This window comes from Heteronotia binoei, chromosome 2, assembly GCF_032191835.1.
Source record: "Heteronotia binoei isolate CCM8104 ecotype False Entrance Well chromosome 2, APGP_CSIRO_Hbin_v1, whole genome shotgun sequence".
Taxonomy (NCBI): domain Eukaryota; kingdom Metazoa; phylum Chordata; class Lepidosauria; order Squamata; family Gekkonidae; genus Heteronotia; species Heteronotia binoei.
In genome coordinates this window covers 89,892,533-90,134,569 of record NC_083224.1, presented here as the reverse complement: position 1 = coordinate 90,134,569, position 242,037 = coordinate 89,892,533, and the positions used below count along the sequence as shown (strand labels likewise).

Below are 242,037 nucleotides of genomic sequence, written 5' to 3'. Positions count from 1 at the left end.
GCCCCTCTTGCCCCATCTACCCCCCTCTCATCACCATATCGACTCCATCTCCATTTTCCTGCTCTCCCCTGGCTGTCCCCTTTCTCCCACTGGCTCCCCCTCCATCAGTTCCTACAGGTTGTTTTGGACTGTCTAAGCAAGCCAAAATGGCATGTGAGACCTTATAAACTGTCATGCAAAAAACCCCTCTGTTCCTTGTTGTGATGCATGCGCAGACATCTCTTCTGTTTGGGAAGGCTTCACTCACTAATTTTTAAATTCCTTCAAAATGGTGGGAAGTAAGCCATGGAGTCACACAAGGATCATATTGGGGCCAATACAATTTATTCATAAATTATCTGAAACTTAGGGAAACTAGTGTAATAACCAAATTTGCAGATGACACAAAATTATTCAGGATGGTGAAAACCCAAGCTAACTGTGAAGACCTCTACAAACTGGGTGAGCTGGCAGCAATGTGGCAAATGAAGTTCAGTGTTGGTAAATGCAAGGTGATGAACATTGGGACAAAAAAATCGCAACTTCAAGTATAGGCTAAAGGGGTCTGAACTTGCTGAGGCTGATAGGGAAAAAGATCTTGAAGTTGTACAGAATAATTCAAGAAAAATGTCAACCTAGAGATCTGCAGCAGTGAAAAAGGCCAACTGTGTCAGAGAATATTAGGAAAGGGATTGAAAATAAAATGGCCGATATTATAACGTTTATTTATAGATCTATGGTGTGGCCTTGTTTGGAACACTGTGTACAGTTCTGGTCACTGTATTGCAAAAATACACTGCAGACCTGGAAAAAGTACAGAGGAAGGTGACCAAGATTATGAGGGGGTGGCAGCACCTTCCCTTTGAGAAAAGGCTGCAGAGTCTGGGACTGTTCAGTTTAGAAAAGAGACAACTAAGAGGGGGGACATGATACAGGTTTATAAGATTATACATGGGGCAGAGAGAGTTGACAAAGAGAAAATTGTAGATGACTGAGGAAGGCAATGGCAAACCGCCCCATAAAAAGTCTGCCGTGAAAACGTTGGGAAAGCAACGCCACCCCAGAGTCAGAAATGACTGGTGTGTGCACAGGGGACTACCTTTACCTCTTAAGATGGAGGATTGATCTATCAGTGGCTACAAGCCATGTGACTGAGGGGAACCTCCACATTCAGAGGGACTAAACCTCTGAATCCAAGAGCCAGGAGGTAACATCAAGGGAACATCTCAGCCTCTATGCCCTGTTACTGGCCTTCCAGAGGAACTGGTTGGCCATTGTGTGAGACAGGATGCTGGACTAGATGGACCATTAGTCTGATTCAGAAGGGCTCTTCATGTTCTTACCTTAAACCTTTTCAAATCTACCCCACTGCAAATCCACACCCAGGCACAAACCTGGGCAGAAATATGTTAATAAATTAAGACTATTTAAAAATTAAACCACATCAACCTCTTCTCTTGTATAAAACCCATGGTTGCTCAATTAAATCCACAAATACAAATAGTATTCCTAAACTAAAACATCAAAGAAATACAGCATGAATTCAAAATACAACTAAGAAAAATACTCTTTTCTCAACTGTTTGCTTTATTCATTGAGTCCCATCAAATCAGATAAACTCCTATGACAACATGAATAGACCGTCTTGATAGTAAAATTACATAAATGCCTGAACCTACTTTCCCTTTTAATGTCTGCCCTAACCCCGTTGCTATTCCAGCTATGCAGAGACTGTCAACAAGTGAATGTGATATAACACTTTGGCTCTCTGTGCTTGGATTTGTAGCTAAGAGTTTGGACAGGAACTGTTTCCACAGATAATTAACATAATTTAAAACATACAACTGCTGGGGAAATAGTCAGCTTCTGCAGTACTTTCCACAATAGAAGTGCAGGGTAAATGTCAATGGATCCTCAAAGCCACCATGGGAAGTACCTTCCTTTGCTATAGAGGGGGGAAGCTGAGATGGAAAAGGTGACTTGCCCATTGCCATAGAGCGGATGAGACAAAGCAGCAATTCATATCCAGGTGCCCCTCAGTTCCACCCATTAAATGACACAGCCTCAGTAAACGGACACATGAAACTAAGAACTGTTCACATTCATGTTCTGCATCTTCCCTTCCAAGGCACAGTCCCCTCCAGTTGATTTCTTTTTGCCTCCTTCGTGCTGTTTCTTCTGCTTCTTGGAAAGTTCCTGATCAATAGGAGCAGGTCTCACAAATTTTATCATTTCTTTCAGACCTAAAAGTAGAATGAAGATGATATTAAATACAACCACACACCTGGGCATAACACCTAAACAGTGAATATTCACCAGGACCCCTTTTCAGACCAAAGTCCTATTATTTCCATTCAGACAAGCTACACAAACCTTATATAAAAAGTTTAGATGCTTGCTCTATGTCCTTGGATTTCATATTCAGTAAGGCAGGGAGAGGGACAGTATCAAAGCTTAGCTTCTCCCACCAAGCAAAGGAAAGGCCAAAGCTATTAACGGACCAACCTTTCACATATTATGCCTAATTTTCTGCTGATGAGAACAGCATTCAAAAGAGCATGGCAGAATCTGGAACATTATGGTTCTGTCTGTGTGCTAACCAGTAGTTGCATAAAGTTGCAGTTAAAGGACAGTCTTGGTTTAGTACAGTAGTTAACGAAGTTACATTTAAATGATAGTTTTGTACAAAGAGGAAATGTAGTGCAAATCAACTCTATGGTCCCTTGTCCTAAGGGGAAAAAATTACAGCTATGGTAAAGTTTGAAAAGGGGAACCACAACCCTAGATGATAACAGATTCAGACAGCAGCAGAGGTGGATTGAGGGAAGAAAAAGAAGAATTATGGCCTGCTATATACAGAGGATCTTTCTCTACCTGGTGGCATAAAGCTCCTTAGTCTCTCAGGTACAACAATTCCCTCTTCGTTCTGATAATTTTCCAAGATGGCACAGATAGTACGTGTTGTAGCACACATTGTGGCATTGAGCATATGTACAAATTCCACCTACAAAGGGAAAACCCATTACATTCTGAGTGTTTAGCAACAAAAGGCAGCTTCAAGCAAATGCCTCCTTTTTAGTAAGCTTAGCAACACTCCAAAATAACCTCATAATCTTGCGCACTGCACATTATATATACTTGTAAATAAATGTCAAAGCTGGAAACGTTGGTATTGCTTCGCTTGTTTTTTCTTTGTGTAAGTCATGCTGCCTACTTAAGTTTCTAATGTGTAAACATATGTTACTTCACAGTAAGGGAGAAATGAAAATATAAGTAAACTTATATTTTAGTTTCTTTCTTGCTGTGAAGCAACATATGTTTATACGCTAGACATCCAAGGATGTGACTGTCAAGGCCCAATGGAATATAGAAAGAGGTCTGAAGTGTGAGACACACAGAATGATGCTGTTGGGTCAAACCAATTTCCATCAAGCTCACCACTCTGCCTTCTTTCAGTAACCAAACTGATGCCACAGGAAGGTTCACAAGCAGAACACAGTAATGGCCATCTCATTACTCCAGAAATACATCAGTCAGGATTACATGTAGCATTCCAGATGTGGGAAAGCCCTCAATATATGTAATGGATTGCATTAGTTGCTAACACAAATAAAATAATTTCCTGTTCTCTGTACTTGTTTTCTTTACTGCCAGAGCATATCAAAACATTTTCAGTGAGCTTTCAAAATATAACTTCCATAGAAAATTAGCAGCCAATTCAGAATCCACTCATACATTGTTAGGTATTTTACACCTTATCTATATTAAAAAGGTAAAGGTAGTCCCCTGTGCAAGCACCAGTCATTTTTTCGACTCTGGTGTGATGTTGCTTTCACAACGTTTTCACGGCAGACTTTTTTACAGGGTGGTTTGCCATTGCCTTCCCCAGTCATCTACACTTTCCCCCAGCAAGCTGGTACTCATTTTACCTACCTCGGAAGGATGGAAGGCTGAGTCAACCTGGAGCCAGCTACCTGAACCAGCTTTTGCTGGGATCGAACTCAGGTCATGAGCAGAGGGTTCCGACTGCAGTACTGCAGCTTTACCACTCTACACCACGGTGCTCTTCTTATCTATATTAATGTGCTTTTATTAAGACTTTTTTTTTGTCATGGTTTTCCAGTCAACAGGATGTAAGTACCATATTTTTTGCACCATAAGGCGCTCCGGACCATAGGACGCACTTCCCTCCTGGGGGGCGATCCGCTGCCTCCGCCTCCGATCCCGGCACTTCCCCCGTGCCTGCCTGCCTGGCTCCAACTTCTTCCAGCAAGCGCTGGGATCGCTCCACGCTGCCCCCACCGCAAATCCAGCGCTTTGCGAGCGCCAGCTGTGGAGAGGGCGGCGTGCTTCCTCCGTGCCTGTCTGCCTGGCTCCAGCTCTGACGCTTACAGCAAGTGCCAGGATCGCTCCCTCTGCCCTCCGATCCCAGTGCTTGCTGTAAGCATCAGAGCTGAAGCCAGGCAGACAGGCACGGAAGCACCCGCCCCCTCCGCAAACCCAGCGCTTTGCAAGCGCCGGCTGTGGAGAGGGCAGCGTGCTTCCTCCATGCCTGTCTGCCTGGCTTCAGCTCTGAGGCTTACAGCAAGCGCCGGGATCGGAGGGCAGAGGGAGTGATCCTGGCGCTTGCTGTAAGCGTCAGAGCTGCAGCCAGGCGGGGGAAGCACCGGGATCAGAGGCGGAGGCAGCGGATCCCCCCCCCCCCCCCAGGAAGGTACGGTAGGTACCTTCGCTCCCTAAGACGCACACACTTCCCCCCCAGTTTTTTTTGGGGGGGGGGGGGAGTGCGTCTTATGGTGCGAAAAATACGTTACTTCTTCCGAAGATTTTCAGTTTAACATCAACATGCTCTAATTTAGAATAGTACAATTTTGACATTCTCCGGCTAATCTACTAATAGGCAGTAGTCCAGCAAACATTTTTTTAAGTGCTTGTATCCACAGAAACAATAGTTTTGCTTTAAAAGTGAACTTTCTGGACCCTGAAGCTGTGTCTAAAACCTTAAAAAGAAAGCAACAATTATCTGAAGGCACAGGAATACAGACACAGATGAGAGCAATTCAATCATCACTGACGTCTTAGGGCTTAGTTGGTATGATTTAGTATACCAACTAAGATGATATTGGATTTATACCCCGCCCTATACTCTGAATATCAGAGAATCTTACAAACTCCTTTACCTCCCCCCCCACAAAAAAAGACACCCTGTGAGGTAGGTGGGGCTGAGAGAGCTCTCCCAGAAGCTGCCCTTTCAAGGACAACTTCCATGAGAGCTATGGCTGAACCAAGGCCATTCCAGCAGCTGCAAGTGGAGGAGTGGGGAATCACACCTAGTTCTCCCAGATAAGAGTCCACACACTTAACCTCTACATCATACTAGCTCTCTTATATGGCTCTCTCTAAGCCCTATATCAGTGTGCGAAGATATGTCACCATAACTTTAAGATACATCAGTAGTAAGGTACACGAGTGCCACACTGGTATTGCTTTGACCTTTGTTTCCCTGGCACCAGCACAGAATTGGACAATACCATGGGAATGTCAAAGAGCATAGCTTAAACAGCATCATAAACCTCTCCAGGGGCTCACCCTGGATGCCAGCCTTGACACACCAGTAATAACCTTGGCATAAGTGGACAGGTTCTCATAGAATCCATGACAATACTGAAAATACAACCACTCCCTCCCAGTCTCCTATCATGCTTCAAAGCATAACTAACCAAGTCTGCAGCCAATCAGAGTTCTCTTAAGCACTATAAACAAGTATAAAGATTGGAACCACCTACTTTGTCCATCATCTTCTTGGTTTGTCCATAACGAATGCGCAGTCGACGTGCCTGGTAGTCTGTGCAATTTGAGCAGGAAACAAGTTCTCGGAAAGCTCCTGAACCTGGGAACCATGCTTCCAGATCCAGCTTCTTACTGGCAGCATGATTCAAGGAACCTACAGTATCAGGAAGTAGAATTTAGGCACTGCTTTGGTACAGTGATAAAGAGAACTGACAGGAGTATCCTTCCCATCTTATTAGTTTCCTTCCCCATCCTATTAGTTTCAGAGATACAGAATAAAAGAAAAGAGACACATGGGCTACATTCAGAAGTTAACCCAAAACTGTGATTAATTCAGTTTCTTTGCAGGGCTTGCATGCTTCTCTCTTCTGCTTTTTATAGAACTCTCTGATTTGATGACGATACACTGCAGGTACTTCAGCAAATTGGTTTTAGCTTTCCTACGCAAATTGAGATTTATTTTATTAACATATTTATATGCCTTCCTCCTCCCCATATCAATTCAAGGTGCCTTACCAAAAACCCGACCTGAAAGTACCAAACAGGCCAGTATTAATGGACAGAACTGCAAGCCTTTACTTCAAACACAGTCCTAGTCATCAATTTACTACAAAAAGTTCACCTAAAAGCAAAACCTCACTTTTTAAAAAAAATATAAACCTGCTAGTGTGGGAAACATTTCTCATCTCATCAAGGTGTGCATTCCAGAATGCTGGAGTCACCACCAAGAAAGAAAAGGCCTGCACTATGGCTAATCAGATTACTTGGAAAGATAGTTCCAATAGGAAAAGGCCTTATGAGGATTTGAGGCATGGAATAGACTCATTCCATGAGAGACAGTCCTTCAAGTAAAGCAATCCTTCAAGTAAAGTGGTACTAGAGTCCCCAGGACTTTAAAAGTCATGATCAAAACACTGAAATGGACACAGAAACGTACTGATAATCATGTAACTACTTTAAGATGGAACAATATGCTCCCATCTGCATATTCTACCCAGTAGCCTAGCTGCTCTTTTTTGTGACAACTGGAGCTTCCAGAAGTATTCAAGGGCAGCCCCACAAACAGCACACTGAAATAGCTGAGGTTTGAAAGTACAGCAGTTTGGACTTGCATAGCCAGATCTGCCAAGTTCAGGATGGGAGACAGCTTTCACACTAAACTCAAGTGGTAAAAAATATTTAAACTTCTGTTTAATCCCAGTTTAGAATCCTTGTTTGTGGGGAGCAAACAAATTCTAATTTGCCCAGGTGCCTGCATTTGGACATCATGTCAAACTGGTGCATAATCAAATCAGAAAGTTTTGAGTTGGAGTCTGCATGCAATGGAAAGAAAAAGAATGAAGGCACAAGGAAGCATTCAAGCATGGGAAACAACTGCGTTCATTTCCATCTCAGAAAAAAATTTGTTCTTACATCTGGATGTGGCCAACCAGATCATATTCACCTTGCTAACCTGAACTGAAACACCAAAAACGAAACATGGGAATATATCTGCAAGCTTGGATACTGGAGCTATGCAAATTAAGTTATAAAATACTAGAGATTGTGGCAATTTCTTAGATCAATGAAGGTTGCTGTCTAGTTTTTTCAGGACTGTATCATTATATGCAGTGAGATGTTTCTCAGCAAATATACGGAGGATTTGACCTTCAATTATTTGAGGAAATACCTGAGACAATATTCACAATGTGGTATGGGATGCCCAAAGACTGATAGAACTCTTCAGCAACTGCAATCATCTCATCAAACATCTCCCAAGATTTATCATCATGTGGTGATGCATAGACAAACTGTTCTATCTAAAAAACACCAAGAAAAGTGGGGACAAGCTTACAAGGGCAGGCAACTCAAAGAGAAACACAATATTTTACTTCATTAATTCCAAATATAACAAACATACAAAATACTGAAATGCTCGATTTAACAAGTCACTTTACTTCATCTGTTCAAACATACAGAATACTGAAATGACAAGCTCAATTTAACAAGTCATTTTACTTCATCAGCAACAATGAGCAACAATCTTTCAGAGATCTCAGACTACACCAACTATGCTGTTCCGCATCTTGAGAAAATGTGATCCAAAATAAAAGCCCTTGGAGACAAGGATTTTCTGCTTCAGGCACTCCCCCGCCCTGAAGACAAAGCAGGGAGGGAAAGTGATGCAGCCTGTTTTCTTATTTTTTGTACCATACCCAGCAAAGTTGTTTAACAGATTTTGCATTAGATTACCTTTTCAAATTGGTGTACCCGGAAGATACCTCTAGTATCACGGCCATGTGAGCCAACTTCCTGGCGGAAGCAGGTAGATAATCCAGCGTATTTGATAGGCAGATCCTCTGGTTTCAGCCATTCATCCCTGTGCAATGCAGCAATTGGTTGCTCAGAAGTAGCAATCAGGTATTTCTCATCAATGGTGTTATCGTCACTCTTCTCACTGCCTTTTCCAATTACCTTGAGAAACAGAAGTAGCGAGAGCATCACGCTAGAAGAGCCATACATGATTATTTATATCAACTTATTGACCCATTTCAAATAACAGTTGCTATTATGAAACAGAAAAAAAGCTCAAGGCTCACACTAAAACCCATTAGCTCTGCTCGCAGAAAGGCTATTTCCCAACTTCTTTGATGAAAACACAGGATACAGTGCAGAGGCCTTCACAGGGCTTTTTTTCGTAGCAGGAACTCATTTGCATATTACAGCCTCTTGCTGGTGGAACCAGCTACCAGAAGAGGTGAGGGCCCTGCGGGACCTTGGGCAGTTCCACAGGGCCTGTAAGGCAGTCCTCTTCTGGTTGGCATATAACTGACCGGTACCTGAAAAAACCCAAAGGAAGGTTGTAGGATAGCACATTGATAGATTGTTTTCTTGTTTTAACTGCTGTAAACTATTTAATGTATTTTAATATTCATTAATCTTATTGTTAGAATTTTATGTTGTGAGCCGCCTCGGTGGGGAGGGCGGGATATAAATCGAATAAAATGAAATGAATGAAATTAGGCCACACCCCCTGATGTAGCCAGTCCTCCTGGAGCTTACAGTAGGCCCTGTAAACTCTTGGAAGACTGGTTACATCATGGAGGTGTGGCCTAATATGCAAAGAAGTTCCTGCTACAAAAAACCCCTGGCCCTACAGCTCAAGAAGAAAGTACGAACTGTCAACAAATGCTAATACATTCCATGTGGAATGGCCTTCTGTTTGCACAAGGTTACCTTAGAATCCAATTCATATACTAGTTTATTTAAAATAACTAGGCAGCTTGATATCCCTATTAACATTCTTGGGAGATTTCGTCAAGGCCCACAATAAGTAATGAGAAAAGAAAGGGTCTACAGCAGGGGGTCCCAACCTTTTTGAGCCTGCAAGAACATCTGGAATTTTGACACAGCATGGTGGGTGCAACAACAAAATGGCTGCCACAGGAGGTGGAACCAGCCATAAAATGATTACCATGGTTTATCTTCAGTAACAGTGCAGATCCTTACACAGCGGTGGCAGCTATTGCCAAAGGAACATTTTTTTAAAAAACTGAACATACAATCAATTCTCCATTAGTCAATCAGAAACCTTGTTGGGCAAAAGGCTCACCTAGCCCTGCGCACTTTCTAGAAGAACACTTGGCAGGCACCAGAAAAGGTGTCAGTGGGTGCTATGGCACCCAAGCATCACACTGTGAACCTTGGCTTAAAGAAACACACCCATTCAGCCCAAGCCAGATTATTCTTAATATCTGGGGACTTATTTGGTGGAAAGATGGCTTTTAATGTTTTAAACAAATACTTGTAAAGACTGCATCCCTTCTGACATAACTGCTACCTCCAGTCCCTCAGAATGACGACACTTAACTTCCACAGCATCAGCCCATTCAGTCCCCTGTTCAAAGACATATTCAACTCAGGCCTCTGACAACACAGAAAGTATCAACAATACCAGAAGTTAAGCCTCTCAAGATTCCATGCAACTCCATTAAGAATCTTATTGCACATTACGATATGAAAAAACATTCCTGGAAGCTTCTTTGATGCACTACTGAAAACGTCATCTTTTCCTTGCACCTTACCTTGTAAAGCTCTTCATCAAACTGACTTAGCTGAGCTACTTCCTGCATCACTTCTTTTCTCATGAAGAAGGGGGTATAAACAGGGGTGTATCCTTTACTAAGCAATGTCTGCAGGGCATACTGAATGAGAGCCTGCTCTAGAAAAACGAGGGGACCCTAAAGAACAAAGAGAAGAGATCAGTTAGCATTCTATTTCACAAAGGTCCTAGGGATTACCTGAGAACGCATATCTCAAATTGGCAGGCACAGATATAACATGCTACAATTCTAGTCCTCGATTTCACATACGTTTATTTTATTATGTCTTTAATATATTATATATTAAGGCATTACGTTCTTACCTTAAGAAAGTATCCTCTGCTACCAGCTACAATGGCTCCCTTTTCTCCCTCATAGCCATCCACCATGACAACCAGGTCCACATGGGAGTACTTCTTCCTCACTGTACAGTCTCCCCATATCCTCTCCACTTTGTTATCTGCATCCTATCAATATTATGGGAAAAAAGAGATTTTTCTGAACAATAAATCACTTCAGTTCTGTATCTCCTCAAAGTTTTTATTTACATACACAAATCTAATTGAGCATACACATCTGAATGCACAGAGCTTAATTAAACTGACTGAATCTTAATGCACAGCACATGTTCTCTACCTATAAAACACCTGAATCCTAGGAACTGATCTGCAAGAGGCTGAAAAGGAGCTAGAGTTGTACTTTCTATGAAGAACTAGTATTTTCCTTACAGAAGCACCCAACAGCTCCCAAGTGGTTCTCAAAATTGCTCTTGCCACCTAGACAGACCACATTAACTCCATAGTAACACTTGCAGACAAGGACTGTGTTAAAGATTTCAGAGTAAATTTAGCCAATTAGGCTTCCCCAGAATGATGAATTAAAATATGTCTTGTTGGATAAATGAAATTGATGACAAGTAGGGGTATAAAAATGGGATTTTTTTCTAATTTGGGTCTACTGAACCCAGAAAAATCAGAATTCCTGAATATTCCTTAAATGCCTTCTGAGTTCACTCGCTGAGTTGCGCTGTTACATGAGTGAATTCAGAAGGCATTTAAAGAGACTGCAATCACTTTAAATGCTTTCTAGCTGCACCTGAATAAAAGTCGAATAAGATCACCTTTTATTTGGCTGTGGCTATTTCAGTAGCCAAACCAGATTCTTTCATTTGATTTGCCTAAATAAATACCTGAAAAATACCAATAAGGTATTTTTCAAGTATGTATTTGGCTCACCCTAATTACAAGTACCGTATCTATATTCCATGTATATTCAAAACAGAATTTTGCATTTCTTTAGGGGCACTTACATTTGTACCTCTCTCCTTTCTGGGGAATGTTTTATAATGCAAATGGCATTAACATCACAGACCCCTTCACCAGAGAGCCAAACTACACATTATGATTTTTACAAAGTTGGGTCCTACTTTCCCAGATCCACATTCCCTGCAGCCACAAGGAATAGCATAATGATTTAAGGTTTTAAGTGGGTGTTTTTTTAAATGTTTGCTAAGTTGCAGAAGAACAAGGTGGGATGAAACAGGAGGATGAGTGAGTGAGGTGACTGAAAATATATGAAAGAAGCTAACAAGTGTGTGTGTAGACAGAAGCCAATCAGCCAGCAGTTAACAGTTCGTTGTGGTCAGTCAGCAGTCTACAGAGTCTGAGAAGCAGTCTTCTGATTAGAATTCCATATAGGGCTATGAAAAACATTAAGATTCTATAGAACAAAAATAGAAACACTTAAGCAGACATATTAGTAGAGAGTCAAAACCTAATATTGTCAAAGTATTATAAGAGTGTGAGAGATAGAAGCTGACAGAATCCTGAGTTAAGGAGAGAAAGATTAAGCTGAGCAAAATAAGATAAAGACTGGTCAAAGTACATTCTGAAGAGAAAGGAGAATCTGAGAGTGAGAAGTGTTTCTGAAATGAAAGTTAACAACATACATTGTTTCATTCACCTAAGAGTTAAGCTACAAAACATTTTGAAACCAATATGCTTCTTGCACAACTAGTTTTATTTTGTTTATTGTTAACCCAGAGTCCTATGAACATAAGAGAAGCCATGTTAGATCAGGCCAATGGCCCATCCAGTCCAACACTCTGTGTCACACAGTGGCAAAATTTTTATATATATATATATACATACACACACACACTGTGGCTAATAGCCACTGATGGACCTCTGCTCCATATTTTTATCTAAACCCCTCTTGAAGGTGGCTATGGTTGTGGCCGCCACCACCTCCTGTGGCAGTGAATTCCACACGTTTATCACCCTTTGGGTGAAGAAGTACTTCCTTTTCCATTTTAACCTGTCTGCTCAGCAATTTCATCAAATGCCCACGAGTTCTTGTATTGTGAGAAAGGGAGAAAAGTACTTCTTTCTCTACTTTCTCCATCCCATGCATTATCTTGTAAACCTCTATCATGTCACCCCTCAGTCGACGTTTCTCCAAGCTAAAGAGTCCCAAGCGTTTCAACCTTTCTTCATAGGGAAAGTGTTCCAGCCCTTTAATCATTCTAGTTGCCCTTTTCTGGACTTTCTCCAATGCTATAATATCCTTTTTGAGGTGCGGCGACCAGAACTGCACACAGTACTCCAAATGAGACCACACCATCGATTTATACAGGGGCATTATGATACTGGCTGATTTGTTTTCAGTTCCCTTCCTAATAATTCCCAGCATGGCGTTGGCCTTTTTTATTGCAAACGCACACTGCCTTGACATTTTCAGTGAGTTATCTACCACAACCCCAAGATCTCTCTCTTGGTCAGTCTCTGCCAGTTCAAACCCCATCAACTTGTATTTGTAGCTGGGATTCTTGGCCCCAATGTGCATTACTTTGCACTTGGCCACACTGAACCGCATCTGCCACGTTGACGCCCACTCACCCAGCCTCAACAGATCCCTTTGGAGTTCCTCACAATCCTCTCTGGTTCTCACCACCCTGAACAATTTAGGGTCATCTGCAAACTTGGCCACTTCACTGCTCACTCCCAACTCTAAATCATTTATGAACAAGTTAAAGAGCATGGGACCCAGTACCGAGCCCTGCGGCACCCCACTGCTTACCGTCCTCCACTGCGAAGACTACCCATTTATACTCACTCTCTGCTTCCTATTACTCAGCCAGTTTTTGATCCACAAGAGGACCTGTCCTTTTACTCCATGACTCTCAAGCTTTCCAAGGAGCCTTTGATGAGGAACTTTATCAAAAGCTTTCTGGAAATCAAGGTAAACAACATCTATCGGGTCTCCTTTGTCCACATGTTTGTTCACCCCCTCAAAGAAATGTAACAGGTTAGTGAGGCAAGATCTTCCCTTGCAGAACCCATGTTGAGTCAGAACCCTTACAGAACCCATGCTATTTAAATACTAGAGTTTCATCCTCAGGACCACACAGTCCAATGAAGGAGCCTTACAGCTTGGGCACAATACCATGGGAAAGGTTAATTAACAGGATTGGAATTAAATTCTTGGCAGCAGCATTACATACCTTGAGTGACAGAAAGAAATAATAAAAAAATAAAGACACCTCATATCTAACCTCACAAACTGAAAAAGTCATGACAAATGGCTTCTTAAAAAAGAAACAGAGAGAGATCAAACAGGCTCGAACAGGACCATAATGGATGAAAGACTCCTGCCTCCACCCCCACAGCCATTTTCCTATGCAAAAACCTCACCGGGGGGGGGGGGGGGATTATTTTACCAATTTTTCTGTTCCATATGCACAAATACTCCATGTGGAGCAGCAAAACTGGGGAAATAACTGCCCCACCCCAGTATGATTTTCATGTGGAAAAACAGCTGGAGAGGAGGCAGGAGCCCTTCCTCCCCCCGTGGCACCATTCAGAGGCTGTTTGGCCTCTCTCTCCTTTTTAAAGAAACCATTCTCCACAGCCACTGTATGGCTGCAGAGAACATGAGTTGGATCTGGGGAATCTGGACCTAACTCTTTCAAAATCATACCAAGTAATATGGTTCAGAGACTTAAGTTTCAACCCACAGCCCTGCCAGCATAATATATCAACGTAAGTACACAAGAATGTTGCAAAAACATATACCGCTGCCATTTTGTATTTACCAAAAGTCTATGGAATTTGCTCCTACCTCATCATTGCTGATTGGCACGGAGGGATGAAGGAGATTTCCAATTTCTCTGAGGTTCTCAAATCGTTCTGCTTCTAGCTTTAAGCGTTCTTCATCACACTCCAGTATTGCTTCATCAATAAGAAGACGGATTTTCTTTATTTGGTTTACTTGAAGACCCTAAAACACGAAAGAACTACTGGCATATCACAACACATATGGAAGGTAAAGAGAAAAAATAACCACCTGCAAAAAGAGAAACATCCTTTAACAACATACTGTTACTACTGACTTTAGCTTCATCTGAAGGTTTATCATCAGTGTTAAATCATTCTATGTTCAGAAGAATAAAAAAAGGCAGGAGCTTACCTGTCAGCAACACAACTTCATGCAAAATCTCTGGTTTAGAGCACCTCAAAGACCCTATCATTAACTACGAATCACATTAAATGGCTAAATGACCCCTAAAAAGGGGACCAAGTGTAGGTAAACAAAAAAATACTGAAAACAGAATAGCATTTGCAAGACTTCCTATGCTATTCCCCAATTCTATTGCTCTAAACAGAAGAAACCTCATCAAGCAATTCAGATCTTTGCCTTCAAAGTGTGCCTGCTAAAAAGTATGAATAGACATTTGAAGACTTGTAGCAGTCTTTTAAAACAGAAAATTTAACCACATGGCACATATGACATATAACAGATCTGAAAATACAGCACACCTCAAATTAGCTAGGATTTACCACAAAATAGCATTCATGCTTGGAGCTTTTAGAGTGGCTAAAACAGCAGCCACAAGGCAGTAGTGTAAGGTAGGAATTCTGAGACTTCTGCAATTGCTAGGATAGCATGTACCAAATTCCAACCAACTATCCAGCAACAGCTTTTGCACTCACTGGTATAACAGCTAGTCCCTGGGAAGAAGCTTATTCAGGTCAGGAGGCATAACTTCTGCATTTAACTGTAGACAATACAAACTGCAAAAGACTGGAGGTAATTTGTTTTTACTCCCAGAGTAGTAGCTGCTGCTGGGGCAAGAGCAAGTCAGATGGGGCTACAACAGCACACATGCCTTATTACATAATTGATTAAATGGTACACCTCTCCTTTCCAAACCCTGCAACAAGAAAACCTGAAGTTTTATAATGTCGGTACTAGTTTACAATTGTTTTGCATTATTTTAAGAGATGTAGCTAAAGAAAACATAACTTAAGTCTAGCTTCTAGTTTATTAAGCTCCTTAATTTGACCCTTAAAGCTACCTGACTCCAACAACACATGGTTTTGTTCATGGTGAAAACAAGACTTATGCCCTTAGCTTACACTTTCTTTTGTCTTTCCCTTGTACAAAGCTCAGATAGTAAATGTTTCAGAATTCCAGAGAAACCATCCAAATTGAACAAAACAGAAAACAAAGTTCATTCTAAAATGAAGAGCCACAGAAACAGCAAATGAAACCATATTCACAATCATGGGAGTGAGTATACCTGCTATGACCACTACAAACAGGGTCAAGGCAAATGAACCACCAATTTGCCCAAATGCAAAAGTCACAGGCAGACATAGCTTAGCTACCCCTACAGACCTATACATATGCCAGTTCTCTCTGACCTTGTTTAATGAGAAAAATATACAAATTATATAATTCTGAAACAAGGGAACCCACATACCACCAAAGCCTGCAAAATTCAAGATTCTCTAGTAGTGCTACAGCCCACCAGGTATTTGATAAACCCCAAGCATGAAACACTGGCTAGCAGCTTGATACATGTCTGCTTGGCTATGGAAAAATAATCTAAACACAGAATACTTGTCTCACCTTTTCTGCAGCCACTTCCAATGAATGAAGCCCTCAGACTATTGACAGTAGTCTCTCTATCATGATACTTAGAGTGATATTCCTAGAAAACCAAAATTCACAAAGCCTAAGCAAAATCAGTCTGCTTTCTGACGAGCTGACAACCCACAGTATAAAACACAAACCGCCTAGAAGCACCTCGATCCCTAAACAAGCATCATGAATGCACTTTCCTCAAGAGTTCAGTGAAATCATGTACTTCAGTGTACGGCAGAAGGAAGGTGAGCACACACCTTGAAACAATTAAATTACCCTACAAAGAAAACAATAAGTTGGATCAGATGCTGCAAGCACTTCTGGCTCATACACCAATTCCACTGATTCTGCCCCAGCAGACTCCCAGCCCCACTGCACTCTCCCTGAGGGTCCAATTACCCCAGAAGCAAGGTTTCAGGGAGCACAGGAACCTGCCGTGGGAAGGGGATATTAAGAAGTTCTGTCCTGTGAGTGTACAAGACTCAAATGAATGATGAGAAGCTCAAATGAAGCTGATCCAAGTGACCAAAAGACAGAGAAGGAAGACAATGCTATTATTATCTTTTCCAGTCCACCCCACAAACATAAGTGAAATGAGCAAGAAAAAAATAAACGTGAGACTGTGTGTTTGAGTGAATAATCCAAGCAAGAAGCTTGTGGAACAACACTTACTGTTAAAATGTCTGCTGTGAGCTCATCAAGATTTTGTGCATTTTCTGGTACGTGTTCATCTTTTCCTACTGGTTCTTTTTTCTGTGAATGAGCAAATGCAAAAACAAACATTAGAACTTGCAGGACTCATTTATTTATTGCACTTATATCTCGCTCTATCCCATGGTGGGCTCAGGAAAGCTCACACGAATAAAATACAATGAGTTAAAAACCAGTTAAAGAAAACAGGATGGCAGCTAAGAAACATACATTACTCCAGAGTAGTCCAATACATCTCCTGTTAGATGTTAGCAGAATAGTAGGCTTATGTTGGCGTACTATGGGCAGCAGAGGCTGAGATGGTGGAGACATCCACCACCTCAACCAAAGGCCTGGCTGAACAGCTCCATTTTGAAGGCCACGTGGAACTGTAATAAATCCCACAGGGCCTTGATCTCAATTGGGAGCACAGTCCATCAGGCTGGGTTCTAGAAAGTTATGAATCAAACCAGTTCATTTTGCCCCTAAATGTTTGTGATGGTTTATGAACTCGGCTATAACTGCATTTTCCTGGTTTGTGCCAATCTCTACTTGTATCCTCTCCATGTTTTTCAATCTGGGAGGAATGAAAATATTGGTTGGAAAGTGGTGTGCCAAATAGTGAAGCTAGCAACATGAAGATGCTTCAGTTCCTACTTTCTCTTATTATGGAAGAAGTGCCACTCATCAAATTGCAAATAGATATTTAAACACAGCATGATGAGCTGGATAAAAGTGGAATTATGTTTTTATCTCCACAAGGGGGGGCGGGGGATATCATTGCCAGCCCTAAGATGACAGTGGGCTCAATTCCACTTGACAACTTCTATATTTTTTTTAAGTGTACTCCGATGTTAAAATGAGTGGTTTGGCTAGTTCATTCTCATTATCCCTTTCTCCCCATCCTTAAGAACAAAAAAGAAGCCATGTTGGATCAGGTCAATGGCCCATCCAGTCCAACACTCTGTTGTCACAGTGGCCAAAATATTTATATATATATACACACTGTGGCTAATAGCCACTGATGGACCTCTGCTCCGTATTTTTATCTAACCCCCTCTTGAAGCTGGCTATGCTTGTAGCCGCCACCACCTCCTGTGGCAGTGAATTCCACATGTTTATCACCCTTTGGGTGAAGAAGTGCCTCCTTTTATCTGTTCTAACCCGACTGCTCAGCAATTTCATTGAATGCCCACGAGTTCTTGTATTGTGAGAAAGGGAGAAAAGTACTTCTTTCTCTACCTTCTCCATCCCATGCATAATCTTGTAAACCTCCTATCATGTCACCCCGCAGTCAACGTTTCTCCAAGCTAAAGAGTCCCAAGCGTTTCAACCTTTCTTCATAGGGAAAGTGTTCCAGCCCTTTAATCATTCTAGTTGCCCTTTTCTGGACTTTCTCCAATGCTATAATATCCTTTTTGAGGTGCAGTGACCAGAATGGCACACAGTATTCCAATGAGACCTCACCATCGATTTATACAGGGGCATTATGATACTGGCTGATTTGTTTTCAATTCCCTTCCTAATAATTCCCAGCATGGCGTTGGCCTTTTTTATTGCAAACGCACACTGCCTTGACATTTTCAGTGAGTTATCTACCACGACCCCAAGATCTCTCTCTTGGTCAGTCTCTGCCAGTTCACACCCTATCAACTTGTATTTGTAGCTGGGATTCTTGACCCCAATGTGCATTACTTTGCACTTGGCCACACTGAACCTCATCTGCCACGTTGACGCCCACTCACCCAGCCTCAACAGATCCCTTTGGAGTTCCTCACAATCCTCTCTGGTTCTCACCACCCTGAACAATTTAGGGTCATCTGCAAACTTGGCCACTTCACTGCTTACTCTCAACTCCAAATCATTAATGAACAAGTTAAAGAGCATGGGACCCAGTACCGAGCCCTGCGGCACTCCACTGCTTTACTGTCCTCCACTGCGAAGACTGCCCATTTATACTCATTCTATGCTTCCTATTAATTAGCCAGTTTTTGATCCACAAGAGGACCTGTCCTTTTACTCCATGACTCTCAAGCTTACTAAGGAGCCTTTGATGAGGAACTTTATCAAAAGCTTTCTGGAAGTCAAGGTAAACAATATCTATCAGGTCTCCTTTGTCCACATGTTTGTTTACCCCCTCAAAGAAATGTAACAGGTTAGTGAGGCAAGATCTTCCCTTACAGAACCCATGCTGAGTCTTCCTCAATAACTCATGTTCATCAATGTGCCTACTCATTCTGTCCCTGATAATGGTTTCTACCAACTTTCCCGGTATTGAAGTCAGATTGACTGGCCTGTAGTTTCCCAGATCTCCTCTGGAACCCTTTTTAGAGATGGGGGTGACATTTGCTACCTTCCTGTCCTCAGGAACAGAGGCAGATTTCAATGAAAGATTACATATTTTTGTCAGAAGATCCACAAGTTCAACTTTGAGTTCTTTCAGAACTCTTGGATGTATGCCATCTGGACCTGGTGACTTATTAGTTTTTAATTCGTCTATCAGTTGTAGGACCTTCTCTCTTGTCATCTCAATCTGACTCAGGTCTTTCAACACCCCTTCCAATATAAGTGGTTCTGGAGCAGGCAAACACTTCTCATCTTCCACAGTGAAAATGGAGGCAAAAAATACATTCAGCTTCTCAGCCATTTCCCTATCCTCCTTCAGTAATCCTTTTACCCCTTGGTCATCCAAGGGCCCCACTGCCTCCCTGGCTGGTTTCCTGCTTCTAATATATTTGAAGAAATTTTTATTGTTGGTCTTTGTTTTTTGCAATATGCTCCTCATAGTCCCTTTTTGCCTGCCTGATCACAGTCTTGCATTTGATTTGCCACAGCCTGTGTTCCCTTTTATTAATCTCACTTGGACTAGCTTTCCACCGCTTAAAGGGGTCCTTCTTACCTTTTACAGCTTCCATTACTTTGTTAACCATGCAGGCCTTCTTTTATACCTGTTTGTACCTTTCCTAACTTGTGGTATATATTTTATCTGAGCTTCTAGGATTGTAGTTTTAAATAGCCTCCAAGCTTCCCCAAGGGTTTTAACTGTATTTTCCTTTCCTTTCAGTTTCCTCTTCACATGCCTCCTCATCTCAGAGAATTTCACCCTTTTAAACCTAAACGTGATTGTGCTGGTCTTTTGGAACAACTCTCTATTTATACAAATGGTGAAATCAATAATGTTATGGTCACTGCTCCCAAGCGGTGCGATCACTTTTACATCTCTCACCAAGTCTTGGGCATTATTTAGGACCAAATCCAGGATCGTCCCACCCCTAGTAGGTTCTGAGACCTTCTGCTCCGTAGCACAGTCATTGAGAGCATCTAGAAACTCAATCTCTTTCTCTCGACCAGAACACATATTGACCCAAACCATATTGATCCTTACCATGCATTAATGCATCTCCAGTTCTGCACAGCCAATGATTTTTCATAACATGATTCAAACTGTGTATCTTTCCCACAAAGTTAATTACAAAAGAAAATGGCATCCTTGAAACTGTTGTGATAAGCTGACAATCAGAATCTATAATATCAATGTCAAACCTTCATTTTCTCTCCTATAGTTTTGCTGCACAGGTTCTTCAGTTTGTTCAGATTGTCTGCATGGAATCTGCCTAGAAAGTTTAGAAAGGATAAGATTTTTAACACCATCACAGATCACTGAAGTATTTGGTTACCTCTGTTGGAGGTATAAAATAAGTTAAAATAATCTGTGTTCTTTAAAACAGCTGTTTTAAAATAGAAAACCGGACTGCATTCAATAACAACACCTCAAAAGGAAAAGGTGAATCTCCTTTAAAATCACTTTGATCAGAGCTACAACTGCAATTTTTTTGACATTTTTCTTTACATAACCCTGGGCATATTCCTTCTCCGCAACGTTTTTCCACCAAAACTGAGTATTATATACTTATACTACTTATTTAAATAGCAACATGCCCAAAACCAGCACAACATATTTTCACATAAGTCTGGGATGTTAGTTTAGCACCCCCTAAAATTAAAGAGGTCAGCAGATATATCGATAGTTGTTATACATGTGCACTGAGTCACCAGTACAGAAAAACTGAGAGCAACATATACTTTGGCAAGGATTGACTATGATCACACAGATGAAGTTCTTTATTTGTTCCATGAGTGGATTTAGAATCTAATTACAAAACAGAGACTAAGATGGCCTCACAGTCAGGGCAAGAACAAAGTAGGGGACTACCAACTGAACTTCCCTATAAAGAATATAATTGAGGAGTCCCATCTTTTTTCTCATGCCCGTCTTTTATCATTTGGGTATACTTCCAAATATTCCCCACTTGACTTCCAAGACTTCACTGGAAAGAAGGTCTCAGTCAAAGAAAATGCCCTTGTTTTCTCTAGTTATGATAGCAGCACTTTAAAGAGCCGAGCACTCTTGAATATTGACATTTAAACATATGACCCCAATATAAAAGAATAATCTACATTTTTAATTTTGAATATAACATTAGAATGCAGATTAAAAAGCCTCAAAATGGACTGCAGAAAATATAAAATACATAAAATACAACTCCCTCTCCAAATCATATATGGGTCTATTTCTTAAGAAAATAATATGACATCTTAGCAGCTATTTCCACCATACCCAACCAATTTGGCAACTTTAGGTCAGCAGGGGTGGGGGAACAAGATACACAATCTAAAAAAGGTACAAAAAGAAGAAAGGGAGACAAACTTTGAGAGGAGAGTAACCAAACATGGAAAACAGAAAAGCTAAAAATATAGAATGGGAATAAAAACAGGGTGGAAAGGAGAGACTGATTCTGCCAGGGGAAGAAAGACAGAAAGGTAGGTGGATGGATGGATGGATGGATGGATGGATGGATGGATGGATGGGAGGGAAAGAGATGGGCTGCCAAGGGAAGGGATAGCAAAAAGTGTAGGTTGGTGGGAGAAAAGCTGCAGGCACTGCTGGGGAAGGGAAAGAGGAAAAGAAAAAGGGAGAAAGTGAGTGGGGAAATGAGATCCCTTCCCACAATTCCCTCATTTGTGTAAATCTAATTTACAACAAATGCATTGGTTTTACTTTACACATTACTCCTTTTTTTCACCTCATTCTGGTAGATTCAAAATGCTTTTCCCCATCCCAATCCTGAAAAACCTTGACTTTTAGGCTCCAATATTTTTTTTTCATTGCCTGATGAAATCAACTGGGTAAGTCAGTTATAACTAACATCAGTATCCACTAATATCAAAGGTCCTGTGAACAACTAACCTACTATATAGAGACAGATTAAGATGGGTAGCCATGTTAGTCTGTCTGAAGGGGTAGAAAAGAGTCCAGTAGCACCTTAAAGACTAACAAAATTTGTAGCCCATCAGGGAAGGGCAGGATATAAATATAATAAAATAAATAGTAGGGTATAAGTTTTTGAGAGTCACTTCTTCAGCTCATACTTTACCACAAATTTTGTTAATCTTTAAGGTGCTACTGGACTTTTACTGTTTTCTAACCTACTCTAGATCATTATTTTGGAATGCTGCTTCTCAACAGACCCCCATTTTTGGCAATACCACTATCTATCATCTATCCCCTAGCTAGGAATGGAATGAGTCAGGAAAGGGTGGAGCCTTTAGGTGCAGAATGTGTGAAAAGTAGAAAAGAGAAATAAGACTGCCTTGCTGGGCAGCCTGAACCTTAATCATAGGCTCTTAGCACCTTGTTTAAGGTAACTATGATTTGTGTATAGAAACTGTTAAGGGAGGGAGACTTTTGTTCTAAATTGTAAATTTTAGAATTATTGCTTCAGGGCTGTGTTATCAATGGAAAGTTCATTTGGGACCCTCATCTTCAAATCTGGTACACTGAATGTTCAGCTGGAGACTTCCTGGGTCACCAACAAGAGGAAAAAGTTGGACTCTGGGGGTGGTAAGCTGTGAAGGAGGGAAAAGTTAATTGTTTGGACTTTAAAAGATCATTGTTCTGTCAAGTTACTAAGTTCTTTGTTATCGTTACATGATGTGATGTTAAGTGAAAAGTAAAATTTTTTTAATTCTTTGAATTAATGCAAGATTCATTCCAAGTTCTGCCCCACAGACTGATGTTACACAAGCACTCTTACAAAGAATAGCATGGCCACCTCAGGTACCTACATCAACAGACCCCTTCCATATGTTCTTTTTCAGACTGATTAGTATCAAGCACATTTCTCATATTTTGTAATTAACTAACAACTGCTTCCTCAAGTTGAACAGTTTATGATCCCAAAATTTCATTTCCTAGAACTACATTTTTTTTAATTACTTGCTTAAAACTAACTGTGACATAACTGTTCACAGATTAAACGCACCAAAACAAAACGGAAAAAACAAGAACTCTAACTTTCCTAAGGCAGCACAGCCAAGCAGAAAGCTAATCTCTGCTGCTTTGTAGGCAGATCCAATCGGGCAGCCATGTTGGTCTGAAGCAGTTGAACAAAGTAGGAGTTAAGTTGCACCTTTAAAACCAACCAATTTTTATTTAGAACGTAAGCTTTCGTGTGCTCTTAAGCACACTTCATCAGACGAGGAATCCAGCACAGTGAGCAAAGCCATACATAGCTGAGCAGAGCCATACATAGCTGGCCCAGAATGCAATATGGTACAGATTCAAGAACCAATGACAGTGAAGTAAAATTATCTGGTAGGCAGCGGTTTAGAATGTAAAATGGTACAATGGCAGAATAGTAAAATTAACAAATTGAGCACACCTTTGATCTGAGTAGCATGAGCTGCTTTGGATCTGCAGCATCCATGATCATTACAGCAGGATTGCATCAGACAAGGCAGCGCCAATGGCTGAACAGCGACCTGCCAAATAGTGATCCAACAAGCTCTGAAGGGCAATGAGGCTCTGAAACTCGGGGAAGGTCTCTTTAAGACCTTTAACACGTGTTCCCCTATAACAGAAACTCTACACACGTTCGTGGAATGCGTAGTTCTTCGCACTATATAGAGAAAAGCAAACGCCGGAGGCCGCTGCCTCGAGGTACGGCTGCTCTGTTGCAAGGTGCCCTCCTCAACCGCCTTCCCCGCCCTCCGCTGCCGCAGGAGCCCAGCATACCCAATGGGCAAGGTAGAGGTGGGCGAGGAGGGCGGCTCCAGGGGCCGAGGAAGGTGGCTTTTGTAGGGAAAAGGCTGCTGCTAGAGTCTCGTGACCGGGAGTGGGGCACACGGACCGACCCCCTCAGGCACTGCCTGCCCCCTCCTCTTCCCCCACCGCCGCCCATGCCCTGTGAGTCCTCACTCAGCCCCACACATACATCTTCGCCAGGCCCCGTCGGCGGCCACCAGCGCGTCCACGAGGGCCGGGTCCTTGAAGCGCTTGAGCTGTGTCTCGCGAACGAGGGCCGGGTCGCCGCCCTTGTCGGCGCGGAAAAGGTCTAAGTCAAGCACCATGGTCGCCGCTGACTGACTAGCCCAGACGCAAACGGCCTGACTGCTGTCGTTGAGAGGCACACCCTTGTCTGCGCCAAGCAACGCAGCCGGCAGGATGTACGCACGCGCAGTGCAGACTCGGCGGAGAAGAGGCACTACGCGTGCGCTTGGGAAGGCCCGCTGATCAAAGGTTAGCTGCTAATGGTAGCCACTACAAGTTAATAGTGCCTCCTCATGGTGATCTGCATGATCGTTCCTGGCACTCGCTCAGCTCGCTTCCGCGAGTACTTTCTGGAGACCGCAGCGCGGAAATCCGGGTATTGGAGAGCCCTTTGGAATTTGCTCCGTAAACACCAAGGGCAAGGCTAAGCAACGTTTGGGGGCCTTTCCAGCAAAGAACATCGTTCATTTGATTTATAAACCATCGAGTTGAGAAATCCCTTTAAATGTGTTTAATTTGGCTGGCTGGCTGGCTGCGAGCAACATGTCTACTGGGGCCTGAGAATGGCTAGGGCTTTGGCAACAGAATGTTAATGTTTGATGACGGAATGGCTCTCTCGGTGGATAATTCGATTGCAGTAGCAGGGTAAGAGGCAGGACTCAAGTTTTGCAAATAAGTGTGAAAAATCGCCCCTTTCAATTTGTGTTAAGAGATGAGAGTTTCTAGTTGCAGTTGTGTATGTGGAGCAGTGGAGAGAAGCTGATCTGGAGCAATCTGCTACCTCCTGACGGACTGACTGCTCTGCTTGCATACTTTAAATAAAGAAAATATTGTCCATAAATTTCCAGAGTTCTCCCATCCAGGAAAAATCAGGGTTAGCGGTACTGCTCTTGTAAGTGGGAAGTACATTACCTGTTTTAAAACTGTTGTGCCATTCAGTGCTTTGTTAGAAGTACTGGACTGGAAAGTATCATGCTGTTATCACCCCATTCACAAAATGGCTCTAAATGCTAAGAATTTTAACAGAATTGCCACCTTTATGACATAACTCATTGATCCTGTTGTCTGAACACCAGGTCTTGTGTTAAATAGGAGATTCTGGTTCTCATACTGTAATTAGAGAACAACAGTTAAGTTTATAAAAGCCTAATAATTTTACTAGCAGCACTAAGATTTTTTTTTAAGTTTATTTTTAGGTCAATTAATCTTTCTCAGTCTTTTTGTTCTTAGAAGATCTATTGGATAGAAGTGAGTTGCTTTCCCATTGCTGAAATCACTGACTATATAAAAGTGTGTGTTAAAACAGCAGAACTTCTGGCCTAAATGATGTTACCCAGGATGTCTGCATAATAAACCTGTGAGCTGTGTCCTGGTTACTTATTTACAAATTCCACCAGTAATAAATGCACTACAAAAACCAGACCATCAGGCAGGAGCAAGCATCAATGGGAACAGGTCTGGAGGGTGTTTCTCAGTGTTCTCTGAACACCCAGATTGCCTCCTGTGATTAGGTTTAAAAAAGAGTGCAATTGTAACAGGCTGGGGCCCTTGAGTGCTAATATTGGACCCCCAACACATCACAAATGTAAAATCTCTATCGCAATTTTTACTTCTATGTTCCATTGAAATGTTTAGAAATGCAGACCTCTGCACATTTCCTGGGGTATATTTTGAAAGCAGAATAGCACCTTTTTGAAATTTAGTAGGCAGAGTTCTGGTTAGAGCCAGGATGAGAGATCCTCTGGGATTAAGGATGCTTCCTTGAATTTCCATGATGGAAGGAAGGCAGGAAAAAAATGAAATAAATATGCAGTGGGTGACACTTCATAATTGGTTTGTCTTTAACGTTCCTCTGGTAGCAGCATGAGAGAGAGGGCACAAGCAGCACTTTTAAAACAAAGTTTAGAATTGCAAGACAGTTATTTTAGGCCATAGATAGACCTTTTCCAGAATGGCAGCAGTTTTATTTTATTTGTGGCTTTTATTTAATCTGGCTTGGATGTTGATTTAGATAGGATATTATAAAAGATGAGGTGCAGTAATTGGTGGTCCAGAGATATGCATCTAACTTTATCCCCCCTTTCAGTAAAGAGATCATCCATCACAAAACAGTCAAAAGTACACATTGTTTAACTTCTTAAACAAAAACGTACATGCAGCTCTTGCCCAAAAGCTGCTATAAAATTATATTAAAATCATAAATGAAGGAAACCCATTCCATTTTGCTTAAGTAAATGGTTAAGTAAATGGTTGCTTGTCATCACAATGCTGAAATATAGTCAGTTTTATAAATATAATCCAGTCAATTCTGTAACATACAGAGTTGCACAAATTCATTTTCATCTGAATAAGAAAGTATTGAATCCCTGATTAGCATTTTATGACCCTGCCTAAAAAAGTTCTCAAAGATTTCTCCTCAGACACTAAAATATCTTGTATGTCAATCATATATTACAGTTGCATCCAAAACTGTTTTAACCATGTACAAAATATTTGCAAAGCAAACAGCCAGAATAATAAATCACAACTTAATACAAAAACAGAATTATTGATGCTATTATAGGCAAAGGTATGCTTCTGACCTCAGTCATAACTCTGAATAGAACTTAGTATCAAGTCCAGTGAATTACAAAAGGGCCAAAACCACAAACTACCATCCGTGGTATACACCAGTTAAGTCTAGAAACCTAGGGAGCAATCTTAAGTAGGTTTTCTTAAAAGTAAGTCCCATGTTATTTAATGGGCCTTACTCTCAAGAAAATGTCTTGAAGGTTGCAGCCTTACATTAAAATGGATATTTATATATACACACTACTCTCCTTCCCATAGCCTGATTGTTCTGGAGTAGTTCATGCTAGCAGTCTTTTCCCAACCTAGTCCTGAGATTTCCAATACAAGATGTCTTAGCCACTGTTGTTCCTATTCAGCAGTAATAATCAGGCTCTGCAACCAGAATGTACTCCTGGTTATAAATAGTTATCATAATGAATGGTATAATCCAGAAGCTTCCAGATGCAATAAACTGAAAAAGGTCATTTTCTTTCTTTTGATGCCCCTTAAAGTCTGATTTCTTATCCTTCATATTAATTAATACTTCAGAGGGTACCTCAGCTTTCTTATACCACAGCTGTGCTGAGTTGGTCCAGTAAACCAACTCCTTTTCTTCTGGCTGGAAACAAGCAAGATGATCATCTGACCCTTGAATTGCTTGGAGCACCAATAAACCTCCACTGCCATCCTCCCAAGAAAAAGTCTGAAATTATTTTGTAGAAAGGTTATATTGTAGAAAGAAATGGATATGACAGAGTTTGGGCTTTATTATTACTACAACAATTCTCCATTTGAATTGTTCTTTCCCTATACAACATTACAATGAACACTGTACAACTTCTGACTCACTAAGTCACCCACACATGGCCCACCAGCAATTTGTGGCAGTTTACCAGGTAGGGAAATCCCTCCCCACCTCTCTTTCTGCTGCCTCTTCAGTTTCCTAGCACTTCTGAGCTATTACCTCAGTTCTTTCCAAACACAGCATAATGGAGATACTTGGGCCACTCTGACTTTCAAGTGTTGTCCTTAGTCTGCTTGAATGTTGCTTTAAATAATCACTAGACTGTGTGTCTTGTAACAACAACCAAAAGAGATTTACAAATCCTGATTTCTTTTAAATTGCTCTAGCAAAGCCTTTGTACTATGTTACTCTTTGTGTATGTGTGTGTGTGAATAAACACTATTGTCCTCACAGGCGAGAGTGACTTTGCCTTTTTCAATGCATGCTTATGAACGGAGTATGGATTCTGATCTGTACTAGTGGTTGTGAGCCCAGATCTGAAAGGGTGCTATTTATTTCAGTTTAATCTGTAAGAAAAACTATGCTTCTGCAAATGTGACACTAAAGACACCACAGCATACTTTCAGTCTGGTCGTTTTCGCACTAGCGTTTACTCCGGCGTAGCACCCCATTTACCTCCGGATCTTTTCCTGGTTTTCACACCTGTTGCTCCGGCGCTGCGGTTTGCTCCAGCGCTTCAGGGGTTTCACGCCGGAGTATGTTTTTCAACATGCTTCCGGAGTTTTTGAAAACCTCCGGATCCACACCGTATCCACTCCGCAGAGTTTGCTGTGGGAAATCCATCCACGCCAGATCGACTGCTTTGTGGGCGTCACCCTCTCCCTTTCCGTCCTCCCACCCCATCCACCCCCCTGGCCAATCATCAGCCGTTCGCGGTGCTTCCCAAAAGTGCCCGCACGGCCATTTTTTTTTTAAACTTCATATTTTTTGCGTAATAGCGATATTATTGCTTTTCCGCTGTTGCGTTATTTCGTTAGTTCGTTAGGTCCCCGTTGCAGCTGCAAGCGCCAGCCGGGGAGGGGGAAGAGCGCGGAGGAAATCCCAGCTTCGCCACCCGGGAGGGAGCGAGGCTGGGAAGGGAAGAACCTGCCAAACACACACACACTAGTGCTGGGAGGCTTAAATGTAAAAGCTTTCTCCAGTTTGAACAACGTGTAGTGTGTCGCCATAACCATTTCGTTATAACGCAACCATTTCATTATGGCGCAACCATTTCGTTAGTTCGTTAGGTCGCCGTTGCAGCTGCAAGCGCCAGCCGGGGAAAGGGCAGAGCGCGGAGGAAATCCCAGCTTCGCCACCCGGGAGGGAGCGAGGCTGGGAAGGGAAGAACCTGCCAAACACACACACACTAGTGCTGGGAGGCTTAAATGTAAAAGCTTTCTCCAGTTTGAACAACGTGTAGTGTGTCGCCATAACCATTTCAATCTTCTTCGTGGTCTCTGTGCCTCACACTCATGGGATAGTGCGCCTGCGCCGATCCCCGAATCGGTATCTGAAAAAGCCCGGGATTTTTCCGCGCTCGGCGCCAATGAGCATGCGCAAGCGACCCACTGCGCATGCCCACCAGCGCCCGCGCGGCAATCCCGCCAGTTCCTTTCTGACCGCTGCGCTGAGAGGTTTACCTTTCCGTTTCCCCGGTCGGTGAGAAGTTTTTTGGCTTCGCCTTTTCTTCTCGTTCTAGCCCGTTTACCGTTGTTGTTTAGTAGTTAGTTGTAGTTCATAGTTGTTAGTTAGTTAGTTAGAAAAAAAAAAAAAGCATTTTGTGTTCGCCCGCCTGACGGCCCTTCGGGGCGCTTCGCCCGCGCTTTTCCCCCACTCCTCTTTTTCTCTCTCAGATTGTTCTGGGGAGTTTTTTTGCGGCTACTTTCTATGGAAAGTCGCTGGGGGTTTTTCAAACGCTGTCGTGCGTGTGGGAAGAGGATTGCCCCTCCAGACGGTCATTCCCTGTGTCTACTGTGCCTGGGAGAGGCCCACCAAGTAGACTCGTGTCCGCATTGTCTCCGCTTTTCGAAGCAGACGAGGAAGAACCGGGCGGCTCGATTATCTGCGGCACTGATCGAATCGGCGCTTACACCCCATCGACCGATGGAGGTATCGGCACCGAAGTCGTCCGAAACCCCGGCCCTGGAGCTCGCATCGGCCGATGCGGCTCCGATACGGACTTTGGACTCGCCGGAAGAGCGTGGCTCCACGAAACGTCCCCTTGAGGGCGCGGTGGATACGCCCGCTAAAAAGCGCCAGGAGGACTCGGGGACCCGACCTCCGAAAAAGGCGAAATCGAAGGAGAAGCGAAAGCGACCCCGCACTCCTTCCCCATCGGGCGGTGCGTCGACATCGACGTCGACAAAACCTCCGAAAAAACCTCGGACGCCTCCGCGCCGTAGTCCAGCTGACCAGCAGCGCCTGTCGGCGTCGGAACAAGAGCCGGAAATCGACTTAACCCAACGGTCTTCATCTTCGGGCTCCCGTCGTCGCTCCGAAAGCGAATCGACCTCGGAGGTTGATGCGTCGGCACCGGTGATCGACCCACCATTCAAGCCCCGAGTCAGGCGAGACACATTCTATCCTCCTCAACGCTTCCCAATACCACCGTGGGAGCAACGCAGGTGGCAGCCTCCCTACTCCCGGTACGAGACCTGTCGTTGGTACCCGGACGACTACCACGATTGGGAGCAAGCATCCCAATTTTCATCGGTGTCGAGGGTATCCCATCGGTCTCGGAAGGCCTCTGCGTCGGCGTCGGTTCCCCCGGATCGACAGTTGGTTCCGGTAGATGTGGATCGAAGACCACCGATCCTTCCACCGCGAGAATCGACCCCGATGCTCTCGGAGCACTCCACACACAAGGACTCCTCGTCGTCGGAATCGGAGAGTGAAGTCCAGGGATTGGAGCCTTCACCGGGTTCCCAGACGGCCGAGGATCTCCCGATCTCGCCGTCGGAGGATCTGAAGTCCTATGGGGACCTTGTGAAGCGGATTGCCGCCACCCTCAAGCTGCCTGTGACGCAACCGGAGCCAGTAGTGGACGACAATGTGTTCGATATAATGCAAAGGAACACATCCACTGCGGTTGCCCTGCCAGTGACCAAGGTGATCCTCCAGGTGGTCAAAGAGCCTTGGGCGCGACCCTCCTCGACGCCAGTCTCATCGAAACGACTGGACCATATGTATAGGGTCCAAGAGACTGGGGCTGAGTTCTTGTTCACCCATCCGCGCCCGAACTCGGTGGTCGTCTCCTCCTCTTCGAAGGCAAGGAAGGTCCACTCCTCCCCACCGGACAAAGAAGGGAGGAAGATTGATGGAATGGGCCGCAAGGTCTACTCCGCGGGGGCACTCGGCATAAAGGTGTCTAACTATGCCGCCTGCATGGCTAGATATCAGTATGCCGTGTGGGAACAACTTTCCCCCTTCCTTTCCTCGTTAACTGAGGAAAAGAGGGCTGCTGCAACCAGGCTACAAAAGGAAGGTCTCGCTGTGGCCAGACAACAACTGGCCGCAGCAAAACATATGGTTGAAGCCTCGGCCAAACAGATTACGTCTGCAGTCTGTATCCGACGGCACTCCTGGCTCAGGTCTACCACGCTCCACCAGGACACTAAGACCTTCATCGAAGATCTGCCGTTTGAGGGTGACGGGCTCTTCAGCACCACAACTGACTCGGCGCTGCAAGAGTTCGACAAGAGTGTCAAAACCTCTAAGAACTTGGGTGTCCAATCTGCTCCTAAGGCTTCCAAATCCAAGCAATGGTCCAAACCCTGGACCAAGAAGCCTTATCAGAAGTTCTCTCCTGAGCAATGGCGTCCTCGCTCTGCCCAGTCCGAGCGATCACCCTACTCGGGTAACGGCAGGAACCGTTATGGATCACAACCGCCCAGCAAGTCGAAGGGGGTTCGCTCCCAGAAGCAGGGGGTTTGACTTCTTCCAAGCACGCGTCGTCGTCCCCGTTGGGAATTCATCCATCCGCCTACGCCCTTTCCTGCCTGCCTGGGAGTTGATCTCCACAGACAGGTGGGCTCTGTCCATCATAGAAGAGGGCTACAAAATAGAGTTTGTTCAGACCCCAAACCAGTCCGTGGTAGTCACCACTCCCCCTTCCCCACCTCTGCTGGCGGAGGTGAACAACCTCCTACAGAAACAAGCCATAGAGGTAGTTCCACCGGAGGCCAGGATGGGAGGCTTCTACTCCCGGTACTTTCTGGTCCCCAAAAGGGACGGGGGCCTAAGGCCTTTCATGGACCTTCGGAGTCTGAACAAATTTATTCTGTACCAGAAGTTCAGAATGGCTACGCTGCAAACAATCCTGCCCCTCATCAATCAGGGAGACTGGATGGCGACCCTGGACCTCAAGGATGCTTATTTTCATGTCAGCATCCATCCCGCGTTCAGGCGTTTCCTACGGTTTGCAGTGGGTGCTCGTCACTTCCAATTCAGGGCCCTGCCGTTTGGACTGTCTACTGCTCCTCGGGTGTTCACGAAGCTGATGAGTGTGGTGGCTGCCCATCTTCGTCTGCAGGGAGTCGTTGTCTTCCCATACATCGACGACTGGCTTCTTGTGGCGAAGTCGAGGGAGAGTCTAACAACCCACATCGCTACCACTCTGCGTCTTCTTGGCACCCTGGGGCTGCAAGTCAACCTGGAGAAATCCCATCTCACTCCCTCAAAGACAGTTCAATTCATAGGGGCTCTGTTGGACACTCAACAACACCGAGCATTCCTCCCTTCGCAGAGAGCGAAGGACATCATCAATCTGGTGCAGCTACTTCAAAGGCGGCGGTGGGGCACGGCTCAGCAGCTCCAGCGGATGCTGGGGTTGATGGCCGCGACGACAAGCGTGCTACGTTTCGCAAGACTGCACATGAGAGGCCTACAGATTTGGTTCTTGCGCCACTTTCGGCCTCTCAGAGACTCACCTCGAAAGAGGTTCACCATTCCACCCGGGACTCTCCGCTCCCTGCAATGGTGGGGAACAGAGAGCAACATCCGTCAAGGGGCCCCTTTTCATCTGCCGACCCCTACAGTAACCATCGCTACCGATGCCTCCATGTGGGGGTGGGGAGCCCACCTGGAGGAGCTGTGTGTGGGAGGCAAGTGGCCACCGAAACTGAGCCGGTGCCATATAAACTACCTAGAACTGCTAGCAGTTCACTTTGCCCTTCGATCGTTCCGTCCACTGCTGGTGGGACAGACTGTGGCATTGCTTACGGACAATACCACTGCCCTGTGCTATATAAACAGACAGGGGGGGACAGTGTCTCGCAGGCTATGCTCGCTGGCGATGGATCTCTGGGAGGAGTGTCTCCAGTGGGACATTTTTGTAAAAGCTACACATCTGCCGGGGGTCCTCAACATACAGGCGGACTCTCTCAGCAGGGGTGGAGCCTCCCCACACGAATGGGAACTGCAATGGAGGTTCCTAGAGCCGGTGTTCCAACTCTGGGGCTACCCACAGCTGGATGCTTTCGCCACAGCGCAGAACAAGAAGTGCCCATTGTTCTGTGCCAGGGGAGGTGCGGATCCGGCTTCCTTGGGAGACGGACTTCTACTTCGGTGGGAGGGCTGGTTCCTGTACATGTTCCCGCCCTTACCTTTGCTAACGAGGGTGGTCCACAAGTTAGTGCAGGAGAAGCCACGTTGCATTCTGGTGACCCCGTGGTGGCCCCGTCAGGGCTGGTTCTCGATTCTGCTCCAGCAGTCGAGGGGGACCTTTTACCAGTTCCCGGCAGAACCGGACCTGTTGTCGGCCCAGGGAGGGCACGTGCTCCATCACAACGTGCCGCACCTGAAGCTGACAGCGTGGCTCATCGACCACTAGACTTCTCCACCAGGGTTCAGCAAGTGCTCCAGAGTAGCAGGAAACCTTCCACCCGTGCCTCTTACGAGAGGAAGTGGAAAAGGTTCAGTGACTTTGTGGTTGACTCTCCAATGTCACCTGACACTGTTGGGCTGCCCACAGTTTTTGAGTTTCTTTTGTCCTTGGTGGATGAGGGGCTGGTATTCTCATCCATTAAGGTCTATTTAGCAGCTATTTCTGCTTTTCATGATTCAGTTGAGGGTTACTCTGTCTTTGCTCACCCGCAGTCCAAGAGATTTATGAAGGGATTGTTCCGCCTTCATCCCCCGTCTAGATCCCCTCCACAGCTGTGGGACTTGACTTTGGTCCTGGGCAAGTTGACTCGTCGCCCCTTTGAGCCTATGGCGACATGTTCCCTGCAACTTTTGTCTTGGAAGACTGCATTTTTAGTTGCCATCACTTCGGCACGTCGTGCAGGGGAGCTCACAGCGATGCGGTGTGACTACCCATACCTTGCCTTTAGAGAGGCTGGGGTCTCTCTGGCCCCAGACATTACTTTTCTCCCGAAAGTGGTTTCCCAGTTTCACCTTAACTTAGAGGTTTGGTTGCCCACCTTTTACCCTAGCCCTTCCTCGGATGAGGAACGCAGACTGCACGCGTTAGATGTTAAGCGTGCCCTCCTGTTTTATCTAAACCGTTCACGGGGTTTTCGTAAGGACAATCAACTCTTTGTTTCCTACTCTGCCCCAAAGTTAGGGTCCAAAATTTCTTCTCAGAGACTGTCCAAATGGCTCACTGAGACGATCAGACTTTGTTACTTGTTGGCTAAGAAGCCTCTACCTGGACCTGTTCGTGGACACTCCACAAGGGCGATGGCCACGTCGGTGGCATTCCTGAAGGGTGTGTCCCTTTCCGATGTCTGCAAGGCAGCTACCTGGTCTTCTCCGCATGCCTTCATGAAGCACTACGCGCTGGACGTGCATGCTCAGCAGAGGACTCGGTTGGGAGCTGCGGTGTTGCAAGCTGTTTCTTCAGGCTGACCGTCTTCCCGCCTCCAGGTATGCTTTGCTTGCTAATCTCCCATGAGTGTGAGGCACAGAGACCACGAAGAAGATAGACAGGTTGCTTACCTGTAACTGTAGATCTTCGAGTGGTCATCTGTGCATTCACACTACCCGCCCTCCTTCCCCGCTGCTGACGGTCTCTCTTCAGTAAGGGGCTTTCAGCGGTCAGGGAGGAACTGGCGGGATTGCCGCGCGGGCGCTGGTGGGCATGCGCAGTGGGTCGCTTGCGCATGCTCATTGGCGCCGAGCGCGGAAAAATCCCGGGCTTTTTCAGATACCGATTCGGGGATCGGCGCAGGCGCACTATCCCATGAGTGTGAATGCACAGATGACCACTCGAAGATCTACAGTTACAGGTAAGCAACCTGTCTTTATAACGCAACCATTTCATTATGGCGCAACCATTTCATTAGTTCGTTAGGTCGCCGTTGCAGCTGCAAGCGCCAGCCGGGGAGGGGGAAGAGCGCGGAGGAAATCCCAGCTTCGCCACCCGGGAGGGAGCGAGGCTGGGAAGGGAAGAACCTGCCACACACACACACACTAGTGCTGGGAGGCTTAAATGTAAAAGCTTTCTCCAGTTTGAACAACGTATAGTGTGTCGCCATAACCATTTCGTTATAACGCAACCATTTCATTATGGCGCAACCATTTAATTAGTTCGTTAGGTCGCCGTTGCAGCTGCAAGCGCCAGCCGGGGAGGGGGAAGAGCACGGAGGAAATCCCAGCTTCGCCACCCGGGAGGGAGCGAGGCTGGGAAGGGAAGAACCTGCCACACACACACACACTAGTGCTGGGAGGCTTAAATGTAAAAGCTTTCTCCAGTTTGAACAACGTGTAGTGTGTCGCCATAACCATTTCATTATGGCGCAACAATTTCGTTATAACGAAATAGCGTTAGTCCACGCAGCCAGCGGAGGCGACTGGGGACACCCAGACAACTCCGCGGAGCGCGCTGAGCACCCGCCAATCACCATCAGTGGCGGGAAGTTGACATCCAGATTCTCCACTGTGAATGCTTCTGTTAACACATAAAGGGCTGTGGAGGATGCTACAGCTGCAGCCAATCCATAAGCAGAAGCGGCACACGTGACGCTCTTGTTACGTTACGTAGTTACGCAACCAGACTTGCGCTTAAAAAAAAAAATGATTGACAGGGCATCGAACTCAAGTCGATGCTAGTGCGAAAACGATTTGAGCCGGGGCTTCATGGAAAGCGACTCCACTAAAGAGGCAATGTGCGAAAACGAGAAAAATGATCCGGACATAATTGCGCCGCGGAATAAGGGGAGCAAACGCTAAGTGCGAAAACGACCTCTGTTTATTTTCTCTGAAGGGGGAGATTTAAATGCTGTGACTGAGAACCTGCTACACGTAGAGTTGACAAGCCCTCGGCATTCTGAATTCCGAGATTCAAAGAGCTGGACAGATTATATAGTACTGGAGCTGGAAATGTCGCATTCAGTAGATGTACTAATGGCAATACTTCTGTACACCACTAGGAATTGTACTGCATATTTATCTGTAAATATGTTATAGGCCTTGAATCAGGGGGGCTCTTAGCTAATATGCCACATAGGCAGCTGCCCCAAGCCCCATGCTGGGGATGCCCCGAACATCCACAGGCCTGCCTGCCTCCTAATGGGGGCGGGGGGGGGGGAGAAAAAAGAGCAAGCTTCCACCTATGCCACTCCCAACTGTCCTCTCAGGGGCTTGATCCACTTACTCAGTGGCTGATAACAGATGGGCAGTTTGGGTTGGCCAACTCAGAGATGCCCCAGAAACTGACATGAAAAGTCCTTCCAAACACTAACAGCTGCTGCCTGCCCCCATCCTGTGCTCACCCTGTCCTCTGGTATCCTCAGAGTGGCTCAAATTTTTGCCTCTTTGGCATCTGGACGCAGAAGCGCACAAGTGAGGTGCCTTGGTGGTGTGAATCCACCAAGCTGCCCCAAGCCGCTTCCAGCCTTTTAAAAAAACAAACTGCCCAGAGTGCATGTGCACATCAATGCGCATATACACATGACCACTAAAATGTAGGTGGGGGGAAACCAAATCGCGCCAAGGGAATGGTGCGCTACAGCCATCTGACTGTGCTAAGGCACCCAGCGGTCGGGATAAGGACACCTTGTGCTGGAGTGTGTGGACGGTTTGGAATGGTTCTTTCTGAGCCGGCCTGATTTGGTTCCAGGCCTGTAGCTACGGGGGGGGGGGGGGGGCAGGCAGCTCTATTTAACCCCACCACCCTCTGTAGGGCCCCTCCATTGGGCTGGAGGAAAAGGGAGAGAGAGAGAGCACACAAAAGAGAGCAACAAAAGCAAGAGAGAGAGGGGGAGAGCAACAGCAAGCAAGAGAGAAACAGCGAGAGAGCAGCAGCGAGAGAGAGTGCGTAATAGCAAGGGGGGAGAGCAAGAGAGTGGCACAGAGGGAGAAATAGCAAGATAGTGGCAGTGAGAGCGACAGTGAGAGAGAGACTGTGCGATAGCAAGGGGGAGAGAGAGTGGCAGAGAGAGAAACAGTGGCAGCGAGAAAGAGCGACAGAGTACAAGCGACAGCAAGGGGGAGAGCGAGAGAATGGCAGAGAGAGAGAGAGGGTGTGGGACAGCGAGGGGGCGGGGGGAGAGAGAGAGTGCAACTGCGAGAGAGGAACAGCAAGAGAATGAGAGAGCGAGCCTGGGACTGGATCGGAAATGCACAGTCCACAGGAGAGAAGATACACTGTAAAATAACTTCCCCCACCCCACCCCCCACCCCATTTTTTATTTATTAAGGTGTCAAGCATATTTTTACCTCTCCTTCCTAGTGCCAGTACCTCTGATCATCTCCTTCCTTGTACATTTGCAGAAACCTTGGTCTGAATTGAACCCACTTAAAAAAAAAATCAATCAACCAAAGTGTTTTACTACCAGCAAGAGAGAGCTGGGGCTGGGAGGGCTGGCCGCTGGAGGGAAGAAGCAACCAAGCTCCGCGCCCCCCCCCCCCCCATTTTTAAAAAAATCTCCCGGGGCCCTCCACCCACAATTTTCTGGGTACTGGGTTGTTTGGGACGCCTCCCTATCCTCCCCAAACTGCCTGTCTGTTATCAGCCACAGTGACAACCACTTGTAGCCACCTCATCCAGGGCTCAGGCAGCCAGCTCAGCTCTGGCTGCTTGTGCTTGCTCCATCAGAGGCTCAGGCCACCAGTGCTCAGGTTGTGGGAGTGGCTGTCACCTCACATGGGGCAAGGGCCCCCTCTTGCTTTCCAGCAGGAGTCATGATGGGGAGGTGGCAGTGATTCTGGGACTTTTGGGCAGTGATCATGGACTTTTGCCCAGGGCCCACTTTGAAGAGATTGACTTTTTCCTCACAAAAAATAACATGGAAATTAACTATGTGTTAAGCATAAAATGTAGTTAGTTACTGCCAGATTGGGTCTCAAGTCCTCTTTACATCTGCAGTAACGTGCAAGAATGCGTAAAAGAAGCCATCATGTGTGATAGAGGACAGGCCCTGAAATTCAATGCTGCTCTGAAAATGAGCCCCCAAACCTGATTCTCTGAACTCAAACCTGACAGCCCATACCACCTCTGTCAAGCATTCTTCCCAGAGAAGGCCAACACACATTTCTTGGCATGTTTAAATCTATCCAGTAGGTTTTCCAAGCCCCAACAGCTTACCTGTCTCCTCAACCTCTTAAGAAGATAGAAAGTGAGAATTGTGGGCTTTTCACTAAAACAGGGTAACTGGCAGTTTCTTCAGCTGTGGAAGAGGTTTCCTTGAATAGTTATTTATGGCCTTCCCACTTCAGTGCTGATTTAGTCTGCACTGCCAAGGAAGTCTGCAACCAAAGAACTGACTGTGTAGTTCAGGTCAGTATATGAAATTGCTTCAGCTACCTACCTCCTATACACTTCCTTATGCCTTCTTTAGCTACCTTATATCTGAGTTCCTATTTCATAGCAGTATTTTCAACTACTGGGAGGAAAAAAAAGTGTCCAGTCCCTTTAGCAGAGGATTAATAGAATATTACCAGTTACCAGGTGGTGTTACTGACTTCCATGCCATGACAATCTCATGTCCACACATTAAAGGTACAGAACATTTTTCTCCAGGCCTGCTGGTGCCTGTTTCACAGTCTTTGTTCTGTTCTCTTCCTTCAAGTTTCGTTTCTGTTCCTTGACAAATAACTTGCTTGCCTCCTGATTGCTTCCCAATCATAAGCCTGTCCATGCAGCCTCTCTTCTCCACATGGCTTGTGGAAGGTTTTAATTAAAATGTCTCTCAGTGATGCTGGACTGGAAATAATATCACAGTTTGTACCCTAAGCAGCTGGACTGTTCAAGGGCATTCCATGGCCATTGCTTCAGCTCAGCCACTCAATTTCAGAAGATTCACCACCATGGTGAGCCATGTCCACACATTAAAAGTACTGAACATTTTTCTCCAGGCCTGCATATGCACTGCAGTTGTACTATGAGGCAAAATTTTGTGTCGGGGGGAGAGACGGGAAACTGATGGTAGAGAACCCTTTAGTAAGTATGAAAATATTAGGTGGGGAGTCAAAACAACACTGTCTCCTTCTGAACCTCTGAAAATGACAGGAACCAAGGTCAATGCTGCCCTCATAAAAGTTTACAGCAGAGCAGTGTGCAAGCATGAGCTATCATACAGCTTACTTCTCTTCAACCTGAAACCAGCATGGGGAGGTAACAGGCCATGAAGGATATGTGCCCTCCAGTCAAAATCGTTTTTAAAGGGACTTTTCCCTTTTCAGCATGAAGAATTGCTGGGGAACTGAGCTACTGCTGTGCATGTTGCATACTATCAATGATTTCTTTTTCTCCTCAGTAAGATGTAACACAGTGAATGTATTTCATAGGTCTCCAGTTATACAGTACAGGCAACAAATCAAAGTACGTTGATGGAAATCCAAGATAGCTGGATTATCAGGACAAAATAGTGGCATTAAACGTGCATGAAGGGGGGACAAATTGCAGGGTTACTGTACGTTTTTCTAATTAATTGTTTTATAATAAGGTTACTCTAACTTGCCAAAAAAAGAAAGAAGTGAAATTTCAGCACTGACTGACTGAATCCAGAATCACAATTTGTGACTAACCTGATGTACACAGGGCACTAGGTCTGGCTAGTAACTTGCTTATTTACAGTGAGAGAGAATGGAATGTCCTAAACCAGCATCTCAATGGAAGGGCTGAACTCACAACATAAAATGGCATTGTGCTGCATTCACCCCCGTGGCAGCTCATTGGATTCCAATGGTTTCATGCAGCATGTAGTAGGGCCACAATTTACCATATGCATAGAGTTCTGGAATAGATGTCCTGTGTCTGTGCTGGCCAAACTGTCTTTAGATCTTTCACATTTGACTCTGTGGCCTTTAATTTAGTATGAATTAAAATCCATTCATTCATTATTAACTTGAATGTGTTTTGGGGAAAGTCCCAAAACATTTTACTTACTGTTTGCCCCTTAATGAGTCAGGGTACTCATCAACCTACATAAAATTACATAGGGGAAAATTTGGGAAAAGAAGAAAGTTATCAGGATTTGGAAATTAAAACCCACAATCAAAAAATGGAAATGTGTTTCTTGATCCAAATCAGGCTGGGAAAATTGAATAAATGTTCAACATATGATACATTTGACCAATGAAAGTAAGATTTATTCAGTGTATATTGTTTTTTGTTTGTTCAATACAGATTCCCCTCCCCCCCTTGCTTCTTTTTTTTGGTGTTATCAAAATAGTATTTTGGATTCATCTTTGGAATGATTTTTTTAAATGTTTAAAAGTGTATCATTTATGTGCCATTTGTTTAAGATAGTATTAACCCACTTGTACTTATCTATTTACTAACAGATGCCTTATTTACTAGTAAGGTATTCTATTTTCCCCAATGCATTTTTTAAAAAACAAATTAAGAGTCTTTTACTAAGAGCTGTGGCATATATCTTGGAACTGATGCAGAGGGGTTTATTCTCTGCTTCTGTTTGCTGTTCAGGAGGTCAGATCTGATATCACATTCATTAAGTGCCCCTAGTACTTATAAGTGGCTTAAAGGAAGTAGGCTTTCATTCTTCTTGAAAGGGGTTGAGTGTCATACAGAACAGTTATGATAGAAGTTCTTCCTGATACATTTCCCTTATTTCAAAGGAAAGCTTTCCAGTAAGGCAGATAAAATATTATCAAGGATGGCACAAATTTTGCAGGATGACAGTTAGAAAGGATGACAATTGTGAATGGCAGTAACATTTTTAACCATTCTCCTAAGATCATAGTTTTCAGATGTTGAAGAAAGCTAGCTTATGAGTAAGTTATTTCATTGCAAAAAAGTTCTGAAGGGCCAAGAATGAACCACAAGAGCCACTACACAGAAAGTTGTGGAAGGTGTGACTGCTCTGTCTGGGATGCATAATTTTGCAATGTTTAAAGCAATTCCATCACTGTCTCCAAAACTGATGAGTTAAGTGACAGGATACAAGGAACCTCAAGGAGACCCAGGAAAGGGCTTTCAGCTTTAAAGGAAAAGCCTTTCCACAGCCCCTGTAATCTGCCTTTTTCTCTGCTCATTATCCACCTACAGGTGGGTAAAGTGTAGGATCAGATGAATCGTGCAATTTGCACTCCACTGTCTTGCATCCCGGCTGAAGAGTCATTCGCAGGCAGACAGGCCTTAAGAGTGAGACCCTTTAACAGAAGGGGAAGGGCTTCTGAAAGTCAGGCCTCTGTACCAAGAAGCAGAGGGGGGAGGGATTTAGGAGCCTTCCCTGAGGGCTGATTTCATGGCAGTAATATCCTATGGAGCATTGGTCACTTGATGGGGGAGAGTAAAGAAAATGCAAATATTACCACTGGCTTTACTTTGGATTAGATAACTGTTGTGGAAGGCTGTAGAAATTAAGATCTTGAGCTCTTCTCAGGCCATTGTGCCAGAAGAGGAGGATGCAAGAGAAATACAAATATGTATCTACATATAATTTTTAAAAGCAAACTTGTATTTGGCATGGTTCTTTTTTTTGGACGGAATGTTAAAATTCTAGGCTTAAAAAAGTACAATAAGAAGTTGAAGTTAAAAGTGTATCCAGTAAGGCCACATGGCAAGTTCATCAAAGTGCAGGTCTTAACCAAGGAGAACACCCAAAGCATCCTGCGGGAAAGGCGTTGGAATGGGCAATCCACTCTGCTCCTAGAGGTCTATGTCTGTGGTGCCAGATGAGGTCTTCAGCGGAACAGAGTCAAAACCATCAGATGTTCTCTGAAAGGAACATAAAGAGCAGTGTGAATGGAAGAAGAATTCAGGGTTTTCTCTCTGAGTTTAGGTCTGATTTACACATAGGGCTGGCAAGGCACTGTGTGACTTTGCAATGGCTCAGAGTCTAATTTATACTGAGCTGCAGCAACCTATGCAAAGTTGCTATGCCTGCTTAGTTAGCAGGCCAGCACAATGGCCACAGGGAGTATAGATGGTTGGTGTTCAAGGTAGGTACACGTAACTGCTTTGAACAGCTTGCAGCTCAGCTTCTGAAGCGCCTGGAAAGTCAGCAGGGAAGCACTTTACCTCACCAATGTCATACTTAAAATGAACCACAATTGGAATCTAACCAGATTATGCTGAATCCATCTATTTAATAACAAGGCAGAAGCTTGGATCCTATACCTTTGCTTTGCACAAGGGAGCTGTGGAGGCTGTGAAACTTGCTTCTTGTGCTATGCATTTCCATTTGCACAATTCCAATGTTTTTCAATGAACTCAAAGTTCCAAAGAGGAAGTGAGCTCCACAGTGGTGAACTGCCCCTGCAGCGCCCAGAGCAAAGGTATAGAATGCAAGCCACTGTGCAGAGTAACTCTCAGATAGCTGTACAAAAACCACCAGCTGCCTCCAGCCCACTCTACTGAGCTTGCTGCAATCTAGTGAGGCCATTCAACAGCAGCCAACCATATGCTGCCTCAGATCATACCGACAGAGCATTTTTGTCAGTTATTTGCAGTGGGAGGAGCAGAAGGTAACAGCTGAGAAACAGCTAGCAAAAGGGTAAGATGCTGATAAAGTGCAGGGCCTACAGCTACTTTTGAATGTCCTTGCTGGATCTCAGTGCATTCAAAAGAGGCCACTGATTGTCATGAAGTCTTTTGGAAGCCATTTTTCACTCTGTGCTCCATGAGGATTGTATCTGAAGTTAAGATAAGATATTGGACCCATCTCACTGGTGGCACTGAGCAGCTGATTCTCTCAGTTTCAGGTCCTCATCTGCAAAATGGGGATTACAGTGACATGCCCTTCAGAGTGATTGTGAGCAGGGCTTTTTTATTAGCAGGAACGCAGTTCTTGTTGCCTTGGTGTCAGGGGTGTGGCCTAATATGCAAACGAGTTCCTGTTAGGCTTTTTGTGTGAAACAATGGTGGCATCAGGGGTATGGCCTAATATGCAAATGAGATCCTGCTGGGCTTTTTCTACAACAAAAGACCTGATCATGAGGATGAATGAGATGAGGAACTATCAGTATTTGTTTGGAAACTCAGGGAAAGGATAGCCTGAAAAATCACATAACTAAAGTAGTATATTTATAACCTCTAGATCAGGGGTGTCAAACTCATTTGTTATGAGGAGCAGATCTGCCATAAATGAGACCTTGTTGGGCCAGGTCAGGTTATGTTGGGCTGGGCCATGTGTGTACCTATTTAAGATTAGGTAACGGAGATATAAACTTTTTAAAGGACACAGACAAACACGACTATTTTTTTTTTTAAACCTTAAAACATTAGCACTTGTTGGTCTTAAAGGTGCTTTCTTTGTATTTCTCCCATGGGATCCAGGGAACTGGGCAAAGGATGCTCTGGCTCTTTCCCTACCTCCCCTGGGGTACCAGGAGGGGGAAGAGCCTCAGCCAATGGAGAAAATAGAGGTTTTGCTCTGTAGCTCCTGTGTGATTGAGCAAGCCTTGCAAAGCAAGCTGAGATTCAGAAGGAAGCAAGAGAGAGGAGAAGGAAGCAGACAAGAGCCAGTTGTTCGGGGGCCTGATAGGAGCCCTCCGGGGGCCTGATTTGGCCCCTGGGCTGCATGTTTGACACCCCTGCTCTAGAGTAAGGGCCCAGAGTTGGGCTGCTTCCACAAGGAGGTTTTTTCTCTGGTTTTGTGTTGAAATTGGAACAAGTTCATCTGGAACACTGACACAATGTGGTCCCTGATAACCCACTGTCCATTTTTTCTTCCCTCTTTCCTGTGTTCATTCCAAAACCCTTTTTGGCATAATATTTTAGGAAAGGTCAGAGTCAAAGCATATCTGCATTCTGTGTGGATGGGGTGATGCATATCTTTTAAAGTCCTACCCATATCAATGGCATTTTCCTTGCCTCAGCCCCCTGCAGCCACTATTTGCCCCCCAGCATGACACTGGAAGGTTCTGAGTTTATTTTTTAAATGGCAGTTGACATATTGCTGGAGTTTAATGATATGGTGGTATGAAAAGAGCCCCCAAACTCTCCAGTAGTTTATGGGGAGGGGGGTGAATGGTGGCTGGGGAGGGAGTGGGAAAAGGGAAGTTCAGGAAAACTATGAGTGGGCCTCTGTTACTAATGTAACACCATTGTATTTGTGGTGGCAACAGAAGAAACACAGAAAATCATCACCCTGTGGAAACAGCCCTGATTCAAACAAAGCAAGTATGTACACATCAACATTCATGGATAAGTTTACAGAATATTTTCAGTGAGAATATGACATTTGGATCAACAATGGGAGCACCAAGTTTATCTCTGATGGCAAGGAAGCTCACCCACACAAAGCAAGTTCTTATAATTTGTTCTGTGCCTGAAATTTGAATCCATACATTCAGATTTCCATGGCTTTGCCTTGGTTCTCCTCAGATAGACCCTTTCAGAGAACCAGAGGGTTCTTATTTTTGGTAATGAAAGTGACCACACGGCAAGCAGGTGATACCTTATTCTAAATTGCACAATAAAATAGCCACTTGTTCTAGAGACGAGGCAAGCTCAAGGAATTTTCTGTCAGATTATGACCCTGAACTTGCAGTTGTCATTAATATTCATTAGCATGTCTCCAGCACTCATCCAGTTTCTTTGCTTTCTTCCTCTCACTTTAGGGCAATGGTGCAGGTAGGAAGTTTAAGCCCCTCTCCCTGCATGCCATGGTCCTAATCTAAATTCTCTTACCACATGTCTGCCCTGTGGTTATTTTAACATGTGATTCAGTTCTGTCACTCGACTGGTTTGTTTTCAGACACAGGGACAAAAGACAATGTCATCTACAGTTAATTTCTATCTACCTGGAAGACTCCTCCTTTTAGTTTATTGAGGACATCCCTACACACAGATTCCTGCCAAGCCTGACTGTAGCTAAGAGAAGCCTACAGGAAGACAAATAGCCACATTAGAAAAGAAGAGGGGGAAAACAAGCAGTGTACTATTAACTAGAACAACAGTTAGAGCAACTAGAAATACAATAGCACATGCAAGTGAACACTGAGAATGGAGAACACTGACAGGTGTAGCCCAGGGTAAGGATGTCACAGAAGGAATGCATGTAGAATTCAAGACCAGCCTGCAGTGACTGTCCTTCTGGATGCTTTTCTACACCAGCGACAGTGTAGAAGTATTTGATGTATTTCTTGAGGGTGTGTGTGTGTCCTATTCATTTTGGCTACTCAGTCTGTCAAGACATTGGTGGGTGTGCGGGGGCTGAGTAAAGAATGAGGCTCCTATTCACTTTCTCCCTTAGCTATAATATTGAGACTCACACACAGCACAGCATGTGTTAGATGAGATCATGATTTTGATTACTATTGAAAGACATGTTAGCCTTGGAGGTAAGTTGCCTGTTAAGTGGTTTAAGAATGTGTCTACTCCAGATACTGCTTTGAGAATGAAGCAATATATCTTAGACATCTGTCAAGTTAGATCACTGTTGGGGCCAAACCAACAAATTCCTAATCACTTCCTACTGACACTTATAAAAGGTGGCTCTCACATGCAGCTTACCTTAGTCGTGAAAGCCTTTATTTTGCCAAAGAGAGAATTCTTGCTTGTGAATATCAAGTCATCTTCCACATCTTCTCCCTCCATAATGGCACAACTGTCAGCAGCAGGCAGCTCACTGTCCTTGGCACTGGAATTCATCACCAGCTTGGAATATTTATACTCTAGCCTTTGAAGACAACAAAGAGATATCTAGAAAGATGAACAGAGGCTGGATCCATCAGATGGATAGTGCCCCCCCTCCAATAATTGGAAAATTTAGAAATGTGAAGTTCTTGAGGAATCAGTGGTTATTTTCAATCCATAGTAAGTGCTATTTTATCCTTAATAAGTGCTATTTATTCACATTTTGACAAGCTTATGTTCACAACAGGAAGTGGGAGAGAAACATTTTATCTCAGAGGCTTCTCAGCCAACATTATCTGGTCCCTGCTTTCCTAGAACCTCTCCCTCCTCTCTCCTATTCCTGCTTCTGAGACAGAAATAGTTGGAATACATGGTAGCACTATCACTACTCTTCTTCCATTGATAGGCAGAGAGTGGACAGAGACACTCTTAGGAGTGTAAGTAGTACTATAGAGCTTACAATAAATGGAGAGGTATTTTTCAGACAGATGTTACTGGGTCAATTCTGATTCCATACTGCTTCAGAATATCCTGTCTTCCTCATGTTCTCCTGAGCCATTAGTTGTTGCCTCACATTTTTCTGGTTTTTCCCCCACCTGGTTCTTTTGGGACCATTCTTATGTGATCTTTTTCTAGCAACTGAATTTCAGTCATGTTCATTCACATGTGTAACATTTCTTGTGCTTTTGTTGGTTCCTTCCACTTCCCAGCTACTTTCCGCTGACTAGACCATGACTGTGGGACAACCCATCCCTGTGTTCTCTTTCCCCTGCCCTGGTAATAAGGAATTTTTATCTCTCATGCATGTTGGCAAATTTTTAGGGTTTTGTTTTTTTTTAGAAAGTGCTTGCCGAATAGAGATATAGATCTGTATCACTATAAGAAGGCACAGGAGCTATTAATGCTCTTTCCATATGGTTGCAGCAATTGGCACTTTTTTCTTTCTCTGCCCTGAAAAACAATTTTGTTTGCTATAACCATTTGCTTTCTTGTACTTTCCGAAGGCACAGGAGGGCTCACTCTTCTTTCTTGTCACTCACTCTTTGCCTTCATTCTTGGCTCACTTGATACACCCTGAACCCACCCCTCCCCCTCCACAGAACGAAAGATACTTTTCCCTGTGAGTCTGTGGGCAACTCTGATTTTTTTTAAAAAAGCTCCTGATAGCAATATACCTTTACAAGATGTGCCTGTGTCTTGATATCCAGTGACTCTTCCCCTTTTTGTATTTATTTTTCATGGAAATTTGATTTTTTATTAGTTTGAGGGTGTTTGTTTTTAATTCTGATGGAGACTATCACAGATATTTATATGACTAAACATTAAGTACTGGCTGCTTGAAAACAATTGACTAGAAGGTTGAGCAACTCCTCTCCATTTACTTGCCATTTATTTATAGGGAAAACTAAAACTAGTTTGTAGCCCTAAACACCCAACTATTGGGGTAAATCTCTGAGTGAAGGGCATTTTCTCAGAGGGACAACATGGTGATTCTGTGCAAGCCCCTCTTCTAGCAGTATATCAATTCAGTACATGTGCAACCAACAGAAAAAAGGGGGGGGGGTGGCACTGTGATGCAACACCATTGCACAAAAATTCTGTTGTATTAATGCATGTTTGTAACAAAATAGATTGAGATGGCAACTGGAAAAATGCTGATGGAGTGGAATCCCCACGCTCAGTATGACTCTGTTGCTAGCATATCAACTGGTAAGAAAAGCAGGAATAAGTCATACATGCAGAAAACCTCTGAGATACTCATTGGTTTTGACACTAAAATGAAGCTGTCATGGGCTGTAATACTCAAGGTAATCACTCAGTTTAGAAAGGGAAATATGATATATCCCATTCCTTGGTTAAGATAGGGATGTGATACAGCTATGAATAAGAACAAGTCATATGCAGGAGGAGGAAGAATTGCTACTCACTTCTGGTTTTTCTTCCAGAAATAGCAAGTCAGGACAGTCAGAAGTATAGCAGCACAGGTCCCAGCTGAGATGCCCACTTTGAGCCAGAAGTCCATGGTCTCGCAGATGCTGACTTTTTGCTCTGGGAGGGGAATGCCACCTGCACACAGCTTTGGTTCCCACCACACATACGTGGTTCTCTGTAGGAGAAAAGTAGAGGGGTCCTCCTTCTAAGACATCAGCATAGTTTAGAAGTAGGATCAGTATTATTTGTAGACAAGAAGTAGGATTAGTACTATTTGTAGACCAGTTGTAGACCAGGAAAGCAGGGCAAACTGGAGGAATGCAATTTTTCATAACAGTAAAACCAAATTGACAGTGCATTGTTGCTGTGACAGCATTAAAGTATAGCAGTACTTAAGCAATTGAGAATTTTAATGCTCAACATACATATCTGGATGAAAATCACACTTTAAAAAGTGCAACTTCATGCAGAGTAAACATGCTTAGGGTCAGGCCCTAAGACTACCTTGTGGTGATAAGTCTCATAGAAATAATTGTTGCTTCCAGTTTGGTCTCTCTCTTTCTAGATGCACATTCGTGCATTGACAACAGGACTGAAGGAGCAATCAGTGGCTCATTTTAACAGTAATTTAATTGTACATTAGAATGTATAGCTCATAGGTCTTGGAGAGAAAAAAGAAATTAACAAAAAATGGCTTTGAGTCCCTACCTGAATTCCTCCAACACAGGCACTGGTGATGGCATGGTAGTCATCTGTAGAACAGAGAGGACAGCCTTCAACTGTCTCCCATAAGAAGTGGAAAGTGCACCCATCACAGGTTCCTTCAGGACACTTGCTGTAAGGAAATTATAAGGAGTTATCTTAAATGAACTGAGACCAATGGGCCTATTATCTTGTCACAAAACCTAGCTACTGATGATGTTGGGTATAGGCTCTTATTCAGGCTGAATTCCAGGGACTAACACCTCATACAGTTCCTGAAATATGCTATTGACACATAAGCCCTAAAGAAGAAACTTGAAAACCAAAGGTTCTAAGAGGCTCCATCTTCAAAGCATTTCTCTGCTTTTCTTCCTGTACATCTTTATCTTTTAAAGCGGTAATGAAGCTGTGAAAGAATGATGTTCAGAATGTGAAGAAACTGCTATGCTATTGTTAGTCTCAGAAATATTGATAGATATGCTATGTTTTTAATTCTAACAGATGTAGCTGTGACTCTTAATAGGAGAAAGGATAGTATTGATTATGTAGTATGAATGAAATTCCAAAACAAGAGCATATGCTTTTACAGGTGAACAGAGAATCTCTGAACAAAATCACAAACACTAACAAAGTATGCATACAGATATACTAAAACCTAGTACTTTTAAATTCTAATTAACACTATTTTTATGCTATTGCACATGACATACTTTATGTAATCAAAGGAGCAGATTTAGATTTGATAGGAAAGTAAGTGTTGCATATATTTCCATTTCCATCCAAATTTTGTTTCCTTTTGGGGAAAGGTTTTTTTTAAAAAACTATGGCTTCATCAACATTTTTGGAAATTTTACATCTCTAGACAGGAGTAATACAAGACAAGATTACACTGGAAATGTACAAGCAATGCTTTAAACAATAAAAAAAGGCTGACACCCTCTCTGAGGAATGGCAGAAGAACCAAACTGTAATCAGTAATGGAATTTGAAGCAAGAACATTTGTCATTTGTAATAACTGGAGAGGAAGACAGACAGACTCAACTCAGAGATTGTTGGGAATAGTTAACTCCTTTTTGAACTGGATTGTCAACAGGCCTGAAGAAAAACTTTCTGTCTCTTTAACAGAGCCTTAATGTGTGGAAACAGGCAGCTGAAGCTTTTCAGGGCAACCAGGTAAATCATATAACCTGGTAAAGAACATCTCACATGAATACACATGAAGCTGGCTTGGCCCATCAAAGTCAGTATTATCTACTCGGGCAGAAGATCTCCAGGGTCTCAGGCAGAGGTCTTTTGCATCACCTACACTGACCCTTTTAACTGGCTATCTAGGGATTGAAATTGGGAACTTTTGCATGCCAGGCAGATGCTCTACTACTGAGCTGCTGCCCCCTCCCCATCTCATAAGTTTGGTGTAGTGGTTAAGTGTGCAGAGAACACCCTGGGAGAACAGGGTTTGATTCCCCACTCCTCCACATACACCTGCTGACGTGACCTTGGGTCAGCCACAAGTTCTCTCAAGGCTATTCTGCTCAAGAGCAGTTCTGGAAGAGCTCTCTCAGCCTCACCTACCTCACAGGGTGTCTGTTGTGGGAAGGGGAAGGAGATTTGTAAGCCACTCTGAGGCTCCTTTGGCCAGCAAAGGGCAAGGTATAAATCCAATCTCTTTTTCATTAAACCTTTTAAAGGGACAGGTTTTTCCTTTGGGCAGTTGGCAACCCTAAATTTTGAGGTACATCAGTATGCATCTATATTAGATAGTAATACACTATAAATCCTGTGACCTGTAGATTAGACCTCAGATTTTAGTGATAATGAGTCTCAGCAGGCCTCATCTTCTGTCATTCAGTTGCTTCTCTCTAAGGTTTGTCTTTGTTTCAACTTCTAGATTGCTCCCGTTTGGGGCAGATTGCAATTTTTAAAGGGCACAGGTTATATTGAGCCAAACCTCTGGCAAGCTCTTTAACTCACATTGGCACAGACAGGCTTCCAGGAGACTTTAGGGGATCACATCTTACTCTGATGGCAGTGGCTCTCCCATTATTACAAGTCTGGGTCACATCATTGGATCTGCAGGTTAAGCAAAACACGTTATGACAAAATCTCTGCTACAGTTTGACAAGGCATAATTGCTTGCACTGCTTTGTGTCCTACAGAGGTGCAATTGCAGAGTTTGTCCTATAAGTAGGCAGAACATCACTTGTGATCTAACCAGTCAATCTTGTTTTCTGACTTTCTTCCTCAAGTGATTCTACAAAATTGATCTGTTGGCTGGGGGGTGGGGGATGCGTGGCAGGGCCATTTGCACTCTCTCTGTTGGCAAATGATGTCCTGTTTCTCTTTCCTATGCATGTACAAAGTTAATTTGGCCCTTAACCAGTCCTGTTCCTCAGCTTGCTTCTATCCCTGGGCTTTTCCGCATTTTGTTAGTTCTGGTTCAATACTGCTTTGATTTATTCTCTGATTTTGGCACACATTTTTGTGCCTTTATTTTTCACTTTTTTGTCTCCCCCCCCCCGGGTTTTTTTTTGGGGGGGGGCTCTTTTAGACCATTTTTAACTCAATGTTTTTCAGGAAGCCAATTATGAGTCAGCTTTTTCCAAGTGAGTAATGTTTCTATTAGTTTTCTTTGACCTGTCCACTCCCATCCACCTCCAGCCTGCTTTACTGGATCATCATCATTGTTAAACAACTCCCTTCTCCCCACAAGACAGTGACTGTATTCCTTCAAAAAAGACCCTAAAATATTGATATAATACTGTAGTGTTGTAATGATTAGTTTAAGCAGGTTCTCTGAATTCCCAACTTCCATTATAAAAAAGTATCTCTTTCCCTCACAGAGATATGCTTTTTCCTTATATCTCCATAATGGGAGTAGCAAGAGACTTTTTTTTTAATGAAAGGTGGGAATTCATTACAACACTACAGCACTATATCAATAGTTATGTTAGGACTATTTTTTAAAAAAAATAATAATAAGGGGGGTGCTGTGATGACTCTGACAACACCTTTTCCTTGAAAATCTTCATTATTTAAGTCACATGTAGAAGAAAATAAACTCACTCCACAACAGTGAAAATGTACCAGGAAGGCAGACTTGTGGAAGAACCATGCCCAAACCAATTCCAACATCAGTGGACTGACTCCCAAGAAAATCACAAGTAAATTCAGTTTGTGGGAAAGGTCCCTGAGCTGAGCCACTGCAATCCACATCATGTTGCACTTGCTACCTCCTTCAAAGCTGGTCTAAGCAGCAACAACAAAAAGACTCTCCTTTGTAAATGAAACTGGAGAAACATTATCAAGAAGAAAACCAGAAATGGGTTTCTAGTCCAAATTCTTGGGCTGAAACCAAATTCTTGTGCTGAACATGTACATGCTCCAAAACACTCTATACTTTAATTCTAAGTGTGTACATCACATGTAAATGTTTGTGTATAGGGAGGCAAACTGTGAAAAAGAATATAAATATCAACTCGAGGAATTGGATGGGGGAGAAGCTGCTATCCTCTGCACATTTATGTGCTTTATTCTTGGGGCAATTGTGTGTGGTAATGGTAGCCAACTCTTTAAATTGGTTTCTCTAGCTGTTCTTTTAGCATCAGTTTGACCTGCATATAACTATCAGGTGATGTTATTTAATTTCATGCTATAATAAGCATCAGCATCCCATTTCCACTTATTAAAGGAGCAGGACATTTTTCCTGCCCTGTTGGCTGCTTTTGGTGGGAGAGGTAGGCTTGTCAACCTCCAAGCTAGGTCTGGAAATCTCACAGAATTACTACTAATCTCCACACTACAGAGATCAGTTTTCCTGGAGAAAATGTTAGCTTTGCAGGTTAGAGTCTTTGGAATTATAACCTGGTGAAGTCCCTCTCCTCACCAAAGTCACCCTCCTCAGGCTCCACCTTCAAATCTCCAGGAATTTCCTAACCAGAATTGGCAATCCTAGGGGAAGGAAAGTTGTATGTGCATGAGTGGGGGAGAATAAGTGTGTGTGATGATCTCCTAGAAGAACAAGGAAGAAAATAAGGAATGGTCCCCTTTCGATATCATCCTGTGTTTGGCTTCACCTAATGAACCACCATTTTGTGTCTGTTTTTGATTGGTGGATCTTAGTTTTGCAAGTCTGCCCTACCTCTTCTTTATAGGAAGCTGAGAAGTTTCATTTCCCAGGCTACAAAGCAACTGACGTTCCTACCTTGCTCCCTAGTGACCGCAATGGCCTAGCTTGCACATGAACAGGCTCTAGAAAGCAAGGACTCAAAATTTCACATTGCTGATGACCGTTGACAGACCAGTAAAATGGGTAATGCCTGCCTTTAGCAACCTTACAGCCTACCTAAAAAAGAATATCACATCTAGTAAGTCCACATTCTTCAGAGGGAAATAGTCAACAGGAGAAGTTATATTGTCCAGGGTAGACTCTGTTGTTACTCCTGAAAGTTAGAAAAGATAGTGAGGAGGAGCAGCACAAAGATATATTATGGCCTGTTCCCCAGCCCACACATAAACAAAACATAAAAACACATCATAAAAACAGCATAAAATTCATTGACTTCCTTACAAATTCAAACCAGAATCAGAGCAGCAGGTAAGATTTAACACCAGTGTGGTAACAGGCTGTGTGATAATGCATGATCTGCCTTTGGCTTTAGAGTTACAAACTCCTGACATTTTTTAAAAAAATCCCAAGGCCTGAGGTTAGGGCTGCCAAATTCCTGGAAAAAAAAGTCCCATCTCCTCAATAGAGCTTTAACAGGATGTTATTTACCTTCATGTCGTGAATAGTTTTAGCTGCCCATTTCACATATTAAGCCTCTATTAAAGGAACAAGCCATTTTTCTCCAGACCTTTGACAACCCTGCATGAAGCTAGTGAGTGAAAGCCAGAAGTTTTAAGCACATCCAGGAACAGAGCTGAGAACAACAGCTGTTTGTTTAGTCTTCTTGGTGTACTGCTAAATAAATAACAGTTGAAAGAAGAAAAAGCCAACATCATCCTTGCTTTTCCAAACCAGAAAAATCCAACTGGATAAGGGAAGGAGGGTACCAGTGAGAAGAGATACCAATTAGTGTGTATATGTGTTGTTCAAGTGATCATGCTTTTGGACAAAGTACACATAGGCACTGTTAAGATGCACAGTATAATCAGATGTCACTGCTGTTTCCTTCCGGATTTAAAATGGCTGATCAGACAGCAACATCTGCCTCCTGATATTAACTCGTGGTAGCCCCCCCCCCCCCCAATCCTTCTCAAAACCGGATTATTTTGTTACCTGCTCCCTTGCGGTGTTTTTTGAGTTCTCTGGTTTCACCTCTCAGTTTTCTCCATCTGGATAGTTCTGCTGCGATATTAACCAACTTCCGGATGTCTGAAGGCTGTCCCAGAGCAAAAGGAGCCTCAGACATCTGGTTTACTACTTAGCAATATGTGCATAACTGCATAACCACATAATGTTTTAGCCTGTGTGCATAATGCGCGCATGCGCATAATAGTGGATGAAAAAAGAGAACTGCATGGTGCCATTGTGTGGACGGCAGAAGATGGTTTCACCACGGATTGCAATATTTGAATTGCAATATGGCAGTCTGATCGATAATATCCAGAACAAAGATATTTGGAACAGAACCAGGTCAGTTTAACATGGACTCAACATGCTGCGTGAACAGGGCCATGTAGTTCTTGCAATTTATGTTTAGATGGCTTGCTGGACTGAAGGCTGGAGTGGCCCAGTTACTTGAATCTGTACACCCAGCAACTCCTTCCCCTCTTTAAGAAGGAGCTTCAGGAAGTCCTCTTTTCAAACTACACGAACAGTCCCTGCTTCTCTCACCTACTAAGCGGTCTGCAAGACTCACAGGCTGTGAAGACACTACTGTCTTGTAACCCATCATGTCAGAGGGGACAATGACAGATTGGCATACATAGGAGGTAGCTGATCTGGAAGACTCTGCCTCCTTGCCCAGGATCCGGATATCTGTGACGTTGTCTGTGCAGGTAGCCATCTTTCTTCCCTTCAGATGAAGAACAAGGAAGGGGGGGGGGAGATTTGTTAGAAGCCTTTCTTTTCACTTCACTATTTTTTTCAAAAGAATTACAGCATCAGCTTCAATCTCCTAAAAACTTAGACAGAGGCAATTGCATCCCAACTGCTGTAAGGGTTGCCAACTCCAAGTTGGGAAATTCTTTGCCATGTGAGGGTGTAGCCTGAGGAGAGGGTTTGGGGATGGGAGGGACCTCTGCAGGATATAATGCCATGGAATCCAGCTTCCAAATCAGCCATTTTCTCCCAGAAATAGTTTGTGGTTCCATGAGATCTCCAGGCCCCATCTAAAGGTTGGGGGCTTTAGGTATGAACCTTTCTAAGATGCTGACAATTTCAACAGAAGTTTCAAGAAACCACTTCACATGTTACAGTTTATGATTCACACATGCAGATATTTCAATAGATGTCATATAATTGCAGTTGGACACACACAAAAAATGTTTCAGCAGCCAGAAGTGGAAGGGAAATTCTCAGCAGCTGTGGGACAGCACTGAACTGTTCTCCAGCAACAGAAATAATCCATCTGATGATCTGTGCAAACATTTTGTGGCCCTGTGTGGGGCTGCTTCCATTAGGAGACATTTCTTTGATGTCTCAAGGTTTTGTCAGGACATACAAGAGAGGCCTTCACCTCATACGCCACACATACTTACATGATTGCCACAGAGGCTGATGTTGAAGTGATGGAAATACTTCAGCCCTTTTGAGGTAAAACTTGGGTCCCCTGAAAAGGATGTAGTATTGGCCAAGGCTGAGAAGTCAAATTCCAGAGTCCTGTCTATCCTACTGACTGAGAAGTGACAGTCGTTGTAACAGAGAGAATGGATCTGGGAAGAGGAATATTACAAAGTTTTGCTTCTTTTCCAAGGAGCTGAGAAGTTGCCAATTTTTCCAACAGTTTTTGAAATTCTATTTACTTTGAGAGTTAGGGACCCCAAACTGGCAGGTGATTCTAATGACAGCCAGGATCAGAACCATACTGCTGTGGAGTTGTGCTTGCCAATTGCACAGTGCAGCCATGGAACCATGTGGATAATTGCACCAAACAGACTGTGTGGAGAGGAACATCCTGGGCCAATTCCATTTTGGCAGCAAGTAATTTTTTTCATATTTTTGAAGAAATATAAATTTTTAACAACTCTCTGGGTTGTTTTAATAAGGGAAGAACCCCTTTTGATGTATACTTTCCAGGTTTTCAGTCTGGGAAATATGAAATTATTAAACCAAAATTAATGCACTATAATTAATTTTTCAATTAAATCTGATTTTAGGAATACAAAATTCGTATTAAGTAGCTATCATGGATAACTGCTATGTACCCTTTTCTCCAATATCTCCTAGAATAGGAATGGCTTACTTACTTTGAAAGTACAACTAATAAAGAGGAAAAGGAAAACTGTAGTATGGCTAGCCTATCTACTGCATACTTTGTATGGCTATTGGCAGAGACCGCCATTGACCAGAGCCCATGAAACAGCACATGTGAAAAATATCTGGCTTTAGAATGTATGCAAAGGTCTTTAAAAACGTTACCAGTATTTCAGAGCTCAATAGTATCAGAATTTTGGAAAACAATTCTTTCTCCTTGGAGCAGATTGGGTTTTGGAATAGTTTATCATCAAGATTAAGACTGTTCTTGCACCAGCATGACTTTTCTTGGTGGGCACTTGACAGCAGCCCATATTCTTCCAGGGTGTTCTTTGCTTCTCTTCATAGCTGTGCAGTTTGCACCCACAAAGAGAAGCAGAAGAAGCACTCATGAGGAAGCAGTTTCATCTGCCATATGAAGCAATGAGCTAAGCTTCTTACTCATAAGTAGACCTGCCAGCTAAGAAGTCTCCTATGTGTCATTTTAGATGGAGCCTTGTCCAGCCAATAGATCTTCTGCAGCTCTTCATGAGTAGACAGTTTTATGTGCTTAGCTCATTAGTACACAGCTTTGGACAATAGGACTTGCATGTATTCTAATGTATAGCACTCACTTATTTACAGATTTCTGCCAGCAAACTCTGGTTTAAATCACAACAATCAGCTGTTACAACTGAAGAATAATCAACTATAAGGAGGACAACAGCACCTTGTTGTTTTTTGTACCAGGGCCACAAGGGATGCAGGCCTGACTGCCATAGGGCTGGTGAGCTTTCAGGTAAGTATTTGGTAGGCATGAATAGCAGCCTCCAGAGTCTCTGTCAATGTAGTGCCCAGCTGGGCAGGAGGTACAGGATGAGCCTGAAGATTCCAAAGCACACTGCCGGCAGTAAGAAGCGACACCATCTATGACATTGGTCACGTTGACAGAGTACAGCCTGGCAACATTGTTTGTGTATTTTCTACCCTGAAAGGAAATGAAAATTAATATTGTAAGTGTCTTGAAGAGGCAGAAGTGCTTCATAGGGGGGGGATGAATGGTGCCGGGTGAGGAAAGTGTTGCAAGGAATACATTTTTCACTGTGACCTTCCCCATTTGTAAGACACAGAAACAGCCATTCTTGATGTGGAATCCCTCCATACCAATGATAACAAAAGAATAGGCTGTGGACAGAAGATTTCCTAGGAAGTAAGAGTCTCTTACTGCTTCATGGTATGCTGTTCTTTGGAAGGCCCATGTGAAGCTCATTGTGGCATTTTTCTCAATGATGTATGTGTAGGACTGCTTTCCCTTAGGGCCAGCCCAGGTCTCCACAGGTGTATCAGTTCTGGAATTCATACCCTGTCAGACAAAGTGGGTAAAGTTTCTGCTTAAAGAAGTCTTCATTGCAGATGCACAATTATGATACTTTCATAACTTGAGGATGAACAGAACATCTTAACATCTGTAAGTCTAAAAAAAAACAGCTGAAAATCAGGGGAGGTAAGATACGAATTGGTGAGGAAGCACATAGCCAGAGGAATTTGGGGGAAGGGCAGCAATATCTCGGAGAGAGTTCCAAGTATATCCACTGCAGCTCAAGTGATAATGATGTGGGTTATGGCACAGAAAGCACAGGAAAGAGTTTTCACATGCATGCTACCTGATTCTGTGTCACTTCTCATGTTTTATAAGACTAGTTGGCATACCATGTGTATACCTGTAGTGTACTTCAGAGGATGTGAGAGGCAATTTTTTTTCCAGTTGCATGTAAATAATTTATTTATTTATTTATTTATTACATTTGATTTATATCCGCCCTCTTCGCAAGCGGACTCAGGGTGGCTGCATAAATAAGATGACTGCATATGGCCACCACATAGAATAGTGGAAGCTACAACAGACAAAATTCAAAATGGCATTTGTCAAGGAAAGAAGTGATAGCTTTTGAGTGGAGGGTTCCAAAGGCAAAAACCAGCTAAGAAACATGCCTTTAAAACAAACAACATAGCCTGAAGAGGAGGAATGACTGTATTCCTTTGACAGTCTGTTTTGTCCCATGGGTGGAAACAGAGAATACCAAGGCAAACAAAATGGAGGTGGGGTGGTGGTGGGGAATTTGCTTTGGAAAGAGGAAGAAGTAGCTGGACAAACTTACCACCATGAAATAAAGCTTACAATTCACACTGCAGATAGTTTCAAAGACAAATGTGATTCTTGCTATCTCTTTGTTTTCTGAGTCCTTTGTCACTGATTGTGGGGGGCTACAAGAGAATAAGCCAAACTCATGTTGTATTTATTGCTCAAGACACTAGTGAAAATTTAGTAGAGGACAGTACAGGAGAACAGGAATCAATCAGTATGCTCTACATCAATTAGCAAGCTTAATAAGATTAGCATCATAATCAGAAAACCCCATAAAGTTCTCAGAAAATCTTCCCAACTGCAGTGCATTCTAAGAGGCCAGGGGTTGTAGCACTAGAGATGCTTGAAAATCAGACAGTTTGGCTTCTGGTCTATTTACTAGCTGTAAACGGAAAGAAATTTTTGGTTGACCACTTCCACTGTTTGTGAACAGTTCAAATGTGTTTGTTGGGTTACTTTTCACGCATTCAAACAATACAATACAACATACTGCAATCAGTAGTGCTTCATATGTGCACATTCTCCTACAGCCCAATGGAAGTCTTACTTCTCCCTCCTCTATAGACTTCTTGTTGCCGCATACAACTCAGCAGCCAATTGTATAAATACATAGGGAGCAAATCAGTCAAATAAACATTATACTTTTCAAGAAGTCTTATCTTTTGGTACTTAAGTTGGTGTTATCAACATTATTTCACAGAAGCACATTTCTGTGTAGCCTTATGGGAGGTGTAGTTCCCACCTCACATCATTTCATTACCTGACTCTACCATTCGTTCAGATGCAACAACAACAAAAATCAATGCAAGGAAGTGAAACTCCACCACCACAAGGAAATGAAACTCTACCAGCACTGCTCTTCCAGCATCTGTGCAAACAGCAGTGAGGATGGAATAACAAAGTGAGTTGGAACGCTTTGGATGGGGGGAGGGTCAGTCTCTTTCCTAGACTTTGAGCATAGTTCACATAGTTCACAAATTCAATGTATCAGGGCAAAATATGAGTTCAAATAATTCATGTTGACCTTCAGTGTGAACCTTTAGAATGGAAAGGAAAAAATCAACAAGCGTGACCTGGACTGATTTGCCTATCAAAATTTTGGTTTTGTTTTAATTCAAATTGATTACCATCACCCATACAGAACTTGAAAACAGTGAAGCCTTCAAGTACATTTTGAAGTACATTTGACAGCATCAACTCAGGAACTCACCTAAATCCAGGAACTACCAAGGTTAAAATCATGAAGTCATCATCAGAGGCGCCTGCTGCTGTGTAAATGTAGTCGCCAGCCACTTCCCACCCTGAAAGAGCAGGCAAAAGTTAATACAATACAGTCTCTATGGAAAACAAACCTCTCTTTGGTGTAAGATTTCATCACTTTAAGTATGTAGCTCCATGAACTTGCATAGTAGGGTTGCCAACAACCTGGAAAAAAATATTTAACAGAAGCTTAAATGTGTGTATGTGTGGAGGCTTTTCATGGCACAGAGATAAATATCATCCCATTAAGCCATGTTAACGGAGAAGAATATTTCGTAGCAACCCTACTGCATACACTTCCAAGAGATGTTGGGATTGGGAAGCCCAAAGGTCTGAGGCCAGACCTAGCTTATAGGAGATGTGTGGCTGCCCTGGAAACTGCAGCCCAAACATCCCTCTCTTTCCCTGGATAAAAACAAAACATATGCCAGGAGATAACTATACAGAGGTTTTTCATACCCTTCATGTGCTTCATTGGCTATTGCTTGTACAGGTAGGGAAATTCACAATATCATGATATCAAGTCACATGATTTGTAGCATTAGAAGTTATTGGTAGAAGAAATTAAAGGGGGAACTGGGGACTGCTGGGTTCAAGGGTTGTCACATTGTTCATCCAGTTCTAGCCCATGCTCAGTTGCATCCTATATCAACATCTATATAAAGTGACTTGTAAGAAGGCCAGCAGGAAATGGGGAATTCTGAGTAGTTATAAATACTTCTTCCAGCGCTGTAACAATGGCAAACCAAATTAGATACTTGCCCCAGGTGCACAAAGCTGAAAGGCACAGAAAAAAATTATACCATAACAATATTTTAGTCATAATTACTCTTAGTTATTTGTCTGTTTACTTTCCCCCTAAATAATTATTATGGAAGTATAGGGGGTGCAATTTTATATTCTTGCCTCAATCTCAAAATTAATTACTTATGGTTCTGACTCCTTCTCACCTACCATTCTTCAACCACGGATTTAAAGTTCTCTGCTTTCCCAGAGGTGCAGAATCTGATGAGCTTCATGGCTGGTAGACATTTGAATCTCAATCTCCCTAGCACTAATCCAGCATTCTACTAACTGTGCTAGCTGTAAACTCTTTTTCCTAATTAAAGATAAAAATGAGTCTCCCAGGCTAATTGTGCACAGTGTGTATGACTAGGATGGCCATGAAGATTAGGCAGAACTGAATAAACAGCATACTAAACACAGAATGTAGCTGGAACAGTTAAAACCAACCAAATGCCTTGAAAAGAAATATGCTCATGATGATACCTGCCATTCCTTTATATTCAAAACTGATTCCACTGAGGACTGTTGTCTCCATGTTAGCTGGCAACATGTTCCACCACTTGTATTCAAAGCCTAGCACCGGCTCAGTCCCAACAGGGCAGTTGATGCAGCCTGGAATGGAGTGCAAAAATGCTGTTTCAGGGCCAAGCTACACATATGATTGAAAAGCTGTAACTGATTGCTTGACTTTTCCAAATCTTAAAAAAAAAATGGATGGGGGTACATGCATGATTTCATAAGGAAAATGAAGGAAAAGTGTTTACCCCCAGACCCTGCACTAATTTCTAAATCAGTTTAGCAATGCTCTCCCGTTCTGGTTCCTCACTACTTTATTTTATTTTAAATTCCAGAGTTTGATCACGAATCTCCTGGGAAATGGTAAAGTGCAGTTTGATCCTGAGTAACATATATGCTTAGCAGCAGGTGGCATTCCTTGCAAGTTTGCTAGCTACACCTTCTGAAATGAGAGCACTCCAAGCAGGCCCTGCTTCAATGGTAGTATGTTTCCAAAGTAGCACTCATGCCCACCTTCCTTGGTGCCTTGTTGGGTGAAAACCATCCTTGTGTGGAGTCCCACATAATACTTCTGTGGTAATCAGTGCAATCCTAAAAACACTTTCTTGGGAGTAAGCCCCATTGAACAGACTTGAGTTAGATTCTGCATAGATGTGCTTAAGATTGTTCTGAAAATGTGGTAAAAAGCTCTAATTGGCCGTGTCTTGAAATATGCTGGAAAACATGTATCTTTAAGGACATGATGGAAGGTATGACAGGGAAAAGCATCACACAATAAGTCTTCCAATATAGCCAAGTAAGTCATCCACAAGAACAAGCAGGGAATCCTTCTAGAGATGTGAAAGCCCAGAGGGAAAAACAGAAAATTCATGGGAAAACCGGTTTGTTTCCATTTTTTCCCCCTGAGGCCTTTCCCCTCCACCCAGTTTTCCTGGTTTAAACTTTTTATTGATTTTTCAAAGAAGAAAAGGGGAAAGGGAAGTTGGAAATAGAAAGCTGAAATTACAGTTAGCAATATGATTGTAATCCAGTCTGCATGACAATAAATCTTTTAAATAAAATATCATTGAGATATTATTGTTTATTTTACACCATATCTTCATAATCTATGTAAAATATTATACAGATTGTAAGTAATCATTTAAACTATCTGTCTATCTATATTGGATAACCTTTCTACATTTTAGTATACATCTTAAGAGATAAGAATAAAAGTTCACACCAGTATGTCTTAAGTGTCTAACCACACATATAGCTTCTCCCAATGTTTCCACGCTTCTTCCTTAGATTCCCAGCCATCAACTGGGATAAATAGTATGTTTCTGCTGTTTCCAAAATTTTCCCCATCAAGTTCAATCTCGTAGGGATTTCCTGGAGTTTCCATTTCTGTGCCAGAAAAATTCTAGCTGCTGTATTAATATGAGCTATTAAATGTCTCATCTCTTTTGTATAGTTACTAGGATATACAGTATATAAAGTAAAAATAGTTCAGGTTTAAATTGAATCTGTGTCTTCAGAATTTTCTGTAGAAGTTGATGCACCATCTTCCAATAGTCTTTCACCACCTCGCAGGTCCACCACATATGGTAAAACGACCCCACGTGTTTTTTTACATTTCCAACACTTATTAGACATATTAGAATATATTTTAGAAAGTTTTGGAGGAGTTACATACCACCTATAAGACATCTTATACAAATTTTCTTTAAAGGCTACTGACTTGCTTAGTTTGATATTAGATTTCCATAACATCTCCCATTCATCTAACATGATATTACGGCCCACATTCTTAGCCCACTGGACCATACAGTCTTTTACGATTTCATCTTGCATTTTCATCTGTAATAGATATGAATACAGTTCCGAAATCAGTTTCTCTTGAGGGCCAAAGAAAATTTTGTCAAATGGGTATTGTTCCATATTAAAGCCTATTGTCTTGTCTTTGGCATATCTAGATTCTATTTGTGTTCTCATCCACCAACTCATTCTAATGTCAATATCCTCTAATTCTTCCTTTGTTTTCAGATGGTTATCTTTTTTCAGCAGTTCTTCATATTTATAGATCTGGTTTGATTTTAAAAGATTTGGTGGTGTAAATGCTTCCACTGGGGACACCCATCTTGGAATTTTCCGATAAATTCTGGGTTTTATCGTCCAAGTGTGGTACAAAGATTTCTGGAACCAGTGGTTTTTAAAGTAAGAGTGTCCTTCTAGTCTTTGGTACCACAGGTACATGTGCCAGCCCAGGGTGAGTTCATGTCCCTCTAGCAGTAACTATCTCCTATCATTCAATAACACCCAGTCTCTCACCCAAGACAGCACTGAGGCTCTATAGTACAGTTGCCAATCTGGAAGACCCAGACCTGCTCTTAATTTAGAGTCTTGTAATGTTTTAAATTTAATTCTTGTTTTTTTCTTTCACCAGATAAACTCAGAAATCAATTTATTCAATTCTTGGAAAAAACACATTAGTTAAAAGCACCGGTATAGTTTGGAATAAAAATAACAATCTTGGTAAAATGTTCATTTTTATCGAAGCTATTCTTCCCATTAATGATATGTTCAAGTCTTGCCATTTTTCCAGGTCTTTTTAAATCTCTTTTAAGAAGTTTGTCATAATTGTCCATCTTTAAATTACTGCATTTATTTGAAATATATATGCCCAAATATTTCACTTTTTTCTCATTAAAAAATCCTGATTTTTGTTGGAAAAGATGAATTAATTCTGTTGTCATATTTTTAGCCAGAAATTTCATTTTAGCATAAGTTATCTTAAAGCAGGTAGAAGGACAAAGCTCGCTTCACATCCAACTTGTGGAGAAGTCACTCTTACCTCAAGGACCAATCTGGATAAAAGGTAGGTAATATGATGTCAGCAGATAGGTGGAACTCAGAGATGTCCTTAGGTAAAAAGTTCAGGCCTGGGGCCAGCGACACACCTGTGTCTGAAAAGGAGATGTATGGAAAATCGCACCCTATGGGAGGAAGTAATCGCCACCAAGAAGCCGTTTTCCAGGCTAAGAGGTGTGGAGAACACATCGCCATGGGCTCGAACGGGTACATTGTCAGGTGATTCAACACCAGCAGGAGGTCCCAGGGTGGGGCCGGGTGTCAAGTAGATGGGAATAAGGCCTCTCAGAAAAAGCTTGATGGGCAGATGCTAAAGATTGACAACCCATCCACCGGAGAATGTGAAGTGGACAAGGCGGCAAGGTACACTCTGACGGATGTGTAACTAAGCCCTTTGTCTATCAGGGACAACAAGAAACCAAAAATGGTCACTAGCAGTGAGTCAGTGGGGAAACTATGTACCAAATTCGCATGGTTCAGAAAAGCCCTCCATTTGCAGGAGTACAACCTTCTCATGCATGGCTTTCTGCTGTTGAGTAGTATGTGATCGATCTGACTTCTGATGGATGCTAGTGTAGTTTCCAAGCAGTCAGCTTCAGGTGAGGGACATTGTGGTGAAGAAGCTGGCCCCCATGGCCTAAGAGAAGATCCGGTTCTGGGGGGAACTAGTGAAAGGTTTCCACCGACAGGTGTAGTAGAGAGGGGAATCAGTGTTGTCTTGGCCACCAAGGGGTGACCAAGATTCCCTTGGGTCTCTGCACAGCAATTCTGTGTATTACTCTGGTGATAAGGGGCAGAGAGGGAAACAGGAAAAGGTGCTTCCCCCCCCTCCCCCATGGCAGTAGAAGCCCATCCCCCAAGGACTGAGGATTGATCCCTGCTCTGATACAGAATGCTTGACACTTCCTGTTGTGTCTGGTGGCAAATACGGCTATATCGGGGCATCCCCATTTCTGGAACAGGGGTTGAAGGTATTTCCATTTGAGTTCCCACTCGTGGAACGATGCCCCCCTCCCCCCCCCCCCCGCTCAGGGTATCTGCTGTGACGTTTTGGATGCCCAGTAAGTGTGTGGCTATTGGGTGTATCCCCCAATGAAGGCAACTTTCCCATAGGTCCATAGCCAAATAACACAGTCTGTGAGACACTGTCCCACCTTGCTTGTTTATATAGTAGAGCACTGTGGTGTTGTCCATGAGGATTGAGACTACACAGCCCTTCAGGAGGTATTGGAAGGCGTGTAGGGCATACTTGATTGCCAAGAGTTCCAGTAAATTTATGTGGCTGATTTGGAGGTGAGGTTCCCAAGGTGCTTTCCCCCCCTCCCCCATGGCAGTAGAAGCCCATCCCCCAAGGACTGAGGATTGATCCCTGCTCTGATACAGAATGCTTGACACTTCCTGTTGTGTCTGGTGGCAAATACGGAGATGCCATGGAGATGCGCTTCCCATCCCCAAAGGGCGGCGTCTGCTGTCACAATTCAAGATGGAGAGGGAATCTGAAAATGCCCCTTTTGTGAGATTCTCGATTACCTCCCACCATGACAGGAAGGCCAATACATCCAGTGGAAGTGTGAGTCTCTGGCTCTGATCATGTAAGGCAGGTTTGAACACTATGATAAACTACAGTTGTAATGGACGCATGCGTAGTCATGCATGCAGGATAATTACTGTGGTTGCTGCCATCATCCCCAATAACCATTGGATTTGGTGGGCCGATGCATCCCCTTGATGACGAATCATCCCAATAAGAGACACAATGGCTCATGCTCTGTCCATGGGGAGGAAGGCTCTGCACTTTGTGGAGTCTAAGATTGCCCCTATGAACTGTACCCTCGTGGAGGGAGATAAGCAGGACTTCTTGGTGTTGATCTGCAGACGTAGGTCTTGCAGGAGGGTCATCGTTACAGCCAGATGATGGTGTAGAGAGGTAGGGGAGTCTGCCACCACCAGCCAGCCATCTATGTAGGGGAACAGGAGGATGCCTTTGAGACGAAGGTGGGCCACAACCACCAACATAGTTTTTGTGAATACCCATGGGGTTGTAGAGATGCCAAAGGGGATTGCCTTGTACTGGAATTGTTGGTTTTCAATGGCAAACAGGAGGTAGGGCCAGAATAGTGGATTGATAGTCAGGTGGAAATAGGCATCTTTCAGATCCAGTGTTGCCATCCAGGCTCCCTCCCAGAGGAGGGGGAGAATGTGCTGTAGAGAGACCATACGGAATTTCTTGTAGGTTATAAATTTGTTGAGTTCTCTGAGATCGATGATGGGGCAAAGGCCACCATCTTTCTTGGGAACAGTAAAATATCGGGAATAGAACCCAGGTTGGTGGGTATCCTGAGGGGAGGTTCTATGGCTCGTTTTGACAGCAGATTCTCAACCACTTATAGGAGGACATCTGATGGAAGAGTGACGACAAGCCTGGATGGAGGTGGAGGTTGGAAGAATTTGATTCTGTAGCCCTCTGAAATGATGGACAGTACCCAGCTGTCTCAGGTGATTGTCTCCCAGGAAGGTAAGTAGGGGTGGAGGCGGGTGGGAGAGTTGTTGGCTGTAGGTGAAAGGGGAAGACAAAGGCCCTGTTTGGGCATCTTGCTCCCTTTTTGTCTTTGTTGTTGCTGGGGAGAAAACTTATATTTAGAGCCACAGGAGGGTTTGGAGTGACTCTGTTGAGGTCTGGAGGACCAGGACTGCTCTGGTGATGATTTAGTGTAAGACTTTCGAGCCTAGGATTTATTCCAAGTTTTGGTTTTGGACCAGGATGAAGAGGAAGCCCCCAAGTTTTTGAAGGTTTTGATGCTCTTGTCTATCTCTTGGAGCACCGTGTCCATTGTGAAGTTGAAGAGACCTTCACCCTAGAAAGGCAGATCTTCCACCCTGGCTCTAGTGTCTTGAGGTAAGGCTGTGATGCAGGGTGATGCCTTTAGTGAGTGTCTTCGCAAAGACATCCAGCGAGTGTTTGCCGGCATTAACTTGCTGTTTGGCTACTAGCATGCCTTCCTTTTGGAGGCGTTTGAGTTCTTGTCTTTTGTCATCTGGTAATGAAGGCAGGATGTCAGACATTTTCTCCCATAAAGCATACTGCTATCGTGCAATACAGGCCTTGTAATTGGTTGTTTTGATGTCAAGGGCTGCTGCCAAGTATATTTTCTGGCCAATGGAGTCAAGCTTCTTCCCTTCCTTGTCCGAGGGAGAAGAGTGTGTATATTACTTTTAGAAGAAGAGGACACCACTACCAAGTTGGGTTTGGGGTGGCTGAATAGGAAGGTTGCATCCGATTCCTGTATCTTGCACATGTGATCTGTTCGTCTGGATGAGATCGGTGTGGAGCTTTGGCTGCTTGAAGGAGTACAGAAGTCATTGGCAAGGCCACCGGGGTCAATGAAACTGTTGTGCTATGTTGAAGACCATGTTGGTAATGACAGATTGAGGTTGTGTACCCGGCAGGGAGAGTGTTTGGGCCATGTGCTAGATGAAATCCCCGTAGGCCCGGAGATCTTCCGACGGAGAAACAGGAACCTCCTCAGAAGCATGTTGTGGAGGAGAGGGTATCGGAGTCTGGAGCCTCCCACTGGTTGTCATCAGAGTCGGCGTCCAAGTGGGTTGAGGAGGTCTCCCCCTCAGAAGGTTCTGTTGGTTGTCGGGGTGGGGTTTTCCACTTCGGCGGTTGAGGCAAAGCCTTCTTCAGTATTGGAGGTGTTTGATCCACGATAAGAGTTTTTGGTGCCAGAACCTCCGGGGTTCGATGAGTGTCCTGGTGGCAGAAGTGGCAGGAGGCTATGGATTGAATGTCCCAGTCCGGCAGTGGGCGCCGAAGCTATGGGAATGTGGATGGCATTGAGTAGGTCCCATAAAGTTATTGCCACTGTCTTTGGTCCGAACTGGGGAGTGGAGGTGGTGGAGGAGGCGGTGGAGGAGGACGCTCCTCTGCAGCTTTCAGTGTTGAGGGCTCCCATGGCTTCTCAGGCTGTCGAGGTGGAGTCTCTTTAGGAGTATCTTGAGGTGGAGTCTTCGGTTTGATCTGTTGACTACTCTCTGCTCTGGATGAGATGGAGTTAGAGGTCTCCTGAATGAAGTCAGTCTTGAAGTCAGAGATGCTGGTGCCTTGAGTTTGGAGCTCTGATTGTGTTAACTGCCAGATTGGTGAGTCTAGGAGCCTGAGGGGTGGAAGGTGCCCAGTGTTACCACTCGGAATGAGGTGGACTGTTCGTTTGACTGGCCATGAGGGTTCTTAGTGGAGTCCTTTTTGTGGCTCTTGTCCTTGTGCTGCTTATGCTCCTTAGCCTCCCTGCATTTTTTTGAGGTGCCCGAATCAGTGGAGGTACCCGAATCAGTGGCCGGGATCCGGCATTTCGGCACCGATCGGTCAGTGTCAGATTGAGCTGGCACCATGGCTGTCGATGTGGAGGGGGTCAACGTGGAGGCAAGCCCTGAGTTCAACTAGGACACCATGGTCGGGGTGGTAAGTGTGGCTTCTAACAAGGCAGTGAGAAGTCTCACTGTCTGTTTTTTTTGGGTCTGTTGAGAGAACTTTGCGCAAGTCTCTGGTTTATGAGCTTCCCCAAGGCAGACTAGACAGAGGTCATGGCTGTTGGGTGGCGGGCGCTTGCTACCACACTTCTTGCAGCGTTTGAAACACCCCCAGAGTTTTCCCATGCAATGATGCAAAGGTCGGGTATAGGTGGGAAGTTCCCTCCTCAAGAGGGGCGGGGGAATAGTTACCAGCAAGTATAACTCACCGAGTCTATTTTCTTTCCCAAAAGAATGAAGAAGTAAAGCAGTGAGAAGAATAGGCGATCAAGTACCAACAAGAGGAGAAGAGCTAAGCTCCTATCTGCGCAGTGGTCAGAAAGGAACTGGCGGGATCCTCACACCCGTCCCAGTGGTCAAGTGTGGTGAAGGCGCCATGCATGCCTATTGGGAATGGCACAAAAATCCTTTTTTCTAGGCTTTAGAAGTACTGATCAGCGGAGGCACACTATATCCCATCAGTGTGAAGCACAGAGACCACGAAGAAGATCTGAAAGTTTCATTCCAAACTGAACTCTCTCTAACCAGTAGCCACTGGTTAGAGAGCTGGACTATATCTAGCTGATATTATTACTGACATTTTGTATCACCCTAAATAATATATTTAATGTTATTTGACACAAAGCTTGTGTTTTAACTCCTATTTCTTCTACTCTTCAGTTAGCAAAACGTAAGGTATGGGCTAAGGTAACATTGTGGTTTTCTCTTAAGTATCGGGTATACTTCCAATTTTGATTGTAGAAAATGAAGGCATTTTTAACTTTTAAATTGCATAAATATTTCAATAATTGCAGTCTTATATGCTAAGTATCAACATTTTATGTTGATAAAGCAGTAAAATTAGTTTAGGTTTGATAGGATAGCAAGCATTGCATGTATTTCAATTTTCTCCCAAATTACTATTTTTTCCCCAGAATTAAAAATTTCTGAAAATTTTACATCTCTAAGCCCCCTGCAGTAAGTTCTCATAGGAGGAGAGCACCATCCATCATACATGTTTGGTAAAAAGGGAAGCAGGAAGGACTGAAGAGATCATGCTACCACCTCACTGGTACCAACTGTAATCCCGTTCCACTGGCTGCCACTGATAGTATGGAATCATCCCATATGGGATGATGAGAGTGATGAGATTTCTGTTTATACTTTCTCAGAATTCAGGAAGCATAATAAGCATGGAGGTGTCAAGCCCTAATCAGTGGTTCCCTAGACAGCTAAGAGAAAGTCCTGTGCATCTCTGGCATTCATCACACAACAGCTTGCCAAATTTTAACATTTTAAAGAACATCACCCATGTGATGGCTTCATTTAATCCAAAAGGAAAGAATGGGATTTACCAGACCCATTCGAGTATGATCCATATGTGCAGGGCTCACAGGAGCTGGCATTTGTCTTGAAAAACCCGGGGTTGCACGGTGGGCACATCATTTTCACACCTGAAGGGGGCAATGACACAGCGCTGGAGAGATCCTCTCTGCAGATCTTTGGCTCGGCCCATTTATACATTAGCTGGGTCTGGGAAGATGTGAATTATTGTTATTAACACCAAACACTTCTGTCATACTGTTAACATGCAAAAAGCTTTGTTGACTCATAACACATTCCTCCATGAATGTACCCAAGTGAGTCACCAATCGTATGTACAGACACACATGCATAAAACTGCAGCTGTTGGACTCAGGAGGCATACTCACTATTGTGTTGAAAGGCTGAGGATACAAGTCAAAGAAAATCAGTTCTATGGGTTTTGCAAGCAAAGTAGCATTGCAGAGTGAGGGTTGCCTAGTGGCTGTGAAACCATAGTCCCTCCTCCTTCCCTCTCCCCAGAACAAGTTTGCAGTGCTTTAAAGCTGATTGAATCAAAATAAATCAAACACAAATTCATAGTAAATCAAATACAAGTTCATGTAACATTTCAATTTTTAAAAGGTTGACTGCTCATCTGAAGTTTGGAAGGAGAGCCAAAACAGAGTGGCCTACCCTTGATATTAGCCTACCCTTGAAACAAAATCAGAAGCTCCAACTGGTCCAGAATGTGGAGGTGTGAGTCCTAATGGGAATGCCACAGACAACACACATACAACCTGTGCTGTGCCAGCTGCACTGGCTTCTGAATGGGCACCAAGTCAGGTTCAAGATTTTAGTATTGACCAGCTTCTGGGATTGGGACATGGAGGATTGAGCTGCTTCTCAGGAGAGGAGCGGACCAGAGCCTCTGTTCTGGGCAGAGAAGGTGATCCTAACACCTGCCGCCTACTTCTCCCAGTTAGGGAGAAGGCCAAGACATGCATATTAAATTCTGAGGGGATTTACTTTGGCTGACAAGGAATTCCAGTGGGGTTCTTTTTTTGGCTTTGAAGAGTCCCCAGAGAAGGATTGCATTCCAACATCTACAGAGGACTTCTGGGGTCATTAAATTGACTTAAATTCACCAGGATTCAAAGCTTCTTTGGAACTATTCAACATCTATCTTTGAAGAGAATGGTGTTCAAAGGATAGCGACTTTAAAGGTAAAAGATCTTTATCTATCACTCCGGGACTAAGATAAGACTTATTTGAAATAAAGACAAAGGTCTGAATCCAACTACGTTATTTTAAAGTAAAGAAGATAAAGGAGGGGGTAAATTTGGGACTAATGGAATTTAAGAAACAAGGTTAAAAGACAAAAAACAACTTCTGTTTTGAATACCTGTGGTCGGGCCAGACAACCCCCTCTGAAACAGAACTGCTGACTTTATGGACGTCACAGGAAATGGCGTCACAGAAAGATCATGAGCCTTCTCAACCATCGAAAACGAAACTTCGTGGCAAGAAAGGAAGGAAGTAGCCATTAGGAGAAGGGAAAACTGCAAGCCTCCTAGCCCTCTCTAGGACCATAAATCAAAGAGAAGTACTGGCAGCCATTAAGGGAAAGTCAAAAGTTTAAACATTTAAAAAGAAAACGGGACTTTAAAAAATAGTGGAGCCGGCAGATATCATCATTAAAAGGTGAAATCTATTGGACTATATGCTTGGAACTAATTTTGGAGCACTCCAGGAGAAAAAAAGATTTTTTAAAAAAAGGACAGAAAAGCTGCGGATGCCATTTTGAAGAAAATAAAACTTTAAAAAATTAATATCTTGATTTAGGAGCCTCTGGGAACAGCGATTTTGGGCTCATCTAAAAGGGCATGCTTTAATCTATAAGACTGTGTAATTGAAATTTGATTTGGTGAGGTCAACTTTAGAGCCTATTTTAGCAATGGGCAGGCAGTGATGTCTGTGCATAAATCAGGAGCAAAGCAGATTCGTATGAGGGCTAGGTCACTTGAAGAAGCAAAAATGTCTAAATGGCAGGAGGCAATAGAAGCCATGGAGGCAAGACTGGCAAAAGTAATAAAAGATTCAATAACAGAGAGTAAGAAGGAATTAAAAAAAGATATTGACTCCAGTGCAGAGGCGGTTAAGAAAGGAATTAAAAAAGAAATTGAGGATCTCAGGAAAGTCTCCCAAGCAGCATTAAAGAAAGTGCAGGAGGTAGAAGAAAAGGTGAAAGACCAAGACTCAAGAATTGACACAGTGGATTCCACTATAAAAAAAATGCAGGAGAAAGCAGTACTACAAGATTGTAAACTAATGGAAAATCAGATACGTTTGAGAGGGGTGCCTGAATCTGATGAGACTGATTTAAGGACATATATAATAAGAATCATTGCTGAGTTTTGGGGGGATGATCCTGATGAAACCAGTTACTTCTATGACTATATTTACAGAGTCAACTCAGTCTATGCCAGGAAAAAAAAAACTACCAAGAGATGTGGTAGTAAGATTTGTGACAAGAGATATGGTGGGAAAGATTTTAATCAAACAATTTGAAAACACACTGGAGGTAGATGGCAGTAGTGTAAGAATTATGAAAGAATTGCCAAGAAAAGTTATAAACGACAGGAGACTGTATAAAAAATTGACTGACAAGCTGAGAGAAAATGAAATGAGATATAGATGGATACTTCCAGAGGGCTTATGCTTTGAATACAAAGGAGACTTACAATTACAAGCACTCAAGAAATGATGAAGTTTTTAGATGAACATAAGGAATTTGGGGATACAGAATAAAATAAAAAATCATGATGGATTACAAATTAATATCTTGGAATGTAAATGGACTAAATTCACCATAAAAAAGAAGGGCAACTTTTCATTGGCTTAGGGAACAAAAATGTAATATAATTTGCCTACAAGAAGTACACATCAAACAAATGGATTACAAATTTTTATGGAACAAATAACTGGGTGTGGAGTTTTATTCATTGGCTAAGGAGAAAAAAAGGGGTGTCGTCTTTTATGTTAAACAAGAATTAGACTCAAAATTGATTTTTAAAGACGATGATGGTAGATATATTGCGGTGGAAGTGATGTTGAACTACAAAAAAACTTTGTTATTGGGATTGTATGCCCCAAATGGAGCAAAATACTTTTTTTAAAAAAGACATTATGCAACAATGGGATCAAGTGATGCATGAGCAAATCATGATAATGGGAGATTTTAATGGAACAGTTAAAATATTTTGGATAGATCTGGGAAAAAAAATAATGAAGGAAAATTATCAAAGTCATTTTTTGATTTAGTGAAACAAGAAAGTCTGGAAGATATATGGAGGGAATTTAACCCTAAAGAACGTGACTATACTTTCTTTTCAGCAAGGCATAATTCTTTCTCAAGAATTGCTATGTTATGGATTACAAAAGATCTTGCACTTATAATGAAAAAAATAGAGATTCTTCCTAAAATAGGGGCAGATCACAATCCAATAATGTGGTCTGCAAAACCTGTGAAAAAGACCCTAAGATGGCGGATAAATGAAGATTTGCTACAGAAAAAGGACGTAGTGGTGTCTCTCGAAAAGGAGACTAAAGTTTTCTTTCAAATAAATGAAAAAGAGGACATTCACTTTCAAACTGTGTGGGATGCCTACAAAGTGGTAATGAGGGGCATCCTTATTACACTGAACAATAAAGATAAAAGAGCCAAAGACAAACAAATGCTGGACATTAAGAAAGAGACTGGAAAAAGAAGAAGGAGTTTAAAAAGAGACCTGGAAAAAAGAAAATTATAAGGGAGATTACAATATTACAAAGTCAATTGACATATTTGTTAAACAAAGAAGTGGAATGGAATTTAAAAAGACTTCAACAGAAATCTTTTGAAGGAGCAAATAAGCCTGGAAAATACTTGGCCTGGCAAATGAAGAAAAAAAAGGAGAATAAAGTCATTAACAAAATTGCATCGGGAGGTAAGGATATTGTTGACCAGGAAGGAATTAAAAGAGAATTTTATAAATATTATGCCACGTTGTTTAAATGCCAAAAGGTGGATAAGGGAAAAATTAACGCATATTTACAGAAAATCAAAGTAAATCCCTTAACAGGAAATACGGAGAAGGTTTTAAATGTACCAATTGAAAAAGAAGAAATAGAAGCGGCAGTCAATTCAATGAAATTGGGGAAGGCACCTGGTCCAGATGGTTTTACAGCAAAATTTTATAAAGTCCTCCCGGAGGTGCTATTACCAAAACTTCAGAAATTGATGAATATTATGATAGATGGGGAAATACCTAATACATGAAAGAAAGCAGTAATTTCGTTGATACCGAAAGAAAACAGAGATGCCACGAATGTAAAAAACTATAGACCAATTTCATTACTTAACAATTACTATAAAATATATGCTAGAATTCTAGCAGAACATCTTAAACAGCATTTGAACAATTTTATTAAAGAAGAGCAAGCAGGATTTCTTCCCAGGAGGCAAATTAGAGATAATATCAGAACAGTTATAGACATTATTGAATATTATGAGAAACATCCTGAAAAAGAAGTAGCATTATTCTTTGCAGACGCAGAGAAAGCTTTTGATAATGTGCATTGGGATTTTATGTTTGCAGTGATGGAGAAAATGAAATTGGGAGAAAATTTTATAAGAATGGTGAAGGCGATATATACTGAAAAACAAGCAAGACTCTGTATAAATGCAGATTTGACGGAAAAAATGATAATTAGTAAAAGAACAAGACATGGTTGCCCTTTAGCTCCACTGATATTTATAATGACTTTAGAGGTTTTGCTTATGCAAATTCAAGAAGATAGAGTTTGAGGGACTGAAATTGAAAGGTTTTTCTTATAAATACAGAGCGTTTGCAGATGATGTAATGTTTATAAATGAAAATCCCACTCGTGTAACACCATTGTTGCTTCATACGATTCAAGAATATGGAGAACTGGCAGGTTTTTATATAGACAAAGAAAAATCGAAAATCTTGTGTAAAAATATGTCAAAGAGTAAACAGAAAGAACTACAAAGCTTAACAGAGTGTGAAGTTACCTCCAAAGTAAAATATTTAAGTGTGGAAATCACAATGAAAAATATCGACTTGTACAAAAATAACTACGAGAAGCTTTGGCATAAGATTGATGGAGATCTGACAAAATAGAATAAATTGAACTTGTCTATACTGGACAGAATTTCCGCAATTAAATTAATGTTTTACCAAAAATTATGTTCCTGTTCCTAAAACTTCCAATAGTGAAGGATAATAAACAATTTAATAAATGGCAAAGGAAAATTTCAGAATTTGTATGGGTCGGGAAAAAACCAAGAATTAAAATGAAAATTTTGACTGATGCAAAAGAAAGGGGAGGTTTTCAACTGCCTGATTTAAAGTTGTACCATGATGCAGTATGTTTGGTGTAGATCAAGGAATGGATGATGTTACTAAACAGAAAACTACTAGTATTAGAAGGTCATGGAAATGTTTTCGGTTGGCATGCTTATTTGTGTTATGGGAAAAGTAAGATGGATGGTTTTTTCTTACATCACATATAAGAAGCAATTTGTTAAATACCTGGTCAAAATATAAAAGATATGGGGATGAGAGGAAACCGCTTTGGATTGTGCCAACGGAAGTAATAAAGTTATATTCAGATACTAATGAAGAGAAGTGGTTTTCATATAAATAATTGTTAGAAATACATGGAGGAAAGGTGGAATTAAAATCGGCTGAAGAATTACAATATAAATACAACTGGTTTCAATTGCAACAAATTAAGAGTTTACTTGAACAGGACATTAAAAATGATGGAATAAGACAAGAACAAACAGAGCTGTAGAGAATGCTGTTTGGTGATAACGAAAAATTAATTTCAAGAATTTATAAATTATTATTGAAATGGTCTACGGAAGATGAAGTAGTCAAATCCCAAATGATAAAATGGGCAATAAATATAAATAAAGAAATACAGATGGAGTCATGGGTGTACTTATGGAAGAACTCTATGAAGATATCGACATGTTATAACATTAAAGAAAACTGTTTCAAAATGTTATATAGGTGGTATATGACACCTAAGAAAATGAACAATCAGGTGTCGGACAGATGTTGTAAATGTAAAAAAGATGAAGGATCTTTCTACCATATGTGGTGAACTTGTGAAAAGGCAAAAGAATTTTGGCAAATGATTCAGCAAGAGATTTCAAAAATTTTGGGTTATGACATTAAGAAGGCACCAGACATCTTTTTGTTGGGATTACAAATGGAAAGTTTTCTGAAACAAGATAGAACGATAATTTGGTACATGCTTTCAGCTGCATGGACATTATATGCGCAGATGTGGAAGCAAGATAAAATACCAGAAAAGTGGGACTGGACTCTAAAAGTTATGCATTGGAGTGAAATGGACAAGCTTACACGAATCTTAAAAGAACATGATTTAGAGAAGTTCAAAATTGAGTGGGAAAAATTTCAAAAATATGTTGAAAAGCAATGGAAGGTAAAAGGGCACTTGGTGATTTTTGACAACAGTTGAATTTTTGAGGAATAAAAAACGAACTAAAGTCAAAAAATGAGATTATGTGAACATATTTTTTTCAACTTATTCTTTTGATAAGGATTAAAAGATAATAACGAAGATGGATTATAACTATAATATATGTTTTTTCTTTTCTTTTTTTCTTCTTGTTTTAAGATTTTTCTTATGAAGATTCTTTAATTGATAAAATTACCTTTTATTTTTAGCAATCTAATTAAAATACACTGCCGGGGGTCATGAAAAGGGGGGGGAGGGAGGAGAAAAATGTAATGTATTTGTACTAACTTTTTAATAATAGCTTATGAGTATTATTATAATATATTACAGAATAATAAAATTGGTTTTTTAAAAAAAGATTTTAGTATTGACCTACAAGGTCTTGAGTGGTCAGGGTCCAATGTACCTATGGGACTGTCTCCTTTGTTATGTCCCTGGAAGAATGTTACAATCCTTAGACAGCAATCTGCTGGTGGTCCCCAGCCCTAAAGACATTTGGCTGTCCTCGATCAAGACCAGAGCCTTCTCAGTTCTGGCCCCAAACTGGTAGAACTCTCTGCCAAACTGCATCAAGGCTCTGTAGGACCTTATGGAATTCCACAGGGCCTGCAAGGCAGAGATGTTCCATCAGACTTTTGGTTGAAGACAAGTGATGATGATTACCATTTTAGCTGGCACCCTTCTCCACTCTCTATATGTGTTTTGCCTCCTCCCCCGCCTGCAAAGTAGCTGGCAGTCTGAACTGGGATTAACTAATTATCACAATCTGATTTTTAAAATGTTTTAAAGTCACTTTTATTTCTGTAAGATTTTTTATTGATTCTGTACATCACCCAGAACCCCACAGTAGTGAGGATTGGACTAAATAAATAAGTAATATCAGCATTCCAATCCCAATCACTGGCTGACACCAGTCTTTAACCAAGGACAAATGGGGGAATTCATGCTCACCCTACCAGGTGAGGGCCGGGGATCACCAGCAGATTGCTGTCTAAGGAGCATAATGCTCTCTCAGGTTCATCACAAATTCTGGCCAGTTTGTGGACTGTGAACTGAAGTTCATGAACTGAAGAACCACGACAGGCCCCCACTTTGTGGATTGGCCTTCCAGAAAACTCCTTTATGCATCTTTTACAGAGCATGCAAAACTCTGGTTTTGCGCTGGTTTTAGTGATGGATTACTAATGTATTTTCCCCCTTTGTTTGATATTTTAACTATTGTAGATGGTTTTAGTATCTTTCTGTAAACCAGTCAGAACAGGGTAAAATTTTTAAATACATAAATGTTAGTAATTCATGGATGGTTCCCTGACAAAGTTCCCTCTAAGCTGTGCTAGGGGACACTAGCACACAAAATTTTATCTGGCAGCACAGGGAGTTTTTAGCTCAGTCCATTAGAAGGTATTTCCCCCTCCATTGGAAAGAATGGAGGATAGAGCCACCGCTTTCTAGGGCCCATAGAATTGGACTTCTTGGTCCAGTCTTTTTGAAACGTGTGTGTGTGTGTGTGTTGAGGAGAAGCATCAGCAGCTATGTTGCAAATTTGGTGCCTCTACCTCAAAAAAACTGGATAGCCCAGGCAAGCCTGACCTCATCACATCTTGGAAGCTAAGCAGGGTGGACTCTGGCAAATATTGGATGGGAGACTTCCTTGAAATAGTCAGGACAGAGCAGGCTTTATTCTGCCACCTCTCTGAATATCCTCCAGGCCCCCAGTAGGGGTCAGTTGCCAGAGGTTCAACATGACTTACAGGTGCACACATACACATACACCTAAAAATATATCAAAAAATACAACCCTCCCCCTCAAGCCCAGAATACCCCTAGATCAATTCTCCATTATAACCTATGGGGCCCTGACTATAACGATCCCATAGACTATAATGGAGCCAGAAAAAAAATAATTTTTTGCACACCATTATTATGCCTTTCAGTATGATTTGTAAGCTGCATTGAGTCACAGGAAAATATACAAATATTTGAATAAATGAGTATTTTGGGCAGGTTGATAACATTTAAGTATCCTCTTGTCAGGTTAGGGGTTCTGACAGTGATTGTTCCAGCTTTGTTATACTTGAACTGTAATGCTGGTTGTCATATTTCACACACACACACACAAAAACCAAGTAGACTGCAAGAGTACCCCCCCCCCCAAAAAAAAATGCTGGTATGTTTTCTAAGGCTCAGTGTTGGGGTACAGTCTGAGGCCAGGCCAGGCCTACCTGTTCTCTAGAGACCTGGTCTATCCCCATAGAGAACATTTCTTGTAATGAAATTTGATTTGATTTTGTTTTCTCTTATAATGTTTAAATTATTCTTAAAATAAACTATAAATATAGTCTAAAAGAATTCATTCTGAGATTTTTTTTACAAGGTTATGGAAATAATCTTCTAACAAACTAATTTGCATGATAGTCGAATGTAGACTTGCTCACAACTTTAATGCTACTAGCTTTTATCGCTCACAAGGTAGAATTTTGCTCATGATGCTGTGGAGCCTGCAGAGAACATTGTAATCTCTGTATATGTGCAAAAAGCATCATACAAATATTCCATAAGAAGGAAAAACAGAACAACTGCCCCCTTCTGGAAGGAAAACAGGGAACAGGATAAGGGTTCTCTCTCCTAATTTACAAAGTACTTTCATTCAGAAATCTTTTACGTCCACTTGGGGGTGCTCTTCACATACATAAACCATTCATTCACTTTTGAAGGTGTTCAGGAAAAAATGGTAAATAAATAAAAGGTTTAACAAAATACCCATGATTCACATGCCACTACTATAAGGAATCTCAGAAGCTACATACCTCTCCGTTTGTATCACAAGCTGAGTGAGTATAGAAATAATCCTTATCCGTGCAGGCTGGGCGAGGTTTGCATGTTGCAGAACCTGGTTCTTGATTGCAAAAGGAGAAAATCTGTGGTTAAAACTATATGAATACAAAACATCCATGTCAGAAAAGCTGAGGACCAACCTCAAAAAGATGACAATGCCCCTGTCCACACTCTACCTCAGTACATCAAGCATCAATCAGATCTACCAATGTGGAGGGGACATAATCTGTTTCGAAAGTTTTCAGACATATAACATAGATCCCTGTGGGGTTACCTGAATACATAGTGGGCTCACACTGGTGGCAGAATGTCGCTCCCTTGCTAGAGTAAGAATTTGCTAGGCACTGTTGGCAGAAGGAAGAGCCTGACTTGGCAGTATAGGTGCCTGCCTTGCAAGGAAAGCATTCCGAAGTATAGGCCACTCCTAGGGGACAAAAGAAAGGGAGAGGCTGGACTGCACTGAACAAGCAAGTCATCTGGCTACCACCTGCACAAGAGCAGCTGGTACTCTTTATGGTACTAGACCCAAAACAAACACCAGTCAAACACAAACCTGTAATCCCAATGTTCCTCACCAACACAGGCTTGGGAGCTTTGGACCACACAGAGAAAGCTGTTGTTCTCCAGTAGAGGACGTTATTGCCACGACCCAGCTCCACCTACAAATATTAAGCATAGTATATAGTAAGCTGCTTAGGAGTTTAATGCTGGATCCTACAATGACAGACAGCTTTGCTTCTCCAAGCCACCGTTGACTAAAGCTACAAGCTCTGCAACCACTGAATGAACTCCTACACTTACAGTGTGTATCTCCCACCCTTTTTCTGTGGTCTTCATCCATCGTGACTCCTCCACTGTTGGTTGGCACTGGTCATTCTGAACCTGAACAAATAAGAAGTAAGAATGCAGGCTGAGAGTACAGTCTCTGTGTATGAGGATGAGTTGACTGAATTCTCTGGTATAAGATCAACCATTAAAACCAAGTGTTTTGGTACATTCTACTTTTGCAGTTGAAGGAACATACAAAGCTCTTAGTAGTGAGGTTTAATACTGTAGAGAGAATTTCTGACCAGAAATGGTTTAGCCAGAAATTTATTTATGGCCTTTTATTTTTTATTTAAGGCATTCTTAACCTGCCTTCAAATGACTCAATTGTGATAAACTAAAACTTATTCTAAACTCCTAGACATACTGAAGAAAGTGCTTTAATCAGTTTCCCAACAGTATGGGGTATCCAGCTAAGCTAGAATACATTAATAACATGTTGAATTATTTGGCATTCCTTGTAATGCTGCAGGGCTCCCATTTGTGGAACTGTGATGGAAAGAAATAGAGGACAGATTTGCTAACAAAGCATGATATCAACTTCAATCTCTTTCCTTAGTTTCTGGTTTAAATACTAACTGCCTTTTCCTTGGCTCTGAAAAGACAGTGCACCCCCTGACATTTAGCCCCCAGATGAATGCAGGGTTGGCCAATTTTTAAAGGCAGTGCATAAGGGAACCCTCCCTGGCATAATATACAAAAACAAAGATATGGGCAGATTCTTGGGAAACGTACGAAAAACTCGAAGACAATGCTGCTGTCTGGATAGATGTACTCAAAGGAGACAGAGCCAGATTGTTTGAGATTAACAGCATACATGAGAGTAGCTGTGCACTCATCTGTGTTGGAGGCAATGAAATCTCCCATCGGAACCCACTTTGACCTGGAACAGAATGGAGAGAGAGAAAGAGAGAAGCCCAGCAGTTATCAGAGTGCTCTAGCACTAGATATCAGACACTCCCAAAATTGTACAGGGGAGTTAAAGTAATTGATGAGTCAAGAAAGCGAAAAGCACAGGCCCAAGATGTTATATGTCTTGACTGAAAAATGGGGAGCTGTAGGCAGGTATTCAAAAGGCAGAATGCTGTCCAGGATCATCCATGCCAGGCTGGATTTAGCTGGTCTAGGCTGGCAATTTGAACAGTCACATTCAAGTACTTTCTGCAATGCTCAGCATATCCTCTGCAGCCCATTTATTTCCATCATCTGCTGAAATACAGTAAGGGGCTGCAGCATGCAAAATGTTACTTCAGGGGACAAGGCCTATTCTGCACCACAGGTTCTGCTCTGGTGCATGGGGTGTGTGTTTGTGGAGGGGGAAAGGGAAAGACAAACTCTACCTTTCTGAACAAGCTTTTTTCATAATGAATGTAATTATTATTGACATGGCAGAGGCACTAAGAATAAATGTAAGGTATGTCAAGCATTCTTCCTGTTTTAATTTTAATTAGGAAACGGCCTGCGCTCAGACAGAAGCAACCTTTCACAGGGTTAATGTGAGTCCATTGCAATGGACTAGCTTAGCATGACACATTGCTGAGAAGGTTCAAGAGTAGGGCTGCCAAGCCCCTGGGCCACCCAGGGGTTCCCCCACCCTGGAGGTTCCCAACTCGCCGGTCCACATTGGGCTGGCGGGGGGAACCTCCCCCGATATCACCAGCATAATGATGTCACCAGGAAGTGATGTCATCACACCAGCGACACTGCATGCTGGCCGCTCTAGGCATTTATGGGGAAACGCTATGGTTTTCCCAGATGCTCTAGCAATTTGGGAGAGAAAACTCTATGGTACAATAGGCGCTGGAGGTCATGGGGGACTTGGCAACCGTATTCAAGAGGCACATGGCCGCAGGTGGGCCTTGCATTCAAGCTTTTACATAATTATATATTTTGAACACTTTTACTTGTACAATTTTCAATCAAGGTTCAGAGCACGAGTCCAGTAGACCAACTAACTTCAAGAGTAACAAAATCTGTGGCAAAGTATGAGCTTCTGCGCGTCACAGCTCACTTCTTCAGATACAGCTGACTCATGAAAGCTCATTCCCTGCCACAAATTTTGTTAGTCTTTAAGGTGCTACTGACTCTTGTTCTTTTTTACTCCTACAGACAGACTAACATGGCTACTCATCGTAATGGTTCTCTATTACAACCACTACCCCTATTTCTAAAGTTTTTGGTTATATAAAGTACTTTTACAATGTTTATTACATTTTTTCAGAAAACAAATACCCCAGTTTTCACTTGGAGAGGCTGGCATGCAATAAGCAAGGACTGGCCTAAAATCTGTGGCAAAAAAACTCTAATACAACCCAAGTCTCCTGGTTTCCAGTTCAGCTCTCTAATCACTGGGTCATACTCTGTGACACCTAAACACAAGTAGGGTCTGTATCTACAGGTGAACTAACATTGCAAAACTGTAATCCAGTGTTCCCACCAACATTTTTAATAATTCCAAAGCAGAGGGAGAAAATGTAGCTCTTGTCCCTCCTGAGCCATTCCTCCATCAGTCCCCTTGATCAGGCAGTTCCCCTGCCTTTGTCCTCCAGGAGAGTGTAACCAGAATCCCTCCTGCTTCAGGGTGGGGAGAAGAAAGGCACAGGAACCAATGGAAACTCAGGCAGCAGATGCATCTTCTCCTGCAACCTCAAAAATCAAGAAGGCAGACCATCTCTGGAGTGCAATGAAGAAACCTTAAAGGGAATTGGCCTCATATGGCACACAATCCATTCTCTCAGTGAACAAGAGAAAGAAAAGAAAAATAAGGAAGGAAAAGAGTATTGTGTTCATAATTACCCCACTTGCTTCCAATGACAAACAGGACTACCAGGAACCAAAATGGAAGATATGGAATTATGATCAAGAATCTTCACCCAAGTACAGTTTTACAGTACACTGTAGCATGGTACAGTGTAGTGACAATCTCTGTGGGCTAATGTCCAAGCAATTCTGGGAATTCCTTTGCCACAGATTTTAGGCCAGTCTTTGCTTGCTGCATGCATGCCAGCCTCCTCAAGTGAAAGTACTATATGCAACTTCCAGCTTCTCCAGCAAAGAACAAGTAAGAGCAATAAGAAGGGGAAAAATGGAGGTAGACACAAGCCCAGTTGTGTAAGGCCTCAGCCCAATTCACTTCTGTCTCCCTCTCCCTCCTTCTGCTTCTTGAATCTCTTTCCTCCCTCCTAATATACTTGCCTGTTTTCTCCCAGGCTACTCACCTCTCACCAAATATCACACCATTCTATTCTATTCTGTTTCTGGTCTTGAAACTATTTCTTTTCTCTGCCACTCATTATTTTCAGGCTCAAAATTCCACCTGTGTTGATTTCTCTTTGCTTTATTCCATAGGAAGCACAGATAAAAGCCAGAATACATGCCACCAACCATATACTTTGGGATTTAATGTACAGTTATGGAAACAATGAGCCATTTGCTCCTAAGTACAGATTATTTCCTTTAATGGCAAGAGTGACACTGAACCTTCACCTGCACCTCCCCCCTCTACATAATGAAAGGTACTTCTGATCTAATAGGAGCTGGTGGGTTCAGACAACCATAATGAGGTAAAACTTTGGCAACAATAATCTGCTCTTCCACTTCTATGAATATGTTTAGAGGTTTCATGAATAATTGAAGCAATATAAAAAAGTAGGTTAAATTTGCACATTGCACAAAAACACTGCAGCACTAGGTTTTTGCTTTATTTTTAAATATATTTAAAGGGTATCTTTCAGCTGATAAGACCTCCCCCACACCCTCCTTCAGCATCAAAATGTTCAAAGCGTCAGGAAAGAAAACAAGTTGGCACTCCAGTATGTGAGCATCAGAGACTAGCAAACTGGATGAAGCCTGTGACTAAAGCTGACTTCCCTCCCAAATACAGTTAAACCCCCCAATTTACATACATCAAGTTTTCTTATACATAGTATACTTTAATTAGCTTTCTAGGCAGAGTAAGAACTACTGACCCAGATGGAAATTTTACAATTGACTCTGAGATCTCCTGCACACCAAGCGCTGTCACAGAGTTGCCAATTCCCAGTTGGGGGCAGGAAAGCCCCCGGTTTGGAAGCCCTCCCCTGCTTCAGGGCTATCAGAAAGTGGGAGGAGGAGGGAAATGTCTGCTCCATTTTGCCCTATGGAGACTGATTCCCATAGGGTATAATTGAGAATTGATCTGTAGGTATCTGGTGCTCAGGGGCGGGGGGGCTGCTTTCTTCAGATAGAGGCACTAAATTTTCAGCATAGTATCTGGTGGCCTCTCCTCAAAACATTCCTCAAGTTTCAAAAAGATTGGACCAAAAGGTCCAATTCTATGAGCCCCCCCAAAAAGTGCCCCTATCCATTATTTCCAAATGGAGGGAAAACATGCAGTCCATTTAAATGTGATTGCCAGAATTCACTTCAAAGTTCAGTCATTCATAGAATCATATAGTTGAAAGGAACCTCTAGGGTCATCTAGTCCAATCCCCTGCACAATGCAGGAAACTCACAAATACCACTCCCAAAATTCACAGGATCTTCATTGTTGTCAGATGGCCATCTAGCCTCTGTTTAAAAACCTCCAAGGAAGGAGAGCCCACCACCTCCCGAGGAAGCCTGTTCCACTGAGGAACCACTCTAACCTTGTTCCTGGGTCCACCCCCAAAGTATCCCGGCTCCAAATTCCCATATATTTCTTGAGTCAAACCTGGCAACCTTATATAATATCATTGAGCCATAGTCCCACCTCTTTTTAAAAAAAATCAAAGTATAGAGTCAAAATGTTATGTTTAACATCCTTTTTGGATCAGGATTACAAGTGCAGGATAGTAGAAACACAGTAAGGGCGACTGAAATCCACATGGTGTCTGAGCTTAGAATAAGGGGCTCATACATCACCCACTACTACTAGTAGTCAAAGCACAGGTGGGGAAGGTCCTGAGTTGCAGTTTGTCTTTCCCAATTTCAGCCCACTTTGGAGAAGCAATGGCAGAAACCTCTTCATGCTGCTTGGACTGCAAGGAGAGCTGATAGGGTTAGGCTGAAGGCAGTGCATAGGTCCTGGGGCTGTTAATAATGGAGCCATCACAGAGGCTTCTTGTTGGGTGTAGCAGGAAGCTCCAGTGCAGGCATAAGGTCAGGAAGGCTGACCTTTCTGCAGAATGTGTAAAATGAGATTGTTCAGGAAGAAATTTTTATAAAGGAAATAGTTAATACTTGTGAAATTTTAGGCAGCTTTCATTACATCGTTCTTTGTATTTTTATTTATTATATTGTTTGTTATATTGCTCTCTAACTTTGTAATCCAGGTTTATGGCATATTTGTTGTAAACATTTTCCTGTTTTACTGCATTGTTCTCCAGTTTTGCAATCCTTTTCGTGTGTGTACTGTATTGCTCTTATGCATTGTTTTAAATTTTGTAATCCATCCTGATGCTCTGCAAGATAAATGGACTACAAATGAAGGAAGTACCTAAATAAATGTCTTTGGCTTTGGAATGCCCTTTCTGTGGCTGGCAAGGGGTGAGAGATTACAGGGGCAGGGGCTTAACCTTGCTAGTGTTATGCCAATACTACAATGCCACTTCCAGAACAACTAAAAAGTAATGCTATGTGGGGGCTTTGTCCAAAACACTATGGTGGGGAAAGGGACTGAAAGGAAGTAGGTCTCCCTGCCTGGTACCTACCACACAGGTTTTTAGGTGCCAAGCCAAAGCATTTCTTTCTACCCAGCTTTTAAGCTGTTAAAAATATATATTTTTAGCTGTTCTATGGTCTGCTTCTGATCCAAGGTCTGTTTTATGGATATTTGTTGGTGTGCACAATGGTTATTTTATGATGCTTCATGCCCCTGATGTGTTTTGTTTTTATATTTATAATTTAGGCTATTTTTAAGTACATATATATTGTATTTTTTTCCTATGAGGAAAGGTTTAGGAACTGAGTATGTTCAGCCTGGAAAGGAGATGACTGAGAGGTGATATGGTCACCATCTTCAAGTACTTGAAGGGCTGTCGTATAGAGGATGGTGCAGAATTCTGTTGCCCCAGAAGGTCGGACCAGAACCAACAGGTTGAAGTTAAATCAAAAGAATTTCCAGCTAAACATTAGGAAGAACCTCGTGATAGAGCAGTTCCTTAGTGGAACAGGCTTCCTCAAGAGGTGGTGGGCTCTCCTTCTTTGGAGGTTTCTAAATAGAGGCTAGATGGCCATTTGACAGCAATGCTGATTCTGTGAATTCAGCAAAGCAAGAATGAACAACTGTGTATGCAAATAATAAAAAATTGAAAAATCTATTTGTCCTTTTTCAGTTTATACCATTATCAAAGATACCACATTGCACAGTAAGAAAATATTTCTTTCAAAAAGGGGAAAGGACTTCCACTACAAAAATACATGCAATCCAAATTCATATGAGAGGTACAGTCCATGTAAGAAATAATTCATATAAAACATACAGAATTTGGCTCCAAAGGCTAAAGTTCTTCCTTATGTGTCAGTCGACTAAGGATGACGTTTTGCATTAAAATGCTTTTTCTAGAGCCAATCTGTTCTGTAATATCATAAATTGATGTCAAGCAAGAAATCTCAGTGCATTTTCTGTTAGGCACAAGCTCAGTCTAAATAAATATATATATTATTTACATACACAGTTGCTTGTGCTTTTTTATTATTTGCAAACACAGTTGCTTGTGCTTGCTTTGCTCTGTTCTATACTGTGTTGCTACTTGTTTGTTGCAATTCTCTGAATTCAGCAAATCATGAGAAGGAGGGCAGGTGGGGTTCCATTAGTACTTAGTTCTTATGGCCCTTTCTTACACAACCAGGGAAATGCAGATTGCCACTTTGGGGTCAGTTGGCAGTTTTTCTCCAGGACAGTTTGGCAAGTGATCCTGGAGGTTTTTGCCATTTTCTGGGCATGGAGCAAGCGTCACTGGGGATGTATGTGTGTGTGTGTGGGGGGGGAGGTACCGTATTTGTGAAATTCCTGCACTGTGCAGGGGGTGGACTAGATGACCCTGGAGGTACCTTCCAAACTCTGTAATTCTATGCAATGCAAATATATGCAACATTGAAAGTGCTAAATAAATACTAAGTATGGAAGGTGGCTAATAAGCTGCTCTATGAATTTTGTTGACCATCTTAATAATAGTAAAAACTTTGCAGCATTTGCTTTTAAAGCAAAATTTTAGCCACTGCAATAGCAGAAAGATTTTATAAGCTGGGCACATCACTGGAGGTGTGTGGAATTAGAAACATAAATCTTGAGCAGAGATCTGAGGAACATGATGCAAAAAGGCACGCTGGATGAAATTAAAATAAATGACAAAAAGCACTCTTCTGTTGTGTGTTATTTCAATAGGTCTATTTCCCTATAATTAATGGTACAAATATGAAATAATAGACTGAATAGATTAAAAAATAGTGCTCTGGTAATGAAAATTGGATGGAAACTTATATGAAAAACCTGCACTAGAAATGATCTTTCCACACTCTTTTTCTGAAACTGGAAGGTGGGTATTTGCATGACTACAAACCAAAGGTTGGTTTTTGTCTCTGCATATATTTACATTAATAAGTCTAATATTAAAAGCATTTCTTTTCATTTAATGCTTGATAGCTGTTCTGCAAAATATCAATTTTTTGGGCAAGATTTGGAATTTGCAAGGGAAAAAATAATTTCAGTTAGCAAAGGGTGCCATAAAATACTGGCTTTAAAAAAGGAAAATACACATTACAATGTCATGTAGGAAACTCCTGAAAAAATATTTAGCACCCTGGTACATCTTCACAGTATTATATAGTCTGTTTAGTTTTTACTTTTAAAACACCGTAATATTGTGTACTTTCCCCCATAATTATTTCGAACAGAAGATATCTGAATCTGGATGCTTCTCTACTTTGGTTAAAAATGAAATTGATCGCTCTCTTTTGCAAACAAACAGAAAAATCTATACAGAAAATAAGATAAATTACCACAAAGCTTTTTTTAACCCGGTCCCTGCTGGAGCCCACAGGAGTGGAGCTCCACTTGAGCTGGCCAGGACTCTGGCTGGCCCATCTTGCTTTGCGGCAGCCATGTGCTCCCAGGCTGGGTGCTATGCCCTAATATACAAATGAGCCCCTGCTGTGCTTTTTCTGCAAAAAAAAAAAGCACTGATAATATCTGTCTGTCTGCTGTGAATGATCAGATCACAAAGTAGGGTGAGCAACAGTAATAAAAAACTTTTTAATTAAAATTAAGTGTAGAGTAGAAAGTTATGTGTATGTGTTATGTGCTGACAAGTTACTTTTGACTTATGGCAACTTGATGAATGAATGGCCTTCCAAAACATCCTATCATTCTTACTCAGGTCTTGCAAACTGAAGGCCATGGCTTCTTTGATTGAGTCAATCCATCTCATGTTAAGTTTTTCTCTTTTTCAACTGTCTTCAACTCTTCCTGTCTTTATTGTCTTTTCCAGTTAGTCTTGTCTTCTCATGATGTGACCAAAGTACAATAACCAGGGCTTTTTTTGAGCAGGAACACACAGGAACACAGTTCTGGCTTTCTTGGCATCAGAAGGTGTGGCCTAATATGCAAATGAGTTCCTGCCGGGCTTTTTCTACAAAAAGCCCTGTGTGAAACAATGGTGATGTCAGGGGTGTGGTATAATATGCAAATCAGTTCCTGCTGGGGTTATTCTACAAAAAAAGCCCTGACAATAACCCCAGTTTAATCACCTTCAATTTACTCATTTTAGCTTCCAGGGAGTATTCAGACTTTTATTTGATTTAGAACTCAGTTCTTTATCTTTTTTAGTGCTCCATGGTATCTGCAAAACTCTCTTCCAACAACACATTTCATATCAATTTTCTTCCTGTCAGCCATCTTCATTGTTCAATTTTAGCATTCATAAATAGCAATGGGAAATACCATTTTATGAATTATCTTGATCTTGGTCCTCAGAGACACTTTCCTATACTTAAGGGTTTTTTCCAGTTCCTTCATGGCTGTCCCTCTATATCTCAATCTCCTGATCTCTTGGTTGTAGCCTCCCTTTGATGATTGAGCCAAGGAATAGAAAATCTTTAAAAATTTCTGTTTCTTCAATGTCAGTGTGACAGACTTAAGAACTTAGCCGGAAAACTGGGAACAGCCTTACAGCGATTGGCTGGGATGCAGCCATGGTAACTGAAATGTAGCGAAATGAAGAGGCTTTCAGGAGGGAACGCATCAGGGTTTTCAGTTCAGTTTTAGTTTTTGAGTCTTCAGTGAGAGTCCGGAGTGCGAAGATTGGGGCTTAGGCTGTGAAGCAACTCGACAATGAGCTGAGAACAGCCAGTGGGGCTGAGTTCCTTGTGGAGACAGAGCTGGCCTGAACTTCTGTCTGAGAGTTTGAAGTCAGAAGGGGGCAAAACCAGGCACCTTCTATGAGAAGAAACTCTCTGTGTGAGTTCTGCCAGCACATCAAGGCAGACTCCTTGTACAAACTGAGATCACACAAACACTCAGAAGGGAGGACTGGATTCTGGTGGTCAGTAGGGTTTCCCAAGATTCAGACCAGAAACCTAGCTGGGGCTGAGACACACCAGAGTGAGGGGCTGGTATCAGCTCTCAGTGGTGTGAGTCCTGGATGATAGTGTGGAATGTCTGTGAGGGAGAATTAATCTGGCACCAGTCAGGAGTTCTCTCTCTGTGTGGAAAAGAGTGACTGACAGTTTGCTGTTTTTATGGTTTGAGTGGCCAGAGCATAGGGCTATATCATCTGAACTGCAAAGCATTCCTAGTGCCCAGTAGGCACTGCCTGCCTGTCATAGAATTCTGCAGAATTCTAAAGCCTGCCTGTTTGGTAGTTTAAAAAATCTTCTGCCAGGGTTATATATTTGGTTTTACCTCAGCTTGACAAATCTCTGTGTTAAGTAATTGATTATTTTGGCCAACCACCTGCCTGCCAACTGATTCATTGTTATTGATCAGATCTAATATTATTTTATCCCTCTTCCTTGCCTTTTGTTATCCAATAAATATTTCTTTGGGTTTTTTTAATTTAAAACCATCTGGTGCCTATTTTTCTTAGAGGTCTGACAGAATTTCTGTATGTGTGCCTGAGGGAAAGTGACTGGGGAAAATTTAGAGTGGTCACCCTCTCAAGCTGACCCTGACTGGTTCCTCACAGTCAGCTTTAAAGTTGTGTAATTCCTCAGTAGTCATTATTTTTTGGCATCTCTCATTCTATGTATAGTAAGTCTTTGGTGTAAAATTTTGAACATCATTTCACTTGCATGAGAAATTAATGCAATGGTCTGACAGCTGAAGTAATCTTTGATGTCACCTTTTAAGCCCCACCCCCATTTTTTACTTTTAGGACCACTCCCCGCCCCCGAAGATTTGTAGAAATATCTTTTGTGTGTGTGTGTCTACATGATGCCCATACAGACGGGGCCATGTTGACTCTTAGATATATAGGCAACAGGAAGTTTCTTTAACAGAGATTTTTCCTGGTAAAAATCCTCCCAAGTAGCTTCCAATAAATCCTTCATTTGTCACTGTTACCACATGCCCAGAACTGGGCACTTTAGAGATGAATACACTTATTAGTCTTTCTTCTGCTGTTGGTGTGTATGAGAAAAACAGAAATAAAATTTTCAATGAGCTTGGGCTGTTATGGCCATGCAGCAAAATTGCTTTCAGTGTGCTTTACAATGCACATGAGACTTTGGATTTTGTTAAACAGATGTTTAATAATGTATGGCATACTGTATGTTTATAATGTAAATTTATAATGTATGTTTATAATGTAATGATGTATGGCATACTGTATGTACACAGATGTTTAATAATGTATGGCATATGGGATCCTGAGCTACAAATTAGAACATACAAAGGACATCCATAAAAATGTAATTTCAACTCAGCTCACTGTAATTAGCACCAAGTGTTTCTTAGGACTCACCTGCATTAGAAACTTAAATCAGTTTAGCTGTAATGGATTCATCTCAAAGAACACAGAATCTGAAATAATACATAAAAGCTAAGAACCTTTAGGTCTACAGCCTAATCTTCCTACAGTTGCTAACCAGAAGTTGCAAGCAGCGCTCAATAACACAGCAGACCTCAATACCATGCAAAACAAAGGTATACTGAAGCACAGAGGAGCCTGTTCACATGCCATTTTAGGTACCAATCCAACTTCCCAAGCATAATGGCATTAGAAATTATATTGGTCTGCAGTGCACATGCTCTGGTTTAAGTTACATCAGCTCACAGCAAAATGTAAAGTTGCTCTCTTTGTGGTTTGGACCCCACAGAAAGGTAGTATACATCAGCTTAGATTCTACCTAAAATTTCCAAGGCGGGAGGGAAGGACTTCTGTCTATGGAAGCACAATCTCTCTGCCTTCCATCAACCATAATTACTTTCATTCTGACTAGTTGCTGCATACTCTCATCATTTTTGCCAGGAATCCTCCATGTACCATCTGCACGCTGCACTCAACAGCTCATTACTGTCACTTTTCCCATTCACCCCAGCAATCTTGGTGCTGTCTGTTCATGCACATACACACAGAGACACAAATCTTGCTGGCTACATGTTTTATAAAGTGCCAGAGTGCTCTGGGAAAGTGTCCAGCCTGGTGACTGTTCCCCTTCTCCTTGCAAAAGCGTACCAGTGCAAACACTGGGCCACCTTCTCAGATCCCTCCTAGTGTGAGCTGCATGCTGAAGACAGCTGAGGTCAGCAATAAGCAGGTGGGCTTGGAACCAATCCCTATAAAACACCAATCACAAAGAAACAGACCTGTACAGCAGTATATATGTTTATTGAACCATCAAGAACACTGAAATCAAGTCACATGAATGGGGTTACCAAGTCCAGGGAAGTTCTTGCACCTATGCAGATATTGAGAGACCACAGGAAGAGCTGGCCCTAGTACTGCATGCTCATGAGAGCGGCGATTATAGCAGTGTACAACTGCCCCATGGCGCAGAGTGGTAAAGCTGCAGTACTGCAGTCCTAAGCTTTGCTCACGATCTGAGTTCGATCCTGGTGGAAGATGGGTTCAGGTAGCCAGCTCGAGGTTGACTCAGCCTTCCATCCTTCCGAGGTCAGTAAAAAGAGTACCCAGCATGCTGGGGGGAAAGTGTAGATGACTGGGGAAGGCAATGGCAAACCACCCCGTAAAAAGTCTGCCAGGAAAAGGTTGTGAAAGCAACGTCACCCCAGAGTCAGAAACGACTGGTGCTTGCACAGGACTACCTTTACCTTTTTACAACTGTAATAAATATTGCAATGGAGTGCAGGAGCTAGAACAAGAGAGTTGGCAAATCCCCAGCAGGGGAGCTGGAAGCAGCAGTCACTGCAGCCATTGGTCTTGTCACAGACTTGGCACATTGTTAGCCATGTACTGTGAATGGCATCTATCCTGGTTTCTCACCCTGGAGCCCCCAAAAAACACAAGGATAGCAATGAGTAATGTTCTGCAGTAGCAGCAAGGAGCAAGAGGGCTACAAAGGTGCTTTTACAGACTTCACAGCACCTCCCTCTATCTTGGAGATTCCCACATGGTGGGCTGCACCTGCTCTAAGACACAGTGTAACTATGGGGCCAATACTTACAACGGCAACATCAGTGTCTCCTTGGGTTCTGATCCTGCAAAACAATAGGCATCAAGGCTGCTTGACCAACAGTAGCACAGTTCAGAGCTGGCAGTCACCATGGATTGCAGTTGTGTCCTGTGTGCCCCACTGACAGGGGAGCGGATTATACCAGTAGATCGTCATATTGACAGGGTATCATTCTCAGCATAACTGCAGACCCTTTACCCTAGATGATACTGTTATGCATTTATTGCCAGCACCAGTTGAGAAGGGAGGGTGGGCTGATGGGGCGATGCACAGACTAGGTATGGGGGGAGGGATAAACTATTGTAGCTGTTGCTGCTTGGGACAGGGCCTCCTTCAGGCCTGTAGCCACAGGGGGGCCTGTGGGGGCACTGCCCCCTGACTCCTGGGGGGGGGGGGTTTTCTTCCGGGGCACGGTCTCCTTTTTTTCTTTTTGCCAAGGCTGGCAAAGTATCATCAGTGGCAGGTGGAGCCAGGAGAGCTGAGCAGGGCACAGTGCCCCGCAGCAGCAAAAGCAGCAGGCAGAGAGGAGGGAGGTGGAGGAGCTGGAAGTGGAGGAAGCCATGTGGAATGGAGCTGCTGATGTAAAGTGAGGGAGAGGAAGGTGGAAGGAAATCCGCCTGTTTGCACACGAGATGCAGCCCCTTCTTGACTCCAAAGTTTTAGAGTTGGCTGCCTCGACTTGGCCATTTTTAGAGCCTCCAGCTTTTGCCCCTATCCCAGAAAGCTTCTGAGAAGCAGCAAACCCCACAGTGGATGGGAAAGGGTGCCCCCTGACTTTTTAAAAAGCCCCCCGACTTTTAAAATCCTGGCTACGGGCCAGGCCTCCTTTCTTGTTTACCTGCATGGAGTATATTGTCCTTGCTTCCCTATTTAAAGGAGTAGAGCCTCCCATTGGGTGGTTGTGTCCTGAGATAGGGTACTTGTAAGGGTTCTCAGGAGAGCAATGTTATAAATATGCTACAACAATATTTGTTTTCTTCCTTGGCTGTTTGCACTTAGTGCTCCCTTATTGTGCAAAGGGATTTGTTGTCAAAGTTTCCATTTCCAAAGTCATGTTTTCCATGTGTTGCCATAAAGAGGTTCCATGCTGCTGTCCCACCATATGAACACAGGGTGTCTTGACTGGGCTTTATATATCACTTAGGAAGGCTGGAAATGGCTATATATCTGATTGTTGCCCTAAGTTGCTTGGGGATGTACTGAGAAGCCGGCAGGTGACTTCATTTTCACTTTCCATGTGTTCTATGGGAATTTTTAAAGTTATATAAAGACTAGGAATAAAGCCCATTGTTAGAATAAATACAACGGGCTCTAGAAAGAAGCTCTAGGCACGCGCCCCAGCCTTGGGCACTAAGGGTCAAATTGCTGTGGAGTCATAGCATGATGACAATCACAGATGCTGAAACTTAGAATTCCTTTCATCTGCAGTGTGTCGCTGCTGCCTTTTTCTGTCATATTCGGCCTTGTGGCATTTAGCATCAGCATGCATTTGTGGCATATGTCTTTTTTGGCCTGGCCTCATTGCGTTATGGTATACCATAGAGTATACATTATACCTCAAGGTGGCCGTTTTCTGTAGGGGAAGTAATCTGACTTCAGCCATCCATCTCCTCCCCCCTCCCTGCAGCCTCTACCTAGTACAGTAAAGTTTTTCTCCACAGGGGGACCAAAACAACTTGCACCATTCTCTCCCCCTTCTAATTTGCATAACAACCCTGGGAGGTAGGTTAGGATGAAAGTCTGTGACTAGTTTGAAATAATTCAGTCAGCCTCCACAGCAAGAGGTTGGGTCTGACAGACCCTGCTCTGAAGCCCTAACTGCTATGTCACACTGGCTGTCATATGGGGACTGCTGCTGAACAGTAGCAAGCAGCCAAGCCTAGTTGTCATACCAGTCAGGTGGCATCAAGTCACCCAGTGGTGCTGCCAGGCCTAGGGCAGCCATCTTCCAGGTGGAGCCTGAAGATCTCTTGGTATTGTAACTGAACTCCAAACAACAGATCTCTCTCCTGGAGAAAATAACTGCTTTGGAGGGTACCCTCTTTGGCATTACATTCAGCTGAGGCCTCTCCCCTCCTTAAACTCTGGTTTCCTTAGATTTCACCACAAAACCTCCTGGAATTTCCAGACTTGGAGCTGGCAACTCTAGTCAGGATTGGCCTTAATAATAATAATAATAATAATAATAATAATTTTTATTTGTATCCCGCCCTCCCCGCAAGGGCAGGCTCAGGGCGGCTCACAACATATGAATACTATACAATACAATAAAATTATAAAAATTATAAAATTATACATAGTACTTACATTTATAGTTATAAAATCGACATAAATCCATTTACAAATTGTATTAAAATTAATTAATTGTGGTGCTATAACTTAGATCTTTAATGAGTTTGGTGGAAGATGGGTTCAGGTAGCCAGCTCGAGGTTGACTCAGCCTTCCATCCTTCTGAGGTCAGTAAAAAGAGTACCCAGCATGCTGGGGGGAAAGTGTAGATGACTGGGGAAGGCAATGAGTTTGGTGTAGTGGTTAAGTGTGCGAACTCTTATCTGGGAGAACCGAGTTTGATTCCCCACTCCTCCACTTGCAGCTGCTGAAATGGCCTTGGGTTGGTTAGCCATAGCTCTCACAAGAGTTGTCCTTGAAAGGGCAGCTTCTGTGAGAGCTCTCTCAGCCCCACTTACCTCACAGGTGTCTGTTGTGGGGGAAGAAGATAAAGGAGATTGTAAACTGCTCTGAGACTCAGATTCAGAGAGAAGGGCGGGGTATAAATCCGCAGTCTTCTTCTTCTTCTCCCTCAAAGGCCAAAATAGGCCTGGAAAGGGCCTCCCCCTCCCACATTTTACTGACAGAACCATGATCAGAATACTATGGTTGCCTAGCAACAGTAACTGAGGGAAAAGCAAGTCGTTGGCAAAGGCAGCTTCCCCAGTCGGTTGTCAGCAACATGACTTCCTTTTATATAGAGAGAGATTCTTGCTAGTCTTACATTATGTAGTCCTTGGGGGCATAACTGGGGCTGGAGAGGTTTAGGATGTCCACTAAGCCTTGCTTCTCACTTGATACTGTCCAATTCTGTACCACTGCTGGAGTTACAGTGGCATGACACTGACACAGTTTGGGGCTTGCATATGCAACAGTCTTCAGTTTGTTTCTTTTGGTCACAGATGTGTATGAGAGGATCATGTACACTGGTTAAATCATTACATAAAAAGGAATCCTGATGTGGTTGTGTGATTGCAAGAAAATTCCTGCTTGCTCTGTGATTTGATGCACATCAGTAACTTGCAAGGGGAAAAAAGATGAAAACTGAAATCTGCAACAAACTGTATATGCCAAGTAGTCTGCACAAACTGCTTTGGAGGGTGGACTCTATGGCATTAAATAAAAAAATGGATGAGTTGCTGATAGCTAATTTACCAGTGCCTGCATGGAAATAAAGACTGGGTAATTCCAAACTCCAGATTCAAGGTGAGAAGTTCATATGGAATGAATTTCATAAACAGCCATGATAAAGGGTCTAGCTTTTAGAATCTCCAGTCTTAAGGGCAGTGATTCAAGTCATGAAGAATGGCTTTTAAGGCAGATGTATTTCAGCATAAAATGATAACAAGTTCACTCACATGGTGCAGTTTTCCAAGGACTCTGTGAAGCTGTAATCAATTTCAAGGTTGGTTGCTATGTTGGCAAAGCCATGGGGCAGCGTATCCCATTCATCGAACCTGATGCCAGTGCCCAGAGAATATGTGCCCTCTAAACATGGTTTGCATGACTGATCTTTCATGTCCAGGAACTCGCCTGCTTTGCAGGAAAATGCTGAAATGCACAAGAGCAGCAAAAGAGAGATCAGAGGAAAAGATTTTCTATAAAGAATGCCAGTGTTTTGCAACATATTATTAAAACACAACCATTCTCATTAGACCATGCAGTCAGAAAGGTGCCTTCTGACAACACTATTTAGCAAAGAATGAATATAACGTAAGGTTGCTTTTCCTCTTTCCTAATGTGTTTTATCCCAAACTCAAAAAAGCTTAAATATTAGAAGCAAAGTTAAAACATATGTTTATGTATTTTAAAATATGTATTTACAATATTTTTAAGCCCATCTTTCCCCCAACATTTGAGTCCTTCTTTATCCTTCTTCTCTTACTGGCCTTCAACTGACATTTAATGTTAATTTCTCTGTAGTCGTTCAAATACAGCTATTACTCAGAGATGTAACAAAGGTGCTTGTAAGGGCAAAATGAAAAAAAACTTTAAAAAAGAAAAGAAAAAAAGAGCAGCCCTGCTGGATCAGATTAGAGGGGTCCATCAACATCCCATGTCACACAGCAGCCAAACAGTTGCCCGGAAGAATGAACAAACAGGACATAAAAGCCGAGGCCTCCCGCTGCAGGTCCTCATAGGTTTACTGCTATTGAATAGGGAGGTTCCTTTGAGTCACCAAGGCTAATACCCATTGATGGACCTATCCTCCATGAGTCTGTCTAAGAATGGGAAATTACAAACTAAGTAGCTGAGTCCTGGTCATTTCATTACATCTATTAATTCATCTATTAATTCATACCTGTTTTAATCAATCCAGCCAGTTTTATGCCTGTGAATTTTCACTATAATTTAAAGGGCCTTCAACAGTTGTGAACCTGCCTATTTGTGCCTATCCTGTAAATATTCTCAAACGCAACACAGATTTGGAATTGCTCCTTTCTGCCTGCTGTTTCAGCTGTAACACTCCATTGATCCAAATTGATTTCTTGCTTATATGAGATGCTGATTTCAACACTATTTCTCTGCAATGGAGTTGTTTTTGGTATTTCTTCAGGAAAAAAAAGTGAGAGAGGAATCAAAGCCAACAGAGCTGTCGGCAAGGAAGGAATTGCAGTCAAAGTCATTCCAGATTTATATCACGTGAGTGGGAAAAGCCAAGATCAAAATGTATTAATTGTTCTAAGTCCTTGGACTGTAACACTTTCCAGCTACCTCTTGTCTCATGGCTCTATGATGATGTTTCAACCTCATCACTATAATGACAAGGTCTTTAATACTTCTTGCTTTTTAATAGTATGTCTTTAAGGTCTCATGAAGTTGCAGGGAGATAAGGGGGGAAATCTAAATAAGAACAGCAGAAATTTATTACTGCTTCTTCCTGAATCTTTACATGTAAAATAAGCTTTGCAAGAGTGGAGAAGCTAAATTTAAGCAATGCTTTTTGACACAGTTAAGTTCCATTACAGGTAGGGTTATCAAGCACTGAATGTTTCTTTTGAGAAGGCAATTTCTCAATTGCAATCACGAGAAAGCAATGTTTTCTCACAACAGTACATTTGGAAGGTTAAAAGTATCCTTTGCTGCCCTGTATGCCAGTGCAGGGGCCTCTGATTAGACAAACCTGCCGGCATCCCTTCTTCCTGTTGTGGGTTTCACTGATTTGGCAGGAGAGTCTGAGAATATTTCCCTATAAACCATTATCCCTGCCTGTACATAGCGCTTGATCCTGTGTACCAAAGGGTGCCGGTGGCAACAGATTTTGTCCTCCTTCCGTGGCACTCAGCAAACACTGAAAAGGAGGCTGAGGGACCGATGTGGATAAAAAGCCATACTACACCAGGTGGGGGGCTGAGGTGAGAAGGGGGAATTTGTATAAGTGAAAACATCCCACTCATGCCAGCAAAGCCTCTTGCAGCAGCATAAGAAGCAGGAGAAGTGATTCTACTTGCTTCTCTCTCCCCACTGCAGCTATCTGTATTGTAGGTCTTTGTGTCAATGTTGATCTCACAATGCCCAGCATTGCCTTTCTTGGTCCTATCAGAAGATTAGTTGGGAAGCTGAAGGAAGGGAAAATCTGCTTCTGCCACCCTAGCAATTCACAGAATCCAACTTACTGTTATTGAAATGGAAGTATCGTCTAGCAGAACATGATAAAGTTAGGATTGCCAATCTGCAGATGGAGGCAGGGGATCCCCTGGTTTGGAGGCCTTCCCCCACTTCAGGGTTATTAGAAAGTGTGTGGTGGGGGGAGGGGAATTGTCTGCTGAGCACTCCATTATACCCTGTGGAGATTGGTTCCCATAGGGTATAATGGAGAATCAATCTGTGGGTACTGGGGGCTCTGGGGGGCTGTTTTTGAGGTAGAGGCCCCAGATGTTCAGCATATCATCTGGTGCCTCTCCTAAAAAACAACCCAAGTTTCAAAATGATTGGAATAGGGGGTCCAGTTCTGTGAGCCCCAAAATAAGGTGCCCCCATCATCCATTATTTTCAATGGAAGGAGGGCATTTAAAAGGAACACAGTCCCTTTAAATGTGATAGTCAGAGCTCCCTTTGGAGTTCAATTGTGTTTGTCACAACCTTGCTCCCAGCTCCACCCCCAAAATCTCCAGATATTTCCTGAGTTGGACATGGAAACTCTAGATAAAATCTAACTGTTGAGGCTAAGCCAGCCTGACCCAGATCAACACCTGAGAGTAGAAGATCTCTTGGAAAGTATGCAGAAGTTGTTCCAAGTTCCTTGGAAACAGGATCTAGTAGATATTTATCACATATATGTCTTGCCTTTAATCCATCATGGAAACCAAGATGGTACATATGGGGTTCCTAAGAGGCCTCCCATTCAACTCCTGACCAGATAAAGACCTGCTTAGTCTCATGTGCCTTCAGGCCATGATCTTTGAATTAAGTCATTATCATTGTGAACATAAGTGCACATGTTGTTTTTTTACTGGTTCAAGAAATAATTTCTGCTGATTAATCAAATAAAGTTGTATTATAAGCAATAGTTCCAAAGCCAAAGCATACTTACTTAATTTTAGATCATGCATATGTACAGGGCTTTTTTGTAGAAAAAGCCCAGCAGGAACTAATTTGCATATTAGGCCACCCCCCCTGACATCACCATTCTTCCACGCAGGGCTTTTTTTTGTAGAAAAAGCCCAGCAGGAACTAATTTGCTTATTAAGCCACATCCACTGACACCAAACCAGCCAGAACTGCATTCCTGTGCATTCCTGCTTTAAAAAGGAAAAAAAAAGCCCTTCACATGTATATTGTAGCTACCATCATCTGAAAATAGGTATTTGCTCCTGTGCAAAAGAATGGGAAATGCCTCCATTAAGATGGCACTTTCTATATGGAGAGCCAGTTTGGTGTAGTGGTTAAGTGTGCAGACTCTTATCTGGGAGAACCGGGTTTGATTCCCCACTCCTCCACTTGTACCTGCTGGAATGGCCTTGGGTCAGCCATAGCTCTGGTAGAGGTTGTCCTTGAAAGGGCAGCTACTGTGAGAGCCCTCTCCAGCCCCACCCACCTCACAGGGTGTCTGTTGTGGGGGAGGAAGGTAAAGGAGATTGTGAGCCGCTCTGAGACTCTTCGGAGTGGAGGGCGGGATATAAATCCAATATCTTCTTCTTCTTTGCAATTCTAAAAAGAATATCTGTTATCCAATTAATAGAGGCAACTTTTTAGGCTTTTTTGCATTAAATAGGCTTAAGTAAAATTATAATTTGCCAATCAATTAAGATTAGACCATACAAACAGCAAAGAATAAAAAGTCATTTAAAATCTACCATTCCACCTTAAAATAGGGCAATATTAAATGTGTTTATAGTTTTATTTTCAACACAGGTACCAATATACTTTGATCATGGGTTACAAAAGAAGCGATGTGACAGAAAGGTATTCTATTGCAAGAAGAGGAGCTTAACGCTCTCTTCTGCATTTTCAATTATTAGTAGGGGGTTATTTTCACTGGAAATACCAAATGTCACATTTCAGTAAAATAATGTCAGTGCTGTTCTACCCATGCACCCCACCAATAGGGATCCTGTGCCCTGTAGTTCAGCTTAGCTCTGGATTCTCTGAAGTGATGACATCAGCTGCAGATGGGGAAAGATGTAGTGGCAGCAATGATAACTTACAGCATTCTGTGCCTCTGATGGGATCTGGCAGTCCTGTGCAGAGTCCTGGGTTGTGTGGCACAGCTACTCTCCATCTGGAGCCTAGGCTGTCGCAGGCTGTGTATTCATAATGGTATTCAGACTGGAAGAGAAAATATATGGAAAAAATACTATGATGTGCATTCCAGCACAGTTGACAGACGCTTTCCCCTCTTGCTGCAGAATATTTTATCTCCATAGGACAGAATAGAAATGTATTATTTTCAGACCTGTAGAATTTTGTACAATACATAGTCCCGTAGATTTAAAATGGGATATTGCAGCCGAAGCATGAAGGCAGCGCACTAACCATGTGACAAGCTGACCTCCATCTAGATAGAGATGGAGATATGCATACAAAAGTTTCCACTCTCTTCAACAGCTAGTCTAAGGAGAGGGGAACTGAGCTCCACATATGCCAAAGATTTCAGATAGCAGTTATTCTTCTTTCTATAGAGAACAGGCCAAAATCCACATCATATGTACGGTATTTGTATTAAACCTAACTGGAATTCCCAAATGAAAGATCTCTCCCATGATGGTAACAGTCTTTTTGAAGAATATTCTCTCCAAGTAGGGATGCCAGCCTCCAGATGGGACCTGGGGAGCCTCTGGAATTACACCTCATCTTCAGACTACAGAAATCAGTTCCCCCGTAGAAAATGGATGTTTTGGAGGGTGGGCTCTATGGTTCCTGCCCTCCTCAGGCTCCATCCCCAAATCTCCAGGAGTTTCTCAACCTGGATCTGGCAATCCTACCCTACCCTCCATCCCCCACCAGTGGCCAGGGGGATCTGGCAACCCTAGCTCCAAGGCTGCTTTCACACCAAGAATGCCCCATGTTTCACTAACATGTGGCTTTGAACAGATGAGCTATTTACATTTATAAAATGAAGGTGAGCTTTTAATATCAATTATTGACTTCCTTCTCCAATTTACATGTACAGAAGTTATCACATGCGAGCATTCATAGAATTCTTAGAACATGCCAAATATCTTACATGACACATCAACAGCAATCCAGGGGAAAGTGATTTTGCTTATGATCATACTATGACTCCTTTGCTGACTTAATTAATGTACCTATGCTCTCCTTTCAAGAGATGTTGCAGGCCGTAAGATTCAAAACTGTTCTGGGAAAGCTGGAGGTGGGTGGGGGAGCTAGCAGATAATCAATGCCTTAATTATTAAAATAGCAGCTTCTTCAGAAACACCTGCCTGCGAATCACTTCATTCATTCTAGAAATTATGCCCCAATACCAGATAGATAGATGCAGCGGCGTCACTAGGACGGTGCCAAGGGGGCCATCGGCCCTCCCCCAGAGCATTCTCATTGGCCCCAGGCACTGACCCATGCCCCCCCCCAACAGGAAGGGGCTGGCCCTGGGACTAGAACGCTGCTGCTGTGTGGGCTGGCTGGGATTCTGAAACCGGGGCCGCGCTGCCGCCTCTACCACAAGGGGATCAGCATTCTGTTCAGCGGGGGTGAGTGGGCGGGCTGGCTGAGCTTCCCAGCTCACGCTGCCGCCGAGTTGCTTGCTTTCTGTGCATGGGGGGGGGGGCTGGGCTTCCAAAACTCCAACGGTGCCTCTGCTGAGTGAGTCCTGCCTGTTGTCATGGCTGGGGCTGGGTCAGGCAAAGTCCAAGGGCAGGCCGAGGTCTGTAGCCGGTAGGCAAGAGGGTCCAAGGCGCCAAATCCGAATCACCGTCCAGGTAACGCAGGTCAGAGGTTCAGAAGCCGAAGTCAGGGAGTCCAGAAGTCAAGAGCCGAAGTCAGGGAGTGCAAAAGCCAAAGTCGGAGTGGATGCTAGAACATCAGGTAGATGACTAGTTGCTTCCACAAAGCCTCCTCCCAAAGCCCACAGCTATATAGCCCTCTGCTGGCTGTTGCCCATTTGGGCTAATTGCTGGCTCAGAGAGGCAGCCAGGATCCTGCTACAACTCAAGCATCCTTGCCCTTAGAAGGGCCAGAATCCTTTCAAAACTCAGGGCTCAGGGAGCGTCTTGCTTGTGAGCGTGCCGCCCTCCTCCGATCCCTGAGGTCCTGACAAAGGCGGTCATGCACACGAGCCACCCGAGAGGGTGAGGCAGGGGGGCTGGGATCTTCTCCAGCAGGAGGCAGGGGCGCTGGTGCAGGTGGCAGGGGCACAGTTTCCTCTGCAGGCTCCGCTCCTTCTGCAGAGTCCCCAGCACCCATGACACCTGTTTTCTGTGTGCCTGGGGGGTGGGGGGGGGGCGGAGGGGCTTCCCAAACCGGTGCCGTGTTGCTGAGTTGCTTGCTTTCTGTGCATGGGGGGTGTGGGCTTCCAAAACTCCAACGGGGTTGGATTACGAGGGCTGGTCACGTGACCAGAGGGGGCTGGTCATGTGACCAGAGGGTGGATGAGGGAGGGGCCATGTGAAGTGGGCAGGGTTGTGTGCGGAGGGGGTGACGCAGCCCCCCAAAAGGGGTGATGCCCAATGGGGGGGGGTGACTTGAATCAGTTACACCCCAGGGTGCAACCCACCCTAGTGACGCCTCTGGATAGATGTGAACAATTACTGCGTAATGATGAGGAGAGTGCTGTGCACATGTGTAGAGTGTTTGCTGTTTCAGTATTCAGAGAACTGATTATTCTTGGCACAGATTTATTCAGATCCTCCCAAAGGCTTGATTTTTTTATTTTTTTGTCATGAGAGGTAAAGAGGTAAAACTGCTTTGATATTATGGCACCACAGCCTTTTGACCTTCTGTAGTAAAGTACTTCTTTTTCTACTATGAAATGTTCTTGAGTTTAACTCTGGCTGAGTACCGTATTATGTCTCTTATCTGTTTATTTAGACTTAGAGGATCCCTGTGGCGCAGAAGGAGACCCATGACACAGAGTAGCAAGCTGCAGTATTGCAGTCCAAGCTCTGCTCACAACCTGAGTTTGATCCCGGTGGAAGCTGGGTTCAGGTAGCCGGCTCAAGGTTAACTCAGCCTTCCATCCTTCCATGGTGGGTAAAATGAGTACCCAGCTTGCTGGGGGAAAGTGTAGATGACTGGGGAAGGCAATGACAAACAACCCCGTAAAAAGTCTGCCATGATAACATCGTGCTGCGATGTCACCCCAAAGTTGAAAACTATTAGTGCTTGCAAAGGGGACTACCTTTACCTTTTACAGTGCCCAGACCTTCTCAAGGCTGCTTACAAAGTAAAATACTATGTCACTACTGGCTTCACTGGCCGCCAATTAGTTTTCATGTCCAATCTGAAATGGTGCCCAGTGTTCACTTTTAAAGCTATTCATGACCAGGGGCCTGCTGCTGCATGTTTGAAGGACTCCCTCTCCCTGAATGTTCCCATGCAGCAGCTTCATTCTTCCCAGCAGGGTTTACTGTCAGTACCCTCCTCATCCAATATATTCAGGCTCAAGCCTTTTCAGTCGCTGTCTTTTGTCTCTGGAATAGCCTCTTGGTCCTGGAAGAGGTCAAGGAGGCTCCAATCCTTCTGGCAAGACTTCAGAACAGAGCTGTTTTGTAGCGGAAAAATACCCTTCCAGTGGAGGGAAGAATATTCCGTTTTCAAATTGGTTGTTAATGTTTATAAATCTGTTGCTTTTATGGTTTGTGTGGAGAAATGCCTTGCCTCCTGGAGAAGCGGCAAGCCAGCTTTAAAAGGTTCTGTCTCTGAGTGCAGAGACAAGCAGGAAGGGAGGAGGAATGTAACCTTTGGCATTTCAGCAGCATCTGGGCTACTTCTTAAGACCTGTTAATGGAGCTACTTGAAGAGACAATGGGCACTCTTCTCCTCCAGGCAGGAAACAGAGTGGGGAGGGCACTGGGCTAGACCAGCCCCAGAGACTATCTCCAGGAATGAGCTGGAGATTTCCCAGAACAAATGGGGGTTTCCCAGAATGCCTCCCAGAAAAGAGACTTCCTGGAGACAACAGGAAAAGAAGCCTAAATCTTGGCGGGCCAGGTAACAAGGGGTAGAGAGTGATGTAAAGTGGGTGGCGTCAGAGGATTAACAAAAGTTCTTGCTCTGAAGAGCAGTGGGAGGCGGCTCTTGTCTCTTGGAATTGGGACTGGAAGATAACAGACTGCTACTCTCCACCCAATGGCCAGCAGCCATATTTGACCATGTGGCTGGGCCTGGCTGAATGCAGGAAGCCTGAAGCAATGAGGTATCATTAGAAGATTTTGTAACTTACTAAGTGTTATGTATTGGCATATGTTTTTGTAACTAAGCTTGCTTCTGCTCTCCAGGATCCTAAAGCCTAAGCCACAATTGGCCTTTCACATTGAACCGGCCAACTGAGGCCCTGAGGATGTAACTACTTTATGCAAAACACAGGATCCTGGAGATACCACTAAGATTATTTCCCGCTGACTACATGGACATGTTGTGGGTGTGTTTATGTGTGTTCCCACTATATATATTCCTTGCCTGTTTGCATGTTTCCCCCAGTCCCGGTTCGAAATAAAATAGAGTTGCATCTACCCACGGCTGAACTCACAATTCTTCACTACACAACACTGGTGATGAGGATGGGTATGCAACCCCGGGGAACCGAGCTGAACTCTACGCTGGTTGCAAGGACCGCAGTAGCTGAATCACTGCAGGGATCACAGTGCTGAAATGCTGCCGCAACCCATGCCCTGGAGTGAGACGCAGCAGGGCCACCAAGGGCCATTTCAATCCATTCACAACCCGAAGACCACACTAGCTGAACCGCTGTTGGAATGACACTGCTAAAACGCTGCTGGTGAGAAACTGTCGCCTCAGTTGACCAGCACAACCACAGCTACCGGTGTTCCAAAGCAAGACACAGCATGGCCGCCAAGGGCCAGTTCGATCTGTTCGACGCGTCCAGTGACAACTGGGACTCATGCATCACATGGTTCCAATTTTACATAACCATCAATGATATCACCGAGGAAGTCAAGATCCTAAGTATGTGTGGGCACTCCATGTTCAACATTGCAAGGGCCCTCATCACACCAGCCAACCTTGATACTGTCTTGTTCCAGACAATCAAGGCCCAGCTTCAAGACCACTTCACTCCGCGCCCATCACAAATTGCATGCTGCCACACCTTCTAGAAACGTGACTAGGTGCCTTCTGAAATGATTGCAGACTACATCACCGCTCTATGGAAGGCCTTTGCAAATTCACTGACATCGAGGAAGCCCTTTGCGACAGGCTTGTCTGTGGCCTGAAAGATGGGAAGCTTCAAGGCCGGCTGTTTGTAAAAAGGGACTTGAACTTTAAAACAGCCTATGAGGTAGCTGTTGCTGCAGAAACACCAGTCCAAGTAACATGTGAGATTCGGGAGGCACGGAATCCAGCTCCAGCACCCCCTGTGGTGCCCGACTTGACAAGGAATGAGCCTCCAGCATTTTCAATGGCGCCCGACTCGACAAGGAACGAGCCTCCAGTGGTTTCGATGGTGCCCAACTCAACAAAGGGCAAGCCTCCAGTGGCTCCATTTTCTCCAGCCTCTACCCCTGTGGAGCTGGCACCTTCCACCCCTTACGTGGGCCCAGCGAAACAAGGCCAGCCAAAAGACTATGGGACTGTATCAACCCCAGTTTGCAGCAGAGGGCCAACAACTGCAACTGGGCCAGCGGCCACTCAGACCCTGAGAGGCTCGCAAAGGAGCCGAGGACCTGCAGGGTACCTAAGAGACTATGTGATTTGAATGCTTAAAGCTCAAATGTGGGGAGTCCATGGTTGTTCTTACTAAGGGGGGAGGGGTGTTATGTATTGGCATATATTTTTGTAACTAAGCTTGCTTCTGCCCTTCAGGATTCTAAAGCCTAAGCCACAATTGGCCTTTCACGTTGAACTGGCCAATCGGAGCCCTGGGCATGTAACTATACAAAACATAGGATCCTGGAGAGACCAATAAGGTTATTTCCCACCGACTACATGGGTGTTGTGGGTGTGTTTATGTGTGTTCCCACTGTATATATTTCTTGCCTGTCTGCATGTTTCCCCCAGTCCTGATTCAAAATAAAATAGAGTTGCATCTACCCATGGCTGAATTCACAATTCTTCACTACACAACACTAAGCTTCAATGTGCCTGCTCTACTTGAATATCTGGTAGGGCAAGTTTTTAAACCAGGGACAGAAGGATGCATTTATTTGATCTTCTGGTTGCTGATCAGGTGCTGTGCTAAGATTATGCTTGTAACTTTTCATTTTTTTTTAAATAAACCTTTTACTATTTTGAAGGCTGGCAGTAAAGCTCTGTACCACATAGTTCCCCAACCGCCTTAGACCATGCTACTGTAAGAGGGGAGTCCTGGGAAGGGGGAAGGCATGCAGTTGGCAAGGGTGCCAATCCTCCAGGGGTCTCCCAGGGAAGGACTTTGGTCTCTGTGGCATCCAGGTGCTGGGTAACAGAGGACCTTCAGGCCAGGCCTCAGAACTAGAAAGGGGGATTGGGAGTCCTGTTCCTCTCAGTCAGGAACCCCTAAATTGAGCAGGTGGTGGCAGCACACCCTAGTGGCAGGAGAAAGAATAGCTCCCTCCAGGAGCTGGCAACCCAAGAGGGAGTTGACGGGACTGGGTCAGAAGGTCGAATCGGGCCGGTTCTGTCACTTTTAGTTTTATCCAATTGTTTCTTTATTGTTACCTGCCTTCGGCCCCAAGATGCCAGGAGAAAAAAGAAAATATACAGCTTGACCCTGCTGGTCATGTGGATCTGGTCATGTGGATCCAGGCTGAACTGCTGTAATAAGTATGAAGACAGCATGGAAACTCTGGTTGCTACAGAATGCCAGAGCTCCTGAAGCTAGGTAGAATATGCACACTACTACACTTATCCTGTAGTCACTTTATTGGTTACTGATAAGTTCTAATATCATTTCAAAGTGCTGGTTATCATCTTGAAGGTTCTACATGGTCTACAACCCACACATCTGGAGATACACAGTTGCCAACAGACCTGAAGGGAAAAGTTTCTCATCCCTTTGACTGACTTAATTGGATGTTACATGCCAAGTGATCTTATTTACCTTCATGCCAATAAAAGCTTCAAGTGTTCATTTCCACACGTTAAAAAGACTAGACATTTTTCTCCAGGCCTGACGGCAACCCTGTTCCCTATGTACTTCCACATGCTCAAAAGCATTGCTATGTATTTTTGTCAGGGGAAAGCCTAGGATTTCCTAGATCCAAATAATTCGCTAAACTGCCATTCAAATGCATAGATTATTTTCTTTGTTTGCCACATTTATAGGATGCCCCCTACTGATTCCTATTCGGCACATAAAAGTACTTGCAATCATAGTCAGTGATAACATGGTTTCACATGGGAATAATTCCAGAGGAAAAACTGCATTTAGCTTGTAGCTAAAATAAACAGAAGTCATATGACCCCGCCAAAAATGGGCAAGAGTTTGGACTCTAGAAGACCGCAAGAGTTTATGCCAGAATAAAACAGTGTTAGTCTTTAAGGAGCCACAAGACTGCTATTTATGGTTTCATGTGTGATCCTCTGTTCAGTCTTTTGCTCCTGCTCACATCACACAGTATTTAAAGAAAGTCATTTTTATTACTGAAATGGGATTGTGCATGAACTTTTCCTACAGATCAATGGTACAGCCATGGGCACCTGCATGGCCCCACAATATGCTAACATCTTTATGGCTGACTTGGAGCAATGCTTCCTAGACTCCCACGCACTCATACCTACCTTATACCTGCATTATATTGATGACATCTTTATGGTCTGGACACATGGTAAAGAAGCCCTGGATGCATTCCACCAAGCATTCAATTACTTTCATCCTACCATCAAACTGACAATGAACCAGTCTATGCAAGAAATACATTTTCTGGACACCACTGTAAAAATACATGATGGACGCATAGACATTACTTTATACAGGAAACCTACTGACCGACAAACATACCTGCATGCCTCCAGTTACCATCCCAAACAGACCAAACAATCCATTGTATACAGCCAGGCTCTACACTACAGCCACATTTGCTCCAATCCTACTGACAGAGATTTTCACCTGAGGGATCTACAAAAAAACATTTTGGAACTAAAGTATCCACCTGATGACTTCAAGAAACAGATTAACAAAGCCAGAATGATACCCAGAGAAAACCTGTTACAAGACAAACCCAAAAGAGACAATAACAAAACACCACTAGTGGTCACACACAACTCTCAACTTAAAACAGTTCAACATATCATCAACAGCTTACAACCTCTATTGGACAGTGACAGCTCTCTTTCAAAAGTACTGGGGGGTAAACCTTTCCTTGCACACGGACAGCCCCCCAATCTCAAACAACTCACCCACAACAATACAACATCGCATCTGAGCAGGAACACTGGGACCAGAGCTTTCAATAAACCCAAGTGCTAACTTTGCTGCCACATACACCCAGACAACACAGTCACTGGGCCTAACAGCATTAACATTACCATCTCAGGCTCATTCACTTGTTCATCTTCCAATATTATATATGCCATTAAATGCCAACAATGCCCCTCAGTTCTCTACATAGGGCAAACAGGACAAACCCTATGCTAAAGGATAAATTGACATAAATCTGACATAAGTAACCTGTTGGAGAACTGAGAAACTGTTGGAGAACACTTTAACCTTCCTGAGCATTCAATGGGTGACCTCAAGGTAGCTGTTTTACTGCAAAGGAACTTCAAGAACAGAATGGAGAGAGAAATTGCTGAATTACAAATTATCATGAAACTTGGAACAAACACCTCCCCAGGACTGAACAGGGATATTGGTTTTTTTTTTATCTCATTACATATGCTAAACCAACTCTCACTGAGTATAGCTGTGCATCCACAGTGTTCCAATGTATTTTTCTTTTAGAACAGTGTGTCAGAATAATGGTTTTTTTGTGTTGACATGCTCAAATGAGGGATGTGGGTAGGGGTGTGCATTCGGTTCAGCCGAATTGAAGAAACCTCCAAATCACCCCTGATTTGGAAGTATACGGCACCATATACGTGTGAATCCATTTTGAAGTCATTATACGGGAGCCGTATACGGTTCCCTGTATACTTCCGAATCGATATTCGGAAGTATACGGAACTCCATGGAAAAGTTGGGAAAGGAGCTTCTGCAGCCTCAGGGGAGCTGCTTGCCTCCTTTCCCGCCTCTGGAAGCCTTTTCCTGCCTCTCCCATAGCCTCCCTGGGATCAGGGAGGGAGGGGGAGGGGAAGAGGAGCCCCAGCAGCCAATCCAAAGCATGCATTTGCAAAATGCATTGCAAATGCATGCTTTGCAGGGCTGTTGTGTTGCTGATGGCTGGGCTAATCCCCCAGCCATCAGCAACATTGTTGTTCTTTTGTTTACTTGGGTATCCAAGTAAACAGTGTTCTCTGGCCAATCACAGAGCAGTGGTATTTTTTGAAACTGCTCTGTGTAGGGCCAGAGAACCTTTTTAAGGAGTCTGCCTGGCTGAACTCCATTGCATTGCTGCTGTGCTGGTGTGTGAGCGAGATTGTGCTGTGCTGGCCCTTGGCCTCAGCTGCTGCTGGTCTCTCTCAGCCTTGCCTGACCTGCCTGGAGAAGAGAAGACATCTAAAGAAAGACAGTCTTGGGGTTCTTGTTTTTATTTTAGTTAGTAAAAGGACTTTTTAGGACTCAGAGTCCCTTTACTTACCCAGATTTGGGTGGGTGAGTACTGAGTAACTTATTTGGGGTTAGGATTAGGGGGTTCTGCTGGGGGTAGGGGCCTGGGTTGGGGGGATTGCCAATTTGCCCATATCTTACTTTAGTGATAGGACTTTTAAAAGTGCTGTGTCCTTTTACTTTTCCTGATTTGGGTGGCTTGGATTTCTTGGGGTTAGGGTGAAGGGTTGATAAAGTCCCTGTATTGTTAAAAGTCAAGGTTTTTACTGTTTTAAAAGGATTCTGTGTTTGATTTGTTGCTGCTGTGTTGTGCTGCTGCTGTTCCTTTTCTCTTCTGGTTCTGGTTCCTGGGGGGGGGGGTGCTGTTTGGCCTAATTTTCATTGTAAAAAGGTCACATTTTTAACAGTTGAGTTTGTTGGCCTTTTCTCAGTGATCTGTTTGGATCTGTTGCTGTTGGTTTTGTATTGTGTCCTGTTGTCCCTTTTCCTTCTTCTGGTTTTTGGGGGAGGGGGTGTTGTTGACTGATTTGGCCTGAAGTTTTTTATTGTTGAAAAGGTCACTTTTTAACAGTTGATTTTCTTGGCCTTTTCTCAGTGATCTGTTTGGATATGTTGTTGTTGTTTGGATCTGTCCACCACTTCTCTTGTTTGAGAGTTGTGTTGGGGCAGGGCTGGAGAGCTGGCATCTGTAGATTATGTGTTCTGTTGCAGGGAAGCTGGCATCTGGGTGAGAGACCCAGAACCAGCATGCTTGTTGTGCTTGGCCAGCTCTCACTGTGTTGTTTGGGGCAGGGCTAGAGAGCTGGCATCTGTAGATTAGTGTTCTGTGGCAGGGAAGCTGACACCTGGGTGAGAGACCCAGAACCAGCATGCTTGTTGTGCCTGGCCAGCTCTCCCCATGTTGTTTGGGGCAGGGCTGGAGAGCTGGCATTTGTAGATTGCACATTCTGTGGCAGGGAAGATGGTACCTGGGTGAGAGACCCAGAACCAGCATGCTTGTTGTGCTTGGCCAGCTCTCACTGTGTTGTTTGGGGCAGGGCTGGAGAGCTGGCATCTCGGCTTGCTGCAGCCAGGTCTGCAGAGCAGACCTTGAGCAGATTGTGTTTTATGTGGCAGTGATGTTGGCAACTGGGTTTATATTGGTTCCAGGCCAGCAGGGTTCATAGAGTAGATAGATAGATGTAGTGCATTTGGGTCCAATAGAGATTCTCTGGTGTGAAGTTAGGTTTGGCTTTGGGTGCCCCAGGAATTGGACCCCCTGACCCAATCTTTTTGGGACTTGAGGGTTTTGTAGGGGAGAGTCCCCTGCGGGTTCCCTGCAGTTTTGGGGGCTCTCCCTCAAACCCCCTGCCCGCCAGTAGCCTCTAAGAGGGGATTGGATAAAAATATGGAGCAGAGGTCCATCAGTGGCTATTAGCCACGATATATATATGTGTGTGTGTGTGTATGTTTGTATATGTATGTATGTATATGTGTGTTTGTACACACACACACACATATTGGCCACAGTGCTGGACTGGATGGGTGTTGGACTGGATGGGCCATTGGCCTGATCCAACATGGCTTCTCTTATGTTCTTAATTATGCCCTATGTTGCCATTGATTTCAACGGCCCATAGGGTATAATGGTGGGATAGGGGTACCCTCTTTGGGTGCCCCTGGAATGGGATCCCCTGGCCCAATCTTTTTGGGACTTGGGGGGTTTGTAGGGGATAGTCCCCTGCAGGTCCCCTGCAAATTTGGGGGCTCTCCCCCAAACCCACTCCCCTCCAGGCGGCTTCCAATATACCCTATTTTGCCATTGATTTCAATGGCCATAGGGTATAATGGGGCCGTATATTTGGAAATAGTCGCACTTCTACCGTATATAGGGCTATTCCAAGTACCGGTATTCGGAAATATACGGTATTTTGAATTTTTTGGCCCCGTATATTTCCAAATCCGATTTTTTCCGATTTTTTTTTTTTTGGGGCACACCCCTAGATGTGGGCTGTTTATCTCATTACATATACAAACCCACCTTCCACTATACTTTAATGCACCCTGTTTTTCTAAGGGCTAACTTATATTATTTCTCTTTTAGGACAGTGTATCAGAATATTTTTTGGGGGGGGTTGTATTGACATACTCAAATGGGGGATATTGGCTGTTTGTCTTATTGCATATATCCTCTGGCATATATCCTATGGCAAACTATATGGATGTTATAATCTCTTGAGAAACCATGCCCTCTAGTTAAACTAATAAAGCCAGAATGTTACCTAGATTTATGGCACCTGCTCCTATGACAGCAGTCTGCTTTTTATCACCCTCCAGTGTTTTTTCAACCCTGTTTTGTCCTACACTAACAAACACAGATCCCTATTTGTGATTCTTTTAATCTGCTAAAAATATTACCATGATTCCACACTGCCCACTTATATTAAGAATTGCTGCTTGCCATTCCCATTTTGTCTGACGAAGTCTGCTTAAGAGCATACGAAAGCTTACATTCCAAATAAAACTTAGTTGGTCTTAAAGGTGCACTTGTCTATTGCTTTGTTTATATCATCAATATTTATGCAGAAAATTCTGTGTAACAGTGCATTATTACTAAACACGCAAAATATATGCACCAGTAAACTGAACAGTGTACTCTACCCCTTGTCCTATTATATAGACACCTTTTGATGACAGCCAGTAGGTACCACCCTGTGAGACGTCCCCCTGAATATGTGGACAAATAACAGGCCTATAGCTAAAATGTGCCTCAACAAAATACAAGATGTGCCTGAAGGTTCTATTAAGCATCTTTCTTTACTCCTGCTCTAATATGATAGGGTCACTTTAATTTGCATTTATTCTAGCACTGCAGTCATTAGTATGATAGTGCCAGTTGTTCATTAACCAGGATCTTGGGAAAAGCTGGATACAGAGGTTTGCCTAAGGAGATAAAACAACAATATTTCTTCAGTGCTCTCAATAGATGTAGATACAGAGTGTTTGCTTAATAAAACAGGAGTCAAGTGGCACCTTAAAGTCTAACAATATTTACTCCAGCAGAAGCTTTCCTGAGTCAGAACTCACTTTGTCACCGTTTGATTTTCTTTGTTTAACGAAAGCACATCAAGCCCAAGTACCAAGAAGGGGCACATACACGGAAGACTGCAATCTCCAGAACAGCAAGTTCCAATGGTTATCTGGGGCTGAAGAGGAAGGCCTTTGAAATGAACTCAATCCTTCAGTGCACAAGCTTTTGAGTTTGTTACAATGAATGTTTAAGACAAAAACAGGAGGCATCAGTGACTGATTTTCATGTTTTTAGTTGGAAACTTCCATTTTCCCTTCTCTTCAGAAGGCTGAAGGCACAGTCCGATATTAGTTCCACCTAACATTACTCAATTCATTCAAGATTGCTCACATGCCATACAGGAAGCAGATATGAGGCCCTAGTACCACGGCCTGAAGCATCTTATTTTTCTCTCCCCTCCTCCCCTTCCTTTTTAAAAACACCCTGCCTGATGAAGACATATACAGAACTTTTTGTTTTTGTTCTGGTTCTTAAAAAAGGCATGCCGTGGCCTACATAGCCCAGGATACCACAGTCTTGTCAGATCTGGAAAGCTGAGGGGTCATGCTTGGTTAGTATTGGGACAGGAGACCACCAAGGAATACCAGGGCTGCTGTGCAGAGGCAGGCACTGGCAAAGCCACCTCTGAACATCTCTTGCCTTGAAAACCCTAGAAGGTCACCACAAATCAACTGTGACTTGATGGCAAAATAAATAAATAAAAGATATCATATTTGTTTTAAGTTGCCATACACTCTCTCACTCTCTCTCATAAGCCCTAATGAATAAAATGGGACTTACTTCTGAACAGATCTGTTTACGATCGCCTTTTTTAGTACATTTGTCTCCTACACCTCCTTCAAGGTGCTCAGGGCAGCATACATGATTCTCCCCATTTTGTCCTCACAACATCCCTGTGGTTATATGCCTTATATTTTATTTCCCCCGCATTTATTGTTTGCTCATTCAGGCCCAGCTTTATTCTAAAAGTTCTTGCTAGCCAGCTAGTCTTATTACAACATGGTATTACATTACATGGTTTAAGAAAAATAGATGGTGAGAATGGAAAGGTCCAATGCTAATAGAAAGGATTCCCTGGGTCATCTGCCTCTGGTATGTATACCAAAAAGCTACTTGGTGCATCAGTAGCTTCTAGGTACATTTATCTGTGGTAAAAACCAAGAAACGCTACCATTTCCACACTTGGGGATAACATAGTTTGCTGACATGGAGTTTAATCTATATTCCGAAAGTTAATAACTTATAAAACACAACAGGAACACAAAGATCAAACAAAGGAAAATAATTAAAATTGAGGTCAAAGGTCTAGCTTAAACTCTAATATCACTTGTGGGAATCCTGCCCTGAGAAACTACTTGGTTCTCAGGTCTCACAAAGACCACAAACAGGAACTGGGTGCGACCATGTGCCTGGCATACCAGCCTGGAGCTCCCATATTCCGCATTGTGTCTGAAGAGTCAAAAGGGCACAGGAATCTCACATCCTGTTCACTCACATTCTCACTCTTTATGCTGACCCTTGCAATATTGACAAATTGATGACTGTATTGAATCTTGTAAACAGTATAGAAATGGTCTGCTTCCAGCGAACAGATGCATCCTGTTGTTTAGACACTATGTACTAAGCAAATATGTAGCTTCAAGTCAGAATGTATAAATAAAGTAAGGTTGGCTGAGGAAGTCAGACCTCTCTTCTTCCTGAACCTACATGTGTCGACTGATGATTCCTTCAAGTGGTGCCCGAACAGGGACATTCAGCTCCCGAAGCAGAGACAGCTCACCAAAGCAGGCACAGCTCAGCTCCCGGGACAAGGGAGAGCTCCTGCTTTCAGGTATCGCCTGGCACAGCCCAGCAGCTCAGCTCCTACTTATCAAACAACTGGATTATGGCCCCAAAGTGCACACTCCATCGTTCTAAACGACCTCTTTCATTTGGTAAGTATGGGTGGACGGTTCACACAAGCTGAGCAGAAACATTTAGGTGAGTTAAAGTTTTTGATCCAAAAGTCTGGTGGGTCCATGACTTCTGGCCAACTTAAGACTCTGTTACAAGAGATCAGTAAGCAATGCCCCTGGTACCCAAAGGGAGGTTCTCTTAAACTTTGGGACTGGGAGAAGATAGGGAAGACCTTTCACACAGAGCCCCGAGCTTCTATTAAACTGCTGCAAGGCTGGCATAAATGCAGGTATGCAGTAGAGAAATGTATGCCCGTTTCTAACCCAAGCCAGCTCTCCAAATTTTGTCCCCTAAAAGGCACTGGTGTCCAACTTGTGCCCCTCCTCTTCTTCCTCCTCCTTCTCCCCCTCCTCCACCAACAGCTCCACCTGTGGACCCACCATCTAATGCCCCGGGACGCATGGTCTGTGAAGTTTTGGGGAAGGAACTTGATCAGGCAAAATTGGAAGATGTCCCAGAATTGGCAGAAATGTTGTCTATTTGCCCTGTACATTTGACAGGTGAAGAGTTGCCTGACCTTTTATCAGTATGCCCAGTAGCCTATGCACAAAATGAGAATAGGCAGCAGGCTGTTAACTATACTATGTTGCCCCACTCTGTCTTGAGTAAAACTCAAAAGGCTATCAGAGATATGGACATAGGGAGAACCAATGTGCAAAGTCTTTTAGAAGGAATCTCTAATGGATACACTGTGATTCCTCAAGATTGGAAAAATATGCTAAGGATAATGTTAACTCCTGAACAGTATGTGGTATGGGACAGTGAATATTGTAATTTGACTGATGCTCAAGGGTGTGGCTCCACTGGGTCTTATGCTGCTGAACAACTATATGGATCTGGACAGTTCAGCACTATTGAAACTCAATCTGTGCTCACTATTGCAACCCTTGCTGTTGTGTCTAAATGTGCTTTACAGGCCTTTGTCAAGGTACCTACGGAAGGGAAACCAGCCCATAGTTTTGCAACTGTCTGTCAAAAGTCACAAGAGCCCTACCTAGACCTTATCGATTGTCTTCAGGCAGCAATCAGAAGACAGTTTGATGATCCTGATGCAGCAGGAAAATTGATGATTAAATTGGTCAAGGGAAATGCTAATCTGGATTCAAAAAGAGTCCCATGGTGCAGAGTGTTGAAGCTGCAGTGCTGCAGTCTTGAGCTCTGCTTACGGCTTGAGTTTGATCCTGGCGGAAGCTGGATTCAAGTAGCTGCCTCAAGGTTACTTAGCCCTCCACTCTTCTGAGATTGGTCAAATGAGTACTCAATTTGCTGGGGGGGAAAGTGTAAAAGACACATTTTTACTTTGCAACATTGCTCAGTGCAGCAGGCTGAAATTGTTACTATTCACATAGGCTTTCAACTTAATAAGACACCTTATATGCATTTAATTTGATTCATCAACTTCCTGGTTCATGTTATCTCTCCAAATTGATCTTAATTTGATTGACTATATTTTTAATCTTGCCGTTTTTAATTTTTTGTTGTGAGTTACCTCTTTTCTGTTACTCATAGTTAAAGTGATTTTAATCTTCCTGGTGTGATTGCTCAGAGCAATGCATTTGCTGATAAGATTTTGAAAGATGTTATTTCTCTATTTATGCTGTTAACCTGTGTAGTTTGCAAACTAACATAAGAACATAAGAAAAGCTGTGTAGGAACAGGCCAACAGCCCATCCAGTCCAGCACTCTGTGTCATCCAGTGACCAATATATGTGTCAGTTTGGTGCAGTGATTAAGTGTGCAGACTCTTATCTGAAAGAGCCAGGTTTGATTCCCCACTCCTCCACTTACAACTGCTGGAGTGACCTTGGGCGATCATAGCCCTCTCAGAGGTTGTTCTGGTTAAGAGCAGTTTCTGTCAGTGCTCTCTCAGCCCCACCCACCTCACAGGGTGTCTGTTGTGAGGGAGGGAGATAAAGGAGATTGTGAACTGCTCTGAGACTCTTGAGTGGAGGACAGAATATAGATCCAATGTCTTCTTCTATGCACACACATGCACATATATAGGTTTATATATACTGTGGCTAATAGCAACTAATGGACCTCTGCTCTATATTTTTTATCTAGTCCCCTCTTGGGACTGGCTATGCATGTAGCTGCCACCACCTCCTGTAGCAGTGAATTCCACATGGTAATCACCCTTCGGGTGAAGATGTATTTCCTTTTATCTATTTTAGCCTGACTGCTCAGCAATTTCATTGAATGCTTAGTAGGAACCAAAAGCAATTGGCACACTTACCCATTTTCTTTCCTCATCACTAACAACTCTGCTCTGAACTTGCACGCCAGCCCTGCAAGGCGGGCCAAGTACAAACAACAGGCTTGTGCAATAAAGACAGAAACACAGCCCTGCAAGCCACCTTTTTGTGTGGGGCAAGACTGACTCACTTTGGGGGGGGGGGACACACAAAAACAACACATTCTTGATCAGCCATGTGATATAGAATTTTGTTTTTCTCTTGATTTAATCTCATGTGTGTTCTAATATTTTCCAGAATTAAGATACGGTCTCACATGCACACACGTCAGCAGTAAAAATGGCCCTGGTGACTTCAAATTGTGCCTAAAAGCGTGCATCTGGAAACCTGTCCTCTCTGGAAAGAGCAGCAACAAATGATGGTTCCAGACATACATCCTCCCAGCTGCAAGAACACAAGGGGGGGGGGGGTGATAACAGATTTTACTATTTGCCTGTTAGTTTTGTACATGCTAGGCAAGGTCTGTCTATATTTCTGTATTTCTTTTGCTGAATCCCATTTTACTTTACCTGTTTTTTTTAATTTGTTGATTTTTGTACACAATGGAACATTTAATTCCAGCATGGCATTTCATGTAATTCCACAGGTCTAGCTATTGTGGAACATGCTAATCAGACATTAAAAACCACTCTTCTAAAACAATGAAAAGGAATGAAAATGGAGGTGCCTACCCAAATGCAGGTTCAGGAACAATTGAATTTCTTTGGGCTTATTAACTTGGCATGGTCCAGCTCCCCTTACAGGGGTGCAGGCATGCTGCTGTGTTTTCTCTTGCAGGTCTTTTGTGGGTTCTGGCACGTTGTATTCGCCCAGCTAAAGATGGCATGGCATCAGGGTCTCCCAAATCTGGTTCCCAATTTCAATCTCAGCCTCAAACGAGAGATTGTGCGACGCCCAAACACCCATACAGCTCATGATATCACATGGGGTGATGTGAAGCGTCTAACTAATCCAGCTCAACAAACGCTGGAAGAGGCTGGGCAAGAGCCATCTCCAGAGCATTTGGTGGCTGCTGGTTTTTGCAGCTCTCAATGATTTTTTGGTTGTTTATATTTATGTATCTTGTCTCCTGTCAAGGCCATTAGTTTTACATTTAACACAGGTTTCTACCCATTTTTTTATTCATTTAAATCTGAAACTTCCTTTTGTTGTTGGTACTGAATTTTTATTTTCTGAAAAGAACAGTGTTTTAAAATTCTATCTCACAAATTTTAGTTCCTACAAGACCTCTTTTCATTTGAAGTTATAGCATGTGTTATAGAAGAACATCTATACCCTTCTGTGATGGTAAGGTATGGGTTAAACAGAAAACTGAAGACGCACAGAGCCTGCGTCAGGTGACCTGAGGGTGGGGGCCAGAGTGCTCAGAGCTCTCAGTGTGAGATTGACACCTAATGGCTGAGGAGAGTCAGTTAGTGCCTGCCAGAGTCAGAGTGAGTTAGTGCCTGACAGAGCCGGAAAGAGTTGGTGCCTGACAGAGTCTGAGAGAGTTGGTCTTTGAGGGAGCTGGGGCAGTAGCTAAGGAGAGTCTTCAAAGACAAAAAGCTGACTGCTAGCTCTATAAAAACAGCAAGGGGCTGTGTGTGACTAAGAAGGAGAGTCACGGTGAAGACCTGAGCTGTCACAGACACTCGTATACATGACTCTTAAGATCTAGAGAGGTGGTTGAGGGAATATATGTGGGTCTGGAAGTTTGAAGGGCTGGGAGTAGAGGCTCCAGTCGACTGGAGAGACTTAGCACATCATACCCAAGAGGCCAGCCTATACTAGTGGTGGAGAGTGTATTACATAGGAACTGTGAACCTAAGAGACCTAAGAGAAAGAAAAAGTTATATTAGAAAACCTGAAACAACTGAGCAACTTGTTAACTGTGTGAGATACTTTTTAGCCCATGTAAATATCTCCCATATCCCCAGTTTAAGTCTGTGTTATAATAAATATCTGTGGTTTATTTTAAAGTTCTCTGGTGCCTATATTTTGGGAAAACTAACAAAACTCCTGTGGTCCCCTACGAACTGAATTACACATCCATCTGAAAACAAAAATCCCAAAGAGACCAAGACAGAGAAATCCATATCATACCCAACCCTTGAGCTTTATAGTCCTGAGGTGAAAGTTTGAAAAGGAAGAACTGAGGAGAAAGAGGGGCTGGGGTAGCCATAAACAGCACATAAAAGCGATCCAGTGGGACCATGAGGCGGGTGCTGTTATACCTTCCTTGGATAAAACTACCCTCTCACTGAGCAACTTCTCTCTTAAGTCTTGAAAAACTAATACTTTGTTTTATCAGTGACCCAATTATTCTCAGCGTCATGTTTCTCATCGACATACCTTTTCTAGATTTATTGGTAATTCACTAGGCAGAATTCCTGAAAACTCTTGGTCTTCATTAGAAATCTGGACTTTAATAATGTTCTGCATTCCTCAAATGTGTATCTTCACTTGCTCTCTTAATGTCATTTATAGTTATGTTCCATCTATGAACTGTACATCTCAATCTTCCTATTTAACTATTTGGTGAACCTCTTACCTGTGGAAAGAGGCATCTACATGCTTATCTGTTTTATTTTATGAAGTTTCAGCCTCTCCATTATTTCAACCTTCTTCATCAAGGTACATGTTTTACCACCCTGCTTTATGCATCAGTTTTGAATTATATCTCTGCACTGCCCCATACATCTCCTTGGCTATGCAAGCTCCTTACTAGGTTTTCTCCTAAGTTTATATATTTATTGCATGCTTATTATAGATTTAAGAATTGTTTTGTGTTTGTCAAGGTGTATTAACCAAAATTTGCTTTTAGGATTTTGTTGTTAAAGTTTGTTGACACCCATTCTGAAACCCACAGAACAAATTTTGGATGAACTGGCAGAGAAAAATGGTTTAAATTCTCTGATCCAGTTCTCTAATCATTTTGAATCTGATCCCTCGTGTGTGTGTGTGTATATATATATGTGTGTGTGTGTGTGTGTTAAAGCTGGCAGTGTTCTATTGAGGCCTCAGTTTTGTTTTGTTTGTTTTTGAAGTTTTTCTTATTTTTGACAATTTCATATCTTCCAAAGCTAAAGCAAGAGTTTTTCTTTCCTTTTTTGTGACCATTTTCATAATCCAGGGGTAATTCCAACTCTGGTAATCTCTTTTTGGAGCGCCAATCTTGTGCATAATTTCATGTTTTCTTTTTTAAAATTCATATCTGTTGCAACAAAGTAAAAAGCCTCTCATGAATCTCTAGGTGCATGCTTTCTATATGGGTGTACACTAGCCTGAATCATGAGAAGTGATGCATATGTTTATATTGTGGATTTGTATTCTGCATAATGTATGGTGTATAAAATTTGCCCTTTAACAATGGAAGGACAGAGACCTTGTCAAACTAAGACTCCATATGAGGAGGAAGAAGTCTCCAGTCCAATAACAAGTGTGGTGATTTATCTAATGTGTGCAACCCTATCTCAACAAGTTTGAGCTCAAGTTATGGCAATTGTGGACAGCCAAGAAAAGCTTTAAAAGGAAAAAGCACCTATTATTGTTTTGTTTCTTTGTTTCTCCAAGTATGTTTTCCAGGCTCTTCCATATCTACCCAGAGGTCCTGTAATTTGCCTGGCCATGCCTCATAGATGTTGGAAGGAAGACCTCCCCCAAAACCCCATCCAAACTGAGTTGTGGAGAAAACTTATTTCCAGGGAAATTCTTCTGCCTAGCAAAAGGCTGGTTGCCCCAGCTGAACACAATAGCAGCTGATCACAGCACTGCCACTTCCAAGTTGTACTTCCAAATAAAAAGAATTCCTTTTGGCTGCAATAGAAACAGATTTCCCTGTGAAAAGATTGTCATGCACAGAGCACGCAAACTCTCCATGAACTCAAGAAAGAAGACCTTTTGTTAGACTAAGGGAGGAGGGGAACAAGGAATTATTCAGGAAATGGTTTTTTGTATTGTAATAATGAAGCCAGTATGGACTGCCAATCTCTGGCCATGCTCTCACCTATGTCTGAATGTGTGTATCTTAATCACCTAGGCTACAATAAGTTGCTTGCCATAAAGGCACATTAATTGATTCATGTCACTTGCATACGTCCCTTGCATATCCAATTAGGACTAGTCTTTTAAAGAGTCTTGAGGTTATAAAACAAATGATGTTATATCATAAATGCTTATCTATGATCAGGCTGCAAAAATGCCTTACTATATTATCACCTATTATCTATGGATAAAGTACTTGGGGTGAACACGAGTGTGTAGATAGCCTGAAAGAAAATAAAAAAGAGTGGCATGTGGGAATCCTGCCCTGAGAAACTGCTTGGTTCTCAGGTCTCACAAAGACCACAAACAGGAACTGGGTGCGACCATGTGCCTGGCATACCAGCCTGGAGCTCCCATATTGTGCATTGTGTCTGAAGAGTCAAAAGGGCACAGGCATCTCACATCCTATTCACTCACATTCTCACTCTTTATGCTGACCCTTGCAGTATTGACAAATTGATGACTGTATTGAATCTTGTAAATAGTATAGAAATGGTCTGCTTCCAGCGAACAGATGCATCCTGTTGTTTACACAATATGTACTAAGCAAATATGTAGTTTCAAGACAGAATGTATAAATAAAGGGTTGGCTGAGGAAGTCAGACCTCTCTTCTTCCTGAACCTACATGTGTCAACTGATGATTCCTTCAATCACTTTAAAACTTTATTACACTTACTAGGAATAAGGCCCATTGTGAAGAAAAATACAACAAACTCTAGAAAGAGTCTCTGGGCAAGTGCTCCCCCTTGCTGTCTTCCCACCCACTCAAGTCAAGGCATTCACTCCCCCAACTCTTGGTGTCTTCCCACCGCCCCCCAACTTCTGATCCCCAGCCTCCATTTTAATACCACCCACCTCCAACCAACTCTTCCTCTCAACTATCCCTGCACCCTTGGCATGCCACTACCCCCCATGACATTCAGTCATCCACACCCTTGCTGTCCCCCCCTCCCCACCCTTGCTGTCTTCCCATGAACCCTGCAGCTGAAACAGATGCTGACTCTCCCCTCCCCCACCCTGCATGTATATATATATATATATATATATATATATATATATATATATATATATATATATATATATATATATATATATATATATGTGTGTGTGTGTGTGTGTGTGTGTGTGTGTGTGTGTGTGTGTGTCCCTGTGTCTGTGGTGGCTCAAAGCCCTGAAAGAAGTCCAGAATGGAGATAAGGGAGAATAATTATGGGAGGTATGGGGGGCATGACAACAGTCACACAGTGAAGCTCAGCATTCCTTTTGTTTACAGTGCATTTTTGCCACCTTTTCCTTCCATATTCAGTCTTGCAGCATTTAGCATCAGTGGGAACTTCTGGCATAATCTGGGGGGGGGGGGGGGTTGCGTGGTTTGGTTGTGTTATGGTATACTACAGAGTATGTGCCTCAAGGTGGCTATTTTCTGTAGGAGAACTGATTGACTTCAGTTTTCCAACTCCTCTCCCCTTCTTGCAGCCTCTACCTAGGAAAAGTACAGTCTTTCGCCACAGTGTGGACCAATGCAGGAAGGAAGAATTTTCACCAGGGTATAATGACACAAAGTCCATCCCTCAAAACAGGTATTTTCTCCAGGGGAACTAATCTCTGCCATCTGGAGAACAGCTGTAATTCTGAGTGATCTCTAGCCCTCACCTGGAGATTAGCAATAATATTTCCCCAAGAGGAAATGGCTGGTTTGGAGAGTTGGAGTCAATGGCATTGTACCTGTCTGAGGCATCAGCCCTCCTCAAACCCACCCTATCCAGGCTCCACCCCCTAAATCTCCAGGAATTTTCCAACCAGGAGTTGGCAACCCAGCCCCCTTCTCAGGCAACCATCAACTAACCTTTATCTGGCCCCCTAACTTCAGCTTTCTGTCTCCTCCCCCCTCCCTGCAACCTGTACCTATGAAAAGTGTAGTCTTTCTCTGCAGAAGGGACCAAAGCAGCTTACATCATTCTCCTCTCCACCTTTTGATCTGCAGAACAACCATATGAGGTAAATTAGGCTGAAAGACTGTGACTGGTCTTAAATCACCCTGTCAGCTTCCGCAGCTTCTGACAGATCCTGCTCTAAAGTGCTGATTGCCACATCACATCAGCTGTCAAAGGGGGCCTGCTAGTAACACTTCTGACACAACAGCACTCAAGATGGCGGCAGTGAGAGCCTAGATGCTAGGGCTCCCGCCTAGTTAACAGCTACAAACAACATGATACTAACAAACAAAATGAACAAGACTAAAATTAACAACAGTGTGACTACTGAGCATCAATTAGAGTCTTTAACTCACAAGACAACGGAGGCGGCAGCTCTTAATTCTCGCGGAGAGAGGACTAGGAATATTGCCGCTGGCCAAACCGATGCTGATGTGGAAGCGGGGCGCGGCCGCGGACTGGCATGTGGGAAGAGTCCGAACAGTGCCGGGGAGAGAAGTGCGGTGCAGTGCGGTGTAACGAGAATGTGGGTGGTAACTGTGCTACAGGGTGTGGCCGGAGGCTGCTGCGGACGGAGGCCAGGGAACTTACTGGAGTGTTGTGAGTGGACGGAGTGGTGGACTGGTCCTGGGGCGTTCATCTCGGTGGGCACCCTCCAACTCTTGTCTCTCGCCCCTCATCTTTTTACCCTGTGGATGTTACCCAGGCGCAGCTGGGCCGGCAGCTGGGAGTTCCCAGACTGGGAAGCCCTGTATGGGGCTCGAGTAATGCGGGGAAACCCAGTGTGCTGAGCTACGGAGCAATTGGAGGTGGCGACGGAACTGTGACTGTGCAGGGATGTAACTGAACAGTTTGGAAGACACAGGGAAGGCCTTACCCCCACCCCCCCCAGGTCGCCTGAGCTGCGAATGCTAGAAGCCCCTGAGAAAGCCCCTGTGAGGCTTTTGTGAAATTTTTTGCAGATAAGATCACGTCACTCCACCAGGACTTGCCTACCACATTGGATACATTGGATGAACTTGAGGCCCCATGCCTGTCTTCTGATTTAGTTCCGGATCACTTCGACACACTCAGCCTGGAGGCAGTTGACGGAATTCTCTCGACTGCACGCCCAACAACTTGTGATTTGGACCCTTGCCCCTCCTGGCTGATTAAATCTTGCCAGACAGAGCTTAGATGTCCTTTACAGGACATCATAAATAGATCCCTCTCGGAGGGGCGTTTTCCAACACCCTTGAAAGAGGCTATGGTCCGTCCCCTCCTGAAAAAGAGTACAGAAGATCTGGCCAAATTGGCAAATTACCAGCCCGTCTCTAATTTACCGTTTTTAGGTAAAATTATAGAGGGGGCAGTGGCGTTGCAGTTGCAGGGCTTCCTGGATGACACTTCCATCCTAGACCCCTGCCAGTACGGCTTTCGCCCGGGCCATGAGTCGAAGACAGTGCTGGTCGCCTTAGTAGATGACCTCCAGTGGCATCTGGATCGAGATGGCGTGGCAGTGCTGATGTTGTTAGATCTGTCAGCTGCGTTCGATACGGTCGACCATCAGTTACTGACCCGCCTCCTCGCCGACATAGGGATTAGGGGGTCGGCCCTACAGTGGCTTTCCTTCTTCCTCAAGGGACGGGGACAAAGGGTGGCAATTGGGGGTGAGCTGTCCCAGTGGCGCACACTGGATTGTGGGGTGCCGCAGGGAGCAGTTCTCTCCCCGATGTTATTTAACATCTACATGTGCCCCTTTGCCCAGATTGCCTGGAGGTATGGGCTTGGGTGCCATCAATATGTAGATGACACCCAGCTCTATCTGCTAATGGACGGCCGGCCTGACTGCGTCCCAGGGAATCTGGACCTGGCATTGCAGGCTGTGGCAGATTGGCTCAGGCTGAGTGGGTTGGAGCTGAACCCGACGAAGACAGAGGTCCTTTGCATGGGTCGTGGCACTCTGGGAGGAGAAATTCCTCTCCTGGTCGTTTACGGTGTGCCGCTTTTAGAGGCGCACCAAGTCAGGAGCTTGGGAGTTCTACTGGAGCCTTTATTATCAATGGGGGCCCAGATAGCAGCCACTGCCAAGTCGGCGTTTTTTCATCTGAAGCAGGCAAGGCAGTTGGCCCCCTTCCTAGAGCGTCAGGACCTAGCAACAGTGATCCATGCAACGGTCACCTCAAGGTTGGATTACTGTAATGCCCTCTACATGGGGCTACCTCTGTGCCAAACCCAGAAGCTGCAGCTGGTGCAGAACGTGGCGGCTAGGCTGTTATTAGGGCTCCCAAAATGGGAGCACATACAGCCGGGGCTACGCGGACTGCACTGGCTGCCAGTTGTATACCGGGTTCACTACGAAGTGCTAGTTATTACCTTTAAAGCCCTATATGGTTGAGGACCTGCCTACCTGAAGGACCGTCTCTCTCCATATGAACCCCAGAGAGCACTGAGGTAGGTGGGGAAGAACCAACTGACTATCCCCGGGCCGAAAGAGAAAAAATTAAAGAATACTCATACACGGGCCTTCTCCATTGCAGCTCCGCACCTATGGAACCAGCTCCCGGAAGAAGTGCGGGCCCTGCGGAGCCTTGAACAGTTCCGCAGGGCTTGCAAGACCTTCCTCTTTAGGATGGCCTTTACCTGACTGAATGACTGATGGACTCGTCTTAAGTGATTCCGCCATCATACATACTTGCATCTAATAGAATAGCACCAGAAATGTTTATTTTAAATTAGAATTTTTAAGTTGAATGTTGATTTTAAAATTTGTTGTATAACTCATTGTACAGACTGATTATGTTGTTAGCCGCCCTGAGCCTGCTTTGGCGGGGAGGGCGGGATATAAACAAAATGTTGTTATTATTATTATCAACATATGAACTGCAATGCAGATATCTGGTCTTGTCCAACATGCTGAACAGGCCTAGGGTAGCCAGCCTCCAGGTGGAGCCTGAAGATCTCCTGGTATCACAACTGAGCTCTAGACAACAGTTCTCCCCCCCCAAAAAAAGGACTCTATGATATTATATTCAGCTGAGGCCTGCTCTAGAAGTAAGTCTGGAAAGGTAAAATAGTATGGGAGGAATAGCAACAAAGGTGGAGAAAAAGATGTGGGGTTTCTTGTGCTAACTATTTACATTTATTTACAAGTTTTACAAGTTTATAGCTATTCTGGTATACACTTGACAAAGTGCTTCACCAGACAACACATTTGAGTGCAGAGATGAACTGTACAGGCTATTCACAGTTATATATATACAGCTATACAGAAGCATCAATCAGCACACAATGCTGAGTCATCCTGCATAGGCACAATTATTCTGGACAGATCCGGTATGAACCTGATAACGGAAATTGTCAGGAACTGTCACAGATCATGAACTGTCATAGATCATTAGGAATAGACTGTCTTACTAGCAGCAGGCATATGCTGAAACTCCCCCTAAGACTTAGGCAGTGAGTTCCAGTCTTTGTTTCATAGTTACAAATCTGTCCATACTCAAACACTTAGTGAACATGTCTGCTATGTTGTCATCAGAAGAACAGTACTGTATCATGATCAAACCGCTATGTACAGTCTCCCCGACATTCTGATAACGAATGTTAATGTGTCTACTTCTTGCTTTGACACCTTATACATCTGCCAACTGTTGAGCAGCAGTATTGTCACAAAATACACATATAGGTAAGTCACATTGCATGTTCAGGTCTATTAGTTGCTGATATAACCATTCCAGCTGAACAACACAATCACTTAATGCAGAAAACTCTGCTTCACAAGTGTTTGTTGAAATGTGTGGTTGTTTCAAAGATTTCCACAACACAAGAGCCCCATGCACATACACAGCATAGTTCTATCCTTTCTATCTTCCCAGCTAGAATCACTGTAAGCTGTTACTTGTTGTGCTGAAGTAGTGTCTAGCACTAATTTGTTTGCAGCAGTACCTTTTAGATTCCTCAATACCCTTTTTGCTGCAGTCCAATCTTTCATAAAAGGGCATGCACACTTCTGACACAACATATAAACTGCAATACAGATATCTTGTCCAACATGCTATATACAGCAGGGACCCAATTAGTGATTGATACAATGCCTTGTTTTCAAACACTTTGTCATCAGGCTCTTTACCATAGCTTGTGGTCATTGGTGTGGTAACACAGTTTGTATTAGTCATATTATACTTTTCAAGCAGCTTTGTTATTTTATGCTCCTGACTGAGCTCAAAACATCCATTTGTGTTTCATGTTATGTCTACTCCCAAGTAATGCTGAATGCTGCCCAAATGTTTAATCTTAAACAGGCATTGAGTTGTTTGTATAAACCTTTGCAGCTGCATGTCATCATGGAACAGAAAACATAAATAATCCACAAATATAAACAGATAACATTTAGTTTTCCCAATGGTTTTGCCGAATATACATGGGTCAGCAACTCCCTGTGTGAACCCAAGATCAGTTAAGGCTTTGCTCAGGCATTGATTCCACGCTCTTGCACTCTGCTTTAAGCCATACAGGGCTTTGTTAAGTCTTAGCACAAGGTTTTGGTTAGTGCTTTCAAACCCTGGAATTTGCTCCATGTAGAGCTCTTCATGTATTCAGGCATTTAAATAGGCAGTTGTAAAATCGAAATGGTGCACCTGCATTTCATCAAGCCCGGCTTTGCACAATGCTGTTTTTAGCGTATCAGAGTTGACAGTAGGAGCAAACACTTCATCATAATCCTGTCCTTCAGCTTGGGAAAAACCCCTTGCTACTAGCCTGGCTTTTCTCTGCAGCTCACCATCTGGTAAGGATTTCAGTTTGAATAACCAGCAGCAACTGATAACATTTTTGTCAGAAGGTAAATTAGTCAGAGTAAACACTCCATTATCAGAAAGAGAATCATGTTCTGCTTGCATGGCAGTTTGCCAAGCTTGCCTCTGACTCAGGCAAAGTTAACTCTTCCTGATAACTCTTTGGTTCTCTTACACATACATGATTTACAGTAGTGGTATCAAACCCAAATCTGACTGGACTTCTGTACTTCTAGTAGAAATTCTAGGCATCTGTTGCTCACTCTGTTTACTCTCAGAGGATTGTTGCCTAGGGGAGACTATCTCCTGTTTTACTCTTTTGGTTTCCTCTGATAACGGGAGTGTGACCTGCGAAGGCAATTCATTAGCATGCACTCTGTGCCAATTCTGGTATTCACAAAAATTGGCAGACCTACTAAAGCTCAGTGTTTTATGTTCATTAGCAAACCTGTATGCTTTAATTTCTGTTTGATAGCCTAGGAAGAGAAGCTTTTTGGAGCGAGTTCCCCCTTTCCTCCTCTGGTTTAAAGGAACATTCGCCCAGGCCTTGGTGCCAAAAATTCTTAAATGTCCCAAATTGGGGGTTTTGTTGTACAACACCTTGTAAGGAATGTTATCTATGGACCTAGTCCAAATCCTGTTGCTTATGTAGCACGCAGCCTTTAATGCTTCAGCCTAGTAAATAACAGAAAAAACAGCGTCAGTAAGCATAGACTGCATCATATCTTGCAAAACTCCCCCCTTTCTTTCAGCCACACCGTTTTCCTGCGGTGTTGACACATTTGCCACTCTGTGAGTTATACCTTGTGCTTCCAACCATCTGTTGAATTCAGAAGACATGAATTCACCTCCCATGTCAGTCTGCAAAGCACATAAGTCACCCAATTGTTTCTATACCATGCATGCCCAATATTTTACTGTTGTGAACACCTCCGACTTCTTTTTGAGCACATCCACCCAAGAGAAATGGAAAAATCATCAACCAAGATTACTGCAAACTTCTTATTAGAGTGGCTTTTGGGGTAAGGTCCTATATAATAATAATAATAATAATAATAATAATAATAATAATAATAATAATAATAATAATAATAATAATAATAATAATAATAATAATAATAAAATTTTATTTATATCCCGCCCTCCCCGCCTAGGCAGGCTCAGGGCGGCTAACAACATATCCATACAATAGTTATACAAAAACTTTAAAATCAGCATTATCTTAAAAACCGTTCTAATTCACATTTAATATAATTAACATAATTTAACAATAACAGTGGTATTTTTGGTGCTATTCTGTCAGTTAAAATCACTTAGGCGAATCCATCAGTTCAGCAATCCTTAATCAGCAGTCCGCAAAGGCCAACCTAAAAAGGATGGTCTTGCAGGCCCTGCGGAATTGGTCAAGACTCCGCAGGGCCCACACCTCTTCCGGGAGCTGGTTCCATAGGCATGGAGCTACAATAGAGAAGGCCCGTGTGCGGGTGTTCTGCAATTTCGCCTCCTTTGGCCCAGGGATAGTCAGCAGATATCACATCTGCATGTACTAAAGCCAGTGGTTTTGCAGACACTCTGTCACTTTTCCTGGCAACTGGGAATGCTTTTGATTTCATGCATTTGCACACCTCATAATCAAGAAACACTTTGCATTCCTTCACTCCCTCATGCCCCACTATAGCAAGTGTTTTGCTGATAGTGTTAAAACTGGTATGCCCCAGCCTGCGGTGGAGTAAATGGACACAGTTATTATGAGGTTTTGTGTTAGTTACAACCTGTGCTCCCACAGATAGATTTCCAATAACACTGATATTGTTTTGCAACCTTCCTACAGCAAACACCCGGCCACCCTTTATTATTTTGCAAGAGTTGCTGGCAAAAGTCACAGTAAAGCCAGCTTTGTCAAAAGCAAGAATGCTTAGCCAATTGTTTTCAAGAGCACGAACACACAGCACTTCTTTGAATGTGTGTTGAAGTGCTGGGAATGTGACAATTCCCTTATACCGTACAGCAGAGTTCCTGCTGTCAGCTAAACTCACTTGCTGCAGCGTTGAGGTCTGAGTGTCATTTAGCAGACATTTGTCTCTGCAAAAGTTCTGAGATGCTCCTGAGTCTAAAATGCACGTGCAGCAGCCACATTGTGACCACCAATGTGGCCTTCTGGCTGTGTGAAGGTTTGCCTTTCTTCTTCCACTCTGAGCACAATCATTTCAGGTGCTTTGTAGACCCACAGCAGAAGCATCTGCATACTTTCAGAGCAACTTGAGACGCCTCCCCATGCTGCTTTTTGCTCTCTGTTCGGCCGATCTCACAGTTGGCCCCTTTCACCTCCTCCACTGTGGAATGCTGCCACGTCTCTGAGAAACATGACTCACTCTGTCTGTTCTCCTCTTCCAGCAGCCGTCCAGTGACGTAAACCAAGGTTAATCTGTTTGCTTCTGTAGATTCTAGTGACGTTATCAGCATATTGTAATCCACCGACAGGAACTGAGAATGATAAACACTTTATCCTCATCTGGTATAGTTTTTCCACGCTGCTCCAGTTGCTGGAAGCATTCAGCCAAAGTGTTTAAATAAGCTCTCACAGAATCCCCCAGTCTCATTACAGTCCAGTGCATGCAACGAGTAATTGCTATCAGAGACCCAGCTGTGCTTTGAACGTACACAGCCTTCAGACTGTCCCACGCTTGTTTAGCCTTTGTCTTAATGGACACGTGCACAAGCTGGTCATCTGCCACGCTCAAAATGATGGTCGCAAGGGCTTTTTCATCCTTGATGTCGTCTCCAGCAGCTGGAGGGCCTGGGGGAGCGTCAACATACAGCCACAGACCCTCACAAGATAATGTTCCATTCGAAGAGCATTATAATTAATAGAGGTGAGCTTCTCCACCAGCAGAGCAGCCGATGCCTGGGCCATGCTGTCATCTCCATCCTGCAGCTGGTCCTAAGAATCACTCCCGTCCTCCGAGCTGTTATCAGAAGCCTGGCTGAGCACGTCTTCCTCCTCAGCTCCAGAAGCGACAGCTGCAGACATCACTCAGTCACAGGTCACCACAGCAGTTCAGCCTCATTCAGAACCTCCAGAGCACAGCGCAGCGGAAGCATGCTGGGCCCATAACCCTGTTGGCGTATTCGCTGGTATGCTCTGAATTTGTGAGGCTTAATAATAGACAGCACACTGACTTGTGCTATTTACATTTATTTACAAGTTTTACAAGTTTATAGCTATTCTGACAAAGTGTTTCACCAGACAACACGTTTGAGTGCAGAGATGAACTGTACAGGCTATTCACAGTTATATACATACAGCTATACAGAAGCATCAATCAGCACATAGTGCTGAGTCATCCTGCATAGGCACAATTACTCTGGACAGAACCGGTACGAACCTGATAAAAGAAACTGTCAGGAACTATCACAGATCATGAACTGTTATAGATCATTAGCAATAGACTCCATCCTGAAGTCTTACTAGCAGCAAGCATATGCTGACACTGTCTCCTCCATCCACAGCTTCATCCACAGTTCAACAAGGATTGGTGAAGTCAATCCTGGGGGGGGGGGGGGTGGAGCTGAGCAGCTGGCACTGCCACTGCTGCACCTACTAGATTTGAGTTTTTTCAAATGACAACTGTGAGGGGGATTGGTGGAGTGGCAATTTGCCAGCAAAGGAACGGGACTATCAGGAGCATCCAAACATGATGATGTCACTTCCAGGTGATGTCATCACATCGGAGATGTCGTGCAATGTTTCCTGGCCCCCCAGAACATCCCCAAATCCCACTAGACAGGCAAGGGGGACCTCGCAACCCTAGATACTCCCTCCCCTTTATAGTATCCCTTGGGGAAAACCTAGTCTTGCGTAAGATTAAATATATTTAATCTTAAATATATTTAATCATATTTATTGGGGCTTTTATGTGTTCCACAGTAAATCAATTGCTTTCACTGCTAGGAATTGCTCTTTTTTTTGTATTTTCAGTAAAAATAATAGTCAATTGAGCTTGCCTGTTCATATCTCCAGTACTCGGCATAACATTTTATGGGACACATGGCCTGGCCCGACATTTATGTCAGATCTGGATCTCATAACAAAGTTACTCAGGGGGAAAGGGAAAAGGAGTTCAACACCTCTGAATTAAGGGGATGGAATATCTTTCTTATGAAAGAAGGTTAAGAAGTTAGGGGCTTTTTAGTTTGGAGAAACTATGACTGAGAGATGACATGATAAAGGTTTACAAAATTATGCATGGGATAGAGAAGGTAGAGAAAGAAGTATGTTTGTCTCTCACAATACAAGAACTCATGGACACTCAATTAAATTAATGAGCAGTAAGCTTAGAACAGCTAAAAGGAAGTACTTCTTCGCCTAAAGAGTCATTAACACATGGAATTCACTGCTGCAGGAAGTGGTGACGGCTACAAGCACAGCTTCATGAGGGGACTGGATGAACATATGGAGCACAGATCCATCAGTGACTATTAGCCACAATGTATAGATGTCTGGGGCAGCAACGCTCTGTATTCTTGGTGCTTGGCGGGGGCAACAGTGGGGGAGTTTCTAGTTCTGGCCCCGCTGGTGGACCTCCTGATGGCACCTGGGTTTTGGCCACTGTTGTGACACAATATTGGACTTGATGGGACATTGGCCTGATCCAACATGGCTTCTCTTATGTTCATATGTTTTAACACCTTTAAAAGCCAGGGTTTTTTTTTTTTAAAAACCCATCAATTTCCCCAGATGTCACTTCTATCAAGATTCATCATGTTCGGCATCTACGCTTCCCACAAAATCAACTGACCTGACCTAGTTCATTTATAGTCCGCCTTTCTGACTAAAACTCAAGGTGGATTACAGAGCGCAGAAAGAGAAGAGAAATGTATTCAAACAATATAAACCATCTACTGCACAAAACAATAGGCTAGGAGAAATTAAATGACAAAGTGAATAACCAACTGCTCAGGCTGACATAGTCTGTGATTGTGTTTCACACATCCATATGGAGGAGCAGCTGTTACATGGCCAAAGTGTTCTCTGAAGCAGATCACCTTGAAAGCTGACACCCTCAGAACAGCAGCTGTGGAGGGATGTTTATGCAGAAGTTAAGCTAACAGTGAAGGCAAACACAGCCAGCTGGAACATTTAGCTTAAATGTCTGGCAAAATGCACAAGTAATTTCAACTAACAGTTGAGCACTTTATAGTTTTCCTCTGCTCTTAATAGTAAGAGGATAGTTTTTCATCCTTCGGTGGAAAATCCTAGCATCTCATTGTTGAATACATTTCCTTCAAGCAAAACGGCTTGAATAACTGAGAACAAGAAGTGCATTTGAGCTAAAATAATGGACAGCTACCCATTTAAAATGTAAACAGTGCTGCAAAGAAACAATCACTTGTCTTTACAGACTTTGGTGTGAACCTATAGCCCTGTGCAAACATTCAAACTGTACAGTTTGAGAGAGTGGGATTGCACCCATCTTCATGTGGAACTAGTCTCTCACCATCTACTGGATATGCCTGAAAATGGCCATAGGGACCTGCTACACAGAGCCCCAGTGTGAATTGGTTCAGTCTCCATCACAAAGCCAGTGTTTTGTTGTTCTTAAATTCTAAAGCAATGAAACTCTTAATGAACTTTTGTATCAACTCTGCTAGCAGACCAATTTCCTGCTTTAAGGAGAATATGGTAACCATAACATCTTTTTTAATAAACTTCAAAGCTACTATGACAGAGCATAATAGGAAAGGCAATCTCATAGGCTGAGAGCCAGTTTGGTGTAGTGGTTAAGTGCGTGGACTCTTACCTGGGAGAACCGGATTTGATTCCCCACTCCTCCACTTGCACCTGCTGGAATGGCCTTGGGTCAGCCATAGCTCTGGCAGAGGTTGTCCCTTGAAAGGGCAGCTGCTGTGAGAGCCCTCTCAGCCCCACCCACCTCACAAGGTGTCTGTTGTGGGGGGGAGAAGATATAGGAGATTGTAAGCCACTCTGAGTCTCTGATTCAGAAAGAAGGACGGGGTATAAATCTGCAATTCTTCTTCTTCTAGATATAACTTTAAAGGCACGATCATACTATTGTTCAAGCAACAGAATGAAGCATTTACCACATCTGAAGCAAAGGACGTTGTATAATCTGCATGGATTGGATGTCTTCACAACAGTGCAAGAGAAATTCTTCAAAACCATGCAGCAGTATTAGGGTTGCCAGAAAACTCAATAGTCATCAGTCAAAAGGAAATGTGTCAACAGGAGGGGATTCAAAATCCTAGCTGCAGGCAGGTTGCCACCACTAGGTTGGGAAATTCCTAGAAATTTGGGCGCAGAGAATGGGAAGGGCAGAGTTTGAGGAAGAGCAGCTCACCAGGGATGTGATGCCATAGAGCCCACCCTCCCAAGCAGCCATTTTCTCCAGGGAATCTGATCTCTGTAGTTGTAAATCTAAAAGTATTCCAGGCCCTGTGTAGAGGTTGGCAACCCCAGCTGCAAGGCTCCTGTTAGGCCTATCACAGCCCTCCATACAGTGGACAGTATTGTGTTGCCTTTGTTCCTTCCCTAGCTCTGTTCTGTTAGTAGCCACAGTGACCTCAAGGAAGTGTGCCAGCACTGTCATGCATTGTTTGGTTGTTTCAATATATGGCTGACAGATGCATCGTCAGCATGCTGCTCCATGATTGGTGGGCATGGGTAGACTCCTAGGTTTTCTAGTGCAGCTGCTATGACCTTAGCTTCTTAAGCTTTATTTTAACCATTTCTTTCTGTACTTAACAAGCCTAAGGTACCAGTTAGTTGTGCTAGTGCTATGTGGGCATCATTGCTACTCTAGAATCAGGTTTTGGATTAAATTGTTAATTCAAAGACAAAGTGTTGAATTAGCTGAGGAATCAAGGGGGGGGGGGGACCCTCTATTTTTGATACATTTCTTATTTTCATTTTATAGAGCAATAAAATATATCCTAGGTTGCTTCTACACAGGATTCCTCCCCATGCATGGAAAGTAACCTCCCTCACTTTTGGTGCTTCCACATGATGTCATACTTCTTCCGACTCATAAGATTTTAAATCAGATCAGAAGAAAACCTCTTTTGGAGGTGCGAGCCCTGCGAGACCTAAATCAGTTTCGCAAGGCTTGCAAAACCGCCCTCTTTCAGCTCGCTTTCAGGATGAAACCCGGGATATGACAGCTATACATACTCTGAATTGTAGCACCTTAATTGATAAATCATAATGGTTTACTTGTGTATCTAATTTTTAGTTTAACTTATGAATGTAACTTAATCTATTTTAACTGTTTATAGTAATGATTGTATTTATTGTATTTTATTGTAACCATGGTACTTACCATGCCTTGTTAGCCACCCTGAGCCTGCCTTTGGCGGGGGGAGGGCGGGATACAAAAATAAATTTATTATTATTATTTTGATCTGATTCAAAAGAGGAAGTGTACAAAGTTTGTGGGTACAGCCCATGTGGACACTCCACCCACAATCACTTTGGGGAGAGGGGCAGAGGTAAACCCTACCTTCAGAATGGCAGTGGAGCTAGGAGACTTTGAAGGTGGAGTCAGGAGCAAGGTTTTGGCTGTGATTACTAAGAGCCAGTATGGCTTTCTCAAGAACAAGTCATGTCAGGCTAACCTTATCTCTTTTTTTGAGAAAGTTACTACCTTGCTAGATCAAGGGAATGCTATAGATGCAGTTTATAATTGATTTCAGTAAGGATTTTGATAAGGTTCCACATAGTACTCTTGTTGAGAAGTTGATAAAATGTAGTTTGGATTTTGTTACTGTTAGGTGGATCTATAACTGGTTGACAGATCACACCCAAAGAGTGCTTGTTAATGGTTCCTCATCCTCTTGGAGAGGAGTGACAAGTGGAGTGCCTCAAGGATCTGTCCTGGGACCTGTTTTGTTCAGCATCTTCATAAATGATTTGGATGAAGAAATACTTATTAAATATGCAGAAGATGCTAAATTGGGAGGTGTCACAAATACAGAAGTTCTGCATATAGATAGGAAAAATCATATGCATCGTTATAGGATGGGTGGGGGGGGACTTGTCTTGGCAGTAGTATGTGTGAAAAGAATCTAGGTCTTAGTGGACATGAGGTGAAGCAATGTGATGTGGTAGCTAAAAAGGCAAATGCAATTTTGGGCTATATCAACAGAACTATAATGTCCAGATCATGTGAAGTGATGATATCACTTTACTTTGCTCTGGTTAGAGCTCACCTAGGGTATTGTATTCAGTTTGGGGCAACACAATTTAAGAAAAAAATAGACAAGCTGGAGGGCAACAAAGATGGTGAGGGGTCTGGAGACTAAGTCCTGTGAGGAAAGCTTGGTTTCAAACAATTTTGTTAGTAACATATGGTAATAAATTTCAATTTCTTTCATCATTAATAATTACTTTTTTATCTATCCCAGATATTACTTTCTACCCACCCCTTCCTCCGTTACTTGACCACTGCCGGTGTTATATACTTAAAATCTTAATATTAAAGGTACCCTTAATTAATAAGAACTAAAATTAATATCCTCCTCCCTCTTGTACTTAGTCATTATCAAAAATTGTCCAATGTCCTTTTATTTTCCACTCTTCTTCTACGTATCTTCGAACTTTTTCCACTCCATCTTAAATACTTCTAAATCATAGTCTCTTAAGGTTCTTGTTAACTTGTCCATTTCACTCCATGTCATAACTTTTACAATCCAATCCATTTCTCTGGTATTTTTTCTTGCTTCCACAACTGCGCATACAATGTCCTAGCAGCTGAGAGCAAGTACCAGATTAAAGTTCTATCTTCTTTTGAAATTTTTCCATTTGTAATCCCAACAGAAAAGTCTCTGCAACTTAGTTAAATTCGTATCCCAAGATCTTAGAAATCTCTTGTTGAATCATCTGCCAATAATTTTTCGCTCTTTCACAAGTCCACCACATATGGTAGAAAGAAGCTTCTTCCATCCTTGTCTTTAAATATCAATTTTGGCTCTAATTGTTGATTAATATAAAAAATCACGCCCCTTTTCTTTTGTTCCGCCAATGTAAAAAATTCCAATTCTAACTGTTTATTCCATAAATATTTGTAATCCTTTTGTTGTATATGGATTTCTTGTAAACAAATTATATTACAATTTTGCTTTTTAATCCAATGAAATGTTGCTTTCCTTTTTTGTGGTGAATTTAGTCCATTTACATTCCAAGATAATAATTTGTAATCCATTATGGTGCAAAGTCTTTATTCTGTTCATAGAAACTACACAGCTCATGTGCATTCGTAATTGTAATCCTTCTTCCATGTAGCTCAAAACTCAACCTTCAGGTATTATCCATCTGTTTCTTGTTCCATTAACACGCAGTTTCTCTGTCAGTTTCTTGGAAGATTTCCTGTCATTTATCACTTGTCTTGGCAACTCTTTCATTATTCTAACTCTACTCTCTCCTACTGTCAGAATCTTTTGAAAACTTAGCTTCAAGATTTTTTCCTACCATTTCTTTTGTCATAAATCTTATGACTACATCTCTTGGCAGGTTTTTGTTCTTGGCATATTATGAGTTGACTCTATACATAAAGTCATATATATTTCTAGTCCCTTCAGGATCTTCCTCCAAGAAGTCAGCAATTATTTTCACAATATATCCCTTTAAGTCAGTTCCTTCCTCCTCAGGTACTCCTCTCAGACAAATTTGTTTTTCCATCAGTCTGCAGTCATGGATTGTCACCTTCTCTTGCAGCTTTAACAAGGTAGAAGCATGCACTTTCTCCTCTACATCCTGGACTTTTTCCTTAACCACCACCACCACCTCATTTTTAAAGTCTTCCATTTCCTTTTTAAGGTCTCCAGTGTCTTTTTAAAGTTCTTTTTTACAAGCCGTTAACATCTTCTCAACTCCTTTCATTATCCTAGCTTCCATTGCTTCTAGTTGGTCTTGCATTTTTTCCAAGGAAAGAGCTCTTGTACGTGTTTGCTTTTGATTCTGACATTAAAATAACCCACGAAAATTTACGCATCCTAAAATCCAAATCCAAATATCAGATTCAATAGCTTAATACTTGCCCTTTTAAATGAGCCTAATTTCGCTGTTCTTTGATCTTCCTAGGCTCAAATATTAATTTTAAAAGTTTTATTTTTTTTTCAAAATGGCGAACGCAATTTCTCTATAGTAAAAAATCCTAGTGGAGGCCTTCTTCTTGTTTGTCTCTTCTCTTATTACTTCCTTCTCTGTTAAAAACAAAATCACGTTTTCAATGGTATCCAAATCTCGCGATCTTTGTTAGTCTCTCTTTCCTTATTACTTCCTACTTTGCTAGGCACCAAGTCCCATTCTCAATGATATCCAAATCTCAAGATCTTTGACGTACTTCCTGTTTTGCTTGTAGGAAATGCAAAGCTGTGATGATATATTCTTCAGTGACCGCAAGTAATCCAAACAATAACTTCTTTCCCAGTTTTTAGCAATATCCTACTTTTAACAAAGTCCAAAATTCAATCTTTCTTTTTTTCTTTTTCCCCTCTCTCTAAATCACTCCCTCCCACCTTCCAAAATTATTACAATCCTTATTACTTCCTACTTTGCTAGGCACCAAGTCCCATTCTCAATGATATCCAAATCTCAAGATCTTTGACGTACTTCTGTTTTGCTTGTAGGAAATGCAAAGCTGTGATGATACATTCTTCAGTGACCGCAAGTAATCCAAACAATAACTTCTTTCCCAGTTTTTAGCAATATCCTTCTTTTAACAAAGTCCAAAATTCAATCTTCTTTTTTTCTTTTTCCCCTCTCTCTAAATCACTCCCTCCCACCTTCCAAAATTATTTTATTTGCTTTAAAAAAGTTCCAGAGTGAAAGATTGTAATCGGTACCTCTCCGCTGATATCCAGCTTAACATCAGTCTTTCCAACTATCAGATGTTCACCAGTCCCAAAGAAGATTAGGATCTTGCCAAGCTTATGCCAATTGAATGGCTCTGAAAGCCTCTGTAGATGATGAAAATGCCACTCTTCTCCAGGGGCCCCTCAAAGCCTCAAAAGAGCCCCCAACGGAGCTCTCTATCAGCCAAGGTAAACCTCCTCTGAGTTCTTGTGAGTATCTTGGACAAATCTCTAGCTGAGAGATGTAGGTAGAAGGCCAGAAAGAGCCTTTTCCTACCCCGAACAGAGGCTTCAGTCTGTCCCCATTAAAGAGACAGGTCAGCTCGCCATTTCCCTAATCCCGGAAGTCAGCCACAGCGGGTGTTATGATAGAAAATCCATTAGTCAGTAGTATTAAAAAGTAGACTTACTTGCATGGTAGAATTTCAGTGATTAATGTAAAAGGATGTTGTATTGGAAGCTTATTTAAAGAAGAAAGCAGTTGGGCATTCACCTTCTGTTGCCGTCATGGCGATCGTGTCGGTGGAGCATCAGAGCAGACAGGAGAGACAGGGACCGACTGCCGCTGTTTCCCCGGCTCCTGTAAAGCCCCTTGCTGTCAGGAGACCCCTCTTGGGTCCCCCTTGAGGTGCCGCGGCTGTGGCACCCCTCCTACCGCCCAATTCGGAGAGCCGCTGAGACGAGCTCCGTGGACCACCACAAGCTCAAGGCGCCGAAACCCGGAAGTCATCTTCAAGTACTTAAAGGGCTGTCAAATAGAGGATGGTGCAGAATTCTGTTGCCCCAGAAGGTCAGTCCAAGAACCAATGGGTTGAAATTAAATCAAAAGAATTTCTGGCTAAACATTAGGAAGACCTTCCTGACAGAGTGGTTCCTCAGTAGAACAGGCTTCCTTGGAAGGTGGTGGGCTCTCCTTCCTTGGAGGTTTTTAAACAGAGGCTAGATGGCCATCTGACAGCCATACTGAGTCTGTGAATTAGGCAAATCATGAGAAGGGGCAGGAAGGGTGTGTGGGAGGGAGGTATTTATGAAGTTCTTACATTGTACAGGGGGTTGGACTAGATTACCCTCTAGGTACCTTCCAACTCTATTATTCATGACAAGCCTGACTGAACTCTGAAGGGAGTTCTGGCCATCACATTCAAAGGGACCATACTCCTTTTAAATGCTTTCATGAAGGATGGAGGTGCCTTATTTTGGGGCTCATAGAATTGGACCCCCTAGTCCAATCTTTTTGAAATGCTGGTGGAAGGAATGAGGCATGCAGACACCATCCTCATTGATACCTAGCAGGGGTCTCCTTTAGCACCCATATATGGAAGCAACCCTCAATTTTGATACAAATAGATTGCTTTTGTTTTGCTGGATTGGTGGGTAGGAAGAAGCTGGATGTGTTTTTGATATGCTGGGAGAGGTAAATGGGGCCAAGACAATATCGAGGCTGTGCACAAGAGTCCTTCTCTCATGTATAAAGTGCAAAATAACAGGGGGAAGCTGTGCTAATTTTATTCTAATAGCAAAGCTGGCAAATCTTTGGATACTCAAATCTGGTTACTGTAGTTGTAAACAAACAAGACAAAACTTTCTACAAACCTAAAAAAGGCCCCCAGGCTGTAGAAAAAAGTGAAATCTAAAAAAATACATTACAGAGTTTAAAATCTGAAAATGACAAAAGGAGTGCCTGTAAGCTTAAAAAAAAAGATTTCTTCAGTGGCTGGGTTCTTGTGAATAAAAAGACAGTGGAAGCACAGGGCCCCTTCCAGTCCGAATTTGGCCTTGAAGAAAATTCACTGAGGCTAGGCCTGACTCAGGTTGCCAACTCTAGGTTGGAAGATTCCTGGAGATTTTGTGGTGAAGTCTGAGGAGTGTGAAGGCTCAGATAGCAGCCGCTGCAAGTCTGCGTTTTTTCACCTTAGGCGGGCAAGGCCGTTGGCCCCCTTCCTGGAGCACGATGACCTAGCAACAGTGATCCATGCTACGGTCACCTCGAGGTTGGACTACTGTAATGCCCTCTACATGGGGCTGCCCCTGTCCCGAACTCGGAAATTGCAGCTGGTGCAGAATGCCGCGGCCCGGCTGTTACTGGGTCTCCCAAAGTGGGGACACATTCAGCCGGGTCTCCGGACCCTGCACTGGCTCCCAGTGATATACCGAGTCCGGTACAAGGTGCTGGTTATCACCTTTAAAGCCCTATATGGCTTGGGACCTGTCTACCTGAAGGACCGTCTTTCCCCACATGTTCCCCAGAGAGTACTGAGGTCGGGAACACAAAATCTCCTTACTATCCCTGGGCCAAAAGAAGCCCGCTTGAAATCCACCAGAGAAAGGGCCTTCTCTGTTATGGCCCCTACATGGTGGAATCAGTTGCCGGAGGAGGTGAGGGCCCTGCGGGACCTTGTTCAGTTCCGCAGGGCCTGTAAGACGACCCTCTTCCGGCTAGCTTGCACCTAGCTTGAGAATTTAATGCAACTTGCCAGATTTCTTTTTATATATTTGGAATATTTATTAATTTTTAAGGTTTTATCTGTTTTTAAATGTTTAATTCCTTACATGTCTAAATATTGTTTAATTTTTGTGTTGGATTTATTGTTGGAAGCCGCCCTGAGCCACTTGTGGGAAGGGCGGGATATAAATTCTAAATAAATAAATAAGTTTGGGGTGTGATAAGCCCTCAATGTAGTAGAATGCCACAGAGTGCCAAGGCCGGATCTAGGGGAGGAGAAGGGGGTGCTTGCCCTGGGCGCTGTCAGTGGGGGGTGCCAAATTGGGTATGGAGTCCATTGTATTCTATGGGACCATAAGACAGAATGGCCCATAAAGGGGGTGCCATTTTTTTAATTTTGCCTCCCCTCAAAAAACATGTAGATCTGGTCCTGCAGAGTGCACCCTCCAAAACAGCTATTTTCTCCAAGGGGGCAGATCTCTGTTGTAATTCTTAGTTAGCTGTAATTCTGGGGGATTTCCAGGTTATACCTAGATGCTGGCAACTCGAGGCTTGACAGAAGCTTCTGAGTGACTTGATACCGCCTGACTTGCATAACTTAACTAGGCCTGGCTGCCATTCCACCCTATGAAAGCCAGTGTGGTTAGAGCTTCAGAGCAGGAACTTGAAGACTTGGTTCAGACACACACACACACACACGCCATCTTGTTGTGGAAGCTCACTGGGTGATTTTGGCCCATTCCATACTTTCAGCCTAATCTACCTCACAAGGTTCTTATGCAAATAAAAAGGGGGGAGAGAATAATGCAAGCTGCTTTGGTCCTCAACGTGGAGAAAGACTGTAGTTTTCCTAGGCAGAGGCTACGGTGGGGGTGGGACAGAAAGCAGAAGACAGAGGGACAGATAAAGGTAAGTTGGCTGTTAGGTGGAAAGGAGATAGGATTGCCAATTCCAGGTAGGGCAATTCCTGAAGATTTGAGGGCTGGAGTCTGGGGAAGTGGGGTTTGAGAAGGAGAGGGACTTCAGACAGCGATAATGCTATAGACAGCACTCTCCAAAGCAGCCACTTCCTCCAGGGAAACTACTGTTCCCAACCTCCTGGTGAGGGCGGGGAACCCACCTAGAATTACAACTGATGTCCAGATGGCAGAGATCAGTTTCCCTGAAAAAAACAGCTGTTTTGGAGGGTAGATTTTATGGCATTATACAGTGCTGAGGTTGCTTTCCTCCTCAAACTTCACCCTTCCAAGCCTCCACCTCCAAATCTCTAGGAATTTCACAGCCTGGAATTGATCCTGTAGTTGACAGAACTGTTATGGTTCCTGCTGCTGCTACTGCTGCTCAGAAGGCAAAGCAGGTGATCAGCTGGGAGAATGATGAGAGAGCAGAAAGAGTGATGGGGTGGGAAACAGAAATAGTGATCGCTGGAGAGCAGAAGAGAAAGAGAAAGAGTGATGAGGTGGGGAGGTAGAAAAAAAGAGAGTGTGATGTGGTGGGGCAGAAAGAGAGAGAAACTGACATAGAGGAAAGAGAGAGTGAGAAAGGGGGGTGTCAGAAGCAGGCCTCATTTTGGGCAGGAGTTCACAGGAGCAGGGCTCCAGAACCCCTAAATTTTACTGTGCTCTTTCTTTCTCTCCCCCCCCCCCCCCGCTTCAAATATTTGCTTCTAGGCTCCATTGTTCAAACCCCTGGTGAGAATTTTGCTGAACTTTAAGATTTGACAAATTTTCTAATATTTTTCCCTCAAAAATGGGAAAATAACCAAAACATGATGGAAATCTTCATCACATCAGAACTGTTTGTATGTACTTTCATGGTTTACTGCTATTGTAACTTTGAAACTTTTCCAATAAAATCATTTCTCTTTTTTAAAAAAAATCTTCATCATGCCACTGTAGCCACATGGGAGAAAATAATTTTAAAAGTATGATGAGAGTAAGGTTTTATTATGACAATTATAATTCAAGAAGCATTTTAAGATAGATGCTGAGCTGATATAATTTAGTTCAGTTTCCGGTGGCATATGCAAATGAGTTGTGCTAATGAGCTCTGGCACCTCTTTTTCTATGAAGGTCAGGAGGGAGAAAAAGTGAGAAACAGAAAAGTTTGGGGGAGAGGGAAGGTAGCAAAGATGGGGGAATGGATAACCACTCCTGCAGGTTTCTTGCAGGTCACTTGTGTAGCCTATATTCAAAACTTGTTCCAGGAAGAAATTCTAATTTTCCAGCACTTGGTTTATAATGCAAACAGCACATGGAATTTTTTTTTGTCTTAAGAGAACCTCCTTCATCATAAATTCAGAATACTGATTAAATAATCTTACAGAAGTAACTTCTAATTTTCCTGACACAACACTGAAATTTTGGCACTGGATTATTATTGTCTTAAACTAATAATAGGCAAGGGGCCCATCACGAGGTAAATTTTTTCTCAGATACCATTTATATTAAATTGAAGTAGTCTGCAGAGGTGGTTTTGTTCCTCAGGTAATGCAAAATGATGTGTAGCATTAGTTGGTTCAAAATAGAAGCTTCGGGAGAAGGGGGAACCCTTTTGAAGTTTCATAGCTCCTGTATATCAAGGAAAGAAAAAAACAAGACTGGAGTTATCTTAAATGTATGTCAGACTGAAAGAGGTTTTTGAAACCCCTTGATCTTTCTCAGCACACCCAGAATTTCTGTTGCTATGAAAAGGTACAGCCATGCAGCATCTGTCAGTGGATCATAGGTAAAACCATCAGACTTTTGAACATAATATATTTTAATAGATAGGGAAATGCTCTGAGTTTTGTACTTCTAAAGAAAGCCGCAGCAGTACTGGATTTTCCTGTACAGAATACAAATATTTTTGCAGGTGGAAAGCTTTCCCATGATTATTTTCATTCCCTTAACCACCCCGCCCCCCCAAAAAAAACAAAAAACAAAACTGGAGATGACATCTACTGCAGTCCAGTGTACTATGCACATTTGCAAATAAGGAAGGGGAACAAATTGATGCAGGAAATGGGTTGTTCATGCAAGCTATTGTGTGCAATAAGAAGTAAAACTATACTTACACAGGCTTTTCCCTGCCTGCAAAATGCATATGTGCTTTACTGAACCCATAGTCTCAGGCTGCTTCCACATCTTTGCCTCAGCTCCCCACAATTTATTGCCATTTCCTTCCCTGCTCCTAGAGGGCTTACCTAGCCTTTTAAACTTCAGTATCTGCTAGATACTTACAGTGCAATGTCATATTAATGATCCACTGCTACAGTTTACTAGGTCCTCTGAATTCTTACTTTTCACTTTAAAAACAAGGCATCTGGCCCTTTTCACATTACAGCAAGGGCCAGATACCTACTTAAATGAAATTAGTAATTCAGAGGAATTAGTAGCCATGACAATAGAAGTTATTGTGTTATAGCAGAATAGAAATTACCATTGTTGAGTGGATGCACCAACAAAACCAGCTCTAGTTTAAACTGAAGCAAACCTCTAGTTGGTAGCAACCTCTGATGGCCTAAACAGAACTAAATCCACATATTTGACTGTCATTCTTCAAGATGAAGTGCAGAGTGTCATTCAGTGAAGGTGGGACTAGAAATTGTGGTGACCAATTTATTTACTTCATTTATACTCTTCTGCCTTTCTCCCCTATGGGAACTCAAACCAGCTTACATCATTTTCCTCCACATGTGCCCTCAATAAGGATTTTCAAGGGAGGGTGCTATTATAATTGGTAGCATCACAGCACACACACCCCTTTAGAAATGGCACTAAAATATCTGTGAGGGAAAGGGCTAGACATTTCCTTTTTCTTTTTAAATGAAAACTGGGAATCCAGAGAGCATTCTAAGCCTATTGTTACAACACTCCAGCAATATACTGATATTTTAGTGCCTTTTTAAAAGAGAAATAAATCACTTGTGTTCAGGAGAAGGGAGAGGGAGTGGTTTGATCACAACAATGCATGTGGAAATCAGGGGATAAATCAAAGCAGTTATGGGGTCAGAACCAACCAAAAAACGCATGCAGAAAAGCCCTGAGAGTACATGACTGCCCCAAGGTTATCCAGCAAGCTTCTGTGACAGTGTGGTTTTGAACCTGAGGCTCTCAGAGACTACTTCAACACTCTAACCACCACACTGGCTCCCACCATGCTAAGACGACAATCCTAATTTTCATGGCATATTGTTCATGCCAAATATTCCATAAATTATCTTAAGCTTTAATAGTTAACCCTAGGCAACCATTTCTCCTAGGATATATTTAAGAACATACTGGTACAGCTCATCAGTATCCTATATTGGAGATCTGCTTTTGGATTTTGCATTAGTAAAATCAAAATTCAATTATAGTGGTGCTAACAACTGCTGCACAGCTCATGTGTGTCCAGATACTCTACAAGGAACTATGCTCAGAATCTAAAAAGATGTTTTAGAAATACCCAAGGACTTCAGCATGCTTAATGGGATGTTCTCCTTTTCCCCTTTGAGCAATAAGACACCCTTGTCATGTTACAAATGGTTTCAAAATAGGTCTGCCCATAAAGCAAAGGAAGTTAATATTTGAAAAACATATCCAAATTTACTTTGGGTTTGCTGTTCTTCAGATTCAGGCCATTGTGCCCATGATCTTCATGCACAAAATTCCAGGCTAGTGCTCTTACTTAAAAGTAGATCTGCTTGTCAGTAAGTTCCATGGACCAATCACTGCTCTCTAAAGCATGTGTGTTCACATAATGGCCCAAGGTGTTTGGCCCAAATCTGTGTCCTCACCTGTTTGCAACATGCCAAGAATTCCTGTTCTTAGTCCAAGCAGAGCTCTCTGGGCCCATGCAAATGATTCTATGCAGTCAAAGATTTAAGTTGTTACACTAAGATGCTACAAAATCAATTTTAAAACCCCTAATAAATACTATTTTAATTGAAGGTCAAAGAGCTGTGTGTAATTTCAAACCTTGTGCTTGAAATTCAAGCCCTAAAGGACTTAAGTTAGAGATTGCAGCTACATGCAAGGTCAATAATACATTTCCAAACAACCAGCTGTCCCTAATCTTGTGTTACAGTCTCTCTGTTGGAAGGAAAAAGCTACCTCCACAGTTATATGTCAGTTGTGAAATACTTTTTTACAAGCACGTGGCTCCAGCGTTTCACACAGCAACATCAAGGAAGGCCTTCACCCCAGAACACTTCCCAGTCATGGTTAATAATGCTGAATGAGATGCACCACTGCATAACCTCCTCTTATATTGGTTAACAGGTACAGTGCCTTTTCTTGTTTCACTCTGTGTACTGATAACTGTATGCACCTAATTGTTGTTGGCAATTATTCCCTATTTGCCTTACAGATTGCCAGGGTTTTTTTAAAGACACATAATTTTTCTTCAGTTCTAGGTTTTGTATTGTTTACTAAATGTCCCATTCCTGTTTATTTAAATTGTCTCATGCTGTGTAATACACCTTGAGACTGAGAGAGAAAGCTGGACTATAAATAACATAAATAAATACCAATACTGACATTCAGAGATAAAATTTAGGATGTGGAAATTAGAATTATGACATAATTAAAAACATGCCAGTTCTGACTGGTGAATATGAAAATATGGAGAAGCCATCTAGCACATTATTAATCCCATGGATTTACATGGCATTCGCAATCTGTGACTTTGGGTGGTGTCTGTATAGGAAAATGTACATTTGAATTTGTTATGACACATGATGTACAGGAAGAAAGGCTAGGGGGGAGTTATGTGACACTGCTGAGTCTAGTGGACCTCTGTCTGTATATCTGACTATAGTACCCTTCTGGTCATCTGGCTAGTTTAGGGAATTGGAAGCACTACACTCCAGTGATTCTATTCTTATTTAGAAGATTGCTTCCAGAATATGCTTGGGGGTGGGGTTGCTCTGCCCTGTGGCACTGTGCAGTAGCTTTCAGAGTGCTCTGTTTTGCTTCCTACATTATTTAACAACTACATGAAACTGATGTTTGCACATTTAGAGGAAGGTATCATCATTATTCTGATGATACCCAACTTTATCTCTTTTTTCATCTAATTTAGGAGAAGACAATTGGGATCCTAAACTGGGTGAAAACTAATATAACCAAATCTAGGCAAGACAGAGTACTGTTGGTAAGCAGTTTTACAGATCCTGGAGGAGTTCTTGGTCTCTTCTGTATTGGGTCAAAGACCAGTTTTCAGACTTTGGGAGCCTATGAGATCCAGATTTATCCTTATATGTTCAAGTGGTTCAAGCTGCCCTGAGCCCGTCAGGGGAGAGTGGGATATAAGTGTAATAAAATAAATAAAAAATAAAATAAATAAGTGGTATGACTGGCTCAAAGCATCATCAACGGCAGCTGGTGAGCTATCTAGGAATCTTGCCATGTTCATTCATACTCTGGTAACATCCCGAATGCATTACTTGCACTCTGTGGAGATGCCTTTGAAAACTTTCATAAATGCCAATTCATTCCAGGTTGCCTTTTGAACTATTTTATTGAAAGGCAGTACAAAAATTCTGCGAAGAGGTAAGCCAACCAGGTAATTAACCTGGACCAGCCAGATGGAATACACTATCTTGTAGGTATTAAAATATCTTCACTGACTTCCAGCTCATTTCTGAGTCCAATTCAAAGCACTGTTTTTGACCTTTAAATGGGCCTGGGATCAATGTATTTGAAGGCCTGGCTATTCCCAAATTAACCTGTCCATTCATTCAGATCTTATGTAGTGGCCCTACTCCAGGTGCCAGTGGATGGAAACGAGGGATAGAACCTCCTCTATCATCATGGAATAGAGAGGACCTCATGTATCAAATGCCTTCCTTAAAGAAACCTGTCAACCACCATCATTTTTGTCACTCAGCACCTTTGAACCATTGTATTCAGCTGGGCCTTTCAGGAAGGAATGTATCTATTTGGCTGCCCTATGGCTGTTTTAAGGTTTTAGTTGCTGAGTTAGTTTCTGTTGTTTTATTGTTAGCTATAAGATGGCTCATCAGCCACTGGCCACTGTTACAATCTTTGAAAGGTCCCCAAATTCAGTGGGAGCAGTTTGTTCATGCCACTTGCTCTTTCCTTCTCTCCTAGTAGGAGGCCCAGATCTCTAAGGTGGGCACGGTATCTGTTGAGAATTTCCCACTCTGCTTTGTGAATGTTGATATTATAAAGTAGACTCAGTCAGCTCTCTGTCAACTAGGGTGGCCATAATGTCTGAAGGCCAGCCAGGGACACCTTGGGGGGGGGGAAGGCAGGAGTGCGCGCGCGCGCCGCCGGAAACAGGAAGTGACGTCACTTCCGGCGACGTCACTTCCGGCGACGTCATACCACCGCCGGAAACAGGAAGTGACATCACTTCCTGTGACATCATTTCCCCCGCGCCACCTGCCGGAAACGGGAAGTGACATCACTTCCTGTGACATCATTTCCCCCGCGCCACCTGCCGGAAGCAGGAAGTGACATCACTTCCTGTGACATCATTTCCCCCAAATGGCATCATTTCCCCCAAATGCCACTGCCGGAAACAGGAAGTGACTTCACAGCACTTCCTGTGACGTCCCCAAAAATCCCCCAAATATCACCGCCGGAAACAATTTTGTTCTCAAATCCTGTATATACTTCATCAGTATATGGGATAAGGCACTTTCTCAACTGTGCTGCATAATGCAGCCTATTTATTTTGTCCTGTTGGCTCTGTTGGCTCTATCTGCGCCACCTTCATCACTTTCGGGGTGTGGATCCCCCAGTGGGGTGGGCTCCCGACTCCCTCCGCCGGCTGTTTCTGATAGCCCTGCGCCCCCTCTTTCATTTGATATGTGTCCCGTGCGGGTGCCACCCTCCTGCCGGGAGATGCCGCAAAATGAGCCCCCTTGAGGCTTATGGCGGCAGGGCTCGGGGGAAGCAAGCTAGACTGCTGTTCTTTTGAGGGGTTATAGAGTGTTTCGAGCCCCTCCCTGTGGCATTGGTCCCATCGTCGTGGGACCCAGGGGGCCGGCGCAGCAGCCTGCCGAAGCAGCCTGTCACTAATAACACAGGTCGAGATGCGGAAGTGACTGACAGGCTGCTTCAGCGGGCCGCTGCGCCGGCCCCCTGGGTCCCACAACGATGGGACCGATGCCACAGGGAGGGGCTCGAAACACTCTATAACCCCTCAAAAGAACAGCAGTCTAGCTTGCTTCCCCCGAGCCCTGCCGCCATAAGCCTCAAGGGGGCTCATTTTGCGGCATCTCCCGGCAGGAGGGTGGCACCCGCACGGGACACATATCAAATGAAAGAGGGGGCGCAGGGCTATCAGAAACAGCCGGCAGAGGGAGTCGGGAGCCCACCCCACTGGGGATCCACACCCCGAAAGTGATGAAGGTGGCGCAGATAGAGCCAACAGAGCCAACAGGACAAAATAAATAGGCTGCATTATGCAGCACAGTTGAGAAAGTGCCTTATCCCATATACTGATGAAGTAAATACAGGATCTGAGAACAAAATTGCACCAGAAGACACAAACACAAAGCTCCCTTACACTGAATCAGTGCTTGGGTCCACCAAAGTCAGTATTGTCCACTCCAGTCACAAACACAAAGCTCCCTTACACTGAATCAGTGCTTGGGTCCACCAAAGTCAGTATTGTCACATAAGAACATAACAGAAGCCCTGTTGGATCAGGCCAGTGGCCCATCCAGTCCAACACTCTGCGTCACATAAGAACATAAGAGAAGCCCTGTTGGATCAGGCCAGTGGCCCATCCAGTCCAACACTCTGCGTCACATAAGAACATAAGAGAAGCCCTGTTGGATCAGGCCAGTGGCCCATCCAGTCCAACACTCTGCGTCACATAAGAACATAACAGAAGCCCTGTTGGATCAGGCCAGTGGCCCATCCAGTCCAACACTCTGCGTCACATAAGAACATAACAGAAGCCCTGTTGGATCAGGCCAGTGGCCCATCCAGTCCAACACTCTGCGTCACATAAGAACATAAGAGAAGCCCTGTTGGATCAGGCCAGTGGCCCATCCAGTCCAACACTCTGCGTCACATAAGAACATAACAGAAGCCCTGTTGGATCAGGCCAGTGGCCCATCCAGTCCAACACTCTGCGTCACATAAGAACATAACAGAAGACCTGTTGGATCAGGCCAGTCCAACACTCTGCGCCCATCCAGTCCAACACTCTGCGTCACATAAGAACATAACAGAAGCCCTGTTGGATCAGGCCAGTGGCCCATCCAGTCCAACACTCTGTGTCACATAAGAGAAGCCCTGTTGCATCAGGCCAGTGGCCCCTCCAGTCCAACACTCTGCGCCACATAAGAACATAAGGAGGGAAGGAAGGGAGGAGGGAAGGGAGGAGGGAAGGGAAGGGAAGGGAAGGGAAGGGAAGGGAAGGGAAGGGAAGGGAAGGGAAGGGAAGGGAAGGAAGGAAGGAAGGAAGGAAGGAAGGAAGGAAGGAAGGAAGGAAGGAAGGAAGGAAGGAAGGAAGGAAGGAAGGAAGGAAGGAAGGAAGGAAGGAAGGAAGGAAGGGAGGGAAGGGAGGGAAGGAAGAAAGAAAGGAAGGGAGGGAGGAGGGAGGGGAGGAGGGAGGGGAGGAAGGGAGGAGGGAAGGGAGGAGGGAAGGGAGGAGGGAAGGGAAGGGAGGAAGGAAGGAAGGAAGGAAGGAAGGAAGGAAGGAAGGAAGGAAGGGAGGGAGGGAAGGAAGAAAGAAAGGAAGGAAGGGAGGAGGGAGGGAGGGAAGGAAGGAAGGGAAGGGAGGGAGGGAAGGAAGGGAGGGAAGGAAGGGAGGAAGAAAGGAAAGAAGGGAAGAGGGAGGGAAGAAAGGAAGGCCGCCCCCCCCCCCGCTTTCGGCCCCCTTACCTGCGGTGGCGGTCGGCGGCGAGTCGGGCGGCGGCGGCGGGTTCGGGCGGCGGCGGCGGGTCCGGCGGCGGCGAGTCCAGCGGCGGGGGCGGCGGCGAGGCCAGGGAGGCGTCGGAGAGGCCTTCCTTGGCCGGCGCTGGCCCGGGAAGGCCTTCCAGAGCCTCTGGAAGGCCTTCCCGGACCAGCGCCGGGTGCTCCGCGGCCTCCCCGCGGCCTCCGCTGGTCGCTGGGGGCCTTCCAGACACTCTGGAAGGCCCCCAGCGACCAGCGGAGGCCGCGGGGAGGCCTTCGCTGGCCGGCGCTGGTCCGGGAAGGCCTTCCAGAGGCTCTGGAAGGCCTTCCCGGACCAGCGCCGGGTGCTCCGCGGCCTCCCCGCGGCCTCCGCTGGTCGCTGGGGGCCTTCCAGACACTCTGGAAGGCCCCCAGCGACCAGCGGAGGCCGCGGGGAGGCCTTCGCTGGCCGGCGCTGGCCCGGGAAGGCCTTCCAGAGGCTCTGGAAGGCCTTCCCGGACCAGCGCCGGGTGCTCCGCGGCCTCCCCGCGGCCTCCGCTGGTCGCTGGGGGCCTTCCAGACACTCTGGAAGGCCCCCAGCGACCAGCGGAGGCCGCGGGGAGGCCTTCGCTGGCCGGCGCTGGTCCGGGAAGGCCTTCCAGAGGCTCTGGAAGGCCTTCCCGGACCAGCGCCGGGTGCTCCGCGGCCTCCCCGCGGCCTCCGCTGGTCGCTGGGGGCCTTCCAGACACTCTGGAAGGCCCCCAGCGACCAGCGGAGGCCGCGGGGAGGCCTTCGCTGGCCGGCGCTGGCCCGGGAAGGCCTTCCAGAGGCTCTGGAAGGCCTTCCCGGACCAGCGCCGGGTGCTCCGCGGCCTCCGCTGGTCGCTGGGGGCCTTCCAGACACTCTGGAAGGCCCCCAGCGACCAGCGGAGGCCGCGGGGAGGCCTTCGCTGGCCGGCGCTGGTCCGGGAAGGCCTTCCAGAGGCTCTGGAAGGCCTTCCCGGACCAGCGCCGGGTGCTCCGCGGCCTCCCCGCGGCCTCCGCTGGTCGCTGGGGGCCTTCCAGACACTCTGGAAGGCCCCCAGCGACCAGCGGAGGCCGCGGGGAGGCCTTCGCTGGCCGGCGCTGGCCCGGGAAGGCCTTCCAGAGGCTCTGGAAGGCCTTCCCGGACCAGCGCCGGGTGCTCCGCGGCCTCCCCGCGGCCTCCGCTGGTCGCTGGGGGCCTTCCAGACACTCTGGAAGGCCCCCAGCGACCAGCGGAGGCCGCGGGGAGGCCTTCGCTGGCCGGCGCTGGCCCGGGAAGGCCTTCCAGAGGCTCTGGAAGGCCTTCCCGGACCAGCGCCGGGTGCTCCGCGGCCTCCCCGCGGCCTCCGCTGGTCGCTGGGGGCCTTCCAGACACTCTGGAAGGCCCCCAGCGACCAGCGGAGGCCGCGGGGAGGCCTTCGCTGGCCGGCGCTGGTCCGGGAAGGCCTTCCAGAGGCTCTGGAAGGCCTTCCCGGACCAGCGCCGGGTGCTCCGCGGCCTCCCCGCGGCCTCCGCTGGTCGCTGGGGGCCTTCCAGACACTCTGGAAGGCCCCCAGCGACCAGCGGAGGCCGCGGAGAGGCCTCCCCCACCGCTGCCGGCCCCGCGCGCGGGCGGGGAAGGCGGGGAGTGAGGGAGGGAGCGTCCCTGCGCGTGCGCAGGGGCCCTGCGCAGGCGCAGGGACGCTCCCTCCCTCACTCCCCGCCTTCCCCGCCCGCGCCCGCGGCCCACCGGCTCCTGGGCTGCCTAAACCGGGACCTTTAATGGTCCCGGTATAGGGAGCCCGGGATCCGGGATTGGGTGGCCAGATCCGGGAATGTCCCGGGAGACCGGGACGGTCTGGCCACCCTACTGTCAACAAGAACGTGCTGATTCAGAAGAAACAGTCACACACGAAGAGGCAGCAATGACTATATACAGTTGGAGCAAGGGAAACCACACCCTGCAGGCAAACTCACCAATCCTGTTTAGCTCTTCCAGATCCTTCATTTGCATTTCCTTGTGAAATGCCTCGCATCTTGATAGGCCGATTCTGGGAGAACAGCCAATCAGAGTGTAGGCATCAGGATCCTGGCCTTCAATGGACACCCGTCTCAAGCTCATCCACAAAGTTCAGTACATAACAGTTGAGTTTATACTCCGTGAATGCTCAGAGGTTAAGCTCAAACAGCTCTGGTTCAAAGAGAGTTCTTTTTTAAGTTCAAGATGGGCAGTTGGTGCAATTATTCCATTAGTATCATAATGAAGGCAGTTTGGCAAGGTACATGAATAATGGGGACATCTCACCCTCAAAGTGACCAAATAGCTTTAATCTCATTTTCCTTCCCTGGTAAATTTACATGGGGAGTGATTTTGAGGTGGGGGGCTGAGACACATGGAGACATGCTAGAGACTTCATGGGGACCCTGAACAAAACACACACTGGCATACGGTCTCCCAAGCAGTGACCAGCCAGATGGAGAAGAAGGCAATCTAACAGAGCCTGAACAACAGACATGGAACTATTAACAAAATTTCTATCCAACTCTTTTAGCAGAATAAAGATAAGTTGTAGACTTAGGGAAAGAGGTATGCTATTATTGTACCCAGAGATTTTTTATACTTAATGGAGTTATTTGGTCTTTGCAACCATAGGGAAAAACTCATTCTTTGGTTCACACTTAAGAGAGAAGAGAAAAAATCAAGTCCAGTTCTCCAGATTAGAGTCCGCTGCTATTAGCCACTACAGCACACTGGCTCTCCCAGTGCTTGCATATTCTTTAGCCCTCCCAGTGCTTGCATATCTTTCCCCAGCTGTGCTGGGCAGTGCTGTGTGCACAGCTGGAACAATCACTGCTGGGAGTGTCACTGCTATTCACATCCTGCATGCCCTTCCCCCAGCAGTATGATGCAGCGTGGGTGGTGGGGGCACTGGAATACCTGGGCCTTGGCTGCTGTTCCCCCTCACGGTATACTGATGGTGGTTTGACAACCCTGGTGGTTTGACTCCCATATATAAGGCAAATCATTTTACATATCTATCCTTTTTTTCTGTAAGGCAAGGATGATTGTATCTGTTTACCATCCTGTTTACTATATGCCACTATGAAAGCTTGTAAAATAAAAAATACATGCACTTTGACACTTTTGTAGGCAATTAGGAAAATTCCCCTTTTAGCAAGCAGAACTGCCTGTAATATTCACAAGCATTCTGGACACAAGCTTGCTATTCAGATCCGTTTTCTTTATTTTTCTTGACAAGGTAGTGATGTTTGCTACTGGTGAAGAAGGACCCCTGAATAATTAACGAATACCTCAATAATAATAATAATGGAAAATATGGTTGTGCCTTCAAAAGAGAATGTCTGATGCAACATTCAGAGTGACTGTTAAGAGGCCCCTCAGAGGAGCTTCTGCTAAACTGTTAAAACCAGACAGGCTAAGGGTGTGAATCCAAGATAACAGGGGCCCTGCCGAGAAGGAGCTTTTTGCTGATAAAACAGAGGGACAGAGCAGGGGAAAACTACAAGAAATTACTGGAAGGAAAGCAGGAGGTGGAGCATTTGAATTAGATAAGAGGGGGCTTGTCTGCTTGTTTTGGGGATGAATAAAAATGGTCAGAAGGCTGATGATTTTAGTCATTTTGAGCTTATGCTGACAAGTTCTACTTTGATGTCAAACTAAAATACCTCGCTTCAAACCCAGCAATGTGTGGAGCTTCGTTATTTACCTGCTACACTGGCACTTGTCTGAGAGGTTCTTTATTTGGAACAGGTTGTCAGAATAACCTACCTGAGATTCATGGATATCAGGAAATCAGGGAAAAGAAAAGAATAAGATTTCTATTGCCAAGCTGCCTATTCAAACAAGAACATATAGTAAATATTAAATCAAAGGGCCTTAGAAGTTCTAAAACAAGAGGCCTATTGTGTGAGACATGGAACAGTCAGATAAGGAAAGGAGACATTTCTCTTCTTTAGAAAACAGATGCATTTTAAAGACACCCAAATTTGGCCTAGCATTCTTATTTGCCTTATTCATTTACTAATTAGTAAATCCTTTTAAGCAGAAAGTAGTTTCTTTAGTAAATCTCAGTTACTTAGTGATAAACTCACAAATGGAAATTTTCAGAAGAGCAATAACATGCATTCAGAGTCATTCTCTCTCCACAAAAGTTGGACACAGGATCCTGTGGTGTACATTAAAGGCAAAAGCATAATTAAGATATTGGCTAATCTAATGACCTTTATCTATGAGGAACAGGGTGTAAAAAGCAGCAGAACAAGAACAGAGAGCTGTTATCAGCAGCTCCCACATACCCCTTCAGGCATTTTAAACCCACTAGCATGGAAAGGGATAGAATCTGGTATCCAGAGCAAGTTTCCCAAGCCCAAGATCCACTCTTTGACCCTCATTCATAAAGAGTCTATGCTGTTTTGCAGCTTCTGAACCTGATCTTACCATAACAGAAATTCTGTCGCTGATTAAAGACTGACCATACAACAGGTTTCTTTTAGAATTGTCCTATGATCTTTAAACAAAACACTTCAAACCAAACTATTCTTTTTGTATTGAGATTTGTGGGATTTCACACAAGAATTACCAACACTATCACTGTTCCATATTATGCACTTCTTTGTAAAACAGATTCTCAAGAACACAGAGCAATATGTATACAGCAGGGCTTTTTTTGAGCAGGAACAAACAAGAACGCAGTTCCGGCTGGCTTGGAGTCGGGGTGTGTGGCCTAATATGCAAATTAGTCCCTGCTGGACTTTTTTGTAGAACAATGGTGATGTCAGGGAGTGTGGCCTAATATGCAAATGAGCTCCTGCTGGGCTTGTTCTACAAACAAAGCCCTGTGTATATATAAAGAAAATTGAAATGCATTGTACAAGTTTTTAAACTTGGGACATTGTGCGTACAAAACATGTCCTCTGCCACTGATTTGGTGGGTCCCCTTCCACAGTAGTTTGCTAGTGAGCAGTCTGATGCAGAATCAGAGATCTACTGGGCAGGCAACACAGCATGGTAATATCAGAAGCAACATTTAGTTTAACTGCTTCTGCACAGATTCGAACACACTCAGACCACTTAATTAACATTAAACTTCCAAGGAAATGTTTATGGATTCAAAGTGGCTTTTCTGATTCAGCTAAGTCCCGGGGGAGGGCTGAGGCCCAGCCAGAGGCATTTGATCCAGTGATATCATAGGGAGAAGTCAGTGGCATCACAGGGAGGGGCCACCATTATCACTACCTATGAATTTATGGAGAAGCTCCCTCCCCATAAATTTAGGGAGCACCCCCACAACAATGCCCATGGACCGGGCCAAACCCAGGAAAAGGTGGGAGTTGGCCAGTGGTTAAAGCGGTATCTCAGAGATCTCTTGCTGTGTCCTGTTTTTGAAATTCACTTTTAGAATAGTCACTTTAAGATCTGCAAATATACATATCATGTGCTCATAGCATTGGATCCCCTGTTCCAATGTTTTTGAAACTTGGATGGTGTTTTGAAGAGAGGTACCAGATCTTATGCTGAAAATTTGGTGCCTCTACCTCAAAAACCAGCCCCCACACAGAGCTCCAGATACCCATAGATCACCATTATACCTTATGGGAATCGATCTCCTTAGGGAATAATGGAGTGTCCAGCAGACATTTCCCTCCCCCCCCCTCCGTTGTTTTCTGATGACCCTGAAGCAGGGGGAAGGCCTCCAAACTGAGGGATCCCGTGCCCCCAACTGGGGACTGGCAACCCTATGCCTAGGTGGTGAACAATTGTCAATACACACCTATTTGACCAAGTCTTTAAGAATGTAGTAATTTTGAGATGAAGAAAAAAGGCTTGCTGGGGCCATTAATTTTCAAATTGATCTGGTTCAGCATCCACTTAAATGAATGCAAACAATCACAGGTTTGAAGAAGACACAAAATATCTATCTGCCAAAAGAACCCCCAAATACTACAGCAATATGTATGCAACATAGCAATACAGTTATTCCTCCCCCCAATTTCTTCTCCAATCATTAACTAGTTGAACAAAGTTTAAGTCCAGTAACACCTTTAAGACAAACAAAGTTTTATTCTGTTTTAGCTCAATTAGCATTTCTAAGAAGCTGAGGTTGTAAAGTCATTAACACCACTAACTTCTTTGCAGCCCAGGGGGAAAATCGCACATAGATTCTACCATCCCATTCATGCCTTTGAAGATAATGATCTCTCCTCCTTGAAAATTTAAATTGGAAGCCCCCAAGTCCTGCATTGGTTGCCTGGAGCCGGCTCAACCCACGCCAGGAAAATCCGGGGGGGGGGGGGGGGAGGGCGCTCCAGCCCCGGAGCCCCCGCGTAGTTTACGCCTATGGCTAAGTCTACCAACTGACTTGTTTTTCCAGTTTCGCTTTATGCGCTGAAAAACTGCCACTTACTTTTATCTAGCCTGCCCACCCAAACACTGAGTTTCATAGAATGGGTATATTTTCACCAGTACCCCTGGTCATATTGTCAAGTCTGCTATAATGTCTGAGTAGTTTAGTGCTAAACTTTGGTTCAGGAAAAGGATCCTGGGTAAAACCACTCTGTATTCAGATGCTGCTAACTCAAGCTCTCCTTCCCCCCCCCCTTCCTTTGTTATGTAGCAATGCTTGGAACTGAGAATATGGGAACAAGATTGTGGTGCCTTCTCAGAGATAGCCAGTGCTAAGAAAGCGGCCCAAGGCCAGCCGGTGCTTGAGAACGATAAAACAATAACAATGTGTGAATGTGCCCTGCATAGAGTGCCCCTCCCTCAGGAATCCCTTTGATGTATACCTTAAATGTTTGCTCTTTGTGCATGCTCGCCAGTCTCTCAATTCGTTTCTACAGTCTTGCAACATGTTACAATAAACTAGAAACTTTTTTTATCAAGAAGGTCTCGTTATTGAAACATCAGACTTGACACATATTGCTTATGACTTCATTTTGTCCTGTAGCATTTTCCTATATTCCCTGACCAGAATAGCTTGATCTCATCAAATTTTGGAATCTAAGCATGGTCAGCCCTAGTTAGTACTAGGATAGAAAACCTCCAAGGAATACCAGCTACATGACACAGAACCTGGCAACGGCAAACCACCTCTGAACATCTTTTGCCTTAAAAACCTACAGGTCGTCTTAAGTTGTGACTTGAAGGTACTTTCAGCCACCATTTTCCTACATATGTGGTTCCACCTCTTTGGACTCAAGTTTTAATATAAATTGAAACTCTAAATATGGGAAATTAATACCCATGGGCATATCTGTAACCTTGATGCAGCATGCAAAACCCCACACCTCTGTGAGTATCTTGAGTTTTCTGCGGAACTGATACAACCTGAGAGTTTTATAAAGTCCTAAACTGTGAGGCACCTGTGGTGAATGGTTAGGCACGAAATCAGCTTTTCATTTGTTATTAAAGAAACATAATTTCAGAAAATAAAATAGGATTGGTAAAACAGCTAAGGCAGCATCCATTTGCTCCAATAATAATTCATGGGAAGTTTAAAGCGATGCACAGTGTACCTATGTTTCATATTGCTATAGACCACTGTTTCCCATTTGCAGGGTCAGGACCCGGTACTGGGTCATGGAAGCCTCACTACCAGGTCACAAGAAAAGCCAAAGCTAGCCCCACCCCTAGCAAAGCATGACCTCTGCGCTGCTTCCTTCCTTCCACCATCTCTCTGTTGTGCAGAGAAAAGCTAGCCTTGAAGACTGACACAAGCTGCAAAGCCTGAGCTCCATTTGGCTTCCTTCCTTCCGCCATCTCTGTGTTGTGCAAAGAAAAGCTAGCCTTGAAGACTGACACAGGCTGCAAAACCTGAGCTCTGTTTGGCTTCCTTCCTTCCCCCGCCTCTGTGTTGTGCACTTCCTTCTCCCCGCCCCCCCCCCGCCAGTGTTTGAGAGAAAAGCTGGCATCCACTGGCACTTTAGATCCATGAAGTGTTCTTCAAGGTATGAGCTTTCATGTGCCTTGCAGTATGTTCTTTTGGGGAGATTTCCCCAGGAGGCCTGGGCGGCAAAGAAGGGGTGTGTGTTTTTTTCAGCTGGGAGGGGCGGGGAGTGGGCATTCCAGTAGCTAATTTTTTTACCAAACGACCCCTGGGCAGAATTGTTGCTGGCTGAGGTAATTTGATGGTGAGCAAGGCTTTTTCCCCCCTTTGTCCCCCCTTCTTTCTTTTTCCATCTGCAAGGGATGCTCTGTCTGTATTCTTGGTGCTGGGGGTGGGGGGAAGCAACAGTGGAAGTGCTTCTAGTGCCTTGGCCGCACTGGTGGACATTATGGTGCTTTTGGGGCATAGTATGAGAGAATTTTGGACTGGATGGTCCACTGGTCTGATCCAACATGGCTTCTCTTATGTTCTTATGTTCTTTCTTTCCATGTCTTTCTTTTCCTTTCCTTCCATTTCATTCTTTCCCTTTCTTTCTTTCCTTCTATTTTTACTGGATGAAACTTTTCTGTACATCATACTGTTGTTGCAGACATAGGAGCTCTGTCAATGAAAAACTGGAACCCCCAGTTGTAGCCAGCTGGCCTTTCTATGAGATTTATGTGTGAGTGAGTGAGAGTAAGAGGTATGGGGCAGAAAGAGATTATTGGAGATTACTGCTGTATAACTCAACAGCTCTGGAAGTGATGGTACTATGAACTTGGCACCATTTTACTGCTCCTGCTTTTAACAGCTGTCTGACACCAAAATTAAACTCCTCTGGTAGATATTAAAAAGGATGAAAGAAGTTCACTGGCTAAATACCTGCACAACAGATTGCTTTTAAAGGCATGGGAAACACAGCCAGTAAAAAGCTGCAAGCCCCTCATAAATATCCTTTTTGGGATAACAGCAGAAAAGCTTGTATGAACTTTATATAACTTGAAATTAATTCATTAATTGCAGTACAATTCTCTGCTACCTTTCACAGCAATTTCCCAGTGTTTCAGTCAAGGAAAAGTATGAAAAATAGCTGTCAAAAGATTTTCCTGAAACCAAGCAAGCTTGGTTGTAGCTTGAGGCAGGGTTCCAGTAATAGCAGCTGAAGGAAGGGCCTACTAAATGTGTCAGCATATTTTGAGGTACAGCAGCTCCCAGGGCCCAGTGTGGGTGGTACACAGCGCTGGCATTCCTGATGGCAATGGCAACAGCACTTCCAACTGTATACACTGGCCAGTGCTGTTGAGGAAGGGATGTGTAGGTGGTGCAAGCAACTGAACATGGGCATTAGGAGTGCTTGCAAGCTGGAGAAGAACACACAAACAGATAGGTGCATGCAGGTGTGAGGGTGGAAAGAGAGGACCCTGGGAATGTATGAAAAAGTTGCAGACCACCCACTTTCTACCCCCATTTTGGCTCAGCATGAGTTTCAGAGAGATTTTTCTGAAAACGAAGTTACTTCAAAAGAAGAGGCAGGTTTGGGGGGAGTGCTCTGGAAGTGACATCACAGGAAAATATGGAGTTTTGGTTTTGGTGGAGTTTTGGTTCAGTGTGCCCTGGAAGTGACATCACTTGGCCCTTGACCTGGAAGTGACACCACAGGAAATGACATAATTCCTGTCTCCCAGCTCCACCCCCAAAGTCTCCTGGCTCCACCCCCGAATTTTAGTGGGCCATGAAGGAGAAGTGTAAAAATAACTGGGCCATGGGAAAGAAAAGTTTGGGAAACCCAGCTTTTGATCTTTATAAATCTCTTTCATTTATATCTCATCTTTTTTCCAAAAAGAAAAGACAGCTACAAAAAAATTGCCATCAGTCTACAGCCGACTTATAGCAATCCTGCGAAACTTTCAAGGCAAGAGATGTTCAAAGGTAGTTTGCCATTGCTTTCCTCTGTCTTGAGACTCTAGTACTCGGTGATTTACCATCCAAATACCAGCTAGGGCCAACCCTGCTTAGCTTCCAAGATGTGATGAGATTGGGTAGCCTGGGTTATCCAAGTCAAAGCATAGCTAACACATATAAACTTTAAATCAGCATAATGGAAAAGGCCTTGTTATTTCTCCGTCTTTTTCCTGCCAAGTGACTGGCCATTACTGTAGTCAAAGAGGAGATGGTTCTCCAAGTGATATTTGGCAAGGAAAGCTGATGGAAGAAACCTTTTTCTTTCTCTTAATCAGCAAAATGGCTACTGGTCAGCTGATGGCACACACCTTTTCTCCAAATATTTAACTTATCGCAGAGGGGAAGGATATGCACAGGTGAATCACTAATTTATTATAGCTCCCCACATATGCTGCCACAAATGGATATGGATTACAGTGGGGTGGTAAGTGAGCTTCTACACAAAGAAGTGCTATACATAACAAGCTCCCCACATGGAGCCACACCCCATGACTGGATCTAAAACTATCATTATATGACTTCTTACTGCTCTAAAGTCAGGCTTACAAAGTACAAAATATCATATTTATAGCTATGTTTGAGTTCTTTATGCCTAACTGCTTTGTTTAAAGCACACAGTGCTAGTACTGAAAAGCTTTGGAGGGGTAGGCCAGCAGTTATGTCAATATAGCCTCAGAAAAAGTGATGTTAATCAGCACTGCAACAGTGCTGTCACAGGCAGGCATATCAATATACTGATAAAGAAGCAAACTGGGAATGCAAAAGAAATATCCATATTACATAAAATACACAGATAAGGAATTCTGAATCCCCCTGCTCTCAGAACTATATCTGACATATTTGAATACAATTCAACAAAACTTGCACATTTGTTTGCCTTTTCATTAGGGATTCCTGAAACCCAAAGGAGGTAAGTCAGTCTCAGTCAAGCTAGATGCCTAGACAGCCATAAACTGGACACACTGCAAAATGTCACATAGTCTCCAAAAAATTACAGAAGAAGCACTGAGACCAGTACAAGCTTACCTGACATTGCAAAACAAGAAGCCGACATCCAGTAGATAGCAACTGTAGCTGCTTCCAAATAGCAATGATTCTCTATGTAGGTTTCATTGCTACTGTTAATGCAGAGACATTCTCAGTGGCAATGAAACATCCATACAGCACAATTTGCTTACCTTATCGTCCTGGTTTTCCATTTCCCTCCACCACTACTGAAGGGCTTCTATGGTGTTTTTAAAAATTGGTAACTGACATGTTGCTACAGTGTTATAATAAGTTACTTAGCAAGTCCTCTGAGTTGTCAGTGTTTGCCATTTAAAAGGAAGCCTTTAGACCAGGGATGTCAAACATGTGGCCAGGGGGCCGAATCAGGCCCCTGGAGGGCTCCTATCAGGCCCCTGAGCAACTGGCTGTCATTTGCTTCTCCATATTTCTTGCTACTTTCTTTGCAAGCTTGCTTTGCAAGGCTTGCTCAATTGCACAGGAGCTACAGAGCAAAGCCTCTGTTGGCTGAGGCTCCTCCCTTGGGGAGGAAGAGTGGGAGGGATAGCTTGCTTTGCCAGGCTCTCTCAATCACACAGCAGAGCTACTGAACCAAGCCTCTCTTCCTTCTATTGGCTGAGACTCCTCCCCTTCCTGGTCCCCTGGAGGAGGAAGGAACGAGCCAGAGCTCCCTTTGCTTTGTTCCCTGGATCCCATGGGAGAAATACAAAGAAAGCACCTTTAAGACCGAGTGCTAATGTTTTAAGCATGTTTTAAGGTTGGTTTGGTTTTTAAATTACTTGTCTGCGTCCTTTATAAATATTATATCTCTGTTACCTAATCTTAAATAGGTACACACATGGCCTGGCCAGACATGGTCTGGCCCAACCTGACATAGCCCAACAAGGTCTCATTTGTGTCAGATCTGGCCCTCATAAGGAATGAGTTCGACACCCCTGCTTTAGACCCTCTCCTTGTGGAACTATAAGGGGAAAGATATAGTTTCATAACAGAAAAGACTGACTTTTGTTTTAACTAAAAGCAGGAAATCCAGAGATCTAGTAGATAGACTGTTTATTTTTATTTATTTATTTATTTATTTGGTGACTTCTATCCCGCCCTTCCCACAAGTGGCTCAGGGCGGCTTACAACGACAAGAAAACAATAAAACAGTAAAATCAGAGCAAGTTATTACATTTAAAATCAGACAATTAAAAACCTAAAAACCTTAGAATTATAACGTTAAAACTATACAGTATAATCACAGAAATCTGGTAGCTACATTATCTAATCAGGCATAGGCTAACCGGAAGAGGGTTGTCTTACAGGCCCTGCGGAACTGAGCAAGGTCCCGCAGGGCCCTCACCTCTTCCGGTAGCTGGTTCCACCACATAGGGGCCATTGTGGAAAAGGCCCTGTCTCTAGTTGCCTTGAGACGCACTTCCTTGGGCCCGGGGATGGTGAGCAGATTTTGAGTGCCAGACCTCAGTACTCTCTGGGGAACGTGTGGGGAGAGACGGTCCCTCAGGTAGGCAGGTCCCAGGCCATATAGGGCTTTAAAGGTGATGACCAGCACCTTGTACTGGACTCGGTATATTATTGGAAGCCAGTGCAGAGCCCGAAGGCCCGGCCGGATGTGCCCCCACCTTGGGAGGCCCAATAACAGCCGGGCCGCAGCATTCTGCACTAGCTGCAATTTCCGGGTCCGGCACAGGGGCAGCCCCATGTAGAGGGCATTGCAGTAATCCAACCTCGAGGTGACCGTAGCGTGGATCACTGTTGCTAGGTCGTCGGGGGCCAGGAAGGGGGCCAACTGCCTTGCCCGTCTAAGATGAAAAAACGCGGACTTGGCAGTGGCCGCTATCTGAGCCTCCATCTTTAGGGACGGCTCCAATAGCACCCCCAGGCTCCTGACCCTGTCCGCTGGCCTCAGCAGTACACCGTCAAAAGCTGGCAGGGGGATTTCCCCCCCGGTCCCCGACGGCCCAAACAAAGGACCTCTGTCTTCGCAGGATTCAGTGTCAGTCCACTCAGTCTGAGCCACTCAGCCACGGCCTGTAATGCCCGATCCAGGTTTTCTAGGGCGCAGACCGGTCGGCCGTCCATAAGTAGATAGAGCTGGGTGTCATCAGCATACTGGTGACACCCCAGCCCATACCTTCGGGCAATCTGGGCAAGAGGTCGCATATAGATGTTAAATAACATCGGGGAGAGAACCGCTCCCTGGGGCACCCCACAATTAAGTGAGCGCCTCTGGGACAGTTCCCCCCCAATCGCGACCCTTTGTCCCCGACCTTCAAGGAAGGAGGAAAGCCACTGCAAGGCCAACCCCTGAATCCCCGCGCCGGCAAGGCGGCAAGTCAGCAGACTGTTACAAATACTATCTCATTTACCTGTTTCTTTCTTTTAAAAACACACCCCAAAGTTCACAAGCAGTGTGGAAATAACACTGAGGGTGTGATGCAAGGAAAATGGTACCTATATGGGTGGGACCCACTAAAATGCACGCTTTCCTATTCACATGGCATGCAAACATGGTTCAATTGGTAGATTTAAAAAAAGATTATAACAAACCAGGAAACACACATTAGGGTATGTATGATATCATGCGAATGCTAAAAATGAACAAAAACTCCCTCCAGTTTGGATGCCAAACCTATGATTGGAAGTAGACTCTTTGTCTTTTATAACTGAGGGGATCAATTTCTAAAGAAAATGAAGCTGTATTAACATAAATATTATCCAAATTTGCAAAAGGATAATACAAATACCACAGAGAACAGAAGAGGTTCAGATTCTCTGATTCCTTCAATATATCAGACAGTGCTCAAACACTGATAAATGTCTGGCAAGAATATCATAATTTAATATTTAATTCAGTAGCAAATTTCTCAACACAAATAAAATATAAATTTATCTAGAAGAAAGATAAAATACATCAAGGCTACTGGAGGAGGAAGAGAACAGAAGAGGAACAGGCTGGGTGCCAAGGTAATGAGCAAACAAGGTAGTTGGCGAAAACCTCACATAAAATCCCAGGACAACAAAGTAAAGTGAAGCACTGGGGTGCGGCAGCAGTAACTGAATGTTGATCTGAACAAATCATCATTATGTGAGGCTGCAGGTCCCGTTCAGCAACAATGCCACAAAAACTGATCTCATGAGCTCAAGTATTTATTCAGTTTATATCCCATTCCTTTCCCTACCAAGCAGGGCTCAGGGTGGCTTCCAACAGTTAGATATACAAAAAAATCAACACATCACAATTTAAAAATCCAATATTATGAATTTAAAAGCCTAACAATCAATCCGCCATATCAGATGGCACCCCAACAATCCATCACAAGTAGGCAACTGGGGAAGCAGCTAGAACACATAAATTTGTGGCCCAGAAGTAGATGAAAAAAACAAGTCCTAGAAAAAGAATGAGGAAAAGAGGAAAGGAGGAGGGTAAGATCAAGACTGGAAGGAGCAGAATAAAATAAATACAACAAACAAGGTAGAGGAGGGGAAATGGAAAAAAAAAAATAAAAGAAAGAGGAAGAAGGTGGGGTTGCCAGCCCCCAGGTCCCAGTAGGGGATTTCTTGGCTTTGGGGGCTCCTCTCTGCTGTAGACCAGCTGGCCAGAGGGGGAAATCCCTCCACTAAACAAGGACAAGTGATATCATGCTAGGGATGTCACACAAAGGACATTCTGGTTTTGGGGCAAACTCTATGGTTTAAGTCCAATTTAACCATAGAGTTTGCCCAGAAACCAGAGTGTCCCCTACGTAATGTCCCTGATGTGATGAAATCACATTGACTTTGTCATGCAACATCCCTATCCACCCCCAGAACCCTACCCCCAAATCCCCCTGCTGGACAGGTGAGGGGGCCTGGCAACCCAGGGAGAGAGAGGCCAACTGATCTCTTTAGCTGTCACTGTTCTCAACCATAATTCTGGTAGAACATCTCAGTCTTTACAGGCCCTACAGAACTGAATGAAGTCCCACTGTGCCCTAGTCACACTAGACAAAGAATTCCACGAGGTTGGGATCAGAGCAGAAAAGGTTTGAGAACATCCACACTGTTTGGGGGCCAGGGATTGTCAAGAAATTATTACCAGATTAGTGTAATGTTCTCTGAGGAGTATATAGGGAGAGGTAGTCCTATAGATACAGTGGTCATAGATTATTTAGGGCTTTAAAAGTACCAGAACCTTGAACCTAGAATTGCCAAGTCCAATTCAAGAAATATCTGGGAACTTTGGGGGTGGAGCCAGGAGACTTTGGGAATGGAGCCAGGAGACATTGGGGCAGAGCCAGGAACAAGGGTGTGACAAGCATAATTGAACTCCAAGGGAGTTCTGGCCATCACATTTAAAGGGACAGCACACCTTTTTAAATGTCTTCCTTCCATAGGAAATAATGAAGGATAGGGGCACCATCTTTTGGGGCTCACAGAATTGGACCCCCTGGTCCAATCGTTTTGAAACTTGGGAGGTACTTTGGGGGGAGGCACTAGATACTATACTGAAAATTTGGTGCCTCTACCTTAAAAAACAGCTCCCCCAGAGCCCCTGAAATCTCCAGATCAATTCCCCATTATACCCTATGAGAATAGATCTCCACATAGGGAATAATGAAGTGCTCAGCAGACGTCCCTCCCCCCCTTTCTGGAGACTGAAGCGAGGGATTGGCCTCTCTACTCACAAGTTGCAGCCAACTTCTTCCAAGTAACACAGACACCCCATCCCAAGAGGAAACCTTTCCAATTGGAGACTGGAGCCTCCAGAGGGGGCAGGTCACATGATGGCTTTGGGGGCAGGGCTTTCCCCTGCCGGCCAGCTGATTGGGGGTGGGAAGGAGCCTGGGAAAGCGGAAGAACCCCCGCTGGGACCTGGGGATTGGCAAGCCTACCTGAACCCAATTCAATACTCAATCTGGAGCCAATACAGCTGGTAGACTACAAGTTGTATATGTCTTCTCAAGGTTGTAAGGCTGTAGTGTGGGTAAATGCCCTACACTTCCCACAATGAACACAGAAACAAAAAATTGTCCTGGTGCTTTTAGCAACCCAGTCCTCAAATTTTCTTTTTGCATGCCTAATTATTGACTTACTAGGAGTAAGGCCCATTGTGGAAAAAAATACAAAGGGTTCTAGAAGGAGGCTCTGGGCAAGTGCCTGCCACCCTTGCTGTCTTCCCACCCACCTAAGTAAAGGCATTAACTTCCCCCCACCTTAAGGGGAACTTATCTTTGCTATCTAGAGAGCAGTTGTAAATCTGAGTGATCTCCAGTGGTTCCCTAGGAGGAAATGGCATTGTACATGTCTGAGGTTCCACTCCTCCTCAAACCCCATCCCTTAAATAGCCATGAATTCCCTAACCTGGAGTAGGCAACCTATCTCCTTCCCTTTATCTGCCCCTCTGACTTCAGCTTTCCATCTCCTTTCCCCTCCCTGCAGCTTCTACATAGGCTGTCTTTCTCCACAGTGGGAGGTGGGGAACCAAATCAGCTTACATAATTCTCTTCTGCCCCCTTTGATCTGAACAACAACCCTGTGAGGCAGGTTAGGCTGGAAGTCTGTGACTGGTCTGAAATCAGTCAATCAGCTTCCACAGCAAGGACCTGGTCTGGCAGACCCCACTCTGAAGCCCTAACTCCTATGCCCTCCTCAAAGTCTACCACAGAATCTCCAGGAATTTCCCATCAACATGGAAAGATACCATTGAAAGTCTCTGGGCGAGTGTCTGCCACCCTTGCTGTCTTCCCACCCACTCAAGTGAAGGCATTCACTCCCCCACCCACACCTCAAGAGGAGCTGATCTCTGTCATCTGGAGAGCAGTTGTAATTCTGAGTGATCTCCAGCCATCACCTGGAGACTGGCAACAGTGGTTATCAGGAGGAAATTGTTGGTTTGGAGTCTATGGCATTGTACCTCTCTGAGGTCTCACATCTCCTCAAACCCTGCCCTCTCCAGGCCTGGCCCCTTAAATCTCCAGGAATTTTCTAACCTGGAGTTGGCACCCCCATCTCCTTCCCTTTATCTGCCCCTCTGACTTCAGCTTTCCATCATCTGTGCCCTCCCTGCAGCCTCTATATAGGAAAATTAGTCTTTCTTCACAGTGAGGGGGAACCAAAGCAGTTTACATCATTCTCTCCCCCCATGTAATCTGTGAGGCAGGTTAGGCTGGAAGTCTGTGACTGGTCTGAAATCAGTCAGTCAACTTCCACAGCAAGGACTTGGGTCCAGCAGACCCCACTCTGAAGCCCTAACTCCTATGTCCTCCTCAAAGTCCACCACAGAATCTCCAGGAATTTCTCACCAAACTGGAACTGGCAGCCATAGTCAGCACTGGGCCCAGTAAGTTCGGCCTCAGAGGCCTGTAGTGAGACCTTTCAGACCAACAGACTATCTCTGACAAACTGTTTAATAGGAAGGAGTCGTCAGCCATTACATCAGCTTACAGCATTCCCCTCTCCTCTCCCCCACTTTTATCTGAACAACAGGCTGGTTTGAAATCACCTAGCCCTCATCTGAAGATTGGCAACAGTGGTTCCCCAGGAGGAAACCCTCCCTCAGCTGCCTGTAGTGATACCTTTAAGACCGACAGTCTCTCTCTGACAGACTGTTTAAAAGGGAGGGTTTAATAAACCCTGTTTAATAGGGAGGAGTGCTCAGCCATTACATCAGTTTACATCATTCTCCTCTCCCCTCCCCCCTTTCATCTGAACAGCAACAACCCTGTGAGTAGGGTTGCCAAGTCCAATTTAAGAAATATCTGGGGACTTTGGGGGTGGAGCCAGGAGACTTTGGGGGTGGAGCCAGGAGACATTAGGGGTGGAGCCAAGATTAAGGCTGTGACAAGCATAATTGAACTCCAAAGGGAGTTCCGGCCATCACATTTAAAGGGACTGCACACCTTTTCAATGCCTTCCTTCCATAGGAAATAAAAGATAGGGGCACCTTCTTTGGGGGCTCATAGAATTGGACCCCCTGGTCCAATCGTTTTGAAACTTGGGGGATATTTTGGGGAGAGGCACTAGATGCTGTACTGAAAATTTGGTGCCTCTACCTCAAAAAACAGCCCCCCCCCAGAGCCCCAGATACCCACGGATCAATTCTCCATTATTTTCCATGGGAATAAATCTCCATAGGGAAAAATAGTTCCCAGCAGACATTTCCCTCCCCTCTCCCCGCTTTCTGATGACCCTGAAGCAGGAAGAGGGCCTCCAAACTGGGGAAGTTGGATTTGTGCCATCACGAATGAAAGCAAAAGTGAATGATTGTAAAATGACCGGGGAAAAGACGAGGGCGGAACGCGTGATACTCGGGATGGGGGGAGGTCTGAACCAAACCTCGGTCAACACACAGTCTTCACAAAGTGCTTGTCACTGGTGCAATGAGTGCCTTGAAATTATGAGGAGGGACCTTCTTCGTATCCTCAGCCAGCAACCATACCGGCTACCATTTCAGAAATGAATGTTTCTTACCTCCATCTGGAAATAATATTCCTGGAGGGATGCCTTGCGCTCTCTCTCTCTCTCTCTCTCTCTCTCTCTCACACACACACACACACAAGGAGCACAAGGTCAGTTCAGAGCGCAGGAAGACAAGAGGGGAGGAGTGAGCAAAGCTGCGTGCAACTCCCTGATCTCCTGGTGAAAGAGCCTTACTGTGCAAACAAGCTCCATGGGATGGGGTTGGTCACGAGAAGGGTTAACTTTTTAGGGGTATCCTAAAAGCGAATGTGTGCAACAGGTACGACTAAGTTTGCAACTAAATTAGATTTCCCGGAATACCCCTTTCCCCCCATGACGTGAACTTGTTCACTCTTCTCCGGACTCCTTGCCTCGCTTCCGAGGATTCCAGTCGTTTGAAACCTGCAGTGCTGTGTTTCAAGTGGTTCCTTTACGTTTCCAGGCAGCGGAGGTTTTTCCCAGCGACACTAGCTCGTCGGAAGCCACATCTCCGTTCACCCTGCAGGACTCCATGTTCCCCCCAGTCCCCCTCCAGATCTCTGGTGGGGGCCTTCCCTGCTCCCTCCCTCCCCGACGCCCTCCAAGGGAGGGGGAAGGTCAGAGGAGGCTGCACTGCTGGGAGAGGAGAGGATCCCGGAGGCGCCGGGAAACAAAGGCCGGGCAGCCCAGGCAGGCGTCCGGCCAGCGCCCCCTCCTCTCCCCTCCCCGCTTCTCCTCTCCTCGCGCGTCGGCAGCGCTGCCGCCGCCTCCTCCCGCCTGGCCGCTCGGTGCTGGGCTTCCGAGTGGGGGGGAACGAGGCTCCGCGTTGCTGCCGCCGCTGCGGGTTCCAGTTGGTGCGCTGCTCCCGCCGCTGCGGGTTGTAGCTTGGGCCACAGCAGCAGCGATGGCAGCGGCGGGCGGCAGCGGCGGCGAGTGGCTGCTGTCTGTGCCCGGGCCGGGGGCGCTGGTGGTGGCGGCGCTGGTGTTGCTGCAGCGGCAGCCCGGCGCTGTGAGGGGGAAGCGCCACCCCTCCCCCCGCTTCCAGATTTTTGGAGAGCGGGGGAGGGGCCTGTAAAGGCGGGGGTCCCCCGCTAGGGCGGGGGGGTTGGGAAGCCTACCTGTGAGGCAGTTTACGCTGGTTTGAAATCACCCAGTCAGCTTCTATAGCCTTCTCCTGGAGATTGGCAACAGTGGTTCTCCAGGAGGAAAGGCCTCTCCCTTAGAGTCCATTCTGTCATATGAGCCCACTGTAGCCTAATTGGAATAGAAAGAGTGAAGAGTATTGGCAGCTGGAAAGGGCCCCTCCCTGCTGTGAATGAACATTCCTTTTGCCTCAGTTGAAGAGAAGGAACTCTACTTTTTTCTCATGAACACAGGCCCGTAGCCAGGGGGGGCTGAGGGGCCAGGCATCACAAATATTTCCTGTTTTACACCCTTGCACCTCCTTGCCTGCTCTCAGATGGACTGTCCTGGACTTCCTACAACAGGCCCTGAGGAGAAGCAGTCCTGCTCAGTAAGCTCTCTGTCAGCAGAGAACTGTCTCCGTCAAAGGTCAGTAGCCTTCTGCTGGGGTTCTTGCGTGATGGGGCTGGCGGTGGGCAGGGCACAGCAGAAACAGCCAATGGCACAACAGAGACAGTGTGACCCAATCCTGTGCAAGCCACATCTAACGAATGAAAATCCTCAGAATTGCCACCACAGTGGGCTTTTATTTATATAACTGATATTTCTTTTGCCAGAGCCTGCAGTCCCTCCTGTTCAATACATTGGGGTAGACCTTCCACTTTTTAAAAAAAGACTCTTTACTTTTTATAGCTTCCTTGACTTGTTAACCATGAAGGCATTCTTTTAGACTGGGGAGTGTGCCTTTCCTAACCTGTGGAATGCATTCTATCTGGGCTTCGATTAAATCATTCCCCTGCATCCACTAGAGATTTGACTCTCTTAAGTTTCCCTTTCAGCTTCCTTTTAACGATTCCCCTCAGTTTGATAAAGTTCCCTCTTGTTACAGTTTTGGACTTTAGGTGTAACTTTCCATTGACATGAATGCTGAAATCAATAGCTCTGTTCCTAATTGATGGAAGAACCTTTACACCTTTACCAAATCGTGGGTCCAAGATCATCAACCCCTCTTGCTGACTCTATCCAGCTGCTCCAGGGCACAATTATTTATGGTACCTAGGAATCTCATTTCTACAGCATGACTTGACCACACACTTACCTTCTCCACTATAGCCCCCACATTCTGGAATAGGCTGACTGAGGAAATCAGGAAGGCTCCCACTTGCCTCAAATTATGCAAAACTGAATTGTTCAGTTTTTTTGCCTTTCTACTGAGGCAAAAAGGTTACAACTGCACAAAATTATTCACAAAGTTGCTTGGATAAATTATTGGGGACTTTGGGCTATACTACTGTGTATAGCTTGCTGAAACTAGCATCTCACTATGTAATATTTCCATAATGTATTGTGTCATGTTAATATTTGTGTTTTGCTTCAGTTCTTAAATTCCTGGTTAGTTCCACAACCACAATCCTATTACATTGTTTATTGAATATCCCATCCCATTGTATTAACTCACTATGTGCAATCTGCCTTGAATCCAAGTGTGAAAGGTGGACTATAAATAATGTAAATCAATTTAAGTGGTGGCAGAGTTTATGGGTAGAGAACCATGAGCACCTAGATTTTCCCAGCCTCTTTCCTGATCCTTTCTCTTCTGCACTTCTGCCACCTTTCTTTTCATTTGCCAGTTTAATTACATTCAGACCAATATACATGCAGTAACAACCTTCTCAGATATTAGAAAAATGTAACACTGAATAAATGCCAAGTTTGCATTTATTTTGTCCAAAGAATTCTGAAAATCTTTATGATGAAGTTCTCTAATACTAAAGTCAGTTCAGGGCTTTGACACAGCAGAATGTACCTTTTATATGGCACCTATTTTAGCCCCCAGAAGGTTGCTTGTAGTCCATACACAGATAGAACACTTTATAAACATTTGTCTCTGTAGGAGACTTTTATGTTAAAGAATGTGAAAAAGGTCTTATTTGCTTGCTTGTTTTACTGGGATATCAAAAGAATCAGGCCCAGCATTAACTGAAAGTAGCATCAGTGAATTTTAAAAGAAAAAAACAGGCATTATACTCCTGGAGCCAACAGATATGGTAAAAATCTGCATCAGAGTAAATTAAATCAGAATATAGCTATGATGTTGCTACTCCTAGTAAACAAGAGAGATACAGGAGTTTTAGTTTATCCTAATTTGACTTTCCAACTTCTTAGCAAGAGAATTAGGGATGATTTATTTTGCCAGAAACAACTACTTGTCTGGCTGGTAGGGTCTGAAAGAGCCAACATCAGAATCTATGAAAAAGCACTAATCACAGAATCAGAGTTGGAAGATACCTCCAGGGTCATCTAGCCAACCCCTACTACTTATGTATCTTGGTAGTGGAACATGAAATTATATGTGATGATTGAAGTGAAGTGTGGAACCAGTTTTTCTTAATGTTCATTCCCAATTTACCCAAGGCATCGTTGTTGTGGGGCTCTCAGGGATATTCCAAGCTCTTTCTATAAATGATCCCATTATTTTTTTAAAGTAAGCTTCTAGGCCTTTACCATATGGAGAGATAAGGAAAAGTGTGCAAACAATATTCCACCTCACACAGAAATCAACCTACTCCCACCTTCCAGTATTAGTACAGAGGTACTCTGATAGTTATTGTGGGGGCCTTGGGCACTTATTCTTATTAGTTATTTTATTAGTATTTTAAAGAAATTAAGTTATTTCAAGTTATTTAAATTTTAAGCATATTAAGACTGCTTGATGACAGTGAACTAGGAGTCAAGCAAGTAGGGCTGCCACCTCCCAGGTGGGAGTGGAGAAACTCTATCCCCCCCATTGCCCATCCTTGCTGCAGACAGCAGAGGGAGGACATGCTGCTTCTAATTTTCAGGAATCCAAAGAAGCCAGACATATGGATAGCCTCTATATGAAGAATATAACCAACATCAATATTCACTCCAGGATGGAAACAGTCAGGCAATTTACCCCACAATAATAGAACACTATTTCATGTGAGTCAGGATGCCACACTTTTAGTTGTAGAACAAGACTGTGTCTGCAGATCAACATTTTGTATCTGATACCCATTTGGCTGATGTTGGCCTATATTCTATAGCATTTGTGAAGAACTGTGAATGTTTACTAGCATGACGTGTTCATTCCTTAGAAAAGCAGCAGGCTGGTTCCCATAGACCTATCCATGGCTTATAAGGCTATGTTGAAAAATGACGAAACTGGTAATAACAGATGCTACTAACCCAGGTCTGCATGACAACAGGTCACAAACTAGGTTGAGCACAGCCTACCAGCTGAATAAATGGCAGCACATCAGGATCTTGACACACTTTGTTTGTTGCCATCCTGAGACACATGCAGAGTTATGTTATGTATGCCTGTCAGGCCCGTAGCTAACCAGGGGTCCATGGAGCCTGCCCCCCCCCCGACAGGTTTTTGGGGTCCCTCACCCCCATTCCATGGCTACTCTCCTGTGTGATTTAAATTACATGGGAGGGGCTTGCAGGAGCAGCCACTGCCCTTCCCATGCTATTTAAAGGGCCCAGCAATCAGCTGATTGGCAGGCTTTTAAAATTCATGTGGGAGGGAGAGGGATGGCCCCCAGCCTCTCCAGCTTTCTGCACTCACCCCCATGAGCCCCCCTAGCTATGGGGCTCATGCCTGTCTAAAAGGTTCGTCCAGATTACTCTTTTTATATAATAATTGATTAGGAAGCAGTCTTTCAGTTGACAGCCTGAGTACACAGCGTTTCTGCCAAATTTGTCCCAGTTTGGCTGTAAGCCTAAGCACACTCAACAATTAAGCAAGTTCCGCTGAGCTGCTTGGGACTTTCTTCCAATGGGAATGAGCCACATACTCTTTTTGAATGTATAGTCAGCCCTTACACACCATAACTGTAAACAAATATGCCAAAAGATTTCAGTGCAGTGCCTTTTCTTATAAACTGTATTCTTGCCTGCTCACTGAGATCAGCTTCAGACAACTTGCTGGTGGTGTTGTCTCATGTCAGACTGGTAGTCCTGACTGACCAAACATTCTCTACAGAACTCCTGGGAGCTAGCTTTTAGGTGTGGTTCATTAGTTCACATTCAGGTTCAGATGAGATTCAGGTGAGAGCCAGTGAGATGTATCAGCTAAATTGTCAGACTAGGGCCTGGGGGACCCAGATTCAAACCTACCCTTTTGCCAAGGAAGACTGTGGGGTAACCTTAGACAATTCACTCTTTCTCAGTGTAACTTTACCACACAGGGTTGTTGTGAGGAAAACAGAGGGAAGAATGATCTTGCTATCCATTTTGGGTCCACGCTGGAGAGAAAAAGAATGGTATAGCTATCTAAATAAGATTCCAGACTTGAATGGTTTTAAGAAAGCCTTGATAAATATAGTTCAGGGTTGTTGGGCTCAAGTTACTGATTAAAGTTTTGGCAGCAGAATTGGTTTTCTTTGTTAATATTATTTAAGGTTTTGGCATTTAATGGTATAAATACTGTTTTATTGCTTGATTATGTTTTCAGTATGTCATTTGGAAAACATATTTTTTCTGGAAAACAGGTTTTAACTCCTCAAATCAGTTAATACATAAACTTCCAAGGAAGGCTGCCATTCTAAGTGTACACACTTACTTGGAAATAAATTCTATTGAAACTAAAAAGGCTTATTTCCAGGTAAGCAATTCTGTGATTTAAATGTGTGTTATAATCCAGCCTAAAGGCTTATTTGCACATGCAGAAAAGGTACTCTCTAAATAGCAAAGTGCTGCTACTGTGGGGTTGCCAGATCCCCTGTAGGCCAAACCCCAAGACTCATTGGTCAGGGCTAGTGATGTCATGGCGTGGGAACTAATGATGTCACATTCATAACAGTATTAATGGTTGTACTTCCACAATTCCAATATGAATTGTACCAGATGATGTGTAAATTTGTATAGTCACAATCATGTGTCCTTAAAAAGATGAACTATTAGTTCATTGTGAAAAATAAGCATACAAATAAATTAAAATTAGCTGTACACTAAGCATCAATTGTAATTAAGATGTTAATTTGAGATTATTAACACCTATCTCTATTTTACATGACCAGTAGTTATCACAAGCAGGCATGCATAAAAGAAGCTATCAGGTTTATGGGATATCTGTTGTGCTGAGACTCAAAGAATGAGCCCCAAGACCTGAGTCTCAAGGTCAAAGCCATATAATCCAGTGGCAGACTGAAGGCACTCAAAGTGCAGGATCTCATCCTCCCTACATCTCATCTCCCATCCACACATTAAAAACAGTGCAGGTAGATTGTTTCCTTTGACACGGGGACACATCTGGGGGTCTTTACTGCTAACAACTGTAAGTGAAGACTTGTATTGTTTAGTGAGAAATATTATAGTTCTTGCATATGCATAACTATAGTAATGTATTAATATACACACAGAAACACTGATGTAACAGAAACACAAATATGTACAAACTTCAGAGACCTCTCAAATATTTATTCATCCACAGTTTGGTATTGCATTCACAAAGACACCAACTACTTTGCCATTCATTCATTTGCACATTCTCTGTTTACCTACAGACATCCACACACACTATATGCAGGGGGGGTGGGTTGTAGCAGGAGCTGCTCCTTTGCAAATTAGACCACACACCCCTGATGTAGCCAATCCTCGAAGAGCTTACAGGGCTCACTGTAAACTCCAGGAGGATTGGCTACGTCAGGGGTGTGTAGCCTAACATGCAAAGGAGTTCCTGATACAAAAAAGCCCTCACTATACATCGGTACATCTGAAAACATTAAACTTAAAGCAGGGGTATCAATGATATGGCTCGTGGGCCGGAACTAGCCCATCCAGTATACTGTCCCTGTGCTAATGCGTAACATGCGATATAAGTGGGAGGGTAGGCATCTGGGAGACACTTTAAGGAAATTCTATAAGACTGTCAGTGTATTAAAGCATGTTTGTATTTTGACTTAAATATTGTTAATTGGGTTTGCCTGTGTCCTTTATAAAGTTTATATCCCCAGTAGCTGACATTACATTTTATAGCACTCATGGCCCTGGCCCAACAAAAAGATGTTTATGTTAGATCCGTTCCTCATCACAAATGAGTTTGACACCTCTGGCTTAAAGGGTGCTGTCAAAGCTGTTTCTTAGATTGCAGCCCAATACCACACATTTTCACCTGCTTTTGTCACCTTCCTCAGGGACTGGAGGAGTGTCTAGACACTCTACAGCAAAAAGATGTAGACAACTTTGTCGATGAGGACCCAAAATATGATGTAATAAATACATAAACAGAATGGGGTGGAGGGAGCCCAGATGGCATCCACTGTCCCAGCTTGTCAACCAAGGATGTTGAAATAACAGCTCCTTGCTCTATGGTTCTAGGCACCCCTCCTATATGACCTGACTGAGAAGCAAAGGAAGGGATGAAGGGAGTGCCTGGCCTTGGAAAAGCATGGAGCAGTATTTTCAGTGCTCACCACCCTTCAGCCTTAGCAGCTGGTCCAATCGGCTGGGTAATTTATGCTTGGAGTGGCAGAGAGGATCAGCTGCTCCATGAATTGGCTTTCTAGGGTCCATTTCTTGTTCAGAATGGTTTGAAGGAGGTTTGACGAACTGGCTAAGGCCAGCACAACTAATGGGCTCATATATTGCGGAGCAGCAGAGGGAAGTTACAGGAACCACCCACACCTACAGTGGGGCTTTACATTTGGAGGAACAAAGGGAGTCAGTTGAGCCCAATACAGGGTCAGATTGGGGGGGGGGGTGTTTGCCCCGGGCCCCACTAGAGGGGGGGGCACCAAATTGGCTATGGAGTCTATTCTATTCTGTGGGCCCATAAGGTAGAATGGGCCATAAAGGGACACCATTATTTAATTTTACCCCCCCTCAAAAAACATGTAGATCCAGTCCTGGCCCAATATTATCTCTATCATACCAGATACCTTCCTTCACCATTTCTCCTTATTTGGACTCCCTAGACATCCACACATGAGGGGGTCCTGCATTACGAACAAAGATTACTGCCCCCTGGCTCCATTTTATTTTCGTATTGTGATCCTTTCCAAAAGCTTCTTTCACAGAATAATCCTGTTGCTGTTTTTTAAATCATGTGAGCTGTATGAGTGGCACAGCAACCATGCACCCTCAGGAACACATCCTCATTACCATGTTTGCTCTTTGATGGATGAGTACACAATCACAAGCTACAGTAAAAAATACCATCCAAATGGTACTGTGTGACCTCAGGTTGATGTTTAAGCAGGAACAACACAGTGAAGGGACAGAAAGAGATCACACACCCACAATTAAAGCAGGTTACATTCTCAACAAGACTCTAAACCACTATCTCAAATAGAATTAAAGCCTTTTCTGGCTATTCTACCAGCTTTCTGTAGACACATATTTGAAATTTATAAAACTGTAGGGGATCTGATAAGCTAGTCTTCAAACTGCAACAGAGAAAAATACTTATGGATTACATTACATGCTAAATGCAGAAACTTTGCTGTTTCCAGAAGTAAACTCAAAAACCCAAGCAGAGACCAAAAGTATGTTAACTCCCTTGCAATAAATATCTTTTTAATTTTCATCTGTTATGTTTGTTTTTTGTTTCCACCACCCATAATGTTCATATCCAGTTCTGTTAGTTTAAATAAAGGAGAGAGAAAAAGAAAGAAAAACCAAATAAGCTCAGAAGAAATGTAAATTATTCCTTGTTCATCTATTAGATAGCAGCATCTGACTCAGAGGTAATATGCCACATTATACAGAATAAATATGCACAAATAAGGAGGTACTTTCTTAAAGCAGGCTGCAGTCAGCAGTTAACAGAAAATAAGAGATTGGTTTTATACCCCCCTTCACTCAGAGTGGTTTACAATCTCCTTTCCCTTCCTCTTCCCAAAAATAGATACCCTTGTGAGGTAGGTGGGGCTGAGAGAGCTCTTTCAAGAGCTGCTCTTGAGAGAACAGCTCTGCTGAGAACTTGTGACTGATCCAAGGCCACACCCGCAGCTGTATTTGGAAAAGTGGGGAATCAAACCTGGTTCTCCCAAATTAGAGTCCACACACTTAATCACTACACCAAATTGGCTCTCCAGGAGCAGGATATAGGAATGCTAATTATTACAGCGGCAGAATATTGGATGATCCTCCAATTAAAAGACAGGGAGGGCCTCTCTTTTGCTCTGCAAGATGGGTCCTTACTATTACCTTCAGTGAAAACCAGGACAGGTGGTAATGCTGATGATGTAGGATCTGGGGAACTTAGATGAGGCTACAAAGCCAGTAAAGCAGCAAAGACTCCTGTGGCATAAAACTTAAGTTATAAGTAAATTTGTTAATTCCTCAGGTGCTGCAAGATGACTTATTTTTGCTACAAGGTTGACTTTCTGGCATTTCCCACCATAAGTAAAGCACTAGTGAGAATCAATTTCTTTTCTGTTGGATACTAAAAGTACCCCCCCCCCCCCAAACCAGTGTATACAAACTCAGAGAAACAGACTAGTGAAAATCACTTCCCCGCTGCAATACTGCTTTTGATTTAGTCTGGCCCAGGAAATTTCCTCCACCCCTAAAACATTATTGTTCTCCCAGCCCTTGCTAGTTGGGGAGATGTGGCCTGAAATTCACTTTTACCTCATCTCAACAGTCTCCCCAAATGCCCACAAAGTGAGTTTGATTGCTTTTGTTCCTAACAAGACATGGCTTCCTGTCCCTACTACATTTAACACCTTGCGTGGCACCAAGACACTAGAGAAGAACACAGGCAAGTGCATTTTTGTAAGCGTCTCAGACAAAACAAACCAACCTCCTCAGAGACCCTGCATTTCATTTCTCTCTAAAACTATGGACCTCCAATGTGTCTTTTGCTTTACAAGCATCCCAGATGTCACTTTGGGGTGGAGTTTGATGAGTAAATAACCCTCAGCAGGCAATGACATTTCGACGGCCTTGTTAGTGCTCATCTCCATCACCAGCTCCTTGTTAACCGGACACAAATGCCCTCCGCCCTCCCCTTGACAGAGACTGCCTCCCTGCCCCGTTACCTCTTTGCAGGCGTGGAGGTCCTCTCCCTGGATGGCAGCGCCCGCCCCAACCAGCAGCGACAGAGAGAGCAGGAGGAGCAGCAGGCGCCTCCGCCCGATCCCACCAGAGAGGCACCAGCATCCAGCCGCATCGCGAGAAGGATGGAGCCTGCCAGCCCCAGCCCCAGCCATCGCTGCGCAGCAGCCGCCAGGCACGGCGCTCGACGTCGGAGGCAGCCGCCGGCTCAGGTGCAACAGCAGGACTCTCCGGCACAGGGATGCAGGAACCTCGCTCCGCCCACGCCCAGGTCTGCACCGCCCCCACGGCGCTGCCTAGCAACCGCCGCTGCCTCTGTAGCGCCGGCCTCTGGCTGAAGCACACCTGAGGCTTGAAAGATGCCGCCGCGGTTCGGGCGGCCCGGAGGCCGTTTGTTCAGCGCGCGCTCATTCCACGAGCAGGCCCGGCGCCTCCCTCGGCGCTTGGCAGAGGCCTGACTGGCAACGACGGTGGCAGAGAAGAGATGCAGGAATCCGTGGGGTGAGCAGCGCAGCCTAGCATGGCGCCACGGCTGCTGCACGCCGGTACAAGGCTCGGGCTGCACGTGGAACTTGCAAGGACGTTTGGAATGGAGGAACTGCTAGACCTTTGAAAGGGCTGTCATGTTGATTGTGGCCACCGAGGTTTTTCGGGGGAGGGGGGGGGTTGTACTGCACCTTTGGCCCATTGTTTAATTTGCACATCAAATAAGCTCCTCTCTTGTTGGTATGTATGATGAAGATTCCAAATCCAACGCATAGACAATTGCGAACCTAGAATGGGAGCGATTTATGAAGAGGCGTGCGGAGGCTGCTTTCTTGCCTCTTTGCCAGCCGGACCTTTGCCACTAAAAAAAGGTAAAGGTAGTCCCCCTGTGCAAGTCTTCGACTGTGGGGTGACGTTGCTTTCACAACGTTTGCGACTAGACTTCAGCAAACAGATCGGCAAGGGTGGTGTGGCCGGGTGGGGACTTCTTTTTTAATTAACTAGGCTGGCAACAGTACTTGTCCCGAATCGTAATAGCTTACACAAGAAATACAGGCATGAAGCTCAATTTTCCACTAGAAGTTCTTTGCAAAACTGAAATTTCCCACTTGTCCAAAACGTGATCACATGCGCTTGGTTGGAAGTTTATTTTAAAATGGGGGGGGGGGGGGATCGTCTAAAGCAGCATTACAAATGCGCCAAACTACTCAGAATATGTAAACTGTCAAAAAGATAGTATGTTCTCTCATGGAAAAAATTAATTCAAAAAAAAAAAAATCAGGACCCTCTCCCAAAGTGGGGGAAAATAGCACGAAGGGTGTGGACGGGGCTTTCGCCCTCTCCCCGACTAGCCACGAAGCTATCCCAGTACACCAATAGCCTCTTCCTTCCCGCCCCCGTTTGCCCCGCGCCTCCTCCCTCCCATCTTCCCGCCCCCCCTTGGCCTCCAGGTCTCTCTTTCCGCCGCTTCCTGTAGTATCATTTCCAACCCTTAGAGGGCGCGTAAAAAGATTGCGCGACAACTTCTCGAAGCCGCCAGAACCGTCGCCTAGCAACCTCTGTGAAATCCTAAACAAAACTATCGCGCGGTGTCACAACCTACGGGTCTGCTGCAGTTGTTGTGACCGCTATTGACACTTGGGGTTCCTGAGCGGGGTTTTTCCGGAGACTGGAATATGTCACCTACCAGGGACCCCTTCCCGTTTCCCCACTACGAAAGTGAAAACACCTGCCCTGGTCAGCCCAGGAATTGCCAGGTAAGGGAAACCAAGTTATACCGTTTCAGGGCAATGTTACAGTTTTTACTCTGCTCTTCTCTTGCTGCTCTAATATACAATTGTTGTTTGGAATATCCACCCTCTCATGTGTTTCCATAAATTCCACTCTGCTACATTTTAATCTATTACTATCTTAATTCTCTTTTTAGAGCTGGCTGTAAGGACCTTATATGGCAAGAGGATATGCTCCTCCAGGGTCTAGAAAGGAAAAGTCTATAGGAAAGGATGAAAGAGCAAAAGACAGTATTATTTGTGGAGGTTTAACAGCGCAAACAGTCCAGCCTCTCACCTCCACTATAGCCTGGGAGAAAAATCACTCTTCAGTAACAATGAGCCTATTTCCCTAGCCTCTATTTAAAACTGTATTTATCAATTTACAGAATAATGCAAGAAAAAAAAAAGACAAGTCTCTGTCCCACAAAGATTGAGAAATAATTTATTTGTAATCTTTTGGGATTAGAATTTGGGCTGATGCAGAGGTACTTTCAAAGGATTGTGAGGCATTCTAAATCCTTTGAATCTTTCTCTCCAGATGCACACTTTATGAGGGGAATTTCTGACTTAGAAGGTGCACATGCATTCACTGTTCTTTCTCCTTTACTAAAGCTGACTGAGTCCCCAGCTCTCTCCATGCTGGTCTTAATTGTAAATGAGCAAGGAGCAATTTGACAGTATCCACAATACAAACTACTTTTCTCCCTCAAATTGTTGAGCAATTTGGCTAGTCTTGGAAGAGGGAGGATAAGGTAGCAGTATGAACCCTCAGATTATTGTAAGCATTATCAACTGGTCTCATACCAGGCAGGATAAGGCATCCTACTCTTTCCCATTACTGAATGAGCTGAGAAAACATTGGGCAGCTATATGGTGAATGCCTTATACCTCAGAATTTGCACACCCAGAAAAGTCTGTTGTTATTGGGTCTGTACTCTGTACATGTCCAGAGGTTACAAAGGTGGGGGAGAATGAGGAAGATTAGTTGGTATGACTCTACTGTGAGGTGCCACAGAAATTCAAACAGCCCTAGCCAAAAGGACAATAGCCAGGGCACAACTCAGCTATAGAGCTTGGGACACCAAAAGAAAAGGATGAACCTTTTATTTGGAACGGGGTGAGGAGAGGCTCTGCAAAGGGAGGGGCAGAGGGGGATAAATATTTTAAACTTCAGATGTATTTATTTATTTCAATTTATAGTCCGCCCTCCCTGCAAGCAGGCTCAGAGCAGATTACATTAGATAATAAAATAACACAATAATTCAGTAAATTAAGAACAGTTAAAATATAAATAACAGCCATCAGTTAGGAAGAGCCATTTTTAGCCATTTTCCATGAGGTCTTAATTCTTAAGATCACGCTCCATTTTAATCTGTTGCTGAAACCACAAAGGAAGAAGCCCTAAAGCACTGGAACAATATAATGGATGATTTCTTAATGCTAACAACTCCAGGAATCAATAGCCTATCCTAATTTTCCATCATTTAAAATTACGTAACAGGATCGGAGGACTTAGATAAACACATTGGATAAACATATGGAGCAGAGGTCCATTAGTGGCTATTAGCCAAAGATATAGATGGAACACTATGTCTGAGGTAGTGATGTTCTGTATTCTTGGTAGTTGTGGGAGGCACACAGTGGGAGGGCTTCTGGAATTCTGGATTCACTGCTGGACTTCCTGATGATGCCTGAGTTTTGGCCACTGTGTGACAGAGTGTTGGACTGGATGGACCATTGACCTGATCTGACACAGTTTTTCTTATGTTCTTATGATTGTGGTTTTAATCACCTTTTTCTTTTGTCCTCCTGGGGTTCCTTCATGTTTACTGATGTCATGTGTTTTTGCATTTTCTTATTAAATTTCTTAACATTATGAATGCAGTTTGTCTGATCTGTACAAGTTAAAAGAGACGAGAGAGATGCAGTTAACCCTATTGCCTTAGAGCATTCAATCAGCAACCAAAGAGGGAGACCTAACCAATGAGCAGATCCTTTAAACAGCAAAAGGAGTTTACTTACAAGTCCATAGGAAGAAGACTCCCTGGGATCATAGACTTGCTGGTGAAATCAGTACCAAGAGAAAACCAAATCTCACCTGTAATGGCAACATGACCAGGGATGGTCCAGTCCCCAAACATCTTGTCTGGAAGGGTTGCCAGTCACTACTCTAAGCCTCTTATGCTTTTTTCCTCCTTTGTCCAGAAAGCTCTCTATGCTCTGCCCACCCACCTGGTGCAACAACGAGACCCCTGGAATCGATTGCATGCCATGCCTACCCTAGCAAGCACCAGGAGGCAAGTCTGGTACACAGAACCTGAGGTATAAAAATATAAATCAGATACTGTCCATTATTTTCTTTCTTTAAAACATATCTAAAGGATCTGCATACTTAGAACATGCTGGCAACCACTTTGCTGTTGTCTTTTCTCTGGAAACTGGTGGGCCTATGCTTTTGTGTTGTCAGCTTTGCATTCACATGGGCAATTTTCTAATCACTTGCAATTCCATTGTTTACTAATGGGAGATGGTTGGTAGTTTAAATGTCAAAATAGACTCCCCCCTGAATGTTTCTGAAACTCTTTGTGTAGGTTTCCAGAGACAGCCTGGATTTTAACCTCAGTTCCTTGTACAATCATCACAAAGACTTGCTTAAAGAAAAGAGCAAGGTAGTTCTCCATAAAGAAACCATTTTTGATGACCATGGGTAAGCCTAATCCTTTTACTTTCCAGGTTTCAGCAAGCAATATAGCTTTTCATAAGATTTGTGTTCTCCATCAGTGTACCCCCTGAAACTCCTGCAGCTACCTCATGATGCCACAATGTCATCTAATTCAGTTTCTCACATGGGCACAACCTTCAGAGCCACCAGTAACCTTATACATTTTCTCAGCAAATTCCATTGGGTTGTATTCAACTAGTTGTCAGTGGAAAGTGCCAGTAGAAATGGATTTTCTGCATCTTCCCTTTCCTTCAACAGTATCCTTTGACACCCAGAGAGATGATGTCTGGGGTTGCAAGATCTTGCATGGACAAAAAGCCATGAGGGTTGGTGATGTTGTAGTAAGAAATTGTCTTCCTCCCCCACAAGCAGAGGTCCAAGAGCAAAGAAGAAAGGGGCAGTTTAATCCAATAGCTCCCCTTGCTGAAGCCCCCCTTCAGCTTCATGGCTTTTTGTACATTCAGCTCATGTTCATGTTTGGAATTTTGAGAAAGGGGAGAAGGTAGTACAAAATTACAGAACATTGGGAAGTGGCCAAAAGATGATGCATAGTGAAAGATGATGCCTCCAGGAGTCTTCTAGTGCACCTCATGCTCCAGTGAGATCAAAGAAAGCCAGGATTAACACTTTGCTTTGTGGAAGAAGAAACTTAATGCCAGAAGTACACTGGCAGACATCATAGGGCTCACAGGCACCACAATGGCAGTTGGTCCCCTACCCTGAGTGCAGCAATTTAGCAATGGTGATCCATGCTATGGTCATCTCAAGAATAGACTACTCTAATGTCCTCTATATGGGGCTGCCCTTGAATTAGGTCCAGAAGCTGCGGCTGGTGCAAAATGCTGTGGCTAGATTGTTAATGAGGCTCCCACAATCAGAGCACATCCAACATGTGCTGAAAGCCTGTTGCATTCTGAATCCACTAAAAGGTGCTGGTGTTGACCTTTAAAGCCCTATATGGCCTGGGACCTGTCTATCTGCAGGACCCCCTTTCCCCACATATTCCCCAGAGAGTACTGCACTCGGGGACTCAGAATCTCTCAATCTCCGGGCCATGGGAGGCCAGGCTGAGTTCTGCCAGGGCATTCTCTGTGGCAGCGCCAATATTATGGAACACCTTTCTGGAGATCATTAGGGCCCTGCAGGATCTCTCCCAAATCCACAGGGCCTGTAAAACGAATTGTTCCAGCTGGCATATAACATCTCAAATGGGAGAGGGCTGCCGACCCACCTGGATTCGCCTGTCTATAACATTGCCTCTAAGGAACACCGACAGCTACTGAAAAAAACTGAAAGGAATTTTTAGAAAATTGTATTATTTTGCCATATAGCACCATGGTGTTTTTATGTTTTTAAGGTTTTAACTGATGTATTTGTTTCTGATGCCATTTTAGATTGTTAGCCACCCTGAGTCTGCTTACAGAAAGGGAGAGATATAAATTTAACGTAATAAATAAAAAAATAAAATTGACATCACTGTACTTGACCATAAAACCAAACTATTAAACATAGTACATTGTGTCTGTACTAAATAATACTCACAAAACCATTAAAAGCCATTTCTGTAGTAGTCCTTGATCTTCTTGGCACAATCCAAATAGGGCCAAATTGTACCTGTTTAAATATACTCAATAAAACTGTGAATAAACACAATACCTGACCATCCACTATCTCTGTGCTGGGGCAGATGGTAATAAAAAAATGCAGCATGGAAATAAATCAACTTGTATGTCACACGACTACATATTAACATGCATTCGTTTCAGTAAAGGTGGAAATTCATAGGCACAGATGTAATATTGATTATTAGGGTTTGTAGAATCTTTCGAGATCAAGTGCCGTGTTCTACTGGAGAAAGTTTTCCTTCCAGACGTTTCATTCTCAGCTGCGGAGAACATCCTCAGTGGCGTTGCAGCCGGAGCAGGCGCTCAGCCAAGAAGGTCTGAGCGCCTGCTCCGGCTGCAACGCCACTGAGGATGTTCTCCGCAGCTGAGAGCGAAACGTCTGGAAGGAAAACTTTCTCCAGTAGAACACGGCACTTGATCCCGAAAGATTCTACAAACCCTAATGATGTTACCAGCCGTGAAAACCTGAAATCTTTGATAATATTGATTATCTTTGCTAATTCTTTCTCTCTGTGTGTCTTTGAGCCTTACAGAGCTCTGAAGAGTTTACAGTCTGTGAAGGAACGTGCTGTGCCTCCAGTTCAGCCTCACACTTCTAAGGGCATTTCTGTGAGACACTGGGTCAACCCAGTAAAAGAGTCAATCCACAGCTTTGAGGGAGCCATTGGTAAGTACAGCTGGTGCATGCATATCCCTGGTTAGGATCTCAGAAAAGATTCTCCCCCAAGTGATCAGCCCCATCTTCTGACAAATTAATTTTTTAGACACCTGACCTCTTCAAGTGATTCTATTTAATTTTAATTAATGTGCTGACACCTCTGCTAGCCTAAGCTTATCTGTTAAGAGTATATAGGTTTTTAATAACAGTATGTAATGTTTCATATATCCATTACACACACAGTCAAGAGGGTTTTTCTACATTGAAGATGAGGCAGTTCTGTAGCAGAGCCGCTCAGAAAAATTCTTGGGAAAAGCATTAGGGACTGCAGGTTTTATTATGATGTATTGCTTGTGCTGTCTGTTGTTAAAAGTAGAATCCTAGAATGTAATTTTTGCATAATTTAACAGGGCATATTCATAATACTTATATTTTGCTTCAGTTTTTAAAATATTTCTGCTTGGTTCTAGGCTCCTAAAATTCAAATCCTATTGTATTGTTTATTGGATGCCCCATCCTGTTGATTGCATTAATTTTTCTGTGAAATCTGCCTTGAGTCCCAATGAGAAAAGTAGTCTATACATACTGTAAACAAACATATTCAGTTAGCTTGTACAACTGGACCATCTATTGAAAGGAATGCAGTAGCTCCCATACAAACTACAAATTTTGAAAATATCTGGCAATTCTTGGGAAACAATGCTAAAAACCTGTTGCGTGTAGTTAAGATGGGTGGGATTTAAAAAATTCTTTTAAAAGTTAAGCAGTAGATCAGTTTGGAATCTCTAGTTCCCTGCCTAGTGCATGTCTATTCTATTATTTCTTCTTATTGCCCAGATGGAACATTTTTTTAAACCAGGGTCTCCCTGGCACCTGCCAAGTGTTTTTAGAAAATGGGCAGAGCCAGGTGGGGCTTTTGTTCAATAGGGCTTTCAGTTGGCCACTGAAGATCTGACTGTACAGATTTAAAAGTTGCTGCAGAAGCAGCTGCTACTGCAGCATGAAGATCTTCACTGTGTGACTGAAGGTGAACTGTGTGTATGCAAGAAAGTATTTTAAAACAATATGTTAATTTTAAAAAGCATCCTGTTAAAGTTTCTGCCTAAAATGCTGAAGTGATACTGTTACAATTATGGATGATCTCATTCGCTGACATTTTGTAGTTGGCTCAACCTTCTGTGGTAGCCATTTTGTAGCTGTGCCAAGCATCCTATGATAGAGTTCCAAAGGTACCCCCAAGCTAAAAAATATTGAAGAGACCCCCTGTTGTAGTCATTATGGAAGTATAATGTTGGTTTTATGCATTCACTTAAAGCTTCATTATCTATGTTATTTTCCTCAACATCTAGAAAGGTTTCAGTGGATTTTTCTCCACTGTATAAGGAAGTAAGAGTTTCTGGTGCATGCTGCTGCCTGGAACTCTAACTGGAAGATTTCTCAATATTTATAATACTTAATAAAGGTTGACATTCTTAATTTTTTTCCCCAGAGAGTCCTCACACTGCAGCCACCAACAGTGGATACTCTCGCAAAGAGAATGGTGGGATCTTCTATCACTAAAAGTTTTGCAAGGCCATCCTTCCTTCATCCTTCAGCTTGCGTTAATTTGCATCTGAGTTCATTCTTTAGTCTGCTTTGCTTTTTGATTCTTCATTAAATGCCCCAGCTTCACTGAACTCTAGTAAGATCACATCTATTAAATGCAACCATTCTCATGCTTTCTTTTCTGTTATATTTACAATGGGATTTATACCTCAGGCTTTGAAAGGTATAAGCCATGTCTTGCCTATGGACCAAATGGTAAATTTATCAAGCTTAATGGATCCAGATTAATAATGGAATTGAATACTTGAACTGCAATAGATACATTTTGGATTGATCATCCATTTTTGTTTTAATGAAATGCTAATCTTATCTGCTATAGTCTGGAATAAATCCCTCTACAGTAGGGTTGCCAGCCTCCAGGTGGGGTCTGGAGATCTCCCACTTTTGCATAGACCTCCAGCTGGCAGAGATCAGCTCCCCTGGAGAAAATGGCTGCTTTGAAGGGTGGACTCTATGACATTGTACCATACTGAGGCTCCCTTACCTCCCCAAACTCTGCCGTCTCCTGGCTCCACCCCCAAATTCTCCAAGTAGTTTCCAGCACAGACCTGGCAACCCTAGTAAAACACACATTTCATTTACCTCAGAGCCATACATCCACCCAATCTTTTCTGGACATCTGTGTATACTTCCTGTGATAGCCTGAAAAACCTGTTCTTGTGAATTGCCATCAAAACAGGGAAGTGCATTTCATTTCTTCCATTTAACAGGGGAGAGGAGAGCTCTGGGTTGGAAACCAAACTGAGAGCAAGCTAATATTCTGAGCACAAGAAGTGCTGTCAGCAGAGAAGCTATAAGCTGTCGGGGTGGCCTTCAGTGCTGAAGGGCCAAAATCCAATATATTTATTTAAAATACCCTTTGAGACAGTTTTCTTTAAAGTAACTGCCAGCACATGGGCTAAGGCCAGTTAAGCTCATAGATCTATTTTAGAACTAACAATCATATTAACACAATTGCTCCTAGCTGAGTAACAGAAGGTACATTCCCATTACTGGTCTGCCTTATCCAAAAGACTCTCCAAATCCATCAAAATACATTTAAATACACTTTATTAAATATGTCCTGCTGGAATTACTTCTTTGCAATAAGCATGGGGATGCAGTAATACATGGGGGTTGTAAAGAGTAATCCCTATCCCCTAACCAGGAGTACGGTGAACCCTCTCACAATTAGTGCTATGCCTAAGCAGCCCCATGGCACAGAGTAGTAAAGCTGCAGTACTGCAGTCCTAAGCTCTGCTCACAACCTGAGTTCAATCCCAGTGGAAGCTGTGTTCAGGTAGCCGGCTCATGGTTGACTCAGTCTTCCATCCTTCCGAGGTCGATAAAATAAGTACCCAGCTTGCTGGGGGGAAAGTGTAGATGACTGGGGAAGGCAATGGCAAACCACCCCGTAAAAAAATCAGTCATGAAAACGTGATGCAACGTCATCCCAGAGTTGAAAACGACTGGTGCTTGCACAGGGGACTATCTTTACCTATCCAGATACTCCAAAGCTGGACAGCCAGTCTGACCTATTCTTTCCTGTTTGTTGGGCTGTGTGGATTGGATTAGGAACATGGATAAGTGATTTTTTAAAAAAAAAAAACCTTATAAGCACATGGTTAAGTGATCATTTGATTACTTTACCCTTCTGGCCACATCTCAATGGCTTGGAACATGAGAAAGATCTCCAACAGCAAAAAGGGACTTCCTCACCTCCCTCTTCATAAGGTAAAGATAGTCCCCTGTGCAAGCTCCGAGTCATTACTGACCCATGGGGTGATGTCACATATTTTCTTGGCATACTTTTTTGTTACAGGGTGATTTGCCATTGCCTTCCCCAGTAATCTATATTGAAGCCCAAAATGCCCCCTCTAGTTAGTGAGAATTTTCATGGGGATTCAGTCTAGTGACAGTATAATCATTTTGTGCTCTCTAAATTTTGGGGAATGACACAGCAAATGGGGATCCAAGTGCATGATGATATAGTCATGTCTCAAGGGGAAAAACCCCCAAGACTATCAGCATTTTAAAAATCAACACAAGTTATCTGTTATTCAGAAGTCTGATCCTGTAATAAGATAACCAGTTATTTCAAATTATTAGTGGACTAAGGGGAAGCCTGTTTGTTCCCAATATGAAGATTTGTGTGTAGGAAGCAGAACTCCTGTTATTTAGCCAGCCAGTCTCCCTTGTTGGAGACACTATTTCCAATGCTTCAAAGATGCTGAGAATCTAAGAAGAAGACACACTGACAAAAAGGAGTGCTATGTAAGTGTCTGAGTGCTTTAAAACACATATCCACCAAAAAGAAGATCTAGTCTATGTTCTAGCTTGGCAAGCTTTAGGTTTTAACAGGTTTGTATGATGCACCTTAACACATCTATCTCACTATAAACAAGAAGTATCTTTATTGCAAAGAATCCAGGATATCTTTTTGTGCTATAACTTGAAGGTAACAGCCTGACAGCTTCTATGAATTCCAACGATGGATTCTGAATTGCCCATTGCCTTCATAATAACTGCCTGATATTTAACTGGAATTCTTCAAGGAAAAGTTCCCACCGCCACAAAATACCCAGAACTGCTTAAGTAATGTTCATTGGTGGTGGAAAGTGCCATCAAGTCACAGCTCACTTATGGCAACCCTATAAGGCAGAGGTCCCCAGCCTTTTGAGCCTGTGGGCACCTTTGAAATTCTAACACAGCATGGTAGGCACAGTCACAAAACTACAATTGCTGCTACAGGAGGGGGAGCCAGGTACAAAATTGCTGCTGCAGCCTACCTTTAATCACACAGTGAAGACCTCTGTGCTATGGTGGTGTGGCTGCCAAAAGTATTTTTTAAATATCTGCACAGCCAGTCAAATATCAAACGGCCAATCAGAAGCCACCCAGCCCCACCCACTTTCTAAAAACATTTAGCAGTTTCAGGAAAACTGTTATACATCATAGCTCTCACAGGTACCATGTTGGGGACCCATGCTGCAGGGTTTTCAAGGCAAAAGATGTTCAGAGGTAATTTGTCATCACCTGCCTCTGTGTGGCAATCCTGGTATTCCTTGGTGGTCTCCCATCTGAATACTAACCAGGCCTGCTTAGCTTCCTGGATCTAACAAGATCTGGCTAGCCTGACTTTGTTCCCCCATCAGAAGCCAATCAAGGACAAGAATGAATTGGGTTCAAGATCTGCAAATGCAAAATAATGCATTAAGGGCCGCAACAATAGAAAAGCCTTAGCAGGCACAATGACTTCTGTAGATTAGAACTCGCTTGCTCAGTCACAATGCTGCACTGACAGTAAAAACAACTCTCAGGATTCCCAGTAAGGTCTATATACTAGACATAGCAGTTCTACATGTATACTGGTTCCTCTCTGGCCCATAGGATTCCTTTCTGCCAACAGCACACAAACCTGCCTATCTTTAAACCCCACATGAGAACTTATAGAATGCATACCTTACTCTATTCTATTCTTTAATTCCATGTCTCCACCTCCCATTTCTTGCTTTTGTTTATTTTAATGGAAACTACATTATGGAAAGCATTTGAAGAAGCAGACATTTAACTCTGAATCAAGGATTAGGTGTGCTATCACTTAAAACTATTTTCTTTTGAAGATTAAAAACAGCAAGCTTTAAAAATTTAGTACAGAGCCAATATGATTTGAACTCTGTCCTTGGCCACTGCTCTTATCTCCAGTGTGCGTAACACAAAGAATGTTCATTCATAGCTACCAGGGCTTTTTTTGTAGAAAAAAACCAGCAGGAACTCATTTGCACATTAGACCATACTCCTGATGTCACTGGCAGGAACTAATTTGCATATTAGACCACACCTCCTGATGTCACCATTGTTTCACAGCTTTCTGTGGAAAAAGCCTGGCAGGAACTCATTTACATATTAGGCCACATCCCCAACACCAAGCCAGCCGGAACTGCGTTCCTGTGTGTTCCTGCTCAAAAAAAGCTGATACCAAATCATGGCGCTTTTTTGTAGCAGGAACTCCTTTGCACACTAGGCCGCACACCCCTGATGTAGCCAATCCTCCTGGAGCTTACAGTGGGCTCTGTAAGCTCTTGGAGGATTGGCTACATCAGGGGTATGTGGCCTAATATGCAAAGGAGTTCCTGCTACAAAAAAAGCCCTGGTTACCATCTCTGATGAGTGTGGGCTCCTCAGTATATGCAGGCCTGATTTATAACTATTATTTGGAGCTACACTTTTTCAGAGACTCATTTACAACCTGCTTCGCCAGGAAAATATATTTTATATTTACATTAAGTGTGTTAGTACAATTTTAGATCACTGAAGAAGGCTCTCTGGGCTGAAGCACATTTGGTCCTGTGGTTAATATATGCATAACCATTATTGAGATCCAGTATTTTAATTTATATGCAACTTACACTTTGTTGCCGTATGCTATGCTCTCAGCTTTTATTTGTATCCTATATGTGTTGTTTTTAATCTTAGGTTTTTGTGCACTGTAATAAGTAATTTTATTTTATGTTTTTGCTGCTCAATCTTTTGGTTTCTGACTTGATTTTCAGGTTTGTTTTTCACCGAGTTTGTTTTCTGTAAGCATAAGAAATCCTGGAGTTCAAAGCAATTATAAACACAACAATTCACTCCACACACCCAAAGCACTTATTGTAGTCAAAGAGGCAGCCTGAAGCAGTTAGTAAACTGAATTTGAACAGTTATTCACCACCATGGGAAAAAGAATACTTATTGAAAGGCACGAGGAGTATAATGGCAAGTGTCTGCTCAGGTTGTCATCTTGCCCCCTCTGGTTTCTCTTCAGATTGTATAAGCATCAAAACATCCTGATAGACTGTGAGGCCCACTGTCTTTCCTTTAGCACAAAACAACACTCCAAAGTGTTGCAGGGAGAAGGAACCTCAGATTTGGTAAACAGACTGTTTCGGTGTCTTCTTAGCCAAATGAGAGACATTTTGAGCCCAATTAGGGAAAGAAAAAGATGAAGAAGATATTGGATTTATATCCCACCCTCCACTCCGAAGAGTCTCAGAGCGGCTCACAATCTCCTTTACCTTCCTCCCCCACAACAGACACCCTGTGAGGTGGGTGGGGCTGGAGAGGGCTCTCACAGCAGCTGCCCTTTCAAGGACAACCTCTGCCAGGGCTATGGCTGACCCAAGGCCATGCTAGCAGGTGCAAGTGGAGGAGTGGGGAATCAAACCCGGTTCTCCCAGATAAGAGTCCGCACACTTAACCACTACACCAAACTGGCTCTCCAAGAGACTATAAATCCACAGAAATAAATTTTAAATTGTCACCAAGAGTCTCTGCCTGGCAGTAATATCCTAAAAAGTAATCATGGAACTGAGATAGCTGACACTAGTCAATATCAGCTGACATTAATATGACATTGAAATAAATTCACATTTTTTGGGGAGGGATCCTGGAGGATTGAGATAATCTATTGGGTAATTCCATTCACAGGGTTCTGTAACCTCAGGAGCAACCAACCCCCTCACCTTATAATCAGTTGCATAGAAAAATAAACACAAAACTGCAATTTATTCTATTTATTTATTTATTCTATAATTTATATCCCGCCCTTCCCACAAAGTGGCTCAGGGCGGCTCACAACAACGACAAAACAATAAACAAGGTACAAAGTTAATACATTTAAAAGTCAAAACATTTAAAAAACCTAAAAACCTTAAAATCTTAACATTAAAACTATCCAGTATATTTCACTAAAATCTGATAAGCTACATTTATCTAGTCGGCATAAGCTAACGGGAAGAGGGTTGTCTTACAGGCCCTGCGGAACTGAGTAAGATCCCGCAGGGCCCTCACCTCTTCCGACAGCTGGTTCCACCATGTGGGGGCCATTGTAGAAAAGGCCCTGTCTCTGGTTGTCTTGAGACGGACTTCCTTGGGCCCGGGGATGGTGAGAAGGTTTTGAGTCCCAGACCTCAGTACTCTCTGGGGAACGTGTGGGGAGAGACGGTCCTTCAGGTAGGCAGGTCCCAGGCCATATAGGGCTTTAAAGGTAATGACCAGCACCTTGTACCAGACTCGGTATGTTATTGGAAGCCAGTGCAGAGCCCGAAGGCCCGGCCGGATGTGCCCCCACCTTGGGAGGCCCAATAACAGCCGGGCCGCGGCATTCTGCACCAGCTGCAATTTCCGGGTCCGGCACAGGGGCAGCCCCATGTAGAGGGCATTGCAGTAATCCAATCTCGAGGTGACCGTAGCATGGATCACTGTTGCTAGGTCGTCGCGGTCCAGGAAGGGGGCCAATTGCCTTGCCCGTCTAAGATGAAAGAACGCGGACTTGGCAGTGGTTGCTATCTGAGCCTCCATCTTTAGGGACGGCTCCAACAGCACCCCCAGGCTCTTGACCCTGTCCGCCGCCGTCAGCGGCGCACCGTCAAAAGTCGGCAGGGGGATTTCCCCCTCCGGTCCACGACGGCCCAAACAAAGGACCTCTGTCTTCGCAGGATTCAGTCTCAGTCCACTCAGTCTGAGCCACTCAGCCACGGCCTGCAATGCCCGATCTAGATTTTCTGGGGCGGAGACAGGTCGGTCGTCCATAAGTAGATAGAGCTGGGTGTCATCAGCATACTGGTGACACCCCAGCCCATACCTTCGGGCAATCTGGGCAAGAGGTCGCATATAGATGTTAAATAACATCGGGGAGAGAATTCATGAATTCATATGATTTTTACATTGAAATGAAATCAAACCACTGTAATTCTATAGATCCTGTCTTAGACTATAGGCAGGACCACAAAAATCATGCTTCCACAGATTCGTGGCGCTTCACCAGTGCAAAAAGGGTTCCAAAGCACGGATCCTCATGAATTCATATGATTTTTACGGTGAAATGAAATCAAACCACCATCACGCTATAGATCCTGTATTAGACTATACGCAGCACCAGAAAAATGCCTCCGCGAATCTGTGGCACCACAGCAGTGGAAAATCATGTTTCCAAACCACGGATCCTCTTGGATGCACATGATTTTTGCCTTGGATTACCCCAAGATCAGCATCCAGTCACATATCATGTCCATGGGCAGAGTTTGCATCACGGAAAACGTGCATCCACGGTTTCGTGGCAGCGCCAGGGACCAAAAACTTGGTTTTGGACCACGGCTCCTCATGGTTCCCATGATTTTTGCTTTGAATGCCCCCAAGCTCACCATCCAATCACATATCATGTCCATGGGCAGAATTTGCACTACAGAAATCGTGGATCCATGGCTTCGTGGCAGCGCCAGGGACCAAAGCTTGGTTTTGGACCATGGATCCTCTTGGATGCACATGATTTTTGCCTTGGATTCCCCCAAGATCACCATCCAGTCAGATATGTCCATGGGCAGAGTTTGCACCACAGAAATCGTGGATCCACGACTTGGTGGAAGTACCAAGGACCAAGAATTTGTTTTTGGACCACAGATCCTGCTGGTTCCTCATGATTTCTGCTTTGGGTCCAGCCAAATTCACAATCAAATCAGATATAATGTCCTTGGGCAGAGCTCACACAACAGAAATCATGGATCCATGTGGCAAAACCACAGAGCAAAAACAAGGTTCTGAACCATGGATCCTCATGATATTTGCTTTGGGACATCCTAGCATCACCATCAAATCACAGATCCTGTTTATGGGCAGAGTTTGCACCACAGAGATCATGGATCCACGACTTCATGGTAGCACCTTGGCCCAAAAAAATGGTTCCAGACCATGTATCCTAATGATTTTTGCTTTGGGCCGCCACACAGCTTGCACCACAGAAATCACTGATGGATGGCTTTGTGGCAACACCAGTGAGCCAAACCATGGTTTTGAAGCATGTTTTCTCACGGATCCTCATGATTTTTGCTTTGCATCATCCCAAGCTCACCATCCAGTCACATATGATGTCCATGGGCAGGGTTTGCACCATAGAATTCATGGATCCACAGCTTCTTGTCACTATCATGGAGCCAAAATATGGTTTTGAAACATGGATCCCCATGCATCCTCTGGGGTTTTACTTGGAGTCACCACAACATCACCATCAAATATAGTATCATATCCATGGCACAACTTGCGCCACAGAAATTATACATCCACACTTTCTTTGAGAAGCCATGCTGTAAAAACATGTTTTACCATGGATTCTCGTTGATCTTTGGAGTTTTTGCGTTGGATGACCCCAATACTCCCATCATATCACATATGATGATAATGGTTTACATCAGAAATGTCTTGGATCCATGAGTTCATGATTACACCATTCTGCCAAAAGATCGTACTGAAGCACAGATCCTCTTGGGTCCTCAAAGTCTTTGCATTCAGTCACCCAAACATACCATAAAACACACCATAAGATATGTCCATGGGCATAGCTTGCTCTACGGCTTAGCGACAACACCATGGAACACATGCATGGTTCCAGACTATGAATCCTCATGGATCCTTATGATGTTTGCACTGGTTCAGAAGAAATACACCATTAAATCACATAGTGCCCCCCCCAAAATTGTATTTTAATTCTGTATAGGAGATAGTGAATTAATTAATTAAATACCTCTTGATTACATTATGGATTTGGATTGATTGACTGGATTATCTTTATATTATTCTTTTATTAATCATATTGGGCTATTAGAATCATAGAATCGTAAGAGTTGAAAGGGATCTCCAGGGTCATCTATTGGGAGATGGTTTGCACGTTACGACAGTAGGGAAAAGGGTGTTTTGTAACAGCCTTGCTAACCTAATAAGGAGGGCTTTAAACTAAATTGTATGGGGGAGCAAGACAATAATTCAAAGCCTCATATAATACCAGAAACTGGGGATAAGAACATTAAAGATCTGCAGAGAATGGCACATACGCTAGATGATGTGAACTTGCAGGTTTGTATGGAAAATAAACCCTCGGGATGTATAAAACGTGGATTCCGATGTCTCTACACTAATGCACAGAGTATGGGAAACAAACAGGATGAACTGGAAGACCTAATACAGGAAGGAGACTTTGACATAATAGGCCTTACTGAAACTTGGTGGGATGACACAACTGGAATTTAGGATTCAGGGGTACAACTTATTTAAAAGGGACAGACAAATGAGAAAGGGCAGAGGCATAGCGTTATATGTGACGGAGGTATATACATGTGAGGAAATACGTGAATCTGAACATGGCAGCTCAGCTGAGAGTCTGGGTAAAAATAAAAGTAAGAAAAAAACAGTGATATTATGGTATAGACCACCAAGCCAGGCAGAGGACTTGGATGAGATACTCCTACAACAGATTGCAAAGTTCTCCAAGAGAAGGGTCATAGTGATCATGGGAGATTTCAATTACTCAGACATCTGTTGGAAGTCCAACTCTGCTAAAAATGAAAAGTCAAATAGATTCCTGACTTGTCTTGCTGACAACTTCCTTTTCCAGAAAGTGAAGAAAGAAACAAGGGGATCTGCTATCTTGGACCTGATTCTCACCAACAAGGAAGAATGGATTGAAGAAGTGGAAATAGTGGACACCCTGGCAGTAGTGACCATGTGATTTTAGAATTTACAGTCTTAGGGAAGGGGAAAGCTATACGTAGTCAGACTTACAGATTAGACTTCAGAAAGGCAAACTTTGAAAAACTTTATTTTATCAAATTTATATCCAGGCCTTCCCCTAGCCTACCTCCCAAGAAAGCCTGTTCCACTGAGGAATCGCTCTAATGGTCAGGAAGTTCTTCCTAATGTTGAGCCAGAAACTCTTTTGATTTAATTTCAACCCATTGGTTCTGGTCCTACCTTCCAGCCCTTCAAGTACTTGAAGTTGGTGATCCTATCACCTCTCAGCCACCTTCTCTCCAGGCTAAACATCCCCAGCTCCTTCAACCTTTCCTCATAGGACTTGGTCTCCAGATCCCTCACCATCTTTATCGCCCTCTTCTGGAACCGTTCCAGCTTGTCTATATCCTTCTTAAAATGTGGTGCCCAAAACTGAACACAGTACTCCAGGTGAGGTCTTACCAGAGCAGAGTAAAGCAATACCATCACATCACGTGATCTGGACACTATACTTCAGTCTTACAGGCCCGGCGGAACTGTGGCAGGTCCCGGAGGTCCCTGATGTTTTTGGGAAGGGCATTCCTATTGTTGAAAATGCTCTGGCTCTAGTGATGGAAAATCGAACTTCTTTCAGTCCATGAAACTGAAGAAGATTTTGGGACCCTGAACATTGTGCTCTTTGGGGCACATATGAGGAGAGGCGGTCCTGAAGGTAGATAGGTCCCAGGCCATATAGGGCTTTAAAGGTTATGATCAGCATCTCAAAATGAATCCAGAATACCACAGGCAAGCAGTGTTCCCTTTAAGCTGAGTTAGTTTGAGCTAGCTCACAGATTTTTAGCCTCCAGCTCACACATTTTTGTCTTAGCTCAGGAAGAATGACCCCTGAGCATACTAATTTATGCAGTAGCTCACAACTTTAATGCCAGTAGCTCACAGCTTGGTTCAGGAAGGGGGAACAGTCGCCCTGAAAGAGCTTGCCCCACCAGGTTTTTCGGTCTTGCATCAGTCTTGAACACGGGGGCAGGTGGCTTTGCTCATCCATGAGGTTTTTTCCTTCCAACCACTCCCCTTCCCAAAAATCATTGGAATTGAATGTGCTGGTCTGGTGTGGAAGTCAGAGGTGATTCTGGTCATCTGTGTGGTGTACCAATTGCCTAGCTCACCAGCGGATGGCCTTCTGAGCCTGCTGGAGATGGTGGCCGGGTGGGCCTTGGAGTTCCCACGGCTATTGATCTTGGGAGACTTCAATGTCCATGCAGACAAGCCTGCCACTTCTGTTCAGGCTATGGAACTAATGTCTTCCATGGCAGCACTGGGACTCAAAAAAATCATCTCGGGTTACACACATCAGGCATGCCACACATTGGATGTGATCTTTAGTATGGGGTTGAATGTGGACCTAGTCTCAAAGGAAGATGTGCCATGGGCGGACTATTTGGTTTTGAAGGCCTGGCTGGACATTTCCGCTCTTCCCTGTCTGGGTGACGAGCTGGTTTTTGCTTGCCTGCGGAGACTTATGGACCCTATTGGGTTCCAGAACACTGCAGGATCCACAGCCCTCCTGCACCTCCTTAAATGAACTGGTAGGGGACTGGAATTCCCATCTCACTGAAGCCATCAAAGAGATTGCACCCCAATGTTCTCTGTGCTCCTGTGCAAAATCATCATCCTGGTATACAGAGGAAATCCAGGGGATGAAACAGGAGAACTGACTAGAGCGAGTTTGACAGCGTACTTGTGACGAGACGGCTTGAACAACTCAGGATGTTGGTGAGGTCCTATTAGATGGCAGTTAAGGCTGTGAAGAGGGAGTTCTATTCAGCCTCCATCGCATCCACTCCGCCGCTGGCAGTGACATAATTGCACCGGGGGCATTACTTTGGGGACGCTCTAGGAGTTGTGGTAAAACTCTATGGTACCATAGAGCAAGTTGAAAGAGTCACAGCCAGAAACCAGAAAGAGTCACACTGGAAACACTCTAGAATTTGCAGTAAAACACTATGCTACTATAGTTTTTGCTGCAACTCCTAGAGCGTCCCTAGCACAATGTCTCCGGCATGATGACATAACTTCTGAGTGATGTCATCATGCCAGGGACAGCACATGATGACAGGACTCTTTGGGTGCAGGGATCCCTCCAGCAACCTGCTTCCTGTGGCCAAGTTGGGCCTTCCAGGCTGGGGGATCTCCCGCTCTCCATGGGAGCTTGGCAGGCCTACTCACACCAAGCTCAAATGTTTAAAATAATTTGGTCACTAAGATCCCTCACAACTAGAGGCTCAAACAGAGGAAATAATTTGGCTATTAGTTCTGAGGCGTTCATGAGCTTTTTCATGGATAAAGTCTTGTTGCTCCGCAATGACCTACCTGCCAATTTTGATACAGTGAATGAACTGGAGGCCCCTTGGCCGTCTTTGGATTCAGTATGTGACTCTTTCAACTTGCTCTCTTCTGCTGATACTGACAGGGTCCTGGGAGCTGTTAGACCTACCACTTGCTTACTAGACCCATGTCCCTTGTGGCTGATTAGTGCTGGTGATATGAGGATCCAGGGCCATGAAGGAAATTATCAACCTGTCCCTAGAAACTGGGATGTTTCCAGAGGGCCTAAAGGAAGCAGTGGTTATGCCACTCTTAAAGAAGCCATCGTTAGATCCTGTGGATCTGGCCAGTTACCGCTCAGTATCAAATCTATCATTTCTGGGAAAGGTAATTGAGAGAGCAGTAGCTGAGCAGCTCCAGGGCACATCGGTGCTACATCCATTCCAGTTGGGTTTCCGCCCTGGTCACAGGACTGAGATGGTTCTGGTTGCTATAATAATAATAATAATAATAATAATAATAATAATAATAATAATAATAATAATAATAATAATAATAATAATAATAAATTTATTCTTATATCCCGCCCTCCCCCGCCAAAGGCGGGCTCAGGGCGGCTCACAAGCATGGAATTCCATGGTTCAATAAAACAATACAATACAACAACAATTTTAAATAATCAATAACATAGTAAATAAATTAGTTAAAATAGATAAAAGGTGCTACATTACTATGGGTCGTAATATCCACAAGATGGCTGGATGGCTACACATCAATCTCATCAGTTTAGCCAGGTTCTGTTTCGAAAGCCAGCTGGAAAAGAAATGTTTTACAAGCCCTGCGGAATTGATTCAAGTCCCGCAGGGCTCGCACCATCTCTGGTAGATGATTCCACCATCGAGGGGCCATTGCGGAGAAGGCTTGCTCCCTGGTTGCCTTCAATCGAGCCTCTCTTGGCCCAGGGATTATTAGGAGATTTTGCGAGCTAGATCTCAGTGCTCTCTGGGGAACATATGGGGAGAGGCGGTCCCTTAGGTAGGCGGGTCCTCGGCCATATAGGGCTTTAAAGGTAATGACCAGCACTTTATAGCGAACACGGTACACAACCGGCAGCCAATGCAGATCCCGCAGCCCAGGCCGCACATGTTCCCACCGTGGTAGTCCCAATAGCAGCCTGGCCGCCGCGTTCTGGACTACCTGAAGTTTCCGCGTTCGGTATAAGGGCAGCCCCATGTAGAGGGCATTGCAGTAGTCTAGTCTCGAGGTGACCGTTGCGTGGATCACAGTTGCTAGGTCGCTGCGCTCCAAGAAGGGAGCCAACTGCCTCGCCCTCTTGAGGTGAAAGAAGGCGGATCTAGCAGTGGCAGCTATCTGGGCTTCCATTGACAAGGAGGATTCCAGTAGCACTCCCAGGCTCTTGACTCTGCGCACTGGTATCAGTGGCGCACCGTCAAAAGCCGGCAGCGTAATCTCCCCTCCCAGTCCGCCGCGGCCCACGCAAAGGACCTCAGTCTTCGCTGGATTCAACTTCAGCCCGCTCAGCCTGAGCCAGTCAGCCATGGCTTGCAGCTGGATCAAGGCGGGTTGGCACTGCTGTTATTATTGGATCTCACAGCAGCGTTTGATACAGCCGACTATGATCTGTTGACTCACCGCCTTGATGACATGGGAATATGTGGCTTGGCCTTACAGTGGCTCTCCTCTTTTCTCCACGCATGAGGACAAAGGGTGGCACAAGGAGAGGATGTGTCCTCATTACACCCCCTGGTTTGTTGGGTTCCTCAAGGGGCACTCCTCTCCCCTTGCCCAGCTGGTATGGAGTTTTGGGCTAGGGTGTCATCACTATGCAGATGACACTCAGCTGTATTTGCTCTTCGGTGACCAATCGGCCTCAATCCTGTCATCCTTGGCTGTGGGTTTGGAGGCCATGGTGGGCTCACTGAAGCAGAGTAGGTTGAAACTGAACCACTCAAAGATAGAGGTTCTGTGGCTGGGGGGACCGGGGTTGGAGCTGGAGTGTAGGTTTCCTGCTCTTGATGGGGCACCCTCAACACCGGCACCAACAGTCAAGAGCTTGGGAGTGACCTTGGATGCCTCTCTTCCAGTGGAGGCCCAGGTCACACATATTGCTAAAATTGCATTTTTCCACCTACGCCAAGTCAGGCAACTAGTTCGCCTCCTGCCTCGTTCAGACCTAGCCACGGTAATCCATTCAGTGGTCACTTCCAGGCTAGATTACTGTAATCCATTCTACGCTGGCCTACCCTTTAACCTGGAAAGTAGGGTAGCCAATCCTGAGGTAGGGGCAGAGGATCCCCCTGTTTGGAGGTCCTTCCCCCACTTCAGGGTCATCAGAAAGCAGGGGGGGGGTAGTGTCTGCTAGACACTCCATTATTCCCTAAGGAGACCGATTCCCATAGGGTAAAATGGAAAATTCATCCACGGCTGTTTGGGGCTCTGCGGGGGCTGTGTTTTGGGGTAGAGACATCCAGTGCCTCTCCCCAAAATACCCACCAAGTTTCAAAAGGATTAGACTAGGGGGTCCAATAAAGTTGGGTGTCACAAAACGGTGTTTTTTGTGCCATAGTTTGTGGACCCTGCTGTGAAATGTGATTTGATGTTGCATTTCAGAGGGTCCAATCATAAGTATGAATCTATGAGAGATCTGTACTTTAGATATCCAAATTCGTAACATGGTGGTGTGGAAATGACTGAGTAAATTTCCGTGCCATAAACAGTGGCCAGTGATGTGATAAGCGAGTAGATGTTGAGTTTGTGGAGCTCACACACAAAGTTTCGAAAATTCATTCTTTGACATTCTGAGGATCCATGAGGATCGATGGTCTGGAACTCTGTTCTTGCTCCATGGGGTTCCCACGAAACCATGGACCCACAACTTCTGTGGTGCAGACCCATGGACATGATACGTGGTTTGATGTTGATGTTCGGGTGACCCCAAGCAAAAACCATGGGGATCCATGTGGTTCCATGGTGCAGGACCATATTTATCTCCATGGTGTCACCACAAAACTGTGGATCCATGGCAATAGGATATAAGTTGTGGCCACTGACATATTACTTGAGGGGGAGCTTGGGATATGAAACAAGAACAGAAAAATCTGTTAGGATCCATGGTGTGGGACCAGTTTTTGCTCCAAGGTGTCACAAAAAACTGTGGATCCATGGTTTTAGGATTTAAGTTGTGGCCATTGACATAATATATGACTCCAGAGGGAGAAGCAAGAACAGAAAGATCGATTAAGATCCATGGTCTGAAACCAGGTTTTTGATCCCTGGCACTGCCACGAAGCCGTGGATCCATGATTTCTGGGGTGCAAACTCTGTCCATGGACATGATATGTGACTGGATGATGAGCTTCGAGGGATCCGAAGCAAAAATCACGAGGATCCATGAGGATACGTGGTCTGAAACCAGGTTTTTGGTCCCTGGTGCTGCCACAAAGCTGTGGGTCCACGATTTCTGTGGTGCAAACTCTGTCCATGGACATGATATGTGATCGGATGGTGATCTTGGGGGAATCCAAAGCAGAAATCATGTGGATCCAAGAGGATCCGTGGTTCAAAACCAGGTTTTTGGTCCCTGGCGCTGTCACGAACCTGTGGATCCACGATTTCTGAGGTGCAAACTCTGCCCATGGACATGATATATGACAGGATGATGAGCTTCGGGGGATCCGAAGCAGAAATCATGGGGATCCATGGTCCAAAACCAAGTTTTTGGTCCCTGGCACTGCCATGAAGCCGTGGATCCATGATTTGTGGGGTGCATACTCTGTCCATGGACATGATATGTGACTGGATGGAGGGCTTGGGGGGATCCAAAGCAAAAATCATGTGGATCCATGAGGATCCGTGGTCCAAAGCCAAGTTTTTTGTTTCTGGCGCTGCCACAAAGCCATGGATCCATGATTTGTGGGGTGCAAACTCTGCCCATGGACAAGATATGTGACTGGATGGAGGGCTTGGGGGGATCTGAAGCAGAAATCACGTGGATTCATGAGGATCTGTGGTTCAAAACCAAGTTTTTGGTTTCTGGTGCTGCCACGAAGCCGTGGATCCATGATTTCTGTGGTGCAAACTCAGCCCATGGACATGATATGTGACTGGATGGAGGGCTTAGGGGGATCCAAAGCAAAAAATATGTGGATCCATGAGGATCCGTGGTCCAAAACCAAGTTTTTGGTCCCTGGTGCTGCCACAAAGCTGTGGATCCATGATTTATGTGGTGCAAAATCTGCCCATGGACATGTCATTGGCTGGTGATCTTGGGTTGGCCCAAAGCAAAAATCATGAGGATCCATGGTTTGGAAACATGTTTTTTCAGTGCTGTGGCACCACAAATTCGTGGAGGCATGATTTTTCTGGTGCTGCCTATAGTCTAAGAGAGGATCTACAACATGATGTTGGTTTGATTTCATTTCACCATAAAAATCATATGAATTCATTAGGATCCGTGCTTTGGAACCCTGTTTTTGCACTGCTGAGGCGCCATGAATTCATGGAGGTATGATTTTTGTAGTCCTGCCTATAGTCTAAGACAGGATCTACAGAATACTGGTTTGATTTCATTTCAATGTAAAAATCATATGAATTCATGAAGATCTGTGTAAATCCTACTTTTACCCTGACCCATTAGCATGTTATGAAGGCTTTCATAAGATGGAACTATAGCTCTGCCGGTACACCAGTAAGCCAATTTCTACAGGCTAGACTGGGTGGCCCAAAATAGCCCCAGAAACAGCCATCATACTCCTTCTAATGTTCCCTGCTGGTCCCTACCGTGCAGTGGCCGGCAGAACGAAGCGATGAGTTGTCCTGCTCCTTGCCAGCTATGTCACGCCCAGGCCAAAAGGGCCTGGAAGCCCCAGGCTTTTTTTCAACGTCCTTGCTGCAGTGGCAGCAAACCAGACTTTCTTCCAGTAAAAAAGTAAATCTGCTCACCAGCAGAAAGACACTGGAGCCGTGTGGGGAGGAAGGAACTACCATTTCTAACAAATCGTACGCAGCAGGTATCAGGAGAACGGGAACGGCAGCGCTAAAACCGGATCAGAATCGCCTCAGTACACACTGGCCAGTAAGGAGAGTATCCCCTCCATTCGGCCTCATCTATCTGATCAATTCATCATCTCCGGCTAAGCGCCGCCTGCAACCCGTTTCGCTGTACAGCGCCCGAAGGCTTCACAGGAAAGGCGTCTTCTCATTTCAGACCAGAGGAGACGGCAACCTCCCGGCCCGATCAAATAAGATCAATGTGTAAGAAAAAGCGTCGCAAGCTCAAGGACATTCACGCCACGCTCTCACTCACCCGTGCACACTTCATGAAGCTCCCCAAACACGCAGACAACGCACGAAACTCACACCCCGCGCCATGCAAACCACCTCCATTCTCTCTCCCCGGCTGCTAAACGCTGAGCTAAAAGCCACGCCTCAACGCATTGCATGGCGGGAACTATAACGCGCATGGCCTCGCCTTCCTAGAAGTAGACAGACACGCTGCAGCTTCCGGTTTAGTGGAGGCGCTTTAAAATCCAAGCCGAAGGGAAAGACGGAGAGCAGACGTCACGTGAAGTCGTGCCAGGCGGAGTTAGATGATTGATCCATCTCGCTCAGTGCAGCCTACTCTGTTCTCGTAGCTCGGCGTGGCTAAGGCTTTTCCGCAACGTCTGCTCTCTGAGACTAGGTGCAGGAGAAAGGCGCTGTTATCATAACGCGCTAGAGGTGGCATTACAGTTCCATTTATGCGCCTGTGTCTTTGCCAACAGAAGAAAGTGACCAAAGGCATATTTTCAGGGCAGCATTTTAAGTTTTATTTAACAGCAAACAGTGTTTCCGACGTAATGTGTTTTTAGTAGGCAGCTTTGGACAGCGCTATAGGGTTCACACAATTTCTCCGCCCCTCTCTTCCTGCCAGGCCAGCTTGCATAATGAATTTAACAAACTGGACTACCACCACCCAGGGCTGTTGGAAACCATTCATTAACTGAACTACGGAGTGATGGTGAAGGTGGTGATTAGAGTTACCAAGTTTGTTCAGTAATCAGCTGTACTAAATATGTGACTATATTGGATAGCATTACATCTGCTCAATTTTTCGTATGATCTGCATACCCTTTTCTACAGGGTGATTTGATCAGCTGTGCAGATTTTTTAAAATGTTGCTTTGGCAGCAGCTGCCACCATAGCACAAGGATCTGCACTGTGACTAATGGTAAGCTGCTGCAGCTGTTTTGTGCTGGCTCCACCTCCTTCAGCAAGCATTTTGTGGCAGCGGTTTTGTAATTGCGCTCACCATAATGTGTCAGAATTCCAAATGTGCCCAAAGGCTCAAAAAGGTTGGAGACCCCCTGCTCTACTATGACTCTGCAGATTAATTAGCTCAACGACTGCAACTTAACCTAAAAAACCAAAATTGGGTTCGAACTATTTCACCATACCATAAAGTGGTAATGTCAGATCTGCATAGTACAAATAAGTCTTTCATATGTTTTCACTTATTTTGCCATGGACAGTGAATTGAGACATATGTCCCTCTTAAGGAAATTGTTTTCTTGATTCTGATTTTTCTACCTCTAATGCGTTTACTGTGAGTCTGATCTTTTCCTTGGATTCTTAAATTCTATCAACTTGTTCTTGTTAATAATTTATTTTCTTCACCTGCTCAAATATCTAGTCAGAGTCCAACTCCTCTTGCCCAATGCCTTTTGCCAGAGCATAGATGGAAGCTCAAAAGAAAGAGGTCATACCACTGGGGAGTGCCAGTCTGGTGTAGTGGTTAAGTGTGCAGACTATTATCTGGGAGAACCACGTTTGATTCCCCACTCCTCCACTTGCACCTGCTAGCATGACCTTGGGTCCGCCATAGCTCTGGCAGAGGTTGTCCTTGAAAGGGCAGCTCCTGTGAGAGCCCTCTCCAGCCCCACCCACCTCACAGGGTGTCTGTTGTGGGGGAGGAAGGTAAAGGAGATTGTGAGCCACTTTGAGACTCTTCCGAGTAGAGGGCAGGATATAAATCCAATATCTTCTTCATCTTCTACTGCATGTCATGGTTTTTCAGTTTTAACAGAATTTTGTTTGAAATTATGTGATCTACACAGGCATCAAATACATTATCACCTAAAACAGCTGCCTGAATTAGTTCTCAGCAGCTTCTTCCATTATTTATTTTTCCATATTTTTGTTCTTTTGTATGGCTATATTTAAGGGTGTTAATTTTGTGTGCATGTGTGCTCACTCCATCTGTTTCAAAAGTATTTCCTCTCATAAAAAAAAAAGTTATATGGTCACAGCCCAGGGCTCCTAGTGTTGTTCAACAGCAATAACTTCCAGATGGGCGATTTAGTCTGCTGCAACAAAAAAGCAAGTATAGTAGCACTTTAATCACTAAGATCATTTTATTCCAGCACAAAGTTTTGTTGAATAGAAGCCCCTTCTTCAGATGCAACAGGTTCATTGTTACAAGGGTCCTGATTGGATTGGATATACCTGGAGAGCTGGGCAGGCAAACAATATCATGGTTTAGCTTTGTTGTTCCATTACAGAGGCTGACTGCCCAGGATTGGAAGACTTTAGAACTTTAATTCGAAGATAAATTTATCACTTCTGTGATATTAAACTAAATTGATTTGGGTCTTGATTGGGGAGAAAGTTGAAGTATAAATGAAGTAAATGAAATAAACTGTGCTATTGACCATTAAAAATTACTGTATACAATAGTATTTCAGAAGACTGTGAAAGCAAATGGGTTATAGTTTATAGCTGCTATGAATCCCAATAATTTACAAACATACATCAAATACAATAAGCAAGCTGCAAGAAATGTTTTCATTTATTTTGCCATGGACAGTAAATTGAGACATATGCCCTTCTACTTAAACAATTTGTTTTCTTGATACTCTCTAATCCCTTTACTTTGAGTCTTGATTCCCCCTCCCCCCGGATTATTAAATAAACTGTTTCCTTTGAATCCCAAGCATTTCAAGAGAAATAAAGCACTACAGAAAAGTGAAGGAAGGCAGAACGTTATATTAGAAATGGTCTTCCTATGCTCTGTACTAATTGAACTGCAACTGTGGAGATACTACAAGTAGCCAATCAGATCATTTGAGCTGTCATCCATGTGAGGATAGAAAGTCCAATTTTTAATTCCAATGACTGAAGCCAACTCTGTTTTGATAAACAAATCAGAAAATTTACCAGCACTATAAGAAAATGCTGTTGTCTTTGTAGTACAGCTGTCTAAGCTGGAGCAGAAATGCTTTCAGTAGTAATGTGGAAGGTTGTTATAGACACATATCTTCTGTATTGCATGGAAATAAGTATTAAGAGTTGCGGGAGGATCTAATTTTTCACTCCATTATTTCTTCTTTCCCTTCCCTCCCTTGGCTGCATGTCCCCAAGGAAAGCTTTGGCTGAGTTGCGTGGTGCCAGTTGTTGGGCAGGGCGCAGTTCTGTTCAGGCTAGGCCCAGTTGCACATTAGGGCCCCATATCATCAGGTTTTTCTGCTTCATTCTGCTTTTCTCATCTACCATCCTACATTTTATCTCTCACCCATCTTCAGCTATATTTACTTCTTCAGCTTTCTCCACAATTGAGATCAAAACAGCTTACATCATTCTCTTCTCCTCACAACAACCTTGTGAGATAGGTAAGGCAGAGAATGTGCGACTATCTGAAAGTTACCCTGCAAGCTTCCATGGCACTCAGAATTCAAACCTGGGTCTCCCAGATCCTAATATGAAACCATAACTGATAAACAAGGGCCAACAAACCCTGGATAGGACCATCCTTCCTCCACCTTTACTGACAGAAACCAAGCTTTGGAGGCTAGAAGTACTGTTGTAGTTATCTAGCAATGGCCACTTAAGCCATTCCTTTCTTAATGCTATAGGCACTGGTATAGTTTTGTTTCAATTTCAGATTTTTCTGTAAATCTGGGCCTTTTTCTAGATTTATAGCAAGATCTGTCTTTAAATATCCACAGGTGGGGCTATGCTGAGAATTATATTGAAACCTACATTGAAATAAAAAGCAGAACACTTAATTCAGATACCTTCTGCAACAGGAGTTTAATGTTCTCTCAGAACCACACTTAGCAATTTCCTGCACACTTCTGTATTAGACTGAGTTTGCCTCTATTCTGTGTTACACTGATTTTCTACCTCTAAGCTCTCAGCAAGAACCACACACATGATAACTGGAAGGGCCCTGTAATTTACTAAATATGGGGCATAGGGAACAAAAATAAAGCAGATTTATTCAAATATATATAGCTGGAGTACCCAGAAGCCAGGTCAGGGCTCCAGTATATTTGTTTCTGATTTATAGACATGTAATTGATGACAGTTCTTGTCTATGATAAAAGATACAAAATTGAAAACAGGAAATTGACAGTCCTTTCAGATCTAACTGATGTTGTAAATACAATGGATTAAAAGAAAATAAATTATGCCTCAATTCTGGAATAGTTTGTAAACTTGCATCTTTCAAGCATTTTCAATATTGCAAGTGTACAAGTTAAACATACAGCTTCCACTGCAGGAGATTAGTTCCTACAATTAAAATTCAGGGAAACAGAAGACATGAAGGTTTGGGGGGGAGGGAAGGAAACTATTAAAAGTGATACAGAAAGCAAACATGAGCATTTATCTTTAAAATGTGTACACTGCCCAAAATATACAAGTTATGATCTTTAAATGTGACTTAAAACATTTTAACATCTATTAACTTATGTAACAGCACATGTCCCCATTGTTTTTTCCAACATGTAAGCATCCAACAACTCTGGCTACGTTTGACTCAGCAATTCTTACTTAGCTTAGCAGAATGTGCTGCTTTTCTTCTTAACCATTTGTAATAGGTTATGACAGTTTTTTCAAAGGGCATGGGAACATATCACCTAACCGCATTTTTATTTTCTTGTGTTTCAGATCTCATTTTTGTCATGGGAAACATCACATTTGCCCTTCTCTAAAATGTGCAAAGAACTTTCATGCTGCCACTAGCTCATATACCACATCCAGCCACTAGTTTTTAGGACAGTTTTAGCCTGAAGTCTCAAAAGTGCATTAATCAAAGAGCTGTTAAAAGTAATTCTACATCTTCCTTTGCTGTTCATATATTGTTGGGATTGAAATTCCCTTTAACACACCAGAAACATTAACCCTTTCCCCTTCTACACTTTGCCAAAATCTGGAAACACTTTATCCGGTTTCTATTCGACACAAACAATTTCCTTATTTAGTTTGATTAGCAACACAAATGTGACGTTTTCCTTATGCAGACCATAGTTTTGATTTTAATAATCTGCATTGAAACAATCTTTGATAATATTTTGAGCACTACAAGAAATACAGAAGATAGTTGCTGTTACAAAGACCACTCTCTTGGTCTCAAACAAAGCTTGGTCATTGGGGAATTTCCTCTTGACATCTGTGTAGAGTGCTCGGTCAGTTTCCCTAAGAGATTTTTGTCCTCTGAAGAAAATGATGTATGCCTTTTATAGCATTTTTCTTCCAACAGTGTCCATCTGAGGCGCTGGCAGTCATTTTATGAAGAGAACATAAAAAGCCATGACAATGCAGGATATTGCCACTGCTGCATGGAGTCTGGTTCCAATCACTGCGGCTGTAAGATCAAAAGATATCATTTATAACAGATGATACAGAACACACATACATTGTCACCATTTCTGTGACTAACAAATAAAACACTTGCTGCTTTATTGGTACTTATGCAAAAACATTACTCATAATGTGAACTAGTTGACATTTCTATATGGTCGAGGACCTGCCTACCTTAGGGACCGCCTCTCTCCATACGTTCCCCAGAGAGCACTGCGATCAAGCTCAAAAAATCTTCTTGAAATCCCTGGGCCAAAAGAAACTAAATTAAAAGCTACCAGAGAACAGGCGTTCTCTACAAAGGCCCCCCAATGGTGGAACCAATTGCCGGAAGAGGTGCGGGCCCTACGGGATCTTAACCAGTTCCGTAGGGCCTGCAAAACTGCCCTCTTCCGGCTAGCTTTTTAAGACAGAACTCTTGATAAGATTAATAATACCGAGCCATCTTATATGCCATTCGACTGTATTTTAACATCTTACTGTTTTATTGGTTTTATTCTTTAAATTATTAATTGTAATCTATTGTGTATTTGTATCATGGTTTCTACCATGTTCTGTTAGCCGCCCTGAGCCTGCCTAGGCGGGGAGGGCGGGGTATAAATAAAAGTTTATTATTATTATTATTATTATTATTATTATTATTATTATTATTATTATTATTATCCATCAAGCACCTACCATGCCTGTAACTGTTCACTGAAAAATATAAATTCCATCTAAATTTGACAAAGTTATCATTGTACCTCAATAAATACAATAAAAAATAGGAATTGTTATTTCAGTTTGATCAAGATATCTGTTTTGAACATTCAGAGAATCAACATGAGAATCAACAGTTATTATTGTACTTGTCTTGCTGTGGTTTGGAAAAGTCCATGATTTCTGCTATCAAGAAAGCAGTTATCTGAACAAGCTAATTTTCCTTATTTTTTTCTTTCACATTTTCCTTTGATTGGGAGTCTTGAATTTAGACTTCCCAGATAGTAGGCTGACACTGACCACTGTACATGGCTGTCTCTCTGTTCTTGTAGTTGTTGTTTTTTTTGGGGGGGGGGGAGTTGTATTTTTTTTTAGTTGTAGTCATTTTTCTGGGGTAAATTATAGTTTTGTAGACAAGCACATAGCCCTCAGTCTGTGCCATGGTGCCTTCACATGTTCTTGACTAGTACTTGAAGCAACTTCTGTACAAAAGCTCACAATGCCCAGCTGCTTCGTGTTCCTCTGGGTCTTAGACTCAAGGCATTGACCATGAGATGTCTGTAATGCATGTCAATGAATCAAAAGTAGGTTTGCAACTTACAGATGTGCACACCTGAACAGCACATATTCAAGACTGGTACAGCACAGACATTGTCTACAGATTTTGATGCAATAATTCATAGCAATTTACCAGAGACTGTAAAACAAAATATTGCAAGCGGGCTAATATTTTAAGCATGTTTTATTTTAAGCAAAAAAAATCTTTAATTGTGTGTCTGAGCCCTTTATAAAGTTTATATGTCCGCTACCTGGCATTACATTTTATGATACACATGGCTTGGCCCGACAAGGTCTCATTTATGTCAAATCCGGCCCCCATAACAAATGAATTCGATACCCCTGTGATACAGTCTCTAAATCTTATACTGAACTTCTACAGTAAAACATATGGAAGTTACAGAACAATCAACAGCAAGAACAACTAATCAAATGTAAGAATCCTAGCATTTGTCTTTATTCCTACCATTGGTAATTAGTACCTAGGTCCCAAACAATGTGCCAGAGTGCAGTTCTCCAAATGGAGTTAAGTATCTTGGCATACTTGGGCCCAGAGGAAAGATTAAGAAAGGCTTATTTAAAAATCCAGAGGGAAAATAAGGTTTATTTACACACTTTGTGGGTGATTACAGACTGGCACTTTGGGCTGACTCAGACGCCTCTGAAATTGACCCAAAAAATCTTTCCAAATGGCAACATCTGCTGCCCATCCCTATCCCATCCCCAAGCTGTCCTCCAGCCTCTAGAGAGTAGTTCAAAAAGCTACCACTTTGGAAGCGGTAGCAAATTTTTAAGCCGTACACCACTCACCTCCTTGCCATCTGGAAGTGGCAGGGCGCAAGCGAGGCGCCCTAGCCTGTGAAACTGCCAAGCCTCCCCAAGCCACTTCTGGCTCCCCCCCCCCATTAAAAACCGTTAGGAGTGCTGGAGCATATGAGCACTTGAGTGCTTAACTTGTGGAGGGGGGCAGAAGAGCGGTCCAGCTTCTGAGGCGACTCCGTGTCTGGAGGCGCCTGGATGCCTCACAGACGGGATGCAGGAGCTTTGCTGGGGAGTGTGTGGAAGCTTTGGGATTGCTCTTTTCCAGACAGCCCGATTTGGGACGCCTCCCAACTGCCCCAAGCTGCCCGTCTGTAAGCAGCAAATAAGTCATATTCGGTGATGACAGCCTTTTGACTCACTCCAACTTCTAATTTATTTTCACATTAAAGAATGGGTGGCTACAGAGCAATTAAGAATCTGTTAGTAGTTTGTAGGAAAGGATGTCTTAGTTTAGTTTTCACAATGGAGTAAGTAAAAACATTTCAAAACACTGTAAGTATTCTTAGTCTTGCAGTGAGATTCAGAAATAACTATAAAGTTGCAGTAGTTTTGGTTACACCCCAAACCACTAATTTCAAGGGTCTCTGGTGCACTTGACCAGGTTGAACACACTGGGGAGATAACAGTATAACATTAGTATAGCTCAGTCTCCCAAGACTCAAAATCATTTCACCTGCCACAACATTCCTATTTCTAAAATATATGCAGATAGAAATACATTGACACCTTGTTCACTTTCCAGTTCAACTTCCCATTGTTATAAACACTCTCATAACTTCCCCAGCAACCACTGAACAGCGTTTTCTACTGGCCATCGATTAATTTCCACCTGTTTTAATGCGAGATTCGTACCTTTGTAAAATACCCCCCAGACCCCCCTCTTCTCCGACAGCAGCCAGGCTTTCAGCCGAGGGACCTTCCGGAAGTAGGCGCAGGTACACACGAACAGCAGGCCGAACACCAATAACCCGTCCAGAGAATACACTGCAGGGAAGGCGAAGAAAGAGAGTCAACGAGGTGGCAGGGCCACTACCGGCTTTGCCACTCGCCCGGGGGACTGAAGGGGGCCTGACCGTCTGAGCAGGCCCGCCAGGTGAGCCAGTCCATCGCAGGGCAAAAGGGAGGGGCATTTAAATAGGCCTGCGGAGAATCAGCGCAGAGCCGCCGTAACTACAAACGCCAAGGTCCAGCCAATAGGCCAAGTCAAACCATTCCCAGCTCACCGTTGGCCATGACGGCAACCCGCAAGGCACAGTCCAGGGCCCCTCACCGCATCTCCTAGATTGAACCAACGGCCAGCGCGGCACCGGATTCACTAGACAGTGCCAATTGAGCTCCGATGCAGATACTCTCTATGGTAGTTCGTTTCATAGGGAAGCGGTACAATTGTTTCAGACAACACTAGCAGAACACAGATAATTCTGACTGTGGTGTTTCTAAAGACCAGAGAGATTTTTTTAAAAAGACTGCTCAAGTGATAAGACAGGAGGCAAGTTCCGGCTTACTTTTGGCGGCATCTTTTTTTCTTATTATTATTAGAAAATGTTTAAGTACCTCCCACACAGAGTGTATGATCAGTCAACAATAAGTATACTGAAATCTAAATATATTTGTTAACTTTTGATAATTTACTTGATCATGGCTTTAGACTGGGGGGGGGGGCGTTGCTGGTAATATATGCGCTGCATTCTTAAGCCCTTTCCTCTCAAGGTTAGCCCCTGTGCGCCTAGCAGTTACGTTTAAACACTGATCTGGTTTGGGGTGGTGGGCACAGGACAGGCAGACGCGTAAACAAATGCGTGGTGGTGTTTGGCCCCAAGACGGACTGGGTTAGGCAGCTTGCTTTCTCCTGTTTATGAACAAAAAGGCACCCGACATTCCACACTTATCATAGGAGCTAATGTGCAGGGGTATTAGGGAGAGGAGAGTTGGCAGCTCAGGTTGGGAATTTCCTGGAAATCTGGGGATGGAGGCTGGGGAGAGTAGGATTTGGGGAGGGGAGGGTCTGTAGTGAGGTATAAAGCTATAAGAGTCCATCCTCCAAAGCAGCCGTTTTTGCAAAGAACCAATCCCTGTTGTCTGGAGATCAGTTATATTTCTAGGAACTCTCCAGTCTGCACCTGGAGGTTGGTAGTTCAAGGCAGGAGCACAAAGGTGTGAATGACAGATGAAGTAGCAAAAAGCAACACTTTCCACTACTGTGATTCAGTGAAATCCACCATCTTCCAATACTTTGCCATTACCTAGAAAAATGAAAAATAAAGGAATACCAATTGCTGATGGACAGCTGGGCAAATTGGAGGGTTCACCTAGTGGAGGAATGGCAAAGCACTGGAAGACATCAAAACAAGCTAGAGCTCATTAGACTTATAGCTTGATCCTAATATGTTTCCTCAAAAGTAATTCCATAATTTCAGTGGAATACTTGCAAGTAAGACTGCAATCCTTTGTACACTGACCTTGGTGCAAGCCCTGCCAGATCCTGCAGAACCTCTAGCTAACTATGCGCAAGATCACATTGTAAATTGTATGTATGCATAATATTGCAGTCCTATGCTCTGTCCAGTGCATCACAAACAAAGCAACTTTCAAATGACTAGTAGTTGAGTACACCGGCTTACCACCCACTGCTTGTTGTAGCCTTCTTTTTAGCTTCCAAATTGTTCAGTCCAGTTTTCTGTTAGTTCTATATGCTTGTCAGAAAATTTGCCTCAAGTTGGCTTGCTATGGCTTTTCCTCTGAAGATGTGCACTCTTTGTCCTGACTTGATACTTAAAGGGCAATGGTTTTTTTCCATACATAGGTTTAAATATATACCACAAGCCACCTGTCATGATTTGCTCTTAAAGACAAAAATAGTATTTCCAGTTGTAATGATGTTCAATGCTGGGTAGGGTTGCCAGCCTCCAGGTGGGGCCTGGAGATCTCCTGCTTTTACAACTGATCTCCAGCTGGCAGAGATCAGCTCCCCTGGAGAAAATGGCTGCTTTGAAGAGTGAGAGTGCACAGTATAAAGAAGGGTTGTAAGAACATAAGAGAAGCCATGTTGGATCAGGCCAATGGCCCATTCAGTCCAACTTCTGCGTCACACAGTGGCCAAAAAAATTATACACACACACACATATATACACACACTGTGGCTAATAGCTACTGATGGACCTCTGCTCCATATTTTTATCTAATCTCCTCTTGAAGCTGTCTATGCTTGTAGCCACCACCACCTCCTGTGGCAGTGAATTCCACATGTTAATCACCCTTTGGGTGAAGAAGTACTTCCTTTTATCCATTTTAACCTGACTGCTCAGCAATTTTATCGAATGCCCACGAGTTCTTGTATTGTGAGAAAGGGAGAAAAGTACTTCTTTCTCTACTTTCTCCATTACATGCATAATCTTGTAAACCTCTATCATGTCACCCCGCAGTCGACATTTCTCCAAGCTAAAGAGCCCCAAGCGTTTTAACCTTTCTTCATAGGGAAAGTGTTCCAAACCTTTAATCATTCTAGTTGCCCTTTTCTGCACTTTTTCCAATGCTATAATATCCTTTTTGAGGTGCAGTGACCAGAATTGCACACAGTATTCCAAACGAGACCGCACCATCGATTTATACAGGGGCATTATGATACTGGCTGATTTGTTTTCAATTCCCTTCCTAATAATTCCCAGCATGGCGTTGGCCTTTTTTATTGCAATCGCACACTGTCTTGACATTTTCCGTGAGTTATCTACCATGACCCCAAGATCTCTCTTGGTCAGTCTCTGCCATTTCACACCCCATCAACTTGTATTTGTAGCTGGGATTCTTGGCCCCAATGTGCATTACTTTGCACTTGGCCACATTGAACCTCATCTGCCACGTTGATGCCCACTCACCCAGCCTCAACAGATCCCTTTGGAGTGCCTCACAATCCTCTCTGGTTCTCACCACCCTGAACAATTTAGTGTCATCTGCAAACTTGGCCACTTCACTGCTCACTCCCAACTCCAAATCATTTATGAACAAGTTAAAGAGCATGGGACCCAGTACTGAGCCCTGCGGCACCCACTGCTTACCGTCCTCCACTGCGAAGACTGCCCATTTATACTCACTCTCTGCTTCCTATTAATTAGCCAGTTTTTGATCCACAAGAGGACCTGTCCTTTTACTCCATGACTCTCAAGCTTTCTAAGGAGCCTTTGATGAGGAACTTTATAAGAGGATGGGCCCTTCAGTCCCTGGCACTAGGTTCACACAGCTTTTCCATCCTCCAGTCCCTCTGGTTGGTGGGAACCACCTGTTAAACACAGGCCCTACTGGATAAGATAATACGTGTCAGTTTGGATCAATATACATTTGACAAAATCTTTTTGGGCCCTCAAATGAAACTGATATCAAACATACTCTTACTTACAATGAAGTAAGTGCAAGATGAAATTGTAAAGGACTGTATGCTTCAGTGGGCTAAGAATGTAGGCTGCAACATTATGTTAGAGGAATGGGAAGGATTATGGAAATTCAATATTAAATTAACCAGATCAGTGGCTTTTAAAGAAAATTTGTATAAAATGTTTTATAGATGGTATGTAACTACTCAAAAACTTTCTAAAATGTACTCTAATGTGTTTAATAAGTTTTGGAAATGTACAAACAAGTGGAGTCGTTTTATCATATGTGGTGGTCATACAAGGTGGTGACAACTCAAAAACTTTCTAAAATGTACTCTAATGTGTTTAATAAGTTTTGGAAATGTACAAACAAGTGGAGTTGTTTTATCATATGTGGTGAACATGAAAGGTGGTGAAAGATTTTTGGAAGATGGTTCATGAACTCTTACAGAAAATACTGAAGAGACAGATTCAATTTAAACCAGAACTATTCTTATTGAATATATATCCCAGTGACTATACAAAAGAGACAAGACATTTGTTGACCCATATTAATACAGCAGCCAGAATTTTGCTTGCACAGAAATGGAAACTTCAAGAGGTGCCTACGAAATCAGACTTGATCGGCAAGATAATGGAAGCTGCGGAGATGGACTATCTGTCTCAAATACTAGCGGGGAAATCAGAAGAAGAAGCAAAGAAATATTGGGAAAAAGTTGTATGTGTGGTTAGATACTTAAAAATATATGGGGTGAATTTTTGATCTTCAGCTCTTATAGTAGATATCTTAAAATGCTGTATTAGAAATATAATTAAAATGTGATGGTTTATAGGAGAATTTACAATCTCTACAATAAATTTTATAATCTGAGAAGTTATGTGGCATAATTGATTATACTGTATCTAATAATACTTTATGTTATGGATTATGTTTATTCAGGACGGACTAATATTGTATTGTAAATGACAATGCTCTTTCTTTATTCTCCTTTTTCCCTACCCTTTTTCTTTCCTTTTCTAAAATTAATAAAAAACTTTATACTGCAAACACAGGCCCTATTGGACAATGGCTTTGTCTACTTTCCCAGAGTGTGATGTGGATGCCATATCATGGAACAGAAGAGTCACAGGTGTCTCCCGAGCTACTATCACTGAATTAGAGTCTTTTAGCATAATATTCAAGTATATGATCCACAAAGTTTTGCAAGAACTGTATCTCTCTCTGGACTGGTGAAGAAAACTATCAATGATATCTTGAGAGAAAAGGTTTCAGCTATTATTCATTTTCTTTTTATACATTGTATAGTAAATAGCTTGACTTTTCCACAAGCTGATACATGGCTTTTTTTTTTTTAGCAGGAATGCAGTTCTAGCTGGCTTGGTGTCAGGGGGTGTGGCTTAATATACCAATTAGTTCATACTGTTTTTTTTCTACAAGAAAGCCCTGTATGGAACAATGGTGATGTCAGGGGGTGTTGTGGCTAGGAGACGCTGCCTACTTCTAAGGGGGAACCCCACTGGAGCTAAGGGGACCCCAAGCTAAGGAAACAAAATGGATGCTGGTCAGAAAACAGGCCAAGGAAACACTCTCTGTGAAATAGCAAAGAACATGCTGGGGCCTGGCTCTGATTTCAACACAAACATTTTCCTGTACTGGCTACTCTCCCCCTCTCAACTGAATGATAAGATTATGGGTTCAAAAGGTAGGTATTGTTTCTGTCTCAAATCCTCAGCCAACTGATTAAGAGGCCATCTTCCTAACTCATTGCTGCAGCTCAACTCTCTTCTTTGTTTATTACTATGGTAATGTCTGACACTTAGACAAATCCTTTGTCTTCCATGCTTACCTTTCCTCAGGGAATCATTGCTAAATTGTTTGAACCATTTACATCCATCTTAAACCATCCAGACAAACAATACTGAGTCAGCAACACCAGTTGTTTTATTCGGTGATACATTCATGTGTCCAGGATAAGCCCATCAACAGCCATTAAGAGCACCATAGTTACACAAGGGTCTCCACCCCTCGAAATCCTATATAAACTGAGTCAAAATCACGTTCCAGCGTTCATTCTGTAAGGGGCCATATACAGTTTGTACCCCCGTTACTTTCTGTAATTGGGTCTTTGGACATGTCACATTGGTCGTACGCACTCTCCATTTTTCCTAGCTACACAGATGTCTTCGCTACAGGACAGGTAGTATCACTCGCTTCAACCAAAATCCCACAATTCCCTATCGATCACCTCTATCCTTCTTAGCCCTTGATTGTGTATACTGTATTGATTGTGTGTGTGAATGTACCTCTTTACATAATTTTCTAGTAAACATTCTAAAATATATTTGATCTGGAGTCTTTATGAAAACCAGACCTTCATATAATTGGTGAAAATCTCAGTAGAGCCTAATTTGCTCTACTGAGTCTCCCTCTTGCTAATTTCCCCATCTAAAAGAGGAGACATCAAGCATTTCCAGTAAGAGTGGCCTAATATGCAAATAAGCATGCTGGGCCTTTTCTACAAAAAAAGGCCTGGATACAAATATGCGGTGCAATGTTTTTGCAAGCAATATACATATTGAGGATGGTAGCCAAAATACTTGTATAGTTACAAAATGTATACTTAAACCCTCCATGCTTTGCTGAACCTGCATCACCCTAGGCACTGTTTCAGTGCTCCCGACTTTGAAAATGACATCCTTTGCCTAATCTGTTCAAGGTTCTTACAGGAACATGTCACATGACACCTCTTTTCCCCATACCCAATCACACACCCAAGGATTAGTCTAAGGGCTTTAATAGGTTTTGTGAAGAGCCTGCTAAAAGAAGCAGCATCTATTCACAATCACATTACTGTCTCTGCAAAGAAAAACACATAGTAGGGCTTGGTATATAGATCTGTGCCAAAGGTGTTTTCTAAAAAGAAACAAATTCTCAGAGCTAAACTACTCTAGTGCGCCTGATATCCGGTAAATATTACAGAGACAACATTCTACTGCTATAGAGGAAAGAAAGAGAAAACAGCTTCCTCCAGACTCAGAGTCATGGGGGTCTCTCAGTCAAAACGGGTGAGTAGCTTTCTTGTTGATGGTCTGGTGAAAAAGGATTAAAGCTTGTACCCATCATGTCTTGGAGGTTGCAATCCTGACATTGCAGTGTGGTCTCTTTGATCAACCAGGCCCATCTCCCTGCCTTTGCTGTTGGAGTAGTGAACTTATAAGATCTGTGACAATACGACAAGTCTCTTGACTAAAACTAAGAAGTGCTTCTGATGGCTGTGCCACAATTATGGAATATTCTCTCTCCAGAAACTCTGGAAAGCTTGACTAAAAGCTTTTCTATGGAGTATTATAACACCTTTTTTATTTGGACCTATTGGAGTCAGTATTATTTTATATTAGTTTGGCTAAGCTGATGGATGGGGGTGCTGTAACATGAATGACGAATCATTTAGTTATAGTTTTTAGCATCAAATGCTATCCCTAATGGAACATTCAAGATGGAGCTGGCTTAACCAAATAAAAATAACAGGCCTTGTTCCAAGTACCATCAATGTCACAAACGTCAGTTTGGACCTTTTCAGTTATCATTATTTTAAGCAATTAATGTACAGTTCTTGAAGGTGAACCAGATGTCTTTCTTTAAGTAAGCACTTCTGATTTGGCGATACCACCAGTCAGGCAAGGTTAGTGAAATTTGACAGTACAAGTTTTATGAAGAGTTATTATATGGTCCCCATGAAATCAGTGGTGACAAATGATACAAGATTCCATTGTGCCTGCACTATTTTGTAAAAATTGCAAGATATTTTTATAAACTTCATTAGGTGCTGGAATGCTGAAATATGGCTGCTTAAGTATTTTTTAAAAGACTCAATGTCAACAAGACTATTTTCTCCCTCAGTAGCAGTTTTCTTCCCCTTAGGTTCCCTCTTTCCTTCTCTTTCTCTACTGGTATCAGCTGTGTATCTCCTTTTCTAGCAATGATGCACACTTCTCTTTTTTAAATGAAGGAGAGAACAGATACACCATTGCCAACACTATACATCTACATCAAGACTAACCTCTCTACTATACTACAGTGTCACTCAGGCTTATTGAAAGGTTATGGCCACTCCTACAATAGAAAAGGGTGGGTGTTGGTCAGTGAGGTCTTTCCACAAGTGCACAAAAGGTAACTATACATATGGAGCAGATGCATGTGATATCTCCTAGATAGTTCAGCATTAACTCACAGGCCACTGTGACTTCTCTTCAGCACAAGGCTGTTGTGGTAGCAAACATTTGATGTTTCAGATACCACACCTACAGGTGAAAGCAGCCCCCACAAAACAGCCTCCTGAGGGGATAAACGTGGAGGTTTTAATTAATCCTGCTAGGTCTAGTCATCATTTTCACTCTTACATTGATCTAGTGAACCTATCCCCTTTACCTTCCTTTCCGTGGTTGTCTAACCAGAACCTAAGCCAAGGCTTGCCAGAAAGGCTGTTTTTAGCCTTTGCACTACAGATTAGAGCAGGATAATGCTTGGCCTTCCAGTTCCTGATTTACTTTCTTAGCTGGGTGGAAAGGAGAAAGCATACTTTTTAAATTTGCATCCATGGGCTCAGAGATGACAGCTTCACAGGCTCAGAGATGACAGCTTTAACAACACTGGCTTTGAAATAACATAAGCAGGTTACTGTCAAAAGACCATAATAGATGAAGGGGAGCAGCTCATGCCTCTCCTAAGAATAAATGCTGAAATGAATGACTGTATAAAGTCTGTCTTTCATCCTAAATGGTGGCATCAATTTATAAATATGTCTTGTTTTCTAGGATTTAGACCTGTATGCATGTGTTAGGGATGCTGTGCTTTGTTCCCAAATCTACAGAAAAAAAGGATTGCAAAAATGAATTGTAGTTTTTGCCCATGCTATTAAAACTGTATGCAAAACCATGCTTCTAACAGAGTTCATTTTGCTAAACTCCTAGTGTTCTTAAATCTTCGTTCGCGAAGCCAAGCCGAGAGAGAGAGTGTCTGGATGGCAGTTCAGAGCACTCATGTATAATAGTATATGTATAATGTATAATAATATAATTTCAATGTATTCTTAGTACATATACATGTGTGCACTCCACTCCCAGCACAATTCGAACTACACCAATGCAATATGTTCACACCATTTTCTTTTGATGAGCAACAGAAGCTCAGCCTGGGAGGTGATGGGCTAATCAGCAGTGGATTAAAAGAGAAGTCTGCTCTGAGATGGAAAACCTAATCTTTAAAAGCCACACAGAGGAAAAGACGCATCCAGAATAGCATTAGTACTTTGAGATGATCTTGTGAATGACCAAGGCAGAATACTGAACTGGGCGAATAAATGCGATGCTGGGAAAGTATATAGTTTGCAATGGCCTCTGAGTTCCCCTGTCTCTTGTCAGATTGGTAGTAGGATCAGTTTACTGGACAATGGGACTCAAGAACCTGAATATATCATTATTATCTTGTCAAAAGGAAGCAGGCATAGCGTTTTTTGATACTGTACTTATTAGATTCAATTAGGTGACATGTTTTGTTGCTCCTTTGACAGAGAGAGATAATGTCACCTGTTTGAGCAGTATGATAACGTCAATGTGAAAAGCAATATATAGTAAAATGTTTCTCAGCTAAAACATATTAAATGTGGTCATAAGGATTTTCCCTGAGTCAGTACACAGCTTTAAAGGAGTATGTGAACATGTTTCAATATTATGTGTGAGATTACACTGTGAAAATCATACCATCTAAACTCAGTCTTACCACGTGAAAAAAGAAATTGACAATTCTGTAAAAGGCATCAAATATTCTGTATTTCTTGCAGTTATTACCTAACAAATCCATTGAAACCTGTCAAGTTGTTGGGAGATGGTATTAATATATTAGTTCTTTTATACCACACTAACAGCCAAGACACTCCCCCTGCAAATACTGGCTAGCATAAACTGGTGAGATACTAGGAAAGCTTTGTTATAATTCTTAGGGTCTCTCAGAAGTAGAACTAGGTTAGGCCTGTAACTTAGATGGGCCCAAAATAGAACTAGGTAAGGTCTGTATTGTTTATTTCCTATAATATAAGACCGGTATCGCCTGTCTCATATAATAAAGCAAAATTAAAATATGGTGATTACATATCAATGATAGGATTAGTCAGATTTTAATTACCTTATTTAATGAATATGATCCAGCTGTACAAAAAGGATCCCAAGTATATTTATTTCATGTAGTTAATTTATATTCTGTTTTTATAGCTTCATAAGGAATCTAAGTTGGTTTGAAGCCATTGTATCAGTCCACATCATACAAACCAAATTTTAAATCAAAAAGAAAAGTTGAATGCAAAGAACAAACGCAAACCATCATTCAAAGACTTTTCAGATTTTTTAAAAAGCATGGCATCCATTAGAAGGCCTGGATAGCTGATTCTACTCTCATTATCGAGGGGACAAAGTTCCATCGCATTGGGTGGGCTGCTTGACATTAAGAACCCTCCCATTAGCCTCTGCCAATGTCACCTCATAAACCACACTGATTCATAAACCTTGAACTTTATATGAAAGTAGATGGTCCTTCAGGTACTTTGGACCTAAGCCATGTAGAACTTTAAAGGTTAAAAATTCCACATCAAAATACATCCAGCCACTTCAGTGGGACTTGTATTAGCATTCCAGTATGTGTCTGCATCTCAGTGCACATCTGTTTCCATTTTGGTTCTGAACCCAGGAGCCTCCTGCATCTGTATCATTTTTGCTGGATCCAAGGGGGGATAGAAATTAGGTTGAGAAGCACTCTTGTTAACCATTTTTTCAGCCAGTATTTATGGAATGGCTTTAGCAAATACGTCTAATATACTGAAATTTAATCTTGAAAAAATAGAGGTGCTATTTGCAGGCAAAAGGATGGACACAGGAATAGATGTGTCTCCTGTTCTGGATGTGGTTGCTCTCCCCCTAAAGAAACAGGTTCATAGCTTGAGGGTGCTGCTGGACTCAGGCCTCTTGTTAGATAAGCAGGTGACAGTAGTGCCTTTCAGCAGCTCTGGCCTTTCCTGGGTAAAAAAAGATCTTGCCGCTGTGGTGCATGCCCTGCTAACATGCTCTGGTAACATTAGAAAGAACTTCCTGACCATTTGAGCAATTCCTCAGTGGAACAGGCTTCCTCAGGAGGTGGTGGGCTCTCCTTCCTTGGAGGTTTTTAAACAGAGGCTAGATGGCCATCTGACAGCAATGAAGATCCTGTGAATTTAGGGGGAGGTGTTTGTGAGTTTCCTGCATTGTGCAGGGGGTTGGACTAGATAACCCTTCCAACTCTATGATTCTATGATCTAATTTAGACTACTGCAATTTGCTCTACATGGACTGCCAATGAAGACAGTCTGGAAGCTACAACTGCAGATGCTGCAGCCACAATGCTGACTGGAGTGGGTCATACAGAATGTACCGCTCCAGTGGGTCCTTCAAATTTGCTTTGGAGTCCAATTCGAGGTGCTGATATTGAGCTTTAAAGACCAATATAGATTGGGACCAGCTCAGTGACAGAGCATCTGCTTGGCATGCAGAAGGTCCCAGGTTCAACCCCCAGCATCTCCAGTTAAAACATCTGGGAGAAGATGATGTGAAAGACCTTTGAGACCTTGGAAAGCAACTGCCAGTCTAAGTTGACAATACTGACTTTGGTGGTCCAAAAGTCTGATTCAGTGTAAGGCAGTTCACGTACCTTAAAAAGGTAAAGGTAGTCCCCCGTGCAAGCACCAGTCGTTTCTGACTTTGGAGTGATGTTGCTTTCACAACGTTTTCACGGCAGACTTTTTACAGGGTGGTTTTCCTTCCCCAGTCATCTACACTTTCCCCCCAGCAAGCTGGGTACTCATTTTACTGACCTCGGAGGGATGGAAGGCTGGGTCAACCTGGAGCTGGCTACCTGAACTCAGTTTCCGCTGGGATCAAACTCAGGTCATGAGCAGGGAGCTCAGACTGCAATACTGCAGCTTTACCACTCTGTGCCACAGGGCTCTTGGACTGCCAATTCCCATATGAACCTATGCAGCCACTGGGATAATCTTCAGAGGCCTTATTTCGGGTGACCCTATTTTCTGAGGCAAGACAGGTGGCAACTTGAGAAAGGGCCTTATTGGCAGTATAACCAAAACCATGGAATTCCCTCCCCAGGGAGCTTTGTCTCCCTCTACTGTTATCCTTCATTAGCAGGTGAAGACTTTTCTGCTTTGTTTGGCATTCTATTGTTTTAAATATAGTTTAAATATGTGTGTGTTTTAAAGCTGATTTTAATTGTTTTGATCGTTTGCCACCTTGAGGGCCCTAAGGTGAGTGGAAACATGGTATTCAAACATTTTAAATAAAATTAATTAAGGATTTTGTGTTTATTCACTGCTTTCTTAAAATGCTTGTCTCTTTCCTAATTTCAGACTTTTCTTTTCTAGGGTGAATATAGGACCCACAAGAACAGACAGAATACAGGTAGGAACATTCTACATATGAGGGGAAAGGAGGGGCAATGGTTATAAAAGTGGGGAGAAAATGTGCAGGAATACAGATTGGAGAAGCTCATCTTCATGGGGATGGAAATAGAAGTTACCTTCACCTTTGTAACATAAATTTATTATTGTCCATAACAGTGAGATTCTGTTGCATATTTCAGAGAAGGATTATGGACCTGATTTTTTTAAAAAATAAATCTCTCAAGAAATGCTAGGAAAGACATCCAACTCTACATTCGATTTTGAATTTCCTTCTATCACCTATTGGTGAGCCAGACAAGCAGCCCCTGGGGGCCTCCACTCTGAGGCCACCCAGGGATTCACCCTCAGTGTCCATTCACCAAAGCAGCAACACATGAGGCACCTTTAAGTCAAAGCCTTGGCATTGGCTTTTTAACAACCCACTGTGTGACAATCAGCTGGGAGGCAGCTTCGACTCTGGGCATGAAAACAGTGGGATGAACCACAGTTGGGATATGCAGGTAGCTTCCCACAGGAAGTGTTCAGATCCCATGGGAGTTCCAGAGGTGTGGAGCCTAGCCACATGACAAGACAGGCCCTTCATAAGCAAAAGGAAATCTGCAGAGCAGGACAAGGCTCTTGCTCCTCAGGTTGAAAGGAGCAGGGTCAGCACGGAGATGGAAAGCAAGGAAAGTCCCCTTCCCTCTCAGTCTGAGGCCCGTGGGGGAGCACACCATGCCCCCTCCTGGCAAAAATCTGCCAAATTTAGGATAGTCTGCAACACTATCCAGATTGTTCCCTGAACACAAATGCTTTAAGATTGAAAACCTGTTCCCAAATGATTGATAATTAAGTGTTGCCAACTCTTGATTATGCAATACCTGGAGATTTTGGGGGTGGAGCCTGGGGAGGGCAGGGAACTTGAGGATAATGCCATAGAGTCCACCCTCCAAAGCTGCCATTTTTTCCAGGGAAACTGATCTTGATTGTCTGGAGGTCAACTGTAATAGCGGGAGACCTCCACATGCCACCTTGGGGTTGGCAACCCTATTGACAGTGGAGGAAATAGTCTTGTTGCAAAGTTTTGGTGAAGGCAGTGTAGCCACTCTGATGTTCACCCTCTTTTTAAAAAATGCGTCTAGATGCTTCAGGACAAAGGGAAAGCACACAGTATCCAGATTTCCCCAGTAATCCATTAAATTGGCCCGTAGCCAAAAAATTTTAGGTGGAGGGGGCCACGGAATAAAATTTCAGATGGAGGGGCCACCGCTCTGGCAGCCCCCACTCTCTGGGGGCTCTGGCTGCCCTCGATCCCCCTGCCGCTCTGGCAGCCCCCTCCCCGGCACCTCCCCGTCCCTTCCTCCCTTCCACCCGGTGAAGCGCTGGCTCCTGAGGCTCTTTCAAGCCCCCCCCCCCCGCCAATTAGCTGGTTGGTGGGAAAAACCACAGGGAGGCCAGCACTCCTCTGCCGGCCTCCCAGCACTCTGCATCTTTAGCACTGGGGCGGTGGTGAAAGGAAGGACCAGCAAGCCCTGGAAAAGCACCCGCCTCCTCCGCTGCTTCCTCCCCACTTCCCTACCCGGATTTCATGGGAGGGAAGTGAGGAGGAAGCAGTGGAGGCGGTGGGCGCTTTTCCAGGGTTTGCTGGTCCTTCCTTTCACCACCACCCTAGCGCTAAAGATGCAGAGTGCTGGGAGGCCGGCAGAGGAGTGCTGGCCTCCCCAAGCTTTTCCCACTGATCAGCTGATTGGCGTGGGGGCCTTGAAAGAGCCCCAGGAGCTGCGCTTCACTGGGTGGGAGGAAGGAAGGGGAGGTGCCGTGGAGGGGGCCACCAGAGTGGCAAGGAGATTGGGACCGCCAGAGAAGTGGTGGCGGAGAGAGTGGGGCCCACAAGAGCCATGGAGAGTGGGGCTGCCAGGAGTGGTCATACAGGTCAAAGGGGGTGGTTTCAATGGAGAGGCCGGGCCCCCCGGGCCCTCCTGTGGCTACCAGCCTGAATCTTATTTATTATTCAGATCTCAAACTCTTCATTATATCAGACTCTTTTTTGCTTTATGCTTAGTTTGTTCACTATCTTTATATAATGCTTCATATAAGCATTTAGTATGGGTTTACAAAGATTTTAGAATGCTCTGCAAATTTTCTGCTGTTGATGACTGCATAAATGTATCTCAATACAATGAAGGTTACAGCCATGAATTTAAAAAACAGTACAAGCTCAATGGCTGGAATTTGTGGTTTCACCACATGGGGGCATATATGATTAACTGTGTAGGAATCTCTGAAAGAGTAGGAATCTCTGAAATTGCATTGAAAAATCCTCTCAGAAATAGATCACTCAAAACCTCTCTCTGCATGGTAATTATTTTCAGTCCATCCAGCAGACTTACAAAGGGGTGGCCCATCAAAGGTATTCCTTCTCCACTGTAGTATCCTCTGTGTAGAACAGCAGTATGCTTACCTGTCAGATAGCCCTTCAGTCCTGCTCAGTAGTCAGCACACAGGCAACTTTGGCAGCTTCAATAACAGATCTCTTTATTACTTACAACTGGGACTGAAAACTTACACAGATGGAGAATAGTTGGTGGAAAACTGTAACCAACCAACATCCACCCCCACACACAGAACGAGATTTAAGAGAGGCCCCTCCCACACAGGTAGGGGGGAGGAGAAGGAGAAGAAGATTGGATTTGTACCCTGCCTTTCATTACCCAAAGGAGTGTCAGAGTGGCTTACAATCTCCTTTCCCCTCCCCTCCTCACAACTGAAGAGTGGGCTGAGAGAGCTCTTTCAAGAACTGTGACTGACCAAAGGTCACTCTAGCAGCTGCATGTGGAGGAGTGGGGAATCAAACCTGCTATACCAAACTGGTGCTCTATTGAAAAAATGGCTTATGAGTGCTAACTTAAAGATACACACACATATATATATCACATCTATAGTAATTTATTCACTACTGGTTGAGACCAGGGTCATAGGGAAGGAATTGTAAGAAACTTTCCTTCTGCGGCAAAACACTGGATTTTATAGCAGATGGCCTTTATTATTATGTTTCAGATGCAAACAGCAGCTTTGAGCATGGCATCTACCAGGAATCTGGGAGTGACAGAGGACTCATTGAGCCCAAGAAACTGCCAAACCCAGTAAAGGAATCCAAGCACCACCGGGAGATGCACCGGGAGTTGCTTTTCACCCATAGGAAGTGAGTGGATCTGTAATCCATGGATTGTTGTGAAGGGATTACTGCTGTGAAGGGATAATTCTTATTGGGGATAAGATTCTTCAAGGGAGCAATCCTATTTTATAGCCCACCCCATCCCCTGCCACCTGGGTGCAAAATCTTCTTGGTTTGTTTGGACAAAAGTCAGTTCAGGGTGTGCTACCTTGTTTATCATCTCGTTGCTGACTCCATTAAGTAGGGTTGCAAACTCTGGGTTGGGAAATTCCTAGAGATCTGGGGACAGAGACTAGGGAGGGCAGGGTTTGGGAAGGGGAGGGAGTTCATCAGGGAAGTGATACTATAGAGTATGCTCTCCAAAGCTGCCATTTTATCCAATGGAACTGATCCCTGTAGTCTGGAGATTAGCTGTAATGCTTGGGGATCACCAGGTCCCACCTGGAGGTTGCAAAAGCCTGGTTAAGAGCTGAGCAATTATATTGGGCCAACATTACTGATGAAAAAGCAAGTTAATGCAGACACAAAAATGCTTTTTTCCTGAATTACTCTAGCCCTGAAGATAGCTTCCTACCTTGAGTTGGCCAATCTAGTCACCTGGATCCGTGCCATGGTAACATGGGGAGGGACGGTGGCTCAGTGGTAGAGCATCTGCTTGGGAAGGTCCCAGGTTCAATCCCCAGCATCTCCAAAAAAGGGTCCAGGCAAATAGGTGTGAAAAAACCTTAGCTTGAGACCCTGGAGAGCTGCTGCCAGTCTGAGAAGACAATACTGACTTTGATGGACCAAAGGTCTGATTCAGTATAAGGCAGCTTCATATGTTCATATATGTTCATATCAAGACTGAACTACAGTAATGCCCTCTGCATTGATCTCTCCTTGAAATCAATTCAGAGACTCAAGTTGGTGCCAAATGCCACAGTTTCATTATTATCAGGACCTAGGCAGAGTATGCCCATTATACCCATTCTGTAATCCATTGGTTGCCCATTGGTTACCAAGGTATTAACAATCACAGACAAAGCCCTTCATGGCCCTGGACCATCTCCATCTAGCCATGACAATTTCACCCATCTGATCAACAACTGCCTGTACACATGCCTTTTTTGTAGTCGCCCCCACCCTGTGGAATGGCTTGCCTGAGAAGGTCACAAATGCTCTCAAGCTCCTGGCCTTTCACAAATAGGGTGAAGCATAATTGTTCAGGAGGGCATATTTATGAAGGAAATAAGCCTAAATTATAACAGATTGGCCCAGGAAAATGTACTGTTTCAGTTTATGCAATCCATAGTATGACACGTTTAATACCTTTGCTTTGTTCAGATAACCATTTCAAATTCCTGTAATTTCTAGTCCCATTACATTGCTCATTAGATATATCATCATATTGTTTGCTTTGATCTACACTGTGCAAGCCGACTTGAGTCTCAATGAGAAAAGTGGACATAAATCCCTACAACAAACCTGTGAGAATTGTTCACAGCAGAGTGGAGATTTATTGCATTCTAATTCTCAACAGCAGAAGTAGGAATTGGAGGAAAAGGGGGGAAGAATCAAGGAAGGAATAATCATAGGCCCTTCATTTTTTATTGTACTGTCTTAGGGGGCTGTTTCCAGAACACAAGCCTGAACTTCAGAGGGTACTAGAAACCAGGAGACTCAAGCAGCTGAAGCAACAGGAAGAAACACACACACCCCTAAGAGACCTGGAAGAGGAGCTGAGAAAAAGACAGCAGAAACTTGAGCAGGTTTGTTCTTTATTAGTCACAACAACATCTCAGCCATCCCATGGCACAGCCATCATCTGTTCCTCCCTAATAGGCTCCCAGCATGTCAAGGCTGATTCCATGTCAATGATTTTTCCCCTAACCCTCATTTACTCACAGTTCCTCCACATATAAATCCTTACTGGTTCTCAGTATCGTCACCCCTCTTCATTGCATAACGTGGGCCACAGCACAATAAATCCTTAAGGTTCTCTGTCCCAGCACTATGCTCTCCCCACTCCCCAGCACTATGCTCTCCCCACCCCCCATCCACCCCCCATCCAAGTTCTCTGTCCCAGCACTATGCTTTCCCCACCCCGCATCCCCACCCCCCATGGTCTGCTCACAAGTCCAATGTTTGGCAGGGTATATTAATATTACTTTAGCAGACTGCTGAAGGCATGTAATGCAGCAGAGTCTATCTGGTTTGTGTGTGCTGCTAGGAAACAAAGTTACTGTCATGGGTGCTGGGGGCCCTGCAGAAGAAGCCGAGCCTGCAGAAGAAACTGTGCCCCTGCCACCTGCACCAATGCCCCTGCCTCCTGCTGGAGAAGATCCAAGCCCCCCTGCCTCACCCTCTCGGGTGGCTCGTGTGCGTGACCGCCTTCATCAGGACCTCAGGGATCGGAGGAGGGCGGCACGCTCACGAGCAAGACGCTCCCTGAGCCCTGAGTTTTGAAAGGATTCTGGCCCTTCTAGGTGCCATGATGGAGAACAGTGTGGCGAGAAGATGTCAGAAAGGAAAATTGCCTGAGAGTATCAATCCACACATCAAGGGGACAGCATCAGAGCAGTAGAAAAAAACGTTCTGGGTCCTGACCTATCTATCTATCTCTTTGACTCTCAATAATCCCTCTCTAAAATCTGAGGCTAAATCCTTCCAATAATTCTGGCAAATTCTCCTATTGAGTTCCTCTTAGATCTGAATTTTTAAACAGATGTATCGATATCATAGTGCGTTCCCTGAAACTGGCAGCCCTTCCATTAATAAAAGGAAAAATTAGTGAAATTTAATAGTTTAATAATGTCATATGTATTGATTTTGAGGACATTTCTCTCCCCTTAGTAGCTACAATTTTTAAATGGTAACTTAATCCAAATTAAATCCCAGGCTTTATTAGGAATGTTTATGTTAATGGAATTCTCTCACAATTTACAAATAAATGTTAGAACCAAACAGAAATAAAAAATTAGAATTTATGCCAAACCCTTAGTGTTGTTTTCCATCTCTGGTATTAGATGTTCAGTAGGACAAAGGGATAATAATAAATGCAATGCATGAGACTTATAGCTCCTTCACTGATTGGGGAATGTTCAGTGCTGTAAGTCTAAGTGTTGCCATAATGAAGCTGGAGATAGGTGGAAGCTCCCCCCCCCCCACCTAATTGTTTAAGGGGGTTTTAAAAAGTGGTTGCTGCTCATGCCATATATATTTATTTTATTTTCATCTTGGGTAAGCAGGCTTTGCAAGTTATGGGGAAAGAACCCTCCAAACCTGCTTGCCCCAATGACAACAGGACAAAAGAAATGTGTAAATCACAGGAAGCAAGATATTGCTCAAACAGGGTGACAAGAGGCTCTGAAACTCTAAAACCACTCTCAGCTGTCTTTAAAAAAATACTGCAAATTCAGTGTCTGTCGTGTTCTAAAGTTAAGTTTAATTATTTAAGTTTTAAGTCAATAGTATGAAATTTGGGTTAGAGATTTAAGGTTGTTGATGTTTGGGTAGAATCTCTGTTCTTAAGAGAATGGATCAGGAGCTGATTTTCGTTTTCATCGTTGTCTTGTTTGCAGTATGAGCGAGAGCTGGTCCTGAATGGGGAGCAAGATGGCAGGCCGGAGTTCATCCTTGTCAAAGAAAGCCTCAAAAAGACTAAGCTATGTCCAGAAACAGGCATAAGGTAGATGTGAGAGCTGAGCTTCAAGCGCAGCTTCTGTCAGAATGGAGCCCTGGCAGAAGTTCATATGGAGGAAACCTGAATGAGAGGAGAGCAATGGAGAATGCTGGTGCCCCTGTGCTGATCTGGCAGAGCTGCTGCTCAGGCTAACTACACGGACATGGCAGGATGAGGACTAATTCAGGTGCAAAGGTCATTGATTCAACGAACAGATCCATGCAGGCTGTCATTCGGCCACAATAATTAAAAGTTAAGGATATTGGGGTGGAAAGGTAGACTGGAACTTCTCCTTGAGGCTCTGTGAGGTCAGGGCTGGCTATTTTCTAACCAACAATGCACTTCCATGAAGAAAATGCTGCTGCTTTTGAGAGCACCCAACCCTTACCCAGTGTCCCACTCCCAGCTGAACATGTCTTAGATTTCATTCATGTTGGCTTCAGTGTCATTTTCCCTAATGGCCTAGAGGGGGAGCAGGTGCAGCACAAACCTATTATTGAAACTAACTTTGGCAGGAATGGTGTGGTAGCCAGAAAGCATTCTTGTTATATCAAGCCATGTTGGCCTCAATTTATTGCTACTAAAATGAATGTGATGGTCTTCCACTGCCTCTCAGGTCAAGAGAAAACTGTTCAAATACAGGAGCCATGTTAACCAAGCTTGAAATGGTGGTCAAAGAATGTCCACTTAGTCACCTTTAGACACTGCTGAACTGTGATCATCTATAGCTATAAACTTCAGAGTAAACAAACAAAAGGGAACTCAAAAGACAATATAAGCCAGTATGTAGTATACTTGATTGTATAATTACAATACTGGCAGTAGTTCAAGCCCCTTCTGCCTGCAAATTTGCTCTGATCTCTCAATAGGATTAGTTCTCTATACTGTTTGCTGCTATTAGGTAATTCAGCAAAGCCTGAAAGCATCTATATTCATCTGTCCATAAATAGAAATAAGCCAAACTGACTTTGTAATTATGTTTAGTAACTGTGAGTTTTTTGGTACCCTACAATTGATCAGATAGTCTGTAATTTATTTTACCTGCAAAGATTTTCCTGCTTGAGCCTCAGAGGATTTTGAAAGAAAACAGGATTCCTCTACAAGTCAGAGATACCATGGTATCATCTCAGCCAAAAGGAGTTAGAAAGAAATTATGTTTCAAAAGGAATTTGGCTAGATCTTCAGCGATTATCATTGTGGCTTTTTATTATTTGTTCTAATTGTTTGCTTTTATGAATTGTTATTGGTTACATATAAATAAGCAGCATGTCTTGTTTTGTTTTTAAATTGTAAATCACCTGATTGCCAGTTTTGGGAAGGAAGAGGATATGTATTTTTTCAATAAGGATTCAGCCCCTCCCAATGCTGCCACATCACTCAAAACAAAATTATTATTATTATTATCTGTTTATTTATATTCTGCCCATTCCCCATAGGGGTTCAGAGCGCAACACAACATGATGAAGAAGAATGCATTAGAAGAAGCATTCTTTGCCACAAGAGACAGAGAAGAAGCATTCTCAACTTCTTTTTTGGCATCCCTTTAGGAATATATTTATTATTTATTCCTTTTATTTGGGGATTTATATGCCATCTCTCTGCCATAATTTTGCTATTGATAAATATGGTGGAGGAGAGAGATGTAGCTAAGAAACGATCACTAATATATGGTAGTACTAAAAGGGGGAAGAACTTTAAATTTTGAGAGAATAAGGAATTCTATAACAAGTTGTATGATTATCAAAATACTAGTGGTGGTGGGATTTATTTTATTCTTTTTTTCCTGTGTCATAAATACATGTATCAAGAGATGATACACTCACAGTTCAAAGCCTTTCAGAAGTTGCAGAATTTACAAATACAACAAATAAAAAAGGTTCAGAAATGAATATAGTAGTCAACTGTACTTTATGGCTAGTGGGATAGTTCCCAAAGTTAGGGGGACTGGGTGCTTTCACACAAATCTCTCCATACAAATCTAAACTTGACCTTGCCTGCAGCTTTATTTACTCACTGTTTTAGTGTTGCCAGCTGGCAGAGATCAGCTCCCCTGAAGAAAATGGATACTAAAAGAAAATCAGTGGAAACAATGTAACTTTCACAAAACAGTGTACAAATATATTTAGTGCAAACTGAATTGAACAAAAAGAACAGAACACTAAGTATACAGTAGGAGTGTGCAGAGAAAAAAAATTAGTTAAAATTCAGTTTTGGGTGGATTAAACAAACAAACAAAAAATCATTATTTCCTTGGAAAGCCAAATCTCATATTAGGTAAAAGGAAAAAGCCCCCCAAAATTCAGTATTCCCGAATTTTTTAGGCTCCATTATACTCTATGGGCCATTTCAGTCAATGGCAAAATCCCATAGAGTATATTCCGTGAGCTGGGGGGGAGGAGGTAGAGGCACCAAATTTGCTGTGTACCTTTTAGAGCTTCTCCCCAAATGATCCCCCAAGTTTCAAAAAGATTGGACCAAGGAGTCCAATCCTATGGGCACCCAAAGAGGGTGCCCCTATTCCTCATTAAAATCAATGGCTGTGAAAAATCCATTAATTTCAATGATGGGGAAAATGTCAAATCAAAGAATCTGACTATCACTTTAAAAATTGACTTTGTAAAAAAAAGGCAAAACCACATACAGAACAACCCATGTGTTGGGGGGAATGGGGTTTGAGGGAAAGGCGCCAAATTTGCAGTGTACCTACTGGATGCTCTCCCCAAAAGAACCCCCAAGTTCCAAAGAAGACTGGAGTGGACTTGGACTCCTCCTCTCCCCCCCACCCCATTGAAACCAATGGCTGAGAAAGCTCCATTGCTTTCAGCTATGGGAAAAAATGAGTAAGGTCAAGTAAGCGAATATTTTACCTACAAAATAGTGGGGGGGTTTCAGTTAGAAGCAAAACCAGTATAATGTGCCAAGCAGAGCCAATGCCACTATGGCATTGCCAAAAAAACCCCAAAAACCAACAGGATAAAGGTCCAATCAGAAAATCTCTGAATTGCAATCCGGGGGGGGGGGGATTTTGCAAGGACAGCTGAAGCACTGCAACTAGTGCCCCTACCTTATAGCAGCTAAACCCACTGCACTGCCAATGGTGCTGCCCAGCAGGAGAATCCAGCACATTTGTAGAACATCCCCAGCCCAGCAAGGCCACTGACAGGTGCAGACTCACAATCCAGGTAGGGCGTGGGGGTTTCAGGGACAGCTGAACCAGCACAATGTCCAGCAGCAGATCCCAGTTCATTGATGGGGTGGCACATCTTCCCCAGCCCAGCAAGGCTTTTGTCAGGCACAGAGTCACACTCTAAGCAAGGGGATGGGGGCTTCAAGGGCGGCAGGATTAGTATAATGCCCAGCATCAGATCCCAGTTCATTGGTGGAGCGGCACACCTTACCCAGCCTTTGAAGTAACCTTTCACACCATTTCCTCAGGGAAGGCCTCAGAAAGTGAGAGGGAGGAGGTATCTCTGCACTGCACCCTGATCCTCCTCAGCAGCAGAACACATCAGCTATCACTGGTTGCCTCAGTGGAGGAACCTAAGCCCAGGTGCTGCACAGCTGCCTTTCATCACAGGCTCTCCCCATTCCCACCCCTGCAAAGAAAAAACTTAGCCACTACAGCCACATTATGGTGCTACATTGGGTGCTTCTGGTTCCTTCCTGTTTTGCACCATCCCACTCTATGGCTGTCTCTAGGACGAAGAACAGTCAATTCCCGTATGCAGCTATTTGTTTTATTTTCAGCATGCAGTTTTGGTATGGTGGGGGGCTGGTTGTGAGGTACACCACCTCCAACATGGCCCTGGGCCACATGGCTGCCAGGTTTCTGTTCTGTAGAGGTAATTTGGTGCAGGCAGGGCAGGTGGATTCAATGGCAGTGGGGTGATTTGTGGGGTGTTTTTTGTGCAAATTTGGTCAAATCCAACTGATGATCAATGGCCCTGACTGGATGTTTTTAAGCTTGGGAAGAGAATTTAACCCCACAACTTTCCAATACCGAATGAGTGGGGATGCAGGCACAAGTGTGTGCTCACTTCAGTCATCCTCAGAGTCCAGTATTGGGTAGTTGAACATGGGCAAGTTGACCTTGAGGAAGGTCAATTGCTCCACTGTCCAGGGTTTCAGGCGAGAGCAATGTGGGCTGACGATGCCACCCGCATGCGAAAACATGTGCTCGCTCTGAGCACTTGTTGGAGGGCATGAGAGGAGCTTCTGGGCCACAAGAGAGAAGTCCTTCCAGACCGGCTCCTTCATGGCCCAGTAGCTCAAAGGGCAGGTGTCCTGTGACTTGTAGGGCTCCGCAAGGTATGCCCTCACCATCGCAGCTGCCGTTTCCTCCACTCTCTTGGCCCCAACACTCCCAGAGGGGCCGAACAGGTCCCCAATGACTGCCATCTCAACAGTCATTGAAGCAGGGCCCTTGGTGGGGACAACGCCTAGAAGGGGAGTTGGGGGACGAGCAGCAACAGTGGAGCTACTTTTGCCCTTCACTTCCTCAGCTTGTGCCGATGTGCCCAACCTCCTGGCCCTCCTGTCCTCAACTCATTGTGAGAGCTCATCTCTCCAGAGGTTGAGCTGGTCGACCCGCTCAGTGATCCTGCCCTTTATGCGCTGGTCACACATGTATGCGCTGCCCTTTATGCGCTGGTCGCCAACATGTAGACCTTCTGCTTGGTGAAGGGCTGAAAGCGGACCTCAGTGCCATCTTGCAGCCTTCTCACAAGTGCGCACACTGCTGGAATAGTGTCTGCAGCTGACTCCAGAAATGAGGCCAACCCCTCACGAATGCTATGGATCATGGGGGTGACCAGAGCCAGACTTGCCATGTCAGATGAGAGCATCTCTGTGTAGCCCTTAAAGGGCTTAAGGACTTCCACAGTCTGAGCCAGGATCCGCCAGTCCTGCTGGCTGAGCCTGCTTTCAGCATGAATGACCCTGCTCTCAGAGATCAGGGCAGCCAGAACTCTCTCCTGCTCCACCAAGCGCTCAATCATGGCACAGATGGAGTTCCAGCAAGTGCTTACATCACTGATCAGGCGATGCTTTGGTACGCCTGTCAGCACCTGTTTCTCCCGCAGTAGATAGGTGTCTCTCAAACTGCGAGAGAAGTGACTCATGATGGCCCAGCATTTCACAAGGAGATGCCGGAAGTCGCGGGTAGCAGCATCACAGGATCTGTCATTGTGATCCTGCCACAAGGCATCCCTTACCACGAGGCGGAGAAGGTGGGCAGCACATGGAATGCGCTTGATGCCCAGTCACTCGGCTGCTGCCTTCATGTTTTTTGCACCATCAGTCACCATGTAGCCTATGGTGAAGTCCCTGCCTACCCATGCCCCTAACTGTTTCTCGATGGTGGTTGCAATGATAGCTGCCGTGTGCGGTGCGCCAATCGGCTCGATGTGCAGCAGAGCCTTGCAATTGCCAGCCCAGTGGCTCTGACCCTGCCTAGCACTTGTTTCCCCACCCCCACCCAGAATTTCGCTGGGTTGCCACCAGTGCGCAGTCAGCAAAAGGTATGCATCGTGTGATTCTTCGGAGGTCCAGAGATCGGATGTGAAGTGCACAGTTCTCCCACTAGCATGGGACAGCTGTGCCTTCACATAGTCCTTGGCAGCCCTGTACAAACAGGGCACCACACTCCTGCTCAGCATGGTGCAGGCATGAGGTGTGTACCAGGATATGATACACTGGAGCAACCTGTGGGAGCCAGCTCCTTCGACCACTGAAAACGGGAGGCCATCTGTGGCGATCATCTCAGCAATGAGCCGAGTGACCACCTTGCTAGCCTGCTGTTTTCACCCCTAGGCAGCCTAGTGCCACCCACACCAAACATCTCTGGCAGAGATGCTTGGCATTCCTTCACTACCATGGAATGCTGTGGAAGAGCACTGGAGGTGGTCGCAGGACGATTCACCCCTGGGCTGGCTGGTAGTGTCCGCTTGGGCACTCCAGCAGCAGCCTCTCTCTCCCCGTGAAGAAGCACTGCCTTGTGGTGCTTCTTCAAGTGGTTCTGCATTCCCGCAGTCGTGAGATGATTCAAATCTCTCCCACGGCTGACGTGGTCCCTGCACAACTGCCACTGTGCATAACGGGGATCCTCTGTCACCTGGAAGTGCTTCCAGACTTCAGAGGTGAAGGGGCACCCACGCTTCCTTGGGACTGCAGGTGCCCCTGGAGTGGTCTCCTTTGAGGCCCTCAGGGCAGACACACTGTGTCTTGGGGTGGGGAGGAGGGGATAGCAGATGTGGGGAAGGGGATGGAGGCAGCAGCACCTCAGGGTCCACTGCTGCCTCTGCCTCTCCCACCTCCTCCACCATCCCCCCCTTTCCCTTCTCAGGAAGCCTGCTGGACTCTAGAGGAACTGAAACAGCAGGCTGGTCACCCAGCTGCTCCTCCAAATCCTCAAAAGGCCTCTGAGTCTGTGCTGTGAGCTCTTGGGTCAGAAAATGTCCCCAAAGCTCACATCCAGCAGAGACAGCTCAGGCTGTCCTTCCTCCTGCTGCTGAGCCTCAGCAACAACAACTGGAGGATGGACTGCCTGAGCAGCAGACCCCTGCCCAGTGCCAGCATCACCTTTGTGGGGGTGGCCCCAGCAGCAGCCTCGATGAGGGAGTGCAGGGTGGGCCTCTTCATTGTACCACTATGGCCAAAGGTCGTAGTGGTGAGAGGCAGCTGTGGAGCGGTCCTCCGCACAGGTTGGGAGAAAGCCACAGCCGTCCCCCCCCCCTCGCCTCCACCCCTCTAGCTTTCTCCTTTGCCTTTCCACCCAGCCCATGCTCTGTGCTTTTCTGCCTTCTGCTCATTGTACCCTGGGCCAAACTCTACCTAATGTTTTGGGAAGGGGCTTTAACACACCTAACTACCTGCAGACCCTAGCAGAGTCTGACAACTTTTTATAGGCCAACCCACCCAAACATGAATTTTTTCCCCAAGAAATCCTATTTTATGCTCACCAGAGGGTTTTTGGGATGTTGTTTTTTTAAGAGTAGCCTACAGGTAATGAACTTGCCCATCAACAGATAAGGTCAGGGTGTCGGTCCAAATCGAGGGCACTCCATGCCTAATGGAGCTGGACTCGGGCTCCTCCATCTCCATAATTTCGGAGGAGTCTCTAAGAAAACTTTGCCCCCGTGGCCGGCCCAGGCTGCAACCAGCTGACTTCATACTGTGGGACTTCCAAAAAAACCCCATACAGATTTTGGGTTGGGCCATGGTGAGCGTAGAGTTTAAGAGCTTTAGGGGCAAACTGGACATACTCGTGGTCAAACGCCAGCTCACCACATTACTGGGGCTGGCCTGGTTTCGACCGCTTGGTATTCAGATAGTGGGGGTGCAGCAGCTGCGAACGCAAAATTTCGAGCACATGTGCCGGGAATTTCCGGAAGTGTTTGATGGGTCCCTGGGGTGCTACAAAGGGCCTCCCATCACCTTACCCCTCGATCCCCACGTGAGACTGATAAGGCTGAAGGCCAGGCGAGTTCCGTTCGCTCTTAAGCCAAAAATAGAAGTGGAGCTAGACAGCCTCATGGCCCAGGGAGTGCTAGAACTGGTTTCCTATGCTGTATGGGAAACACCCATAGTCACTCCAGTGAAGCCTAATGGAGATGTGGGCATCTGCGCAGACTATAAGTGCACAATAATAAGGCACTTCAGGACAATCCATACCCCGTTCCGGTGGTCAGCCATGTACTGGCAGCACTAGCGGGCTCTATGGTTTTGGGGAAACTGGACTTGGCCCAGGCGTACCAGCAACTCCCAGTGGATGCCAAGACAGCAGAAGCCCAGACCATTGTGACCCACAGGGAAGCTTTTCGGGTGCAGCGGTTGCAATTTGGGGTGAGTGTGGCTCCGGGGATTTTCCAGAGCATAATGGATTCTCTTCTCAAAGGGATCCCCGGGGTGCAGCCGTTTTTCGACTACGTTTTGATTGCCACCCCGGATGCTGAGGAGTTCAGCAGCTGTCTGCAAGAGGTTCTCCGCCGTTTCCAGGCAGCAGGACTTAAAGTAAAGCGGGAGAAGTGTTCCCTCGGGGTGTCGAGGGTAGAGTTCTTGGGGTTTGCAGTAGATGCCGCGGGCATCCACCCGACGGCCGACAAGACCAGGGCTATTGTCCACGCCCCGGCCCCCAAGTGTAAGACGGAGCTACAAAGTTTCTTGGGATTATTAAAATTTGAGTATGAATATGAATATGTGTGTTTGATGTGTTGGTATGTTTGTGGAAGAGCACCTCATTTCGTTGCTCTCTTTTTGTGGAGAACAATGACAATAAATTTATCTATCTATCTTTTTATCATTCATTTTTGCCCCACAAAGCGGCCATAGCAGAACCCCTCCATAGGCTCCTAGATAAAAACACCCCATGGGTCTGGAAAAAGAAGCAGGCCGCCGCCTTTCAGGCAGTCAAGGACCTATTAGTTTCCAACGAGGTGCTCCACCATTTTGACAAATTCTTACCAGTGATTCTGGCTTGTGATGCTTCCCCGTACGGGGTGGGCGCCATCCTGGGGCACCAACTCCCGGACAGGAGGGAGGTTCCCGTGGCCTATTATTCAAGGACTCTGACCCCCGCGGAGCGCAACTATGCCCAGATAGACAAGGAGGCCTTGGCAATAGTGGCGAGGGTGCATAAATTCAACGAGTACCTATACAGTAGGGTGTTTCACGATCGCCACGAACCATAAGCCACTACTGCCCCAGACCGCCAGATGCCGCAAATTCTGTCACAGCGCATCCTGCGGTGGAATCAGTTTCTCAATTCATACACATATGCCCTGGTCCACCACCCAGGCAAAGCTATGGGACATGCTGATGCCCTCAGCCGCCTGCCGCTGCCCTCTATGGACCTGGACCCAGCTCCGGCCCACTGTGTGATGCTTATAGAGACTCTACCAGAGAGGCCCCTCCACGCCGCCGAGGTAGCTAAGGCCACGGGTAGAGACCGCATCCTCACCCGTGTTTTAGACTGAGTGGGGAGGGGATGGCCTGAGGGCAAACAGGCCGCTGAATTCAGGGCCTTCGCATTACGCAGGGAAGAATTGTCCACGCACAAGGGGTGCCTTCTCTGGGGAAGCAGGGTGGTGGTCCCCCCCCCCCCATTGCGGAAACAAGTGCTGGAAGCCTTACACGAAACACATCCGGGAATGGTGCGGATGAAGGCCCTGGCACACAGCTATGTATGGTGGCCAGGAATGGACGAAGAGATTGAGGGGTGGGTTCGAAGGTGCCAACCCTGTCAAGAGTCCAGGCCTGATCCGCCCAGTACCCCTGTCCACCGCTGGGAGTCCAATAGGAGGCCATGGTCCCGGTTACACCTAGACTTTGCGGGGCCATACCAGAGCCAAATATGCTTTATTCTTGTAGATGCATACACCAAGTGGTTGGAAGTGATTCCCGTAGCTTCAACCTCCACGGCGGCGGCCAGAGCCTTGTGTAGGGTCTTTTGCACGCATGGGATTTCCGATACCCTCGTCACGGACAATGGGACCGCTTTCACCTCCCGGGAATTCTGGGAGTTCTTGAATAGATACCTAATACAGCACATCCGGTTCACCCCTTCCATCTGGCCACCAACGGCCAAGCAGAGCACATAGTGCGCACCACGAAAGAGGCCCTGGGGCGCATTGTACAGGGAGATGGGGACCACTGCCTGGCAGCCTTCCTATTTGACAACAGAATCACCCCCAACCTCGTCACCGGGTTGAGCCCTGCCGAGTTGCTAATGGGGAGGAAGCTGATCACAAGGCTAGACCGGTTGCATCCCGACCGGGCCACAGACCTCTGCAGTTTCCCCAAAACCAGGGAAGCCACTAGGGGGTTCTTTCCAGGGGATCCGGTGTATGTTAAGAACTTTGCAAGAGGTCCGGAGTGGTTAGCCGCCCGGGTGCTGCGGGTGACCGGGTCCCGCTCCTACAAGGTCTTGACGGAGGGGGGCCAGATCCTAGGAGGCATATCGGCTTGTTAATGTTATGAAAGCCAAGCAGTTTCTAAGCACATGCTGGGAAAGTGAAAGTAACAGATCTGCCAGGTAGATCATCTAAGTGACAGAAGGTGGCTGGTTGCCAGATTGCATCAGCCTGGACAATGTCAGCATGACTCAGCAGCAAGCTGATTGGTTATCTGGGTGGATGGATTGTATAAATGTACAAAGACACTTTACTGTGTGTGTGAGTTATGTATGGTGGAGTTGCAGCGGAGCATTCTGTCGGTTTGGAGAGTGGAGGTGTAAATAAATTGTATATAGTGGTTTTATCACTGCTGTGTGCAAGCCTTCATTCTTTGTGTCACCTAAGACCACCCTCACTAAACACAGGCACCTCAACACAGCTGCGCCGCCGCACTTTGCAGAGGAACCGACAGCAATTGGGGGTGGGGGAAGTGGGGGAGAACTGACCGCAACACCCCCGGAAGCTACCCCACCCATGCCGGCCGACTGTATGGGCGGAACAGCACAACAGCGGCGAGAGCAACCCCCACAGTGAGGGGACTCCAGAAGAGCAACAAGCAGGGGACAGTCCTCTTCCGGCGTCACCCCAACATGGGAAAACCGCCGCCCCGCCAGCCATGGCGGCCACTCCAACTCCCCAAATAACCCCAAGGAGGTCAACCAGGGAACGCAGGGCACCAGCCTACTTGAAAGACTTTGTGTCCTGAACTAGGGGGGGAGGAGTGTTATGTCTTGCATTTAAGCCTTGCTGTACAACACAGCGAATGCTACAAAGGCTCGCTAATACGCTCCGCCAATCAAGATCTGTGGCGGGAAGTTTAACTGGACAGGATTGGACCTGGCCAGATGGAGGGTTGTTCCGGGGCATGTATATAATCGGGACCCGGCCCGCGTTTCTCTCTCTTGTGATGTACTCGCCATTAAAGTATGTTGCCTTCAACACGTCTCGTCACTCAGTACATTACACCCACTAAACAGAAATCTACAACAGGCCTCCCCCTGAAAAAGCAACCTTGTAAGAATGAGAAACTTATAATAACATC

The 242,037-nt window shown here is 44.0% G+C and overlaps 5 protein-coding genes and 1 non-coding gene across 7 annotated transcripts; 2 read left to right on the top strand and 4 right to left on the bottom strand.

Moving 5' to 3' along the window:
• Positions 1 to 1,546: 1,546 nt before the first annotated feature.
• SARS1 (seryl-tRNA synthetase 1) lies at positions 1,547 to 24,151 on the bottom strand. Its single transcript, XM_060231579.1, has 11 exons — positions 23,744 to 24,151; positions 20,013 to 20,083; positions 16,452 to 16,532; positions 13,971 to 14,129; positions 10,175 to 10,318; positions 9,834 to 9,989; positions 8,002 to 8,223; positions 7,439 to 7,568; positions 5,766 to 5,923; positions 2,854 to 2,983; positions 1,547 to 2,222 (listed from the first exon to the last, which is right to left on the bottom strand). The coding sequence occupies exons 1-11, from the start codon at positions 23,877 to 23,879 to the stop codon at positions 2,065 to 2,067; spliced, it is 1,545 nt and encodes a 514-aa protein (XP_060087562.1). The 5' UTR covers positions 23,880 to 24,151; the 3' UTR covers positions 1,547 to 2,064.
• A 16,829-nt stretch (positions 24,152 to 40,980) lies between these two features.
• On the bottom strand, positions 40,981 to 178,681 carry ELAPOR1 (endosome-lysosome associated apoptosis and autophagy regulator 1). 2 transcript variants are annotated; one of them, XM_060231576.1, is made up of 23 exons: positions 178,425 to 178,681; positions 99,251 to 99,371; positions 94,961 to 95,153; positions 79,478 to 79,625; positions 78,719 to 78,799; positions 78,471 to 78,576; positions 78,192 to 78,341; positions 77,890 to 77,978; positions 68,578 to 68,755; positions 59,831 to 59,959; positions 58,512 to 58,602; positions 57,315 to 57,420; positions 56,381 to 56,518; positions 55,886 to 56,143; positions 54,462 to 54,635; positions 53,596 to 53,776; positions 52,102 to 52,198; positions 49,731 to 49,829; positions 47,766 to 47,892; positions 47,054 to 47,232; positions 45,003 to 45,168; positions 44,291 to 44,371; positions 40,981 to 41,261 (listed from the first exon to the last, which is right to left on the bottom strand). In XM_060231576.1, exons 1-23 carry the CDS (start codon positions 178,593 to 178,595, stop codon positions 41,193 to 41,195), a joined length of 3,132 nt encoding a protein of 1,043 aa, XP_060087559.1. In that variant the 5' UTR covers positions 178,596 to 178,681; the 3' UTR covers positions 40,981 to 41,192. The 2 variants fall into 2 exon arrangements, with proteins under 2 accessions (XP_060087559.1, XP_060087560.1); XM_060231577.1 differs by lacking the exon at positions 44,291 to 44,371 and having other exon boundaries at positions 178,425 to 178,678.
• A 1,201-nt stretch (positions 178,682 to 179,882) lies between these two features.
• On the top strand, positions 179,883 to 186,920 carry CFAP276 (cilia and flagella associated protein 276). Its single transcript, XM_060231575.1, has 5 exons — positions 179,883 to 180,182; positions 182,403 to 182,519; positions 182,789 to 182,904; positions 185,078 to 185,211; positions 186,692 to 186,920. The coding sequence occupies exons 1-5, from the start codon at positions 180,102 to 180,104 to the stop codon at positions 186,760 to 186,762; spliced, it is 519 nt and encodes a 172-aa protein (XP_060087558.1). The 5' UTR covers positions 179,883 to 180,101; the 3' UTR covers positions 186,763 to 186,920.
• Positions 186,921 to 203,713: 16,793 nt separating this feature from the next.
• Positions 203,714 to 204,073, bottom strand: LOC132567897 (small Cajal body-specific RNA 2). Its single transcript, XR_009555162.1, has one exon. It is a non-coding gene; the product is annotated as a small Cajal body-specific RNA 2 (non-coding RNA).
• Positions 204,074 to 207,713: 3,640 nt separating this feature from the next.
• Positions 207,714 to 212,734, bottom strand: TMEM167B (transmembrane protein 167B). The gene is made up of 3 exons (XM_060231574.1): positions 212,595 to 212,734; positions 212,224 to 212,355; positions 207,714 to 209,296 (listed from the first exon to the last, which is right to left on the bottom strand). The coding sequence occupies exons 1-3, from the start codon at positions 212,602 to 212,604 to the stop codon at positions 209,214 to 209,216; spliced, it is 225 nt and encodes a 74-aa protein (XP_060087557.1). The 5' UTR covers positions 212,605 to 212,734; the 3' UTR covers positions 207,714 to 209,213.
• A 12,617-nt stretch (positions 212,735 to 225,351) lies between these two features.
• LOC132567326 (protein FAM107B-like) lies at positions 225,352 to 231,315 on the top strand. Its single transcript, XM_060233008.1, has 4 exons — positions 225,352 to 225,379; positions 227,267 to 227,411; positions 228,988 to 229,132; positions 230,945 to 231,315. Exons 1-4 carry the CDS (start codon positions 225,352 to 225,354, stop codon positions 231,053 to 231,055), a joined length of 429 nt encoding a protein of 142 aa, XP_060088991.1. The 3' UTR covers positions 231,056 to 231,315.
• Positions 231,316 to 242,037: the final 10,722 nt, after the last annotated feature.

What these genes read in the sequence shown, in the direction of transcription:
- SARS1 (XM_060231579.1), bottom strand. Translation starts at nt 23,879, where the DNA reads ATGGTGCTTGACTTAGACCTTTTCCGCGCCGACAAGGGCGGCGACCCG. An exon ending in TTGATGAAGAGCTTTACAAG is followed by an intron (nt 8,224 to 9,833) that starts GTAAGGTGCAAG and finishes CTGTTTCTCAAG; the next exon opens with GTAATTGGAAAAGGCAGTGA. An exon ending in CCAAGAAGATGATGGACAAA is followed by an intron (nt 2,984 to 5,765) that starts GTAGGTGGTTCC and finishes TTCCCTTTGTAG; the next exon opens with GTGGAATTTGTACATATGCT.
- ELAPOR1 (XM_060231576.1), bottom strand. Translation starts at nt 178,595, where the DNA reads ATGGCTGGGGCTGGGGCTGGCAGGCTCCATCCTTCTCGCGATGCGGCT. An exon ending in GAACAGCATACCATGAAGCA is followed by an intron (nt 56,144 to 56,380) that starts GTAAGAGACTCT and finishes ATTTCCTTTCAG; the next exon opens with GGTAGAAAATACACAAACAA. An exon ending in GATGTGATATTCTTTTTTAG is followed by an intron (nt 49,830 to 52,101) that starts GTAGGCTGTAAG and finishes CTTAACCTGCAG; the next exon opens with ATCCAATGATGTGACCCAGA.
- CFAP276 (XM_060231575.1), top strand. Translation starts at nt 180,102, where the DNA reads ATGTCACCTACCAGGGACCCCTTCCCGTTTCCCCACTACGAAAGTGAA. An exon ending in GTCAGCCCAGGAATTGCCAG is followed by an intron (nt 180,183 to 182,402) that starts GTAAGGGAAACC and finishes TCCTTTGTCCAG; the next exon opens with AAAGCTCTCTATGCTCTGCC. An exon ending in ACCATTTTTGATGACCATGG is followed by an intron (nt 182,905 to 185,077) that starts GTAAGCCTAATC and finishes TGAGCCTTACAG; the next exon opens with AGCTCTGAAGAGTTTACAGT.
- TMEM167B (XM_060231574.1), bottom strand. An exon ending in CTGGGGGGTATTTTACAAAG is followed by an intron (nt 209,297 to 212,223) that starts GTACGAATCTCG and finishes TTGATCTTACAG; the next exon opens with CCGCAGTGATTGGAACCAGA.
- LOC132567326 (XM_060233008.1), top strand. Translation starts at nt 225,352, where the DNA reads ATGCTTCAGGACAAAGGGAAAGCACACA. An exon ending in GGACAAAGGGAAAGCACACA is followed by an intron (nt 225,380 to 227,266) that starts GTATCCAGATTT and finishes ATTATGTTTCAG; the next exon opens with ATGCAAACAGCAGCTTTGAG. An exon ending in GACAGCAGAAACTTGAGCAG is followed by an intron (nt 229,133 to 230,944) that starts GTTTGTTCTTTA and finishes TCTTGTTTGCAG; the next exon opens with TATGAGCGAGAGCTGGTCCT.